At 37.9% G+C, this 288,358-nt stretch overlaps 10 protein-coding genes, 1 long non-coding RNA gene and 1 pseudogene across 22 annotated transcripts; 5 read left to right on the top strand and 7 right to left on the bottom strand.

Annotated features, from left to right (window-relative positions):
* Nucleotides 1–45,845: 45,845 nt before the first annotated feature.
* LOC117992827 (cilia- and flagella-associated protein 161-like) lies at nt 45,846–49,559 on the bottom strand. 3 transcript variants are annotated; one of them, XM_034980541.2, is made up of 6 exons: nt 49,255–49,551; nt 48,270–48,432; nt 47,386–47,630; nt 46,661–46,819; nt 46,221–46,310; nt 45,846–46,015 (listed from the first exon to the last, which is right to left on the bottom strand). In XM_034980541.2, the coding sequence occupies exons 1-6, from the start codon at nt 49,339–49,341 to the stop codon at nt 45,920–45,922; spliced, it is 840 nt and encodes a 279-aa protein (XP_034836432.1). In that variant the 5' UTR covers nt 49,342–49,551; the 3' UTR covers nt 45,846–45,919. The 3 variants fall into 3 exon arrangements, with proteins under 3 accessions (XP_034836432.1, XP_034836438.1, XP_034836445.1); XM_034980547.2 differs by having other exon boundaries at nt 49,280–49,342; XM_034980554.2 differs by lacking the exon at nt 46,661–46,819 and having other exon boundaries at nt 49,255–49,559.
* A 1,411-nt stretch (nt 49,560–50,970) lies between these two features.
* Nucleotides 50,971–69,041, bottom strand: LOC117992852 (cilia- and flagella-associated protein 161-like). Of its 2 annotated transcripts, XM_034980565.2 has the most exons (8): nt 68,494–68,965; nt 67,797–67,886; nt 66,471–66,543; nt 65,250–65,412; nt 63,985–64,069; nt 51,982–52,140; nt 51,344–51,433; nt 50,971–51,208 (listed from the first exon to the last, which is right to left on the bottom strand). In XM_034980565.2, exons 1-8 carry the CDS (start codon nt 68,551–68,553, stop codon nt 51,104–51,106), a joined length of 825 nt encoding a protein of 274 aa, XP_034836456.1. In that variant the 5' UTR covers nt 68,554–68,965; the 3' UTR covers nt 50,971–51,103. The 2 variants fall into 2 exon arrangements, with proteins under 2 accessions (XP_034836456.1, XP_069360171.1); XM_069504070.1 differs by lacking the exon at nt 51,344–51,433 and having other exon boundaries at nt 68,494–69,041.
* A 2,660-nt stretch (nt 69,042–71,701) lies between these two features.
* Nucleotides 71,702–72,876, top strand: LOC117992795 (cartilage-associated protein-like). The gene is made up of 2 exons (XM_069504045.1): nt 71,702–71,839; nt 72,046–72,876. The coding sequence occupies exon 2, from the start codon at nt 72,046–72,048 to the stop codon at nt 72,721–72,723; it is 678 nt and encodes a 225-aa protein (XP_069360146.1). The 5' UTR covers nt 71,702–71,839; the 3' UTR covers nt 72,724–72,876.
* A 1,501-nt stretch (nt 72,877–74,377) lies between these two features.
* On the top strand, nt 74,378–82,950 carry LOC117992738 (zinc finger protein 532-like). 2 transcript variants are annotated; one of them, XM_069503938.1, is made up of 4 exons: nt 74,378–74,512; nt 76,428–76,577; nt 77,999–79,397; nt 81,262–82,950. In XM_069503938.1, the coding sequence occupies exons 2-4, from the start codon at nt 76,441–76,443 to the stop codon at nt 81,331–81,333; spliced, it is 1,608 nt and encodes a 535-aa protein (XP_069360039.1). In that variant the 5' UTR covers nt 74,378–74,512; nt 76,428–76,440; the 3' UTR covers nt 81,334–82,950. The 2 variants fall into 2 exon arrangements, with proteins under 2 accessions (XP_069360039.1, XP_034836345.1); XM_034980454.2 differs by having other exon boundaries at nt 77,999–82,950.
* Nucleotides 79,883–95,552, bottom strand: LOC138403483 (uncharacterized). Of its 2 annotated transcripts, XR_011237741.1 has the most exons (4): nt 91,217–95,552; nt 88,717–88,900; nt 88,449–88,579; nt 79,883–80,267 (listed from the first exon to the last, which is right to left on the bottom strand). It is a non-coding gene; the product is annotated as an uncharacterized lncRNA (long non-coding RNA). The 2 variants fall into 2 exon arrangements; XR_011237742.1 differs by lacking the exon at nt 88,449–88,579 and having other exon boundaries at nt 79,887–80,267; nt 91,217–95,550.
* Patj (patj crumbs cell polarity complex component) lies at nt 85,294–106,447 on the top strand. Its single transcript, XM_069504099.1, has 16 exons — nt 85,294–85,587; nt 86,324–86,480; nt 87,049–87,221; nt 87,707–87,836; nt 88,133–88,245; nt 88,732–88,868; nt 89,670–89,818; nt 90,395–90,472; nt 90,733–90,934; nt 100,966–101,124; nt 101,432–101,550; nt 101,842–102,027; nt 102,379–102,527; nt 102,819–102,954; nt 104,213–104,508; nt 104,766–106,447. The coding sequence occupies exons 1-16, from the start codon at nt 85,498–85,500 to the stop codon at nt 104,919–104,921; spliced, it is 2,430 nt and encodes an 809-aa protein (XP_069360200.1). The 5' UTR covers nt 85,294–85,497; the 3' UTR covers nt 104,922–106,447.
* Nucleotides 106,448–106,465: 18 nt separating this feature from the next.
* LOC117992720 (long-chain-fatty-acid--CoA ligase ACSBG2-like) lies at nt 106,466–147,706 on the bottom strand. Of its 4 annotated transcripts, none has more exons than XM_069503914.1 (16): nt 147,620–147,706; nt 128,564–128,660; nt 127,244–127,448; nt 126,821–126,955; nt 124,977–125,178; nt 124,597–124,698; nt 120,662–120,811; nt 116,898–117,007; nt 115,481–115,621; nt 114,636–114,701; nt 112,955–113,173; nt 112,192–112,426; nt 111,175–111,315; nt 110,414–110,539; nt 108,335–108,455; nt 106,466–107,668 (listed from the first exon to the last, which is right to left on the bottom strand). In XM_069503914.1, the coding sequence occupies exons 2-16, from the start codon at nt 128,604–128,606 to the stop codon at nt 107,592–107,594; spliced, it is 2,073 nt and encodes a 690-aa protein (XP_069360015.1). In that variant the 5' UTR covers nt 128,607–128,660; nt 147,620–147,706; the 3' UTR covers nt 106,466–107,591. The 4 variants fall into 4 exon arrangements, with proteins under 4 accessions (XP_069360015.1, XP_034836328.1, XP_069360012.1 ...); XM_034980437.2 differs by lacking the exon at nt 147,620–147,706 and adding an exon at nt 134,604–134,734; XM_069503911.1 differs by lacking the exon at nt 147,620–147,706 and adding an exon at nt 132,996–133,176.
* On the top strand, nt 139,786–149,954 carry sau (Golgi phosphoprotein 3 homolog sauron). The gene is made up of 5 exons (XM_034980531.2): nt 139,786–140,097; nt 140,185–140,332; nt 142,012–142,110; nt 143,462–143,637; nt 146,093–149,954. The coding sequence occupies exons 1-5, from the start codon at nt 139,912–139,914 to the stop codon at nt 146,339–146,341; spliced, it is 858 nt and encodes a 285-aa protein (XP_034836422.1). The 5' UTR covers nt 139,786–139,911; the 3' UTR covers nt 146,342–149,954.
* A 4,159-nt stretch (nt 149,955–154,113) lies between these two features.
* On the bottom strand, nt 154,114–197,902 carry LOC117992688 (C-Maf-inducing protein-like). Its single transcript, XM_034980401.2, has 14 exons — nt 196,818–197,902; nt 178,153–178,383; nt 170,643–170,771; nt 169,759–169,809; nt 169,085–169,156; nt 168,463–168,552; nt 166,410–166,648; nt 163,649–163,867; nt 162,921–163,191; nt 162,085–162,183; nt 161,409–161,564; nt 161,067–161,222; nt 160,057–160,201; nt 154,114–158,786 (listed from the first exon to the last, which is right to left on the bottom strand). Exons 1-14 carry the CDS (start codon nt 197,460–197,462, stop codon nt 158,662–158,664), a joined length of 2,628 nt encoding a protein of 875 aa, XP_034836292.1. The 5' UTR covers nt 197,463–197,902; the 3' UTR covers nt 154,114–158,661.
* A 2,912-nt stretch (nt 197,903–200,814) lies between these two features.
* On the top strand, nt 200,815–205,067 carry LOC117990000 (phenoloxidase-activating factor 2-like). Of its 2 annotated transcripts, XM_069503959.1 has the most exons (7): nt 200,823–201,369; nt 201,553–201,842; nt 202,205–202,354; nt 203,173–203,270; nt 203,653–203,913; nt 204,301–204,502; nt 204,729–205,067. In XM_069503959.1, the coding sequence occupies exons 1-7, from the start codon at nt 201,054–201,056 to the stop codon at nt 204,888–204,890; spliced, it is 1,479 nt and encodes a 492-aa protein (XP_069360060.1). In that variant the 5' UTR covers nt 200,823–201,053; the 3' UTR covers nt 204,891–205,067. The 2 variants fall into 2 exon arrangements, with proteins under 2 accessions (XP_034833317.2, XP_069360060.1); XM_034977426.2 differs by having other exon boundaries at nt 200,815–201,842.
* Nucleotides 205,068–205,385: 318 nt separating this feature from the next.
* On the bottom strand, nt 205,386–274,666 carry L (zinc finger protein Lobe). Of its 3 annotated transcripts, XM_034979852.2 has the most exons (10): nt 274,566–274,666; nt 271,644–271,703; nt 253,494–253,529; nt 222,019–222,266; nt 212,800–212,942; nt 209,593–209,800; nt 208,765–209,409; nt 207,993–208,283; nt 207,103–207,420; nt 205,386–206,470 (listed from the first exon to the last, which is right to left on the bottom strand). In XM_034979852.2, exons 1-10 carry the CDS (start codon nt 274,606–274,608, stop codon nt 205,649–205,651), a joined length of 2,814 nt encoding a protein of 937 aa, XP_034835743.2. In that variant the 5' UTR covers nt 274,609–274,666; the 3' UTR covers nt 205,386–205,648. The 3 variants fall into 3 exon arrangements, with proteins under 3 accessions (XP_034835743.2, XP_069359932.1, XP_069359927.1); XM_069503831.1 differs by lacking the exons at nt 271,644–271,703; nt 274,566–274,666 and adding an exon at nt 259,560–259,653; XM_069503826.1 differs by lacking the exons at nt 253,494–253,529; nt 271,644–271,703; nt 274,566–274,666 and adding an exon at nt 229,313–229,814.
* Nucleotides 255,206–256,740, bottom strand: LOC138403598 (uncharacterized; annotated as a pseudogene).
* Nucleotides 274,667–288,358: the final 13,692 nt, after the last annotated feature.

Below are 288,358 nucleotides of genomic sequence, written 5' to 3'. Positions count from 1 at the left end.
ACTTGCCTTGCACTCGCTATGCACTCGCTCTGCGCTCGAGAATTCCCAAAGAAGTTTTAAAAAAGCGAAACTAACATGGATGAAATCGCGGGCATCGTCTAGTCTTCCTTAAAAAGCCGGCTTTTGTTTCAACCTTTTGCACAAAATTGAAAAGAAGTAGTTAGAAGAAGTATGTTTCTAATGGTATACCTATACTTAAAATGTAATAAAGAGTGCAGTTAACTGCGTAATAGAATCTTCTTAATGAAGAACACTTGAATTTATCCCACGGCGCCGCTTTAAAGACCAGTCTCCTGAAACTAACTGCCTTGCTTATCACAATCAAGATGCCTCATAAAGCAAATTTACCAACTTAAAGTTTTCTAGCCGTACCATGATCGAACAGAGAGCGTACAATGTTAGTGACTAGTGCGATATTTTCTTAGGGACTGTTCATCAGTTAAAAAGAACTGAAAAAGCATCATTAAAAGGCCGACATAGCTATACGTGATCAAATCCGGAATGAGGAGATATGTAGGAGATCGTAACGGGTTGCGAAGCTGAAGTGGCAAAGGGTAGGGCACATAGTTTGAAAAACCGATAGACGTTGGGGTCCCAAGGTGCTGGAATGCCGTCCTCGCATCGCAAAGCAAAGCGTTGAAAGAACCACCTCCCTAGGTAGGCAGAAGACTCGCTACTGGGTTGGACATGGACAGACGACATCATACTAGTTGCAGGCAGCCTCTCGATTCAGGCGGCGTAAGACCATGGCGTGTGGAAGTCCTATGTCCAGCAGAGGAAATCTGTCGGTTGATGATAATGATGAAACCACAGCAGAGCCAGTATAATTGCTTCATGTCCATTTTATTTTTTAACTTAATATTAAAACATTAGGCATGCGTCTTTTATATTATTCGTTAGACAAACCTACGTTTCCTATTCACTGAGTGGCTCAATTTAGCTCTTCCGAAGACCGTTCCATTACCTAAACATATTGCCTCTCGATGAGCACGCACTCGGCAGATAGCTACTTCAGAGTTCAGACTTTACGATGCAGACATCCTTGTGAGACACTTTGATGTCACCTTCAGAATATAGTGTCTCATAAGTTTTCTTTATACACTTTCGTTATGAGAGAGCCTGATTCACGAGAAGATTTAGGATATAAGTGATGTTTATGTAAACACTAGATGATGCCCGCGACTTCGTCCGCGTGGATTTAGGTGTTTAAAAATCCCGTGGGGATACTTTGATTTTCTAGGATAAAAAAAGCCTATGCCCTTCCCCGGGATGCAAGCTATCTCTGCACCAAATTTTGTCAAAATCGGTTGAACAGATGGGCCGTGAAAGACAGACAGACTGTCACACTTTCGCATTTATAATACATATTAGTATGGATATAAAAGGATAAGGTGATGGATTTTTCTGTAGATAGTCTCCCCACTCCCCAATGACTGCCAATTTTTTTAATATTCATTTTATCTTATCAGCGGAAAACGTGCTGAATGTTAAAGCAGATAAGCGGCCATTTACCATTGATAAGTTACAAACGGCGGTTGAGTGTATGGTTCATCAAGTTCAGTGGTAGCAGCGCATCCAATTTGCAGCCTTTCAGCTACACTAATTTACATGATCCAAATTCCAATAATTCGTTTCCCCAAAAATTTACTAAAAAGTTTTTTAATTTAATAAAGGTACAAAAAAAGGGTTCAAGTTACAAAATAGTTTTATTAGTACAATTAATTCGGAGGACGAAAACTCAACTAATGGACTAAGAGCCAGTGCGTGCCAGACCTTCATTATTTTATAAAAGCTGAAAGTTTCTCTGGGTATAGTCCCCGACATAGGAAGGAGCGATCAGCGACTAAGTATGAAGTTAGGATCATGGTGGTTTTGAGAGATAACACTTGATAACAGGTAATAAAGGTGTAAAAAATGTATGAAGGATAATTACTTTTGACAAATTAAAACGGCTAGTGCGGAGTTAAATTTTTTGCGTTAATATTAGGTACAAATATTATTATTATCATTATATTATATTATTAATATTATTATTATTATTTATTATTATTTATCTACGATAAAATAAGTAGGTAATAATATAAAATTTTTACAGCAAAAGTTCTAAAGCTAAATATTATAAAAGTACTTTTGAGGAAATAATGAGCTAGAATTATAAGACTTCAATTAGAATCTTGATAATTTCGCAGAATTTAGAGCTTGTTATCTAAATGCTCGCTGAACTGAACAGATCGTTTTATAGAAAATCTAGATGTCTTTTGTATTAATCGCGATGAAATGTCTCGTAAAAAAAATTGCACTAAGACTCCATGGCCCCAGGGTCTCCACGGCAAACGGAACAAAATGTAACTCTCGATAAGAGAGGCATACTTGCACCTCTTGCCGTTTTCAGTCTGCTGCGGCTCCCGCTCTTGAATTTTGATATAAATGCCTTGATTTAATATGAATTTAAGCAAACAATAACAAAAATCGAATTATTTACTTCATGAATTTAAAGTTCAATCAAGTACCTAGTTAGTTATTGGTTAGTTGTATTAAATTTTAACTTACCGTTATTTCGTATTAGTATTCAATATAACTTTGCTTTATTTATGCACTTCTTGTTCGCAGCAAATATTATTCATAGAAGCGGGTAAACTTAATTTAAATTCAGTATAATTACACGGCGAGACTCTATCAACATCTTGTCGTATACCTTACCTAGTAACCAAACTCACAGTTTTTTGCCTATGACAGGTTTGCGCCTGGCTATTCAACTCGTTAACTTGAAAAAGTTTCATCATCATCGTCGTCACCAACCAATAGACGTCCACTGCTGGACATATGTCTCTTGCACGGACTTCGACACGCCACGGTCTTGCGCCGCCTGAATCCAGCGGCTCCCTGCGACTCGTCTGATGTCATCCGTTCACCCAGTGGGTGGTCTTCCAACGCTGCGCCTTCCGGTGAGAGGTCGCCATTCCAGAACCTTGAGACCCCAACGTCTATAGGTTTTCAGAACTATGTGCACTGCCCATTGTGTCTTCAGCTTCGCAACCCGTTGAGCTATGTCGGTTACTTTAGTTTTCCTACTGATCTCCTTATTTCTGATTCGGTTCAAAAAAGTTTAGGATTCTACAAATAGCTCGTAAGATGAGTGCCATCCTGAAAATTGCGCTAGTAATGAAAGCGTAACCTCATTATTAATATATTGAGATAAAAAGAGATTTGTTTCAGCTCCCCGAGACAAGACTGTGACTTGTGAGTAAGGTGTTAGTAGGCGAGAAGGCAGATTAAAGATAAATTATTTATTTAGTGAGAAAACAAGACGTTCCTTGTAAGCTAATTTGTTCGGTATAATTTTGTTTATCTCGTGGTTGAAAAAAAAGTCAAGCTCAAATGGCATTTAGATTACTAACATTACACGCTTCACACTGAAACCTCTGAACGATTTTAAGCATAATTCGGTATACTTTACAGCTAATACTCCGTGTTGACATGATATAATGTAGGATATCTTTTATCCCAACAAAATAGGATTCGTTTGGGATAGGAAATTTAAATTTTAGTCGATGTTACTCCATCAAATCCTAACCAATTTTAACCATTCATATTTTAACTGTACTGTCAGTTAAGTCGCATGTAAAAGTGAAGAAGATCGAAAGAGGAGGAACTCCTCAATGGGCAATAGCATATCAATGGCGATCAGTGTTTAACAGTTTTGTAAAAAGTAGTACTATTTATATTGTAATAGTATGCCAGACCTGACCAATGATACCTACGTAGGTAAGTATTTTCCAAATTGCACCTTCCGCTGCATCTACTCGTTACAACTCTGTATTGAACTGTGTAGGATTTACAATACTTCTGGGTATAGGTATGTGATTGATAAAATCTGTAAGTGAACGAAGGAATACAATTTACCTTCACCAATCATAATTGAATAATAAATACAAATTATAGGAACATAGACACGGTCGGCACTCTGCACTCGTAGCAATTTCTAAAGAACCTACCTTAGCCTAGAACTGTACAACAGAACAAAGGGTGCAAAACTACAAGTAAACAAGTTGGAATAAGTTTCACGGCGCGTGGCTTGACGTCTGTTGCACTTTGACGCCACTCGCTGAGTTAATGCTTTTTGTTACCACTTTTAACACGGTTACTATTTGCTCCTTTACTCTTTTTTGTTCCTTAATTCCATTTAAGTTCTTCAGTAAAAATAACAAATAGAAAAATATTTTATAAAAAAACGTAGGTAGAATTCCATACTTAATATTATAATTATGCGAAAGTGTGACTGTCTGTCTGTCCGTGTGTCGTGTCGGTGTGTCTTTTCACGGCCCATCCGTTTAACCGATTTCGATAGTACAGAGATAGCTTGCATCCCGGGGAAGGACGTAGGATACTTTGATCCCGGAAAATCAAAGAGTTCCCACGGGATTTTAAAAACCTAAATTCACGCGGACGGAGTCGCGGGCGGAGTTGTACATTTACCCAGTGAATTTAGCTAAATTCACTGCATAGATAAGTACATTTTGGAAGCGCCAGAGAAAGGTACATCCGATCAATTCATTACTCTGTTGCAGACTGACTGTAATTAGACAAAGTCAACATCGTGCAAAGTGGACTTTATGGATTTGATTAAATGTCCGCTCTTCAAACATTTGAACAGTTTAAAAATTAAAATCCTGGTAATATAACTGGTCTTAATTAACAGGATTTTCCATTTGCACTTTTCATCACTGTTCTATTCGCCGGCAATGGGAGAAAAGCAAAATGAATTATTGTGTATCCTATTCCTATATCACTATTATAAATTGTTTATCAAACAGCAATTTTTATTATATTTTGTTGATAAAGATTATTATTTTTAAATTGATAAGTAACTCATTATGAGATGGGTAGATGTTATTGTGACACCAATTTTTATCGAATGGCAATATGAGTAATTTTATTACTCGTAATATTATTTATCACTTGATATTTGTACCTAGTTACCCGGAGCCCTAGAATAATAAATACTAGGGATTCCAACATCAATGCCCGGAGCGGAGACGGAGATAGACTATTATTTGTTCCGAAAAATCAAAGAGTTTCCACGCGATTTAAAAAGACCTAAAACCACGCGGATGAAACCGCGGACATCATCTAATCTGTACTACAGTACGATATTATAAAAAAGCAAGATTTGTATATCTGTTTGTAATCAACCAACTCTGAAACTACAGAACCGATCGTAATCATTTTTCACCATTTATCCAGAAGCCACATTGCCTAAAAATTACACTTGTATATCGCGGATGAAGTTGCGTGCAAAAGCTAGTCTATACTAATATTAACATATATTACAAATATTAGAAACTTGCATTAAAAATGACAATTAATTTAATACACTGTTGCCTACGCGACATGAATTTTCAATATTCATTTTACTTTAAAGTGTACACATTTTCAAAGTGAAACAGAACAGTGGCGCTTTTTGCACTGCACTTGAATTAACGACGAACCCGGCTTGGCTGAGAGCATGGTTCGTCGGTTACAGAGCCATCAGTAACGCATTTAATTTGTCAACATTGAGCGAAAAAAAAACTGTGCTAAACAAAAAGGATGTTCCGAAAAAATATAAAGTTCTCAGACGTTTATGTGGTGTCGCGAGACACCAGAAGCAGCAATGCTGCGATACGCGATAAAGGTAGGCAGTGAAGTTATAGCACAGAGTAGGTTATAGTCCACGACAGGTTGAGATAGCAATCGGGGTATGAGGCGGGGGGACGCCCGCACACCTGCACCCACGCTCGCAAAAATAGATCCAGCACGCTGGACCTATTTATTCCATCAACTCACTGTGAATGGTTAATGAATATTATGTCTTCTTCATAAAATACTGTAAATAATGGAACTGGAAATACTGCAACGAAGTTTCGATGTTAATAATAATAGGTTGATGGTTATAAGCAAATAAATAGACAAATGCGCGTTGCCCCTTTGTTTTGTACTATGTACCTACTTATTTAGAGAAGAGAAGAAAAAACACGTGGTGGAACGCGCTGCAGAAAAATGACCATGCTTAATTTGGGAAGAGAATGCGGGCTAATAGGATTCACGTTGTGCCTGCAAATCTTTCTTTAATCTCATCGTTAGATTTGCGCAGCAGCAACTCCAAATCCTTTGTAAAGAGATCGTCCGTTGTTTAACTGGTAAAAATAATTGTGAAAAAACTAGCTTATACCCGCGACTTCGTTCGAAAATTTCGAACCTCTATTTTACCCCCTTAGGGGCTGAATTTTCGAAAATTCTTTCTTAGTGGAAGCCTACGTCGTCATAATCGCTACCTGCATGCCTTTCGGCCGTTCCGTCCAGTAGTTTGAGCTGTGCGTTGATAGATCAGTCAGTCAGCTTTTCATTTCATATATTTAGAAGACAAATTGAGATTTTCTTGTTTTTAAGGCTAAAATACTAAAATATTAAGAAATATGTGGGTATAGGTACTCCTGCTCAAGCTACGTAGCGTAGCTATCTATGATTCTGTTTTATTATTGTTAGAATTCAGTAGAAAAGTGAGTGTGATAAAATGTTATTATGAAAGATATTTTTGACATTATTTCAGTCTCAGGGATAGGTCAGCGAGATTCAGCGGGGTGATCTGAATGTTGGTGTGTTACCTAATTATGAGCTTGCAATCAAGCGACATTAGAATATCAAATATTTCAATATTCTTTCATCAAACTAATGTGTTGTCTGTGTATTTTCCAACAACATTCTCGTTTAATAATTTATCTCTCTTCAAGCTTAATTTTTCTCGCATTCTCTATGAAATGTCGTTCATTAACGTTGACAATAGACAATTCTAACACTCGCAACAGAGAACAAAGGCTTGTTGCGACAGAGAACTGATGCGATGTCACTCTCCAGGCAACTCCGGTTGACGATTAGATAAGGGATGAATGTGTCTTTATCCTGTTTCACCTTTAGGGAGCGAGATTTATGGTATAGTCCATAAAAAATGACTCCTCACGCGCTATGGGTCAACTTTCATCTCAAAAGTATGGTTCATCTTTAAAATAAGAACTATAATCGTACTATTGACGCGAAATTTTACACAAAAAGTTTAAATGGCGCGTGAGGAGTTAAATTTTATGCGTTATACGCGAAAGATTTTAATTAATTTAATTCTCAATTTGAATCAAAAATTGTCAGAAATCAGTAGGTTAGTAATTTTTTTATTTTCTGAAGGATATTAATAAACACCCGAATATTTCTCAAAACTGGAAGAAAAACTTGTACTAGGTAAGGTAAAAAGTAGGGCCAAAAAAGGGCAAATTGGAATGATTTGCTCAGGACACTTGAATTTATCATAATATCTACTACATAGTAGATATGCCTATTGTTATATGTGGATATATGTTTTTAAACATGTATTTTTATTTTCATTTTTCAAGCCTGCTTTTTAACCCGGAAATAGAAAGAGTTCCCATGGGATTTTTGAAATCTAAATCCACGCGGCCATCATTAATTAGTTGGAACGTCGTCTATATTTTCACTTCAGACCGCTTCCAAAATAACACTGTATTGAACATTGACTCAGTACGTACGTAGTTTAGATATACTTACCTCCCTAAATACCTAAGTATAAATTTTATAAACGTATGGCAAGCGCTCTTTAAAAATATTCCTCATTTCCGCTTAAATTTATTTTAGAAGTTTTTTTTGTTTCCGGAATGACAGAATAGCTTCAAGTGCTTAACTTTACGGAAAGCCTGAACTTTTAATATACCTACTTGACTTCCTTTGTTATGTTGATCATCGGTAAAATGAAAAGTGTTTTATTCTTGGTACATACGTAGGATTAGTATAGGATAAGTATAATGTGTAGGTTTACAAAAGGAAAGCCTTCATTGGTTTTGTTTAGCCTTGGGTCTTGACTATTAATTATAGTAATGTACAGTTTTACCTATTAGTGCTGATGCCCGTGACTTCGTCCGCTACATACTCGTATTTCGGTTTTTAAAATATTTGTGGGGACTTTCAGACATAAAAAGTGTTCAAGTCCGTCTCCACTCTCCAGCTTACTTGCTCTCTTCAACTTTTTATCAAGATCAATTTAGCGGTCCGTAAAATTTCGTGTTTATACATAATCATGGATGATTTGAATGTATATTAGCATGGATGATTTGAAAATCATAGAGGACAGGTATGTACATATTTGTACACGCAATTTGGATGAAATATGTCATTTACAATTACATTTTCTTGTTAGGTTGGACGAAAATCTGAAATATGTTAATTGTTACATCAATATAGATTTTGTAATTTACAAAAATGAATAAATGTAAAATGAACTTACAATGGCTTGTTTCTATTTTTATTTCCGTACCATGTCCTTTATTATTAAGTTGGGTCAAAACAAGTTGGAAGATGCCGTGTAATAAGTCACTCTGTGAAGGCTGACGTCAGCTGCTGTAACTTTCGGTGCAGCTTATTATTTTATATTTCAACGTGCTACACAGACACATAGAACAATAAAATTGAAGGGCAACATTTTGATGCATTTAGAATACTAAAAGTTGTATTTTTATGCTAATACTAGATGATGCCCACAATTTCTATCACGTGGATTTAGGTTTTTTTTAAAAATCCCATGAGAACTCTGATTTTCCGGGACATAAGATTTTATACAACCGCACCCGTAAGCAATTTCACCCTCACCACCTGGGTTTCTGGTGCACTTCGACAGTCCGTTGTGTCAGATCCTTCTTTCCACGCACATGCAAACTGTGGAATCAACTCCGCGGCGCCGTCGGTGTTCCCACTAGATTACAACATGGGGCTATTCAAGGCACGGACCAACAGATTCCTGAAAGGCAGGTAACGCATCGGCAGATCCTCAGGTGGCCCGCCTGCTCGTTTGCGCGCTATTTGTATTTACAAAAAAACTACAAAAAATTGCGTTTAAATTCAGCGTTTACAAATGGCGTTGGCATTTTACTAGTTAGATGAGAATACCAAAGGCAAATAATTAAACTCAAATTTTTTTGCGGCAAATGAGACTGTCAAGGAACGGATACTAAGCCGGGGGTAAGCTCAAAAGTACCTATTTGCGTAAAATTCTGGACGAACTTGACTTTTGGGGTTTTGATACGAAGAGGCCCAAATGTGTCAAGTTTTTAGGGTTCCGTACCTAAAAAGGAAAAAAGGAACCCTTATAGGATCACTTTGTTGTCTGTCTGTCTGTCTTTCTGTCAAGAAACCTATAGGGTACTTTCCGTTGACCCATAGAATCATGAAATTTGGCTGGTATTAAGTCTATAGCACACGTTAAGGGAAAAATCTAAAAACGGTGAAGAAGTGGGGTATCGTTTGGAAAGACTTTACCTGTACATTTTAAAGCAGATTGCAGTTTATTTTTATGCATAATAGTTTTTGATTTATCGTGCAAAATTTCGAAAAAAACTACTGTAGTACGGAACCCTGTAGGTACTAAAATAACCAGAGCAATCCCATTGAAGAGACTATATAGAAGATTGTAAACCTCGTTCCGACACTCGAAGTAAGAGCAAAGTCGCAATACAGGCAGTTTTCTAGAAAACGTTTAAATCCTATCATTGGGCAGATGAAAGTATCAACCCTTAAGGGTCTAATCCTTAATATTATTAGGGTTTAGAATCAATGTTATTATAGCCCTCTTTATGCTGCATTAGATTTTACGTGTGACTTTGTCCGCGTCGTGTTAATTTAGGCCAGATTAATTTTAAGCTCTGCACAGCATAGTGCAGTGATCGGGCAGTAATGTAATTGTTATACGTAGTAATTGCTGTTGTTATATTTTGTATACAGCCGCGGACGATGTAAAGATGCGATACAGTTTAATAGAGATTACTTTAAAGATAGTGATTAGGTATACAACTTTATAAACAGTAGGTAGGTACTTACTTAGACTAAGGTAGGTATCCCGTCAGAGTACTAGCCCGGTCTAAAAAAATCTGCCTTATATAACTTAAATAAGTAGGTAAGTATACATGAAATAAGCAAAATTTTAATACAAAGTTATAGATTCCTTCCATAGTCAAATTCTATGGCTGTCGATCAGTCGACCTACCTACAAACACTACCTACAACTCAGAGAAGTTAGTAATATCTTATAGTCCCAAGCCGAAATGCGCGATGTGCCGGCATTTTGGCTGTGGACTGACTGTAATAACATTATAGATAACCTATTCCGAAGCTTAGGAAAAATAACTCGTGCTAAATAAAAATTGACTAACAACACGCCTTTTTACCAAAAATAAAATTGGTGTTACATTTTTACGCGGATGTCACATTGAAGAGTCGAGGACTGAGAGCGATATCCATCACCCCACTCAACGCTCGTATACGTCACCGAGCGAACCGGAAATCGTTATTGATGTCAAGGATTGTGTAAATACATCGACAACAATATTTATTTACAATAAAGGCAAATAAGGTAACTGATACAAATAAGGCCTACCTTATTTAAATCGTTGATTACAAAATAAATATAGGTGTGTATCAAAAAAACTTCAATAAATTAGTATTAGATGTTTATTAATATCAAATTAATGGAGAAAAACATTAGCAATATCTAATAAAATGAAGACAAAATCAACAATACAAAAACCTTAGCTAGTGGCCATAATAAGTTACGTCTACCAAATAAGGCCTGTAAACTTTAAACTCATAAAATCTTGTTAAAAATCTATTTATTTAAAAAATTACTATTTTACAGCCTTTATTTGCTTTTTATATTTTGATAACTAAGCTTTTTATTACAGTAGTTTAACATTTATAAACACAGATGGCTTGTCAGACTTAAGCTCTCATATTAACAATAATATGAATAAACTATTAAAAAAAATATTGTCACTCGTAATTAAATAAATAAAGCACACATTCTGTGAAAAAAAACAGATTTTTTTTACCAAAAAAAAAATTATAGGTAGGCCTTATTAAATTGCACTGCTGTATACAAGGCACTAAACTGCCGCTGCACGCTGCTAAGCTTTCTTCCGACCAAGTAGCACGTTTGGGAGCATTTTTAGATTTAGTTATTCGTAGTACTTTGAGAGCTAGACATCAAAATGCGTATTAAAATGCGGGATTTATATTAAGGCCTAGGGTTACAATTAAGGCCTAGGGCCTTATTCGGTACCTTACAAGATAAAATATAAAGTTCCATAATTCGTTCCATTATTCAAAATGATAAAAATGAAAGCAATAATTATCTAATATAATGGCTAAGGTATTATAACTACTTATTAGTTTATATAAAATGTCAACATAAAACCTAATAACTTGCCTTGTTATTACGAAAATTTTATAGTGCGCCGCGGAAAACCCGACTTCCACAAAGAAGGTGTCGCAACAAGCTCAGGGAATAGGCGCAGGGCGCCTGAGCAGTTCGTACCTAATCACAGGGCCGTAGTATGTATGTGCGTGAAGAATCTTTTATGTTACATTTATTTAACCGGGTTTTCGGGAGAGTAGGCCTTTTTCGAGCATAGGCCTTATTTGTATCAAGTACCTTAAATATTACTATTTTCTGCTAGCGTTCTGGTTACACCCTGCATATTATACTAGTAGGGTGCGTGGTTGCGCGGACCACTGAAGTGGTCCGCGAGCATGCAGCGTTGGTTTTTCAAAATGTGGACTTTATTCGCCATGCATTTTCTATGGAAAAATAAATTCCGCCATCTTGAATTTTTTTTTATTCATCGAGTAGACCTTTGGATCCTGATCATCTTTTGTGAAGAAACTACTCTTCCATCTTTTATACTCTCCGAGATAGACACCGACGAAGTTTGTATGGCGGCCATTTTTTTTTCGCCATTTTGATTTTTTTTCACCCCATTGGCAATTGGATGACGTTTCGAGTGACATTTGCTCGAGCACCACCCACCTATCTTCAATACCTTAAGCGTGCTCTTCAGCCGTCTCCGAAATCCTCAATCATCAGCTCTCTCCGTATTTTTCCTCCGAATGAATTTTTTACACACAATATTATGTGTGTGTGTACACACACAGCCACTTTTTTCCGAAACTATAAGAGCTATACTGTTGAAACTTGGTAAGTAGATGTATTCTGTGAACCGCATTAAGATTTTTATACAAAATGAGAAAAACAACAATAAATTTTGGGGTTCCCCATACTTAGAACTGAAACTCATTTTTTTTTATCAAACCCATACGTGTGGGGTAGGTATCTACGGATAGGTCTTCAAAAATGATATTGAGGTTTCTAAAACAATTTTTTTCTAAACTGAATAGTTTGCGCGAGAGACACTTCCAAAGTGGTAAAATGTGTCCCCCCCCTGTAACTTCTAAAATAAGAGAATGATAAAACTAAAAAAATATATGGTGTACATTACCATGCAAACTTCCACCGAAAATTGGTTTGACTTTGAACGAGTTCTAGTAAGTAGTTTTTGATTGTATCGTGCAAAATGTCGGTAAAATACGATTGTAGTACGGAACCCTCAGTGCGCGAGTCTGATTCGCACTTGGCTGGTTTTTCGTTGCGGTACGGAACCCTAAAAATTGCCCATGTAAGCGCACCATTAATGCTTGAATTATTTTTCCAGCAAAGGAAAAGTCCAGGAAAATAATTTAAGATAGGCAACATATTGGATACTTTGCATTAAACTGCGAAACTCCGGAGGCTCAAAAGAAAGTTTGTTACTTTTTCATATGCACAAAGACCACGGAACTGAATTATATCGAGGATATTGCAAAACTTGGGCACCGGTGTTCACTACATACCTACACCATTAATAAACTCTCTGAAGATGTTTGATAAAATGCTAAAATACTTATTTTTTAAGAAAGGAAGAACTAACTGATCCGACCCAGCTTCGCAATATTCAATACAGACTCATGGTGTGTTGGGATTTAACTTTATATTAAGTACCTACATTAAAATAATTTAATATATACAAGGTAAACCTTGTACTCGACTTTGGTAAAAAAAATATTTGACCTTTAAAAAGTTATTTCAATTCAACGATTCAATTTAAGCGAAGATCGTACCCATATTAATTGATAAACTGTCTGATGCTCTCCGTAGCCGGTGTAGAACCACTTTGGTAATCTAACTTGAGGCCTTGAGCGGCGCAAACTAACAGAATATTAAACACTAAGTAAGTAATATTACTTACCAAGTATCGTATCTCGATAGATATTGACTAAGCTTCACGAAGTTTATGATCTTTAGGCTCGATTTACATAAAACATCAAAATCGTAACCACAAAGGTACCTAGTTAGTAAGCAACCCGGTCACCCGGTTCAGGGTAGTAGCTGAAAATCAGCGCTGTATGTTCTTGTGCATCAAGGCATACAGCATAATGCTGAGCTGGGACTCTTTTTCAGGTTGTGCCATACATGACAGTTTGTACCAGCGCTTCTTTTTATTTTGCTTATGGTTATGCTCAGGTGGAAGAAGCGCCGGAATAACCAGCTCTTAGTTATAAGATGTGATATGTGGCACAGTTTGGAAAATAAACGTATTTTCTTTGTTTCTTTCTTGATTTCAACCTCACTGGCGCAGTGATGTGGACGTATAGCGTAGCGTGAGTGGTGTATATTTAAGTGGGAGGTTCCGGGTCCCATTTCTGGTAGGGGCAAATTAGGAATTCATTAATTCTAAATTGTCTCTGGTCTGGTCAACCGGCAGAATCGTGCCACCAAGGGGTATGGGTTCCAATTTAGCCCGCTTTCATCTTAGATTGCATTATCACTTACCACCAGACGAGATCGCAGTCACGGGTTTAAAAAACAGACTTTGGTTCGAGATGTTACATACGTAGGTATCTAAGCTTAGAAAAATTTTCAACATATTATTAGTCAGTCACTGGCGTGCCTTCACCTGTGACCAAGTCGACCAAAAGGTAAACAACGCAAACAAATAGATAGGCTCGGCCAGCTATCCCAATATAAAACAACTATTTAATATCAGTTTAATCTCAATTTACCTATATTTATAAATTTATTTATATAAAACTATTTGGTAGGAAATGTTATATTTTATGATTCTCAGTTCCAAAGTTTTAGAGTGAGATTCGAACTAAGATTTTGGAAGTAAATATATTGCCAGGAAGTACCAGGGATATATTATTTTACCTTCTAATATTAAGGGAAAGGCAACCTATATGAAGCACCGAAAGTGGTCTGATGTTGATGGCTCAGGGGAAATCACGTGAAAGAAACTCTGTGATTTAGATATATTATGTTTTTGATTACATATGTAGGTTATATTATATTACAAAATAGCCTATACTTACATAAGTAAAAGACAAGCTATGTAATATTAGATGATGCCCTCGACTTGGTCTGCGTGGAGTTAGGTTTTAAAAAATCCCGTGGGAACTCTTTGATTTTCCGGGATCAAAAGTAGCCTATGTTCTTCCCCGGGATGCAAGCTATCTCTGTAGGTACCTAACAAATTTCATCAAAATTGGTTAAATGGATACGCCGTGAAAAGCTAGAAGACAGACAGGCAGACAGACACACACTTTTGCATTTATAATATTATAACAGTATAGTATTATGGATATGGATATAGGTGTATCCATACTTCTAGATCCATATTCATATCTATATCCGTATTACGTGCCAATTTAGAAAAAAATCCGGTGAAAATTACAGATTACTTCACGATATCCTGAAAGACTAGATATCCTATCGTATTGTGTTAATACTTATTATATGCAGGGTATATGATTTCCATTCATGAAATGGGCGGGATCATTTGCTGGATATAAAATATTATGCAGGATCACGCTCAAATGGACCAATCCTAACATCAATGATAGGACTGAAGCTATCACAGCTAACAGGATGAATTTATCTTTGAGCCCATTTCAAGGAGTCTGCCTGCCGGCGATTTCACCGATATGGAGTTTTCCAAATTGGATTGTTTTTGTTATGATAATTATATTATGTTGTCCACACTATTCCATGGAGGTGCTTCACTACAATACAGACTACAGCGTCAATTCTTCAAGATTTTGAAAATTTATATTCGATTACAGTAGATACACAAGCATTTTCATACAAACAATTAACATACTTCTGAGATGAAATATCCATCCATCCAATTATGAGACCTATAACAGGGTTTTATATGTACCTAATGTCTTGTAATGTAATGTAAGTATACACGTGAAACGCAAAAAATCCATACTAAGATAAGAAATGCGAAAGTGTGTCTGTCTGTGTGTCTGCTAGCTTTTCACGGCCCAACTGAAATTCGGTAGGTATAGAGTTAGCTTACATCCAGGGGAAGGACATATGCTACTTTTTATCCCGGAAAAGGAAAGAGTTCCCGCGGGATTTTTAAAATCCTGAATGCACGCGGACGAAGTCACGGGCATCATCTAGTAAAGAATAAATATATAAAATACAGATCTAACAGAATAATTTTGTGATTGAAAAAAAGAGTCCATGTATTTTATGTCTAGGGTGCAAAACGATCTTTTAGCTGAGCCATTTTCTTTACGCAAACCAAAATCGGAGGTTTAGGCAAATTTTTCGGCACATCCTGACTCATTTTAGTAGGATTGGATGGATAAAATATTTATTGAGAAACCAAGCCACTTATTTGCAAGTATTATTATTAGGTATATTTTTACCAAGTATTTCCTAGCATAAGTAATATAGGAGTATGTATTATCACGCAACCGCCCAAAAAAAGGAGTGTACCTAATGAGAGTTCATGTACATTGTAGCTACACCTACATACCTCGGAAGGGGTTTTATCAGGGCTATGTATTTTGTATTATAAAACTAGTAGGTTTTGCCGAGATGGTATACGGTTGGTAGTGATACCTATTTATTTTCAATTTTTATTAAATAACTAGCTGACTCGGCGAACTTCGTACCGCCTAACACGTCACTCAATTGTTTTGCCTTCCCGGAATCCCTCCACTAACACTTAAACTTTATGGTATGGTATTAAAGTTTAAATTGACTTTTAAGTATTATTACGAATATTTTGTATGGGAATATAGAAAAGTGTTGTTTATAGACTTTTTTAGGCAACTTTTTATTTTTTTCTCTCCGTAAGAACCATTCTCGTAGGTACTTCAAAGAATATTATAAAAAAAGAATTAGCGAAATCGGTTCAGCTGTCCTCGAGATTTGCGCTTAGCAACACATTCAGCGATTTATTTTTATATTTAGAGATATTGTGTAAGTATACAAATAGAAAGAATATTTGCCTTTGTTTGTATTATGTAACATAATTCGTAGGATTATACGTTTCTGGTTTCACTTCGGATTCACTTCCAATAATTGCGAGTAGAAACTGGCATATATCACGGTGACATACTGTTATGTTTTGGCCTGGGCCACATTAGCTGGGGTCCGGACTCCGGACGTTTTTATGTACTTAGAGTTTTATCGGAACATAAACTGTTCCTAATTACTAAAGTTGTTTCATTATCCGACATCATTATTTTATTCTATCTTTAGAAGCGGTGATGGCTTCGGCCTCCTAACGGGGGGTCCAGGATTCGATCCCGAGGCGCACCTTTAACTTGAAGTTATGTGCGTCGTAAGCAATTATTACTTGCTTGAAAACATTGCGAAGAAACCTGCATGCCTGTGAATTCCCCGTAATGCTCTCGCAAAGGTGTGCGAAATCTGCTAATCCGCACTTCTCATTCTTAGAGTGCTCAGTAGTGATCCAGCGATTGATTGATTGATGATGATGATGATGATGATGATGATCTTTGGAAACTGTAATGGGCATTATTAAGCTTTGATCACGTCTAAGTATTAATAGTAAGCAAATATAATTTTCATCTTTATCCTAAATTGTAGATTTTGTTTGTTCATTAGAATTATCTAAATTATCTAAAATGATAATAGTAAACTTCTCTAGAAAACAATTTGTTAACTTGTTAAACAATGCGAAATTCTCAATTTTTCAAACTGATAACTCAATAATCCTTAACAATTAATCCCTTTATAGTAAGTTCTGGTCACGTTCTAGTGGTACTATAGTTTACTTAAAATGACAGCAGCTATTTACGTTGGTAATCAAAACGTTTTCATAAAAAGTGAACATGGTAAACTCATTAAAAGTTAGAAAAGCCCCTGATTTCTAAGCTTTCACAAAGTATAACAACGTAATCGTTGAGCAAATCTATTTTGGCTTATGAAGTTCTTTGTGTTGGAGTTTTATTTATTTTGCTTTCGTTCCATTGTGCAAAAACTTTGTTGCAAACAACTTTTAAGCGCCGCAGCCGTCATTCAGTATTTTTGTTTACACGGGTGAAGATATTAACGTTAAATCAAAGAAGTTGGAAGTACTACTACCTATGTCGATGCGTTAAATATCGTCCGTAGTAAAATAAGGAACCCTTAATACTATACATCTATGTGTCACACCCATTTTTAAAATTTAAATTGAAAAAAACTACTGTTAAAAAAGACATCTATTACTCGATTAATTTACCTTTTCGAAAAAATTTAATTTAATTTTAATTTTTAACATTTTGTTATATTAATATTTCTTTGTGACTATATATTTAATGTGACTAATTTTATTAAAACTTTTATGTACACTTTTTTTTTAATAAAGAATATTAGCCATATTAAATGACTAATGTTCCCCTTTCCCTTCAAGCGTCAGGCTTGTGCTAGGAGTAGGTACGACAATAGTGCAACGGGCGGGGTTTGAACCGTCGACCTTTCGGTTTTCAGTCCACTCCTACACCGGTTGAGCTATTGAGGCTCTGAGGCTTATTAGGTACATCATAACATATTGCATGTAGGGCAGAATTTGGCCGTACCTTTTTGTTTTTGTAACATCTCCACTGTTTACCCATATTCGCAAAAAAGAAATTTGAATTTGAATCTATATGAGCACTGTAAAGTTGAAAAGCACAGTTTTGTAAATCTATTACAGTTGTGTAGAGAATATTAAAATACATAATATTTTTTTAAAAAATTCCATCAGATGTGATTGTGGTCAAGCGTATACCTATATTGAATAAAAAAAAAAAAAAAAAATAAAAAAAAAAATAGGCTGCCTCCTGAAAATGAAAATCGAGAGCAGAACAAGAAAGTTGTGGTTCGTTTTTCGAGGCAGGTGAGTCGTCTGCTCGTTTATTCGCTATTTACATATTTTTTAAATATTACTTTATTACTTAGCTATCTCTGTACTTTTCATCAAAATCGGTTCAGCGCGCGGTTGAACCGTAAAACAGTAACAGACAGATAGACAGGTAGGTACACTTTTGCATTATAATATTAGTATGGATAGTATATACCTAGCTATATGTATACGCTTATAGCGTAGCCTAACTATATATATTAATAGCGTATTAAGCTTTGAAAACAAGTTATAAAATGATGTTGTAGCAACATTTTGAAGCCGGTGGCAGTCCATTAGCTAAGCTCGTGATGGCGGCGCTCGTAAGAAGATCAGGAGATTTGTTTGTGCATTGGAAAAGTCATGAAAATATTGAAATAAAAAACTACGCGTAGATATTTATTTATTTGCTGTTTATATCATCATCATCACCATGATCTACCATTCGTCAGCCCGCTATTAAGCACGTGTCTCCTCTCAGAATGAAAAGGGCTTAAGCCATAGTCTACCACGCTGGCCAAGTACGGATTGGCAAACTTCACATACCTTTGAAAACATTGTGAAGAACTCCCAGGCATGCAGGTTTCCTCACAAGCGATGTTATATCCTTTGTCGTTAAAGCAAATGATATTTAATTGCTTAAAATACACATAGCTCCGAAACTCTGAACTAGAGGTGAGTTCCCGGGATTGAATCCCTAACCTCCCGATAGAAGGCCGACATTTTAACCACTACACTATCGCCGCCGTTATATACCTACAGACCTACGTCATATTTGTTAATTTCACGTTTAGGAAGGTAGGTACAATCACAAAAATATCTTGAACACATCATCATCATCATCATCACCAAGCAATGATGTCCACCCCTGGACATAGGAGTCATGTAGGGACGCCACGGTCTTACGCCACCTGTGCTAGTAACTACACGAATCGTTGTCCATTTTGGTACCACACACCACGCATCTTATTTTGAGTGATTTTTTATTTTTATTTTTATGTGTACTTTCTGTGGCACCAAATAAACACTTTTTCTTTCAAATAACGAGCTAGATGAAGATGGAAAGTAATAAAGTTCACGCGAGAAACAGGCGTGGTAAGAGACGACGGATCAGCGCTCGGTTTTCAATATCAAGTTTGCGAAATTACAGACTGACTCAGGGTTGAAACCCAAATTTTATGCATGGATATAGTCCAAAGAGTTCACACAGGATTGTATGAAACTTAAATCAAGTCGGACAAAGTCGCGAGCATCAGGTAATCTATACCTACTAATATTTTAAATGTGAAAGAGTGTCTTTCTGTCTGTCTGGCTAGCTTTTCAAGGCCCATCCGTTTAACCAATTTTAACAAAACCCCGTTTGAACCGTACAAAAAACCATTGTATCCCGCGGACGGACATAAGCTAGCTACTTTTTCTCGGAAGATCAAAGAATTCCCACGGGTTTTTCAAAGGCCAATCCGTTTCACCAATTATGACCACATTTGGTATAGATAGCTTACATCCCGGAGATGATCATAATATGTATGTTACATCTCTGAAAGTAGAAGTTTCCCGCAATATTTTAAAAACCTAAATCCACGCGGATGAAATCTTGGGCATCATCCATACTAATCTAGTCTAGTCAGTTATAAAAGATAGTGCAAGACACCTTACAAAGGAGTTTTTCTATTCTAAATACTTAAAGCTTTTCGTAAGCAAAATCTCTGTTGTATGTAGTAAATAATTTCTGAAATACCAAAAATAACAGCATGGCTAGGAATTACGAACGGTAAACGGGTACAGGTGGATCAGTTAAGGATCATTGCTAAACCCTCATTGTGCGTTTTCCCATCCGTCTGTTTACATCCAAGCCTTTGTTCTCAACACGGCCTTTGAACTGATTGTGTACCAAATAGGGAGAAATTCCAAATATTCCTTTATTATCTAACTAGGAGATTCTCGGAATATTGTCTACATAAAATGTTTACAATTTTGGAGCAGTACTTTATTTTTCCATCTATGTTGAAGTTTAATAAATGGTCTCTCATTAATTTTATTTGTATTACACGTAAATTAATAGTGGATAATTAAAGACTCTCGAAATGGTATTTCGTCGTACAAAGTATTATGCTTTCTTTACTTCTAGGAATACAATGTTCAGCATTCAATCTTTTTTGGTCCCATATTTCGTTGTAAAATAGATTTTTGTTCGATATTTTCACAGATGATTTTTCTTTTGGGAAAGCCAGTCTGAATAAGAAGTATTTGTGCTTACTTATAATACTTAACGTGAATGATCACTATATAACAATGATATATATAGCAATGAACTAGTTATTGCATTAAATAGCAACCAAATGAAACCTTCTAGGCAAGCGCGCTCCATAATCTGTATCATCACTAGCCAGCAGGTCTGATTGCAGCCAAGCGCTAGTTTTTATTACAAAAACAAGGTTTTTATTAAACTTCTGAAATATATTTCTCTTCATATACTAACTAGATGACGCCCGCGGCTTCATCCGCATGGATTTAGGTTTTCGAACTGCCCTTGGGAACTCTTCAATTTTCCGGATTAAAAACTATAGCCTGTATCCATTCTCAGGATTCAAGCTATATCTGTAACAAAATTCGTCAAAATCATTTAAACGGAATGGCTGTGGAAAGCTAGCACACAGACGACTTTCTCATATCAGTATGAATTAGTATGGATAGTACCTAATCAGAAAGAGAGAAAGAAAAAAAACATTTTTTTAGCATTGCTTTTAATGAGTGCTGGTAAATAAACTGTCATTTCTTAGTTCTCTTTAAATAAATTGGTCTTCAAAGGCACGTTTATTACCGGATAATCCGTATTAGAAGGTTCTATAAAGCGGACGAAAAGCGTACCTAACGATCGTGAGAAACCACGAGATGCTGGATTACTGCAAATTATTTCCAAAAGCTTGTTTACTCCATTTAGTTTTAATAAAGTTCCCTTTTAAACCCACTCCGTGTAAAAGAATCGAGACATTCAATTTTATTTAGCTCTGATATTTTGTTTGTATTTTTGGTATTACGTAGAGCACGGATTAGTTGCTATTCAGTTTACAACTAATAAGTTGTATTATGTGCACCATTATCATCATTATTATCAACCAATAGACGTCCATTGCTCGACAAAGGTCTCTTGTAGGGACTTCCACAATCCAAGGCCTTGCGCCTCTTGAAATCAGCGGCTCCTTGCGACTCGTTTGATGTCATCTGTCCACCTAGTGGATGGGTCAACGCTGCGCTTTCCGGAGCGAGGTTGCGATTCTAACACCTTGGGACCCCAACAGCTATCGTTTTTCAATCTATACGCCATGCCCATTGTCACTTTAGCTGAGGTTTAGGTGACGTTTAGCTATGTCGGTTACTTTGGTTCTCCTGCGGATCTCCTCGTTTCTGATTTGATCACGTAGAGACACTCCAAGCGTAGCTCTCTCCATCGTCCACTAAGTAACTCTGAGTTATAATGATCAACCCATCGCCAGCTTACTACGGAGCATGTGGCTCCCCTCAGAATGACAAGCGTTTGGCCATAATCTAACTCGCTATGTATAGAAACTAGATTATTTTTCAAGCAGCTGTATCAAAAGTTTAGTAAGAGTTTTCAAATTGTGCCGTCTTGTCATCCCCCTTCAAAATTAATGGTTTCCTACTTTCCCGGGTACACAGGATCTGTATTGTTCTCGTGTTTTAGTACTTACTTAGGTAGTCCTTATTGGGAAAGATTTATTATAAAATATTAAAAATACTACTGTTTGTTTATATAAACTGAAAAATTATACTTCGATTTTAGTATTTACAATAGTCCAGAAACACATAACCCATAGTTATAGGTATCTATCAAAAGAACGAAAAAATAATAACAATTAAAATTAATAATAACAATTTATTCTTGCGTGAGCGAAAAACAACACTTTATTATTTCCTATACTTACCTACACTTTTAACTCTTAAAAGGCGCTACCTATGTAAATTTAACTACTTATTTTGTATTTATTTATGGGCACGATGTATCGACATATTTTAAAATTTAATTCCAACCCTAACGCAGTGGAAACACGAATTCCCCTTCCACCCACCTAGTGGGAGAAGCCGGTGGGTGCACGGGTAGCTCCTCATAAAACTTTATTAGCAACAATGATTTTATTTATCTATTGATTTTTTAATAATATTCCTATAGCTAAATATTATCTTCTAATAATAATTCCTTCTAGTAATAATATTTGATAAAGCAAATCAAAAACAAGGAACTCCTAATTCATTAATGAGATAACTAAAATCCAGAAAATTAACTAACATAAAAGTTATGTTTAACGTGAATTAATTAGTTGCACAACTTTGTTAACATGTTGAATTTTACCTAATTTTGGTTTTGTGTAACGGAGGTAACAAATGTTTAGCTAGGGTCAACAGGAAATTATTTGTAAGGCAACTAATTAGTAAAGTAATTAATTCACAAAATAGAGTTGAAACAATTTTCAGTACGCAATAACAGGGGCGCCGAACGGCTTGATTAATTTGAATAATTCTACAAGAACCCGTAAAAAGCCATTTACGGACATATATTTTGGAGAAATAGGAAACTTTGCTACATACAATGGTAAATCTTTTATCATCATCATCATCATCATCATCTTGATAAACCCATCGCCGGCTCACTACAGAGCACGGGTCTCCTCTCAGAGTGAGAAGGGTTTTGGCCATAGTCTACCACGCTGGCTAAGTGCGCATTGGCAGACTTCACACACCTTTGAACATTATTGAGAACTCTCAGGCATGCAGGTTTCCTCACGATGTTTTCCTTCACCGTTAAAGCAAGACGTGATGTCACATAGCTCCGAAAAGTTAGCGGTCGATTAGGAGGCGGACGTCATAACCAACTTTAATGCAACGTTCTAGAATAGATACATCGCATTGCTGCAAATCTGCTACAATGTGTCTTGAACAGAATATATAATAGTACTTGAACCTTAATAATTATTAAAAGAGCATTTATGAAACGTAGTAAAATTGGTGAAATCCAATTTCAATATCCACTAAAACCGCCAATGGTTAAGACCGTAACTTTCAACAGAATATCAAAATTCAAACGTAGGTAGATAGGTAGGTACCTATATCTCGTAGTTTTTGTTGAGTTTGCTGCTTTACTTAATATTCTTGAATCGGATTTTCCAATAACTGAAATGCTTTGAAAAATGTTACCAGTGAATGTAATAGGATTGACAATGAATGTTATTATTAGACATATTGGCTAAACATAATCTTCTCAGTACTATATAATATGTACTTAGTAGTTATGAATAATAAATAATATTGTTATGGCAAGTAAATTAGTTTTTGGGAAATTGAGTTAAGTCTTCTCAGCGTCAATTAACCACTATGTTCTTTTCGTTCTTACGTATGATGTTAAAACGTGGACACTGACAAATGGCCTCACCCACATATTCAAAGCTACTCAGCTATCATTCGGATAACATGCGAAATGAGGAGATCTGCAGGAGAACTATGGTCAGACGCGTAGTATCGTGCATTGCCAGACACTTAGTATCGTGGCAACCCCGTGCCAGACACCCTTAAACAATTCGACTTTAAGGGCGTCTGGCAGAGGAAGTAAGTTCCAGTTCCAATAAGTAGGTATTATCTGGAAAGTAGCAACTATCTATATGTATAAATCTACATGATATATTCATATAATTATCTGCAGTAGGTAATTATGGTGGTCTAGAGGCACCGTGCAGTCAGTTGCATAGTAATTAATAGTGAATTGTGGTAACTATCTGATTCCGGCTGATGGGTTGATGACACACCCTAAGTGCCGACAACACTCTACTACGATTATTAAAACATTAATGTACTTACTTATTAAATTACCCTTTATAAAAATCTATTAAATTTGTAAAAAAAGATGATTATACCTACCAGTTTATGAGAATTGTAAAAAAGGTGATAGAAATGGCATAACGTGTCATTAATATTGGTCCAGCATCCATATTTCTAGCAACCAAAGTGAAAAATGAAAATACCCTAATATTGTAAAGACAGACAACAGTCTGTCTTTACAATAAAACGCACCAGGGCCGGCTTAAGCATGTTCGGCACCGAGGTGCGAAAGTTAGTCTGCGCCTCGCCCCTGTTTAAAAGTATCAGCACACATATAGTACGTGACAGGTCGAGCTGGCAATCGGAGTATGAGGCCCCGCACACCCGCACGTCACCAGCGCTATCCCGCACCGGGCTAGCGTAGCGCTGGGGCTAGGGTTGCCAGGTCGCCAAACCTAATAGCCGGACAGACTAGCCAGTTTGGCCGGATATTTGGGTAGAAAGGCCGGACACCCTACATTATTGAGGATTTTGCGTCTTATTAATAGGTACGACAAAAAAATTGTATGTAAAATCAAGCTTTTTTTATTATTGTCATAAATCTTGTTGTCAGGCGGCACTGCCGCCTGCGGGAGCGACCGACAGTCGACTTGCCTGCGCTCGACCACGCTCGTTTGCGAAATGTAAAAAGCCTAGCAAAAGCCGGACAAGCCGGACACCGTTTATTTTGGCCGGACACGCAATCAAAAAGCCTACCTATGTCCGGCTTTATCCGGACGCCTGGCAACCCTAGCTGGGGCTATGTGGGTGTGCGCCGTGCGCGGCGTCCCCACCCTGATTGCCATCTCGACCTGTCGCGCACTATACCTATAAGTGCGAGCGAAGTGAGCGCGACATTATTTATTATTTAAATAGAAAAATGTCTCGGAAAATAAGCAAAATCTAGGTACTCAAAACCTTAGAAAGGACCCCTAGGACTGCGCCCAGGTGCACCGCACCCCTTGAACCCCCGGTTAAAGACGGCCCTGAAACGCACTGATGTCTTACTAGACATCTTTGCGGCAACAATCCCATTTACCACTTCTATACGTACCTACCTACCCTTATGTACACTAAGTATAAAATATGTTCTGTTTTATATTATACTTACGAGTGTTGCAAAGCTAACAAAAATCTCCAAGCAAAGGCATACAAGTTCTCTAAGGAGTAAATATGCTGGGCACGTTTTTGAGCAAGTCTTACGTGACTAGTCGTAGTTTCGTAGAATAGACCATCCATGAAGGATCCATATTGTAGCTATTTGTATATTATTATTAGTGTTAGCATAAATTATCAAATAAGTGTCCGACTTTTTGATTTGTGAAATTATATCAGAGTCAGATGTCAAGCGTTTTGCTTTAGCTGGACAATATGTTTGGCTTTTTACGGTCCTGTCCGGCTTTTATTAGGCTTTGCTGCTGGTTTAGTTTAAGTAGGTAACTACTGGTAGTTACCCACTTAACTGGTTGAATATTTTTAAAACTGGTTTTAAAAATATTTGTTAGGTTTTTTCTTACAAATTTATGTGCACACTAAATAAACTTACCTACTTACTTTACTTACATTGCTGATTAGGAAATGCTGATCCACGGCTGGGGCGAGTTGTTTTGTATGAAAACAGTAATTCAATTTTAATTAATAAACAACTAAGTAGGTATCTATACTATTACTTATTATAAAGAGGTAAAGTTTGTAAGTTTGTTTGTAGGAAGTAATTTCTGGAACTACAGAACCGATTTTGAAAATTCTTTCACCAGTAGAAAGCTACATTATTTCTGAGTGACATAGGGTTATTATATTTTGAAAATGTAATAAATAAGCTACCCGTGCGAAGCCGGGGCGGGTGGCTAGTTTTATAGTTATAATGTTATATCCAGCTTTAAAAACTCTCTAGGTAGGTAGGTACCGAGGTCTGGCTTTGATAGTAAAATAACAGGCCGATTGGCTCAGAGTATGGCTTTTGTATTTTAGGGCCTGGCAACCCTACTACACAAGGTATTCAAAGTTTCATCTGTTAATTTTTAGGGTTTCGTAGTCTACAAAGAATCCATAGTTTCGCCATGTCCGTCTGTCCGTTCGACCGCGGCTCAGCTCAGAGACTGTTTGTACTTAAAATCTGTAGTTAGGTATGGGTACACAGAATATTATTCACGTCAATAAAGTGGTAAATGAAAATCTTGAAAAAAAAACTTTTTAGGGTGCTCTTCCTCCCCTACAAGTAAAGAAGGGTGATTTTTTTTCTCGTTCTTCTCATAGTGTGCTGTGTGGCCTGTTGTTGGATAGGTCTGTCAAAAATATTGCCGGTATGTGAAAATCATTTTTCGATTCAGAGATCCGTTTGCGAAATATTAAGCTTTTAAGTGCTAATTTTTACGGTTTTCACTATGGTTTTCACCATAATATTTTAGGCGTCAGGATGTGTCTCGCGGAAAGTTTAATTCAGTAAGTAGGTACATTCGCTTCTAGTCTAAAGAAAAGCTAAAACCACAAATGCGAAGCTGGGGGACTCAACAGCTAATCTATATTCTATGAAATGTACACCTAATATAATATTTAGGTACCTACATTTTGTCGATGTAAAATTAATTTCGTAATTTTATATCGGCATAAATATTATAATATAAACAGGGAAAAGTAGACGATCCCTAATAACCTTCTTCATCTTGGTGAAAGAAAGTGAAATAAGAAAACAATTACGTTTTCCTTCAGACTTATCTGCCTTCAAGCCAAGATACCTATTGTATTGTTTTTTGATTAAACAACATTGAAAAGCGCCACAAAATTTTATTCCTTCTTTATTGTTAACTTGATAGGTACGATGGTAAATTCCACCTCTTTTTCAGTTATGTACCTAGAGATTGAAACTTGGATCCACATAATACACATTCAAAAATAATAATTATTGATATGATAATTTTATTTCAAACTCTCAGGACGTGGATTTTACGTATTTTGGAAGACCCAGGAAGACCCTTTATTTAATAATCACCGAGAAATAATTTATTTTTGACACAAACAAATACCGTATCATGGAAAAATTTGAGTTCTACGTGGCTAAAAACTGAAATTGAAAAATCTTCTGTAAGCATGACAGCTGAAATTCAAACACTCGTGTCAGAGAGATCTTCGAATATGCCCGGAATACTGCATTAGTAGCTACCTACCTATTTTGTACCCTTATTTCCCCTTACAGGAATTTTTCTCTCCCATTCACCCTCTGATCTTTGTACGGGTTCTCAACTTTTCTAAGGGCAGTCGTGCGAATGGCGTAATCAGTGTACAACATGCCAACACGAGTGTTCCAAGAATGCCATTGCAACTAGTTACTCCGATTTAGTGCACGTTTTAACATTTTGGTACAACTTCTGAATAAACTAGGTTCCACTTATGTTATAAGTACTTATAAGCCATATTTAACTACGTTAACAACATTATTCTTAGATCTAAAACCTGTCGATTGTACCTATACTTTGCACTAGATAATGGAGCAACTGCGTTCACGTGGATTTGTTTGGATGTTTGCTTGGCTCATGGTGACTTTCGTGGCAACCCCCTGCCAGACACCCCTAAACATTTAAACTTTAAGAGTGTCTGGCAGTGCATGACGTGATTTCTAATACTATTCTGAAGAAAATATAAAAAATTAGACTTTATACTTTGACGTAAGATTTTCTACACCTTGTTTACCTGTCATCTCCCAAAGCCAGCATGATCCAAACAAACATCCAAACAAACGTTCCTCCCAGTGTTGGGGACAATGCACAGAGAAACTCAGATTTTATAACATAACGAAGGTCTGGCACGCGCTGGTTCTTAGTCCATAAGTATTTAAGTTTTATGTAATACAAACGTTTTGCCTTTTTAATTTAATGTAAAATGCAGTTCAAAAACTTGTTACTGCATACAGATTTACACTGCATGAAAATACTGGTAACTTATTTTTTTCGGAAATTTAATGAAAAAGTTTTAGTCGTTATATTTTACACTAAGTGGCTTTTAGTAAGTAGGTACTTTTAAATACCAATTACAGACAGAATAAACTGTAAACAGTTTTATTTATTCGCACAACTAAATTATAGCTTTAACATCAGTTTTCACTCAGTACCTACTGAGGGAATTGAAGTTGCAAAATCATGAAATGTTCGGTAGTGAGTAATTTTGCTTTTTGTGCATGTTTAAAACAATGAGAACAAGCGTCTGACACAAACAATAGCGCTGATTTTTGCTTGCTATGCGCAGCGTAGGATTTTTAAGATTAACATTCAACTATTTTCAGTGTGTTTTTATAAATTTTCAGACGAACCTATCTTTTAAAAATGCTAAATTAAAAGTAAGATTAATATAAAATTATAAATGCAAAAGTTTGTTAGTTTATTAAGTACCTAGTTTATGATTTGTCCTTCAATCGTGTCGCAACGGAGCAACGGATCGACATGATTTTTGCATTTAAAGACCTGGAGACTTGGAGAGTGACATAGGCTACTTTTTATCCCGGAAAATTAAAGAGTTCCCAGTAAATCTACCTGGATATAAAGTCGCGGGCATCAGCTAGTAATACATAAAGATCAAAACCTGTCTCAACCTACTCTAGCCTAGTAGTTGACATTCTCTTGAAATGAAAGGAAATGCAGATTATGTTCGTTGAGTTGAACTGTGAGCTCATCATCATCATCATCGTCACCTCATGTCCGGTCCACTATTGCACGAGTTTCCTTTCAGAATGAGCAGGGCTTAGGTCAAAGTCCACAAGATGTTCTCACACGATATTTGATTGCGTAAAACGTACATAGCTTCGAAAAGTTAAGTGTGCGTGCCCGGAATCGAACCCCGGACCCGTCAAATAGGAGGCCGACGCGACGTCTTAACCACTTGGCTATCACTGCTTTTGAACTGTGGGTAAGTAATCTTAAGAAAACATTACAAGGCATAAAGTGGGCCGGACCAAAACTAAGCTAACCTACTAAAACATTTTGTCTTAACTCCTAAAAGATTACGTAAACCTAGATTTTATAATCCTATCCTATGGGATATGCTACCAAATAGTCAAGAGATTTAAAATATGATTTAATAATTTTCATTAAGTATACGGCAGCATTTTGGAATACAAAATTTATAAAAGGGTATTTCATTCCCTGTTTAATTTTAATCAGGACGAAATAAGCTTTTACAGGGGCGAGCACCGCCTGGTAGAAATAATGCGTAACAAAAACGTGTAAATAACCACGGGATTATTAAAATAAAAGTGTTAACTTTTAATGTAAATGCAGGTAAGTAAATGCGTTATTTTAAAAAGGTCGGAATTTGGCGTTTTCATGTCTTCCGGTCCGTGCCTCGGAAACACTCGGAAACCATTTAACGTCGGGTCTGGTCATTATCACTAACATCTGATAATGACAGTAGAAACTTTGAAATCTGTCTTAGTCGAGTTGTACGCGGAAGGATCTAGACACCCATGGCATTATTATCCCAAGAAAATTCCTATCAATATGTGATTAATGGAAAGGGGTGACGACCCTCAGCAATGAGGAATACGACGCGACACAAAGAGAGAGACACAACAAAAATTGGCAGTCAGTGCCCAGTGGGGACTACCTACAGGTTTTTTTTTGGATTTTCAAATTAATTGTAGGTACTTCTTGCTACCTAGTATCAAAAACTACATATTTTTTATTAAGAACTTACTTTTACATCGGTAGGAAAGTACTCCACAAGCACTAGACATTAGCATGTCAGTGACGGACGTGACTTTGAAGGTTTACTTACCCATAGGCCATAACCCATCCCAAAATCACCCAACGCGCCTAAAGAAGTTTTATTCAACAATGCGAGGTGGAAATGTAGCCAAGCGGGATACTGCCAGTATAATAAATTTATTGGCCCTTATTGGCTGAAATGAAACACGTTCCATCTCATATCTGACAAACCTTACAAAGGTAGCCTCCACTTCTATTGCATGGGTGCAATGGCATTCACTTTGTGACACTAGTGAGTCAAAGGCTTTATTGAAAACAGGCTCTCGTGACGTGAAAGTTAGTACTGCTTTGAGGACGTCTAGTTTCCTACTCACGTGCCGCCAAATCGAAGCAATAATAATAATTAATTCTTAGTAAACTAGATGATGCGACTTCGTCAGCGTGGATTTAGTTTTATTTTTTTAATTAGATTATAGACTATAGTATTAAAGTTTTATGCACTTGAAATGTTTTAAATGATTTCATAAAAACTGAAAATCTGCATTAAAATATTCTTATAGGTACTTTTAAGTAACAATCAAATAGGTAGTAACACAAACTATTTGCTTTATCCCATTTGAAGAAACCTATGTTTTAAATACCTACTATGAAAAAGCAAGATAGGTCTCAAAGTAGACGAAGAAGTCTGAAGAAATACCGTTCTTTGGTATTTTAATTTTTTTTTTTTTTTTTGTTTATTTGAAAGTAATCAACAGCGTAAATACATAATTATTATTTAAATGTATATCTAGTTATAACAGAAGGCCAAACGAGATTACTTAAAATATAATATTATCCGGAATATTCCCGGATAATCCATACTGGGGAGACAAAATATCGTTTACACAGAATATGGAGGAACCGCAAATCTATTTTAAAGTAAATTGCACGTTGCAATGGCGAAGGAGATACCACGGCGCCGGCAATTTTAAACTCTAATAGGGACCCGTCTTTCCTTTGAGACTCTTTCACGCAACGCTTTGTCTGAATTATTCATACGTTCCAGCAGATATCTGTGAAATCGAACATCGAGAAAAATGAAAAAAATGTATAAACAATCTAAAGGCTCTCCAAGTTCTCTGTTTATTTAATTTAAACGTACATTAGTGAAGTAAATCTGAGAATTAAGCAGAAAAAGTTGTCTTAAGTATATTTATAAGTGACATCATCAAAGTTATTCAGGCTTATTCCGAAAACAGCAACCCTAGGGTGTATACTCAGATACTCTGTCCGTCTATCCACGCCGGTCGGTATATAATAATATTATCATCTTTTAGTCCGGGGTGGATTATATAAAAGGAAAAGCTGACTGACAGTCGATCTATCGACACACAACAAACTTAACTGGACGGGGCATGCAGATAGCTATTATGACGTGGACATCCGCTAAGAAAGGATTTTTGAAAATTCAATACCTAAGGGGGTAAAATAGGGGGTTTAAATTTGTGTAGTCCACGCGGACGACGTCACAGGCATAAGCTAGTATAGCATATGTTAGTATGGATGTAATGTATCCGTGAGTATCATTGACAAATGAAATACGTTACTAATAGCACTGGATCCAATGAACCGAACATTCAGAGTGCTGTTCGTCATTCATTGAAGAGCTGATCGAAAAGCGCCACTGTTAGGCTTTTCACATTCGAAATATAGGTATAGTAAAATGTGTATTGAAAATCGAGGCAGCGATGACAAAACAACCAGCGCCGAGTGACGCGCTTCAATATTGACAACTTTATTTATTACATCACATCCTACATATTCATTACTCGGAAAAGCTACCTCGAGAGGGAGGGTTAGCAAAACTTATGTCTACGTAATATAAGTAATAGGTATGTATCTAGTAATACGCTGATTTCCTATTCTGCGCTGATATGACTAAGGTAAATAAATTTTGCTATCTGCAACAAAGCAAATAGATACCTATGTTATTCACACCACACTTATATTACCTACCTGATTTTAACGTTGTGGACTTGTGGTACGCTGCAACGAAGAATCCAAAGTTTTAGTAAAAACAGGAAAATTCTTTACAGATTAGCCCACTTCCATCTTAGACTGCATAATCACTTACCACCAGGTAAGATTGAAATCAGACCATATCAAAGAAATAGAATTTCCCTAAATATCGTTTGAAATATCATAAAGGGTACAAGTTGTCGTACTTGAAATACCTAAATATTTAATTTCGAAGGTTAACTTGTAAATAAATAAAATCTAACTGTTATCTAAAACTATTAATATTTCTCCAATAATTGTTTCTATTTAGTTAGATAAGTATTTAATTGCTATAGTGAAATAGCTATTTAATTTCCGAGAGAACAAACCGAGCTACGGAACTACTAACAGTAATAAACAACTCACAAAAGCAGTCATGCGAAAGATAATCCTCATTTCCTTCTCTAGGTGACTGTGCGGCGGCGGTAAGTTATTTGAAATACTAAGTAATAAATTTGCCAACCAAGTTACTTGATACCCACTGTTAACGGTGACTGACTGACTGACTGATCTATCGTAACATGAGATCTATTACATACCCGAACTACTGGTCTACTGCTAAACATAGTGAAAATTAGTAAAGTTTGCTATACCAACTTCTACCGGTTGGTATTTAATCCTTCCTCCATCTCGCACCGCCCCGTGGCCCTGCTGAGCTGCGGCATCTAGACATCTCCAGCGACCGACTGTATGAAGGGTTCAGGCATATCTTTAGTCTGTGGTTTCGGTGTGCTCGACATATCGATAGCTTACCAAACTTCTATTCCAATGCGCACTCACTTTACTTCAGCACTTTCGCAAGCTATACTGGTAGTAAGGTGTACCTGAGATATACCGATATGTGCCGATACCGTGCCGCTGCCGTACGTTACCTAAATCAGGAGCGGGCGTAGCGCTTTTTGCACTCACAATTGAATATTTTAAGTAATTTATTTTCAAAATAAATAAATCCATATCCATACTTCCTTACTAATAATATAAATGCGAAAGAGTGCTTGTCTGTCTGTCTTTAATCACGGCCCATCCGTTAAACTGATTCTGACGAAATTTGGTGCCGCGATAGCTTGTATCTCAGGAAATGACATATTATACTTTTTTTGGTATCGGAAAGAGTTCCTACAGGATTTTCAAAAAACCTAAATCCACTTGGACAAAGTTGCGGGCATCATTTATTTGGCACAGAGATAGCTTGCATCCTAGAGACGGACATATGACTACTTTTTATCCCGGAAAATCAATGAGTTCCTATGGGATTTTTGAAACCTAAATCCACCCTGAAGAAGTCGCGGGCGTCATCTTTTAAATAATAATAAAAGTCAACATCCAAAGTGTTAAAGTGTAAAGTGTCACTTATGATAAAATATCCCTAAATCCATGCATCGAAATGGATGGTAATACGCACTATCGTACCGAAAACGACTCAGTTGGGAAAATATAAGATACTGTATGAGAATGAACTTTCCTCCAGAAAGCCTTTTGCTACGGCGTAGGTATAAGTTACGATACATATGAAAATTGGGTAAGTTTTCTTTAGAAAATAATGAAAAAAAAAACTGTATCTCGTTCTTATTTATTTTCTTTTTCTACAGACTAATAATTATTATAAGTAGGTAAGTATGTATTGCCCCCCACTAGGTGGACGGACGACATCAGACGAGTTGCAGGGAGCTGCTGGATTCATGTAACGTGGCGTGTGGAACTCTCTACACGAGACCTATGTCCAGCAGTGGACGTCAATCGGGTGATGATGATGATGATGATTTATTATATCATTTTCAAAACATCAAAATCTTCCTTCTGTTTGCAATACATTCACTTAAAGATGGATTTCGTTTATATTAAATAATACTAAGTCTTCGTCTTCTTGTCCTTATGCTATGTGGGGTCGTCACATGTCTTCATTTTCCACTCGCTTCTGTACCTACTCCGTCAACGCATTACCCCTTTAACACGTTTCACTTAATTCATCCATCTTTTCTTTGGTCTTCTTCTCCTCTTTTTTCGTTCCATATGCATATTTAACATTCTTCTAGTAATGGTAATATGATTACTTTTATGATTTACGATTACGATTTACGTATTAAGATTAAAGTTTCACATTGACTTTTATATGCATTTTCACAATTTCTGCGAATTCACAACACCACAGACGCGCAGTCTAAATTAATTTAGCCATTAGACACAGCTTTATACTTAAATCCATTTCTTTTATAGAACTTACCTACTGTTCTAAAAAATACAAATTCATTTTTAAAAAGCACTCACCTTTGCATAGTAGGGACAAATTAGTTTGTATTTCTTTTCCTTGAACTCACCCAAAGCTTTCAATCCAATTTAGAATTCAAATAAAGTATGGAAATTTTTCAACTAACTTTTCTACACTTACGTACTTACTATAGATGGATAGTAAGTAAATAAAATAGTATACTGAAATAGTATCTTCATCTTCAGAATATGTGCAATCACTAACATTTAGTTGTAAGTACGTTCACATGACGTGACGCTCAAAAGACGTGTGCTCGCGGCAAAAAGTATTGTACATCGACCTTTAGAAGGAGATAGCAGATTTGTAGAGCGTTGTCTCTATCGTTGAGACCGACAAAAAGTCATGTAGGTATGAATGAGTGAGACAACGCTCTACAAAGTCGAAATGTCATTCTAAAGGCCAATGTACATTACTTTCTACCGCGTACTGTACTTTGAAATCACAGACACTTAAATTTTATCAACAACAGGTACCGACCGGTAGAAAAGTTTGCGAAAGTGTTGATAAACAATTAAATACGAATAACAAAGGGAACGTATTTATTAAATAAATTAATTTTGTCAGTGAAATATTTCATCCAAGGAGCGAAGACTCGCTGTAATTGGATTAAAATATTAGCACTCGTGGCCGTTGATAACATTGAATTTTGATTTCCTTCTTAATTAACAACTCTGAAAATAATGGTACGGAACTGATTTGGATCAAAATATGTTTCAGGAATTTCTGAGATTTAAAAATGAATTGTTTGTACGAAACTCTTTCCTTCCTTATTTGCAATAAGCTACTCTTTCAAAATCCCTCTATTTTACTATTCCTGAATAGTAAGTATAGTACCTACGCGAAAAGTCGATATGGCAATCGGGGTATGACGCGGGGGGGACGCCCCGAACTCCCGCGCAGCGCCCGCGCTCGCCCGCACCGGATTAGCGCTAGCACAGGGGGTTGTTGGGGTGTGCAATGCGTTCCCAGCTCAATTGGCATCTCGACCTGTCGCGGACTATAAGTTATCTTTAGTCAAAACACCATCGAGGCAAAATTACTTTCCAAATGAAGTCCACTTTAAACTGTACCTATCCGCATCATCAGTTAAGCAATCAAAGTTTATGTCCCTATCCTAGATGTAGAACTGAATAAAAGTAGTACAGTCCTAGTACCTACAGTCTAATATTCAAATAATTTTCAACAACGAACAATGCTGCAACCTATATGATGTATCCGTAACACCCACAGGTGATGCATCTAAAGAACTTTATCGCAGTCGCCAGACACTGTAACAATAAAAGGCAGCGCTAACTTTCGCGCTCCGTCATTGTGTTAAAATAAAAACAGTTTGATTCTGTTGACTGTTCAAGAGATGATTTAATGATGCTACATCTATTAGATTAACATCCTTGTATGATTTTTGATATGTATTTTGTGTTGTGTGCAATAAAGTATTATTCTTCTAAATATATAAAAGGCAAAGGTGACTGACTGACTGATCTATCAACGCACAGCTCAATCTACTAGACGGATCGGGCTGAAATTTGGTATGCAGATAGCTATTATGACGTAGACATCCGCTAAGAAAGGACTTTTGAAAATTTAAACCCTAAAGGGGTAAAATAAGGGTTTGAAATTTGTGTAATCCACGCGGATGAAGTCGCGGGGATAGTAGTAAAATAACTAAATAAAATTATTTATTCCGTTCTAATACCAACAACTAATACCACTGGTATTTGTGTGAACTCATTTTTTATACCGAACGGATACGGAACGGAGTACTTGTGTACCATGGCACCGCGTCGTCTTCGTCTCAGCAGATGGATGATCATTGATTACAAAGCAAAGTAAGGGACGCTGTGTATCTATTTTATAAGATAAAAAAATTATTGTAAGCACTTGTAAGTAACTTCGCTATTATACTTAAATGCAAAGAGTATATAATCACTAACTTAAATGCAAGTGGAACGTATTCCACGCTCGCTACGTCTCTCATTCATCTCTCCCTTGCTTGCGTCGTGACGTCATAAAAATGAGGTGTACACTACACAATTATTGTAATGCTTACGGAGTAGCTAGTTCAGAGCTTAGTCCGCGTCAGTACCGATTAACCGCGGTAGATTGTGAAAACTCCCTGATTCGAGCCGTGTCGACAACAGAGGACAGCGTGGGAGGCAGTAGGTATTCCCGCCCTCTATTTGCACACGTTGAATGTCATTGTCGGGGTGCTAATTGCCCCGACTGAACCAGACGCAATACCTCATGCATTCACTAAATATATTCAATTTAATTGAAATCTAGCTTTCATCTAACATTTATTTTTATTACTATTTCAATTAAAATGTGTATAATTTTTTTTTTAAACATAATATTTTATCACTACACCTACTTTAAATGCAGAATTGAGTTTGTTTGTTGGTTGGTTGGTTTGCCATTGAATCAAGTCACAACGGAGCAACAGAGTCACGTGTTTTTGTTGTTGATGTTGATTGTTGATGTTTTTTGCACGGGTACAGTTAGGTAGCCTTGGTTTAGGTAGTAGAGTGCCATGGGCTGATATCCCGGAAAATCAAAGAATTTTAAAAACCTAAATGCACGCGGACGAAGTCGCGGACGTTAGCTAGTAATTTATAAAGGTATAGTACGTACTAGGTATTACTATTAATATGTAAAGCTTGGAGTTAGGTAATATTTCTGATTTTTAATATTTAATCTAGGAACAATATGTATAATAATCACGCGTTGCTACGTGTATTAACTATGCCTATTAAAAATTATAAAAAAGTAACCTAGGTATTACGATATGCCTACTATTTCTATTATAAAAGAAAAATACGGCATTAAGTTGCAAATATATTATTTACAAATAATATCTATAATATGTTATTAATGTGTATATGTATAGTATATTGCAATCAACGAACAGCCTAGACTTCGACTGCATTAATTTATAATATCGACATATCCAAAGCAATTTCATATTTCCGGTAAGCTTATTATAGACTTCCGTGTGCAAATATTTGCCGAACGAAATATATTCGATTTGCGTTTTGCCTTTATAAGAACGGTACCTAATAGAGTTTCGTATGTTATTGCCAGACGACCATCTAGAAAATTGATTCTCAAAGGGCAGGTAGTATAAGTATGGACTATTAATCAATTTTATGAATATGACTTATGGTCCGGAATATACTTATTTTAGAATTTATATTATCATGAGTTGACTACTTAATTGTAAAAACTTTAGTCACGCTATTCGTTGAAGTGCTGGTTGGCGTGACTGACCCCGAAGTAGTGTGAAATTAGTCGGATTTACCCCGAATAAAACACAAGTTCAGTCGAAAATATTTTTTTGCCTTTTTGTACGGCCATGTGCATTTAGTTAGGTAGGTAGACATATACGTACTTATTGTAATACTATATACTATAGGTACTACTTACTATGCTACTTATGAGTTCTATTTTGATAATTTGTAATGTACCTATACGCTCCCTTAGTAAGAAACAATAAATCCGTATTACTTAGTTGAAAATGAAAATGAAAAATATTTATTTAACAAAAAGTTTTGACAATTTTATTAAAATCGTCTGATGGTACTCACACTAAGGGGTACCTGATTCGCATTAACAATAAATAATGTAACCGCTAAAAAGGTTTTGAGGTTTCGCAACTACGAAATAGGTATCTCAATAGTAAGCTCAATAATTATTAAGAACATAAAGGTAAGAAGGTATAAGTACAAAAGTAAACTTGTAAAGGGAAGGTTATAGGAACTTCGCTGGTTGTAAGAAGCCGCCCGCCCTATTTTCTGCCGCAGCTTCAAATTAATTTTTTCAACCAGTTGACTTTGAATGCATTCCAGCTTGACTTTCCTCAGTTCAAAAGCAAACTTTTCGTGTTCACTTTACTTTACTTTTTTATAAAATCTTAGCTTTGCTCGCAAGTAGTGTCACTTACAGTGTGAATTTAGGTAGTTATTATTTTATTCCACTATAGCTGATGCCCGATTTTGCGGGATAAAAAGTAGCCTATGTCACTGTCCATAATATCTTTAAGTAGTTTATCCATACAAAAACCGTCGTTGCTCCGTTGTGGGATTGAGGGACAAACCAATAAACCAACAAACAAACACACTTTCGCATTTATAATATGGATCATCATGATTAACCCATCGCCGGCTCACTACAGAGCACAGGTCTCCTCTTAGAGTGAGAAGGGTTTTGGTCATAGTACACTACGCTGCCCAAGTGCGGTTTGGCAGACTTCACAGACCTGTGGGAACATTATGGAGAACTCTCAGGCATGCAGGTTTCCTCACGAATGTTTTCCTTCACCGTTAAAGCAAGTGATATTTAATATATAATATATACTATAAAACGCACATAAATCCGAAAAGTCAGAGGCGCGTGCCTGGGATCGAACCTCCGACCTCCAATTAGGAGGCGGACGTCCTAACTACTGGGCTATCAGAGCTTCTATATTATGGGTATATCACTATAAAATGGATAGTGAGTTCTATTTAAGTTGCAATAAATTTAAATAAGCAAGGGAAATTTAGATGGGTAGGCCTTTGCCTACGCTTTAACCGCACCACCCACATTTCTAATCCGTAAGTCTTTGTGCTCATGAGCTATGGATCCTTATATGTATGTAGGAATATCCTGCTAGTTCAACTCAATCAATGTCTTAATAGTAACTTTCATATTATATCTCAAAAGATACCCCACTCGAAAACTAAGCAAAAAGCATTGAAAAGCAAAGTACCTACCTACTTTTTCTCCGCCTTTTCTTTTTAATTTTCATTTAAAGAGATTTGATTACTCCCCTTAAAACAATTTGTGAAAGGATATTTCTCAATTCTACCTAACTCTTAAGCCGGTACAGGCAGGTACCTATGCAGGGAGGGAGAGCCATAATTTGCATGCAAGTTGTCATCCGCCCAAACTTGAGACATCATTAAAACTTATTGCGTAGAAAGTTCCGTTGATAAAAACAGAGGGTCCTTATATTTTTAGCTTGGGATTTATCTCAATATCTTATAATAAAAAGATATTACTATAAAGTGTCACTATAAGATAAGAACTTATGTGTTTACTTTTATCTTACATATTTTTATAATCGTCAACCGATAGACGCTCACTGCAGTCTGCTGAGCAGTCTCTTGTAGGGTAATATAAAACAGGTATGAATAATTATTTGTATTCAAGCAGCTTGGAAACCTTCTAAGCGCTATGGAAATATGGACATAGCGCGAGGATTTCGTTAGTTTAGCCTTAATTAGCGAGCGCACTAATGGCTGCCAGTCAGCCTTTACCGCGTCATACAACTGCTGCTCAAACTCGTTACACTCGCACAGCTGTTCTACAATATAACCATAGGAATCTCAATGTAGGTATCAATCCTTATCCTCTTTATTCCTTAATCCTTTGCCACCAGATTATTATAATTTAATTTAATACGATCCTTTGAGAGAATCCGTGGCAATTCTCAGAGGCGAAAAATGCCTAGTGGCCACAAGTAGAGTAGTAGTCAGAGTTGGTCACCATATGGCACCTCAAAGCAATGCTGATATCAGGAGAGGAGTGGCCAACGTCATGAAATGCGTTATGAGCGCATTTTGCGCTTATTACTATTCTTGCCGCCATGTACCATCACCTTTATCCTACCTAGGATGTTTTAAACATTGAATTTGGAGCAAAGCCAAAAAAACTTTAGTACGAGATCTATTTAAGGGAACTTAACTAAAATAATCAATAGGATACCTAACTGTATACTTATATACTTGTTACATAATACTATAATACCTAAGTATGTATAGCTTATGGTATAAAAAGGTTTAAGTAGGTATCTATCTAATGCTTCATAATCAGGAACAACTATCTAATTTTTCACGGCCCATCCGTTTACCCGATTGATAGCCTGCATCCTGGGGACAGACATAGACTATTTTTTGTCCCGGAAAATCAAAAAGCTCCCACGGGAATTTTAAAATCCTAAATCCACATACACGAACACGCGCCTTCTTCATTTGATGGGTCCACAGATAGTTTTAACCTATGTCTAGGCATAGAACGTCGCGGACATCAACTAATACCTATAAGAATATGTAAATCCATCGGCTGAGATGATACTGAATAGGCATAAGTCTAAATATTTAAAAGGAAAAGCTGGCTGACTGACTAACTGATTGATCTATCAACGCACAGCCCAAACTACTAGACGGATCGGGTTCAAATTTGGCATGCAGATAGCTACTCATATTATAGACGTACCTAGACATCCTTAAGACAGGATTTTTGAAAATCCAACCTCTAAGGGGGTAAAATAGGGGTCTGAAATTTGTGTAGTCCACGCGAACGAAGTCCCGGGAATAAGCTAATACAAAAAAAAAAGAAAATAACGTCTGCAATGTGATATTCTTTCTGTTGAAAAACAACAAAATACCCGCACAAGAAGGATTTGTAAATAGAGTAGATCTGATTAGATTAGAGCTACGTCGTACGCACAGAATCTAAAGCTTAGGTTAATCTTTTTGCAGACGCTACAGATAGACGGCAAATTGAATGTGGGCTATTTAGTGGCTTATCTCTATATGTATTGTGTAACGTACCTCCTTTTTTTATCCTGGAGAATCGAACCAGTAAATTAATTTGTATTAAGATTGGAGGTCTGTGTAGATTGTGTTGCTTATTTATAACTAGCTGAGACCCACGACACGACTTCGTCCGCGTGGATTTAGTTTATGAAAAATCCCATGGGAACTCTTTGATTTTCCTGTATAAAAATTAGCCTATGCCACTCTCCAGGTCTTTAACTATACCTACCCATGCAAAAATCACGTCGATCCGTTGCTCGCAACGTGATTGAAGGTCAAACCAATAAACCAGCAAACAAACATACTTTCGCATTTATAATATGGGTAGTGACATAAAATTTATCAAAGGAAGAATGGCAAAAGGTATTCATTTTTCAATACCTACTACAAAATACTACAGCCGTATTGTTATTGTTAAGCTACCCAGCAGTTCCACTATAGGTGTAGAGTGTAGACTTACCCTCCCGTAGCAGTCGAAGCTTAGTCGTAGCAGTTAGCACCGTAGAAAATTACTATGGAGAATTTTACTTTTGGGTAAACCCATAGCTTTCATATACTTACTTTATGCGTCTTCTGAAATAAACAAAATCCAATTTCTTTTTATAATCTTGTTTTTTTACTTCTAATAATAATTGGAAAGAGTACCTACAGAGTAAGAGTATTCTTGTTCATGTAGACAAAAATACAATTTTCAAATATGTGTAGATTTTTTTATTCATCAATATTTTTTATCTGTATAACGATCTCTTTAAATTATTTGGAGTATTGTACAGTGATTACCTACTGATATGATACCACAAAAAAATCGCGAAAAATAAATTTGAATAATCCAATATTTTGTAAAGTTCACGATATATTGCAGATAAAACAACTGACTAACGCTAGAGGTCAACGAACGTTGCGTAAGTAAGACACTCGGAGTCAAAATCGTGTCGTAGGTGGGGCATTGACCCGAGTTTTGCACGCTATACATTGCGGATTTGAAAAATACTAAATCACTAAAACTACAAAATGAGGCAAATAGTTACTGTTATTGGATTGCGTTTAGGTAGTAGGTATAACAATAACGCTAAGTTTTTGCTAGCGTTCTGATTACACCCTGTACCTACTCATCTTCTTAAAAATCTATTTCGTTATAGCCCCTTCACCAACTTCCAAGCACGAGATTAAGCAATGAATGCAAATTATATTTATACAGACGTAACTAGTGTCCGTACTCGCAGTCTGTGAAGTTGCTGTAGAACAAAGGGTGTGAAGACTCGGAGTAAACAAGTTGTAGTAAGTTAGTGCGAAGCCTGACGTCCGCTGCATTTCACCGCCGCGCGCCGCTCGCTCGCTAAATGCTGTTAGCTAATAACACAGACGTTAATCCAGTTTACTACTCGGTGGCTAATAACTACAATAATATAATTTGCTTATGCTCTCATAGATAATTATGTATATCATTCTACTGCTTGTAGTTTGAGATAAAGGAGGAAAGAAGTCGTTTTGTAGTTAAAGCATAGTTCTACCAACTATGATATAGCTGTTAAGTTAGCTGTAGAATACCTATACCTAGTTAAATTATCACCCAGTCAGTGATAATCTAAATATATAAAAGGAAAAGGTGACTGACTGACTGACTGACTGACTGACTGATCTATCAACGCACAGCTCAAACTACTGGACGGATCGGTCTATAATTTGGCATGCAGATAGCTATTATGACGTAGGCATCCGCTAAGAAAGGATTTTGGAAAATTCAACCCCTAAGAGGGTGAAATAGGGGTTTGAAATTTATGAAGTCCACGCGGACGAAGTCGCGAGCATAAGCTAGTTTAACTATATTCTACATGACTGGCAGTGATAATTTAGTGCCAATTTTTTTTGAAAATAATATTATCATCAGCATAAGTGTAGAATTTTAATAAAATCACTACCCATATTATAAATGCGAAAGTGTGTTTGATTGTTTGTTTGTCCTTCAATCACGTAGTAACGGACCAACGGATCGACGTGATTTTTTGCATGAGCATAGTTTAAGACCTGGAGAGTAACATAGGCTACTTTTATTCCGGAAAAAAGGTCCCACGGAATTTTAAACGCCTAAATCCACGCGTGCAAAGTTGCGGGCACCAGCTATAGTAAAAAAATAAATTTAAAACAAAATGAGAAATAAACTCGTAGGAATAGTCTCGTAGTAGGTTAATCAAACCTAACCACGATCCATTATCCATACTAATATTATAAATGCGAAAGTGTGTCTCTTTGTACGTCTGCTAGCTTTTTACTGCCCATCTATTTAAGCGATTTAGACGATTTAAGTAGTACGAAGATAGCTTGCATCCTGGGGAAGGACATAGGCTACACATTTTTGATCTCGGAAAATCAAAGAGTTTTCACGGGATTTAAATAAAACTTAAATCCACATGGTCGAAGTTGCGGGCTCATCTATTTTAAAAATAAATAAAAAGATTTCAGATTGGGAACCAGCGATATGAGTATATTCTATACTTAACAGTCTGAAACATTCGTAGTTGGAACTATAATTTAAGTACATCAATGTTGGAAACCACGGAACAGATTGGAAACATTCGTAGTTGAGAACAAACAAAATATATCTTGAAAATAAACGTTTAACCCATAAGCCACCCAGCTGGCAATTTTACACCATTTGAATTTCATGTGAAGTTATTATACTGATTAGAATTTAAGAGAACGAAAATTGGATGGTTTCAGAACGAATTTGAATTCAATTTGAATTAGTAACAGGAGATATCGTGAGCGGATCATTCTAGAATACAACCGTTCTACGGTCGTTGCTTTTGTAGCGGAAAATTGAATTGTAGCCTCCACCTCGTTATTCGTTTTAGGCGTATATTTGGTAGCCGCACATAGAAAACAAATTAAAACATAATAGGTAACAACCTTTTTAGTAATAGGTACTTGTAGTTATATGTATTTTATGTACTTATAAAACTGTATGCAGTATGTTTTATGAATAACTAGATGATGGTTTATGAAAATTCAGTAGGATAAAAAGCCACCTATGTCCATCTCCGGGATACAAGCTTTTATGTACGATTCTGACGAAAGCGTCAAAATCGGTTAAATGAATGGGTTTTTAAATCCAATCCAATTAAATCCAATGGGAATTCTTTAATATTATCCGGGACAATAAGTAGCCTATGCCCATCCCCATGAATCATGATGCAAGCTTTCTCTGTACCAAAATCGGCTAAACGGATGGGCCGTGAAAACAGACATACTTCCGCATTTATTCTTAGTACTAGTTAATGCACGCGACTTCGTGCGCGTGGATTTAGGTTTGTAAAAATCCTGTGGGGACTCTTTGATATCCCGGGATAAAAAGCAGCCTATGTCACTCTCCGGGTCTTTAACTCACGCCATACAAAAAATCTCGCCAATCCGTTGCTCCGTTGCGACGTGATTGAAGGACAAATCAACAAACAAACACACTTTCGCATTTATAATATGGGTAGTGATGGATATGTGTTTTATGTTAATTTACTTGCATGATATAATTCTACTATTTCAGTTGCTTAATGTTTGTTCCAGCTTATTTCTCCTCCCCTTCACCATCTGTTCGCGCCTCCTTCCAACCGCCACTTCCTGGGGTCCCGAGTGACACTCTTTTGAAATATTAATTAAGCACGCGGTTTAGGAGAGTACCTACAAGAAGACCCTAGTTAGCATGCATAATAATATACAGGAGCTTAACGCTAAATATAATATAAATAAATTATATGTTAATGGTTATTATATATTGAAGGTGAAATTATGTTGTTCAATAATAATTAACGTGAAATAACTGCCATGCGCTTTAAATCAGGGCGTCAGGTAAGTTATCCTACAGAAACTAGGATAAAACTGAAATCGTTAGTGGAAACACTGGGGACACATCCTCTTCACTAACTCCAGATCTCGTTTTTATCTGACAGTATTTTTTTTATTACCTAAGTAGATAGTCTACTTGCGGCAGTATCTCTACCTACCCACTTACCGCAAACTAAAGGTCGAAGAGTTTCAAACCAAAAACTGACTTGTGAAGTTCGAGATAAAGAAATTGAATACAATTGATAGATATTATAATATTATGACGTAAATAATCATCATCATTTCCAAGAGAAATGATTTTAAGACTCCGCACATGGCGAGCGCGGGCCGTACCACGCACGTACCTACGACGCACGGACGAGGCACGGATTCCAAACATCACGAACATTTTTATATAAAGCAGTTTATGCTTAACCGTGTGACGTCCGTGCACGGACACACCACGGTGAAGCATAAACTGCTCATATAAAATGTTCGTGATGATTTGAAACTGTGCCTCGTCCGCGCGTCGTACGTGGCACGGCCCGCGCCCGCCACGTGCTGCTATGAATCATCCCTAAACTCTATAAATTATTTAATTTTATGATGAATCTAATGTACCTACCTGTACCTAAAGGAAAATTTATAATAGACTAGATGATGCCCGCGACTTAGTCCGCGCGGATTAAGGTTTTTGAAAATCCCGTGGGAACTTTTGAATTTTCCGGGATAAAAAAGCCTATATCCTTCCCCCGGATGCAAGCTATATCTGTACCAAATTTCGTCAAAATCGGTTGAACGGTTAAGCCGTGAAAAGCTAGCAGACAGACAGAGAGACACACTTTCGCATTTATAATATTAGTATGGATAACTATGTAGGTACCTACCTACTTACTATCGGTTTTTATAGATTCCGTAGCTCAATGGTCTCCGATATTCATGATACTTTCAGATCAGTTATTATAACGAGACAATGACTTATTCATGGTCTAGAAGGTGATGCAGATTTAAATAATCGTAGACCATTAGACATTGTATAATGAATGAGCCGATCAAAATATTACTCTTAAATTCTTATCGAAAAATACCTACACAGTAGGAATTTGAAGAAGTTACAGTACGCGGCTGAAAGTATAATGTATATCGGCCTTTAGAATGACATTTCGGATTAGTAGAGCGTTGTCTCTGTCACCCATACCTATATGACGTTTTGTCGGTCTCAACGACTGCGACAATGCTCTACAAATCTGCTATCTCCTTCTAAAGGTCGATGTATATTACTTTCTGCCGCGTACCTACCTACTGTATACAAGTTACAACGGTAGAACGAGTTTTATTAACTGTTTTGTTCCGGTTAATGCATCTATCGAATTATTTTACACTAGCGATTCCTATAATATAGATGTTGGTTGTAAAGGGTTGATAAATACTTCATTAGGTACCTACCCGAAAAAAGACATTGCATAGGTTTGCAATTTAAAATCATACAACATTAGTAAATATTGTAATCAATCACAAACAATTTAAACAGGCATCGACAGCGACACAATATTAAACCAAATGATTTAATTAATTAACCGCAACAGGTATGTATATTTGCCATATATTATTAGGTAATTCCTTTCCGTACACATCTAAGCACGTTTTCATCAATGGAGCGCACACCTGAAAAAAACAGTTCATAGTTACTAAGTAGTATAATAATTTATGTTACAAACATTGAATTATTATGTACTCTACTTAAAGCAAACAAATTGATTTAGTAGTTGATTTACTTTTTACAGAAACCATATCTAGTAAAAAGATATATATAAGGTATTTTTATTATTACTTAATTGGTAAAGTAGGTAATTTTATTATATTTATTTACTTTTCCATAAAATCCCATTGCCCAGCAACCTATGTTAATACCCAAATTTGCATTAGTGGCACAATGATTAATTATTATGTCTGTATTCACCTGTAACAATACGAAAAATTAAGCTATTAAAATAGATGTATATTTTATGTTTTTTCTTTCAACTACTGAGTTTAACAAACTTTTATTAGTACCTACTTCGTACTATTAACTACTGCGGAAGGATGATATCGCGCCTTCGCCTTCGTGCTTTGCATCAATGTTCCTCATCCGAGGTCGGTTTTGTTGTCCGCGATCCGCGACGACATCACAATTCACAACTAAGGGACTGTCTACTACTTTGAGTCCATCGTGTGCGTTATTCGATGCAGTTGTAAGCGAAGTATTTTGACGGACAAAAAAGTACCCTTCGCGGGAAGTCACAGCGTGAGTAAAAAACAAGCAATAAGTACATGCACAGGTCTTCCCTCCTGCTCGAATCTCGTAATATTTGGTCCCTGAACAGGCAAGATCCGCCATCTAGTGTTGGACACAGGATGCTTGCTGAGATAAAGCGGGAACATGCCGCAGAGCCCGGGGACAGGATTCGGATCGTATCTTACGTAAAGTGGCTGCAATAAAACAGAATAGAGATAAGTAATACAGGAAAACAAAAGAAAATCATTTTCTTGTTTTTCTCTCTTTTGATTTACTTATAAAGTTAGGCACCTCTACTGCTCACTTGTCCCAGTTTAGGGCAGATATTTTGAGAAATTTTGACGCTCTCCATACAAAGGTAGTTTGGATCTCATTTGAACACTTATGAACCAAACAAACTCAACTCAAATGTTTGATAGGTACACTTTTTTGAAATCTGTAAAACAGTCACAGATATATTAATTTCCAGAACATGTAGTCTACAAACAGTGAGTTTGATTGGTTATAGTATTCAAACGTGAACCACAACTACGACTGTACGGTATATAGTGATAATTGGGACGCCACAAAATACTTCCTTCAATTCCTTTTGCAAGTTATATTTTAAGTGCTAATCCTTTTGCATGTAGTACTAAAATGGATAAGAGACCTACATACCTAATTACCTACTACTTATAGAAGTAATAAATTCATCTATCTAAGGATCTAAGAAATAGGTATGTTGATCCTTTGTTAAGAAAAAAAATCTCTGTAACTCTACCTTTTTCTTTTCCACAGAAGAAGCAAGTGCAAGAAGAAATTCTTGATTGAATTTTAGAGGTTCGCCCTCACGGTTGCAATAATCGGCGCTGGTCAGTATGAAAGTGTTTTTCTCTGCAGGTTCCAGCTGTGAGAGACCAACAATGTTGCAGCCGTCTTCCAGCTCTTGGGAATAGTTGATATCATTGGATGATATGCGACCGCCGAGAAGCAATCCTTTTTTGTTTTCAGTTGGTGGATCGGTTGCTATTCAATTTTAACCGATTAGAATCCAGCGATAAAAATTACCTACGTATGCAATGCAGGACAGCGTCGTACGTACAGAATATGTCGTACGGGTCGTACGACATAAAATCAAAAGGTACTTCAGAGAGTGTGCTAAGGATCGGATCAAAGTTCCCCCCTCGCCATTTTACTATCGGACCGCGAGGCATCTAAATTCACACAAAAATTTACCGTGTATAATCATTCTGTAACATCGATTATGTTACAGTATATCTGTGTATATTTATTCTGTGGACAATGGTCGACATTTACTAAAGTTTTTATCCCGAGACGATATGGTACAAAGTACAAACATAGCTTGCATACCAAGAGACAGCCTACTTTTTATTCCGAAAAATCAAAGCGTTTCCACGGAATTTTTAACAAACCTAAATCTAGGTGGATAAAGTCGCGGGCAACACCTTTTTTTGTACGGAGATAGCTAGCATCCCGGACTCAGATATAAACTAATTTTTATGCCGGAAAATCGAAGAGTTATGCCACGGGATTTTTAGATATCTAAATCCACGCGGGCGAAGTCGCTGGCGCTTCATCGAGTAAAACATAATCCCTTCAGTATTTTCGACATAGAACGGACTCTTTGATTATTTCATTGCTAACCTGGCACGTGGGGTGCAAGGAGGGCTATCCTAGCGCCAAAGCCAATACTACTCGACGATTGAGTCAATACCGTTGGTTTGTTCAGATTCTCATTCATTTTTCTAAACCGGGCTAACATCAAATCACCCTTTTTCATTTGTTCCAGGAATTTGTTTAATTTGTACTGTAAATGAGTGTTACTATGTTATCTTTAAGATAGTTCTAGATACATAAAAGGAGTAACTCATTGACTGACATAATATTATTTACATGTAGATTTTATAACTTAGACCCCACTAAAGAATAGAATAGAATAGAATAGAATAGAATAGAATAGAAGTACATTTATTGGTTGATCCGACACATGATAAACACAAACACAAATATTTACAAAAAAAACATTCCTTAAAATCTAATAATCTAAACTAAAAATGCTTTTGTGAAATTCCACCCGAACGAAGCCGGGGTAGGAAATATTCATTAGTTTTACTTATTAATCAGGAAGACGTTTGCATCGGTAGATGTGAAATGTGAATGCCCTAGACGTATTTGTAAGTACTTATATCTATTCTCACTGAAGTGACAATAGGCAGGGCACATAGTTCAATAAACACGATAGACGTTGGGGCCGCAAGGTGCTAAACGGGGACCTCGGACTGAAATCACAGCGTTGGAATTATAAGACGCCCGACTAGGTGGACCGAAGACAGGTTCGTTGGATTCAAGCGGCCCAAGACCGAGGCGTGTGGAAGGGTGGAACCTCCTACAAGAGACCCATTATGTCCAGTGGTGGATATCTGTCGGTTAAAATGATGATTATGATGATGATGATAATTCTCTTTGATACAGAGGACAACAACTTTATGTGTAAATAAGTACCACAGGTAATTCTTTTAAACATCCCAAGTAAGCAGCATTATAAGATATTCAGGTAAAAACCTACTTAAAAGATAAATAAATGATGAAGGAACTAAAAGCATCGATGACTAAAAGTAACTGTGCTTACTTCTTCAAGTTTCGCAGATTCGTACCAATTTCCAATGAGCACGCGATTGCCATAAACTATGCCTTTATCTTCATCCAATTTCGACATGATTATAATAAATGGAACGTGAACTCATATACGTAATTAGTAGGTAAACGTAAGCTTATATCCTTTGTTCAGTGTAATATAAGCAGAATTGTAATATTTACCTACTTGTAAAATGCTTGTAAAATAAAAAGTTAGTTAAATAAATGTTTTCCGTGACGAATGTTTATTAAAATAATGTCAGTCAATTCGTGAAGGTGAAGTGAAAATCCCTTAGGAAAATCCACAAAATCTTAGTGAATATCCGTCTATGGCTATGGTAGAATCCCTGGTAAAACCATAGATTAAGGAGGTGAAATCGTAGTTAAAATGTCAAAATATTGGCATATATCAACATGAGGAAGCGAGGAAGGGATGGAAGGGGCAACACCACAGATGGCAACACGTTATGGTTGTCCTCTATGTCTTGCTCTATGTATACTTACTATCTTTATGTCTTGGTACATATCAAAGACTATGTAACCACATATATACCATCGAAGATAAATAAACTATCTAAATCTTCTATCTTCTATCTATCTTCTATATATATAAAAGGAAAAGGTGACTGACTGACTGACTGATCTATCAACGCACAGCTCAAACTACTGAACGGATCGCGCTGAAATTCGGCATGCAGATAGCTATTAAGATGTAGGCATCCGCTAAGAAAGGATTTTTCTCGGAAATTTTCGAGGAAGGAATTCGACCCCTAAAGGGTTAAAATAGGGGTTTGAAGTTTGTTTCATACAAACAGTTAACAACTCTGTCAGTTTTGAAGTTAGAATTGCGAAATTTTGCAATTTACATATATATATATATATATAAAAGGAAAAGGTGACTGACTGACTGACTAATCTATCAACGCACAGCTCAAACTACTGGACTGGTGGCGGGTAACCCTAATGGTATTAAATAGGGGTTTAAAATTTGTGTTGTCCACGCGGACGAAGTCGCGGGCATAAGCTAGTTAAAAGTATAAAAAATTAATTAAGACTAAAATCAATTAAATTAAATTAAATCTAAAACCTTATCGAGACCACCGCAGCGAGGCATTGGTACCCTCTGCTGGCAGCAATACCCCTTTGGATGGCCAAACTAATTCTTTGTCCAAGGTAGCTGCCAGCTCTCCGTTCCCCGGTTGACTCAATAACCCTTTTTGAAATTTCCTCAAAAAGAGCTCGAGCCCCTATGCCCCACGGCCCCAAGATCTCTACACCAAAAGGCACGAATATGAAGCTCCCATCGAGGTTGTCATATTTGCGCTTCTTGGCCCGTTCGGCGCAGATGGCCGCTGCAACCACCACAGAGGAGGTCGCCTGAATGTGGGATGCAGCTAAAGTGTCTGCACATGTCGACTTGCCCATCTTCCAAGGAACGAGCGTCATACCATCAGGTATCTTGCCATCGCTACGCACCAAACCAATAGCTTCCAGTAGGTACAGCTGGCCCATGGACGGCGGCAAGGGACCTCCGGAAGTAGCGACCAGCGCTTCTCGAACAAGAGAGCCCATGGTGACCGAAGGCGATAACACAGTTACCTACTGGCTCGTTTATTGTGGCTGATTTTTGAAAACCTATATCAACGCAAAAGTCACGAACTTCAACTAAATATTAAAAAAATAAGAAAGAAATAAAAAACCTTTTTCAGCAAAGAAACAACTTTGTAATCAAAAACTCATAATCAGAACACAAATGAAATTTATTATTAGGTAAGTATAGGTACCTACTTATGTAGTTTGAAGCCAAAGTTCATTCCAGTTATACGCGTAGCACTAGATAAGTCCTATCTCATCTTTTTTGTTTCCACGTCGCTAACTAGAGTAAATATATTTTCGGCAGTGAATCTTTTATGAATGTCGATGTAATTCCGACAAGTCACTCCGCATTCCTGTAAGCATCATATTTTATGAGCTTGTGAGTTTGAGACATCATTTCAAACACAAACAATATTAATTATTCCTAGGTAATCTATTTAATGTATTAGTAGAAGATAGATAGTAGGTAGCCTAAGTGTATAACTTACAGGTCCAAAAAACGTTTGCATCCAACTTTGATTCATAACGCATAAGCTTTTATCTGCGACGCAATTCTTTATAATGAGCCTCGCTCCTGTCTGAAGGAAGACAAAATGAGCATGTAAATTGGAGGGTACCTAAAGGGGAATATTAGTCAGTATGATAAACTTGGCTAATATTCTTTATTTTCAGAGATAATAAATTATAAATTCTTTAAAAAAAAAGTATAGTTCAACGCGTGTTCAACAAGTGTTCAACACCTGTTCAAAGCATGTTCAATACGTGTTCATCTCGTGTTCTCTTTGAAATCTGCAGTCCCATCAGTGTGACGCTTAGACTGTTTGATAACACATTTATTTGCTTCGCCATAGTCGGGTACAAACTACATTTAACAATTTATTATTAACTAGCTGATGCCTGCGACTTCGCCGCGTGGAATTAGGTTTTTTTTAAATCCCGTGGCAAAAAAAAACCCTTTGATTTTCCGGGATAAAAAGTAGCCTATGTCACTCTCCAGGTCTTTATCTATACCCATGCAAAAAATTACGTTAATCCGTTGCGACGTGATTAAAGGACAAACCAACAAACAAACACTTTCGCATTTATAATAAGGGTACTTATATTGATGTGAGTATTGTTTAGATACCTTTATGGGACTACCTAAGCCTTCAAGGCGATCGCAGGGAAGTAGTGGCATGGTAGTCCATCTACAGTTGGTGTCTTTGGTAGCGCTCAACCTTATAGGCATCCTGTCAGCAGGTCCCGGCACTGCCTCCGGAGTGTAGCGTACATACAGAGCGGCTGCCTAGAAAATAAATTCTCTATCAAGATTATTGTCAATCTATAGTAATCAGATGACAAGTATGGAAAAATTATAGCCGCTAATTTTTCGGCGTGGATTTGGTTGTTAAAATATCCGTGGGTAGGTATAATTTGATTTTCTGGGATAAAAGTTTCCTTTGTCAGTATAAATTCATTGCTTGAAAGATAAAAGACAGACACGCCTTAGCATTATGGATAAATTTAAAACTGTAATTTATGAATACACTAGCTGATGCCCGCGACTTCGTACACGTGGATTTAGGTTTTAAAATCCCGTGGGAGCTCTTTGATTTTCCGATATAAAAAATAACCTATGTCACTCTACTATAGGAAAAATTACATCGAACCGTTGCGTTGCTTCGTTCCAACGTGATTGAAGGGTAAACCAACAAACCAACAAACAAATACACTTTCGCATTAATAATAGGGATAGTGCTAAGTAGGAGTAGTAGGGGATTCGCCGGTTCTGGCCCACCTCCTGGGCCCCCTCCCAACCTCGGCCCCCTCCGCCGGTCGGTCAACTTCGAAATCTAAAAAAAAAAAAAAAAAAAAAAAAAAAAAAAAAAAAAAAAAAAAAAAAAAAAAAAAAAAAAAGGTTTTGGGGTGCGCTGAATCGTTTGCGCTCACTCCCGTGTTCGTATCTCTAACCGTTTAAAAGTTAGCTTTTCGTCAAAATTAATCCCTAGTTCGTTATCTACTTGCTAATGACCTACTAATCACCCTCTATTGTTCGCATGCTCACTGCTTCATTTCATGGGGATTACAAAGGAAAGTCTTATCTCTCATAAGTACTGTTTATTGGCCTCCAAATATTGATTTAAATAATTCTAACAAAAACATATCATTCTCTAGTGTATTTTTATTGAATAAATCTAAAAAATCTGAACTTGTATAGTAGCCCGTAAACATGAAATACAAATACATTATACAATATTCGCCGCAAACTGCTGTATAATCATTTTTAATCCTCCTTGTATTGAAAAACTTTGAACTTGTATAGTAAGTAACCAGCACCAATCAACCTGACTGGACATGGGCCTTCCCAAGAGTACACCACCACACACGATCCTCTGCCTTCCTCATCCACCCACTTCCCGCTACCTTCACGCTGAGCGACTTTGAATTGCTAATGACCTACTAATCACCGGTCTATTGTACGCATGCATGGGGATTTCAAAGGAAACTTCTTATATGTCATAACTACTGTTTATTATTCTTCAATATCTACCACAAAAACAAATCATTCGGTACAATATTTTTATTGAATAAATCTAAACAATCTGAACTTGTATTGTAAGTAACCAGTACCAATCAACCTATTTAGCGTTCACAGCTGGACATAGGCCTTCCCAAGAGCGCGCCAACATACACGTTCCTCTGCCTTCCTCATCCATCTACTTCCCACAGCTTAACATATTATTTTGATGACATTTCGTACAGACTTAGCTTACATCCTGGGATAGGACGCTACTTTTTATCTCGGAAAATCAACGAGTTCTCATGGTATTTTTAAAAACCTAAATCCATGCGGATGAAGTCGCGGGCGTCATCTACTCAGAAATATATTCGTATTACACTAACGATTGCTTTTCTGCATATCGGCATAACATTTTATCCAATGATAAAGCACATTTAGTACACGTTATAGCATGACCACATGGTCTATAACACATGCCTACTTCTTCTACAAGACAAATTTTACAGCAAAGTTTAAATGTTTCTTCAGCATTTTCTACACATAATATGTTTCTGCCTGCAAATTTAGAACTTATTGTATTGTTATTTACAAATTGTTCAGAGTCTTTTGATGTACCACAAACATTTTTGGCAATAGTTTGTATGTATGTTTCACCCATCACAAGTAAAACATAGGGGCAGGACGGAAACCAACGAGCGCGCTCCGACCATGGAAGATCTTCGATGTCCCAATCTTTGAGTCCACCATCACAAAAGTAACAAATCACTCGATCACTTTTTCCTGTATAAAAAAAACCAGCGTCTGCCATTTCTTGAGGTTTTTGATTTAAACCTTGAGGCCAGGCATCAAAACTTCGCAATCTTGCGATTTTAGTTGCATAACTAGGATATTTGGGATATAGAAACTCCATTTCGATCTACGAACAATGGATTTCGATGTTAATAAAATATATTATAACAGATTTTTAGTAAGGTTTGCAAGCTTATTACACATTATTATTTATTGAAAATTAATTCTTTAATAACGATTTTACACACATTTACTGCTATTTAAGTATATTTCGATTTTTAACATTTTTAACATTTTATATCTACCTATAAAAAAAAACATATTTAAGGTGATGGTGGATAACTTAAAATAAAACAAAAAATATCTTTTAGCATTGTTTTATTACAAACCTTAATGAAAATGTAGATACAAGTTTTGGCTTAATCTATTTACTAGATTTTCTTAACTGCTAGTATATATAATATGATATTTTTAAAAGTTGAATGAGTTTCTTTGTAAGAGTTCCTTACATTCATTTTAGCCATTTTTTTGATTTAATCATTCTTTAGTTTTAATAATTTATCAAAGCTACTAAACCGAACAGAGTGTTTTTGGTCATAATATTATTCATTTCTAATAAGGGGTCCATTTTTCCCAATCAATTTTTTTCTTTATTTTTTTAATGTGTTTATCACCACTACCCTTTGGAGTCTTTAAAGTTCCTTCGTTAGATGTAAAATTCCCTTCGAGCGATTTCATCTGCAGTTGATGAATAAAATCAGACCTTTTAGAATTTCCGATGTAAGTCAAAGGTATTTTAATTGCATGTAATGTCTTAGCAAACTTTTCCCAACCTATTGGATCACTTTTTTTTAGAGGTCTCAATGTATCATTAATTAGATCAACAATATTACTGCCGGGAATTTTTTCATTGTTTATTAACACTGTACCATCAGCATGATCCCAATAAATTGCATTTTTACTCAAAGAAATCGAGTTTAATAACAACTCACCTTTTTTCAAATATGATTTTGGTATCAGACTTAAAATTTGAGTTGTTGTGTAACGTGGGTTGATTATTTTCTTTTTCTGTTACATCATCTGTCGGTGTTTTGAATGACATTAAGTTTCATTTTCTGTGTCTTTATTTTGTAACTCTTATTTTCATTAATACTGTCAGTAATAATTGGTAACAAGATAGGTTGACGTTCTTCCTCGGTGAAATGTAGATATCTTTGTAGAATTTGTAAATATAAATACATTTTTTACGATCTTCAATATTACTATTTAAAATCTTTTGCATTTCTACATCTAATCGGGACATGGGATTTTCAACATTGGTTTGCTGTTTGAGTCTTTCTATAAAACTAGGCTCAACAAGCAACATTTTTTTGGCATTTTCCATATTAAACTAATCCACTCAAAATAAACTCCAAAATGAAAGGTAAAAATGCTCCTACTTTTTGTATCAATATATTTTTCTTTAGTTTTTTTTTTCCCTTGTGATACAAAGTGCGAAGTATACTTTTAAATTTTTTTAACTTTTTCTTTTGTACATTCACAAATGCAATTTATCTCTTCTTCTCCACACGATTTTAATAATGCTTTTTGACATTTAGGTTTAAGTATATGCAATGCGAGTAACAACTTTTTATGTGTCTTCAGACTTCAGTGCATTATTTGTAATAATAGGAATTTGACGATTCTTTAAACTTTTACTATTCTTTGTTGAAATATTATATTCTACACAAAATTCATCACAGGTAAATATTTTTGATTTAATTGGACACATCATTTGCATCTTGTTTAAGATCAATCATTAAATATCCATGTGCTTCTTTTGTTGCATCCTTATAGCCATCCTCAATGAATTTTAAATTATCTGGTGACACTTGTCTTGATAAGTATCGTATTTGGTTTTATGATATCACGAGGATTTTTAAAATAAATAATGTAGCTTTAATTCAAAGATATAATATCTATTTAATCTTTTCCATGTTGAAAAAAAAATTTAAAGTTTTATCTCTAAATATTTTTTTGTGTTTAATTATTTTTTTAAATAAGTTTTCGACTTTTATTTTAATCATTGAATTGAATTAAATTTTAACTTGTTTTACAGAACTTTTATTTCTTCATAGAATTTTATGGAACGTGAAAACAAAGTTTAAATCATATAAATTTAAATTTCTCCAAACACATTATATTGCTAGAACGAACATCGCAAGGATTATTTCAATAAAATAAAATTTAATTCAATTCAATGATTAAAATAAAAGTCGAAAACTTATTTAAAAAAATAATTAAAGACAAAAAAATATTTAGAGATAAAACTTTGTTTTCACGTTCCATAAAATTCAATGAATGAAATAAAAGTTGAAAACTTATTTAAAAAATAATTAAACTCAAAAACAAATTCACTAAAGGAAGTCATTTTGTTTTACTGAAATTTTTTTTTCATCATGGAAAAGATTAAATAGATATTATATCTTTGAATTAAAGCTACATTATTTATTTTAAAAATCCTCGTGATATCATAAAACCAAATACGATACTTATCAAGACAAGTGTCACCAGATAATTTAAAATTCATTGAGGATGGCTATAAGGATGCAACAAAAGAAGCACATGGATATTTAATGATTGATCTTAAACAAGATGCAAATGATGTGTCCAATTAAATCAAAAATATTTACCTGTGATGAATTTTGTGTAGAATATAATATTTCAACAAAGAATAGTAAAAGTTTAAAGAATCGTCAAATTCCTATTATTTACAAATAATGCACTGAAGTCTGAAGACACATAAAAAGTTGTTACTCGCATTGCATATACTTAAACCTAAATGTCAAAAAGCATTATTAAAATCGTGTGGAGAAGAAGAGATAAATTGCATTTGTGAATGTACAAAAGAAAAAGTTAAAAAAATTTAAAAGTATACTTCGCACTTTGTATCACAAGGGAAAAAAAAACTAAAGAAAAATATATTGATACAAAAAGTAGGAGCATTTTTACCTTTCATTTTGGAGTTTATTTTGAGTGGATTAGTTTAATATGGAAAATGCCAAAAAAATGTTGCTTGTTGAGCCTAGTTTTATAGAAAGACTCAAACAGCAAACCAATGTTGAAAATCCCATGTCCCGATTAGATGTAGAAATGCAAAAGATTTTAAATAGTAATATTGAAGATCGTAAAAAATGTATTTTATATTTACAAATTCTACAAAGATATCTACATTTCACCGAGGAAGAACGTCAACCTATCTTGTTACCAATTATTACTGACAGTATTAATGAAAATAAGAGTTACAAAAATAAAGACACAGAAAATGAAAACTTAATGTCATTCAAAACACCGACAGATGATGTAACAGAAAAAGAAAATAATCAACCACGTTACACAACAACTCAAATTTTAAGTCTGATACCAAAATCATATTTGAAAAAAGGTGAGTTGTTATTAAACTCGATTTCTTTGAGTAAAAATGCAATTTATTGGGATCATGCTGATGGTACAGTGTTAATAAACAATGAAAAAATTCCCGGCAGTAATATTGTTGATCTAATTAATGATACATTGAGACCTCTAAAAAAAAGTGATCCAATAGGTTGGGAAAAGTTTGCTAAGACATTACATGCAATTAAAATACCTTTGACTTACATCGGAAATTCTAAAAGGTCTGATTTTATTCATCAACTGCAGATGAATCGCTCGAAGGGAATTTTACATCTAACGAAGGAACTTTAAAGACTCCAAAGGGTAGTGGTGATAAACACATTAAAAAAATAAAGAAAAAAATTGATTGGGAAAAATGGACCCCTTATTAGAAATGAATATATTATGACCAAAAACACTCTGTTCGGTTTAGTAGCTTTGATAAATTATTAAAACTAAAGAATGATTAAATCAAAAAATGGCTAAAATGAATGTAAGGAACTCTTACAAAGAAAACTCATTCAACTTTAAAAATATCTATATATATACTAGCAGTTAAGAAAATCTAGTAAATAGATTAAGCCAAAACTTGTATCTACATTTTCATTAAGGTTTGTAATAAAACAATGCTAAAAGATATTTTTTGTTTTATTTTAAGTTATCCACCATCACCTTAAATATGTTTTTTTTTTATAGGTAGATATAAAATGTTAAAAATGTTAAAATCGAAATATACTTAAATAGCAGTAAATGTGTGTAAAATCGTTATTAAAGAATTAATTTTCAATAAATAATAATGTGTAATAAGCTTGCAAACCTTACTAAAAATCTGTTATAATATATTTTATTAACATCGAAATCCATTGTTCGTAGATCGAAATGGAGTTTCTATATCCCAAATATCCTAGTTATGCAACTAAAATCGCAAGATTGCGAAGTTTTGATGCCTGGCCTCAAGGTTTAAATCAAAAACCTCAAGAAATGGCAGACGCTGGTTTTTTTATACAGGAAAAAGTGATCGAGTGATTTGTTACTTTTGTGATGGTGGACTCAAAGATTGGGACATCGAAGATCTTCCATGGTCGGAGCACGCTCGTTGGTTTCCGTCCTGCCCCTATGTTTTACTTGTGATGGGTGAAACATACATACAAACTATTGCCAAAGATGTTTGTGGTACATCAAAAGACTCTGAACAATTTGTAAATAACAATACAATAAGTTCTAAATTTGCAGGCAGAAACATATTATGTGTAGAAAATGCTGAAGAAACATTTAAACTTTGCTGTAAATTTGTCTTGTAGAAGAAGTAGGCATGTGTTATAGACCATGTGGTCATGCTATAACGTGTACTAAATGTGCTTTATCATTGGATAAAATGTTATGCCCGATATGCAGAAAAGCAATCGTTAGTGTAATACGAATATATTTCTGAGTAGATGACGCCCGCGACTTCATCCGCATGGATTTAGGTTTTTAAAAATACCATGAGAACTCGTTGATTTTCCGAGATAAAAAGTAGCGTCCTATCCCAGGATGTAAGCTAAGTCTGTACGAAATGTCATCAAAATAATATGTTAAGCTGTGGGAAGTAGATGGATGAGGAAGGCAGAGGAACGTGTATGTTGGCGCGCTCTTGGGAAGGCCTATGTCCAGCTGTGAACGCTAAATAGGTTGATTGGTACTGGTTACTTACAATACAAGTTCAGATTGTTTAGATTTATTCAATAAAAATATTGTACCGAATGATTTGTTTTTGTGGTAGATATTGAAGAATAATAAACAGTAGTTATGACATATAAGAAGTTTCCTTTGAAATCCCCATGCATGCGTACAATAGACCGGTGATTAGTAGGTCATTAGCAATTCAAAGTCGCTCAGCGTGAAGGTAGCGGGAAGTGGGTGGATGAGGAAGGCAGAGGATCGTGTGTGGTGGTGTACTCTTGGGAAGGCCCATGTCCAGTCAGGTTGATTGGTGCTGGTTACTTACTATACAAGTTCAAAGTTTTTCAATACAAGGAGGATTAAAAATGATTATACAGCAGTTTGCGGCGAATATTGTATAATGTATTTGTATTTCATGTTTACGGGCTACTATACAAGTTCAGATTTTTTAGATTTATTCAATAAAAATACACTAGAGAATGATATGTTTTTGTTAGAATTATTTAAATCAATATTTGGAGGCCAATAAACAGTACTTATGAGAGATAAGACTTTCCTTTGTAATCCCCATGAAATGAAGCAGTGAGCATGCGAACAATAGAGGGTGATTAGTAGGTCATTAGCAAGTAGATAACGAACTAGGGATTAATTTTGACGAAAAGCTAACTTTTAAACGGTTAGAGATACGAACACGGGAGTGAGCGCAAACGATTCAGCGCACCCCAAAACCTTTTTTTTTTTTTTTTTTTTTTTTTTTTTTTTTTTTTTTTTTTTTTTTTTTTTTAGATTTTGAAGTTGACCGACCGGCGGAGGGGGCCGAGGTTGGGAGGGGGCCCAGGAGGTGGGCCAGAACCGGCGAATCCCCTACTACTAGTAGGGTAGTTCTAATGCTGTACAAATGAGTATGCAGGCGCGCTGCCATTTTAATTGTAAACACTTTGCTCATTGAACATTACGTAGTCGCCCCACCGTCATTTTGAGACAATAAAAGTGAATGCGGCGGTACGAGGAGATTATTATTCGTGTGGCTCTTGCCGAGGGCACTTCTCAGTGGATACTATGTGTATCGTACTGTAGGTTTTATTATTATCATTGTTGTTGTGACCTAATGTGGTTTCAGTTGTTAAAGGTTCAGTACTAGGTTGTGGAAAGTGACGTGATTGTGTGAATGATTTGTGAAATGTTAATTGAACTAAGTGTGGTGTGCTAGGTTAGCTGGTTGGTCTGGGGCCGGTATGGGGATGGTTGGAGCCGGTCGCTAGGTAGGGACTTAGCTAGTGTTAGTTAGCGATGTCTAGTCTCATAAGAGACATTTTATCATGACTCATTATTGACGGTAGGTTATCTCTCGTAGTGTGCAAGAATAATGTTAGTATGCCCACGAAGGCTCGGTTAATCTAAAGGTTGTAATCCTGACGTATCCGGTTAACCATTACCTAAGGTTACTTTTGGTGGTTTAGTCTTCAATCTCGATCATAATAACATACTTCTGGTGGTGACGAGCCTATATCAGAAGTGGGATTACCCACACTAAGCCCACATGAGACTATCCACACTAAGCCCACATGGGATTACCCGCAGTTGCGTTAAATTTAATTTAAAGTTAAATTTAGCTCCCGTTTTTTTAATTAATGCATCCTGTAAAAAGGTTGATCATTTTCGTAACCAAACCGATGGCATAACCATGAGCTTGTTTTGTATATTGGAAATTGTATAAAAGGCTTTGTTATGATCGACGAATCATACTTTACTGATAAGACTTTAGATCAATTTTAAAACGGAATTTATTCCGTTGTGCCCACGAAAGGTTGATATTGAGGTTATGAACACATCTATGTAAAACACGCTTAACCATCCACTAGTCATGAAGTTTCTCACCAAGATACCTGCAATTTAAATTCGCAGGTTAAGACTATAAAAAGTAGTCTTAGTCATAGTACTTTCCAATCACGCTGTTTACTGTGTGAAAAATTATGATCACAAACTGTACCTACTGTACAAAAAGTTAAAACTTATCGAAAATCTAGTACAGTAATTTTCAGACTACCCGCAAATCTCAGCCAGTTGTTATAAAAACAAATTTTGATGCAGTTCAGTGTTCTTTTTGTAAAAGAGTAACCGTAATGTAGATAGATGAGTTTTTGCTGAACAATTATTTTTGCCACGAGAGATAACAAATTGAGTTTCCCGACATAAGATTAGAAATCAATCTTCATGTGGTGTTAGATCGTTGTATGAATAGGTAGACCTGTCGTAATAAGGACAGATGTTATGTTATAGTAAGTTCATGAGTCTATCCTGGTAAGGAAGTGTCCTTCCAGATGTTATGAGTCTATCCTGGTAAGGAAGTGTCCTTCCAGATGTTATGGAGTTTATCCTGGTGGGAGTGTCGTCCGGGCCAGACTCGTAAGAGTTGGTTGAGGGGACACACTTCTTCCAGATGGTGTGAGTTTATCCTGGTAAGAGTGTCGTCCGGGCCAGACTCGTAAGAGTTGGTTGAGGGGACACACTTCTTCCAGATGGTGTGAGTTTATCCTGGTAAGAGTGTTGTCCGGGCCAGACTCGTAAGAGTTGGTTGAGGGGACACACTTCTTCCAGATGGTGTGAGTTTATCCTGGTAAGTGTCGTCCGGGCCACACTCGTAAGAGTTGGTTGAGGGGACACACTGCTTCCAGATGTTATGAGTCTAGCCTGGTTGAGGGGTGTCGTCCGGGCCACGCTCAAAAGAGCTGGTTGGAGGGACACACTTGCTCAGTCCAGATGATAGTTGATCCTGGTCGGATAGAACTGCGGCTTGTAGTACTTGATGATTGGAAATTGTGCGCGCTTGATCATACTAGCGCCCGAGGACGGTCGCATATCAGAATGGCCGTGATGGTGCTAGTCACACACTCCGTAGTCGTGTTAGATGATGGTATAAGATCATGGACCCAAACATACAACCAACAAAAAAAAAACTTTTTGTTTGTAAAGTTTAATTAGATGACATCGAGTTTCTTGCTGGTTCTTCTCGCTAGGTCGTGGGGTTCCGAACCAGTGGTGGATTTGATTTAGAAGTTCTAAAAAAAAAAAACGTTTAGATAGTTAATTGATTTAGAAGTTGCAATAGCAATTATTGAGCTCCAATCAAATGAAGTGTAAGGAATGTAGTCAGGATGGAAGAGCGATAAATGATTTTGTGGTTATGGTTTTGTCCTCACATGCTTTGTAATACTTGGCGTACGTGGACGTACGCATGTCAGAATGGCCGTGCAGGCGCGCTGCCATTTTAATTGTAAACACTTTGCTCATTGAACATTACGTAGTCGCCCCACCGTCATTTTGAGACAATAAAAGTGAATGCGGCGGTACGAGGAGATTATTATTCGTGTGGCTCTTGCCGAGGGCACTTCTCAGTGGATACTATGTGTATCGTACTGTAGGTTTTATTATTATCATTGTTGTTGTGACCTAATGTGGTTTCAGTTGTTAAAGGTTCAGTACTAGGTTGTGGAAAGTGACGTGATTGTGTGAATGATGGTATAGTGTGTGTTGAATAGCTGTTTATCTGGTAAGTCCTTCTTGTATCGTTCCAATTTGTATTAGACAAACGTGATTGTTGTAGTTGAAGTTAATTGAACTAAGTGTGGTGTGCTAGGTTAGCTGGTTGGTCTGGGGCCGGTATGGGGATGGTTGGAGCCGGTCGCTAGGTAGGGACTTAGCTAGTGTTAGTTAGCGATGTCTAGTCTCATAAGAGACATTTTATCATGACTCATTATTGACGGTAGGTTATCTCTCGTAGTGTGCAAGAATAATGTTAGTATGCCCACGAAGGCTCGGTTAATCTAAAGGTTGTAATCCTGACGTATCCGGTTAACCATTACCTAAGGTTACTTTTGGTGGTTTAGTCTTCAATCTCGATCATAATAACATACTTCTGGTGGTGACGAGCCTATAAGTACTTATTAGGCGTACAGAGTTAGATATTTTTGTTTACGGTTTAAATCCTACAGTGGTGACATGTTCACTTTGTGACCAAACCTCTATATAAACATATTTAATAAAAAAAAGCTAACATCGATTATATGTCGTCTGAATAAATCAGTCTTGAACTGAACTCCAATGTAGTTTTACGAAATAATTCTGAGATAGATTTACAAAATAATTATAAGATACATTGAACTTAAATTAATAATGTAATCACCCTGTACCAGAAGTTAAAATATAATACACGAAGTAGTGTGAGTGAGCGTCTTACGCTCGTCGTATGTTACTACTCCGCTGTGATATTTAATAATGAACGTTTTCTTACCTACCTACATTATATAAATGATTGTGTTTTTTACCTATTATGTATATTAAGTTTAAAATATTTTTTTAATGTATATTAAGTATAAAATAACCCACATTTAGCTTAATGTTGTTAGTTTATATTAAGTAATTGTTAGTTAGCTGTTAAGTATTAAGTATACCAATAAATTAATGTTACGTGTAGGTATCCTAGGTACCTATCGACTGTCGACGGCACTGGTGTACGGAAAAACTTATTTAAAGTTTATGAATGCACCAAACTTGTTGTAACCTGTAAATATTCTTCTTTAATAAATAAATAAATATACAATATACAATACAGACGAAATTCCCGAATTTCCAAATGTTATACCTACTTATAAGTATAGCTAAAAAGTCTTTAATATGATGGATGTAGCTAAGTATTTTTGTGATACTGATAATAAAGTAAGCATAAACTAAGTAGGTATTATAGTCATTTATCTCGCAGACCCTTACCTCAGGATCTCCATAATTTTCTGCTCTCAACAGAAATTCATCTCCATAATTCATTTTCTGACCACGGCTATTTTCGTCTTTGGTACTATAAATAGGTAGGTAGTAGTATATTATAAAAAAATAAGAAAATTGTCAGGTGAAAGATATTTGCAAGGTACGTTGGTAACATAGATTAATTATTGGTTTCGCTATGGTTGGTAATAAATTTTTCTTAACCAGCTACGAACTAAGATTCTTCGTCTTTTCGTAACTGGTTATTAATCAAGACTATTTTATCCGGGTTCGTAACGGAACAAGATTAATGTCTCTTTGTAACTGGTTACTAATGAAGGATAATTAAGCTCGTAACTGAAATAGTTTTAATTTGTCAAATTATTGATAAATTTTGTAGTCAAAGTGGCAAATTTTATAATCAGCGGAACAACTTTTTGTTTTATAAGTACATATACTACATACACATAAAAACGTACATAGACTGTTATGCTGTTATCCAAATTACCCTTCGTAATAATCGGGTCATCTTCATCATCATTATCAACCAATAGAGTTCCACTGCTTGACATAGGTCTCTTGTGGCGATATCCACAAGCCACGGTCTTACGCCACCTGAATCCAGCGGCTCCCTGCGACTCGTTTGATGTCGTCTGTCCACTTAGCGGGGCGGTCTTCCAACGTGCGAGGTCACCATTCTAGCAACTTGTGACCCCAACGTTTATCGTTTTTCGAACTATGTGCTTACCCATTATCACTTCAGCTTGCAACCCGTTTAGCTATGTCGGTTACTGCGATTCTCCTACGGATCTCCTCATTTAAGATTTGATCACGTGGAGAAACTCTAAGCATAAGTAGGTATAGTCCAGGACAGGTTGAGTTGGCAATCCGGGTATGAGGCGGAAGGACACCTCGTACACCCGCACTTCACCCACGCTCGCCCGCACAGGGTTAGCGCGGGGACTGTGCAGGTGTGCAGTGGGTTCCCTTCCCGACTGCCATCTCGACCTGTCACGTAGGTACTATAGATCTCTCCATCGCCTTTTGGAGCTTTCTTATGAAGCCCATAGCCCATAGTTAGCGACCATGTCTCTGATCCATATTTCCTCAGTGGCAACACGCACAGTTCGAAGATTTAGGTCTTCAAATTGACGAGGAATTTTGGACGAGAAGACCTATCTCGAAGTTTCCCGAGCGCTGCCCAGCCAAGTTGGACTTGCCGGTAATGATATGGTAAAAACTAAAAATGTATAGGTAGGTACTATTTAACTTACTTCAGTATAACAAAGGTGTTCCTGCAACATGGCGTAACGATAGGCGACAAAGTCATGAGGCAACCGTCGTTGATATTTTGCATGTAGTCCACCTGGCGTTCGCTCACCAAGCTTGATAGAGCCAAGCCATACTGTGGCTTACCTCCCGCCGCAGTTTTTTTTGCTTTTGAATTTATATTTTCAATATTAGCTACTTACTAGTTGACCAGCACGGGCGTCACCAACGGGTCTTACTTGTTCCATGGATAATATAATATAAATATTTCTCGTGACAGACTGATAGTGAAACTAAACTCGTTTTAACCGACTTCTTATTATCACGAGAAATCAAGAAAGGTGTGTATTGTTGTTGTAAAATATCTCATGGAATAGATAAGTGAACCTGGGCGAAGCCGGGATGGGTCAACTTATAAATAACTAACTTATGCTCGCAACATCGTCCGCGCGGACTACACAAATTTCAACCCCCTTTTTCACCCTCGTAGGGGTTGAATTTTCAAAAATCCTTTCGTAGCGGATGCCTACGTCATAATAGCTATCTGCATGTCAAATTTCAGCCCGATCCGTCCAGTAGTTTGAGCTGTGTGTTGATAGATCAGTCAGTCAGTCACTATTTCCTTTTAAATATTTAGATTATACGGATACCTAATGAAATGGAAAACGTATTTGATAAAACACAAGTTTCTAAACCGATTTCGAGTTTTTAGTCGATCAGTTTCTCTTCCTTCTTCTATTGAATAGATTTTTTTTTAAAGAATATTAGCCATTTTAAATGACTAATATTCCCCTTTCCTCTCCAACAAAGCGTCAGGCTTGTGCTAGGAGTAGGTACGACAACAGTGCAACGGTCGGGGTTTGAACCGTCGACCTTTCGGTTTTCAGTCCACTCCTCTACCCGTTGAGCTATTGAGGCTAATTTAACATTTCTTTGTTAGTCGCGGTTTTCCCTTATGTCCTATATTTATTCGATTGAGTTGAAACTTCGTACACTTGTGGCTGAAGTTCCAGCAACAAGCTCCTAAGCGTTCCTAAGGTTTTCTAACATAATTCTTACCTATCCACCAGGTACCTACTAAAATATATCGTCAGGCGGCAGGTCACAGGCGTATCTCTACAAATAGGTGGCGCAGGAGTCTTTCATTGGCTTTCAAGGGGGCATTGAAGCGCATGGCAAGCGTGAGCTAATTATATTACAGATTTAATATAGATTTTACTCCCTACCTGGCATATCTGAAGCTACTACTTGGACGTTGAAGCCAAAAAGCAAGAATGTTCCACTAATAGCAAGGGGCCTCTGAAATAAAGTAATCGGTATAGGTAAGTACTTTCCAATATAAATGACCTTTAGATTTTTTATCTAATTTTGGCGCGGTAGTCAATAATAATAGTTAATACTGCCAAAACTTTTATTCGGGAAGCCCTTGGGTCAACAGGTCAACTATGCACAAAAAGCCATGGACACACTAAGAGTGAAAATACGAATATAATAAATTCGGACTGAATTCGAATATTGGTGACGCACTAATCCGATCTCTTACCCAAATCCAAGCTTTTCAGTGGGCATCTTTGACATATATCTACGTCATATTATGTCCGATTTGAATCCGAGGTACATCCGAGATATTCTCACGGATGACTGAGAGATATCGGATGACGGAAGTCGGATGTAGTGCGTAAGCTACCATATACTATGACTACTTCAAACGTCTTTCCAAGGACTCAGATCAGATGAGTGCGTGATCGCTCTTAGTCTGCGGCCTAGGTGGGACCGGGTGAGTCCTGCGGGGCGGCCAGCGTGTAGAACCTGTAGAACAAACTCAAAAAATTAGGAGGAAGACGCGCGGACACGTCCTAATCGAAGCGGGTCGGAGAGTATGGCCACACAAGTGCATCGTGCCCGCTGGCCGCCCCGCAGGATGCACCTCCGAGCCCACCTGGGCCGCAGACTAAAAGTGCAATATAATAATTATGGATTCAAACAGAAGGATAAAAAGTATCCTTTGCTCATATTCTCTGAGATGCAAGCTGTCTCAGTGTCGAATGTTCTCTAGATCAAAAAAGGTAACAGATAGGTAGGTAACACTAACCTACGTACGACTAGAGGATGCCCACGACTTCGTCCGCGCGGATTTAGGTTTTTAAAATACCTACCGTGAGAACGTTTTTCATCTAAATCAGTTAAACTATTGGGCCGTGAAAAGCTAGGAGACAGACAGACAGACACACTTTCAAATTTATAATATTAGCATGGATATTGGAAGTACGAAAAGTAAAAATAAGTAGGTAAATATTAGTTAAGCAATAGGCTACGATCCTACCATACCATATACCTACCTATAAGTAGCTATACAAAATACTTATTATAATTGCTAAATGCTATGGCAACTGAATCCCCAGACAACAATCCCTTAACAAGGTGCCTATGAGATACTGTAAAACGGTTAACTAAGTTACTTTACGTTAGTTTAAATCTGGATCATTTTCAAAACATTTTCAGTACAGAATAAATAGAACTTATAGCTACATAAAGGCTACATAGGTACCTACCTCTTTTAGCAAATTGCTGAATAAATTTCTTGATCGTTGAAGTAACAGCTCACGCCTATCGCGTTTTCGCAGGAAAAGCTTGAACTCGTACTGTTAAGAAATTATAATAAAGTAGGTAAGTATTTAGCTTAGATTAATTTGAAACGAGCTAATATAGATACATGCTACGCTAGGCAGGTTGATTGCTACAGTTGTGACTTGTGACTATCACAATGCTATGATCTCAATGGCTAAAATGGTACCCTTCAGCCCATTCCCATTTGTCATCTGTTGGGCCCGGATTTTAAGTTCCATGTTCCAGTGGTAGAACATTTTGACACAAAATCAATTTCAGACAAGTGTGAATAGTTTCATATAAAATGTGTGTTAAAATTTATTAAAATCCGGGCCCGACAGCCGACAAGACGTGTGAACGGGCTGTTACTGGAACAGTACATTTTAGCTAATAAATAGAGATAGAGAGTTTCAGACCATCAGAGGTTGGTACAATGGAGGAGGTACAAAAATTGTTTCCTCACGGAACTCCGGTCTACATTGGCGGCTGACAAATGGAAAGACAATCACAATTTTATTGTGATTATGACATGGAGCATTGTGGTGTTATGTGATGATCACAGCTTTCGTGCTAAGCTGCCATGAATTTATAATTTCAGTTAAATTCGAATTCTAATCCTTCTAATCATAGAAAAATTATAACCTCGTTTTGTAATCTCTCTTCACTCCAATTTCCCACTAATACGGAATTATTATAGGTCATTTTGATGAAGTGGTAAGCTATTAATTAAAAAATAAATATGAATAGTATCATGAATACTACGTATAAACATAAATAAGTTTGGACTGAAATCTGAAATCAACTGAAATCACGTCTACAGATGCTCCAAAGAGTATATAATCACCACTCCCATATATATACTCTTTGACCACTCCCCTAAGATGCCCTTTTATCTGCCTTTTATCAAAGAGTATGTAATCCATAGAGATAGTCTACATTCATCCAAGATGTAATCACTTTTATTTTATTACTCGAATAGGTATTTGAAAAACTTGGTGACTATACCGGAAATCCGGAAATCACAAAGTCTATTGTCACTGAAATGGGCATATGCAAGTACTTACCCTGGAATAGATTTGTCTTTAAAAATTACACTTTATTTAATCATTTTCCGTACCTCAAAAGGAAAAAGGAACCCTTATTAGATAGAACTTCGGTAATAAGTATCTTAGGGAAGTTCTACACAGTCCTGTAAATGCATTTGACGATTCAAATCTAGGTAAGTATAGGTAGGTATAAAGAGTAGTACAGTAGCGGGCAATACTGTACATCGACCTTTAGAACGAGATTTCGGATTTGTAGAGCGTTGTCTCTATCACTCATAACTATGTGAAGTTTTGTCAGTCTCAACGACAGGGACAACGCTCTATGAAACCGCTATCTCTTTCTAAAGGTCAATGTACAATATTTTCTGCTGCGTACTGTATATTTTTTTGTACTTGTAAAAATTCATGACATATTTTGTATAACTACCTACACAATCTCTCTTTCTATTTCTTGTCGTATAAGTCCCTCAAATTGCTATTGCGCTGGAACCATGTCTCATTAACATCGAAATGACGTCATTTTGACAACATAAAAATATACCATTAGCTCGAAACTTCAGTCTAGTGCTGACGCCACTAAAATGGCGGCCACGCGTATTAGAAATTTGCGGGACTATATTCACCTTACCTCGTGTGGAGTGGCATGAAATCACCAATATTGACATTATCAGCGCAATTTTGAGATTTTCATGTTTCATCAAAACTCTGAAGAATCATATTATTTTAATTTAATTTAAAAAAAAAAAGGATAAAACTTTGAAAATTATCAAAGTTCAATTTATTAACCTACTACAGTTCAATCTTGCAATTCACGAAGGCTATTGAACTTTACGTAACGTAACGTCGTTTACATGGTCATTGCGTAAGTGTGCGTACATGTCGGACCAATCAGTCGCGAGCAAGCGCTGTCAAAAGCACACATTTAGGAGCATTTAGTCACAGAGTACATTGAATGCATTTAGTGTAGACGTAGATAGAATAATAGGTAGATGTAAGTACTGTGTAACAGCGTATGAGATAGCGACAGCACGACGTAACGATGAATAACACGACAATTATCACCATTGTTTAGTAGTCAATATTTGTATTAACCGATCAACAGTATTTGTACCTATTAAACGTTTTTTATGTGAAAACATGTAAATAACTCATGAGAAATACAATTACGCCACGAATTCTCAAAGTTTGTTTTGCAACTTCTTGTATGTATTCTTGAAAAAACCAGTTACACGATAAGGGACAAAAAATAGGTTAGCGGCGTCTCTGTTTATCACATTAGTAACTTCACACGAGTAGGTAACTTTATCTGTGCTCTTTTTTTATTGCGAATGAGAAAGCAAACGTTCCTGCATCTACCTTTATTACTCTATCAACGAGTGTAAACCGTGTGGTGGTGTGACCGTACCTTACGTATACCGACACAAGCATGAGTCAGTGGCCTTCGTGAAATGCAAGAACTATACCTACTTTATACTTACTATACTAGACCATAGAGGATAGAGGTAGTTAGTAAAAATTATATTACGCATGCTAATGATGCTAACTAAATATAATATTTAATCTCCTTTTGAAGGCATTCAATTCAATAATATGTAGGTTCGCTACAAGGTCTTATCTCGCGCCTATTAATCTCGCGCATTTTTATCATAAAATTATGTTTATCATTTTTTAAATAGGTTAAAAGTTCGTTATCCATTAGGCTGAACGCAAACAATATGGTTAACAAACTCCGGATAAACGTAGGTACCTACTTAGCTATAATTATTTTTATCTCAATTATGCATTTTAGCTGGCCACAACGTTTAAATCAGTTAAAATATTATTTTGACGGATAGAATATACATTATAAATAAGTAGTAATATAGTTACCGATATTATATTAATTTTGACTTAGTAATGGAGTAGGTAGGTATCAACAAAAAATCATTCCATATCCCGAACGAACCCTGTCGTTTTTCTCGACAAGAGTATAAATTTTATGTAAGTAGGTACCTACCTAACTACGTATAGAAACAGAAGATATTATAATAGTACCTACTAACGTAATAGGTAGGAACGCCGTTTCATTTATATCCACCGTATTTTCACCGTATTTTGTGCGGGCACAAACAGATAGACAAAAATGGACATGGCCAGCGTGGTAGACTATGGCCAAACCCTTCTCACTCTGAGAGGAGACCCGTGCTCTGTAGTGAGCCGGTGATGGGTTGATCATGATGATGATGACTGATTATTATATTTCCTCCAATTAGAATTTTTAAAACGTACCTACCTACCTACTTAGATAGGTACTTTATCAGAAACAGTTCAATACAGTTTTATTACAAGTACCTACCTATATAAGGACCAAGAGATAATAATAATTATTATTATTTTGATCTAATTTTATTTTAATAGTTACCTTCTGACGTGCTGATGACGACCAGATGAACTGATTAGAAAACCGAAGAAATAGGAACCTGAATGTTTACACCCCGCCTTACTAACTTTTGCTCAGCGCGGGACGCTGAACCCTGAACCGTTGAACTGCGACGCAGGTTAGACGCGGGTTATTGTTGACTTGTTGAGTTTGATCCTTGATTATTTTTATTAGGTTACTGGTTAGTGGTTACTCTGTGATTGTCTAGTCATTGATGGATTGAGCACATGTGTGATGTGGAGTAGTTACATTGAAAATTGAAATATTTTAAACAGGAATTGTTGTGATTTATGAATCACTTTAAACGAAATAATGTGTTCCCAGTTTATATTTAAATTAGTAATACTTTTAGGCACATTAATTCTATGCCAAACTCTTAAATTCTCTTCACTAGACATAGTGTATCAAAAAGGTGTCGACGCTTATTCCAAAGAGCGGTGGTCTGAATGTATTGTGCAGTTTGAAGAAAGTTTACATCTATACACAGTGCACAAAGCTGTACTTATTAATTGTAGGATGAAATGTAAGTCTGAAATTCCGAAGACTGAAGTTGAAAACATTGAAGATCTGAAAATATTTGAATTTTTCATTAATGCAAGACAATGTTTAACACATTGCCAGCGACAAGGATTTGAAGATGTCCATATATATAATAATGTTTCTGACACAGTTTTAGACTATATGCAGTCAAAAAAACCCTATGCATATCTTCATATATGTTACTTCCAGATGAACGATTTACCTAAAGCTGCTTCAGCCACTTACACATATTTAATGGCACATCCTGATGATGAAGACATGAAAAAAAATGTTGATTATTATGTTCAGCAGCCTGAAGTGGATGCAACAGAAGTAGTTGACCTGGAACGTGATGATTATGAAGTTCTTTACAAACTTGGCAAACAGGCCTATAATCAGAAGAAATGGGGTGAAACAGTGAACAATATGGAAGAGGCTCTGACCCATTTTCTTTCTTGGGAAAACTCTTGCCGTGCTGAATGTGACCGTCAACCGGAGCAGGAGTGGTCACCTGAATTTGCTATAACAGTTTCAAACAATATTGCCTCCGTTTTAACATGCAGACAGAAATGTCAAGATGACTTGAAACCCCTTTATAAGTCTGGGGTGGAAATATTGGCTGACATACTGAATTATATACAAATTTCCTATTATCATTTAGACAGAATTGACGATGCTGCAAAAGCTGTTGCCACATATTTAGCATTATATCCTACTGATGAAGATATGCTTGAGAACAAAATCATTTATCAAACTCTCACTGATGAGAAAAAATTTATGGAAATACCAGACATAATATACTATTTTAAGAGAGATAAGTATGAAAAGCAACTTTTGGATTTTTTTCATAAAGAAGATAATAGTAACACTAATGCCAATTCAATATAGGCAGATATTTATATTTAAGATAATGTAATTTTTCCATTTTAGTATAAGCCACCAATGTTTTTACCAAATATAATGTAATTTTCTACTTTGTACTATGTGCCATATTTTTTTATTATAAAAATACAAAAGTATAACATTCTGCTTTATTTACAACTTCGTCTGTAGATGCTTGTAACTTTATCTGATTTTCTCGAGGATTTTGTTAGAAAAAGTACCTAGCCTACTAGTAGGTATATCTGAAAGGTGCTGCTCTTGCTGTCTCTGCTCTGTAGAATAGGTACATAAGGTACCTACTTCATTATAACTTCTGATAAGTAGGTACATCGATATAGAAAAGTTGGTGGTAGTGGTGGTACAGGTACCCAGCAGGAAATATTGTACTTACATCAACCTTTAGAAAGAGAGCGGTTTCATAGAGTTGTCTCTGTCGTTGAGACCGACTTTTGTCGGTCAACGAATGACGATACATACTGAAGACAAAATGACAGAGACAACGCTCTACAAAGCCGAAATCTCATTCTAAAGGTCGATGTCTCAGAAAATCTGTGGCAGTGGTGGATGTATGTACAATATATTTTCTTGCCGGCAGTACCATTGTGAATCACAGACTAATCCGTTGTGAATCAGACGGTTCATTCGGTGTTGCCAATTTAGCTACTTAATCGCTAGGTAGTAGTACTTCCAACTTCTTTGGTCGCTAGATTTGACGACATTTCAAAGACGCGAGTGACTTTTGAATAGTGACTTTGTTGAAAAATATTTTACTCATGAAATGGAGATCACGGTCTTATAGATAACTTGTATCTCCAAGAATGAGACTGACTTGTGTCGTCAGTTCCTTTTATTATATTTATACTAGACAGTAAAAATGAAATCAAAGTTTGATTTTATGAAAAAATATGATTATTTTTTTAAAATGAAAAAATAGTCATTTATTTTGTACCTATTTGTTTTTATCAGCCACTTGTAGCGACTTTCAACTTTTTGTACGAGGGCCACATCTGGCAACTTTTAGAAGACGTCATCAGATTCGTCTGTGGACGTCATAGCGACAAATAGCGAATACACGTTATTTTTTATCGTCAACAGTTCGTTACAGACTACAATAGAATGGGTAACATTGGTAGCAGGGATTTTTAACATGTGTAGCAGGAAAATATATTTTTATATCCGTATTTTCACGGATTCAGATCGAATGAGTGCATGATTGCTGTAAGAGACACAATAAGGCTACAAACTTCTACATGTATTTATTCTGCTAATTCGTGGATGCCATTAACTATAACAAATATTAAAAGGTTTGAATAAAATACACGGCATATTTTGTGGAGCTATGAAGTAGGTAGGTGTTCCTGAGGAACACCTACCTACTTAATTACACAAAACACCTAAGTACCGTATTTATAGAAAACTTTTTAAATGGCATCCTAAAAGTAACCGCTTTTATGACCAATGTTACCCATTTCTACTGTAAAAAAATACTTCATTCTGGATGAAATCACCAATAATATCTTGAAATTACCAATGTTATGTATCAATTCTACTCATTACTCATTTCTTCTGTAAAACAAAAAGACGTCATTCTGGTTGAAATTACCGTCAAATAGTGGTAACACTAATACTTTTTCGTACGGCGACACTTTCTGTCCGAGCTGTCAATATCAATCAGGGATGGGAGGGAGTGGTGGAGTTATACTAAATTATTTTTATGGTTTTAGCAAAAAATACCTGAAAGCTATTGATCTTACCTAATCGAAGTTGACGCGATCTCGTATTTATATGGATTGTGGTAAGTAAATTCTGATTCAGTACCTAAGTAGGTAATTGTATGTTCACTCAAGTCGCTGCGTCATTATCGGACGGAAATATATTGCCATTTTAGCATAGTATCTTAGCATAGTCACAGGCCCTGACTATGTCTTGACATAATTTTGAATATTAAGTTGAATGTAAAGAAACTTTCAAAGAAGCTTTTTAATAAATATACTTACCTACTTATGTCCAAAAAAAATCTGCCATATGCCACTAGGGAGATCCAGTATCCACCTTCTATTAATTAAATAATCAGACTCTTGTCATTGTGTTTTTCGAAAAGTAATTAAGTATGAAAACAAAGCAAATTAGTACCTTGTCCAAATTCTGTCTTACCATATTATTATTATATCACCAGAAAGTTTCAAGGCCCACCTCCCACCACGATCATTAGAGATATTCATTGTAACCATAATAATCTTTTGTCATACAAACCAAACTTCTGCAACATTTCTACTCTCTTACAATTTGATGTAGCAAGCGGTAAAATCAGTTAACAAATTCGACGGAATGGCAACATACGAACAAATCCAACTAAGTAATAAAAAGTTAAAAAAAAAGAAAAATCACATCAAAATGTACTAACTAGTCTACTTACTTAAAATTGGCATGTCGCAGTAGTAAGAAGGTTTACACATGCAAATGCATACAGAGACAGATCCAGCCCATGCCAGACCTTCATTATTTTATAAAAGCTGAAAGTATCTCTGCGTATTGTCCCAACACATGGAGGCACGATCAGCGACTATGTAGTTTGGATCATGGTGGCTTTGTGAGATGACAGGTAATAAAAGTGTACAAAATCTTATGTCAAACTTATAAACTGTAATTTTTTTAAATAGCTATTTTCTTCAGAATAGTCGGAGGAATAACGTCATGCACTACCAAACACTATCGTGGCAGTTCAGAATGTGTTTTATTGGTACTTAATAGGTATAGCGGTTATCGCTAGGAAAAAAAACTTATCTATAATATAATAATATAGAAATCTGAATTAGGTATATATGTATATGTATATCTTTTAATGACCGAAATCAATAAACAATCTATCTGTAATATATATGAATAAGTTATTTAGCAACGTTGCTATTTGTAAAAATTGTAGGAAGTGGACCACAAGCTAAGTTGAGCACAAATTGTTTGCTGATACTTAACAAATATTTTGGAACAAGTTTTTTATTAGCTTTTAAAATCATTTAATGCTGCAAACTATTAAGGTCCAATTTTTAATGGAAGTGTCAAGTGCAGAACGAAATTCAATCACCCGGACTTCACACAGTTGTGTTTTTGTAAAGCCAGAAGCTCGTGAAGGAGGGCCTGAACGATGCCGAGTGGAGCGAAGGAGGAGGTGGCGGCCCGGCGACTTCCGTAGAGAAGCGAAGGTCGAGAAGGTGGGCTGAATGAAGGGGCAACGGAGCTAGTCTTCTGACGTAGCCCATTCAAAAAACAGTCAGTTAGCTAGTTAAACGTCAATAAGTTATAGCAGAATTCTTTTTTATATATCAGGCCACATGTTTTCATTCGCTTTAAAAATTTAGTTCTTAATACAAACTAATAAGGTTCAATTTTTAAATGGATTAACTTCACTAGTGGCTGTAATTTTTTTTTATCAAACGACTTTGTGGTTGTATGGTATATTTTGGCAGATAACAACGTTGTAACAAGTAACTTTTCACTCTACCTATATATTACAGATAGATTGATTATAGGTTATATTTATATATTTATTACCTATTTATTTCAGTTGTAAGATAACTACTCGTATGTATTTCATCTATTAGGCTCATAAAGGACAAAAAATTGACTATTTAAGGACAATCATAATTTTGCTAAAGATATTAGGTATATGTTTTTTCATGTCATAAAATTAAAGTTAAATTTTCTCTTTCCAGATAAAATCCAGTTATGACCACTGATACTACCATAATGACTGATAGACTTACCATAAAGGATATTATTTTCACGAAAGCACAGCCAAACTACAACATTCCTGTACCAACTGATGGCTACAAAATATTTCCATGTACAGATTGTGGAGACAAGTAAGGTTTTATTGTAATATAATAGCACTTTAAACTATTGCATGACAGCTGGAAGATACGAATATACGGTCTATTTGGCAATTAAAAATCAATATAAAAATTGTGTTTAAAAAATGAGCCGAAGCCGAGGTTTTTAATAGTAGGTATCAACTATCAACGATGCTTTAATAACTAGTTTCCTCTGTGCAGTTTCATACACTAACTACTTTACCTAAACTCATATTTTAAAATCCAAACCACAAAATCTTTGTCATAAGCTTCTCGGTTTTGTAGGGTAAAAGATTGTTTGGTATTTTCATTGCTGCTTCCAGAGTGAAAAATTGCTGTGATACTGAAATCACTGCAATTTTTCATATTAGTAAATATGCACTACCTTCTTCGTGAAAAAATATGTCACTAAGCTACTACTATTGCTAATCTGCTGCTGGATTGCGGTAAAATGACAGCTACAATGCCGCAATCGCAATCACCTTTGATTGGTTGACGCTCGCTCACTATTGGCTACAATGCATTGTTCCAACAAGAATCGCACAAATTCAGCCAATCACAACAATAGGCTACTTGACAATTTTTTTAAGTTGGTCTTAAATGGTTAATATTTGTCCTATTATATCAAAAAAATTAACACTATATTTTTTTGCGCCCTAAAAACCGTAAAACTTTAATTTAAAAAAATATTTTTCTTAGACAGGTGAAAACACTGTCGGCCATGTTTGGCCGATAGATTATCTGTGCTCTGACGTCATGCATTTGTAAACAACAGTATAACCACTTATACTGTTGTTTACAAATGCATGACGTCAGAGCACAGATAATCTATCGGCCAAACATGGCCGACAGTGTTTTCACCTGTCTAAGAAAAATATTTTTTTAAATTAAAGTTTTACGGTTTTTAGGGCGCAAAAAAATATAGTGTTAATTTTTTTGATATAATAGGACAAATATTAACCATTTAAGACCAACTTAAAAAAATTGTCAAGTAGCCTATTGAGATAGGAGTGTAGATAATATTTTTTTATTTTTATTTTCTTTATTGGGTTTACCAACAGCTTAGTCATTCACAAATACAGTCACAAAAACAATTTTAACTATGTAAAATACATTCACAAAATGACAAGCTTATTATAGGCAACCACAGCATGCATAAACTTATCATACCTACATTTCCTAAAGCTAATTAACAAAATTAAATTACATTACATAAATAATACAGATTAATATAAATAATACATAAATAATACAGATTAATGATTATTATTTACATACAAATATTTGTTGTATGTGTATACTTATTTATTTAATTATTTTTAATCATCACTTCGCACCTATTGCTTAATACTATATCTAGAAATTTTCGCCTAAACTGAGCATAATATTGTTTACAAATCAAATATCTAATAATGAAAATTTTCATTTTTCAGGTTTCTATTTGAGTCCAGTTATGAATACCACATTAACCGCAAGTCTCTCAAAATCTCTTACTTTTGCCGGCACTGTATGAAAGTGACAGTGTTTTATAATCGTTGTAAATTGTTAGCCCATATTAGATCCCATGCATTTAAAACTGCAACAATAACTGTTAGTGACTTACAAATTGAAATGCTTCCACTGGAACATTTCAATTTATCTATTTTACCAGCAAAAAATCAAATAATCCCACAAAAAAAAACTGTTTGCCATGAATGTAATAAAAGCATAAATAAATATGGAGTAGCATTTAAAGATAGAGCCATACATTATATGCAGTATACAAATGAGGCACATTCATGCCCTATATGCATGTTCTTATTGCCATCTGTCTGTGCTCTGGAAGCTCATTTACGCCTTCATTTAAATATCCCTCCATTCTTTTGTCCAGAATGTGGTATGCATCTGCCAAACAAAGTGGCATCTTACCCATTTGACCATAATTGTGAAGGTTTTAAAATGATGAAATCAGCTACTAGATTGATATGCAAAATTGATGACTGCAATGAACTATTTCACCCTGATGATTATAGTGGACATTTAAAAACACATCTTAAAAAAGTGTATAGATGTTCGTTTTGTTTCGAAGTGTTGTATAATGAACCGCTTACTACATGTTCTCTTTGTAAAAATGGTAATTTCGCGAGTTATGTTCATTGTCCACAATGTCCAACTAAACTATTTGCAGAAGGCCTTATTGAGAGACATTTAAATTCTCACTGTCTAAGAGATAAATTATTAAATAATCAATATTATCCATGTACAACTTGTAATATAGCATTCGAACAAATGTACAATTTGTTAAATCATCACGTCAACACACATTCTGCAGCAAATTTGAAGACACTTCTATCAAAATTTTTTGTTAAAGCTGCAACAACAACTAAAAAACCAAAGAGTCGAAAACATGTTTATCATCGTGTCGTAAAAAAATGCAGTAAATGTTTAAGAAGCTTTACCTATAGATGTCTCTATGAAAATATTATAAAACTACCAAATGAATGCCCCTATAAATGTATTTCAAATACTGACACTCAAATTATGGCACAATCTGATAAAACAAATGACGATTTGCAAATAGACTGTTTCTTATGTAAAAGGAAAATTAGCCAAAACTGGAATAATATTAAAGTACACTATGCAGAATTTCATAAAAATCACAAATGTTTGGACATTCAAGTCTTGGTGAAGAAGCTGGATAACAAATTGCTACCAAAAAAATCTAAAATTAGAACCTTCAAATGTGCTAAAGCCATAGTAAAAAATAAATCAAAGAAGAATAAAGTACAAGTGAATAAAGTGACGCTTACTGTAGAAAAAGATGAGTCAATGGAGATACCGAGGGATCCAAACGTATGTATAATATGCAATCATAATTGTGAAAATAGTAAAAATTTGGAATCTCATATGATTACTCATAGAGATCCTAGTATGGCTTACCAGTGTTTAGAATGTGGAAAATGTTTCGTTGTTAAACCATCTTTCTCAACTCACTTATTATTAGAACATAGTATAACCGATGTACAAGAGTACATTGATAAAAAACCATGCTATAATGAATCAGCTTTGTTAAAAAGTCGAGATGATTTAAATCCCCCTATTGAACAACCCGTTAAAGAAAACCAATGTAGAATTTGTAGGGAGCAATTTGAAAATTCTAATGATTTAGAAAAACATTTTAGAGTACATGGCATGGCATTTCTTATGAAAAATGCACATAAAAACAATACTAGTCCCTAGGTTGTTCTATAGAGCTACAGTTATACCTTCATGTTAGAGGGTTTTGCAAAGGATTCAAATAAAACGAATTTGACAATCAACATCTTATAACTGACAAGTATAATATGTAGGTACTTACAATATTTTAATTCGCGTGGACGCGGCTTTACGTATACCTAGTGTAGTGATACCTTAACTTTACATAGCGTACCTATGCTGTATAGTGTAGTTATATCAACTGCAGACTTACGGTAGTAGTTAAGTAAATGGGTCTAGGAAATAAAATCCCGAGGACAAAAAGCCAAACATTTAGATGTTTGACTGACTGGCCTACTTTTTAAATGGGCAACGCCAGAAGACTCGTTCGTTGTTCCTTTATTCAGCTTCATCTAATCGACCTTCTTTTCGCTACCTATTGATGTATTCTTGTCCCCACTTCGCTCCACTCTGCCTCGTAGGGTTGCTTCATTCAGGAGCTTTACTAGCTTCTGGCTTTCGCTTTATCTACAAACAAAAACACTCTGGAGTAGGAGAGACAGACATTGCGTGGACATTTTTCCCCAGGCTTTTATTTTCGGCTACCGGTAGTATTACATATTTACGTAGGTAATTAGATATTATGCCATTTTAGATTTATTTATTAGAGATTTAACTTAATGTGTTAAAATCCCGCCTGCTCGTTTGCTCGCGATTTTTATATAAAAAAATGTGTCAATTGTCATGTCAAAAGTACGATTTTAGTCCTTACTAGCTTATGCCATGTAGTCCCATTGTCCCCGTTAGCCGTATCCCCGTTAACGGGGACATCGGGATTTGAATAAAATTATTAAAAACTTATCCCGTTGTCCCTGTTGTCATTTCCGTTTAACGGGGACATCGGGATTTGAATAAAATATGCTTGTGACTTCGTCCGTGTGGACTACACAAACTTCAAACCCCTTATTACACCCCATTAGGGGTTGAATTTTCAAAAATCCTTTCTTAGCGGGTGCCTACGTTATAATAGCTATCTGCATGCCAAATTTCAGCCCGATCCATCCATTAGTTTGAGCTGTGCGTTGATTTTAAAGAACCGTACTTTTGACCTGACAGTTGACCCATAGAGTTAAAATGGCGCGAGATCAATCATTTTGTACCGACTATATATAATATGATTACAATTCATTTTCGTTCATTCATACGTAGAGGGGGTGGGGGTGGCCTTCCAACATCAATGTATGTTATATTTTGATTTCATAATAAGAACTTTAAGATAATATAAGCGTAGATAATAGTAAATTATTAGGTTACAGTACGCGGCAGAAAATAATGTACATCGATCTTTAGAAAGAGCTAGCGGTTTTGTAGAGCATTGTCTGATGTCTCTATCGTTAAGACCGACAAAACGTCACATAGCTGTATGAGTGACAGAGACAACGCTCTACAAAAACCCTCTTTCTATAGGTCGATGTACATTATTTTCTGCCGCGTACTGTAGGTAATTTTACGATCGTTTTAGGTTTGTGCACGTGCCAAACGCATTCAATCGCTATCGATGTGTTCAGACTTCAGAGTGGTCACTAGTCACTGAAAAAAGCAAATCAGGCGCAGATTAGTGTTGTCATTTCACCCATTTTATGGATAATTTACCACAATAATTAGGTATTGTTAAATGTGTGTGATTCTATTAGGTAGGTAGGTAATTAAATTCTGTCTGTCATCTATCGACTATATTTGTCATGTTTGCGTTGTTAAATTTAGTTTTGTTATTATTGTGGCTAATTCCGTTGTACACAATATCTAAACTAAACTAAAAATGGCACATCTAAATCTATTGTATCCCTTTCATAATGTTTCTTGCGGGAAAGGATAGCACTAGATTTAGACATGTTAATTTAGTTTAGTTTGGAGGTTGTGTACAAGAGAATCAGCCCCAATATCATTTAGGTTGAATTAATGAGTAATTCTAAGCTTAAAATTTGACACTGGTCTAAAAATAGTCTTGTCTTTTTCCACAAGGAACATTATAACAAGGATAGCAATAAGTACTTTTAGACCTGTCAATGTAGGTAGGTAGAAATTATGAATTTTAGTGGTAGAGATTGGGGCCGATTCTCTGGTACACAATCTCTAAACTAAACTAAATTAACAGGTCTAAATCTAGTGCTCTCCTTTTCCGCAAGCAACATTATGAAAGGGATAGCAAAAGATTTAGACGTGCCATTTAAGTTTAGTTTAGAGATTGTGTACAACGGAATTAGCCACAATGTTTACAACCAATTTAAGACCGAAATTCAATAATATTAATCAATCTATTTGTAGGTAGGTACCTAATGAGTTGATAAGTTACCTAAGCTACATTGTTTTTTAAAAAAAGACCATACAATTTTTGACAAACAACAACGTTGCTCTACAGATTCAGATAGGATTGATTTTATTATTATTAAAGGGGTTTGAATATTTTAGTATGGAGCCTGGCCTAACTACTTATCTGCCATTTTCTTTTATTGTTTTCAAAATAGCGGCCACGCACAAAACCTGCATTAATTAATAGCTGGCATCAATACAAACAGGTACCTACAGTATACGTGGCAGAAAGTAATGTATATCGGCCTTTAGAATGACATTTTGGCTTTGTAGAGCGTTGTCTCTGTCACTCATACCTATATGACGTTTTGTAGGTCCCAATAACAGGGACAACGCTCTACAAATCTGCTATCTCCTTCTAAATGACGATGTACATTACTTTCTGCCGCGTACCTACTGTATAATATTGTATGAGACGATATCTTTCAGTGTCACGTTTCCGAAATACATAGGTACTATCAGACTTGTTTAGGTGGCTAGATTGTTGTACTGATGACTTCACCAGTACAACTTTGATAGCTTATAATAATATCTCGGAAACATGACGCTTTGGAAGATTTTGTCTCACACAATACTTGCTTGTATTGATACCTACCAGATATTGATTAAATACAGATTTTAATTAAACATTATATGTGGTATGTATTTTGGGAAAAAAGTAAAATGGCGGACTACTAGGTAGGCCAAAATCTTCAAAGCCCCTTGGAATTTTGGCCGCTAACAATTAAATAGGTAAGTATGTAGCCTGTAGGTAGGTAGGTATTATAATATACATATTATTATGTTAGTATCTAGTCTACCTATTTGTAAACATACTTAAATACAATATTTTTGTTCCCATTGAATGATTTTTTATTTATAATTATTAGCAAGTCCTATAATCGACGAAATTTTAAAACAGATCTGTAACTAGGTAAGTACCTACCTACCTACTTATTTCTAAAATAAAGTTAGTTTTGTTTTAAAAATATTATAGGTACCTACCTAAGTATTTCAAAATTTCGCTTATTTTCTGACTTGCTAATTATAACTTGCTAACCTAACCTAACAAAGTAGAATGTAAGAGATGGCAATCGGGGTGGGGACGTCCCGCACATCCGCAGAGCCCCCGCGCTAACCCGGTGCGGGATAGCATGGGTGACGTGCGGGTGTGCGGGGCGTCCCCCCGCCTCATGCCCCGATTGCTATACATATCGACCTGTCGCGTAGGTACTGTACCTACTTAGTAGTGTAAAATAAGGTGTAGGTGTACCTATGTGATGTGGACAGATCCAAATGAGAAATAATCTATTTCTTGAGTAAATATTTGAGCTGTTTTTAATGTAGTACTTCTTCATCATCATCATCATCAGCCGATAGACGTCCACTGCTGGGCATAGGTCTCTTGTAGGTTTCTTTGTACTTCCACACGCCACGGTCTTGCGCCGCCTGAATCCAGTGGCTCCCTGCGACTCGTCTGATGTCGTCCGTCAACCTAGTGGGGAGTCTTCCAACGCTGCGTCTTCCGGTGCGAGGTCGCCATTCCAACACCTTGGGACCCCAACGTCTATCGGTTTTACGAACTTAAAATACATAAGTCGAATGCATTATAACTATAAAATAGCAAATTATCTAATCCGATCGAAGTCACACACACAATTTACAAGCGTGTGTTCTTATACGCGTAGGTATCGTATGGAAAAAATCCGGTCAAGTGCGAGCTAAACTCGTCCACTATGAGGGTTCCGCTATCTACTCTATGACTACGACCGTCTGACTGACTGGTGCAGTTAACTGCGACCGCGCCTCCGACTGGCTGACTGACTGACTGCAACTGTCTGACTGAATAACTGTGAACTTTTGACTGTCCGAATGCTGTCTGACCATTATTCTAGGTGTCTGACCGACACGACTGCCTGGAACTGTCTGACTGAATGACTGCGAATGTTCGACCGACCGACTTTGTCTGACCGACCCCTTGCGACTACCTGACCGACTCACTGCGACTGTCTGACCAACTGACTGCGATTGTCTGACTGACTGACTGTGACCACAGTGTGACTATCTGACCGATTGACTGCGACTGTCTGACCGACTGACTGCGACTATTATTGCCTGTATTTATAACTAGCATTTGCCCGTTCCCACCTACCTAATTTATAGCCTGTTATTTCTTGAGTAGCTTAATTCTAATGATAAAACTTTAAAAGTAATATTTAAAACGGTTCTATAGTTTCAGAGATTATCGATTACCTACAAACAAACTTTTTTAAATTTATTGTTTAAGCAAGTGCTTGACCACAATCACATCTGAATAGAATAGAATGTTTTTTTATTCATGTAAACTTTTTACAAGTACTTATGAATAGTCAGGTAGTTTTAATTTACCACTGGAATGCCTGCTGGAAAGTGATGATAGCCTAAGATGGGACGCGTTTAAAAACCATTCCATGGCCTATAAAAACCGTTTAGTTATAGGCCATGGACTTGCAACTTATCATGTTTACCTGCTCAAATACTAGGTATATTTATTTACCTTGTGCTAAATGTATATCTATCTATAAAATATATATCTATAAGTAACAAAAACTGTGAATTTAATTTTTTTTTCGTAGCAACACTGCATATAAGGGGACAGCGTGACACTTCATAGGATGGCGGTGTTAGTTCTGATTTTCACCACGCGCCAAAAAAGCGTTGTCGCACTGTAGGTACCAGACCCATCTTAACAAAAATAGTGTAGTCCTCATGGTTCCGGTTAAGACTAAAATCGTTAATAAAATAATATTTCGAGCTTAACGAGTACATACGAAATGTGTAAATACGAGGTTAAAAAGTAGCACTAATCACATATTATTTAAAAGACTTAAAGAATAATTAGTTAGTAACAAAAAATACAAAAATAACTCACCTAAGGAATTTTTCAATAGTAACTATGTAATACTCATAAATTAAGAATCAGCCCATAGTTATTTCAATTAAACTGGAATTATTTTCAATACATTATGTTGTCGCATTAGTCATTACACATCTCACAAGAAAACCTGTAAATATTTTATCGGTAGGTAAGTATCGATTTCACCACATCACTATTGAAGAGCCGTAAAAACAGGCAACACACGAAACGTCATGTTGGTCACAGAGTACATTGATATTAGGCATTACTTTACTCTATGTATTATATTCAATGTACTCTGTGGTATTAGGCATTTGTCTGTGATTTAGGTCTTGTTGACTTTTTATGACTTAAGACTTTAATAATATTATTAAAATTATTTTAATTACGTTCAAATTACGTTTCTTGGACTTCCTCCATATCAGCACTGCCCTGTGTAATAAAAATTACTAACTCTGCCTACTTCTGGTGCAGTCGCAAAAACTTGTGATTTTGAAGTTTTAGATCCTAAAAATGCACCTGGGAGTGAATTTGTCTAATGCTTTACAACAATTAGAAAGTGTTAAAGCTGCTGTAGATCAGAGTGACGATCCTAAGTTAAAGGTAAACAGTTCCGAAGTTATTCAACATTATGTTGCTCTATATCTATAAAAAAATATAGGTCGTACGTTACCTACGTCTTGTTATTTTTAGAAACTTAAAAATCAATTTAATCACCATTTTTATCTCACATCTCAAAGTCAAATTATAGCAAAACTAAAAAAAATATTGGCGGCGATCACAATAGATCAGAGAGTCGACAATACTCAAAACTGGGATTCAAGTACTTGCACAGCCTCAGAAAAAGAAAGATAAAGAAGATAGCTTCTTACGATGCCTTACTACAATACCTTAAAACATGGCCTGGCCTGTCTTTGCATGGGCACTGGCAAACTTTTTCTTCTGCACTATTCCAAGTTTCTTTTCCGCACTTATGCTGAGATCTATAGAGCATACTTCAACTTTACTGTGTACTCAGCCTAAGATAGTTAAGATAGATTGAGCTGAGACATAACTTTGTCTCGTTTTAAAGTCTGAAGTCTAAAGTCAAAGAACACTATAGATCTCAGCTTTTAGACATAATTATCAATTTTATGGAAGACCGCTGGCTGGACCGCTCACCACCAGATTACTCCAGCCAGCCTATCGAACTTCAGAATCCAAGCAGGCTACCCAGGTCAGTGAGGACTAGGGGGTGTTGCTGGGGAGCCAATGTACCCACTGAGCAAATACACAGCTGCATCTAAGTAGTATCTGTTCCAGTGTCTCATCACACTGACTCATGACTTTTATTTTACAGGCAGTTACAAATGATGACCTAAACCTTCTTATAAATCTTTTGGAAAGCCCTATTCTAAAGAGCATTGCTACTTTACATGACTCTGTTGGAATGCTTGCCACTCAAGTGGCACATCATCCATCAATATTACCAGGAGACTTCGACATCACACCAGCTGGTAAATATAGTTATACTAGTTGATGCTTGTGACTTTGTCCATGTAAATTTTGAGTTTTTTAAATACCCTGTGGGATTTCTTTGTTTTGCCCAGGATGCAAAAGTATTTGTTTCCAGGTGCAAGCTGTCTCTGAACCAAATCGATGCCTTAGACCTCTTCAGAATGATTCAAGTTTTTTGAATACTCGAGACAAAAGCTGAATCAAGCTGAATAAGTGTAATTTGTCCCTAAATCACTTGGCAGTAGGACTTTGCCAATAACTTATAGGGTGGTAACTAGCCCTAAAGCCACAGTAGACACCTTGCAGACAACTTACTACAACTTGTAGACATCACAAAATTTGCTCTTCTGTACTAAATGATTGATTTACAGGTTTTCAAGGATTATGTATATATTGGAGCCTCTTTAACTTGAACCCTGTTAACTCAAAATCTGCTCTGACAAAGAAATCAACTATTCAATTCTGCTGAAGTACAAAAACTCTATAACTCAAATTATTTAGACGTTATAACCCGAAGTTAATATGATTTCCCTGTGATGTGTGATTTTAAGTTTTAACAAACTTCAGGTGATTTAGCACTACAAGCTAGAAATCTTTATGGTGCTCATGAGGGAGAGGAAGAACAGCGTGTGCCCCAAGTGTCTCCCCCACAAAGTCTGGAATTTGGGTCTGGCTCAGACAATGAACGCATTCTAGGTCTGGACTCTGCCTCAGTTGACTCTAACATGTCCCCTAAACAGGTAATTACATCTTACAAGCAGTGTTGTACATTTGGTTATAAGATGCTTTGTATAAGATATTTTTTTTTGCAAGATAGGCTTGATTTTGACGGGAATCATGCTTAATAAAAAGCAAATAATATGTTGTATAGGTTGGAGCACATTTATCAAAGTCAAAGTCAAATGATTTATTCAAAATAGGTAATAAATTACTCTTATTGATGGTCTGGTATGGTGTTAGATTTGTAAGATAATATAGGGGATAATTATTATGCAAACTTAAAACTAAAGCTACGAGGGTTCCAAACGCGCCCAGGTCTGAGAAGAGCCCACAACAAACTCAGTCGCAGCTTATCTGAAAGATGTCTATTCACTCTTACTTTGAAGATAGTTGTGCGTTTTCAAACTCCGCTATTGTTAGTTAATTTCGTTTAGTTTAGAGATTACAAGAGAATCTGCCCTAATATACTTTTTTATTTTATTTATCAGTATATTGAAATTTTTAGACAAGGGGTTTGCTTGAAATCTCGCGAAACGATGACTCATTGGTATCAGCATCAACTAATATTGTGGCTGGGGATTGGGCTCAAGTTGAAATTATTAACTTGGTTAATGATGGAACTGGGCTTGGCTTTGGTAAGTCGGTTTTCTCTTTTTTTTATCTAGATGATGATCGCGGCTTCGCCCGCGCGGAGATATGTTTTAAAAATCCTGTGAGATCTGTAGAGTTTCTATTATAGGCTATAGCAAAGCGAATTGAAAAATACAAAATATGTCAGTACATTTAACGCGAGATATGTACACAGAAAAAACAATAATATAAAAAATTTACCTTGAAATAAATTTTGTATTATGTTTGATAATACAAATGACCTCAGATGTCAAACGGAACTCATGATAAATGTAATAAATTATATTTATTCTAATAATAGGAATAATTGGCGCCAGAACCAGTGGTGTAATAGTCAAGACCATATTGGCTGGTGGTGTGGCAGATCGGGATGGCAGATTGAAGTCTGGTGACCACATTCTACAAATTGGAGATGTATGACTTGATCATATTTGATATTAATATTAAAATAATTGACACAAATACGTATATTGAGCTTTTAACCCGAAATCAACTAACTGTAAGGCCCGGCGTCCACTGGTGGCACGGGACGGCACGGGATTTTTCAAGTAAAAATAATAATAAATCAACTGCATGCATTTAAGTTGAAATTTCAATGATAAACTGGTCGTACGTACAAAAACAAAGCCGCGGAAAGCATGCCGTGTCGGCAGCCTTCGGAATGCCTCGGTATCCCCCGGGACGCCTTGGTGTTCTTCGGGATGCCGAGACAAGACAGCGCCTGCGACCCGCACATGCAGCCGTATACCTAAAGATACCGCGGCGTAGTTATCATATGTGCGTCAGTTTGCGCTTACATGTATTGGAGGTTCCTCTGCCGTGTCGTGCCGACAGTGGGTGCCGGCCGCCGGTTCTAAGAGTCAGGTTTTAGCTAGTGAACTCTACCTTGTCCTCTGTTAGGTAAGCTTGATGGAGATGGGGTCGGAGCAGGTGGCGGGCGTGCTGCGTGCGTCGGGCTCGCGCGTGCGGCTCGTGGTTGCGCGCGCCGTGGACCCCGCTGCCGTGCACACGTCCAACGCGCCCGTCGTGCCCGCCAGGTGAGACTAATGGAGATGAGATGATAGAAGATCTGAGACAAGACGAGGGGAAAGAGCATTTTTATGTCTATCATCTGAATTAATCATCATATGAACGAATTCATTGCGCGAAAGCAAATGTAAGATGAACGTACCTATACTAAGGTCTTTACGAACGTGCGAACTGGGTTATAAATCATTCTTATTAGACCTCTCGCTCGCACTTACACTTACACTTCTCGCTCCCTTATGGAACTGGAACCTTATGCTCTGGTGTTGTGTGTAGCAGTAAAAAAAGGATTTGTCGAAAGTCAATAACAGATTATAAAAAGCGCCCATACTTTTTGCCTGCGTCTACTACCTGCGTCCGAACGGTATCCCTTTTGTCGATAACGACTTCTGCGGCATTCTCGAATTTCTCACAACCCAATGATTTATGACCCCGTTCGCACGTTCGTAATGGCCTTAGTATACCAACACAAACATTAATTTATTAAGTAAAACTTCTCTAGGCACAACTTAAGAGATTGCTCGAACTCAATTTTTTTTAGACAGTTAAAATAGTTGCCAAACCGAGCAGTTTTTTTAAGACTGCCATCTTTTATCAAAGTGGTACAAAATATCTATATAGATTAAAACCTTTCATGTTCAAACATGACTATGATAAAAATCTTTTGCAGACTATTTTACACACATTTTTTTAATAATAATTAATTTGTACAGATTTTGGATTGATTTAATTCAATTCTTTCAACTGTATGAATTCAACTAAATTAAGAACTTTAGTCCAGACATAATTGGTATAATTATTTCATTTTCTAGATTGCTGTCGAGTCCTGAGGCGTTGGACCGCTATCTGGTGGATGCGGGATTCGAGCAAGTGTTTCACACTCAGCCTACGTCTTTAACATTGAACTCCACTGTATCCCGATTTGTCTTCGATGCTTCTATAACTCCACCACCAGAATCCGGTATTTACTATTATTTTTTAGGGTTCCGTACCTCAAAAGAAAAATAAAAACCCCTATATTGATCACTTTGTTGTCTGTCTGTCTGTCATGTCTGTCAAGAAAACCTATATAAAACTTTCGGTTGACCTAGAATCATGAAATTTGGCAGGTAGGTAAATCTTATAGCATAAGTAAAGGAAAAAATCCGAAAACTGTGAATTGGTAACATCACATATAAAAATATTAAATATATATTTATATATTTAATAATATATAAATATATATAATAATATATTATATAAATATATAATAATATATAAATATATAATTTATAATATATTTTTTTGTAATAAAAAAAAAATTAATTTATTAAATCACATGTAGATGGCGATATCAGTCATTAACTTTCAGTGTTCTACATAAAAGTGTTGGGTATATCTTATACGATGGTAGGAACACTTTGTATGCGAATTTTAGTCCTTATTTTAAAAGTGAACCGTACTTTTGACATGACAGTTGACACATAGAGTTAAAATGGCTAATGAGTTCTCATTTTGTACGGAGTACAGACTATACATATCTACCATTTCTTTAAAGATGCAGAATCACCTGAGGTCGATAGATTCACTGTTCAACTGAAGAAAGATGAAAATGGCTTGGGCATTACGATTGCAGGTACATGACCAATTAATGGTACAGTGCGACAAGGCTATCTTGGCGCCTGGTGAAAATCGAAACTAACGTTGCCGTCAAGTAGCCCCTTTGTTCTTGTTTGAATATTCTAAGCCTTTGTTCTCCAACAGCGCCCCCCTGTCAATGTCATTGAAGTGCCAAGAGAGCCTTGTCGCACTGTAATAATGAATGATGAAACTTTTTGTAATCGGCCAACAGAGCAACGATGACGACTTGTGATTTTGGCTCGTTGTATTTTCAAGGTTATGTGTGTGAGAAGGAGGAGTTGTCGGGAATATTCGTGAAGTCGGTGACGACGGGCAGCGCGGCGGCGCTCAGCGGCAAGGTGCGCGTCAACGACCGCATCGTGGCCGTGGACGGCGTGTCTCTCGCGGGGAAGTCCAACCAGAGGGCGGTCGACGCGCTCAAGCAGAGCGGCAACATTGTCACTTTGGAGCTGGAAAGGTAAGACGCTCTCAAACCAGCGGGATGATGCCATGGTCCAAAACATAAAACTGCGGCCTGACCAATCGACTACAAACCAAACATCTCGATTAAAAAACTTATTTTGATTAGAAATGTAAATATAGTGTGTTTGCGAATTGCGATAATTAAGGCGATATTATATTGCGAAGTTTCGAGTGTTTGTGAGATACAAATATGGCGGAGAGCCGATCGAGCGGAGTGCAATGCGATGCGGGAATAGTGCGTGGGAAATTGGGTAAAGGCTTATGCATAGGTACTCACAGGACGTAAGGCTTCGAGTCCACAACACTGAAGTGATCACTGCACGTCACCTTCCACTTTATTTGCGTAGAACACAGATTTTCTTCACAGCTTGCGTGGCCTAGGTTTAGTCGCGGGCATGCATGCCGTTTGTTTCGGGATGGGTCAGTAAACGCCCGGCGCGTATGAGTTCAGAATGCAACTAACTGCGTGTGCGATTCTTTTTTGTAGATGCGAAGTGAAAGGAAGTAATTAGGAATGTAATGCGATAGGAAATGTGTATTTATAAGGAGCGTGAGGGAGAAGGTAGTAGGTGTTGGTTTGGCGCGTACATAGCCCCCGCCCTTGGACGGCTGTTCCAAGAAAACACTCTTAAACAAAGAGTACAAAAAAATAGCTCAAAATATCCATCATTCGGATAGCGATTAACTAGCGTGAATTTACTTATCTAAGAGAACATATAAAAGAAATTATAACTAACAAATATAATCTGAGTAACTTAGAGAAACTAATTATTAAATTCAACAGGAAGTGGGCATAGGCGAACTACAGGTCGTTCGAGTGTACCATTTTTTGTTCTAACTAAAGCAACTCGTATACGGCCATCAGGGCCTGGAAAGATTTTCTCGATTTTGCCTAACGGCCAGTGCAGCGGTGCGCAATTCTGATTAATTAAGACTATTGTACCGACCTTCACTGGTCGAGACTCAGTATTCCATTTTGCTCGAACCTGTAGTGTTTGTAAATATTCTTCTCGCCATCGTTTCCAATATGATTGGACTAATTTATCTAACAGCGAGAAGCGCGAGAGTAAGCGAGGATTTTCCTTAGTAACGTCTGCAGCTGGCAGAGCTTGCAGAGGCGTTGTATTTAAAAAATGAGCTGGCGTGATTGGTAAGGGCTCCGTTGGATCCTCACTTAGCATCCCGAGTGGTCGAGAATTAAGCAAAGCTTCAATCTGACACAATACTGTAAGTAATTCTTCATACGTCAATATTTGTGAACCTATGACTCTAAATAGATGCGTTTTAAAGGATTTAACTGTTGCTTCCCACCCCCCACCAAAGTGGGGTCCATTTGGAGGGATCATCGTCCACGAAATGCGATTATTTGCGAGTTCATTTTTAAAGGCGTTATCATAAGTTGTATTTAAGAATTCATAAACCTCGTTTAAATAGGACTTAGCACAGACAAAGTTACTGCCATGGTCCGTCCAAATCCGCTGAATTGGGCCCTTTCTGCTAAGGAATCTCTTCAGGGCATTCAGAAATGATTCCGTAGTTAAATCAGGTGCGACCTCAACATGGACAGCTCGCGTAGTCAAACAAATAAAAACACAAACATAAGCTTTACGACTTTTTATGCCGCGTCCTTTAGTGAGTGTTATGTAAAAGGGACCACAATAGTCCACCCCAGTATGCGCGAATGGCTTGGAAATGTCCAACCTACACGAAGGCAGGTCCGCCATAACCGGTGCCTGATAAGGTATCGGCCGAGTTTTGAAACAAGGAACGCAGGCGTGTATGCGAGCGCGAACGATCCTCCGCGCGGAAAGGATCCAATATTTTTTGCGTAATAAACATAGAGTAAGTTGAGGTCCAGTGTGACAGCTGATGCGATGAACGTGTTCGATTATTAAATTGACAATATGATCCTTGCTAGGAAGCAGAATAGGATGTTTATGATCAAACGAAATATCCCTGCAGGCGGATAAACGTCCACCAACGCGGATGATTCCGTCTACTAATATGGGGCGTAGCTTTCTTATAGCGCGTGGTAAAGCCGTACCTTTGTTTAAGGCTTCTATATATTCAGAAAAATGAGCCCTTTGAAGCGACCGAATGATAAACAATTCGGCGACATTTAAATCTTCCGCAGTTATTAAGCCGCGAGTAGTTAAGCGTTTAGAAAAGCGTAAAATATACACAAAAATGCGTAGCAACTTCGACCAATTGGACGAGCGTTCCGCGGTAGCCAACATAAGAGGCCTTTCTGGTAAGACATTATTTAATACGACCGTTTTAGACTCTGGTAAATCATTTAAATTTGGAGTGAATTGTTTAACGGGCCAGTCCTTACAGCTTTCATGCATCCAAGTAGGACCGCTAAACCATAACGGATGAGAAGCGAGTTGAGCGGGAGTTAAACCACGAGACAAACAGTCGCTTGGGTTTTCTTTACCAGAAACGTGAAAGAAGTTTTCCGGGGCTAAATTATCTTGAATTTTTGATACCCGATTAGCAACAAATGTTTTTAATTTATGCGGGCTGGAATTTATCCAATTGAGAGCGACTGTTGAGTCTGAAAATGCGTATGTGCGAGCAATAGTCACGCGAGAACAATAATTTGTCAACACAGCGCGTACCAACTTAGAGAGCAAATAAGCTGCACATAGTTCCAAGCGAGCGAGCGATACTGTTTTAACTGGCGCAACCTTTGACTTGGCACAAAGTAGACTAACAATAATTCCATTCGATGTACATGTGTGAACGTATAAGACTGCACCATAAGCCTTTTCACTAGCGTCTGAGAAAGCAATTAAATTTATCTCACAGTTTTGCGTTATACCGACATGACGAGGTATCGAGATTTGAGATAAAATAGGCAACTCGCTTTGAAACTTCAGCCAAGCTTGTGCGATATGCGCGGGAGGCTCATCGTCCCAGTCAATTTTCAAAAGCCAAAGTTCTTTAATTAGTAATTTTGCGAATAATATGACCGGTGCTACAAATCCAAGAACATCAAATAGTTGCGCAATGACCGATAGCATGTTGCGTTTAGTGCATTTCATTTCTTTAGGAGCAAAGTCAAAGGTAAACAAATCTTTGTGAGGCTCCCACTTAACTCCTAAAACCTTCTGACTTGATTCGGGTTCAAAGCTAATAGCGAGTGATGGATGCAAAAGTTCTTTGGGGTAATGTTCAAGAAATTTAGAGGAATTGCTCGACCATTTTAGCAAATCGAAGCAACCTGCGGAGAACATTGCTGATAATTGATCAGCCAAGTTGATTGCGTCTTCCACCGTGTGCGTTGAATATATGACGTCATCCATGTAAAATTGACCTGCCTTTATTACGGCTGCAGCTAAAGGGTAGTTTTCACCTTCATCTTCAGCTAGCTGTTTTAAAGTGCGAAGCGCAAGAAAAGGACTTGAAGCGAGGCCAAAGCATACGCGTTTAAATTCAAATAATTGCAAAGGATCGTTTTTGCAAAAGCGATAAAAAATGCGTTGAAATTTCCAAAATTCTGAATGAACCTTTAATTGCAAGTACATCTGTTTGATGTCTGCACAAATAGCAATTTTAAATAAGCGAAAATTTAGAAGTAACATAAATAAATCCGACTGTAAATTAGGACCTTTATGTAATAGCTAGTTTAAGCTGGTGCCATTTTCAATGGATGACGCATCCAGAACAAGTCTGACCTTTGTAGAGACCTTATCGTCGCGTTGAACCCCATGGTGCGGAATGACGTATTGTACGTTAGAGCAATCTTGCGTTACAGGGCTTAAGTAGTCTTTCTCCAAATATTCGTCAATAATGTTATTATAAGCGTCGCGTAAAGAAGGTGATTTTTCTAATTTGCGTTCTAAATAATTAAAGCGTTTTTCTGCGTTTAGCGAAGCGTTGCCCAATAAATTAGGATCGGACTTGAACGGCAAAGCTACAATATATCGCCCTTGCGAATCGCGTTCTGTCGTATTTTCATAAATAGCTTTGCATTCTTGTTCCTCCATACTAAGGAAGTTGCTCTTGGGGGAAGGTACCTCTTCCAATTCAAAGAAATTGCGTAAAGAATTATCTAAGCGTTCATTGGTGATAGCACATAGTGTTTGCGTTTGCGAAGGAGTAGCGGATTGCGTTAGCGGGGCTTGACCCATAATAATATATCCAAGCGTGGTTTGTAATGCATGAGGCATACCAGGCGGCGCCGCCACGCGGCCTGATAGCAGAATTTGCGTAAACATTTGCGCGCCTAAAATCATATCAACCTTACTTGGAAGGTGATAAGTATTGTCCGCGAGTGGTACGCTCTCTAAGTAGGTGAGCAGCGACCTTTCGACTGGCGATGTAGGTAAGTGATCTGTGATTTTGTCGACAATCAACGGCGTAAGCGAATATGTTTTATCATTAAATCGTGAAAATATTGTAATACTACTTATACCCTTAATTCTACTGGACCTGCATCCAAACCCGTTTACAATCGCGGGATAAGACATGGTCTTAGCAGTTAAATTTAAGCGTTTAACACAATCACTTGTGATATAATTATGTTGCGATGCGTTGTCTATAAGACATTTGAGTGTATACGCTGTCCCACTGGAGTCTAACGCGCGGACGCAGGCGGTTGCGAGCAAAACAGTTGTGCGCATGTGCATACTATTATGACTAAGCGAGCAAAGCGAGACTGCTGGTTGACTTTGTGAATTTGTGTCAGAAGTGTCTGCAGGTGTGCGATCACCTTTATGCCCAGAAGTCTCGGTTTGATTATCATCTCTATGGAGTAGCGTGTGATGTTTTGCTGCACAGGTATAGCAAGACTTATCCGATTGGCAGAGCCGATTTTGATGAAAAAAGGATAAGCAAGAAGTGCATCCTCGATTAGACTTCACTACATTATATCGTTCTTGCGGCGTCAATTTTAAGAACTTAGGGCAGCGGTAGTATTGTTTGTGCGTATCGGTGTTACAAAGCGGACAGACCTGAGCCTTACTATCCACCGAAATAACAAATGATTTTGATGTACTTGAAGAGGGTATATTTTTTGGCGAAGGTACTTTGCGTTGGCGAATATTTCTATGTTCAAATGACGCGTGATGAGAATTTTCAGGAATTCTATCGTTAATTTTAGCTTGTTCTTTAATAAATTTAATAAAATTATCAAATGTGGGTACCTTCTCAGAGCGCATATAATTTTCATATAAGCGAGCAGTCTCCTTATCTACCTTTTTTAAAGCTAAATATAAATAAATAAAGTCAGCTTTATTTTCTATGTTCAATTTTTCAAACGCTGCGATTGATGTTCCACAAACGTCTAAAAATGAGTTTAAATTTTGCGATGATTGTAACGGTTTAAAGTTAAGAACTTGATCTAAGTAGTTATAACCTAAAGCGCGAACATCCTGGTATTTATCTACCAATGTTGAGTAAATAAGCTCATAATTATCTCCAGAGGGTTCAATCCCTGCTATGGAGGTTAAGGCGGCATCTGAAAGCTGGCCTAATAAATAATGTAATTTTTCAGAAATACTGAGTTCGTTATTTTTATGAATCGTAGTATTAAAGCATTCATAAAAGATAGTCCATTGTTTTATATCGCCATTAAACTTATGTAACGTTATAGGTGGCAATTTTACTTTAGGTTTACATGACGTCACAGCTTGACAACAATCTGGAGTCTTTAAAGTCGATGTTGAGGGCGAACACTCATTCAACTTAAATTGAACGGACGAAAACAGCTCTTCGAATGCAATTAACGATTGAAAATTCGCGACATAATCTGGATTATTTTGTATACGAGCAATATTTAACTCCTTAACAAGGTTTATGTATTCTGTGCGTAAGTTATGTATATTAGCGGCTTTTGACAGAAAAAATCTAATTTCATCTTCACTTTTCGTATTTTGAGACGCGTTAAAAATAGATTGCATATTTGCGAAATAAGCTCCAACTTGAGCCTCCAATACCAACACTTCCGTACTGACCTTTGGGGTAGGACATTCTCCTTTCGGCATTTTGAACTACCGAAATGGGCAATCTCCTTTTTCGCGAAATAAAATAGGTATTTAATACGTAAAGTGAAACGAACTTAGTGGACACACTACCGTGTGTCTTGATTATAAAATTATACAAAGTGAAACGAACTTGGCGCGGACACACTACCGTGTGTCTTTATTATAACATTATACAGGTAGGTAGATAAAAGAATTACGTACCTGGCTTGCGAGACAAAGGTATGTACTTACTTATTTAATTAATATGATACGTAGCCAGAAATTTAATTATTACCTAACTAATTCTATAAGCAAGTAGGTAAAACTAGTAGGTAGGTATATATCGAATTACGTTCCTAGTTAGTTAATTTAAAATATTCAATTCCTATAATATGACGCGGAAGGAATAAACTTATAAATTGTAAACTTTTAACGTGTAGGTAGGTAACGACAATCTGGCGTAAGTATGGAATATTCCGATACGATGTACTTATTACCTAACTCATGCGATTTAATGAATTTGTAAGCGAGTTAATTTAGATATACACTGCACTTTATCTAATATTGCACTGTAACTAAACTGTACTGTAAGAAAATCTTTCCTGTATTTTAAATACGATATATTTATCGTTTTATTGCGTTGCGTAATTAACTATAGTAAGTAGGTACACTCAAAACTCCACTGTAGTTTGCGTAAAGCGAAATAAATCGACACCTCCTACGTATAGTATCGTAACCAACAAATTGGCGAAAATGACTTTTACCGATTTTCAAATACTTTATTACATATATTATCGTTTGGCCTAATAAATTTTTTTTTATTTACAATAGAACCTTAGATAATAAGACTGTACATTATCGTATGTTTATCTTGATCGAAGTAAAATGTAGTATGGTGTAGTTCCCATACAATACGCGGGGGTGGGGTCATCGTTGAGCCGCGCGACCGGATCGTAACTGTTAGAACCGATTAATTACGCGGGAGAGGATTCTATGAGGATAGAAGGTGAATTATGTGTTTCTCTAATATTAATAATATCTTAATATGAAAAAAAATATATATAAATATAAAATTGTATAATACCCATAGTGAAATATCTTAAGTATGACTTACCATATTTTACTTCGATTTCAGTTACTTTTCAAATATCGTAAGTATATACTTAAGATACTCTACGATGGAATCAATATATACACGGTTCCCGTATTTGTACTTACAATACTTTACGTCGGAATTTCTTCGTGATTTTCTATCCTATGTTGTATTTAAGATATTTTACTACGCTATGAAAAATAACTTACAATAGTATTCTTTTCAAAAAATCTCAATTATAAGATATTTTGTACTTTTTTTCACAGAATCACCACTCCCCTCTGACGCAAATATTGTGGGAATAAACCAAATGATGGATTGCTTATCTGGTTTTGAGAAAATACATCAAAGACATAGTGTTTCACTTACGTAACAAAGTAGGGAACAGTGATGTTAAGCAAAAAGTTTTAATTAATTCGTTGTACATGTATATTTTATCATATATTTTTCATAGTAGGATGAGTATTTAAAAATAAAATTTCAAAATTATAAAATAGTTTGTCCCTTCCTTTAGAACTAGATGAAGATTTTTCAGCAGCTATTCAAAATATTACACAATATCCATCACCAGACTGGACAATAAATTGTCTAGATTTTAATTGCGATAACTACTTTTGTCCCTGGTTTGTTCACCACTATACGCTGTTGATTCAACCTAAGCTAATTTGGTTTACACTCCGCAAGCAAACTCGCCATTGTCTTCGTCCTCATACAAACTTCTAGGAAAAAGAAGAACAACCTGAGAAATGGAATTATCAGACGTTGACATGTTACTAAATGGAAAGACAACAAAAGGAAAGTGCTAAGAAACTTCGGCAAGCAGTATGAGTTAATGAGAGTAGTGATGGTTACTGTAAGGTGTGGTAAATCTTTGAGTCCTACGTATCATATTATGAAGAAGAAAGAATACTGATTTTCAATGGGTTTTGGGGTCATGGCAAATTTGGTTATGAAACAAATAAAACGCAAGGTTTTTGCTGATACTGAATATAAGCGTTATTTTACTTAAATTTATAGACTGGTAACATTGAAACTCAAGGAAATCATTTAACTGTATGTCAAAAGATGTTTTTAAACACATTTTCAGTGAATGAATAATTTGTGTACACGTACGTACGCTGGGCTAAGCAAAAAGGAAAGCTTTACATAGTTGAGGAATTAAAATACACCGATTTTTTTAATTAGGAAGCATTGTCAAAGGGAAATTAGGTTGAAAACACTCATGGGGATAAAATGCAATGGAATAAAATAAGAGACGTCTTTGTCAAACCTGAAGATTCTTTTAAGTTGTTTTATAAAAATGATTTAGCTGCTGATGATCATATTTTATCTATGAAGGAGTCTGCCAGGAAACAATGTGTATCCACTGTTCTGTGTGACCATAGACGGCTGATTACAAAGGCAAAAAAGATGACTTAATGTGCAAGGCTCAAATCATCCCCAGTGCTCATCATGATTTTTTCCCAAAGTATACCAGAATAAAATTGGCAATTAATTTGGATTTGGCTTAATTTTTTAGATATTTTTTTTTGATTGTTTTACTAGTTTTGTAAATTTAAAGACTGATCAGTTAAGTTTATTATACTTACGACCAATAAGTAAAGAAAGTTTATTATATTTTTAGTTTCTGAAAGAGATTTTTGTGTCGCGGATTTAAATTATTATATATTTTATTTCAAAATTGTCTCCGTAATTATAGGGATTTAATAATGTTTTAGAATATAACACTACTAGTAATATCACAACCATAATAATAATGAAAAAAGCATTGATTAGTTTTTAAGTTTTCGAGAGTAGTTGATGTTCATTTGGACTGTTGTAATTATGAAATACATTATATTTTAGTTTAAGGAAAGAAATTATTCCTCAATATATTACCTGCGTTACGTTATAATGACTTTAATCTATAGTATACTGTCGTAAAACACATTATTATTTACTTAGTATTAATGTAAATTATCGTATGTGTAGCAAAAATTATTTAATCCTACATTATGTTCGACGTAAAGTATAGTAAGTATTATATACAATGAAATACGATTGATATTTTCCAAAGTAAAATATCGTATGTGAATTTTAAGGAAATCTGGCAAAAAAATCAAGTAACCTTTTCAAAGGTAATGTTCCACTCATAAAAATGTAGCTGTATGCGAAATTTGGTTGCTATACGACAGTATTTGACCTCATGAGCATCATTAATCTGCTTGCAAAACTTTAAACAGCTCTACTGTAAAGTTGATAAAATGCAGTTACGATATTATACGTAGGAGGTGTCGAAATAGGTATACTAGAATAATGAATGATAGAATCGAAGGACCTTGCGTTTTTTATATTATGATGAAATATGCGTTAATGGATTAAATGCGTAAATAGCGTGAATATTATTATAAAAAGGTACTGGGATCATCCAAGGTTCGAAGTGACCAAAAATTTGTTTGCGAATTGCGATAATTAAGGCGATATTATATTGCGAAGTTTCGAGTGTTTGTGAGATACAAATATGGCGGAGAGCCGATCGAGCGGAGTGCAATGCGATGCGGGAATAGTGCGTGGGAAATTGGGTAAAGGCTTATGCATAGGTACTCACAGGACGTAAGGCTTCGAGTCCACAACACTGAAGTGATCACTGCACGTCACCTTCCACTTTATTTGCGTAGAACACAGATTTTCTTCACAGCTTGCGTGGCGTAGGTTTAGTCGCGGGCATGCATGCCGTTTGTTTCGGGATGGGTCAGTAAACGCCCGGCGCGTATGAGTTCAGAATGCAACTAACTGCGTGTGCGATTCTTTTTTGTAGATGCGAAGTGAAAGGAAGTAATTAGGAATGTAATGCGATAGGAAATGTGTATTTATAAGGAGCGTGAGGGAGAAGGTAGTAGGTGTTGGTTTGGCGCGTACATAGTGTTTTGTTCGTCATTTATCTCAGAGTCCGTGAATGTAACTTAATATAACCTTGTTTGTCAGGTATCTCCGAGGCCCCAAGTTCGAGCAGCTGCAGCAGGCGATCGCGGCGGGCGAGAGCGCGGCGGCGGCGGCCACGGCTCACAACCCGTTCCTGCACATGCACCGCCCCGAGCCCGCACAGCCCGACCACGATATACAGATGACGCATCTCCAGAGCCCGTGAGTGCGACATGTAACCCTATTGCTTGTCAGGTATCTCCGAGGCCCCAAGTTCTGAAGAGAAAGGTAACCTCAATTGCTCACCCGGTCATGCTTAGACTTCGGCATTTTTCATAACAAAAATAGCAGATTTTTGTCAAACAACATTAGAACACAGCTGATCTTCCGTGAAGCCAGAAAATAATGTTTTGATGGAGACAATTTTACTTCTGCTGACTGGGTTAAAAAGAGTAACGTTGCAGTATTCGCAAGTAAATAACGGAAAAATTTATTGCACAGGTTGGAAACAAATGTAGAGGAGAGCGAGGCGTCCCCCCCCGCGCAGCCCTGTGCTGCCCCCCGCGCCGCGCGCCGCGCCGCAGTTCGAGATGCCGCGCACGCAGGAACAAAAGGACGCCATCAAGAGGAAGTGGCAAGCTATTCTTGGTAAGTCCGTTTCATCTGGATATTTCTAAGACATTTTAATAAATAGCGACTTTTGACACGACGCAATAAAGTGTAATTCAGCTCGCACAGCGGTTAACATATAAACGCCCGCCTCTTTCCCTCCTTCTTTTCTCTTTCCTCTCCCTCCCCCCTTTTCTCTCTCCCTTTCCCTCCCACTTTTATCACCCTCTCCCTCTGGGGAAATTGAGATCATCCATAGCGTAGTTGGCTTGGTGGTCTCCGATTGGTGGCCTGGGCATCGATGATGGCTGATCATGTAATGTATTGCAGGAGACGAAGTGGAGATCGTGGTGGGCGTGGTGGTGAGGGGCGGCGGCGGGCTGGGCATCTCGCTGGAGGGCACGGTGGACGTGGAGGGCGGGCGTGAGGTGCGGCCGCACCACTACGTGCGCTCCGTGCTGCCCGAGGGGCCCGTGGGCCGCGCCGCCGTGCACCGCCCCGGTGATGAGCTCCTGGGTAACTATACTACTGAGACATTTCAGAGCAAAATACTGGTGAACTCCGTGTCAGGACACGCTCACAAGGTAGGGTTCCGATTTTAGTAACTAGCTTGACAACAAAATTTAACTAGAATCTTTGACGGTTATTTTTCGTAAGTGGGTAGTTTTTTCCAAAAACTGTTGTCTGAGAAAGAGAGTTGTCTGATTTTAAAATACCTGTTGAATAAGGTATCACTCGAGGTGTTAATCCAAATTTTTTTTCGACACTCGTTTCCTACCCTTCGTACCCTGATTTTCTTTTAATTTTTACTATGCCTAAGTTAGCGGTAACAGGACTGTGCTACATAATATTGCTCTTGGCACGCAGAGGTGAACGGGCATCGCCTATTAGGCATGAACCACCTGGAGGTGGTGTCCATTCTGAAGGAGTTGTCGAGCGAAGTGTGCATGGTGTGCGCGCGGCCTCGCCCCGCGCCGCCGCTCGAACTGGCGCCGCCCGCTGCCACCCTGGTAAAGGTATGTGAGCTATCGGACTCCCCTGATATATTTTTTAGGTTTCCGTAGCTTAAAAGGAAAAAAAGAACCTTATAAGATAAATATCACTTGTTGTCATGACTATCAAGAAACCTACAGGGTACTTCCCCTTGTCCTAGTGTGGCACCCGATACTCAAGTCCACAGCGGTGCGGTGCCGCAACTCATCGGAAACACATCGTGTGGCCTCAGTTTAAGGGTTCCTTTTTTCTTGGAGATACGAAATCCTAAAATTCGCTCTAGATCAAAGTTACCCGTTGCGTTTACGTTATAGGCCAAATCCGATGGAAGTCTGGCGGGTGCGGGCGCGGAGGAGGGCGGTGCGTTGGGCGCGGGCGGCAAGGTGCGCTCGCGGAGCCTCGAGCCGCTCACCGGCCTCGCTATGTGGTCCTCAGAGCCGCAGATAATTGGTGAGAGATAGCGCTGTTGCTAACAGGCCTAGCACGTTATAGGCGAATTCCCATAGAAGTATGGCGGGTGCGGGTGCGGAGGAGGGCGGTGCGTTGGGCGCAGCCGGCAAAGTGCGCTCGCGGAGCCATGAGCCGGTCACCGGCCTCGCCATGTGGACCTCCAAGAGAAGGGAGGAGCTGTAGCTTATCTTGACTTTATTATGTATAAATCATTTTTATATACAATTTCTGTTATTGTCGAATGACGTAAGTATATTTTAATGTGAATAGTATAAAATTATTATTTCTTAGTAAATAATATACCTAATGTTCAAAGAACGCTGTTGATTGTCTCTTTATATTATGTTAATCAGATACTAATTACGTCTGTTCTGCGAGCTATGACGTCGGTGTTTGTGATAACTAATACCTATTCATTATTATTATCGCTTATTATGACTACAGCAGAATGATAGTATCATGTATGTAGTCATGCCTCTTTAAACTGTTTTACGTAGGATTCGAAAATACACAACAAAGTGATTTATATTACTTCAACATGCCCTCATTGTCTCATGCTGCCTGCTCCACTCAGGGTTTTACTTAACCGATTTGATTAACCTTAGGCTAGTATACAAGTCTATAATACTCTATATGCTGTATGGTTTTTGGTTACACAAATACAGAAATCATAGAGGATTTTCGCTGTACCATTTTGCTTTCAATTTGATTCTATTATTTCTATTCGGTGAAGGTTGTACAAAATCTGAGGAAAAGTATAGGACATGATTTAGACCTGTCAATTTAGTCAGGTAGTTAGTTATTGGTACTGATTCTGAGCAACCTAAATTTTAGGGTATTCGCATCCTCTTCTTACTATTGTAATATTAAAAGGACAGCCACAGTTTTCCAGTTTTAAATTTAATAGACCTGTCAAACCTCGTGACTTAAGCTGCCAGTCGCGAGCCTATAGCGTGCACTACAATTTATAGTCTTTAAATCTAAAATTCATATTCCGTCTCTTTTTAGCAATATTAAACAGAAAAGAATAGATTATATTTTTATTCAAGTATAAACTTTTCAAGTGCTTTTGAATCGTCAAAATATAATTTATCACTGGTTCGGAATGCCGTTCCAAAAAAAAATCAAATACTCTAAATTTAGTTTAGAGAAATTAGCACCAATTTGCTACTAAACACAAAACTTCGTAGTTTATATCAGCATAAATGCCTAGAAATGCACAAATCAATAGCTAATAGACTTCCTTTGCATGTTTCAGAATTAGTAAAGGGTGAGCGTGGACTCGGTTTCTCGATCCTAGACTACCAGGACCCGTTGCGTCCGTCTCACACCCTGGTGGTGATCAGATCGCTGGTCCCTGGCGGCGTGGCGCAACAGGACGGCCGGCTCATACCGGGCGACAGGCTGCTGTTTGTCAATGATCAGGTAAACTACCAGGACCCGTTGCGTCCGTCTCACACCCTGGTGGTGATCAGATCGCTGGTCCCTGGCGGCGTGGCGCAACAGGACGGCCGGCTCATACCGGGCGACAGGCTGCTGTTTGTCAATGATCAGGTAAACTACCAGGACCCGTTGCGTCCGTCTCATACCCTGGTGGTGATCAGATCGGTGGTCCCTGGTGGCGTAAAACTTTTAAAAGCGAACAGAGGGTGGAGTGGAAACCAAGCTTTATTTATGAGCTGTATTGTTAAGGGCTTTTATGTAAAGGATCCTTAGTCCTTAGGGCCCTTTCACAATATTTGCGATGCGACGAAGTATAATGTGGAAAGACCATAAAAGCGGCTATATTTGGAAGTGTTTGTTGTTGGTAGAACTTGGAGAACGCGAGCCTAGAGCAGGCGGTGGCAGCGCTGAAGGGTGCGCCGCGCGGCGTGGTGCGCATCGGCGTGGCCAAGCCGCTGCCGCTGGCCGACGCGCCGCCGCCGCTGCCCGCCTCCGCGCCGCCCGCCTACTCCACGCAAGACTAACGAGGACCGATGTATGTACCGCTTAAACTATAAGGAATATGAGGAATATTATAAATGTACTTGTAAAAAGTTGCTGCGCCATGATTCTAACGAGATGTTATATCGATGGATCCGATCCTAGACGAGCTATACCTAGACCATAAACGTTTAGGCGGAATATTTTTGGACGTGATTTTGACGATTACCGCCGTAATACCCGTGCCTACGGTTCATATTATTTAAGGAAAGCGCTAAGACATACTCTATCATGTATAGCTATACTCTATTAACAGAGAGAAGTAAGTTTAGGGCTGTCCCTGTTACGTAATCCCATACAAATGACAAGGACATTTTAAGTTACTAACCAATCACAAACGAAACTATGTTTTCAAATTCGAATGATTTTTAAAAACATAGTTTCTCTAATTGAGTAGTACAGAAAACAGAGAGAGACAAAGGGCATGGTAAAGACTATGTTCTCTCCGTGGATAGAGTAAAATTGATAGCATTTGAGCGTCGAAACACAGTAACATCCATTTTATTAATGTTGGATAGATTCTAACGTTACTTTGTGGAAGATATACAAGGAACTACAAGCTTAACCGCGAAATCAGACAAGCATGCGATATGCACCCCCCCAATACTAAAAAAATAGGAAAAGCAAGCGATACACAATACCACACAAACTGCAAAAATTGTGCATAGTGTAGATCTCCTGAGAATGTTACGGTGTCGGAGTGAAACGTACGCTAAGTATGTTCTAAAAGATTTGTGTGGTGGTGTGTGTTGATTGCTTTTCCTCCTTCTTTAGTAGTGGGAGGGCGGGCTTTGCATGTTGTTCTATATAGATTGGTCTGTTTTAACAGACTAGCGAATTAAGCTTGTAGGTCCTTGTACAATAACATCAGTGGAAAATGGACCTAAATGTCCTTGATTTTAAGTGAAAAATCTGTTAAAAAAGGATTAATGGATAGTCAGTGTTTTTAAATATAGTCCCAAGAATCGAGGATTGTTGCTGACGTAGGGAGGGTATATTTATTTAAGATTCTAATAATATTTTTTATAGATTGAATTTCTGACAACTATTAGATTAAATAAGAATTTATTGTCGCTAATATCAAGGTTTAATTTTTTATGAGACTTATTAATGCAGATTGTACTTAATAGATGTAATAATTTTTGATTATCGAATTATCGTACGGGATAACAATATTATCCCATACCATAAATCAATAAAGATATGTTTAGAATTTATTGAATTGTTATCATATTATTATTATTATTGTTATCAGCATTCCATAATAATTATTATAATCACATTGAAATATTTTAAAATATCTTTTGTGTAAATAGAATTGGGAATTAATAGATTTAGTATAGTTTGTAAGTTAATAATTATGGTTATGTTTAAACATTTTCTCAGTATTTCGTGTCTTTTGTTAATTTTACGTTCGTTTATATAAAATGTCCACATGACGATACTATTGACTAAATTATAAATTAGTAACTCAAACATAGTTATAAGATAGACAGATAAATTATATTATTATAAAAGAATAAAAGACTTTTATTTAAAGTTAGATAATATATTATATAGTAACAAAAATATTTACATCTCTTCTATAAACCAATCACAACAGTTTTCTAACTTAAACTATCACAATAAAATCTTATAATGGTACTGATTCTGAGCACAACTCATTTTTAGAGTATTCGCATGCTTTTATAAATGTAATATGAAAAGGTTAGATACAGTTTGACAATTTTAAATTTAATTTAGAGCTGTCAAACCTCGTGACTTTAAGTGCCAGTGGCGAGCCTATTGTTTAAATTTGTAGCGTGTACTAAAATTTAGAGTGTATATGTGTAAATGTAAAATTCATGTTAGCAATATTAAAAAGATAAAGATGCAGATACTCTAAATTTAATTTAGAGAAAGACAACAGAATCGGCGCTATTGTATATTTTATAACATAAACACTGGTCAAGGGTCAGAACACGCATAGGAAACGGTTCCGTAGCCATGCTAGTTGCTAAAAAGTTTGGCAGTCATTATTTCTTAAACTGTAGTTTATTTTTCAAAAACTGTCTAAAAATGATTTAAAATACATACATATTTAACAAGGTATATATCACTCGAGAATATAAACTAGTTATTTATCTTCGTTTTTTTAGTAACATAAATAAAGTTGATGATCAAACCCATTACGATTATCGCAACTTTAATTACAACTCTCATGTTCGCCCCGCAGATAAGAAAGGTAGAGAAAAAATATTATAGAAATAAGAGTCGTCTTCGTTTGCTTTTTTTGTAAGCATGTACACAATTTACACATGCGCAAATTAACAAGACACATTTTTGCGCATGCACGAATCGCGCACGTCCGCACAAAAAAAGCAAACGAATACGACTAAGATTTAGACGTTATGCACCTGCGCAATAGCGAAAGGGTGCCAACTCAGCATAAAGCTACTAGCATGTATAGATTAAAAGTTCATACAAAAATAAACAGATTTAATCTGCTTATATAAACTGAGAATAATTCAAAAAAGCCAGTCGTATCACAATAACTCCTAACGTTTAATACAACCACAACAAGTTTATACTATCAGCTAATTTGAGCAATAACGTTATTAACTTATTCGTTCCCTCCCATTCCCATATTATTATAATTAAGTACAAACTAACAACTACTCTTTGTAGAAACCTTCTATGATGTTTTTGTATTTCTCGTAGACGACGTTCCTCTTAATTTTCAGTGTTGGTCCTGTGAGAAAACAAATAAAAATCGATTTATAGAATATCTCAAAAGTTCAATCTCAACATCTATCCATACCAATATTATAAATGCGAAAGTATGTCTGTCTGTCTGCTAGCTTTTCACGGCCCAACAGTTTAACCAATTTGGGTTGAATTTGGTACAGAGTTAGTTTACATCCTGGGACGGACATAGGTTACTTTTAATCCCAGAAAATCAAAGAGTTCTTAAAGGTCCATCCGCTTAACCGACTTATATGAAATTTAGTACAGAGGTAGCTTAACACCCCGGAGATTGACATAGGCAACTTTTAATCCCGAAAAAGCAATAAGTTCCCATGGTATTTTCAAAAAACCTTTATCCACGTGGAAGAAGTTGCGGGCATTATCTACTGATAAATTATTTTTGTGTAAGAATAATTTGTGGTTCATTATTGTAGCCTCAATAGCTCAACGGTTATAGGAGCGGACTGAAATCCGACAGGCCGGCGCGGCGTTCAAACCCCACACGTTGCACTATTGTCGTACATACTCCTAGCACAAGCTGTACGCTTAGTTGGAGGGGAAAGAGGAATGTCATGATTAAAAATGGTTTAAAAATAAAACATTCTTATGAAAAAAAATTATCTATCCACAACGAAAATTAAAAAAAACTATTCTCAGTTCTCAAACTCACCTAATTCTCCAGTATTCATAGAAAAGTCCTCAGGCAAAATTGCAAACTTTTGTATCTTTTGCGCGTTAGAGATAGCTTGTTTGTTAGCACGGGCTATGCCTTCTTCTATTGCCTTGTATACCTGGGAATACAATATAGATTTAAGACAATTATGGGAAATCTTTCATTTCTCATTTGCTTATGGCACTGAATCTTTCATGATTGTGATTTAAAAACATTTGTTAATTTAATTGGAGGTATTCTTAAACTGAAATCTACACTAATATTATAAAGAGGAAAACTTTGTTTGTTTGTTTGTACTGAATAGGCTCAAAAACTACTGGACCGATTTTAAAAATTCTTTCACCATTCGAAAGCTACATTATCCACGAGTAACATAGGCTATATTTTATTTTGGAAAAAAATAGGGTTCCGTAAGATATTTGGGTTTTTCGGACACAAGGTGTAAAAAATCAACCAGAAAAGTTACTTATTTTGCGTACGCTGCCTAAACTATAAAAGATAGAACCATAAAATGTTCTAATTAATTGTAGATCTTATAAATATCTACAAAAAAGTCCGCGACACACTATACCCATCTATGTCGAGTGAGGCACAGCAACCATTTTTTTATTTAAAAATCTTGAATTTTTTTTGGACTACATTTAAACGCGTTTATTTTACTCATGCTATTAATCCTTATCAAAATAAATGATTTCATCACTAAGAACAGTTTATGGAGATAATATTTGGTCTTTGAATGATTAAAATTGGACGTTTGGTTTTGAAGTTATGGCGAAATTAAAATATTACGATTTCTGCTGCACGGCCCGTTGTCTACACTTCTACACTAATCTACACTAATCTACACTAATATAATATTATAAAGAGGAAAACTTTGTTTGTTTGTTTGTACTGAATAGGCTCAAAACTACTGGACCGATTTTAAAAATTCTTTCACCATTCGAAAGCTACATTATCCACGAGTAACATAGGCTATATTTTATTTTGGAAAAAAATAGGGTTCCGTAAGATATTTGGGTTTTTCGGACACAAGGTGTAAAAAATCAACCAGAAAAGTTACTTATTTTGCGTACGCTGCCTAAACTATAAAAGATAGAACCATAAAATGTTCTAATTAATTGTAGATCTTATAAATATCTACAAAAAAGTCCGCGACACACTATACCCATCTATGTCGAGTGAGGCACAGCAACTATTTTTTTATTTAAAAATCTTGAATTTTTTTTGGACTACATTTAAACGCGTTTATTTTACTCATGCTATTAATCCTTATCAAAATAAATGATTTCATCACTAAGAACAGTTTATGGAGATAATATTTGGTCTTTGAATGATTAAAATTGGACGTTTGGTTTTGAAGTTATGGCGAAATTAAAATATTACGATTTCTGCTGCACGGCCCGTTGTATTATATAAAGAGGTAATGTCGTTAAGTTTGTTTGTAGGGGGTAATCTTTAGAACTACTGAACCGATTTTAAAAATTCTTTCACCAGTAGAAAGCTACATTATTCCTGAGTGACATAGGCTATACGGGATCTTTAAAAACCTAAATCTACGCGGGCGAAGCCGCGGGGATCAGCTATAATTAATAAAGTTCATTAAACTTTTTAAAAATAATTAATTAGGTACTAAGGAGTGCAGTTATTCATAAGTAGACGATATCGCCCCCCCCGATTGTGTAAGAAAAACGTACTCATCGTTATCGTAATCGTCAAAAAATTCTGCCCTCTTATTGGTTGATTCGCTGTGTACATTTTTTCACAGCCAATCAAAAGGCAGACTTTGTTGACGATTAACATAACGATGAATACGTTTTTCTTGCACTTGGGGGGGGGGGGGGGGGGGGGGGGGGGGGGGGGGGGCGAGTTTGACTACTTATGAACTGTTTTACTAATTTTATTAATTATTATTTAAGTTTAAGAATACCGATCAAATTAACAAATGTTTTTTAATCACAATCATGATCTTTTCAGTGCCATAAACAAATGAGAAATGAAAAAAGAGGACAAACTTGTAGATATTGTTTAAAAAACTCAAAACGTGCTACGTTATTTTAAAGTGAAGCGATTACGTACTGCCGGATCTTTGTTGTTGATAATATCACTGATTGTGGTGGCCTTGCTTCCGAGGCTCGCCACCCATTTTCTCGTCTCTGGTTCCAATTCGTCGAGCGCGTCGCCAGTACTGGGGTCAACTTTTGCCTAAATTTTTAAAAAAAATTTGCCTTTGTGATTTTGGAATAAAACAATCGGTTATAATATAGCGTCCACATTTTAATCACTCGAACAAAAACATCTGACTTGGACTTGGAATTGTGACAGATGTTTTTGTTCAATCCCTTTTCCACTATAACTGCTTTGTTTGAATGGAAAGGATAATAGATATATTTGCTATGAACACATTAATCCAGCATCCAGCCAGAACTGACGAACAACAATTTACAACCCGTCGGAAATGACTATATGACGTTCATGACTACAATTTTTGTTTTTTGTGTGATCTAACCCTAAATTCACGGTTTTCAGATTTTTCCCCTAAAGCCAGCTGTAAGACCCACCAACCTGCCAAATTTCATGATTCTAGGTCAACGGGAAGTACCCTGTAGGTTTCTTGACAGACAGACAGACAGACAACAAAGTGATCCTACAAGGGTTCAGTTTTTCCTTTTGAGATACGGAACCCTAAAAATACTAAACATTTCAAAATTACCGCCAAGAAAGTTTAGAAGGGTTATTTCTTGTCCGAAGGTACGGAACACTTCGTGTGCGAGTCCGACTCGCACTTAACCGATTTTTTTTAAAATACTATTTTGTCTTAAGAAATGCAAAGTGCAAACCTTCAGAGTGAGTAGAATGGAGAGGAACTTTCGTTGATCTCCTATCAGCACGGCATATCCCACGTGCAGGAGTTCAGATTGCACGGTCTGCTCGATCAGTACGGGCGCTATGTTTTCTCCTCCTGCGGTTATCAGTAGCTCCTGTAATGAGGAAACATTGAAGTCATAAATTATATATCTAATAAGTAATTTAATACAGATTATCTTGATAAAAAATTAACACTAACCTATAATCCAGCTATTTAGATATGGTCATATTATTATTAATTTGCAATAAACTATCATAATTCGTAATATAATATAGTTATATGATTGGAAAAATTGTAGATATATTGTTTATCTGGGATCTAAAAGTATCGTAAATAGCTTACTTCCCTGATATCAATAATGTTTGACCGTTGGATTAAGAAGTCTAAAGGGTGACCATCAATTGAGTTATGCTGTGTTGTGCTCAGCTATTAGCTAATTTTCTGGTGCTATGTTTTTCTACCAACTACATTGCTGCGCGGTGTACTGTGCGACTGCGATAGCGCGACACAAGTGCAAGTGAGATAGACGGAAGACTAAGCGAGATGGGCAATGTGATGCAGCGGTGTAGATAAGTCTGCCAATCCGCATTGGACAGCTGGTTATGGTCAAAATCTTCTCATTTTGAGAGGAGTCGTCCCCAGTAGTGAGCCAGCATTGGGTTGATGGTGATGATGATGAACGTTAACTTTTGTCAGGGCTCGGAAACCGTTTGACGTGATTTTTATGCTAGCGAAATATCATAGGATCAAAAACTGGCATTTGAGATGATACCTGTGACAAAAATAAATTGTTTCTTAGGAATTATTAAATAGAGTATCTTACAAAATTCCGCTGTTAGTTTTAGGTTTGCTAACCCTTTACAATTATCGATTTAACTAAAAAAGTGTTTCCTACAAGCTCTCTTACAAAGCGAGCGTTTTGAAGTTTGATAAAAAGTCGCTGATTTGACTAGTAGTCATCGTCTCTATTAAAACAAAAGATTAGCACCTTTATTCTGCCGGTGATATAAAGCAGGTTGTTGCTGTCTAGTCTACCGACATCCCCGGAGTGCAACCAGCCTTCGTCGTCGAGGGCTTCCTTTGTCTTCGGTTCGTCACTAAGGTAGCCCATGAAAACATGGCGACCTCGCATTAGAATCTCTCCAGGTCCATTGATACTCGACGACCCACCGAACTTAGTTTCCGTTCCGTCCAGAATTTCTCCAGAGCAATCCAATTTGAATCTGGAATTTATTTACAGAAAACTTCAAATCATTCATTTCATTTCAAATCGTGGACCGCGTTGTTTTGAAAATGCATTCCTTTGGTAGATTCTTTTGACGATTCATAAGCACTTTAGTTGAGTAAAACAATGTTTCATTTCTATGACATATTTACAAACACATATTTTTATTTTGCCTAAATTTAGTAAAAGCAAAACTGTATTTCAATTGCAATTTTAAAATATGTAATATGATTGAAAACAACTTTTTATAGAATTTTTTTCTATCTGTCTTTAAATGTTTTTTGTACGGCAAAGAAAATAGGAATTAAAAAAAATATTAAAAGAAGTCTACATATAGTACGCGACAGGTAGAAATGTCCCCACACGCACACACAGCCCCCGCGCTAACCAGGTGCAGGCGAGCGGGGGTGACATGCGGGCGAGCGGGGGTGAGGTGCGGGTATGTGCGTCCCCCCGCCTCATACCCCCGATTGCCATCACGACCTGTCGTGGACTATAGTTAATCTTTGTTCTGTAACATACTCACTTGGGGTATATGCTAAGAGTATGAGCACCGGCCGCTTCACTCATACCAAAGGCATCCATAATAGGGATGTCTAAGGAGAGGAAGAATTTCTTGATCTCAGGCGACAGAGGTGCGGCCGCGGTGACGAACGTCGTGCAGCGGTCGAGGCCGAGGTTGACTCGTACTTTGTTGAATACAATCGACTTCGCCATCTTGTAGCCGCACGTTGTCCCTGATTGCCTGCCATTCAAATAAAATATTTTTAAAAACTATTAAAAAACTGAAAATAAAATTATTCACCCCAGCACCAAACTTCAGTGTTGCAATCAGTTCAAACGCATAATTTAAATAAATAAAAAATAATAATATATCAATATATTTTTTTTACAGACACTGATCCATATAAAGCTGGAAATTGACTTGTACCGTTTGTTTGTAATAATATACCATTCAATATGTCATTACAATTACAGGCGACACAGACTGTGTGTTTGTAATGTATCATATTTCGAGCTCTTGGCTCAAGAGTGCTCCAACTTTTTAAGTTTACCTTACAACACAAGATCTACCTAAGTGTGTTAGACTAGCTAACTAACTTTGATCGCTATTTTATTACCATCACCTAAGTTAGGTGCTAGGGGAACAGGTGTGAATCATTTAATCAAAACGAACATACACTTTGCTATTATATCTCAAAACTTATGTGCAAATGGACTATCTATCTAATGAATGCAGATTTATTTCAAATATTATTTCAGATATAAATATATAACACAACAAGGGGCTAAAAAGGGATATATGTACAATATCATGCATTTTATTTAACATATTTGATACTATGATGGTTCTACGACACCAACTAAGTATAGCGCGTACATTTTGAGATCTCACTCGTAATTTAACTCTTTGTCAACTGTCATATCAAAAGTATGATTTTAGTCCCACAGTCAACAGTAGGTACTTTTGACACGACAGTTGACACATAGTAGAGTTAAAATGGCGAGTGAGATATCAAAATATACGCTCTATAGGTACAATAGTTTGGTTCATAAGCTCGCAACATAATATTACAAACATAACATAACATAGGTAATGTGTCCAGTATCAGGATCATGCAAAGGACTACCAACTACAGTACTCTGTAGGAAAGACTACCGCATCGAACTTTAGAAAGAGATAATCGGCAGCTTCGGTTTCGTAAGCATTGTGTTTGTCTTGAAACTGATAGGTCCTTCTCACATAGGTGTGAGCACTGACATCTAGTAAAACACGCTGGATTTGCTATTGCCGACCTGTTTTTGAAGCAATTTGATTTTCGACATTTTGGCGCCTGATAGCAGCAGTGAGCGTCATGTGAGGGTACTCGAATTTTAAATATTAGTGATGAGACATCTGTCTACATAGTGTCGAAACGAAACCCATTTGATTAAGTAAGTATTTTAATTTTCCAGTACGGTGGACGGTGGCGCGCTTCGAAACACAAAAAATTACTGTCATTTTGTATGACACACATCTTCCAGTTCCAACGAACTTGTATATGCCCATTGCCCATTTCAGTGGATAAGTATGTGTGACAGAGACAACGCTCTACGAAGCCGAGGCTACAAATGGTCTTTTTCTAAAGTTAAATGTACATTCTTTCCTGTCAGGTACTGTACCTGTTATTCTAAAACAAACAACAGGAGTACCTTTAATCACATACCAATACTTAATCATTTCCATGAGCGTGAAGTCGAGTGGTAGTCCTGTCATTCCAGCCGACAGGGCTCTGACAAAACGTATTGTATAAATAATCTTTCTTACAGGTGTAATGTGTGTGTGTGTTCGTATTCTATGCGCCGATTGAGTTGAATCTTTATACAAGGTTATGATGAACCAGAACGCCAGCAAAAACTTAGGGTTGTCATTATACTACCTAAACATGATCCAATGTCAATAACCATTCGCCTTATCTTGTAGTTTTAGTGATTTAGTATTTTTCAAACCAGTAATGTATAGTGCGCAAAACTCGGGTCGGGCCCCACCTACGAGACTACGACGCGGCATAGACTCCGAGACAGTGGCCTATTTACGTTGACCTCTAGCGTCAGGCAAATGTTTTATTTGCAATATAATATTGTGAACTTTTAAAAATTCAGGAACAATTTTTTTTGCGTTTTTTGTGGTACCTTATCAGTACTATCACCTGTCTTCGTTTTTGCTAACGTTCAGGTTACCCTGCACCTATACTCAGTTGTTGATGGCACTTGTGTTCTTGTTTGCGTGTGGCACTTGCGTGAAGGTTTCTGAGTTTTCTACGAGTAACATAGTATCATCCACATAAAATATCGATTAAAAAAAACTACAAACTGACTCATCAACGCGTAGCTCAAACTCTTGGACCTAGAAAGCTGAAATTTTGCATAGAGGTTTTCTTTATAATGTAAACCAAGAATAAGGCCGTGTTTTTCGAAATTCCCACACGGGATAGGGAAATAATGAGAATCTATATTTTCGTCGAGCAAAGCCGCGAATTGTTTTTTATTAATCAAATAAAAGATTTCTTACCCATTAATTCTGGCGCAATGATGCTCCGTGCCCTTGTCCTTGGCCCACGTGGCGATGTATCGTTTCAGGGAGCCGCTGGATTTGCCCACGGCCATTATTTTCTCGTACATTTTCTCCCAAACTCGAGGCACTGCCAAGAATCTGTGAAGACATATTTGTTTCTTGAATTGAAATCGACTTTTTAACATCGCTTGAGTCAATAATGATATACCTATGTCTTAAAAATTAAATTAATTATTATTAAAATCAGCCCACATAATGTCTTTTTTTCAAAAAAAAATGCTTAAAGTAATGTAAGATTTCACCATTACTTAAATAATGTATTTTTGAGAAGGAGACCAGGCAAGGTCGAGATGGCAATCGGGATAGAGACGCCCCTCACACCCTCACAGATGCGGGATAGCACGAGTGACGTGCGGGGTGCCTCCCCCCCCTCCCCTCGTGATTTTTGCATGGGTATCGTTAAAGACCTGGACATAGGCTACTATTAATCCCGGGAAATCAATGAGTTCCCACGGGATTTTCAAAAACCTAAATCCACGCGTACGAAGTCGCGGGCATCAGCTAGTATAGTACATATAGATATTATTATTTAGATGATTCATGACCGATTACTAATTTTAATTATCAATTACATAGAAAGATAATATGAGTTACCAATGATGTCAGTGACACATTATACAAAGTTCATCAACTTTATTATTAATCATGGCCATAATTATTATCATTTCATCAAAATAATTTTTTTGGAAAGGGCTGCTCAGATAAGATATCTATTTGTAACATTTTTTCATAGAATAATTTAATTGTAGTAGATACCAATTATTGTCCGCGTGAATTCGGGTTAGATTGTAATATCTCGGTTAACTGATTTTGATTACACTAAGTGCAGTATTTAATTTAAGTCTGCACCTAGATTGCGGGAAACCTGTAGCAATCATTATTACAATCTCAATTGTTGTTATTCGCAGAATTTTTGGTATTCTTGTTGCAACGGAGGATTATAGCCCATGAGAGTGTGCCGAAGAACTTTTCAACCTGGTTCCTCCTTCACCTTTCTACTATCGTACCGCAAGGCATCGCCAAGGTCAGCACCCGTACGTAGTCGAAATTCCACGGATACGTACGAAGCGATTTGCCTCTTCATTTCTGATTCGAACCGCTTAGATTTGGAACACCCTTCCAGCATCAGTGTGATCATCATCATAGTGAGCGAGCTTCAACCAGTTAGAGGTGATTGCGATCGTGACATTGTAGCTGTCATTCTACCGCAATCGAGGTGCAGATAACATATTACATGATTTTGAAATTCCCAAAGTTTTAACAGACAAAGTATTACAATTTTATAATTAGTAGGTAGGTATACTTAGTAGCTATTTGAAATAAGTAGTTTACAATAGCTGTAGTGAGTACTTACCTAGTAGGCCTTACTTCCTTTAAGGTATCAATGAGACTCCCCTTCAAGGCATCGGGCTGCGCAAAGTAAACCGCGATAGCGTTATTAAGAGTTGTGTAAATGTCCACCACCTGAAAATTCATAACATCTGCTGTAGAAAAAATACTTATCATGTTATATTGCACGAAATGAACGCCAATATCGGGCAAACCCAACGTGCCAAATAATATTATGTAATCGCTATGCGCAATAAGCATCCAACAGTCTTGAGGCTTGGCCACATCAATATTGACTTTGAGCATTCGACTTGAGAGGAGCACCAGCGTGCGCTCAGTTTGGGCATACCCAGTAGTAGCATATAACAGCTAGATATTATTAATAGAACATATTGCAAAATAAATTCTAATTCAATGTGTTGCACAATATGCATTGACTTACATAATTATGTAAATGCATGTAGGTACCTAACTTATATATAACTAGCTGATCCCCGCGGCTTCGCCCGCGTAGATTTAGGTTTTTAAAGATCCCGTATAGCCTATGTCACTCAGGAATAATGTAGCTTTCTACTGGTGAAAGAATTTTTAAAATCGGTTCAGTAGTTCTAAAGATTACCCCCTACAAACAAACTTAACGACATTACCTCTTTATATAATACAACGGGCCGTGCAGCAGAAATCGTAATATTTTAATTTCGCCATAACTTCAAAACCAAACGTCCAATTTTAATCATTCAAAGACCAAATATTATCTCCATAAACTGTTCTTAGTGATGAAATCATTTATTTTGATAAGGATTAATAGCATGAGTAAAATAAACGCGTTTAAATGTAGTCCAAAAAAAATTCAAGATTTTTAAATAAAAAAATGGTTGCTGTGCCTCACTCGACATAGATGGGTATAGTGTGTCGCGGACTTTTTTGTAGATATTTATAAGATCTACAATTAATTAGAACATTTTATGGTTCTATCTTTTATAGTTTAGGCAGCGTACGCAAAATAAGTAACTTTTCTGGTTGATTTTTTACACCTTGTGTCCGAAAAACCCAAATATCTTACGGAACCCTATTTTTTTCCAAAATAAAATATAGCCTATGTTACTCGTGGATAATGTAGCTTTCGAATGGTGAAAGAATTTTTAAAATCGGTCCAGTAGTTTTTGAGCCTATTCAGTACAAACAAACAAACAAACAAACAAACAAACAAACAAACAAACAAACAAAGTTTTCCTCTTTATAATATTAGTGTAGATGTACCTAATTAAATTTATTTCGCCACATAGATTCCTCCATAAGCTTAATAAACAAGGATTCCTCCGACATCAATGTAATTGACGTAGAGTGAGTGTATAACTTTAAAAGTACCTACTATATTATGCTATTAGTAGGTAGGTATCTACGCTTACTTAATATATTTTATAAAAAAGTGTTTACCTAATTAATATATATTTTGTTATTACACCTAACCGATCGTTACGTAAACTACAAAAACTAAGGTAATGAATAGGTGCGTATCAGTGATTGAATAATACTGAAGCATACGTCAGAACTAGGTCAGAACCTAACAGAACAAAAATGTGTTCCAATTTATAATGCGTAAAAAATGACTCCTCACGCACCATTTTACCTTTATGTGTCAAATTTCATGTCAAAAGTACGATTTTAGTCCTTATTTTGAAGGTGAACCGTACTTTTGACATACAGTTAACACATGTTAAAATGGCGCGTAAAAAGTCATTTTTTACGGACTATACCACAATGTTTAAATTACGGATTTCAGTATTATTGGTTAATGATAGGTATAGTACGCGACAGGTCGAGATGACAATCGGGGAGGGAACGCCCCATACGCCCGCATAGCCCTCGCGCTAACCCGGTGTGGACGAGCGCGGGTGACGTGCGGGTGTGTGGGGCATCCCCCTGCCTCATACCCCGATTGCCATCTCAGCCTGTCGCGTACTATACATCGTACGATGTCCATGTAAAGGTCAAACGATTGGTTGTAACTTGTAACAAGTCGTTATCGCTTACGCTAGCACATATGTAGATAATGGGACACATTAGGATCGTGAGAAGTGAAGTATTTGATAATATTTTGTTCAATCAAATATCATGAAATATATACATTTACTAAGAACCAGCAGATACCCGCGACTTCATCCACGTGGATTAGGGTTTTTAAAAATCCCGTGGAACTCTTTGATTTTCAGAGATAAAAGGTAGCCTACGTCACTTTCCAGATTTTTAACTAAGTATTATTATCCATGCAAAAATTCACATCGATCCGTTGCTCCGTTGTGGCATGTTTAAAAGATAAACCAACAAACAAACTCTTTCCCATTTAATGGGTAGTGATCATTAGATTAGATAATGAATGATGAAGTCGTCCATCAATGTGATTTGCAAAATGATTCCACAATCTGAAAGGTTTTAACACAAGGAAGCCACAATGCATTAATTGCATTGAGTATGATTAGATATCTACGTTCGTGATACATCAATTGCAACGAACGCTTCTGTTATTTACTTAATGCCTAGGTAAATGGTAGGTAAATGCATACCTAATTACGTAAAGATTAGGAATAATTTGCTTAGTTCCATTGTTGTCGATTTTAATAGACTTATGATGATAGACGTTTGGGTCCCAAGGTGCTAGAATGGCGACCTCGCATCGGGAGACGCAGTGTTGAAAGACATCAGACGAGTCGCAGGGAGCCGCTGGATTCAGGCGGCACAAGACCGTGGCGTGAAGAAGTCTCTACAAGAGACCCATGTCCAGCAGTGGACGTCTATCGGTTGATGATGATGATGATGATGATGATGTTCGGGTAGATTTGGGGGTTTAAAAATCCCGTGCGAACTTTGATTTTACGGGATAAAAAGTACTCGCATACATCTAGGCCTTTAACTACGTATGTCCATGAAAAAAAATCACGTCGATCCGTTGGTTCGTTGTGGCGTGATTGAAGGACAAACAAGCCTATCCCATATCCCACGAGCAATCTTAGTCAAGCGGTATACCTATAGACCTATAGCCTAGGCTATCATGCACGGCGTGAGACGTGAGTTAGCGCTGAAAATAGTGAGGTCGGGCCGCGGGCGTCCTTAACTAACCAGTAGGTTAGTTAACGAAGGGCATTTATACCTACATTTTAACACGTTTTTAAAATAAACTACTTAAGTCACGAAAGATCGAGTTTTTAGGTCACGCATTGCTATAGGTACGAGTAAATAAATAACTAGTCTAGTGATATTGAGAGTTTAAACCATCATAGATAAGTACAGTACTCGGCAGGAAATATTGTACATCGACCTTTAAAGAAAGAGATAGCGGTTTCGTAGAGTGTTGTCTCTGTCGTTGAGATGAGACCGACAAAACGTCACATAGGTACGAGTGACAGAGACAACGCCCTACGAAGCCGAAACCTCTTTCTAATCGATGTACAATATTTCCTGCCGGTTACTGTAGCTCTTAAGACTATGATAATTACATATGTTAGGCATATTTATTTTATAGTATAGTTAGTATAATATTACATTATTACACTAGTTTAGACTTATATTTTCTTATCATTACATGTTTAGGTACTGACTACTGATGCATGCAATGCTTGCTAATGCTACCGTACCTCGAACCGTGACAGTCATATCATAATATTATGTATTATCCATACTTCAATATTATAAATGCGAAAGTGTGTCTTGTGTGTGACAACAGAATCAGCACCCTTGTGTGTGTGTGTGAAAACAGAATCAGCACCACTGTAACATTTAAATCAAGATTACCTGAGCAGCGACATGGCTAAGTGGTAGGTAGGAGATGAGAATGTCAACGGTCGGTCGCAGGTCCCCAACTCTCTCGCTGATAGAAAACGCGTCCCATGTCAGGTTGTCGTGCGATAACATCACGGCTTTCGGGGGCCCGACTGTACCAGACTGAAAGGGAATGCAAATTCTATTACTTAGTTACCTAAGTTCAGTATTTAGATCAAGAGGAACCGGCGAACAAAACGGTATAGTTACACTTTTGATCAAAGTACTTTTTTTTATTTAATCTGGACTGTTTGGCCCACTCAGGCCACTTCAGGTTCAAATCTGAAGTGTCTTCCAAGTCCAAGCAAAACAGAATAGAATACTTACCTAGAATACATTTTTATTTAAATAAAACTTTTAAAAGTGCTTTTACCACTGGTTCGGAATGCCATTCCTACCGAGCCTTAAATTAATGTGCTAAAATTGAGTCCAAAATTCGAGATTTCGATTAAAACGATATTAATAATTATGATTAATACCGTTTTAATCGAAATCTCGAATTTTGGATGAAAACTGAAGTTTTTCTCCTTCTGTATAATTTTATTTCGTGCAATAATTATGCACTTCTACCGTTTTTATTCACCCTGCAGGGTTAGCATGGGCGGGGATATAATTTTCTCCCCGGGGAAAGGATAAAATCTTTATCCCCTCCGACAGCTTTATCCACTCTCCGAGCATGGGCTCACGGGTGGATATAATTATCCACAGTGAATAAAACGGGGGACTTTTCGGTTTTTGGATCTTTTCCTTTACCTTTATTGGGTTAATGGTAATTGGTATTTGGGACCTATGTTGGGTTTATGTTGGGGTTCCCAACCATATTCCAAACATAACCCAAACACAACCCAAACATAACACAAACACAACCCAAACATAACCCAAACACAACCCAAACATAACCTAAACCCAACAGGTACCGCGAGACATGTTTTGATTTTTTAAGTTCTATGAGAATAAACTTAAACCCACGTCTAATGTCGAGGATAAAATTGTCCCCGAATTAGGGATAAACTTCTCCTCTCCCCTGTTGCCGTGCTTTGAGAGGTGGACAAGTAAATTTTATCCCTCGTCAGTGGATATAATTGGGGGATAAAATTTTTGTCTCCTGCCCATGCTAGGGGGGCAGTCCTTTTTGAATGTAAATAAATTAATAAATAAATAATCATATATTAAGGGTAGATACTAGGGCTAGGCACATTCATATCCATGGGTTCTTATCCGACTCGAAGGACCAAAACATAAGTACTTTTAGATATACACATTTAGCGAGCATCAACCAATGAAATGTGATTGCGATCGAAACGTTGTAGCTGTCATTCTACCGCAATCGAGCAACCGATTAATTAATTGTTTGAAATTGCGCTCTCAAGTCTCAATGTTAATTTGGCATGGAATCAGTTGTATGATTATAATCTGCTGTGATAATATTATGTGGTATTAAAAAGGTGTATTATATGAATTACTGAGTGCATTGTTTTCTTTGCAATGTTCAAGATTTTGCGATAATCTTGTGGAATTAAAAAATAATTAATAATGTTTTTAAAAGGTATGCTTACCTACTTGATATGATAATTTAGCATCCCTGTTATCGGTGTCAGTATCATGTCTTTTGTTACACCGAACTTCAGAAAATGATTAATTGCAGGGGAAATACACGAATACTGACTCAGTGCGAATTTTTTTGTTCACATCCGGCCCCGAATATCGCTTGTGTAAGTAAGATAGCTTTCTTACTTAAAGTCTTATTTGTTCTAATTGATTAACTAACCCTCTTCAATATTATATTTTTAGTTCTTAGGGTTCCGTACCTACCTCAAGAAGAAAAAGTAACCCTTATAGGACGACTTCGTTGTTTGTCTGTCTGTTGTGTCTGTCAATTCTGGGAATTCAACACCATAGGATACTTCCCGTTGACCTAGAATCATAAAATTGGGTAAGTAGCAAGTCTTATAATATCCAAGTAAAGGATAAAAATCTGAAAATCGTGAATATGTGTTCATATCACAAAAGATTTGCGTTCTCGACCAAACAATTAGTCACAATTAATAAATAACATCAAGATGGCACACAGGATATTTTATAGATACATTTATCAGCCTGTGTTTGTTTATAAGTGTCGTAGTTTGTGTTAAATTAATGTATTGTGTGTGCTCCTAATAAATAAAAATAAAAAATAAAAATAAGATGGCACTGTCCAACATAAACTTGGAATTTTTTATTTTACTGGTTTGAAATTTCTTGTACGAACGGTGCGAAACCTTTTGTGTGCGCATCCGACTCGCAATTGACCGGTTTCTTCTAGAAAATTGCTTTTGAAAAGTGATACAATTATTATTATCATTCACTATCATCTCTATTTCTAATTTGACATCTATTTTAAGATTTTATCTATGCGCATAGGTACTATTTGTTATCTACGCATTCGTGTTAAGTACAGGCGGTTTTAGTTTAAAGCTCTTTATCGAATTTATTTATTACAAATACTTAATATTATCTATTAGATATATCAGGACATCCTTCCTACATTTGTAAAAATAAAATAGACCTATTCAATGCTTATTTGGCATATTAATAATCTAAATATATAAAACGAAAAGGTGACTGACTGACTGATCTATCAACGCACAGCTCAAACTACTGGACGGATCGGGCTGAAATTTAGCATGCAGATAGCTATTATGACGTAGGCATCCGCTAAGAAAGGATTTTTGAAAATTCAATCCCTAAGAGGGTGAAATAGGGGTTTGAAATTTGTGTAGTCCACGCGGGCGAAGTCGCGAGCATTAGCTAGTTTGATAGATTTACACTAAACGAAATTAACAAATTATGTTAAAACTTCGGTGCAACACCCATGCAGAGCCGAAGCGATACAAACTAAGTCATATTAATTAGGGAGTTTAGCGTAGTGCCAGCGGCGCGGGCGCAGGCGCAGCGGTAGCGCCTTGCAAAGCGCGAAGACCGTCATCAGCACATTTTAACGGTGTACTGTACCTACTTATTAATTATTCGATAAAGCTGACAACAAAACCTGTCGTTTAATGCCTCCCTATCTATGTACATAAGTCGACAAAATTATAAATTACCTACTTATATCTGTCATGTTACTTACTTGATGTAATTCCTTTTCGATGTTAAGTTTTTATCATTTAAAAACAAACGAGCTAATAAATTCCAAATAACTTTGTCATGAATTTTTGTTGTCTCACGTTCTTTAACAATTTTTTTAAAATTGTCTTATAATTACTATTTATTTTATGTTTTATCGGCATAAATCTAATCTTTGCAAAAGATGTAGTAGGTATGTACCTAAGTACTAAACTACATCAATTAAACAAAAACTGAATTAAAATTTTAAAATAATGAATTACTAATTAAATAAATAATTATATATCTAACTCTACAAATAAATATTATGAGGATAAATTATGGGGATAATATTGTTAGTTAGTAAAGGCATTCAGAACCAGTGGTAGATGCATTTGACGATTCAAAAGTATCGAATAAAGAATATATTTATTTATTTATTTTAAATAAGTATTTAGTTATTAATTTATATTATGGGGGATTATAATATGCCACCTGTAGGCTAGTAGATGGGTACTCGTATGTTGTTTTATTTCGGGCCTTTAACTATAGTGCTACCAATCGTTTAAAAAGTGCTCTATACCCTATCCGCGGAATGAAGTTGGTAGGTATTTTAGCGCTCTGTCTGTTTGGCTCATCATTTGTATGGGATTACGTACAAGAGGGAGCGCTATAATAACCTCATTCTGCGGATAGGGTATATAGCTAGACATCGTGAATAGGTACATAATATTGAGAGCCAATAGAGTCAACGATAGGACGCATAAGACTAAACAGATATAGAGGATCTGGTGGGAAAACGCTTAGCCAAAGAAGATACCTACCGTATAGACTAGCGTGCAGCATTCATTGACGGCGATGGATTTTAGGATGTTGTTGAGTTGTGTGTCCGGCTCCTTTGCACCCATTGCCATTATTTGGTCCCACTGCAAGAAAATTAAAATAATGTGTATTAAAGCTAAAATGAAGGATGAAACGCAGCCGGAATGACTACTAGAAATTATAGAAACTGTATAAACTGCGTTCACATTGCAAGACTTGCGCGTTGGAATCGCGCGCCTTCGAGTGGTGAATGGCATGGCGCTGCAGATGTGTAGATATCATGATAAATGGAGCCTGAAAGGTACCAAAACGGAATCTCGCTCCGCCTGAGCAAAACTGACTATGATATTAATATGAATGTGTAAAATATTTGCATTCTTACACTGTAAACTCCAGGTATCGATGTGTTCACGACTCCCTCCCATTGTACAATAGCTTTCAGATGCTTGAGCCGACTTTGCACCGACAATATTTTGTCAAGCTGTTTCTTATCTTGTACGACGCAGATATTGGCTCGGGACGACTCTAAGCAGTAGTAGCAAGCCTCCGCAGAATTTGTTGTGTAAATGCCGGCAGCATATCCTCTAAAATAATGGTAAGAATTTCTATGAACAGAACTTTGGTAGAACAATCCTATGTTACATTCTTAGCTTCGCGACGAAGTTAAGTTTGAAATCTTGAAATCTTATATGTATTTGAACAACGACCCAGCTTCTATGTTGCCGCCCTATATCTAAAAAGCTCTGCAAAAAAGTTTAAGAGTTTTTGCCAAAAAATATGGGGAATTTCTAAAAAAGTTTGTAGGAACCGAACTAAAAGCTGTCTAAAAACCTTGGTCCTACGTAGCATTCTTATTTAGAAACATTCGTTTTTCACTGGTTTTTTGAAAATTCCCATCCAAGTTTTTGGCGATTGAAAAAATAATTTGCAGTTAACGGCTAATAGATACTACGCACTACATGGGTCATTCCGTACAAAAATCGTGTTTCATAGGTACCTATTTATTATTTTTGTTCGGAATGGTCCATCTAATTCGTAGTACATAGAGGACAAGGTCGTTGTATTTGTACGAGTATAAATTCCAATAGGTATCTAGTATTTCAGAATGTATATTTACATCATCATCAACCTATCGCCAGCTCACTATTGAGAACGGGTCTCCTCTCAGAATGACGGGTTTGGGTATTGTCCACTACGCTGGCCTAGTGCGAATTGACAGACTTCACACACCTTTTATAACAATGCACTCTCAGATATTTAGGTTTCCTCACGATATTTTCCTTCAAGCAAGTGATATATAATTGCTTCTCGTATCAGTTCCCAACAAATTGCAACCCTACCTATGTATAAGGTAGGTGTTTCGATATTAGCTTACAACAAGTAACGGTCGTTGCTCGACCTACACTTCAAAATATTGATAAGTGCACTGATAACCACATCAGATAAATTACCTACCTATACTTAAGTGGTAAAAATACATGGTAATATTTATTTATTTATATTTTATTTGTATCAGCAAGTTGTAACATTAGGTAGTTGTTTAAATGTGTTTTGGGATCTTATGATGAGAAAAATAGTGCACCTACCTGTAGCTATGACGTCATAATAAATAATTATTATTCGTATTGCCTTTTTGTACATGGCTAATATTCTTTAAAAAAACAAATACAAGAATGCGGTGGTCGAGACGTCAAGTTAAAGCTACCATGGGCAGAATCTATTCTTTATGTCTTCTTCTGGGTCTCCTTGGTAGAATTTCGCAGATAGTTTTGGCAAATACACATACCACTTCTATCTTGTTTTTCATGCGACTGGGTTAATAAAATAACAATTCGCACATTGATAACAAAAGTGACCCTATAAAAACCTTGATTTATCTACATTCTACATATATCATGGCCTTTTATAGCTTTGCGTTAGCAATAATGAGACAATAACTGAGATTAAAACTAATTAACTAAACGACTAAGTACAAATGACACTAGTGTCATCATAGGTCATAGAAGCCATAGAACCTATCAAGACAGGGGTGGTTTGCAAAGGACCTGTTTTTACCCGCAGAATAAAATTACAGCTGAGGCACGGTACCTAGTTCTAACTGCCAATTATTATTATTGAATAGTGCCATTTTTCAATATGCGAATTCTTATCATCGTGCCATATACTTACATTACCTAGGTAGGTATTATAGTCCTCTAAAATAAGTATAAAATGTCCTTCACTTACCCAGCATGTATCGCAGCTAGATCAGCAGTGTACCACTGTTCTGAGTTAAAACCTAATATACACACGGAGTGGTATCGTTCCAGGCCTACTTTCAAAAAACCCTTTGCACATGTGCGGACGCGCTCCTGATACTGTCTGAAAGATAAAAACGTAAACGTTACAAGACTGAAAACAGCGCTTCGGAGCGGGCGTCACGTAGAGTGAAGCCACGCATATACAAAATCGGCACGCGTACGCGCGCTTTCAATGTAAGTTCCTGCTTCGCTATGCTGTTGTCATATTATATTTCAGCCCCTTTCAAATAACAAAATCAGTTTATATTTTTGGTCAAAGTCCTAGTTACTATCATTTGATTTGACGGGGTTTGCGTTTTCAGCATTATTTTATTTGTGAGTAGGTAGGTAAATGGGTATATCTACTAACTTGTAGGTCGTTTTGTGCCATCTCCCATCAGATTTCTTTGTGGCGAATGCGATATCATCAGGGTACCGAGCGGCTGTTCTGCTGAGGAGGCCAGGCACCGATATAGGAGGTTCCGCGGCTACACCACGAGAACCCATACGAATTTTAACGTGACCTCCGGGGGTGCAGCATGTGTAACTGTCAGCTGGGATGAACTGATCTGGACCTGGCAGTAAAAATATGATCATCAGGCTCTTAATGGTGTCTTTCTCTGCCACAGAACGAGGAGGTATATTATGTACTTAGTACTTAGGTATATAGGACACTATTTCGCCGACAAGTCAGTGAGGCGAAAACTATATATTTGGTACTATATCTATAGCCTATTTCCCACAGTGTGAAGCCACCTTAATAATTTATTGGTCATATACCTATACCTAGTACGCGACAGGTGGAGATGGTAATCGGGATGAGGACGCCCCGCACACCCGCACAGCCCTCGCGCTAACCCGGTGCAGGATAGCGCGTAATGTGCGGGGCGTCCCCTCGCCTCATACCCCGATTGACATCTCGACCTGTCGCGTACTATATTTAGTTGCAGTTAGTAGGTATGTAATGTATCACAAGGTTATTGTTTTATCGTAAGTTTGACGTCGAATTGATTTTCAACGTAATCATTTTATGGTGTTAATCTTAAAAGTCAAAGTTCAGGTTCCTCAACCATAAAATTATGACAAAATTACCTACTCATTCATTTGTTTAGGGTATTTTTATATAAGGGTGAACATTACCGAGATATTTACATAAAACCTTAGTAACCTTTGACCCCATGTTTTAAAGTTTTAGATGGACTCGGATCGATGGGGACTTTTCAAATAATAAGTTCTATTTTATATTTAAGACTCATATTAGTTAAGGGCATTTAAGCAAACTACGGAACAAAAAATTCTTTCGGGAATTATATGAGTCTTACATATAAAATAGAACTACTTACATTCAATCATCATCATCATGATCAACCCATTACCGGCCCTCTATTAAGCATGGGTCGCCTCTCAGAGTGAGAACATTAGTTTATTGAGTTGGGCCACAGTCTGCCACGCTGACCCAATGTGGATTGACAGACTTTACACATTATACACTTTTTAAAACATTATGGAGAACTCTCTGGCATGCAGGTTTCCTCACGATGTTTTCTTTTACCGTTAAAGCAAGTGATATTTGATTGTTTTATAATCGCAAATACTTCCGAAAAGTTACAGGTGCGTGCTTGGGATCGAACCCCCGACCTACCTAAAAGGCGGACGTCTTCACCACTAAGCTATCACATTCGATACCTACCATTTAACCATTTTTGATGGCTTATTCCGTTTGGGACTTGCATGTTGTTGACGCTGATTATTTCCTCACCGTTTTCCACGATTACGGTAGAGGCGTCCTGAAACGAAGGAATATTTTAAAGTCGTTGTCTTTCGTCTCTCATTCAGATTGTCGCACCTAAAAATATTATAATGATTATTTATACTGATCACTTATTATTTAAAAGATTAGAAAGAGAGCTTGGGAATGAGTTGCCTTTACAGCTTTGATAGTTCCAATAAGTATTGTGAACTGGTGATAGTAAAAGGAATACCCCTAAATACTTAAGTACTTGCCTGGGAATCATATTATCACATGAAGATTAGCGTAGCAATACAATGGTCAGTGTTTCGTATTTATTTATTCATTTATTTATTTTACTAATTTTGATAAAAATACGTAGTAAAGCAAGGTGTTCTTGAATTTCAAGGTGTTTGTAAATATTAAGTTGTTCAACCCTTAAATTTTAAGGATCACTTATTTAAATACTAGCTAATGTTTGTGACTTCGTCCGCGTTTATTTAGTTTTTTAAAAATCTCGCGGGATTTCTTTGATTTTAAGGGATAAAAAGTTGTCTATGCCAGCTGGTTCTTATTTCAGTTTCTTCGGATGAAACTGAAAAGAGCAGCTCGGGACACCAGTGTTTGCATTGCCTACGAGCCTCTACGGTTTGTACGCGTACTTGACCAGCTGGTACTTATTTCAGTTTGTACGGATCAACTGAAAAGAGCAGAGAAGCGCCAGTGTTTGCATTGCCTACGAGCCTCTACGTTTTTGCCATGCACTGTACCAGCTGGTGCTTATTTCAGTGTGTTCGAATATACTATACTGAAGAGAGCAGAGGAGCCCCAGTGTTTTCATTGCCTACGTATCGAGTTTCTATACGGTTTTGACACGCAGTGTTTGCATTGCCTACGGGCCTCTACGGGTTTGACACGCACTTGACCAGCTAATGTTTTTCAGTTTGTCCTAATCACGGCTTGTTCTATAAGGAACTGCAACTTAAGTGTATTTAGGCATTTAGCTTTATTTTTCTTGTCCTTGTGGGTAGGTACTTTGTAAGTAGGTGAGTTTTTATATAATACTAGCTTATACTCGCGACTTCGTCCGCGTGGTCTACATAAATTTCAAACTCTTATTTCACCCCTTAGGGGTTGAATTTTCAAAAATCCTTTCTTAGCGGATGCCTACGTCATGCATGCCAAATTTCAGCCCAATCCGTCCAGTAGTTTGAGCTGTGCGTTGATAGATCAGTCAGTCAGTCACCTTTTCCTTTCATAAGTACATTTGAATATTATATACTTAATGTACTTATGTTTGTTTTTTAAATAATACAGTTATGACTGATAATAATGAATAGAAATAAATATAAATAAAATACTTATGTTATAAATATATACTTAGGTATATTTTTGTTTTATAATAGGTATTATTATTATGTAATTACGCTGTAGTTTATACATTAGGTACCTATACAAGCAATACATCTTTGTACAAGAGTGGCGTGATGATAATAATAGCTTTGTATCTAAGTAAGTAAAAATGAATTTCATTATCATGCAAATAAAACGTAGTCAACCGGTATAATCAAGTTATAAGTACCTATATTGGCAGAAATAGAAATAGCTAAAGAAAAATTCATTTTTAGGGTTCCGTACCTCAAAAGGAAAAACGGAACCCTTATAGGATCCTTTTGTTGTCTATCTGTCCGTCTGTCTTTCTGTCTGTCTGTCTGTCAAGAAACCTACAGGGTACTTCCCGTTGACCTAGAATCATGAAATATGGCAGGTAGGTAGATCTTATAGCTGACATTTGGGAAAAAATCTGAAAACCATGAATTTAGTGTTAGATCACACAAAAAAAAATCAATTGTGGTCATGAACTAATAATTAGTATTTTCAACTTTCGAAGTGAGATAACTATATCAAGTGGGGTGTCATATAAAACGTCTTCACCTGTAGGTACATTCTAAAACAGATTTTTATTTATTTTTATGCATCATAGTTTTTGAATTATCGTGCAAAATGTCGAAAAAATACGACTGTAGTACGGAACCCTCATTGCGCGAGCCTGACTCGCACTTGGCCGGTTTTTTAATAGTCAGATAGGGACCTTTTCGCCATGTCCGTCTGTCCATCCGTCCGCAGCTTGGCTCAAATATATTACTACCTACCTACCTACTATTAGTACTAGAAAACTGTAATTTGGCATGGGTATAATATTATTGTTATAAATAAAATATTAAATTAAATATATAAAATATAAATTAAATATTATTATTATTAAAATAAAATCTTTGGGAAAGAACTACCATCGTCAGCTTTCATGATATTCATATAGACATGAACACCTTTCCTTTGCACGTTTATAAAATAAGGATCATGAATTAATAATCATTGACTTCTGATGAGGTTAATCTAAATATATAAAAAGTCAAAGATAAGATAAAAGAATAATAATAATAATATGATATAATACCCCCCTATTATAGGCTTAACGTCTACCAAGGTGTAGAATCTGTTAAAATAATATTTAAATTAATATTAATTATGATTTTGTATAGCTAATTACTTACCTATTAACTAACATTAAACATTTATGTAAATCGTGTTTATTAAATTGTTGAGTAATTTTTAATTACTGACTACCTAGTAAATTACGATTTTGTCTAGGTATGTCTGTCTGTGACAAGTTTCCTAGGTGGTAGGTGAGTTTTGTATGTATATGTTTTTCGGGTTTTTACCCGAAGGGTGCCAACAGGCCCTATTTATTACTAAACCTTCCGCTGTTCGTCCGTCCCTCTGTCTGTCTGTCTATTCTATACCCGTCTGTCACAGTTTTGCTCCGAATCTAGTGGATCAATTAATTTGAAATTTGGTAGGTAGATAGGTACATGTAGGTAAGTAGGTGCATGAATTTTTGCGATCCAAACATGGATATGTAACGTAAATAAATGCATTTGGAATAGTCACTTTGTCTTTGTAAATGTACGTACTTTGTAGTTTACCGTGAGTTTACCCTATTCGTAGTTTGTCAGTCAGACAGTTCCAGTCTGTCGGTCAGACAATCGCAGTCTGTCGGTCAGACAATCGCAGTCTGTCGTTCGGACAGTCGCAATCTGTCGGTCAGACAGGCACAATCTGTCGGTCAGACAGTTGCAATGTGTCATGGCTCTAGTTGTAAGTATAATATCTTTGGGTCAAGTTGTATATTGTGCTACTTCATAATACCTACGTGTTTTAATTGCTATTACAAAATATATGTATTGTATTAGTACCGGTACATTATAAGTTATATTCTGTGCCGGTGCATAGGTATAAATAAATAATTATAAAACTGACACACCTTTGTACAAATCCTATCAATTGACCTAAGTACAAAAAAAAACGAAAAACATAAATATCTTGTTTATTATTTATTTACACGTTACATATTTTACTTAAATAAATATAAACAAAGTAAGTAATGAGCAAAATTCGGCAAATGCGGTCAGATAACGGGTGTAACGGGTTTATCACAGGTATCTATGGTTCGAGCTAGTGACGTAAGTAAATAGTCGCGTGCGCTTGCGATATCTACCGCTTGACTCGACCAAAATAGTAAGGAAAACAGCCCAGGCAATGTAATAACAGCAATCTAGTAAACACATACAATTTTCTGTCTGTCTGTTATTTAAACATAGATTATAAACAAAAACCAAACACCATTTTTTTCTCTATTAGTGCGTCCGGATTCTTGGACACGGCTTAACAGATTTTGACAGAACTTTCTCAGGCCGGAAAAAATATTATAATAATAGGTAGGTGAATATAATTGTTATAAAAAATAAATATAATTCAATCTTTGCAAATTCACCGGGATTTATACCGGGAAAAAAGGATTCTTAGTACCTACGTGGTTTAAAAAAATCTAAATGCAGAAGTCATTTGTAAAAGCTAGTGTAAAATAGGTAAGTAGGTACCTAGGTACCTACTTAACCTTACAATAATTATTAATACAGATTTATTAGTGTGAATAATAAAACACTAACTTACCTGGTTAATATAATATTATAATAGTTGATACAGTTGAAATAAAAATGATTTGTTTGGTTTTATAGCATAAATACATTAAAGGTGCTCAATTCGTGACTTTCGTTGAATTCAATTACTTAATTAAAGCAAATAATTACTTTATAGTAGGTACCTACCTACTTAGTGATTATTAACGTTATGCTTCGTCGACATTCAGTAGGTATAATTATTTTTATACACTGCACATAATATTATAACGTCGGTATGAGAAATTTACTAGGTAACTGAAATCTTTTTTATGAAACAATCTTACCTATAAGTACCTAACTAGGTAAAGAATCTTCAGTGTATTTTCTAAATTATTGGCACTATCACAATACCAATTATAAACACCACATACCTATTTTGTTATATAAAACGTAGACAACATTTATTTTTTAATGCGGAAAATATATACTTAATGTAATATTAAATTGAATCCGGGACTTCAAGGTGAATAGGAAAATTATATTTCGTTAAGAAAATAACGACCGCGATGGCACGAGAGCGCCAGCCAACTGGCGACTTGCCCTATCACACCACTATGACTCTACAGTGTAAAGTTCAGGATTAACAGACCAACTGAACGTGAGCATTCTCAGCGTGTTTCATGTTTAGTTTTCCTTTATAGGTATGTATGTTTTTCCATAAGGATGTTTAGTTTTATGGATTCCCTTGCAATTACCAAACTAAGTACTTAGGTACTAATTTAGATTCTGATAAATGAGGTACCATTGCCTTCGTTTTAGCGTTCCACGTGCAAAAGTTTGAAGGTTATATAGCTTCGAGGTATACGTATACTCTATGTAATAAAAAAGAATCATCAAAATCGGACTAATCTGTAAAAGTTATGTGTATTTGGTACAAGGATAGTTTGCATGGGATTTGGGTTTGCATAAGTCCGTTCCATCCACTGGGATGGAACGGACTTAAGCTAACTTTTATCCCGGGTCAATAATAGAGCTCCCACGGGATTTTAAAACCCCATCTACGCGGACGGAAGTCGTGGGTGTTATCTATTCCTACCTAATTATAATAAAACTGTAACTGGGCGATTTCTGTGCATTTTTGTTTGAAAATTTTAATCGAAGGAAGCATTATTATTGATATAGAGCCCAAAACAGTGCTTTATTTTAATGTTTGTCTGTCTGTGCACGCTTCACGCTGCAAGTACCTATAAACGAAACGGATTTGAATGCAACTCGGCATATTACTACTCCGGGTCAATAATGATAATTATATAGGATAGTTTTTATCCCGACAAACAATAGGGATTGTTCGTATAGGCAATAATCTATCATCGATAATCTATGAATAATTTCGGAGCTAGAGGACGGAACATGGTGTCCAGTCACAGAATATAATATAATAGTACTGGTCCAGTGTACTAGATACCTATACTAAGCTTAGTAAAAAGTAGACTTTTAACTACAATACTTACAATAAATTAGTATAACATAAAATACGCACATATTTATTACTTCTCTATTAGGAACAGATTTTCAGTATATAAAAAATCTTGGTAGGTATAGGTACCTAGGTAGCTAAACACAGTGCAATGCATTACGGCACCCCGTAACCACAGGGGATACCTACTCGTGTGCCGTAACGTACCATGTGGAGAAGGTTTATTTGTATATTATTTGTTGTAATAATTAGACGGTACCTATATCACAATATCATCCATGGAATAAGTCATATATACGTTAACTAATCTATTAAATAATAAATATACTATACGTACTAAAAAAACGAAAAAATGAAACTGAGCTAACGCCTAAATGTATCGAGTAAGAGGTCTCATTTAGTTTTCGTAAAAAATATAAAGGTAAGAATTTTCTAGTCCTAAATAGTAGGATACCTATTACATCCTAATAAAGAGAAAATAAGCGTAAGTAATTAGGTTTATAGCTATTAACTCTTTCAGTCAGGAGAAGTTTAAACTTTAAACCAATGATCAACCACATACCGTAGCGTGTATCTGCCCATTCCCCGCGTCCATGGCACTTCGCGGCAGCACTAACTAGAGACGAGCACGCAAAACACCGGGTACACCTCGTCTGCGTGCTCGGCGTGTTGTCCACCCAAGCACTGTACACTGATAAAGTAACTCGCTTTGCATTATCAGTAGGTAGCTGATAACTGACGCATTACTTTAAAAATTATCCTATAATACATTTATAAGTTAATGCATAATCTTATCTTATAAATTTATTAATGCAATAAAATCCGTTATTTTTAGGATTCCGTACCCGAAGGGTGCAAATGGGACCCTAATTACTAAGTCTCCACTATCCGTCCGTCCGTCCTTCTGTCTGTCAGCGGACTGTACCGTAATAGGCAGAGAGTTAAAATTTTTACAGAATGTGTTAATTAGAAAAAAAAATAGGTAGTTTTTTTCTATTGCACCTACAAGAACAAAATGATAAAAATGAAAATTTAAAAACTAAAAAGTGTTATTTCTTGTACGATGTTATTCACGGAACCCTTCGTGTGCGAGTCCAACTCGCACTTGACCGATTTTAATGCGTAGTTATGTGACCCCACCCTGGCGTGAAATTCTTGAAAATCTTTTCTTATTTACAAAGCCCAAAGGTTTTCTAATTTTATTCATTTCTTTATATTTTAGGTATAATAATTAATTTCAAAGTTTTAACCTTGATTACCTACCTTACTTGATTCCATATTGCAAAGTCCTCGTAATACAAACGATACCGTGTACATCATGGCATAACATAAATTCATCATTAGTACGACCCACTAAATCGCAAATTAAGTATCTGCGTATTTAAGAAACTAGCAAAGTTAAAATTAGGCCCTGCTTTAAAATTAGAACTAGGTAGAATTTACCTACTAGGTACCTACATAAATAAATCTACTATGAAGATTTTTGTAGAGTGAGCCAGCAATTCACAACATTGTCAATTATTGTAAACAAATTGTAAATAGGTAGTGCAAAGTAAATAGGTACCTAGGTATACTACTATTAAAATCTAAATATATAAAAGGAAAAGCTGACTGACTGACTAATCTATCAACGTGCAAATCAAACTACTGGACGGATCGGACTGGGCCTGCATGCAGATAGCTATTATGACGTAGGCATCCGCCAAGAAAGGATTTTTGAAAATTCAATCCCTAAGAGGGTGAAATAGGGGTTTGAAATTTGTGTAGTCCACGCGGACGAAGTCGCGGGGATAAGCTAGTAAAATTATAAAATACATCGTACTATATTCTATTGGCAACGGATCCGCATTTCGTTGCACACTTCTTGGTATTTCCTCCTGTAGAATACTATTTTTTTAAGTTTTGAAAGTAAGTATCTACCTACCTATACAAGGTATAACCAGAACGCTAACAAAAACTTGGGGTTATTATTATACTACATAAACACAAATCATTGCAGATTACCATTTGCCTTATCCTGTGTACTTATAGTAATTTACTATATAGTAAGTATATAAGTGATTTAGTAGTTTTCATACCCGCATGTACCTACATGCGGTTATGCGTGCAAAATTTGGGCCAATGCCCCACCTACGATGCGGCATTGACATTGAGTTGCCTATTTACGTAACGTTCGTTCACCTCTAACGTTGACCTCTAACGCGTAAGTCATATGTTTTATTTGTAACATTTTGTGAACTTTTAAAAATACAGGATTATTTTTATCTTTTTTCGCGTTTTTTTCTCATCAGTGATCATCAGTAGGTACCACAGAATAAACTCTGTAGTCAGTGGTAGGTACTATAACCTGACTTCGTTTTTGCTAGCGTTCAGGTTACACCTTGTATAGGTACCTGCACAGAAAAATCTTCTTTTTTCAAAAAATTCAAATATGATTATGTGTACCAGTATTCCATGTGATTCCGTATAGATAGCCAACGGGTGTCTATACTTAAAGTTTATAGCTCTTTATATATATATATTTTTAATGTAAGTACATAGGTACACACAGATGGATATAGATGGACTGGACGAAAGTCTAAACGTATTGTTCTCCTCTATATGAATAAAAATTATGTTAAAACTTCGATTGACTGACTCCGAGAAGAAACTATTACAATCAGTTTCTCCTTGGGGGAGAAAGGTTGATGACGTAACTAACGCCGCCAGTAAAGAAATTTCACTAAAACCCAAAGAGGCGCTCTCAACTCTGGCGCTTGGGTCTCTCCTGCACATATTATAGATAGTTATGCAGACACTATTAGGCCTGTTTGGCTATTTGTTGGGACATCCAACTCATAGATGATGAATTTCTGGGACACAGATTAAAAAAAACAGGGCCTACGCCTATAAGTATAATTATTATATAAATACAGTAATGTACTTACCTGCTAAAGGCAGCCATACACCTGCAATGGAATGCCCAAATATTGGAGAAAAAATTCTGCAGGTCTTCTTCCGTAGGTATTTTATGATTTTCGCATAAAAATTCCTAAGCCAAAATGTTTTACCGTATTTGCCGTAGATCGCAAAAAAATTAACTGTAGTATTCACTGAAAAGCGGTCCTTCGATCTGTTCCTGTGTAGCAGTGAAAAATATTCCTCTGAAAATATTTCTCTTCGGTTTTTTGCTGATTGACGCGATAAGCCTGCACTGAAGTCTGGCGAGTAAGTACGTGGCGCCTTTTCGCTGTAGGTATCTAGTTTTGTAGCTGTATCTTGTAACTTAACAAAAAATAAGTCGTAAATATTTTCATCATCAATATTTTCCCATTCACGAAACGGAATGTCCATCGTATCTTTTTTGGGGGAAAGGGGGGAGGAGTTACAACCCCGACATTTCCCTCTCGGACCACCACGGTAGGTACCTATGTGTTGAAAAAATGGAAACACAGATTAGAAATGACTAAAGTCAGGCACATTGTTATGATCATTGATAAGCATTGATCACGATAAACTTTAGATACTAATTATTAGAACCTTTAAAAATTGATAATAATCTACAAGTAGCCATTATAGTGTATAGTGTACCTAGTAGAGATATTTACGTAATTAGTAATAATTAGAATACGGTCTATGGGTCTATTTATACCAAGTGAAATAAGTGGAAATATACGAGCGCCTTTACTTATTAATATAAAAAATAATAACATATACCTACCTACCTAAATATAAACACCTATCACGCAATCAACATCGACAGCTGATAGACGCCCATAGCCGGATTGTGTCTTGTAGGGATTTCCTCACGCCACGGTCTTGCGCCGCCTGAATTCAGCGGCTCGCTGTGACTCGTTTGATGTCGTCTGTCCACCTAGTCGAGGGACGGCCAACGCTTCACTGTCCAGTGCAAGGTCGCCATTCTCAGTCATCCTAAATCATCAGTCACCTTTGGACGCCAACATCTATGGGTTTTTGACTGAGTGCCCTTCCCATTGCCACTTCGGCTTGGCAATCCGTTGAGCTAAGTAAGTAGGTATGAGACATTTCTGAGTTCTACGTTCGCGTTGGCAAAAAGAGCAAAATATAAATTGAAAACTACATCTAAAAACGCAAATTGGAACTTTGTTCATTGGTCTTGTTCGTGCATTAAGTATATTGAAATTTTGGCGGGCTATTGGAGAGATTGGTAAAATAGCGGAGGTTTTTAGAAGTTACTAATTTAATAAAAATAGGCGTACACCATCCGTACCTACGCTGAAGTAGTGTGGTAGGTACCATTAACAACGAAATGACGTCATTTTGACGTCAGTCGAAATAAAAATATACCATCAGCTCGAAAAGTCTACTACTGCTGACGTAACTTAAATGGCGGCCACGCACATTAGCAATTTGCGGGTCTTATGCTACCTTAGGTGCTAGTTTTCTGGTTGGTGGTGCTAGATGCTACAAATAATGCTTGTTTAAGCGTGCCACTACTGTCATAGATGTCTATTCGTATTGGGTCTTGTTTCCACTTTCGGTGGGTACATAATAATTAACTATTGGTCTCGCTAAGTAGGTAGGTAAATAACTTTTGGATAGAATCATTCTTTCATTAGGGTAACATAATATGCTAAGCTGATTCCATTACAAAGTAGTACTTAAAAATTCTTTGGCTGATTCATAGCTCCTCTGGAGGTATCAGAAGCGTAGTTTTATATTATAATATTATACTCTTTGGTATCAGGTAACTATTATGCGTACAAAATGACTTTCAAGAGCCATTTTAAATTTGTGTCAAATTATCATGTCAATACGTAGATAGAGTAATAAAGGTAGATACAGGAACGTTTGCTTTCTCATTCGCACTAAAAAGAGAGCACAGATAAAGTTACTAATGTGATAAACAGAAACGCAGCTAACCTATGTTTTGTCCCTTATCATGATACTGGTTTTTTTCAAAAATACATACAAGGAATGCAACTTTAGTTGCAAAACAAACTTTGAGAATTCGTGGCGTAATTGTATTTCTCATTAGTTATTTACTTGTTTTCACATAAAAAACGTTTAATACAAATATTGTTGATCGGTTAATACAAATATTGACTAACTACTAAACAATGCTAATAATTGTCGTGTTATTCATCGTTACGTCGTGCTATCGCTATCTCATACGCGGTTACACAGTACTTCAATCTACCTTTATTACTCTATCTACGTGTCAATAGTAGGTACGATTTTAGTCCTTATTTAACTCATTGATGTTGGAATCCCTTGGATGAATGTTTTATTTTATACTATATCTATGGGTGACTATAATCCAGCTATAGGTATATAGGTACTTGAATGACCATAGCTTTGAAGCCTATATCTCTATAATATTAATATCTATTTTGAGGATATAAATCTAGGTACCTACTTTAATGCATAAAATTTAACTCCTCACGCGCCATTTTAACGTAATGTGTCAAATTTCATCTCAAAAGTACGATTTTAGTCTATTTTTAGGGTTCCGTACCTCAAAAGGAAAAACTACTGACTACTAAACAATGGTAATTTTCGTGTTATTCATCGTTACGTCGTGCTATCGCTATCTCAGACGCGGTTACACAGTACTTTAGTCTAGCTTTTTAACTCAGTCAACGACCCGGCGTAGCTGCTGTGATGTGTGCTCTTTTGTTGATCTGTAGATATAGTTGATAATCTATGGTAGGTACCTAATTTAAGGTAAAGTATTATCCATTGACAAAAAGTTTGTTACTCTATAGTCTATGGTATGTTGTTCGGCCATGTTTTTCTTCACAACATTGGTCGTGTGGCAAACGTCAACGTTGAGTTTATCGCACTTTTTCCAAAATAATTTTGTAGCAGTAAAACATACAGTGTTTTGAGTTTTATAATAAGTAAAAATGAATCGCACCGAAGGGTTGGTGCAACGAAAACACGTTGTGAAAGAAAATAATGCTGATGGAAGCAAGGAGAATAATGATGTGGACGATAAGAAGAACGATAAAAGCTATGATGACGGCGATTCAAAGGAAACTCGATTAACACTCATGGAAGAAGTATTACTACTAGGATTAAAGGACAAAGAAGCAAGTATTCAGTTGCTGCTGTTAAATATGTTAGTAGTTCAGATAGTATCACTTACTAGTTTTACGAACTAATCTTGTTAATTTCAGGGCTACACATCATTCTGGAATGATTGTATATCTAGCGGTCTCAGAGGCTGTATCTTGATAGAGTTAGGCTTAAGAGGACGTGTCGAATTGGAGAGAGCTGGTATGAGAAGAAAAGGATTGTTGTCTAGGAAGGTTATTGTGAAATCGGGTAAGTAATATCTTACAATTTCTTCGTCCCAGCATATTCCTAGCATTTGAACTGAGACTTACTTATTATTCAGACTAATTTGATAGACTATGGGCCTTATACTCTGTTAAACATACATATTGCTTCAAAGCCACTTATTCTGGCCCCTGGTATGACTGCCAGAAAATGTTTCATTCAACAATATTTCATTCATTGTTAATATTATAAGGATCTTAGAAAAATACTGGTGTTCATGATGCAATGTTGATGAAATCTGTGGGAAATTCTTGACTTTTCATGATGGTTAGCTGGTATATGGATAGTATGCTTTACTCAAATAGTAAAATTATTCTGTACTGTTTTAAATTTTTATTTTATAGCTCTTATTTGATAAGGGCTATAAAATAATAATTTTTAAATTTTCAACACAATTTTCATGTAGCAACAAAGATTCTCTCTTTTTGTGTAGCAAAAAAGAAGAAGGCTTGTGCCTTTTAGCAAAGGCCTCCTTCAGTATCTTCCACTCTTCTTTTTGTTGCTTACCTTGTACGAGTCCTCTCCGCTGTGGCTGCAATTTACATAAAACCTCTTTGATTTTTCTAAATAAAAATTAGCCTATGTCGCTCAAGAATGTATTATAATTTCAGTATTTTGCTAAATATGTGCCAGTTTCAAACTAGTAATTATAAATATTGGGGCTTATTCTGAGCACAACCAAATTTTAGAGTATTCGCATGCTCTTCTTACTAATGTAATATGAAAAGGACAGACTCAGTTTAACAGTTTTCAATTTAATTTTTAGATCGTGAAACCCGTGATTTTAACACGCACTCGCGAACAATTTGTATTGTGCACTAAAATTTAGAGTCTTTAAATGTGAAAGTCGTGTTCCGTTCCTTTTTTAGCATTAGTTAAAAGAAAAGGATGCAGATACTCTAAATTTAGTTTAGAGAGAGACTAGAGAATTGGGGCCATGGAATGCTTAATTTTTTAAGTTTGAAAATAAATAAGCATTTAAAATTGGACATTATTATTCAGCATTAAGTAATAATATTATGATCAGAAATTGCATGTTGTCTCTCCATTATAATGTCAACTGATTATCCAATAAAGTATACAAGATTTTATGAACACAAACTTCTTAAAGAGAATGCAGAAGGCGGAATAAAATTAATTGGTAAACTCTCACAAGTTATTTTAATTAACTGAGTTCTTAAACAATAATAGTTAATGTATATAGTTAAATTAAAATATTAACTGGCGAAAGTAATAGTAGTACACCAGCTGGTGTGGTTACGTGACTGTAATTTTTTTTCTAGTTCTGTCTATTGTATGCCACTACTGGTATGCCAAGGGCACTGTCGCCAGAAGCGAGCGTATTAATATAATGAATACTAATTAGAATTTAGTACCCGAAGGGTGCCAACACTACCAAAGCTTCTTACAAAGCTTCTGCTGTCCTCCGTCCGTTCGTCCGTCCATCCATCTGTCTGTCGCTGACAGTCTGTCTGCTGTATTGAACCGTGATAAATAGAGAGTAGATATTTCCAGTGTGTATTTCTATTGCCGCTATAACAACAAACAATAAAGATTTCAAAATGGCAGCCAAAAAAATTAAGAAGCACAATCTTGTATGACAGTATGAAACTCTTTGTGTGCAAATCTGATTCGCACTGGACCAGTTTTTTTTTATTTTACAGACACTCCAACTGGTGATGTACTATTAGATGAAGCTTTAAAACACATGAAAGATACTGATCCACCAGAGACTGTACAAAGTTGGATAGAATATCTCAGTGGTATGTTATGTTTATTGATAAATTTTGATGCCCCCCTGGTGCAGATGCATGTGAATGCTGTGGTCTTATGCCTACCGGGAATCGAACCCGGGACCTTCCACTTATAATTTAAGAATTTATTATTTTAATTATAAGTTTCTACATATCAAAAATTGCGGACTGGCAGGATTCGAACCCGTGTCTCCTGGGATCCCCCCCGACTTGTCATTTTGATATGTATTTAATATTATTTAGAAATTTCCTTGAAGTGTAACACTATAAAAAATATAAAATACTAGCTCATGCTCGCGATTTTGTCCGCGTGGACTACACAAATTTCAAACCCCTATTTTACCCCCTTGGGGGTTGAATTTTCAAAAATTCTTTCTTAGCAGATGCCTACGTCATAATAGCTATCTGCATGCCAAAATTCAGCCCGATACGTCCAGTAGTTTGAGCTGTGCATTGATAGATCAGTCAGTCAGTCAGTCAGTCAGTCACCTTTTCCTTTTATATATTTAGATAATTATAAATTGTCGCTGATCTGGTCTGGCGGGAGGCTATAGCGGCCGGCAAAGTTGTGCCACCAAACAATTTACAAAGATAGGATCAAGAATATAGTATTATTATTATTAGTGTTGTAATAAAATTGGAAATTTAGTTGTTTGAACTAATTTATAAGTGCTTATCTACATTTGGAAAGTTTTTATATGGTTTCGAGGCAAACCGGTTTTTGACTTGTGGAACATAAACAAATGCAAATATGTACTGTGACTAATTGCACTGAAAATAAATCACAGTGTAAATATAGATTAACCATGGGTTTTATCATAATCCTTAATTCTTATCATCCAAAATCTTCAATTTTTATTCTCCATAATGTTCTCAAAGGTGTGTGAAGTCTGCCCATCCGCACTTGGCCAGTGTGATAGACTGTTGCCAAACTCTTTTTTTTGTACCAAAAATTAATAAAAGTAGAATGAAAAAAGATAAAAAGTAGACACGGAAGCACTTACCTCAATAAGTGACATGTGGTAAAGGGAGAACAAGAATAGGTCTCTTCTCATTTTGTATTATATTATTATTTTTATATTATTATTATTATATCCATACTAATATTATAAATGCGAAAGTGTGTCTGTCTGTCTGTCTGTCTGTCTGTCTGTCTGTCTGTCTGTCTGCTAGCTTTTCACGGCCCAACCGTTCAACCGATTTTGATGAAATTTGGTACAGAGTTAGCTTATATCCCGGGGAAGGACATAGGCTACTTTTTATCCCGGAAAGTTGAAGAGTTCCCACGGGATTTCAAAAAACCTAAATCCACGCGGACGAAGTCGCGGGCATCATCTATCTAATTATATTTTCCAAACAGGTGAAACATGGAACCCCATGAAATTGAAGTATCAATTGAAGAATGTACGTGAGAGGCTCGCTAAAAATTTAGTTGAAAAAGGAGTACTTACTACTGAAAAACAAAATTTTCTACTGTTTGATATGACAACCCATCCTCTTACTGATAATGTCGTGAAATGTCGTTTAGTGAAAAAGGTATGTAAATTGTATTTATTAAGTTCAACAGAATATACTTGATAATTTTATATTTGTAAACGTGAAAGTGTGTGTTGTTTGGTGGTATGTTGGTTTGTCCTTTGATGCTGCAATGGAGCAACAGATCGAAAACAAAATTTTGCACGGCTATAATAATAATTGTTAAAGACATGAAGAGTGACTTATGCTGCTTTTTACCCTGGAAAATCAATTTTCAAAAATCTAAATCCATGCAGATGAAGTTGTGGGCATAATCTAGTAATTTTATATTCATTCATTCACCTTTGGAACCTAATAGAATAAATTGTTACTCTTTAATTGATAATAATGAGCCTTATAAGCCTAATAAGTGCACCTGCACAATTTTATTAAAAATATAGTTATTTGAAAATGATACAAATATTCAATGATTACAATATGGTATTGTGTATGTTACTTTTGCTACAAAATTATTCATTGCATCCTGTATATGTCAAAATATTTGTATAATGGATACATTGTTTGATATAATGGAATGATAACATGTAACAAATAATAGGTATTATTAATCATATTATCATCCATAGATACATATCTATACATAATATAGTAGTGAAAAATTACAAGATTATGCTTTTTGCCAAAACGAGAAACACCAAATAGGTGTTCATAGTTGATAGTAAAATAAATAATATCACCAGAATTTGTTTCAACTCTTTCCAAACTTTTTGCCACATAATAAATCAGTGAGTAGAAGCAGTAGAAGTTGCTAACTAAACAGAAATATTACAAAATATTAAACTAACACAAGCCTAAGTAACTGAATTATAATAATACTAGAGGATGCTCGCAACTTCGTCCGCGTGGATTTAGGTTATTGAAAATCCCGTGGGAACTCTTCCATTTTCCAGGATAAAAAGTAGCCTATGTCCTTCCCCGGGATGTAAGCTAACTCTGTACTAAAGTTCATCAAAATCTGTAAAACTGTTAGGCCGTGAAAAGCTAGCAGACAGACACACTTTCACAATTATAATATTAGTATAGAAGTATGGATTATATATTATGGTTTAATTACAAGCTGTGATAGCCTGGTGGTTAATACGTCCGCCTCCTAATCGGAGGTCGGGAGTTCGATCCCACGGGCCTCTCTATTTGGGATTATGTGCGATTTAAGTAATTAAACATCACGTGCTTTAACGATGAAAGAAAACATCGTGAGGAAACCTGCATACCTGAGAGTTCTCCATAATGTTCTCAAAGGTGTGTGAATCTACCAATCCGCACTTGGCCACAGGCCCGTATGGGTAGACTATGGTCAAACCCCTTTTGTGGTAGATGCTATTCGAAAGTACTTGTAAAAGTTTATTCGAATAAAAAAGATTTTTATTTATTTATTTATATTTATTTTCACTCTGAGAGGAGACCCGTGCTATGCAGTGACCCGGCAATGGGTTGATCATGATGATGATGGGTAAATAGCTGATATGTTTATTAAAATAGATTTTAATAGATTATAAAATTATATAGAATAATTTTTATATAATTTAGATATAGATGGAATGGAATATAAAAGACTAATATTATATTATACATATATTTAGAAAATAGGTGACCTTACACTAAATTAACAAAGTTCAACATGCCCCTTGATTCATTATTATAATGTGATGCACAATAACTTAACTGTGCATCTCCATTTATCATCCAAATATGTATTTTATTTGTATTTCGATTTGCAAAATTAGAATCCCACTGACCTCTATTAATTCACGCTAGACCTGCGATTGTCAACCTGTTTTTGAAGCAACTTGATTTTCGCAATTTTGGCGCTGATGGCAGTAGTGAGTGTCATGTAAGCATACTCAGAACTAAATGTGAAATAAATAAAATATTTTTTATTCAATTAGACTTCTACTACGTGATCAAATCAGAAATAAGGAGATCCGTAGGAGAACTAGAGTAACCGACATATCTCAACGGGTTGCGAAGCTGCAGTGGCAATGGGCAGGTCACATAGTTCGTACAATCGATAGACGCTGGGGTCCCAAGGTGCTGGAATGGCGATCTCGCACCGGAAGATATGATAGATAATATAAATATGAATCACCAAATGTGTTGGTCATCGCAAATCTCGAGAACAGCTGAACCGATTTCGCTAATTCTTTTTTTATTATATTCCTTGAAGGACTAGAAAAAATTAAAGTATTAAAAAAAAGAATCGACTGTACGAAGTTCGCTGGGTCAGCTAGTATAGAATAGATAATAAAAAACCAAGATGGCGAATTTCAAAATTGTCGCCATGCAAATTAAAATGTTAATAATAATAAGTACATATAGTGTTATTATCATGTACGATGGTACGGAATCCTTGGTGTGCGAGTCCGACTCGCTTTTGGCTCGTTTTTTGACATGCTGTTGTTCTACCATTTTCTATAGAGCGGCGATGTGTTGTGATGACGATGAATGGTGTTTGCAGTTACAAGAAGCAGCGCTGCGCCGCTCGATCGTGGACGTGGCGCACGCAGATAAGCGCTCGCTAGCACTTCTGATGATGGCGCACTCGGCAGACGTGCTTGAAAACGCGTTTGCACCCCTCTCGGACGAAGACTACGAGCTGGGCACGCGCCGCGTGCGCGCGCTTCTAGACCTGGACTTCGAGGCCGAGGCCATGCGCCCCGACGCTTGCGAGATTATGTGGGCCGTGTTCGCGGCTTTCACCAAATAGCACTGGGACTAAGCCACTGGCGACGCCAGGAATAATTAGACAAACTAGGACATCATTCTTGACTCATAAAATTTTGGCCAATTTTTTGAGCTACTCGGTTTTCTCCGCGAGTTCGTCCGCGTGACCTACTGGTACTGTGAGATTTTTCGCGATAATTTATTTATAGCCGGGGATAATGTAATTATCTATCAGTGAGTTTTCTAAATTGGATCAGTAGTTCCAGAGATTCTATACATCTAATATTAGTACAGATTTTGTCGTCCTCCCTGACGCAGTGGTGAGTTCTGAAAGCTTGTAAGATCAGTCCTAGGTTCGATTATTATCGACAGAGGCAATTTAGAAGTCTATAATATCTAAATTATCTTTGGTCTGGTATTGCGGGAGGCTTAGGCTGTGGCAAGTTATCGCCTTACCGACAAAGACGTCAACCAATTTAACGTCCCAGTACGGTATATGTTTATATACTAACTAGTTAATGCCCGCGACTTCGTTCGCGTGGACTAAACACATTTGAAACCCCTATTTTACCCCCTTAGGGGTTGAATTTTCAAAAATCCTTTCTTAGCGGATGTCTACGTCATAACATCTATCTGCATGCCAATTTTCAGCCTGATCCGTCCAGTAGTTTGAGCTGTGCGTTGATAGAACAGTCAGTCGGTCAGTCAGTCAGTCAATCAGCTATTCCTTTTATATGATATTATAAAAACTGACATACTCTTTCCAATTTAGCTTTCATATTAGCTTCTCAATAAACCACCAGGAGGTCAAGGACTAAGTTGATATCAAATTAAATAAATGAAAAACAACGATACAACGACAAACTTAGTGACGACACTGAAAGCGCATGTGCGTATGTTGTTGGCGCTTGCGTCTTATGACCATAACGACTTTCCCCGAGTTTTACATAGTACAAAAGTCTCGCGACCGTGAGTGTAACGCTAGATGTTAAGGATCCGAAATGAGCCTTGAAAAAGCATACCATACAATAGAGTCTATTATAATAACTGATAATATTACTGTAGAAATATTTGGGTGATGTCCGGTACTAAGTTATTCAGTACCTAAGTGGCGAAAATTTTTAAGTTTACCTATTACGAATTGAGTGCAATGAAGAAACAATAAAAAAATATTTCTAGTTATAATTATTACACTTGTACATAAACTTTTTTGTCTTTAGAATTTTCATTTTGTGATCAGTATTAGGTTTGAACGATCATATGAAATTGGATACATTGAAACCTTGTATGATAAGTGGTTTACATTAAGGTAGATTCTCACCTGCGCGCACGAACCGTGCACACAACATGCATCCGAACGCCTATGGACGCGTCTCTGTCTCTGTATCTTCGTCTTTTTCTTTTTAACATTGCTAAAAAAAGGCAGAAAATGAATTTGGGATTAAACCTGGGATTAAATTAGCATTTTTGTGCTACCTACTCTACAAATTTAAACACTATGCTCAGGAGTGGCACCTAAAGCCACGAGGATTAACAGTTTTAAATTTTGATTCTGTACTTTTTTATTACATTGGTAATGAAAAGATGCGAATACTTTTAAATTTAGAAGCCATCAATATCAGTACCATTGCATGGGTCATCACGAAGTTTTGTACTTTTTCAAAACAAGGCACAAAATGTAGATTTTTTAATGTAATAATTATAGTTAATAATTTATAATATTATACAGAGTGGTGCATTGATGACTAGCAATAACAAGTTACTGAGATTCAATTTATATCAGAGTGTGCACATGGAAGTTATTTATGTAATAAATTGTATAGTTATATTTAAGATTTGGGCTCCTTCCTAGAAATTCACCAAGTGATCCCTGGACATTTCATTTTAAACTCATGAGATTGAATAGGGATGTTGCCAATTAATCGAATCACTAACTTTTTGATAAAGATCAAAAGTAGCTTAGCACTCGCACGTCGCTGGGTTAGCGCGGGGGCTGTGCGGGTGTGAGGGGCGTCCCCACCCCGATTGCTATCTTGACCTGTCGCGTATATACATTTGATTTATTTTTTGATATGTGTAATGAAATATTGTGGCTATTGTACACAAGCTCTAAAAAAATATATAAATATATGTATTGCTATCCTTTTCACAATACTCCTTGCGGATAAGGATAGCACTATATTTATACCTGTCAAGTTCAGAGATTATGTACAACAGAACCACATCGACTACGTATTCGACGTTAGTCTGTAATCATTGATATATTTTAAAAAGTTACTATTAAATAGTGCCCCAAAAAGATGCTGGTTTGAGCACTCGTCTTGTTCAATCCTAGCGAAAAGCGCCCCAACAATTTCCAATCTCGTTAAAAACATTGGTTGACTTTTAGGAGTTTTAGGACGTTATTTTTTAGAACTGTTTTTTTATATTACCAGCTTTAAAAAGACTTCATTTGAGCTGATAAGATAGAACACAAACCTCTAAACTAAATTCGATTGATAGATTTGAAATTAGTACCATCCTTTTCTGTTAGTAATATTATGAACAGAATGGCAGTTTAGATGACATGCCAGTTTAGATTAGAGTTTATGTACAACAGAATAGGGTATTTGATAGCATGTAAAATATAGGATATATTGATGGTATCTGTATTGAATATTAGTTTTGGAAACCAACTATTTAGTCAGTTAAGAAAAATATGGGATATTTTAAGAGAAAATCGACAAAGAAAATGATTTTTTGTCTATTTTAATCTCGTGATCGTAAACGACTGTGATTGGCCGAATGATTGATGACGTTAATTACTTGTAAATAGTTGCGTTTAGAGTGTGAGTTTCGTACATAAATACAAGCAGGTGACGTCATGATGACATGAGGCGCCATATTGTCAGAAAAGTGTTTTCGCGGGATATTTAAATCATATTTTTTGTTTTCGTTTTTTCTTGCGCTACCTATGTGTAATAGAACGTAAAATATACATTCTAAAGTGTCCTTAGACATCAGTGATTAACGTAGAACAGCTTTTAAAAACCTGTCAAATACCCTATTAGCCCCAGTATGTGTATAAAATAAATTATTTTCTTATTTTAATGGTCTCATTGACCAATATTTTATATAACTATTATAGTATTACTGCCTAACAATTAAACGTGGAATAACGGTGGAATAGTTATACTTTATTTTGTCTTTCTCTGTCATCAGTAATTTGACATTTGAAGGAAAAAGACAAAACAGAGTAGGTACTAGGTATTACTATTCCACCGCTATTCCACGTCTATTTGTTAGAGGATTACGGTTTTATTGTCAATATTGGGGTGGCTCATCTGTGTTAATGCACAAGCTTAATAACTTTGTTTTATTTTTATTTTATTTGTCTTATGACGCTGAGTATAATTCAATAATTGTCATCTATCTTTTGGTTAAGAGTTTTAGACGATGTCTATATTAGGCGTTTCGATATCTATTATTATCATGAACTTTATTTAAAGAGCACTAAAAACTTGGAAAGTAACCTACACGTGACGACACCGACGCGCCACTGCAAATTTGACGCGGCTCTTAGTGCTCATACGCATTAGCGGTTAGCCGCCCAGGCGGTTCATCATAGCGGCTTGCCGCCTGACGCGGTTGAACCGCTAGTCAGAGAATTGCCATCAGTCTATCATAATCGAAATGTTTTTATAAACTGCTGCTACACAATTCCATATTGGTTCTCTTTGTTGAATTTCGACGATACATTTTTACGTATCTGAAGTTCATGACTGCACTTATAACATAGTAGTACACACGTGCAAATACACCTGCGGCACGCCGCGTACTGAACCGCCTAGTGCGCACAGGCAAAATGGCGGCCAGCCGCGAAGCGGGCCGCTGCCTCCCGTTCAACCGGTTGAAATTTCGTCGCGGTTTAGTGCGTACAAAATGAGCGGTTTCATATAAAAATATAAAAGCGGCTAGCCGCGCACGCGGTTCACTGCTAATGCGTACGAGGGCTTAGAAATTGTATTGCAGAGTAAGGGCAGATACAGAATATTTTTTTCTGCGCGTTTTACATTCATTTTTGCATACGGGATTATACTCGCTCTACATTTCATTCTTCAATAAATCGAACATGCGTGTGGATTTAGGTTTTAAAAATACCTTGGGAACTTTTGATTTTTCAGGACAAAAAGTAGCCTGTCCGTAGAAGCCCGTCCCCGAGATGCAAGGTATCTCTGTACCAAATTTTAAACCGCAAAAACATTTAAACGCCTGATTCTTTAAAAATCCCGTGGCATCACCACGACTCAAGAATGTAATTCATTACAGCATCAGGGCCGAGGAGTTAGAATCCAAATTTTTTTATGGGACAATGTCGCAAAGTTTCTCTATCGACTAAAAAAAATTACTTAAATCGGTTCAGAAATTTCGGAGATTTCGGTGCATATTATAGGTATGTAGAAAAACAACTCCTTTTTTGAAAGTCGCTTAATAAGTAGCCTGTAATACTCCTTGGTTAATCTTCTACTTGTCTGTGAAAGTACCGTCAAAATAGGTTCAGCCGTTCCGAAGATTAGCCCGTTCAAACAGACAGAAAGACACAATTTTTTTAAAACGTGTGATTCAGTTATGGTTCCTCAAATAACCATCTAATTTGTGGTAGTCATTTCGAAACTACAGACTGACACTTCAATTTTATTTATTAGTACAGATAAAAATAAAGTATAGATAAGTCAATTAACTCGTTCGTCTTCCATTCGGTGACTTAAAAACGTACCCTCGTATCTAGCACGAGATAAGTAGTCGACACGGACAGACACCTTTGCGACTAAAGCAGAAGTAAAATGAAATTAAAAATATTTTGGATACGAATTTGTACGTATTTCTAGGTGCAACGTCGGACACGTTGCCGGTACGCCAACCTTCCAAGCATTGGAACCACTATTTTGTTCCCGGCTTAGTTTGGTATCTAATACTATAAGTTAGATAATACGTTTTGCGTACGAATGTGCGTTTTACGTACTAATTGCGTTAAAATATATTTTAAATAAGAGTTATAATTTTTATAAAATTAAAATGCTAGAAAATCCGTTTCGCCTTGCCAGGATAGCACTTACCTGCCTAATGTGCCTATTTAAATCCATACTTTAGGATTATACCTAAATACGAGAGTAACAGTATCACTTTTTCACGCTTAAACAGCTGAACCAATTTCGACATTTGAAAAGGCGATAGCTTGTATCCTGGGGACGGTCATCTCTATTCTCTATATAAACAGTATGTATGGCTAAATTGAAGAAGTTTATATTTTAGGTATAATTTTATGGCCCATAGTTATAAATGCATCAGGTACAAAATTAGATTAGAATATAGTATTTTATGTCTTGCCCTTTTCCCAACTTATCAAACTACAATATTTCATTGTCATACACGGATCGCTCGGTGTTGATCGTATGTTCTTGAAAATAATATAAATCATGTTGATTTGATGATTTTATTTGACTGAACACTTGTCGCTGTGTGATTCTAACATGAAGATCCACCAGAGATTTGCGTGAAAGACGTGGTTGAGCAATGATGGAGTCGGCCAGTAAGATGAGTTAAGTTTCCTATCTTTTAGCACTGCTCTCATGGAGCGATTTTATTGGTTGAATTTTTTCCAGCTTACCATAGGTGGTAGATTGCTACTATTAAGTTTGCATTTTGTAAAGTAAACCTCGCAGCGTGTATATTAAAATTTGCACAGTTTGTACAGCAAACACTCGGTTTTACATGCACAGTTTCTGTACACGAGTATTGTGTATAGCAACCTCGTCTAAGTCTAGCTAAAAGGCACACAATATATTATTGTTTATGTAGAATTATGAAGTAAGAGAATACCAACCTCGACACATTAATGTATCAAGTGCATCAAATTGTATATTTAAAATGAAATCAATTCTTCAAAAATCTTTGAAATAATAAATACTAAGTATAGTATAAAATATAACATAGTATAAATATTGTTAGTTTTAAATTAAATATAGTTTTATGTAAAGTATACTAAAGAGCCAATAAGAGACCTTTTTATTGACACTAAAATAATACTTATATATTTTCGAACGATTTAACATTATAGCGATGTATATGAATGATTTTGTTACTATAACTATCTATTTTTCGGGTACAATCTCATCGATATCGAGTCGCTATACTAGTGTCAAAAAACTGATCTCATACGAGTACTGTCCCAAACCCATCTAGCACCAAACTTGTGATTGCGACGATTGCCACTGCTGTTATTGGCTGAATTGACAATTCTGCTGAAAAACCCTGTATTTAACAGTGAAAGAGTGTGTATCAGCTAATTAAGGAAATGCATCATAGTTTGCTGCTAGAGATTTGATATTGAAACCAACTCATTGGACTAATTACATTCGGTTTTTTATATTTATGCCAGTGGCAACTTTATTGAAGAAAAAGTCATACACGTAGCTCTGCTATGATTGGGTCACTATAGTTAATTTTAATATTAATTAATATTAATTTTAAAATTCGATAGTAATGCTGTAAATGTATAAAGTTAATATTAAGATAATTATGTATCATACACTATTGAAAATTATTCAAATATAATTATTCCTTAGAATTATTGCTTTCATTTATTAAATTACTAGCTGTACCCGGCATGCGTTGCAATGCCACGTAAAGTAAAAACGTGTTTGGTTGTATATGCTGTTTATTCAAGTGCTTTATATTTTTGGTTTCTCCGTCTGGTGCGTACATGAGTAAGTGAGACGTTGTCACGCCGCGTGAGCCACATACAGTATATACCAAGTGAGAAGCAATGATTTTTCAAACTCTAGAGTTCAGTACCTTGCAGGATCAGGGTTGATGTTCAATGGGTCTTGGAGTTCAATTATATCTATGCTCCATATTTAAATATTATTTCACCAGGAACAGTTACTGAACGGTTTAGGAGTGCTGTACCCTGCATCATCAGGGTTGAAGAGTTGGGACTTACGAGTTTAAATTATTATGTCGTTGCTTGGTATCTTTAGTATCAATTTACCACCACAAATTCCCGAATCCTTACGGATTTGGAGCTCAGTACCTTGCAGCATTAGGATTGGTTGGGACCTGAAGTTCAATAGTATCGTATAATAATATGCTCGGTACCTAAAGTTAAGTTTCACCTACATCAGTTCCTCCCTATACTTTAGGAGTGCTAATTAACCTGCATTATCAGGTAAGAAGAGTTGGGCCTTGGAGTCTAATGACTTGATGCCTACAATATTAATTCACTATGAATAGTTCCAAAATTTGCTTATCTTAATATAACCCTACAAGGGCAATAACCATACAGCATCAGGATTAAGGAGTTGTATCCAAAAAAATACGGGCCCCATAGAGAATCACCTCACCATCCTCTTTGGTAAGTAGGTTAAAAATGTAACTAAAACATTTTTTTTATTACAAAATAAAAACAAAATTTTTGAAAAACAGGCAGAGTGGACTATGATATACCTACTTAGGTAGAGGTACAAACTTTTTTTTTTCATTTAGATATAGATTTTTTGTGCCAGAAACCCTCTCGGGCGTCCTCAGAACGCCCTTCCAAAAGTTTCATCACAATCACCAATGGTTTAGCAACGCATAAAACACAAACATACAAACGTTGTTTTTTTTTATTAGCATAGATGATACCCGATTGCAATTTGCCATATGACAGCGAAAAAGTGTTGAAATCAGAGCCTTGATTTTTAGTTTAGAGATTAATTTACACCCAAACTTTTGTTAGGTACTTAAATTTTTTTTGTAGGTAGGTAGGTACATAAAAGAATAAAACAACGAATATATTTTATTTCAATTATTTTTTATTAAAAATTCATAAGTCTTAATCCTCTTTATCAAATGACAGAAATTCTTAAATTACATTTTGCTATTTATTTAACGTTCCATACACGCCATATGCAATTTTAATCATTAGGTACAATGTTTATTCTATAGTAATTTAAGGCCCGCGCTCAACTTAGGTACATTCATCTAAGACGATAAATTATGTTGGGCCACAGGTCGCACTTGTTACAGGGTAGGTATAGATAGTTCAATCCACGATGACGCGCCCCACCCTTTGTCCCAATCGGTTACAATGCAAAATAGGCTATGTCACAGCCTTGGCTATGTGTTGAGACTGTAAGCTCTATCGTAAGTCGTAACGCATCGATCAGCGATGTGGGCACACGCTCAAGAAGATAAATTAGGTAGAGATCACTCCCCACACCCGTAGTTTACCCGCACGAAAAATAGTGGGGCGCGTCTTCATGGATTGAACTTTATATATTTCTCACATATTTTTCTCCAACGCTCTTGAAATTTACATTACATTAAGTATAACATCAGATTTTAAAAAATTTAACAGTATAATGGGGCTGATTCTCTTGTACACAATCTCTAAACTAAACTAAATTAACAGGTCTAAATCTAGTGCTATCCTTTTCCGCAAGCAACAATATGAAAGGGATAGCAATAGATTTAGATGTCTCATTTTAGATTAGTTTAGAAATTGTGTACTACGCAATTAGCCACAATAATTATTATGATGTAGGTATAAGTAAAGGTAAGTATATTAGTGAGATCAAATTATTATACAGTGGGTTAGTACTAGTTTGCACATCTCGACACCGTTGATAGGTACCTAGTTTTGACTAATTGGTGTCTTCTCAACAAATTGAAGTATGCCACCTTGTCCTCACAGACGTCTTGAGCTACTGAGTCCTAACTACTGACTGACAGACTGACCAATGTTTCCGCTTGGAGCACTGGGCTGAAGATGTATGAACGAACTTAAGCTTTAAAACAGTGCAACTTTGCTCCATTATAAGTACTCTCTCCTCAACTACTCAAAGAGATGTGCGAACTCGTACCAACTCTTCAGATTTAAGAATCGAAATGAAAGTGTGTAGGTATAAAGTTCGAACGTATTAGTTTTTAATGTGAAAAGTTTTATGACAAGATTAATAACTTGCTAAAATTATTACCATGTATTAATAATCTACTTAAAACTACATGCACACTGAACACACGATCGGCAGTCACTCAAACCAAATGCAACACAAGTCGCGACATTTTTTAGTTCTCACAGCCCCATAAACCTTTAATAGTAAGTTATTCATGTTGCAAGTGCAATATGCTGAAAATTACAGTCGAGGTGCAAATTTAACACCCGAGCCGAAGGCGAGGGTTTCAAATAGCACCGAAAGTTTAATTTCGAAGACGCACGTGCATCATACAAAATTTTTCAATACATTTGTGATTAAAACAATAAGGAAATAACTGCATAATTGTATAATTTACTATACTTAAAAAGAACATTAATTGAAATATTGTTGGGATAGAAACACCACAGTAAAAGAAAGCTTATCTATACGTTTTGGACATTTCAATAAAATATGCCAAAAAAGTACCTACATACTCGAAGAATTAATTGTGCATTTTTTCCATCGAATAAACTTCGTGCGTTTTAATAAATTTTCCTCGATTTTCACTTTAATATCTACATCAGATGGTGGTTTTGTTAATCATCCATCAGATAACGTAGGGTTTTTCTGCAATTATTAAATTAAATACATAAATATAAATGTTTGTGCTACTTTAACAACCGATACTGTATACTGTAAAACAATATGATTAAAAATGAAGGCTTCAAAACAGCTATTCTGTTGACCGGACGTTTTAAATATTACCGCACTAGTGCGATAATGAAAATTACCACACAGCTTTTAGACAATAACTGCGACAATATTTTCTCGCCCATGTTCGGTTAAAGTCTTATTTATTATGTAGTTTTAGTGGTAAAGTAACTTTACGAGCAAATGTATTGAAAAAAACCTTTAGATACCTAACAATATATTACAATTATTGAATACGAACAAATCAAGCGTATTAATACTATTAAGACCTTAATAAATAAAGTTTGGTGTCACTCTTTAAAATTACCTACCATTATTTACAAGTCAATTGGAAATAAATTAACATAAATCCACAATATATGTACTTACATACCTACCTAATAATAACTAATTACTTCATTTAATAAAGGTGAGGGGAGTGCACGACAAATATGATTTTATGTAAAAACTAGCTTATGCTCGCGACTTTGTCCGCGTGGACTACACAAATTTCAAACGACTATCTTTCAAATCCTTTCTTAGCGGATGCCTATGTAATAATAGCTATCAGCATGCCAAATTTCAGCCCGATCCGTCCAGTAGTTTGAGCTGTGTGTTGATAGATCAGTCAGTCAGTCAGTCACCTTTTCCTTTTATATATTTAGATAATGTACCTACCTAAATAATGTGCATTATTTATACACAAGTTTGACGGTATTAACCAACGTTGTATCTAAGGGAGATTGCACACTATAGCAAAGTTTAGCCGTACCTACCTACGCATCGAATATTTCGTACATTACTGAATTTGAAAATTCGGTCGATGTCATCAGATGTTTCCAGTGCTAATAAATGTACGTTGTTTGTAGCCGTGTTAATTAAATAGTTGTAAAGATTATAATATTATTGTATTTTAGACTGATTAGATAAGGCGCCCGGTGTACACTTGTAGGAAATTGATAGCTTTGATAGTCTAGTAGTAATGTTAAACTAAAAATTGGAAATGAGTATTGATTGCTAACCTACCTGTACTTGAAAATTTGTTAGCATTATTAGATACATTGATATACTTAATATCTGAAAGTTTTTTTTACTAATAAAAACACATTGAATGTGCTAAGACGAATTGAAAAATTCTTTAAATAGCTATCACAATTCACAGTAGAGTAAATAAATTCGACGAATCCGTGTACCTATACTATGCGTGTACACGATAAGTTAAAATTAGTTTTTTTCTCTTACGCTTTAGTTTAGTAAACGTAATAATGCAGGTTTATGTGCGTACATTGCTCCAATAGTGAATTTCTATTTTTTATTTTAATGTAGGTAATCCCCTAGTCATTCGCAATTTTATATGATTAGTATTACCTTTAAAAAATTATTGAGACTTTATTCAGACAGAGATTTTTAGTAAGCAACTTTTGAAAAATCGCGTGCGTGTTACGGCTTCCCTCTAGTATACGATCAGCTTTAGGGGCTAGACTAGACCTGTCCATTTCATTTCATCCGCATTTGGCAAAAAATACAGTTTTTTTCAAACCCCATTTTTGATTAAAAACGTTAAAATTACTTTTTTACTTTTTTACGTACCGCAAAAGGAAAAAGTAACCCTTGTAGGATCACTTTGTTGTCTGTCTGTCAAGAAACCTAGATTGTACTTCCCGTTGACTCATGAAAATTGGCAGGTAGGTAGGTCATAAGGGGGAAAACCGTAAATGGTTCCATCACAAATTAAAATGTGTTCATGAGCAAGTAATTGGTATTTTCAACTTTTAAAGTAAGATTACTATACCAAGTGGGATATCATATGAAAGGGCTTAACTTGTACATTTTAAAACAGATTTTTATTTATTTTTATGCATAACAGTTTTTGATTTATCGTGCAAAATGTCGATTAAATTACAACTGTAGTACGGAACTCTCGGTGCGCGAGTCTTGTATAGATTTACAAAGCAGCGCGGCGGCAGCGCTGCAGCCGCACTGCCTCCGCGCGGCACTTTGCGGCAAATTTGATAGCATCGAAACATCTATTGAAACAAGATGGTGTGGTCTCTCCTCCTACACCCTATCCGCAGAAAAAAGTTAGTATGTCGCTCTCTGTTACGTAATCAATCATAAACGCCCACTGAGATTTTTGCCTCTATCATCTGTATGGACAGATGATAGAGGCAAAAATCTCAGTGGGCGTTAACCATTTTGAGGCACCAATCAATCACAAACATTTTGACTCACTTAACACCACTTTTACTCAAACCTTGACTGAATAATTTCAGAATATAATTTTTTGCGAATGTAAGTAATTTTATGAGAATAAAGGAAAAATCTCAGTAGGCGGTAACCATTTTGAGCCGCGAGCCAATCACAAACGAAACTATGTTTTCTAATTAAATTTCGAATGTTTTTGAAAACATGCTTGGGAGTGGTTTGTGACTCAAAATGGGTAACGCCCACTGAGATTTATGTCTCTGTCACGTAAGGGATTACGTAACAAAGAGAGCGCTGTGCGATTCTTTCCGCGGATAGGATGGATGCATTTTTGATATCGTAACGTCAGTGTCGAAAGCGCTTTAAATGTTGAGACGCTGCCTTTCTCTTATTATAGCGGGCGGCTCTGACAGCATCGCTATCAGAACATTAGGCCTGATCCAGCGCTTAAAAAACATGAGATCCTTATAAAGTTAGATTAAAAAGTGGTATTAGAATAGGAAGAAGGACGCCGCGCCGTCGCCCGCTGTCACCAAGCCTCTGTGTACCGGATGTCGTACTCCTGAAGCTGCGGCAATCTCTTCCGCAATATCTCGAAAGCCTCTGCTGATAGCTTTGTACTGTTCAGGTTTAATCGCCGAAGACTTGACAGACCTGAAATTGATTTATTATAATTTGCAATACAAGAATAAGGGAAAGTCCTAATTATTATATTCTGTGCAGTGTAGAAAATATCTTAGAGCGTAGATCATCATCACCATGAGTGTGCCCAGGATCGAACCCCGGACCTTGGAGGACCCTGGAGCAGGCCGACGCGACGTCATAACCGCTATATTATCACGTGGATCAGAGCGTAGGTAAGTATCGAATGAATCAACGGTGATCCAGTCCTGTCATATTATAAGGCCTAAGTCCGAACTTTATTGGCAACTCATACTCTACATCGAGCCCATTTCGTCTATGCTGGTAGACTCGACCGTGGTAGGTTAGACCGTGCTAGAATTTCCGGTCTAGCATGAATTCCTAATTAGTTAATCTAAACCTATAATCAATATATATTATAAAAGAAAGTGTACAATGTGCGTGCCGCTAAAACTCAGAAATGAGTCCCGGTACGATCTAAGGTAGTTATATGGTGTGATAGCTCTCTATCTCCCGTCCATGAAGAAGGTTCCCGTTTTTACCTGAAGGGTGTGCTTTTGAAGATATAAGGGTTGGAAGTTTCGCGCTATAGAATTTGCTAGAATAGTCGAGAACATTCGAAAGTTTTCAAGAGAATTCCACAGAATATCTCAGATCATTGTAGAAAATTCCGGAACATTCTCGAATGTGTGTCGAATATTCTGGAATCTGGAACATTGTGGACAATTCGAAGACTTTTCTCTATGGGTTAAGCTACCTGCTGATAGGGGTACATATAAAGCAAGATCTGTCGTGAGTTCGAACGTTCTAGAACATTCTGGAATGTTGTGAAATGTTCGGGAATAGTTTGTAATGTTCAGGAACACATTTACTATGCGGGCGAAGCCGCGGGGCAAAAGCTAGTATTATATAAGTACTAATAGATATACCTAACAGCAGTTGCGTTCAGGTCATAGAGGCATGAAAGCATTGCTTACCCCAGTTGTAATAGCTCAATGCATATTTATCATTATAACTTGCCAGTAAACAGGTTCTACCACATTGATGCCAAACATCACAATATGAGTACATACGTACGAGCTTGGTCCGTGTACGGTCAACCTTGTATATTACATTTTATTGGTCATAAAATAGGTAATTCTAGTTTAGGTACACGAGAAGTCGAGATGGCAATAGGGGTGGGAACGCCCCGCAGTAACCGGGCGCGGGCGCTGTGCGGGTCGTTTCCCGCCTCATACCCAGATTGCCATCTCAACCTGTCGCGTACTTTAGGTATAGCTACCTGATAATGCTTCAATCCCCTTGTCAGACACTGGCGTTTCGCAAAGGTTAAGCACCTGCAAGCGAGGGAGATGTTCTGCAATCAACTGCACGCCGCTGTCGCCGAACTTCGTGGCCCACAGATTTAGATAGCGCAATGAGGGTAGCTGAAAAACAATCAATGTCAGAGAATTCAGAATGGGTATAGAAATCATAATAGTTGGACGATATGAACAAGTCGCAGGGGGTTGCCGAATTCAGGCCGTCCCGTTTTATTGTTTACGCACGCGTGCGGGCACCGACTTTTTATAACTAACTAGGCTTGCACTAGACTGCAATCACTCCTGACACCAAGCAGGAGAGGATGCAGCCTAAGGTGGAGCATGCATGCCCAAAAGTTGCCTATTCAGTCTTCTTTTGAAGGTAGGTAGGTACCAATATTAAAGCTAACGGGAAAAACGGAAGCCGGAAGGGCATTCCATATTCTAGCAGTGCGTATTTGAGAAACTAAATGGCTTCGTACGAGCCATAGAGCGCGCTAACGAGAACACTCGCATCGTTAAGTTTCAGAAAGGGAAAAATATTTAGTTCAATTAATGTAGGTAACTCGTTTGTTACGTTACACGTAGATAAAGCAACTAGTCTGCGAAATATCAGCGATATCTTGATCATAATTCCTAAGCAAACTATTGGACCTAAGTGCGAAAATTGAAAAATCACTGTGAAGAAAAACAACAATTTTATCAAATGAAAATGAGGTATAAATTAGCAATCGTGCCCATTCGCTAGACGCAACCCTACTAAACGCAACTTTAGGTATAGTAGGTAAGTTACTAGGTACACTAGCTGGTAGGAAAGAGATTTCGGCTTTGTAGAGCCTTGTCTCTGTCACTCATACCTATGTGACGTTTTGTCGGTCCCAACGACAAAGACAACGTTCTACGAAACCGTTATCTCTTTCTAAAGGTACAATATTTCCTGCCGGGCACTGTGGACATAGGTACTTAGATAAAAGTCATAATATTTGTATACCTTGATGAGATGGTGAGCGCAGGCGCTAGTGACGCTGGTGAAGGCGAGGCTGAGGCACTCGAGGTTCCCGAGCGCGCCCGCTTCCAAAAGCGCGGCTACGTCTGCGTCGGTCGCACGCACCGGCAGCGCCAGTCGCCGAGGGCCCCCTTGAGATTGCTGAAAAAATCAGAAAGGTACCTACATCATAATGACGTACTTTTTTAGTTTAATCGATTATTTAAACTGGTTATTACACTTTAAACTAACAAAGGACGTGGATTTTACATATTTTGGAAGACACTTTATTTAATAATCACAGAAATAGTTTATTTTTGATAGTCAAATACCCAGTTTAGTACTCACCAGTCTTTGTAATGTTTGTTGCCGCTCACACAAATCTTTATAATACTGTCGTCCTACTTCAGTGCCTTGCATTGCTGCTATTATTTCTAGTTGCGTTTGCTCTCCACTAGCTACTTCCCATTCTAGCATGAGACATAAGGCCTCCAGTGCTGCGGGCTGAAAATGAAAAATTCACAAAAAAATTACTCTAACAGAAAAGACCATTTTTTTAATAATTGTGTCCATATATCCATGTACCTACCTACACACGAAACTTCTTTAGTTTATATTTATAGTAAGTACCTAGTAACTAAATGCCTTTGGTTCCCACCAATGGGATGAGATATTGTGCCAAGCAGCAAGCTTGAGCTGCGCATAATATTTTGGTATCACGTGATTTCCATGACCTTAACTTTCTTTTCATTAGACGGTTCCGAAAAAAGTTTCACTTCATAAATCTTTGAAGATTAGACAGAGTGCCATTAGAGTATTATGATACATAATCTCTTTAGAAACTTATCTTGTGTCTGTTCATTGAAATTCGTCCAGTTATTTTACTTTTAGATCGTGTAGGTTTAGGTTCACAAAAATAGTTCTACATAGGTAGTTGGATCCCAATCATGCTGGGCGTACATTATTTTGCTGTGCGAATTATACCTATGATATTATTGAGTAATATGTCGTATGGATATCTTACATGTTCTGCGAGTCCAACTATTAGAAAATCTGGAAGATGTTTGCTCATACTTTGAAGAAAACTTTTTCTTTTACAGCAACAGCTTAGCAGAGTCTTCAGCTGAAAAATAAAACAAATCATATTATTAATTATATGGTAAGTACCTACTCTACTTTAAATTTAGGTACTGTATATACAATACCTATTTCTTCAAAGTTTTAAAGTAAAGTACCTACTTACAAATCAGTTGAGTCCGAACCAGTGCAGATGCATTTGACGAATCAAAAGTATTGCAAAAGATTATTTGAAAAAAAAAACTATTCTATTAGATTCCATACACGAGAGTTTTAAATATAGGTACCTACCTAGATAAGACTTGCTCAAAAAAGACTTGTGTAAAAATAAAAATACACTATGGACGTACCTACCTTGAGTGCGGGCGTAGGGGCATACAGTGATAATAAAATAATTATTATGACGTAAATGCCTAGGTGATTTATCGAGGTTTATTTTTCAACCGATAACATTTATTACGTCCATGACGATAAAATATAACAGAAGGTGCAGAGAAATATTTTTGTACTCATTTGAATGCAGGGGATATTTTAAGTTGGCCAAAACAGATTAAGTATATAAAATATAAAAAAACACTAGGTCCTCATAATTTTACAAACGCGGCAGTGTTTTTTTGTTGGTTTATATATCCTTGTTCTTCAATCACGCCGCAACGGAGCAACAGATTGTCGTGTTATTTGCATGGATATATTTAAAGAACTGGAAAGTGTCATAAGCTACTCCGGAAAATCAAATAGCCACGGGATTCTAAAAACCTAAATTCACGAGGACGAAGAACTTACCATATCTCCCCAAAGTTGGCATAGCTGATCGTGTGGCAGTGCCAGCGCAGGGTCGGAGGGGGCAGTGGCTCGCAGCCAGGAAGGGGGGGATGGTCGTGCGGCTCGAGAGTGCGCCACGCAGGTGTGCGCAGCGCAGCGCGGGTCCCACGCCAGCCGGTTGAGCACGCTGCCCAGGCGCGACGCGACCCGCGGGCAGCGCAGCGCGGACGCTGACAGAGGCACTGGCTGGAGCACTCCGCCTACCACCACTAGCCAATCATCATATTCACACCTGAAAAGACACATCATCATCAACCCGTCGCCGGCCCACTACAGGGTACGGATCGCTTCTCAGTATGAGAATTCTAACTCTGTTTTAGACCCATTACGCACGGTCGAGTGAGTTTCTGGGCGTTTAGTCGACCGCGCGTAATGGGTCTTAGGCCATAGCCCGGCCAAGTGCGGATTTGCAGACTCCACACACCGTGCACCGCCGAAAACATTATAGATAACTCTCAGGCATCATCACAGATGTGTGGTGAGGCCGATCACGATAATGCGTAGGTACCTATAGTACGCGATAGGTCGAGATGGCAATCGGGGAATGAAGCGGGGGTCGCCCCACACACCCGCGCTGTCCCGCACCGGGTTTGCGCGGGGGCTGGGCGGGTGTGCGAGGCGTCCCCACCTCGCCATGCAAATTGTATCTACCTACGCGTCAAGAGCTAATATAAATATCGGTAACTTACATGTGTTCAAGGATGTCAGCGAAGCAAAGCACCTCGTATTCAGTATCGTCGCAGATGTGCGGCGAGGGCCGGTCGCGGTAGTGGTCGTCTATGGCCGCCAGCGCCACGGACGCCAGGTTGGGCGCCGCGCGCGGGTGGGGGCAGGCCGCGCCGCTGCCGTGCGTCACCTCCACGAACCGACGCACCAGGCTGTGCCCCGAGTTGTGAGCACTTAGAGCACTGTAAAAAGGCACAGCTACTAAGAACACTCCGGTCAAGTGCGAGTCGGACTCGCACACAAAGGGTTCCGGACCATCGTACAAGATTATGTGCTTTTTAATTTTTTTAACTTTCGTGGCAGCCAGTTTGAAATTGTTATTATTTGTTGTTTTAACGGCAATAGAAATACACTGTGACAACTCTCTACCAATTACGGTTCATGAGATACAATTCGCTGACCGACAGACAGACGAACGGACAGCGGAGGCTTTAGTAATAGGGTCCCGTTGGCACCCTGCAGCTACGGAACCCTAAAGTTATAGTTCTCCTGGTCGAATTTCTCTCTCGGCCTTTAAATATATAGATCCAGGCAGTTGAACCGGTTTTTAATTATTTTCAAGAATCACGTTTTATAATGAACCTTTGACCGATACTGTACCTACTGTCAACTGGTGGAAATCAGACACTTACCTATACTAGCTGTGCTATTTAGTACATAAGTATTACTTGTCCTAATTTAATAAACACATCACGCCCGCATCGTATGACAGTCTACCAATAATATTATTTTTACCAGAAATAAATACCTACTAACTACACCTTTTACGGCGATCTATGGCTCAACGTTCTCCGAGGTACGAAGGCCGAACTCAGAATACCTATTAAGTATTGGTCACCCATCTAATTACCGATTTGGCTCAAAGTTGCTTAACCAACATCTGGTCCGGATAACATTAGAAATAACATCATCGCCATCGTCAGGGTTAAGACAGACGGATTGCATTTGAACTGCAAGCGGATTGCAAAATTCCAGCTTGTAGTTTCAAGACTGCCGACTACGTACAAACACAACTGCCTACAAAGTTGTAAGTTATACAACGTATGCAGTTGTCATCATCATCATTAACCGATAGACGTCCACGCCTGGACATAGGTCTCTTGTAGGGACTTCCACACGCCACGGCCTTGCGCCGCCTGAATCCAGCGGCTCCCTGCGACTCGTCAGATGTCGTCCGTCCACCTAGTGGGGGGTCTTCCAACGCTGCACCTTCAGGTGCGAGGTCGGTATTCCAGCACCTTGAGACCCTAACTTCTATCGGTTTTCTGAACTATGTGCCCTGTCCATTGCCGCTTTAGCTTCGCAACCCGTTGAGCTATGTCGGTTACTCTTGTTCTCCTACGGATCTCCTCATTCCTGATTTGATCACGCAGAGAAACTTCGAGCACAGCTCCCTTCATTGCCCGCTGAGTGACTCTGAGTTTTCTTGTGAGGCCCATAGTTAGCGACCATATCACACACACGTACTGTTCGAAGACTTTGGTCTTCAAGCACTGAAGAATTTTGGCAAAGAAGACATCTCGGAGCTTCTTGAACGCTGACCAACCGAGTTAGATTCGGATGGCTGACCTCTTTTTCGAAATTGGACCTACCTAACTGGATTGTGTGTCTAGGGTATACATTTTCGTCTACAATTTCGAGTGCAGAGCTCTCAACGACTACTGGGTGGGGCTTGCAAGCATTAGCAGTTGTATAAACAGCAATTTTGCAGTCGTCTTACAGTCTAAATGTAGTCCGTCTGCCTAGACCCTTAATGTTGAAGATCATAGTAATTAGGACTTAATTAGCGACCCTGACATCGACCTAGATTTTCTGATAAACATTCCGTTAAAATTGTAGTCACATTAAAGTTAAATTAGCTGTATTAATGTCAACGAGATTTTTACCTAAAATTAAGGTTATTAAGTAGTTATAGATACGGTCTTAAGGTTATAAAGTACCTACTTAAGTACGGTCCATATAAAATGTCAGTAAAAGATACCTAGATAACATTCAGAAATCAGTTCTCTCATAGCTAGGTGGGTATAATCATATACTTAGCCAGGAATATTAAGGTACCTATGTATTAAAAACTGCATAGGTAACTAACTACTAGGTCGATTACACATTAGATTCTGCATTAATTTATTATGTTAACCGTCATTCATGAGTGATTAGCTGGCAATAAAACCGGTACAGTACGCAGCAGAAAATAATGATCGACCTTTAAAAAGAGACAGCTGTTTTGTAGCGCTTTGTCTCTGTCGCTGAGACCGACAAAACGTCACATAGGTATGGGTGAGCGGGCGATGGAGAGAGTTATGCTTGGAGTTTCTCTACGTGATCAAATCAGAAATGATCAGATCCGTAGGAGAATTAGAGTAACCGGCAGAGCTCAACGGGTGGCAATGGGCAGGGTACATAATACGGACACCCGATAGACGTTGGGGTCCCAAGGTGCTGGAATGTCGACCGCGCACCGGAAGACGCAGCGTTAGCAGACCCCCTACTACGGACGGACGACATCAGACGAGTCGCAGGGAGCTGCTGGATTCAGGCGGCGCTTGACCGTGGCGTGTGGAAGTCCCTACAAGAGACCCTTGTCAACACTTGGCCAGCGTGGTAGACTATGGCCAAAACCCTTCTCACTCTGAGAAGACATCCGTGCTCTGTAGTGAGCCGGCGTGGCGATGGGTTCATCATGATGATGATGAATAAAACATGTAAGCCATGTGTATTGCTAACCTAATGTAATCCCTCACAAATTGTCGGGCATCAGGTGCTTTGCCGAAGTCAACGTTGCGAGTGAGGACGCGTCGCACGGGCGGGGCGAGCGCTGGGAGCGGAGCGGAGCGCGGCCGGCGCCGGCACAGACGCGCGAGCAACGCACACAGTTCGCCGTTGACGCAACGCTCCGCGAGCAGCGGCGCCGCGATACTTGATATGTTTTCCGCCCATTCTTCCCAGTCTGGACTATCCTTGTTCTGGCAATAAAGGAAGTCGGTTAAAGAAGAGGTACTTAGATTTTATTGTTGAAAGGAACACGTCTCAGTTTTAATCAGTACCCATATTATAAATGCAAAAGTGTGTTTGTTTGTTGGTTTATTGGTTTGTTGGTTTGTCCCTCAATCACGTCGCAACGAAGCAACGGATGGACGTGACTTTTTGCATGGGTATAGTTAAAGACCTGGAGAGTGACATAGGCTACTTTTTATCCTGAAAAATCAATGAGATCCCACGGGATTTTTGAATTACCTAAATCCACGCGAACGAAGTCGCGGGCGTCAGCTAGTTCGTATATACTTACTTACTATGCAATATTAAAGCGGTGATAGCCTAGTGGTTAAGACGTCGACCTTCTATTATGGGGGTCGGTCAACTTTTCGGAATTATGTGTTACGTATAGGCAATTAATATTTGTTTTAACAGTGAAGAAAAACATCGTGAGGAAATCTGCATGTCTGAGTTCTCCGTAAGCAGTGTGAAGTCCGCCAATCCGCACTAGGCCAGAGTGGTGGACTAATCGCTTAAACCCTTCTCATTCTGAGAGGAGACCCGTGCCAGTACTGGGTCGTTGACTTGATGATGATGCACTATTATATTAGACATTAGGTACAATACACAACTTTTTTAAGATCTCTTAGATTAGGTACAGTACGCAGAAGAAAATATTGTACATCGACATTTAGAAAGAGATAGTCTCTGTCGTTGAGACCGACAAAATGTCACATAGATATGAGGGATAGAGACAACGCCCTACGAAGCTGAAATCTCATTCTAAAGGTCGATGCACAATATTTCTTGCCTTCTACTGTATACGTTTACTTTTGTTAATAGCACTCAAACTGTGTGCCAAAATTGTAATGCTATCATATTTTTATAACAAGTTAATAATTATATTATTATAACTATTAATTGATAAATACAGTACTTGCGTCAATGATTAATTATATTCTTACGAGTAGAGCTGTAGGCCTATCTTATACTACTATCATATCACCTACTACGGCTACAATGATAGACCATTTTAGAGTTAGGTATGTCCATTGTCCCTACTTTACGTATTTTAAGTACTTATTATAATTATTAATAACTAGCTGCCCCGGCGAACTTCGTTCCGCCTAACAGTCGATTCAAATTTTTTAAATTTTTCTCTCCGTAAGAACCATCCTAGTAGGTACTTCAAGGAATATTATAAAAAAAAGATTTAGCGAAATCGGTTCAGCTGTTCTCGAGATTTGCGATCAGCAACACATTTAGTGATTCATTTTTATATTATAGATCATCAGGTACAAAGATTATTTTGTAATAATTATTTAAAGCACATCTATTTCTACAGTTCTGTAGTAAAAGTAGTGTCGTCTAATACATCTGCCCGTCTACGTCTGTCTGTGTGTCACAGGCAATTTAAAAATAAACTTAATAAGCTGTAATTTTGAAAAATAGTACAAGAAACTTATTACCGCTACATAGAAGTATTTTAAATTTTAAAAATTCTTTGGACAATTTGTGTATGACTCATTGTATTGTAGAATTTGCTTCACCCTATGAAATGTAGTAACTCATGTATGAGTACCTAATTATAGTGTATAAATATCGGCTCAACCATCTCACTATCCACGTCTTCACTGTGCGGGCGGCAGTCCGAACTCGACTGCCTTCCTCAGTACGATTACCCTCCCACCCACGCACACTGCGTGGGGTGACACTCGAGACGACAGTGTCTTGAACGCAGTATATGTGTTAGTATGAATGTAAGTTTGTATGTCTTATTTGCCTGTATGCTACAGCTACCAACCTCCGAAAGCAAGTCCGTAAGAATTCGCAGCGGCGCACGCGTAACACTTTCGTCTTGCAGCGGTGTAGTCATTGCGAAGTCTACCATATTCTGTAAAAAGTGAAAAAATTACATTTCATGAAGTTACGATTGAAGCGCGCAATCTACTCGTGTGGCGCAGGGCCAGCATTGGTGGCTGATAAATGATAACCGTGAATCGCTTCAAACATGTTCTAGCTGTGTACTTCATGAAATAAATTAGGATCAAAATAGACCCAATAGTTTTTATGATAATAGAAACTAAAAGACTTATTTTATGGCAATGTAAATAGTGTGCGCCAAAGTTTAATAAACTTATTTGCTAGCATAACGCAATAATTGTATCTAGTTATAGTCTGTCACTGTGTTCATTTTTCTTTTTTAATTTAGTATCTAATTGTAAAAACCTTTTATTAGCTTGTAGTTACTTAAGTTTAAGATTATAATAGATTAATGTAAGCTGTTGGTTCTCCTAATAAATTAAAAAAAAATCTAAATCAAAGCGGACGAAGTCGCGGGCATCATCTAGTAATAATATATTTCGAATAAACAAAACATTCAAATTATTATACTTACGTATGTATTTATTACTAGTACAACATACCTTCAATTCTTTCAGCACAACTTCTTTTCTAACCGACTTGATTAAGAAATTGCGATATCTTATCATATTTCTCTGTAAAGGAAAAAAGGCGACGTTTAAAATATTATTAAAATAGGAAATATTCTTGGGCTGCGTTAAAAAACACTTTTGAAAAAGGCGCCATACTAGCCAACATTTTGATTTTTTTTCAAAAAAATTATAGCCAGTGTCACTCAAGATGATGTGAGACTAAATTCTCGATACCCCATACATCCAAATCTGTCAAGGCGTTTAAAAGTTATGGTGGAATTAGGAATTCTCTCTATCTCCATCTCTATAATATAAAAATGAATCGCTAAATGTGTTGCTGATCGCAAATCTCGAGAACAGCTGAACCGATTTCGCTAATTCTTTTTTTATAATATTCCTTGAAGTACGAGGATGGTTCGTACGGAGAGGAAAATTTAAAGTATTAAAAAAAAATAAAGAATCGACTGTTAGGCGGTACGAAGTTTGCCGGGGCAGCTAGTTATTTAATAAATAATAATACATTCAACAACCGTATCAACAGCTGCATTGGCAAGTTTGTCATGTGACTTGCCCAAAAAAAATTGCGATTGCCTAGTAATATTTTATTTAATTTATTAAGTAAGTAGGTATTTTCTTTTTAAATAAATCTTAACGTTGATATTTACCCTCCACACAATTGAGTAATACCACTGGTCTCTCGTGTAAGCATCGTTAGCCTATAAAGAAAAGAAAAGAAAGCGTCATGAATCATGATCATGTTTGAGCTAGGTACCAATAAAAAAATTAGGAGGAAAGCTCATTGTGCTATCCTACAGTTTTTCAGACCATTGAATACAAATATTGATATTTTATTCACTCGCTCGATAAATTGGGCAGTAAGTAGGTGTGATAAAATAGGCAGTAATTATAAAGGATGCAGGCACAACAACCTTATTAACCTTATTGCAGAGGTCAGCATACTATCGGTTTGAACTTCGTATTATCTGTTCAACACTGGTTCTGGGGAAAACTATTACGTCAATGATAGATAAAAATTTGGTAGTAGGTAACCTACTGTTAAAAGGACGCAGGCACAACGAAAATTTATCTTCTGCTGTTAACCTTATTAACATATTGCAGAGGTCAGAATACTATCGGTTTAAACTTTGTTGTTATTAAGTACCTATCTACTCCACACTGGTTCTGGGGAAAACTATAACGTCAATCATAGATAATTTAATTTAGGTACCTAGGCATTTTTCTACCTACAAGGGAATATCCCCAATAAGTATTTCCTACTCAGAAGACCATGTCATATTATTTTAAACATTAGGTTTCTTTGTTGCCATTATATTAAAAACTACTAGGGTATCGACTACCAAAACAAACCATGATTTTTTAAAGCAAAAAGCTGGTGTGAATGATACCTGCGCTCAAGATGGGTTTGTGTTTAGTATTTTTAATTTGTATGAAACGAAACTATAGTACTTTAAAGTCCTCTATCCCTAATAGTTTGAGTTTTCGCCTTACTCACAAAAAAAGAAAACAAAAAAAAGAAAATAATTTTCACCTGCAGGAGAAGCGATCCGTGAGGCATCACTATTCGAAGGCAGTATTTTCTCGCAGGATCCCAGCGAGAGATGCAGTACACCTCCTGCATGGAGCTGTACGACAAGGGACGCTCGAGAAGACCAGACGGCTGAAACAATTGTGTCAGATTAGTCCGCTACAAAAATTTAAAACTTTCGAGCATCTTGACAGGAAATAAACGCAAGGAGAGTCAGTTGATGAAAATCTGGTGTCGAGCCTAGTCAATTTTTTAATGTTTTTATCAATGGATGTACCTAGACCTACCCTACTTATAATTTTTTGATTTGATATTAGTATACTTATTAGTAAATGTCTATGTTAGCTGCTTAGTCTCGACAATTATACCAAAATAAAAAAGATTGTAACACGACGAAGATAATACCAAGAAAGTAAATCGACTGATGGTGTTTTATTTGAAAACGCTGTAATAAGAAATAAGTATGTACTTTGTTCGATAGTAAAAAATAAATACATATCGAATTAACCACCCATCTATATTCAATACGCTCGTCTGAAAGCAATTTAATCCACCTCACTGTGGTCAGCCATCGTACCTTATAAGTCCGCGGATTTGAACATTTCCTTGAGATACTAAATAGGTGTTCAATATTAATTAAAAAGTGTACTACTTATAAAAATGAAATAGGCACTGATGAGCTGCACATTGTGACTAATTTTGTTGTACATCATCATCATTATCAACCGATAGACGACCACTCCTGGACATAGGCTTCTTGTAGGAAGCTCCCGTGGTCGGAAGTCATAGGATTTTTTTTATTAATAAAAATAGCGAGCAAATGGGCAGGCGTGTCATCTTGAACATTTGCTGCACCTGAGGAACCGCCAATGCTTTGCCAGCCTTTCAGGGATTTTGTTGGTTCGCCCCTTGAATAACCCCATGTTGAAATCTAGTGGGAACACCGCCGAAGGGAGTTGGTTCTACAGTTTGCATATGCGTGGAAAAAAGAAAAGTGGATGCGACTCTTGAGGTCTTAGTTCGGGGAATCGGGGCGAACTACTAGAGACTACATAGTACTTAGACGTAATTGAGTAGTAGGTACGTATCTATAATATCGTTTATCGATAAATGATACGCAGTCTACATCGTACGCCGAGAGAACTGTGTTCATAGTCTGACGTGTGGAGTATGGACTCTCAGAGCAATGGCCGGCGCAGACCTATTCGAACGCGAGAGGCAGGTAATGCCAATGACGTCAAGACTCATCTCATGCATCTATTGGCTTGCGCACCGAGCGAACGCTGACGGCCTTCTTTACAACTGCACGTATGCCGTTTACCTTCGACTATATTTTAATGTTTAATACACCATGAACTTTAACCTAACTACTTGGCAGGGGATAATTTAAAACATAGCGGTGATAGTCTAGGCCCTAGTGGTTAAGAGTTAAAACAACGGCGGCCTCCTAATCGGGGGCTCCGAACTCTGAAACGCGCCTCTAACTTTTCGGAGTTACGTTCGCTGAGAATGTGACGTATGCCAATCATTTGGCTGGCTAAGGCCAACCGCTTGTCATTCAAAGAGGAGACCCGTTCTCAGTCTAGTGAGCCGGCGATGGGTTGATGATGATGGTGAATGTAGAACATCTTTAAACTAATTATTTAATTTTACTAAAGTCATAGGGCGTAAGCGGAACAGAACTCAAGAATTTTGGCCCATCCCAGCACAGCTGCGATCTCACCTGGTGGTAAATGATGATGTAGTCTAAGATGGAAGTGGGCTAACTTGCGGAAGGGGTATAGCAGTTTTATTAAACCCATACCCCTATATAGGTACCTAAATCGCTTGGGGGCGCGGCTTTGGCGGTAGGGTGGTAGCCACGACGCTACCACTAAGTTACTCCCATTAGATCAGACCAGAGACAATTAAGAAATTATAAATTCCTAAATCGAACCTGCCGGGAATTGAACCTACGTCCTCCCCAATCCCCTCCCGCTCACAGCGCTCACCACTGCGTCAGAGAGGTCGTCGAAACCTACAAGAGCGATAATTACTATCATTTTCAGATACCTACCTATAATGGAATTCTGTGTATCATTTCATAACGTCTAAGTATGTTTTTTGGATTGAAAATTTATGATATACTAGCTTATGCTCGCGACTTCGTCCGCGTGGACTACACAAATTTCAAACCCCTGTTTCACCCCCTTCAGAGTTGAATTTTCAAAAATCCTTTCTAAGCGGATGCCTACGTCATAATGGCTATCTGCATGCCAAATTTCAGCCCGATCCGTCTAGTAGTTTGAGCTGTGCGTTGATAGATCAGTCAGTCAGTCACCTTTTCCTTTTATATATTTGGATGATAAGTGTTGAAAAAATCTTTAGCATATTATGCTAGCTTTCTACAGATGACGTCAATGAGTTGTCTGTTTTAAAAACAAAATTCTGTTTGGAGCTGCAATATCTAAATATTTATATCACCTTCGTGTATATGTGAACATTATCGTTTTAGCTAGGTAGGTAAATAGACGTAGTAAACACGTCAAGAATATTACACCTACCTATCCTACCTATAGTACGCGACAGGTCGAGATGGCAGTCGAGGTATGAGTCGCATCGGGTTATATAATCGCGGGGGCTGTGCTAGTATGCGGGGTGTCCCCTCATCGATTGCGATCTCGACCTGGTCTCGTACTATACCTATATCTATAATATACCTTATCTCATAATTATTACGCCGTTTGCCGTGGAGACCCTGGGGCCATGGAGTCTTAGTGCTAAAAATTTTTTACGAGACATTTCACCGCGATTAATAGCCTCAACTGGTGACAGAAGGGCTGGCTCATTTTTTGCGCAGCGGATCAGCCTGGCTGTCCAGCGCGGAAATGCAGCCAGTATTCTTGGCACCATTCCACGCGGTCATGATTTATATAGTAATTAGATAAGGCTAGCTTTAAGTTTTATTGTATTAAAAAAAAAATAAAAAAAAATTATTACGTGAAGGTATATACAAAGGTTTAAGCTGGAAAAAAAATTGATCGATATTTTGACCGCATTGAGCTATCGCCTACAATGATCACCCAACACTAGTAAGTATAGTAAATATTATATTTAATGTATATCAGCTGAACTCACGTGTTAGTCTAGACTAGTTTCGAGCCCGTCCGGGGTCCTTTTTCAAAGGGCCTCTGCTTGCGACGCGGCGCCAATGCCAGAGGAGGAGGCTGGAGGAGGACTACTTCGAAACTAGTCGGACATACTCCGATAACGTGAGTTTAGCCGATAGACAGTTATATTTGCAACATTAATTTAATGATAAATAACGATACATTGAAAATAGAAGAGACTACAACATTTTTGGGGATAACCTTAGATGCGAAGCTTCAATGGGGCACCCATATATCAACTCTTGCTAGCAAATTGAGCTCAGCCGCTTACGCTGTTAGAAAGATTCGGCAGTTAACTGACGTGGAAACCGCAAAGATTGTATATTTTGCTTACTTCCATAGTATTATGTCTTATGGAATCTTAATATGGGGTAAAGCGGCAGATATTGGGAGAATGTTTATATTACAAAAAACGGCAATACGCGCAATTTATAACTTAAGACCACGCGATTCCTTTCGAGAGAAATTTAAGGAAATAGATATCCTTACTTTGCTTACCTAGCCTCTCAATATATTTATAATAACATAATTTTTGTAAGACAAAATATTTTTAGTTACAAGAAAATTGGTGATCTACACAATAGGCTAACTAGAAACAAAGACAAGCTTGCAGCTCCTACCTTCTGCCTCAGGAAAGTCCAAAAGTCATTTGTGGGTATGGGTATTACCTTTTATAATAAAATCCCGCAAACTATTTTGGACTTACCTTTGCACAAGTTTAAAAAATCTATTAAAAATATGCTCCTGAAAAAAGCATGTTACACAATTGAAGATTATCTAAATGATAAAAGAGCGTGGATTTGACCTGCAGCTCGTTCCAGCAACGCACAAGACTGCAAATACTATTTTATACATGGCATAATCTTGTACCTATATCAAATATTTGAAAAGAGCAACCGCCGAGTTTCTTGCTGGTTCTTCTCGGTAGGAAAGGCATTCCGAACCAGTGGTAGATGCATCCGACTATTCGTAAGTACTTGTAAAAGTTTATACGAATAAAAAAAGATTTTTTTTATTTATTTAACGAATATTAGTTTAAATGCTAGATAGATTAAATGCTAGATAGTTTAAACGCTAGATAATATTAAGTAGATACAAACATCGATATAAATGACAAGATATGGTCAAGCGAACAAAATTTTTCACGGTTTTGGAACCAAATAAATCAGCGCCATCTCTTAGATACTAATGAACGACCTGTTTGAAATCCAGATGTCACTGAGGTTGCATTGGTGCTAAAGCACCACTGAGTCGGTGCCATTTTGTTTGTTCAATAGTCCTGTCCATATGAAGTAATATATATAAGTCAATGATAAACGTAGTTTTTTTACACCAACTCTTTGTTTAGTCACTCGTATAGATGAACACGTTTTGAATGATGCTTTATAAAGCATTGCATGAAGTACCTTATACCTATCTAGCCCTATTTGTAAACTAGACTTTAGCACAGATATTTGATGACGCACGAATGTTATCTGCTCATTGACCTCATTAAAATTGTCGATAAAAATAATTATTTAATTCAAATCCATAGAACTTACAATATAATTATTATATACCTACTTACCTAATGCTAGCGTAACTTTTCCAAGTGTTAAAATAATATTGAAAGAGTTAAGTATAAAAACAATAGTTAAACCATGGTGGTCAACAGTCACTATTTCCGATTTCTGATGAAATTCGATATTTATATAGATAAATGTATCAATAATCTCGAAGATAACCGAAGAAATATTATCCGTACCTCAAAAGGAAAAAAGAAACCCTTATAGAATCACTTTGTTGTCTGTCTGTTGGTCGTGTCAAAAAAAATACTGCGGTTTGCAAATTTTTTTCATCCACAACCGACCACGAAGTAAGTGTTCTTGTGACGGACCACAATTCAGAACACAACCACACTGGCTTAAATGAAGTTATTTTATTTCACGTTTAGTCTTTTACTAAAAATAAAAATCTTTACTTTGCTAATTTAGTCTTGGATAATTTAGTTTTACTTTCTCTGTGAAGTAAAAATTTAAATAGCTTGTAATATTTAACCAGCTTTAACCAGCTGTATCAATTTAAACAAACGTCAGTCCTACTCATATCGCATAGTGCGTTTTGCGTAATTCAATTTGAATAAGTACTTACGTACGTCATAAATATTTAATTGCAGTAGGTAGGTACATACTGTCGGCATAATTATTATTATGACTGAAATAAAAATAATTTCTTGATCATTCGAAAAAAAATGTATCTACAGCATATAGGTACGTATTTAAACCAGTAAAAAGCGACTTCGTCCGCGCGGATTTAGGATTTATGCATCTTGGGTACAATGCCTCGCTGCGGTGGTCTCGATGAGGTAAAATAGGTATTAATAGTTTATTTGTTAATCATAATAAATGTCTTAAATTGAAAGTACCTATCCTATATTATGAATTTCTAAGATGCAAGGTATCTCTGTTCCTTCGGTTGTTTGTCAAGGTTTGGTCAAGTGGTCGAGCCGTGATAAGGTAACAGTCAGACATACATTCACATTTATAATATTAAAATTTAAAATTAGTAGGTATAAATTTATTTTAAACAACTGTGTCTGTGAAATCGGTTCAAATTTGACGGATATACCTAGGGACGGAGTAACATCGGCAAATTCACCCCCTCTCAGGAACGAACCCATTCAAATATCCAGAAATTTTAATCCAGAGTACCTACCTAATACACTGCTGTAATAATACATGTAATGCTGTATAAGCTGTTAATACACCACATTACATACAAAATGTTTAAATCTGTTCAGTAATTGCTGTGTGATGCGCCAACAGACAGACGGACATAAATTAAAAAAAATGCTTTTTTATAGCTCATCGATAGTAGACCTTTCAAAATATGAATTCATACAGTTTTAGTAGGTAATGAGTATACTTAAATGTAAATTGCACAGAGGTATAAAATATAATCAATCACTAGCATCAAGCAAAGTGAAGTACCTATATATAAGAACTTACTCAAAAGAAAAAAAAAACTGCTTATACTATAAAAATCTACCGTTACTTTGACGTAGTTGGGTAAATAAAATACGTGACGTATAACGTACAGCATGTGTGTTTGGAAAATCCAAATCACAGACTGAGGTGTGCACGAGTGTCTGCTTTAAGACTGGAACCACACATGCCGTTTAGCATGCATAAAGTGCAGCCAAGTGCGAGTTAGGCTCGCGCAACGAGGGTTCCGTACTACAGTCGTATTTTTTCGACATTTTGCACGATAATTCAAAAACCCTATGTTGCATAAAAATTAATAAAAAAAAATTAAAGAATGCACAGGTGCAGCCCTTTCATATTCCACTTGATATACCTATAGTTATCTTACTTCGAAAATTGAAAATACTAATTATTAGTTCATGATCACAATTTAATTTTTTTGTGTGATGTAACCACAAATTCACGGTTTTCAGATTTTTCCCCTTATGTCTGCTATAAGACCTACCTACCTGCCAAATTTCATGATTCTAGGTCAAAGGGAAGTACCCTGTAGGTTTCTTGACAGACAGACAACAAAGTGATCCTATAATGGTTCCGTTTTTCCTTTTGAGGTACGGAACCCTAAAAATTAATTCTTAGTTACAAGAAAATTGGTGATCTACTCGATAGGAAAACTAGAAACCTGAAGAATAGAATAGAATGACACGACTCGAAAAGTTAGAGTTCGGAATCAAACCCCGGACCCCGGAATCTTAACTACTAGGCCTTCACTGCACCGCTCGCTGTTCTATTTACGTGGTAGGTACTTAAAACTCTATTCCAGTGATTCGTAAGCTCGCAACGAGATTGTTTTGCGAAAAAACATTAACATTTGGAAGAAGATCGCATGGAATGCAAAATATAAACAACTATACAGTTTAAAAAATCTTAGAACACTTTATAGAATGGAGGTGCTGCAAAATTAATTGATTGGATAAAAATATCCTATTGATGTGCCTTCGAAAAGTCCTTACAAAAGATCTATGTCCAGCAGTGGATGTCTATCGGTTGATAATGGTAATGATGATGACTGCACTATAACACTGTAGGTACAATACGTAGGTATACTTGCTATCTTGCATTGACTTTCAGAATTTCTGCAGACCGTATAGATATCTATACGGTTAATTCTGAAATTGTTGGAGGATCTACTTATTCTATAAATCCTCAAAATCCAAATGCATTTATGTTCGCAAAATAAGTCAATATACTACTTTTGACCCTTCTTTTTAGCAGCTACGCATTTGATTTTTACCAGATTAGGCTTCTCTGGAGACCTTTGTGGACAGAGAGATCGCTGCTAGAGATGACTGGGCGACAGTAGCACATAAATAACAGTAAAGTACTTAATTCTACACTTACAGTTTTCGAAACGACGTGATCCTCTAGCATGCAGAGTACATGAGTTTCCCATCTTCTGAAGAACTTGGCGGTGAGTATTTTGTCCACGACAGTCCTGGTGTGTTGGAAGCAACAGACCCTGAGAGAACCTTCTATGGCGAGCTTGTACCGCGGTCCGGGAGGAGGTGCTGGGGTGCCCCCTGAATCACTTTTAGAACTACTGCTGTCGGCACAGCACTCTGGGCTGGAACCCTGTCAACAATATGATTTTATTATAAAATCTTCAGGAAAATCCTCAAGATCACCTGTAGACCAATTCACCTGTGGATCATTTGTGGACCAATTCTTTCGGAAAAATTGGTCCACAAAGAGAACTCATGTCCACCATCATGCGGAGGAAGCTCGCTTTATTTGAACAATTACAGAGAAGGAGGCCAATTCTCATTTTCAAGATTAGTGTTGGAAGGAAGAATTGAAGGCAAAAGGGCCCAAGGTCGCCAAATCCGCAAATGGTTGGACGATATAAGGTGTGGACTATGCTTTGTTAGAGGCAGCTTTAGATAGAAAAGCTTTCGTATGAATGACCGCCTTCACCGACCGCTTTGACCGACCGTAGTCATTTCCAAGAGGGCACGCGTGGCGCGTAGCAATGATAATGATAAAGTCTTCCAAAAAGCATTCGTTTCTTTTATAGAGGTCAAAAAAGAGAAGCGGATTGTATGTCGTCAGACCTTGGCGTCAGACTAACGTGACGAATGACATCTTTATCAGATCTTCACCAATTTTAACATGAATTGATAAAATATAGTAAATACTTACCTACCTATTTAGACAAAACATTAATAATTGAAGTTGGTTGTTTTTAATCTAGCTAAGTAGGTAACTATGTATATTTTATTTTCATGTTTATTCTATTTATTTAGAAAGAAAGAAATAGATTGGTTTGTAGGTATATAGCATAGGTACGTAAAGAATAACATTATATAAGTAGAACGTTTTCAGCCTACAATCTACATCATAATGATATAGGCATGAATATGAACAAAAATCTTGAATTCAGAATTACCAATTAGGTATAAGTAGGTAGGTAAGTACTAAATATCAGCCAATAACCCCATCTCATCATTAATAAGAAAAAGCCGAATGGAATTTCCAATTGTTAGGATCTTAAGTAAAATAGCTTCAAAATTTTATTATATTTTATTTTTCACCATGGCAACTTTACTTTTAAATAGATTATCAGTTATCATTCTGTGTTTATTGACGCTGGTTGTTGTAAAATGGCGGGAACCGGCCAGATTGTTGACTGTCACGTTGGCAACTCTGTTTTTAAATGTCAGCATTCTGTGACTGGTTGACGCTAGTTGGCGCAAAACGGTGGGGACCAATCGGATTGTTATTGTCACGTTGTCCAACTTAATTTTCAAATACACTATCTGTTGTCACTCGTTGATTGGGTAACGCCAGTTGGCGCGGAGTGGTGACCAATCAGATTGGGTTTCCCCTACCTTGAGGGTTCGAAACTTAGCCAGAGGTTTGGGGAGTTTGGAGAGATCATTCTCTAGAGAGATGCTGAGTACAGCACAAATTGTGAATAGTGCGGTTAATAGTAATTATAATAAAATAAGTAATTAAGAGATTAATAAAAGTAATATTAACGCAGTAACGTGTTCGTATCTTTTCCGAGTTCCTTCAGCGCTATCTCGCCGCAGGGTGTTCTTTTATAATTCAGAAGTGACAGGACAGCGTTAACCATCAACGCGTAAGTACACGCCCAATTATACAAATTTATTAGCTGATAGCAATCGTTTTACCTCCTGTTTTACTAATATTTAGCTGTGTGAGATTTTACGGACAAAGCATGTTAGTCTACCCACCAACTCAAGTGATCATTATTACAACGTGGTAATATCATAACCTGTATTAATGTGCGTTCAACATTATTTTGTTGCATTACGTAATTTAGTGCGCACAGACGCCTATTCGCATTATATCTTAATGAAAGAGCGAGCATTTTAGGCACGCCACCTCGCCGTTGCTGGTCGAGTTTTATAAAAGTCTATGCATGCGTTATCGCCATTTTCGCTCTCGTTTGGCGGTCTCTTCCGTCCTCCATTCTTACGATATTTTTCCAATTCATTCTATTTATTGAATTGTTGTCTGTTATGATATTTTTTTTTTTAAATCATTTATTTAATGGTTAACTTTTAGATATCCGTTTCGTTATTTAATTATTGAGTAGATTATTGTTCATGGGCAGTGGTAATCACTTAACATCAGGTGACCCGCCTGCTCGTTTGCTCGCTATCTCTATATATAAAAAAAAAAAGGGATTCTGGATATTTGCTGGAAGTATTTAATCGTTTTGAAGGAAATCTTTATTTTTGTAATTAACGAGTTTTAAATAAAAATGATAAGAATCCACTGAATATAATATATAGCTATATATTTTTTTTTTTCCTTCTCAGTGAGTTTTACTGACATTTGTGAAAATACTTGTTGGTGTCTGGAATTAAACGAGCCAACTGACCCTCAACTGGTTTTTTTTTAACACCTACCTTCTTGTGTAAAATAATTACCTATAATATTGTAGGTACCTGGCGCAAGCTAGCTTATTAGGAAAAGATATTAGTTAATAATTATTTTAGTAGATTCTGGCAAATTTACCGTCAAATATCATATTGGAATATACCAGAAGTAGGCCTAAGGCAACCGCGCACCATTAATTTTCTATCTACCTACATCCTAATAACACTTGTGAATCATAAACAAAGGGAATCCCTTCTTTTGATTCATATTATAGCTATCTACGTTTCAGCACGCGTACAATGTTTCTTTAATGAAACTCAATTTTTGTTTATTTTTATTTTGAGGTGACAGAACATGGATCGGCGACTCGAGACGCCCGGTCCCATGGAACATCGAAGCCGGAGCCGAAGGAGGGAACGCAGCCGTAGCCGGCTGCGTACCCGCAGCCCTTCTCCGATCCTGGGACAGCGACTAGAAGCGAGCCGGGAGCGGGTGAAAACTCTGGAGAGGCAGTTACTGAGAGAGCGGGAGCGACTTCTACATGCCGAAGGCGACAGTCCGAGTCGTAGCTGCTACAACGTGCCACGTACGACTTCGCATCAGGCTACTCCGCGGCGACATAAGAGTCGCAGTCATCGCAGCAGCAACGCGTCCCCAGATCACCGACGGGCAGAAACTGGGGCCAGCGCGGTGCATCCTGCTGAGCGTCGTGGCGTCGCGGGATATGCTAAAAGGTCACGTAGCCCTTCCATTTCTAAGCAATGTATTGCTGATATTTTGAAATGTTTTAAGGATAGTTTGGCATCTCGACCGTCTACCCAGGACACAAGATCTTCTCAAAAGGTTGATCACATGAATATCCTTCCCAATTTCGACCCCTCAAAAAAAAACCAAAGGATTGATATTTGGCTCAAAAAGGTCAATGAATGTGCTAGTGTATACGGTTGGGATGATAAGACTGTCACTCACTTTGCCATGCAGAAACTCCAAGGTCTTGCCAAAACATGGTACGAAGGTCTAAATTCAGTTTTGTTTACCTGGCCGGAATGGCAGGAGAAACTAATAAATGCTTTTCCTTGCGAACAAAATTACGGCCAGGCCTTGGAGGAGATGCTTAAAAGGAGGAGCAGATATAATGAACCTATAGAAGTTTATTTTTATGAAAAATTAGCGTTACTTAATCAATGCGATATAGCTGATAAGCGTGCAGTAGATTGTATTATTCATGGGATCAGTGACAGGACCTTAAAATCCGGTGCGCTGGCATTACGCTCTTCTAACCCCGATCAGTTATTGCAATTCTTAGTAAGCAGCAAGGACTCGTACCAATCTTTCGACCGAAACCAGTCTAGGAACAAAACCGACCACTCTAGCACTCACACCTATTCCAATCAAAAGTCGAGTAGCAGATCCGGCTCTTTTCCAGGCTGTTACAACTGTAAGGAGAGGACACATAGTTTCTTGTTTTGTCCTAAGCCGCTAATTAAATGCACACAATGTAATAAAGTAGGCCATACAGAAGATAAGTGTTTCTCTAAAAAGGGTAATGGGGTTGTGAAAAATGTCAATGTACCAAAAACCATGCGCATTGACACAGCCAGTCAGGAACATGACTCTCCTTCTCTTCCAAGTTCAAAATTTATGAAGGATGTGCAAATAAACGACACGATAAGACAAGCGTTTGTAGATTTCGGGAGTGATGTTACGCTGGTGAAAGAATCCTTAGTTAGGGAGTTAGGTGTGACTCATGACAATATACCATCGTTATTAAGGGGATTCGGCAATGGTTTAGTTACATCACTAGGAGGATTGTTGCTTAGTATTAGTGTTGATGGAGTAAACGCTCGCGTTCTATGTAAGGTCGTATGTGATAATTTGCTAGAAAGGTCTGTCCTCATAGGTCAGTCATACACGGAACAGCCTCATATCATAGTTTATAAGGATGCAACTAAACTCCAGTTCATAGATATCGGCAAGGAAGTGCCACTTTCTGATCCGGGTGTACAAGAGACTTTGACTGGGATTCAAACTGCAGGTGTAGTGGAGCTCCATGGTGCAGCGTCGGTGAGAGCAAGAGTTGAACCTTCCCTTAGCAACGTCCTCGTAAGGAATAGTGTTGCGGGCAAGCCAACCAAACAATATTTTATTTGTGGAGGTCTCTATCACTCTGAAAGGGGTCATGTCTATATAACAGTGATTCCTTGTTCAAGTTCTTGCCGGATTTCAGATAGTTCACTCTTGTGTAGGGCAAAACGAGTAGACGTTGTAAGTAGGGTCATTTTCGAACCACCTGAGATACCTGTGGTGATTGAGGATAACTTCGACGAAAGGGAGGTTCGTGTAAGTGATAAAGTACCAGAAGGCGTGAAGCAGAGGTTGTTAGAGTTGCTCAAACGTTACAAACATTGTTTTGCGTCTTCACTTAAAGATCTAGGTTGTACGAACGCGACCACAATGAATATAGAGTTGAACAGCCAACGCCCCGTCGTCTATCGACCTTACAGGTTGTCACACCATGAGCGAGAAAAGGTACGTGTGATGGTAAAGGAGATGCTGGACGCAGGGATAGTTAGGGAGTCTTCGTCTGAATACGCCAGTCCGATTATACTAGTGCGTAAAAAGGACGGCTCTCTTAGAATGTGCGTTGATTATCGGATGCTAAATTCAGTTACAGTTAAGGAACGCTACCCCATACCCATTATGGAGGATGAAATAGCTCGACTCACAGGTCAAGCTTGTTTTATTTCACTTGATTTAACGTCCGGGTACTATCAGGTCCCAATTTCAGAGCATAGTAAACACCTCACATCGTTTGTCACGCCAGATGGTCAGTACGAGTTTAATCGTATGCCATTTGGCTTGGCAAACGCCCCGGCTGTTTTTCAGCGCATGATGAACTCAATCTTAGGGTCTGCTCGTTTCAGTAAGGCAACTGCGTATCTGGATGATGTTCTAATTTACGGGCGGGACCCCACAGAATGTTTAGATCGTCTCGAAGAAGTATTACAGTTAATAGAAAAAGCCAACCTCACATTAAATTTTTCTAAATGCGATTTCTTACGAGATACAATCGATTATCTTGGCTATGAGATCAGTGCGGCTGGGGTCAGGCCTGGTGAGAAGAAGATCCACAGCGTCGCCAACTTCCCTCGACCTGAGAATGTGCATAATGTCCGTCAATTCCTTGGTTTGGCGAGTTACTTTCGCAAATTTATTAAGGACTTTGCCCGTATTGCATTTCCGCTCAGCAAATTACTCAAAAAGGATGCCGTGTGGACATGGAACAACGATCAGGAGGAGGCTTTTGTAAACCTAAAGGCTAAGTTAGTGGATAGGCCCATTCTTGCAATATTTGATCCAGCGGCAGAAACAGAGCTTCATACGGACGCGAGCAGATTGGGTATTGGAGGTATATTGTTGCAGCGCCCCAGCGGAAGCGATACTTTTCGCCCAGTAGCGTATTATAGCAGGCAAACGTCCCCTGAAGAAAGGAATTTCCACTCTTATGAACTGGAAACTTTAGCGGTCGTATGTTCTCTGCGGAAGTTCAGGGTCTATTTGTTAGGAAAGTCATTTAAAATTGTTACAGATTGCAGTGCTCTCCGCTCCACGTTTTCAAAGCGAGACTTGATCCCGAGAATAGCACGCTGGTGGCTTTTGCTGCAGGAATTTCAATGTTCAGTTGAATATAGGCCAGGTGTGAAGATGGGCCACGTAGACGCCCTGTCTCGTAATCCTGTTGTGAGCTCGGAAGAATCTCTCGTCGAAAATGTTCCCGCTGTTAGGTCAATTAGCAATGAGGATTGGCTGCATACACTTCAGCTGGGAGATACAGAGCTTTGTAGGATAAAAAGTATCTTAAGTTGTAACCATGATGAGAAGGGGCTCAGATACATAAAAGATAACTTTTTAATAAAAGATAATAAGTTGTTTCGTTATTTAGGGTCAGATAAGGATAACGTGCGTTGGGTAGTGCCAAAGGGTGCGAGGTGGCAGATATGTCGCATGAACCATGACGATATTGGTCACTTTGGGGTGGAGAAGACACTCGAAAGGATAAAGAGAAAATATTGGTTTGGGAAAATGTCAAAGTTCGTTAAAAAATATGTGAATTCATGCATTGAATGTGCGTATGCCAAAACCCGTCCAAAGTCAAGTGAAGGTCTGCTCCACCCTATCACTAAAGTAGATGTGCCGTTTCATACCATACATGTTGACCACCTCGGACCTTTCGTCAAATCAAAGCGAGGCTATACACATTTGCTCGTGATTGTAGATGGTTTCACCAAATTTTGTTTCATTAAGCCCGTTAGAAATACCAACAGTTTAAACGCAATAAGAGCTCTAGACGACATATTCTTCACATTTAGAGTTCCTGACCGTATTATAAGTGACCGCGGTAGCTGTTTCACTTCTCACACATTCACTCGATTTTGCTTGGATAAGGGCACTAAGCACATTCTTAACGCAGTAGCTAGCCCTAGGTCGAATGGTCAAGTAGAAAGGTACAATCGTACCATTCTTGACTCCTTAAAGGCAATGACGGTGAAATACGGTGAGAAAGATTGGGATAGTCATTTGGGGAAAATTCAATGGGGACTGAACAACACCATCCAGAAAACAATCGGTAGAACGCCGTCAGAGGTACTGTTCGGAACTCCCATCAACAGCGAAATGAATCCTATTCTTAATGCTGCATCCAAAAGCTCTGATGGAAACTGTGACGTCAGTATCTTGCGTCAAGGGGTTAAAGATAGGATTGACAGCGAACAGGTGAAGCAGAAACAAACCTTCGACAAGGGCAGAAAACCAGCCCGAGTTTATACTGTAGGTGACCTAGTTAAGATAACTAAAACATGTTTTAATAATGATGGACAGAGCAAAAAGCTCATGCCCTCGTACATAGGGCCCTACCGCGTCACTAAAGTCTTAGGCAAGGATAGATATCAAGTAGCGCCGGTGCCAGGTTTGATAGGCATGCAAAGCAAACGACCCACAACGGTTGCCGCCAACCGTATGATGCCATGGATACATATTGCTGCTTTGGAGGTGAACGGTTCGGATACCAGTAGCAACTCTGATAGTGAGAATTGATTAAACCATAGCTAAATAGTCGATCACAGTACACATGATTTTAGCTTACAATGTTATATTATGTTCACCTTTTTGTGTGTGTGTGTTTTTGTTTCGTATTAGCCCTTGATGCATTGAAACTACAGACAATTATTTTCCATTGTTACAGATCAGGCACGAGAATTGATTGGATCGTGTCCTGATACAACAGAAACACTAGAACTAGGCACGAGAATTGATCGGATCGTGTCCTGGTACGAGAATATTAGAATCAGGCACGAGAATTGATCGGATCGTGTCCTGATACAACAGAAACACTAGAACTAGGCACGAGAATTGATCGGATCGTGTCCTGGTACGAGAATATTAGAGTATGTTGCCCCACTAACTGCCACAAGTAAATAGATCGTCTTGTAGGCACGTCTGACGGGGTTTTCTCGATAAATCTATCATTTAAGGAATAATCTGATAATGGGTTATTCGATTAATTGATCGTTCGAATCCCAATTAATAGATATTCGTAAGTGATGGAAAACATTAATTGATCGTTGCTCTTCTTATAAAGCAGATGGATAAATATAATTAACTACGAAGTAATACTTATCCGATGAATAATAACCAGTAGAATATAATGAAATATTGTTATAAGTATATTAATATTTTGATTTGAAATGAGATTAAAGATAATACACCTAGATTAAATGAGATTAAAGATAGTACCTACAAGTTTACTTGTGCAACTAATATATTGATGTTTGTGATTGTTGCGTTAATCATGCTGATTGCAATGTATAAAATATAGATACAAGTTGAGAATATAGTTTATATTTTGATATGATACATATAGGATATTGTGTTATTCAGTTGCTAAAATATGTATATTAATTATTAAACGTCGCCATTATTATTTGTGTATCATCATAATAGCACTATAATAAGAATGTAGGTTGGTATGATGTAAAGAATGAACAACTGGCTAAGTTCCGATTGTTAGGATGCCTCCTGGCGACATGTGCGGGGCGCACACGTTGTCAGGACGGTCGATTGTTAGGATCTTAAGTAAAATAGCTTCAAAATTTTATTATATTTTATTTTTCACCATGGCAACTTTACTTTTAAATAGATTATCAGTTATCATTCTGTGTTTATTGACGCTGGTTGTTGTAAAATGGCGGGAACCGGCCAGATTGTTGACTGTCACGTTGGCAACTCTGTTTTTAAATGTCAGCATTCTGTGACTGGTTGACGCTAGTTGGCGCAAAACGGTGGGGACCAATCGGATTGTTATTGTCACGTTGTCCAACTTAATTTTCAAATACACTATCTGTTGTCACTCGTTGATTGGGTAACGCCAGTTGGCGCGGAGTGGTGACCAATCAGATTGGGTTTCCCCTACCTTGAGGGTTCGAAACTTAGCCAGAGGTTTGGGGAGTTTGGAGAGATCATTCTCTAGAGAGATGCTGAGTACAGCACAAATTGTGAATAGTGCGGTTAATAGTAATTATAATAAAATAAGTAATTAAGAGATTAATAAAAGTAATATTAACGCAGTAACGTGTTCGTATCTTTTCCGAGTTCCTTCAGCGCTATCTCGCCGCAGGGTGTTCTTTTATACAATGACGATGAGGATACTGACTCTGAAATGAAAATGCTAGTGGTTCGCAACCAGAACGAACCAAGCCATACAAAAATACATTTAATAATAATAATGCTCGTATCGACTAAATTTCAAAGTAAAACCTTTACAAGGAAAAACTGTTTTTTTTAATCTTGATTTTTGGTATCTGACTGATTGACGATTACTATGCTTAATTGTTGTTTAATCAGTACCCATCAGTACCCATATTATAATTATAAATATGAAAGTGTGTTTGTTTGTTGGTTTATTGGTTTGTCCTTCAATCACGTTGCAACGGAACAACGGATCGAGGTGATTTTTTGCATGGCTATAGTTAAAGACCTGGAGAGTGACATAGGCTACTTTGTATCCCGGGAAATCGAAGAGTTCCTATGGGATTTTTAAAAACCTAAATCCACGCATACGAAGTCGCGGGCATCAGCTAGTTATAGAATAAACATAAGTTAAGGCTATTGATGTAAAGCCGTTTTTTTATAACTAGGTTATTTACCTCTTTAATTTTCAGTTTTAAGCAATGATATTAGAAGAAAATAGGTAGATACGTTATACGCGGACCGCAAGTGGCACGTTAAAACTAAGCTAATTAGCAAACCTGAGCTCAGTCGCCCGCTGTCGTCGCGCTATCGATGACGTCGTTGATAGTAATGTGTATTTTGTTTTCGTCTCCCAAAACAACCGAAAATGCCGTCGTGTGTGATGAGATTCTGCACAAACTACACAAGCAAGGTTTCCAAAAGTCAAGGAATCACATTTCATTCGTAAGTAAAACTATTTCTTTTATATAATTCGTATTTTTCACTTATTTAACAATAACAAACTCGTGCACGTTTGTGTAAAATGCAACTCATTGCAATTTGTACCTTATGTCACATGCCATAAGTACGTATCAAGTTATCGTTGTACGTATTTTAAAGTTTCCGATCAAAGAATATAAAATAAACAGATAGGTCTCTTCTGAGTATTGACAATTCAAATAGTGTGCATATTTCCTGTTTTAGGGAAGGATAAATTAACTATGGTCTAACATCTTTTTACGGTCCACTGCTGGGTCTCTTCATACAATGAGGGAATTTTGGCTATGAGTATGTAGATTGTGTAATAGTAAATATTTTCAAAAATAAAAAATATTTTCATTTCACATTTTATTCCTTTACCTACCTTCCCGCGGCTTCGTCCGCGTAAAATTTAGTCATTTTATTTCGACTTCTTTTCCATGTATGGGAGCCCCCTTTATTTAATTTAATTTAATTTTTATTATTTTTATTATAGCGGCAATAGAAATACATTCTGTGAAAATTTCAACTGTCTACCTATTACGGCTTACGAGATACAGCCCGCTGACAGATGGACGTACAGACAGCGGAGGCTTAGTAATAGGGTCCCGTTGGCACCCCTTGGGCACGGAACCCTAAAAACGAGCGGAACCGCGGGAAAAAGCTACTTCGTAATATATTAAATACCACAGTATAAGGTTTTTATTTTACTATACAACTACAGTGTAGGCATAAATCGGCATTAGCCGAATAGACTTTACTGTTTTTTTTTTCTTTGGAGTTTCTAGTTTACCGTCTCGTCCCGTCTCTTTTACGCTCGCATTATTAGGCATATATCCGTCCTTCTTCCACTCTTCTGTGCAGGACGAGGTAGTGCAAAATATAACCGTCTCTTTTTCGTGCGCAACTGAAGCTGAGGTTATTAGTTCACCGTCCTTTACTCTCTGTTGTGTGAGGTTAAAATACTATCTATGCGTTTATGTGTGTTGAGTCTTTCGGCGCTGACGCAGCGTGCCATTACTAAACATCGAATTTGATATAAGTAACCTATCTACCTATTTTTCTTCTAATATCATTGGTTTTAAGTCATTGAGTTATTTGTAAATAAATTGAATTTGAACTTTGAAGTAAATAAAAACTCTGACGTTTTTGGACAGACAGACGGACAGAGGCAAATTCACGCAAGTAAACTCAGAGGCCTCGTTTCGCTCGGTCACGATTGATGATTGTCGGTCATCAATGACTGTGACGTTTTCATTTCGATATTTCCAAGCAAAATGATACACGCCTCCAAATTAGTAGGTAGGTATATATTTATCATAATCATGATCAACCCATCGCCAGTCCACTACTGAGGACAGGTCTGTATCCTCTCAGAATGAGAAGGGCCATAATCCGCCACGCGTTCAAGTGCGGATTGGCAGTATTCACCATACCTTTGACAATATTATGGAGATCTCTCAAGCATGTAGATATTTTTCGCTACGCCATAAGACGAAAGCCCACTGCAACGACTAATCAACATCTACAGGGGTATATCTATACATCTATATTCTATACCATCGAACTAAATTATTACCCATAGAAGGGTTATTTCAAATAAAATTTGTATTCTACAATTTTATTTCTATTTTCAACAAACCTGTCAGTATGACCTCAACTTCTTATCTACTAACAAACTTAGTTACTTACAAAAACAAATTGAGGGGCAGGCCCTAGTTATTTTATAAAAGTTGAAAGTTTCTATGCGCAATGTTTCCAGAGACACCTTTGTTATGTTTTATCTGCCAAAGTCACCATGCTCAAAACTGCATAGTCGCTGATCGTTCCTCCCTGTGTTGGAGGCAATGCGCAATTTCAGCTTTTATAAAATAACGGAGATCTGGCCCTCACAGACTCTTTCTCTAGAAGGAATGTCTTTATCATTAGCTATTAAGTTCATTACTTATCAACAATTCCTTTGGCAGTAGTCGGAAAACAAAAAGTCGGAAACGGTCTAGTCCGATCCACTAAATGACCAACATTTATACGAAGCGTAATTAGTTGATTAGTGTTCACTAACAAGAGGTGTGGCTGTGTTTACAGCTGTATATGTACGAAATTACGAAATGAAATTGACATTTGAAGCGCTTACAACAACACGCGAACAAAATATGTGTTTGACGTCAGTGACGACCTTGTACTTCAAGCTAACAGGCAGTTATTTTAATAGAAAAATAATCATAATGTTAGTTTTCAGATTGTGAGTAATGATGTTTTATTTAAACTTAGTTAAATACTTAAATGAAACTGGTCAAATGCGTACAAGAAATAAGAACACGCATAAGATAGGGTTCCGTAGTTATATGATTGTTATACACGACGAACAGACAGATTTTTTTGTATTTTATTATCAACTAGCTTATGCTCGCGACATCGTCCGCGTGGACTTTACATATGTCGAACCCATATTTCACCCCCTTAGGGATTGAATTTTCAAAAATCCTTTCTTAGCGGATGCCTACGTCATAATAGCTATCTGCATGCCAAATTTAAGCCCGATCCGTCCAGTAGTTTGAGCTGTGCATTGATAGATCAGTCAGTCAGTCAGTCACCTTTTCCTTTTATATATTAAGATATACAGAGAAAAACTGGAGTCGTTCGGAAGTTATGCGCGTAGGTATGTTCATACATTTCGGCGATTCATTTTTATAGATATAGGTAGATTAAGTATTATGTTTTTGTCTTTATTCCAAATTGGATTTTTTAAATTAAGTATGAAATAAGTAAATGATAAAAGCCCCAGCCAAAAACGAATGTATAAACGTACTTATTACTAAGTGGGTACCTACCTAGTATTGAAGTGGGTAGATAAAATGTATGACTGATAACGAAATCTCGTCAAAATTGAGTTTATCCATTGATACAGTAAGTACGTAGGTATTGGTATCGTGTTAAAGTATGTAAAACCTTTAATGTGAATGTCTGAACATGTTACACACATTTGGTGTCAGGTAAAAAGACCTCTGGAGTCTGGACGGTAGTAGAGTAGAGAGAAGAGGATGTATTGCTTTCTAAGCACAGAATTATAATTAAGCAGGGCCGTCTTTACCCGGGGGTTCTAGGGGTGCGGTGCACCCGGGCGCAGAGTCCTAGGGGGCGCAAGCCGACCGCCCATAAATTTACCTACCTACCTAGATTTAATTTCGGGCGGTGCTGAAAAGGAAACAAATATATGCCTCCCATGATCAATATTGTGAAAAATTGCGCGCTCGCTTCGCTCGCACTTTATCAATTTCTGATTGCCTAGATTTGAAAAAGATTAAAAAACCGGCCAAGTGCGAGTCAGACTCGCGCACCGAGGGTTCCGTACTACAGTCGTATTTTTTCGATATTTTGCACAATAAATCAAAAACTATTACGCATAAAAATAAATAAAGATCTGTTTTAGAATGCACAAGTGAAGTCCTTTCATATGATACCCCACTTGATATAGTTATCTTAATGCGAAAATTGAAAATACTAATTATTAGTTCATGACCACAATTAAATTTTTTTTGTGTGGTGTAACCATAAATTCACGGTTTTCAGATTTTTCCCCAAATGTCAGCTATAAGATCTACCTACCTGCCAAATTTCATGATTCGGGGTCAACGGGAAGTACCCTGTAGGTTTCTTGACAGACCGACAAACAGACAGACAGACAACAAAGTGATCCTATAAGGGTTCCATTTTTCCTTTTGAGTTACGGAACCATAAAAAGAAAGCATTCAAAGATTAAAAATGAAACTTGGAAGTTCCTCAGTAGTACAGTGTAGACTCGTGTGGTACAAGAATTGTAAAATATAAACGAGATGCAGCGGTAGTAAGCGCGGGTCACTGTACTGGCGCCCCACTAAGCTCTTCCTAGTGATGACGTCGGAACTGAAATTTGGGTCACGAGGGCGCGAGGTACCTATTACGACTCGCTTCAATCGGCCCGAATAGCTTATCGGGCTAAAATCAAGCAGTCTCTCGGAAAATAGAACTCAGCTGACGCAAGGCCAGTGATAACAATCTTTCTTTTAAGGTTCGAACGAAAGCCGTAAAATGCAAGACCTGCTTCAACTCGATGTGTGTAAAAAATACTTAAATTTTTCTAACCTCATAAAAATGATAGAAAGTAAATTTATTCACTTCATTCAAAAGATTTCTAATACCTACTTAAATATAGCCTATATTTATAAAATCTCAATCTATAAAAGGAAAAGGTGACTGACTGACTGACTGATCCATCAACGCACAGCTTAAACTACTGGACGGATCGGGCTGAAGACGTACATCCGCTAAGAAAGGATTTTTGAAAATTCAACCCCTAAGCAACTTCTTTGGTCGGTCTTCCTACTAACCCAAAAATGTATGTACTTATACCCCAAAAGCCAAAAAAACACTTTTTCAGGCTCTATAGCGATATTCCTAGAAATAAAATAAGTATAGGTAGATAAGTAAGTAATGCTCACGAGTCACGGGTGATCGGTCAGTGACTATAAATATGCTGGATGGATGAAAGAAATAGTACATTACTGCACGGCTGACTTAACTGTCTTGTTTAACTTGACTGACTAACTTGTTTTTGATAAATAACTTAAACCGAACAGTCAATTCGCGCCTTTTAATAAGACAAAAAATCTAACTTTTTAAAGTTTTGCTCCGAATGTAAAAAATCCGATACGGATAACCGTGCCGTGTTGTGAGCGCTGAAAACGCAATTCATTAGAGTTCCGAATTCAAATATTAAAAATATACAAGATATTCAGGAAGAAAGATTATTCCAAATTCAAACTTATCATAGTAACCTTTTTCTGAACAGTTGTGAGCAGTGATGTCCTATGTCGATGGTTGCTTGTGAGGAACAAACATTATTCCAAATTCAAACTTACTTTCCTGGACCATAGAGCAGAAACAAAGAGGAGTTGGCCTAAGCAACTGTGCACTGTGATTTTCAACTAGGTCCTGACGTCATCACTGTGGGCGGGGCCTTAGTTAGTATGCTGTCTGCGTTCGTCAGGTTCACATATATTGAGACTCGTATTATCGGTGTGTTTTCGCGTTTTTAAGAACAAAAGGATGAAGTGTTGTTTTATCGTGTCAAAGTTATTCAGACAGACGTTCTGATGCTATGAATGGTATCACATTTCATTTGTAAGTAATTTTATACGTAATTATTAAAATAGTTCTAGATTATTGACATCTAGTGTGAGATAGCTGAACTATGTAGTGACATCAATATATCGATGTTAGGTCGCTAAGCGAGTAGTTTTGCTACTAACCCGCAGATGGAAAATTGAGAAGTGGGCGGCGTTCCACAACCCCTCACCCCGCAAAATGTCACTCGATATTTCATAGGGAAATCTTAATACAACATCTCCTCTTTGTTTCTGCTCTATGTCCTGGACAGCTGCTGTAGTAATAATACCTACTGTCTACAGTCCAGAAATGAAATTCCATACTTTACTTTTCTGGACAGTAGTAATACTGTCCGGGAAGTTTAACTTTCGAACTAATCTACAGAGTATGAAATGTGCACACTTCAATTTATCATTTTTTAGAAAAGTTATTAACATCTGCGTTGGTGTGGAACCAATCAATAAACATTCCATACTCCTGCACGCGCCCGGCATGATGCGACTGCGTGTTTCATCAATGAGACTCTACTTCGTGTGACCAGCTTCTTATCAACATTGTATGTATTCAATTCATTTATTTTTCTTACTACACGTCTGGAAAAACTATTTTTAGCCTGCTGTAATTTTCCTCGAAGCAATTCGACACTAAATTTTTTCGCTAGGTAGATAGATACTCAGATGATGTAGACTTTATACGCTTGGATTTAGATTTTCAACGTGGAAACTTGTCAATTTTCTGGAATAAAAAGTGTCCAAGTCCAAAATGTCCAAGTCTTTAATTAGGTACATATTATTATATCCATGCAAAAAATCGCCTCAATCTGTTGCTTCGTTGCAGCGTGATTGAAGGACAAAGTGATTACAATAGTGAACTTCTACATTTTGCCAACATACATAGGTACCTACTCGTAAGTACACAGTTAGTTAGATCCCTGTATACAGCAGTTTCTAAATTAAGTAGGTAGTTAGGTATAAGTTTAGCACAAAAAACCGGCCAAGTGCTAGTCAGGCTCGCACAACGTGGGTTCCGTACTACAGTAGTACATTTGGACATTTTTCACTATAATTCAAAAACTATGATGCATAAAAATAAATAAAATTTTATCTTAGAATGTACAGGTACCCTGTACCCTTTCATATGATACCCCACTTGATATAGCTATCTTACTTCGAAAATTGAAAATACTAATTTTTAGTTTATGACCATAATTTAATTATTTTTGTGTGATGTAACCACAAATTAACGGCTTTCAGATTTTTCCCCTTATGTCTGCTATAAGACCTACCTGCCTGCCAAATTTCATGATTCTAGGTCAACGGGAAGTACCCTGTAGGTTTCTAGACAGACCGACAGACAGACAGACAACAAAGTGACCCTATAAGGGTTCCGTTTTTCCTTTTGAGGTACGGAACCCTAAAAATCAAAGATTATGGACTTTGTGAGATTCTTTAGACGATAAGTATTAAAATTGCGAGTGTATTAGTAGACTAGCTGACCAGCCCTGACTTCGCTAGAGTGGAATTTTTGAAAATTGACCAGAAGTAACTTATGATAATATAATTTCAGTATGGTAATAGATTATTTTTTCATCCAATGGGGATCTATGTATTTTAAGGTAAATGTATAAGTAAACCAAATTTAGTAAATTTATATAGTAGTAAATACCTACGTGTAGACGTAGTATAAGTACAGCAAATACAGTACAGCTAACACAATGGAAACAATAATATTATGAAATCGGTTTAACTGTATCCAATATAATTTGAAACGCTATAAATGTATTCAATAGCATTGAAGATATATTTTAACCAGCAACCGCTCTTATGACGTCAAGAAACTTGATTTATGCGATAAATATTCTAAGACTCTTCAACTGCGAATAAAACTGTCGGTGATGAACACATCAAAATTAACAATTTCTCGTCTGAAGAAGAAATGAAAGAACATACGTTTTCATGTTATGAAGAATACGATAAAATTTTGACCAATTTGCATTGCATTGGTTGACAGGACTGCGGTGCCGCGATAGGTGAAGTTGGAGCTATCAAGGACAGTATCAACTCTCAACACTGGGAGGAACGTTCGTTTGGATCATGGTGACTTTGGGAGATAACAGGTAATAAAGATGTAAAAAATTCTCATAAAGCCACCATGATCCAAACCAACATCCAAACAAACGTTCCTCCCAGTGTTGGGGACAATACGCAGAGAAACGTCCAGCTTTTATACAATAACGACGGTCTGGCACGCGCTGGTTCTTAGTCCATTACATATGTCAGCCACAAATCTTTTAATATACTTATATCTACATAGATAATATGTGTGTAATTGGGCCTTATTTGCTGCAACTGTTATCAACTTATCAGTGACGCAGAGAAAGCATTGGGTCCTATTCTGGTGTTCAAGACAAACATTTTCCTTTTTGTTGGGTGCGATTGCTGATTAGTAATTACATAAGATTCTAAGAAATCGCTGTTTACAAACCCAGTTCTAATCAAACATTGCGGTGTGATAGCCTTCGATCACATTCGCATGGCAATTTGTTTCATCGAAAATTCGATTCATCTAAGTATTTAGCTACCAACGAATAATAAAATAATTACCGACTTAAGCCCATAAAACAAAGATAAGAGAAGAACACACAATGCAAGGTTGCAATCGTAGCTCTGTTTGTGAAAGTTTTTGCCGACGTATAAGTAGGTACCTACGTAGGTAGGTAGGTATAAGTAATAAATATTGTTCTTGACGTCAAAGACACCCATGACCCATCGTAATCAAAACTTGCAATACTACTTAAAAAAGGGCGAATGTTCTTTGTATCCAACATAAAGTTTTAATGTGCAATGCATGCATTTACATAAACATAATACCTACGTGGATATGGGATTTTAAAGATCCCTTGTGTACGTTGGATTTTCCGGGATAAAAGTAAGTAGGTAGGTATTCTTCTTATTTGTCTCCAAGCTACAAGTCATCTCTGTGCCAAAATTTGTCAAGGCTGGTTCAGTGGTTCAGTCGTAAAAATATGGTAACAGACAGACAGGCATATTTTCGCATTTATAATAATCCATAGGTACTTAGGTAGGTACCTACTACTAATATTATAAATGCGAAAGAGCTGTCCTTTTCATAGTGGATCCTCTTAACTGATTTTGGTTTTAAGCCTGTTTTTTAACCCGGAAACCAAAAAGTACCTACCCACGGATTTTTTTAAAAACACGGAAAAAAATCCACGTGGATTAAATTGTAGGTATCATCTTGAGATAAACTAGCTTATGCTCGCGAATTCATCCGCGTGGACTACACAAATTTCAAACCCCTATTTCACCCCCTTAGGGGTTGAATTTTCAAAAATCTTTTCTTAGCGGATGCCTACGTCATAATAGCTATCTGCATTCTGCATGCCAAATTTCTGCCCGATCCATCCAGTAGTTTGAGCTGTGCATTGATAGATCAGTCTGTCGCCTTTTCCTTTTGTATAAGATATATTGTGTAAGTATTGATTTAGTAGGTACAGGTATACTCACAAAATATTCAGCTGCGCTTTGATCTGCCAAGGAAGGTGTAAGCAGACAGCCAGGCGACGGGGGCGCGGTGGCGGCCGGCGGCGGAGGGGCCAGCGAGAGCAGCTCGCCGGCCGACGCCGACATGTTGCTGGCCGCGGCCAGGCTTCGCAGTCGATCTGCGAGATCAGTATGCCCGCCATTCAAATTCTTCACACCACCGTGACAAGCATCGTCACTGCTCAAATTGTTTATGATGCGCGGTCGACGTAGCTTACGAGATGCCGCCCGCCATCTTCTCAACCGACAAGCAGCGTTATTCAGAACTTCGTCCGTTTCATGATTTTGAGGTAGTTCCCCGTCTGATTGGACAGTTTCCACTTCGATATCCACAGTTTCATCTATATAAGGCAATTTGGAATCGAGATCGGACGGAGACGGCCCGTCCTGATCCAAAACCATATTCGGGGAACCATCAACCAAAAAATCTCTGAGGGCAAAAGCTAGCCTCTGGTCCGCGTTCAAGCCAGCCGGTGCTCCATTGTTGACCACATCAGAGGCAACATATTTAACGTCCTCCTTTGTGCCATCTTTCGTTTCAGTCTTAATAGTACCTTCTTCGTTAGGATTTAGATTGACTAGATGTATTTCTTGACTGTACGAAGGCATCGTGACAACTATTTGAATTTTAGGGCGAGTACCTACCTACTAAATCATCACCCTTTTCACTTCGTAAAGTTTTTCCTGTTTTAAAAGGATCCTACCCACAAAACACATTTTACACTCTCTGACATAAGCGGCTACATAAAAAAAAACATTTTATCAGCGAATGATCTCAATCAAAATGTAGCTCATGGAATGAACTTCAACTGCTTTATGTCATCGATTTGATCAATAACACTACGATTATGTAGTCACAATCCTTTTTCACTTTACAAACTTTAACTAAAATTAAGCGTGTATAAAGTAATTTACGCGAATCGATCATTACCCGCAGAAACGCTACGGATTTTATGCGTCAAAATGTAATATAATCGGCCTCGAATAACTCAAGCAGTGTGCGCAAGCCGAGCACAACTGCCTGGACTTGCGTATCGCCTATACATAAGTATAAATGTATATTGAAGACTCGATTGTGGACTTCTTTCTTGTTTATATTGACGTACAACCAACATGCGCAACTGCGGATTACGAGTTCCAGCTCCCCCTAGCGACCGCGCTGAGCGCTTCGACTAGCTCCATCTACATTGACAATACGTTAAACTATTGTATCGCGCTAGTTTCATGCTCTCTGATAACGGTTGCTACATTTTTGTAGCAGTGTAAGTACTGAACGGCAGGTGGCACGAACTTTATATTTGTATCAACCGCTAGAAACTTGATATTTTTTCTTTTTAACGTAAACTCTGGATTTTGAGTAATGCGGAACTCGGAAGGGATCTTTAAAAACTTAAAATCAATGCGGACGTGGACGGAGGAAAAGGATAGCTACTTTATACTTAATATATAGAGAACGTCATTGACAAAAAGTTACGAAATTTTATCCCTTTTAGGAATATTTTAAAAAAGGATCGAAATTCGAATCTTTCGAATCGACAGTTTATCAACAAATTGATTTTCAAAATACTTACCTACATAGAAAAGAGTTAAACGCGGGTGCAGTTGTTAGCCGAAAGTAGTAGTGTGGGGCTCACCAATAATACTTAATAATTAATAGGTAAGTACAATTACTTACTTTTATTTTATCTTGTTTCTTCTGTACCCGTAGTACAAGATTTTACGTCTCACCAAACCAAACCAAATTCGAGAGTCGAAATACTTCCGCGTTACAGTAAAATGGACCTAAACAGCCTTGAATTGAAGTCAAATATTCAATGCCACTGATTTTAATTTCGCAATGTTTCTGCTTGGAGCGCTGGCTGTAGAAGTGTAGACAAACTTGAGCTTTAAAACAAGGCATTTAAGATCCAGTTTACTGTAACGCGGAAGTATTTCGACTCTCGAATTTGGTTTGGTTTGGTGAGACGTAAAATCTTGTACTACGGGTACTGACTGCTGCAACATGATATACTTACTAAAATAAAAAGTAGGTATACTTAACTAATTATTATCAGATAAGTTCTTCAACCAATTTTTCAATCGACAAAAAATGTGCAACTGAGGAATTTTGATGTTTTGACTGTTTTTAGGGTCTCCAGAGAAAAAAAGGTACCCTTATAAGATCACTGCGTTCGTTGTCTGTCTTTCTGTCATGCCTGTCAAGACCCGTCAAGCAGTAGCGGATTATCCCTAACGCAAACTAGGCACGTGCCTAGGGGCGCGAGATTACGAAGGGGCGCGTGCGATCATATAGAGTTTGGTTTCTATGTAAAATGTTGGAGTGACCTGCGAGCGCCTCTTCTCTACATAGTATAAAAAAAGTTGCTTCCCACTGTAGGTATGTATGTATTTTAGGATTTTAATGCGGTTTTCACCAATAGATAGAGTGATTCAAGAGGAAGGTTTATAGGTATAGTTTAATATTGGTTTGTGTTAATTTGTTGAATATGACGATATTCGAACAAAATATCGGAAGAAATCAAGCGTCCATCGAAAATTAACAAATATTATAAGAAAAAGTAGGATAAACTCAAAAACTACTCAACTTTAGTATTGACACCACATTAGTATCTACATTGCACCCATGCGAAGCCGGGGCGGGTCGCTAGTCTTTAATATAGCAAAGTGTGACGTCTTCACTCGTTCACTTAGTATAATCACTAACTACCAGCTTTGTTTGTCAGTTTAACAATACTCGTATTATCTATCATCTATACTTACTAATAAATAAAATTGAAGTTTTAACTGTTTGAACGGGCTAATCCAACCGAACTTGCCAGCGGGACAGGAGTAGAGAAGCAGGTAGAGAGGTGCGAGGGGTGCAACCACGGGTGCAACAGATCGACGTGATTTTTGATGGATATAGTTAAAGACCTGGAGAGTGAGAAAAGCTACTTTCATTCCGGAAAATCAAAGAGTGCCCACGGGATTTCTAACAACCTAAACTTAAGCGGACGAAGTTGCGGGTATCAGCTAGTAATAAAATAATATTATAAATACGAAAATGTGTTTTCTGTTTTTTTTTGTCTGAGATTTTCACGACCCAACCGTTTAACTGATTTTGTGATTTGATACAGAGTTCTGAGTTAGACATAATATTATTATGTACTTAGGTGCTTTCTATCCCGGAGAATCAAAGAGATACGAGATTTAAAAAAAAACATAAATCCGCCCGAAGTCGTCGGCATTATCTAGTTCACATTATTAACACCTAAAAATAAAATGGTACCATTTACAAATAGAATCCCATTTAAATAATGATAAACTGTTTTGATATTGCTTAACAACAAAATCTCGTTATTATTAACTGCTACATTTTACACTCGTAATTTGACCTCGACACCTTTTTATGAATTAAATGTGAAATCGTGAATATGTATGCAAAATTATTTTGGTGCAATTTAAATACATACCTACATAAAATAAATTCACTAAGCTGTGTCCGGGCGTTGTGTGTCAAACGCTGTAGCGGCTTGAATATTTCCGTTGCAAAGCCGACACTGAAGAAATGTTTCTACAAGGTTTCTACTTTTGACTTGGTTTTGACTTTAATTGACACAATAATTTTCGCCGACACAACGTACCTACACGCAAATTTTTGTTAGACTTTATTCGTCTATTAACTTACACTGAATTTAATCAATCTCGATATTATTTAATGAAATTTTTATTACATTTACTTACGAGTAATTAAAAGTGGGCACCCATGTTATGTCAGATCCTTGTGCATAGGCACTAAAGAGATTTTCGAAATATTTGCGCTTAGGGAATCTAGCTGCTCATTCTATTTACCTAGGTAGGTACTTGCGTATACTGGTTCTAGGTGCTCATTTTTTTAGGTATTTAGGTTGCCTCTAACAACTAAGTACCTAGATATGCTAGAATATGATGCAAAATAAACTAACTATAGGTACTTACTGCAAATGACGATAGTGATTGCTATGGATTAGTAATACACATTTTGTTGATTGCGTCAATTTATCGCTATAGCTGCGCGCAAAATACCATGAAGGCTGCAATTGTTAGGGGAATACCAATTGTCACAGTAAGGACATATTTAATATGGGCTCATCTCATCTGATTTTATAACTATATTTACTAAACGAGTCCAGATCAATGCCAGTTTATGATTAGCCGGACTGCTGCTAACTTGCGTATATTATGTGTCTGTGGCTGTTGACCGCCTGTTTAGGGCTTTTGCCCCCGAATGCTTCGCCGCCTGCTACGATCGTGGTCGTGCAAGGAGTTCCTACGCCGATACTTCAGCCTACGACGGCTGCGACGACCGTGAGCACTGCAGCCACAACGACGACGACGACGACGACGACCACAACTACCACGACAGCGCGCCCGACAACAATAATAACAGCTGCCCCTGTCACGACAACAACAGTGGCTGCTACGACAGCTGCGGCTACAACAACGACGACAACAGCTGCCCCAACAACAACAACAACAGCACGAACTACAATCTCTGGTAACGTAACACCACCACCATTGACGACATTAACACTATCCACTGCAACGCCATCCATTACTTCTACTTCATCGACTAATATAGTTTTAACGGCATCGACATCTAGTGAAGAAAATTTACCAGTTTTGCTTTGTAACAATCCTGATGCGATATGTGTTTCTAATCCTGACGAAAACACTTCAGGGTCATTCCAGATCGATCCACGGCTTGGCACCACTCCCGCGGCAATGCAAGCTCCACTCATAATGGGATATACTGCGCAGGTTCCAGCGTTTGATTCAGCTGTTAAATTTCCTAGAGAACGCAGAAGCTTACGATACGTAACATTGAGACTTGAAGATGTAAAAAGAGAAAAATACATGCAAGATAGCGAACACCGAATTCGTAAAAGACAAAGCTGCCGATGTGTTCCAGCAGGCACTTGTGTTACAAGCTCCGGTGCTGGGATGATTGACTTCAGAATTGTGACACCAGTAAGTTAAATCTTTCTAAAAAAACTTAATTAACTATGGTAAACATGACTAATAACCTGCAATTCTAGACAGTGTAAAGGACTCGAAGAGTGATTATAAAACAATAGGCCAAGGGATTTGAATAGTAAATACTTAGGAATGGCCATATGGTCTTCCGGATTCCAGTCTAACCGATAAACCTAGATAAATAAAATAATTAATTGCAGAGAAAAAAAATTTGTAAAGAAAATACTTAAGTATGTAATACATCGAGTGCTTATGAGGCTTCCCGCGTACTTAGGATTTATCAATTTTTTATTTTGGATGAAAATAAAAAGCCACTTAACGGATAAATGTTTTAAAAAGCAAGTCAACAATTTCAGACAGCTGCACCCTGCCCTGCTGGCCAGCAATACTGCTGTGGAAGTACTACTACAGCAGCTACAATAGCATGTGGCACTTTACAAACATCACCGGCCCCGGTTGTCATGCCTGCTGCTGGTCAAGCTAATTTTGGAGAATATCCTTGGCAGGTGAGTGCGAAATTATGACTTTACCTAAATGTAATATAACTAGCATGAAGTCGATACCTATAAAGGTAAGAAAAAAAACGACTGGAAGCGTAATAGTGAACTCTGCGTACCAGAAGCGTAGCAGTAAACTCTGTGTACCGAAAGCGTAGCAGTAAACTCTGCGTTTCGGGTGCTTAGCTGTAAACTATGCGTACCAGAAGAAAGTAAACTCTGAGTATTGGAAAAGCAGTAAACTCTGCAACCAGAATCATAGTAGTAAACTCTGCGTACCGGAAGCGTAGCAGTAAACTCTGCGTACAGGAATCGTAGCGGTAAAATCTGCGTACATGAAACGTACCAAGAAGCTCTACGTACAGGAAGCGTAGCTGTAAACTCTGCGTACCGGAAGCCGGAAGCGTAGCTTACGCGTAGCGAAGGCTTTTAAGCGCTTACAATACCAAGTTTAAAGCAAGAGAATTTTTTGTAATGATCGCATTATGATAATCACAAGTTGGATTGTGTAAATAAATAAATTTATATAACTAGCTGATACCCGCGACTTCATCCGCGTGGATTTACATTATTCAAAATCCCGCGGGAACTCTTTGATTTCCCGGGATAAAAAGTAGCCTATTTGTTAATCCAGGGTATAATCTATCTCCATTCCAAATTTCATCCAAATCCATTCAACCGTTTTTGCGTGATTGAGAACAGACATCCACACTTTCACATTTATAATATTATTAGGATTATATTATATTTACTTATGAATTAAAATATTTAAAAAACATTTATTGTTCATTATTTTGTTTATTGTTACATTGACTTTTCTTACACAGGTCTTAATTCTTACAAAACAAAATGATTACATAGCCGGTGGAGTTCTTATAGATCAACTCAACGTTATAACCGTTACTCATCGTATGTCACCTTACATGTGAGTACCTACCTAACTACCTACTTACCTTTATTATTTTTATCTTAATTTTACAGTCTCTAGAATAAGGGCAATCAAACTAAGCATGCTCTTAAAATCCATAATATTTCTATACAAATATTGAAAATACGCAAGTGTGTCTGTCTGTCCACTAGTATTTCACGGGCCATCCGTTTAACTGATTTTGACGAAATTTAGTACAAGGATAGTTTGCATCCCGAGGACGGATATAGACTACTTTTAGTAAGTACTTAAGTAGTTCCGACGATTTTCATAATCCTCAATCCCAGCAGTCAAAATTGCGCGCACCATCTAGTAAAAATTCTTTTATATCAAGACACACGGCCAGTGTGTCGAAGCCAAGTTGAGGTTTTACTTACAGTGTTTCAGGAACGGCGCCGAATGTAAAAGTCCGATTGGGTGAATGGGATGCTGCTGGTACATATGAACCAATACCTTTCCAAGAATACAACGTCGCGAAAGTATTCACCCATCCATCCTTCAATGCAAACACTCTGCAGTACGATATAACGATACTACGGCTGTCTTCCGCAGTGCCTTTGACTCCGACAGTTGGTTCTACAACAACTATTAACAGGGCCTGCTTACCACCGGCCTCAACCGCAACTTATACTGGTCAAAGGTAAGAGCAGCCGATTTCTTCTTCAAAGCTGTACTACCTCTCTATAGTTCATACAAAATGACTTCTCATGCGTCACAAGTTAAGTTATTCGGTGTCTCCGAACGCTGCACTTACCGGTGCGAGGTCATTGTAGCTCCTTAGGTCCCAAAGTCTATCGGTTTTTGGAACTAAATTTATGTATGTGCCCTGCCCATTGCCACTTCATCTTCGCAAACCGTTTAGCTATGTCTATTTAGCTACATGCATACATCTTTAGCTGTAATATATTATGTTTAGCTATGTTATCACGAAAACCTATACGCAGAATTTCAAGTTTCTAGACCGAGCAGTTTATGCTGTAGGTATGTTAATTAACATGTTGGTTAGTCAGTTTCTGCTTGTTTGTAGATGTTGGGTCTCAGGCTGGGGAAAGGATATGTTTGGTCTTCAAGGCCAATACCAACAGATATTAAAGGAAGTAGACGTGCCGATTGTCGCACCAGCTACCTGTCAAACGCAGATGCAAACTGCACGCCTGGGATCTACCTTTGTCCTCGACACCACTTCATTTATATGCGCTGGCGGGGAGACGAGTAAAGATGCCTGTACGGTTAGTATCTTAGGTTTTCATCATTAACTTACCTAATAACATGTGTGGGATCTTTTTTCTAAGAAATTCTTTTCGAAAAAGGAAAACTTTTGGCCACAACTACTTAGGCATTGATGGACTTACGCATGTGTGGCCTCGGCTTTGCGTCGGCCCACATTTACACGTACGTCCATCAACGCCTCTTTTGCTGGCCGCTGCAGTGTACTATTAATTGGAACGTTTACAGGGTGATGGTGGTTCAGGCCTCGTGTGCCAGGTGAACGGGCAGTGGGTGGTGGTGGGGCTGGTGGCGTGGGGGCTGGGCTGTGCCAATGCCAACGTGCCTGCCGCCTACGTCAATGTCGCCGCTCTGCTGCCCTGGATTCAGCAGCAAGTTGCTACAGCTTAAGCCTTCGTTCCTACATTTACATCCATTTTACGTTGATTGGTCACAGTAACAATTGTCAGTAGGTAGGTATTACAGTTGAGTTGAACATAAAAAACGGGTCAAATGCGAGTCGGACTTGCAAGGGTTCCGTACCAAGATTATAACACTATAAATTATACTTTTTATTTTTAATTTGCATGGCGGCCATTTTATTATTTTGTTGTTATAGCGGCAATAGAAATACACACTCTGTCACAACTGTCTTAGTATTACGGTTCATGAGATACGGCCCGCTGACAGACAAAGTGGCAGACGAACGGACAGACGGTTGGACGGACAGATGGACAGACAGCGGTGGATTAGTAATAGGGTCCCATTGGCACCCTTCGGGTACGAAAATAATAGGGATAGTAATTTTCCTTAATAATATTAATAAAGGTAATTTTAAATGTACCTACTGCAAATAATTTTGAATGTGAGATTATAGTGTTCTACAGGAGATATTAAAAGTCCATATCAAGTGAAGCATAATAATAATAATTTATTAAGTTAACAAGTTTATACAAATACGCGTGTAAATATTATAAAACATAGACGTTACCTAACCAACATAAAAGACGACGGTCTATCTAATTTTACTTTATTTGCGTTCTAAACGCTCAACGGACACAACTATAACAAAATTTAACTTAACTAGTGCATAATTTGCAAGGACGTAATCTAGTATTGCAGTAGGAATGAACCCCACACCGGACGATAACATTTATTTAGCTTTTCATTCAGTCTTCGTCAGGCTTCTCTTGTTTCACTACCGGCGAAGTAGATGCCGACTGAGGCTGAGGAGGGGGCGAAGATACTTCAATATATTCATCATTACGTTCTTCTTTCACTTCCGGTTCTTGCTTGACTGTCACTTCGTTATCCACTGATGCCGGAGTGGACACCGTAGGCTGCGGCGCTACGTCCGTCGGTTGCAAAGCAGCCCATGCCGACGCCGCCCCACGTGCATAGGCTTCATAAAATGCCCTCTGAGCGATTTCGGCTTCTTCGAGATGGACGAATGCGTGGTTATCGAGTTCCGCGCGGAAGAAAAACTTTAACCCGCATCGACCACAGTCATAAGGTCTAGGTGCTGTAGCATGTTCCGGCAAATGCCTTTGCAATCCGGCTGCACTTGTAAACATCGCAGAGCAAAGGTAGCACGTAAACGCGCCTATACCGGCGAACGTGTGTTCGATAAGATGAGCTTGTAAACGGGTAGGAGAGCCGAGGGTCCGACGACACAGACGGCAGTCGTGGTCCGAGGGCGGCGGAGCTCTCGGAGCAGCATGACGGGCGTAGCAAGCGCTACATGCCCTCGCTCCTTCCCCAGCCTCACTTTCAGACAACGCTGTTAGACATATTGCACACCTTTGTTCGTCTTCATTCGGCCGTAAATGGAAACGGGCGTGCAAGCGCGCTTCAGCCTCGGAAGCTAAAGTTTGACGGCAAATGACGCAAGGGGCCGGCAACGCAGGATGGTGACGTGCCATGTGGCTCAAGAAAGCTTCTTCTGAAGGTAGCCTTGAACGACATCGAGCACACGTATCACCACCAACTACCTGCAACAAAATTGCAATTTCCTTTGTACTTAGGTAAGAATATGAATTTGTCAACAAAATAAAATTAAAGAAGGATCTTTAGGAACAGTCTGTGCAAGGAATAATATATATACTACTCGAGTTTATGTTTCGTATCGTCTACATAGAAGTAGATATTAACTTCTAACTTCTAATTTTCAAATTATATTTATTTAGGTACATTAATTGCATTTTGATATAATATGAGGTCATCATCATCATCACCATGATCAACCCATCGCCGGCTCACTATAGAGCACGAGTCTCCTCTCAGAAAGAAGGGTTTTGGCCATAATCTTCCACGCTGGCCATGTGCGGATTGGTAGACTTCACACACCTTTGAGAACATTATGGAGAACTCTTGGCATGCAGGTTTCCTAACGATAAAGCAAGTGATATTTAGTTAATTACTTGAAACGCAGTTAACTCCGAAAAGTTAGAAGTGCGTGCCCGGGATCGAGCCCCCGACCTCCGATTAGAAGGCGGACGTCCTAATAGGCTATCACAGCTTTTTGACTACTGTACAAAGTTTCAACTCGATCGAACGATGCGCGAACGTATATAATCATTATTATTTGTAAAATATAGGTATGTAAGTGGTAGAGGTATTTTACCTTGCAATGTGTAAGTTTATGCTCGGCCAGGACGCCAGCTGACGGCAGCACTTCATCACAGATGAGACACTTATGCCGCGCCGCGCTTGCGCCGGAGTGCGCGCGAGTGTGCGCCTCCAGCTCCGCCCTGCTGCGCGTGCGCTCGCCGCAATACGCGCACTGTAATGCCACTGCTCCATTCTTTCGCCTACGTTCTTCTCCGCCTGGAACCATGGGCACGTGACCATCACCACTGATGCAAGGAGAACTCGCACCATCGCCTTCAACAGCGTTGTTATTTTCTGTTCGCTTGCCTCTGATTATATCACCGTTGAGACCCTGGAAAATATAATAGGATTGATTTTCGACTCTTGACTCTACTGTCTATTAAACTATACTGCTAACTAAGCTATTGCATTAATTGAATGATTAACCCTTTCAGAAGTTCCGTCTCCTAAGAAATTTTTCAACTCCCCACCAAATTAATGTGGGATTATAATAATTATTCTGAAATCATCGAGACCTGTCGAATACAAAATAATCATTCGAATTGAGTCAAAATAGAAACCTCTATGGGTCCATACTTACCATACGGCTATAATTGACAACTTCTTTCTTTGCAGCAGGTTAAAAATAATATAGAAAAGCCTTCCTATACATCATATTTACAAACTAGCTTATGCTCGCGACTTCGTCCGCGTGGACTACACACATTTCAAACCCCTATTTCACCCCCTTAGGGGTTGAATTTTCAAAAATCCTTTCTTAGCGGATGCCTACGTCATAATAGCTATCTGCATGCCAAATTTCTGCCCGATCCGTCCAGTAGCTTAAGCTGTGTGTTGATAGATCAGTCAGTCAGTCAATCCTTTTATATATTTAGATATTATAAGGGACACTGGTAAACTTACTTGGTGCGTAACAGCATGATGAGTTTGCATGTGCCGCTCAAGTAGATACTGCACGGCGAAAGATTCAGTGCAAGTAGGAACAGGGCACCGGTAGGTGTGATGTGCGGCCGCGTGTGCCCGCAGCGCGCGTGCGCCCGCGAGCACGGCGCCGCACCCGCAGCGCGAAGCCGCGTGCCGCGCGCGCACGTGCGCCGCGCCCTCCGCCTCCGAGCGCAGCGCTCCTCCGGCCGAGCCACAGGATCGACACACCCACACTTTGTTCTCAGTGCTATGTGACATTGCGAAATGAGCCTGCAATTAAAATACCTATTCTAATAATAATATTCATGTTAAGAATGCTTTCATACTAGAACTGTTGCCCTGATGCCGCCACGCTCCGGATGATTTTTTGAACATCCTTACTTAGTGGGGGTCTACGCTACAAAGAAAATATACCCAAGTACATAAAAAAGCTCAAGGTTCAGCTCCTCATTTTATGTAAGTAGTAGATATTAAAAATACGAAAGTGTGGCTTGCTGTCTCTGTTTGTTACCTAATGAATATATTTTCATGCTTCGATCGTTGAACCATTCTTATTGGCAACAAAGATAGCTTGCATCCTGGAGACGAGACGGATTTAGGCTGTAGTTCTATAAGATTATAATATTAAGTATCTAGTATTCTAGGTACTTAGGAGAGAAAAAATGAGATAGTTATACCTAAAAAATATGTAGTTAACAGGTTAAACTGTAATTTGAGGACTAAAAATAAATGTTGACACGAGGTTTCTTACCTGAATAGCAACTTTAGAATCGAATATTTCTTTGCAAAGATTGCACTGGTACATATGATGAGCGTGCATATCGAACAGGTGTTTTTGCAAATCTTCCGGTGTTGGGAAATTGCGCACACAACTGGGGCAAGAATATTCACAAGACACAGCAAGGTAATGAGCGGCCAGGTGGCGCTCGGAGGCCGCTGCATCAGCAAACGTTGCACCACAGTGGAGGCAAGGTGCGGGGCTCGTCCTTCCTAACTCTCCGCCTTCTTCCAGATGACCTTTCAAATGGGCACGAAAAGCTTCAAAGTCTGGGAGCGCTGCGTCGCACTGATTACACAAAAGCGTGCTCGGGGAAAGAGCATTTTTTGGTGTTGTACAGCCCGAGTTTAACTTAGCACGCTTAGCAGGTGTTGACGTTTCAGGACTACGTCTGCTCAGGTCAGTCGGCATCGGCTGGTCAATTGTGTACTGCGCAGAACTTTCTCCGTTCAACAGTGCCGAGTGAGCTGCGCGTACATGTAGCTGTAACTGCTCCATACTGGTAAACGTGTCACGAGTGCAATAAATGCAAGCAAGTAGCGGTGGTGGCTGGGATGCGACTCGACGTGGAGGTGTCATCGAGGTTTCGTCGACACCGTGGACGCTCGCCATATGAGCCTGAAGCAAACGAAAATACATACAGTAGCCGGCAGTTACAATTATTATCTATGAAAAAGTGTATCTTCGCTGAACAGTTGCTACGGTATACAGATGCATTAGATAAAATTAAGTACAGCTTCCGACGACATTGACAGATATGGCAAAATTATTTTATAGTAGTTAATTAATAATATTAATTACTTGTAAGAGATCAGGTCGCCGGAACGCATCGCCGCAGCGCAAGCAGTGCAAGGCACGCTTCCGGTTAGTTTCACGGCCCTCACGTTCACGCTTGTGCCCCTGCATGTGCGACGTGAGCGCGGCGGCCGTGCTGTAGCCGCGGTTGCACACCGTGCATTGAAATGGCTTTTGATTGTCGTGCGTTTTCATGTGAATCTTCAGATGGTCGCTGAAATGATGACTTTCGTTGTACCACAGACTACTTTATAGTACACCGTACCTATAGGTACAGCAAGCTCAATAGACAAAGACGTTTAAATAAATGGCGACTATTGTGTTTTGAGACGTTTCTTAGTGGTTTCACGACTCTCGTGTTCACGCTTGTGCCCCTGTGGTGGCGTGAGCGCGGTGGCCGGACTATAGCCGGGGCTACAAATCGTGCGGTGAAATGGCTTTTGGTTGTCATGCGTTTTCATGTGAATCTTCAGATGGTCACTGAAATAATTGTTACTCTCATTGTAACAGTATAGTCCGCGCCAATTAAATAGTCGTTCTTGAAATTAACCGCAAGACGCGTCGCAGTAAAAATGTTTAGGCGTCAGTGGGGCGCGCGCTGCGAGGGAGCAAAACAAACCAGCCCGCCCGCCTTGTCACACGCTGCGCTCACCACCTGCATTAGTGTTAGTGCTATACTCGTACACAGTATACGAGCGCGTGGAATAATACCTGCGCGGGCTTGCACTTGCATCGCAGGTCAGACGCGACTATTTAACTGCCGGAAACTATACTTTATAGGTACAAAAATCTCACTCTGCAAAAAATACAAAATCAAAGATTACGTAAACGATATAAGACCGTGGAATTGACTAGCAGCTCGCTCTAGCGCTGCGCGGGACTGCAATACTTTATACTTACCTATACATACATGGCGTTATATTGTTAATTGAATATTTGAAAAGAGCAACTGCCGCGTTTCTTGCTGGTTCTTCTTGCTAGGAATGGCATTCCGAATCAGTGGTAAATTGAGTGACGATTTAAAAGCACTTGTTAATTTAAATAAATAATCTTTCTACTTATTTCTATTGAATGAGATAAATCGTCTTTATGTGACCGGAGAAGACAATTTGTCATTGGAGACATAAGTACCCACATAAAGCGTGGACCAAACACAACTAACAAAGAGGCTTTCACGCAAACTACAGAATAGTGGCGTTCGCCCAAACACCTCCACTAATGGCCGCTCTCGCCGCACCGGTTTAGGAATGGGCCATTATTTCATTTTTGTGAAACCCTCAACGCCATTTGTCAGCGCATCAACTCTTTTCACTCGGCATTTCGTTGAGCCGACAAATTGCGTGGAATTAGTCACGTGGTCGTGCTGAGGTGACGAAAAAGGTGACGCGTCGCCTCGAAGATGACAAGCTTTGTGCTGTGGCTGACGGTGATCAATCTTGCTACTCGACTATTGTGATGCAAGCACCTCTCGTGTCATATGCGTGTAAATACTTAGTGCTTTATGCTCTCAGTTTGAGAGAACTCAATAATATTATACTTACTTACCGCATTTTAAGTATTAGGTGGTTATACCTTGTAGGTACACTTCAAATTTTTATCTATTTTCTACGAACAAAATCTCAACGGACTATATTATTAAGTATTATTATTTTCTGTAAAGATTTTTTGATAGATTTTATCATAAAATTAGGTAAACCATTTTTTAAGAAAATACTAGGACGGAGGCTACTTTTTGATCCAGAAAATCAAAATTCCACCCAGGGTACGTTGCGACTTGCGGGCATCACCTATTGGATACAACTTCTTTTCATCCCGGAAAATCAAAGAGTAGATCTATGCCCTTGGAATTTTAAAAAATCTAAGTCCACACGGATGAAGTCGCGGGCATGATCTAATTCCACTTCTTATTGTTTGAGACAGAAAACGGTATACTACCTTCTGAAGAAAGCAGATTCGCAGTACGCGCATTGGTACTTTCGGTCGCCGGTGTGGAGCTTGACGTGCCGTTCGCGCGACTGCTTGTGCTTGAGCAGGTGCGAGCAAAATAACTAAAGCGATACAGTAAACGGTATAGTACCTTCTGGAGAAAGCAGATTCGCAGTGGGCGCAGCGATACTTGCGGTCGCCGGTGTGCAGCTTGACGTGCCGGTCGTGGGACCGCTTGTGCTTGAACAGGTGCGAGCAAAATAACTAAAGCGATACAGTAAACGGTATAGTACCTTCTGGAGCAAGCAGATTCGCAGTGCGTGCAGCGGTATTTTCGGTCGCCGGTGTGCAGCTTGACGTGTCGGTCGCGGGACCACTTGTGCTTGAACAGGTACGAGCAAAATAACTAAAGCGATACAGTAAACGGTATAGTACCTTCTGGAGAAAGCAGATTTGCAGTGGGCGCAGCGATACTTGCGGTCGCCGGTGTGCAGCTTGACGTGCCGGTCGTAGGACCGCTTGTGCTTGAACAGGTGCGAGCAAAATAACTAAAGAGATACAGTAAACGGTATAGTACCTTCTGGAGAAAGCAGATTCGCAGTGCGCGCAGTGGTACTTTCGGTCGCCGGTGTGCAGCCTGACGTGTCGGTCGCGGGACCGCTTGTGCTTGAACAGGTGCGAGCAAAATAACTAAAGCGATACAGTAAACGGTATAGTACCTTCTGGAGAAAGCAGATTCGCAGTGCGCGCAGCGGTACTTTCGGTCGCCGGTGTGCAGCTTGACGTGTCGGTCGCGGGACCTCTTGTGCTTGAACAGGTGCGAGCAAAATAACTAAAGCGATACAGTAAACGGTATAGTACCTTCTGGAGAAAGCAGATTTGCAGTGGGCGCAGCGATACTTGCGGTCGCCGGTGTGCAGCTTGACGTGCCGGTCGTGGGACCGCTTGTGCTTGAACAGGTGCGAGCAAAATAACTAAAGCGATACAGTAAACGGTATAGTACCTTCTGGAGACAGCAGATTCGCAGTGCGCGCAGCGGTACTTTCGGTCGCCGGTGTGCAGCTTGACGTGTCGGTCGCGGGACCGCTTGTGCTTGAACAGGTGCGAGCAAAATAACTAAAGCGATACAGTAAACGGTATAGTTCCTTCTGGAGAAAGCAGATTCGCAGTGCGCGCAGCGGTACTTTCGGTCGCCGGTGTGCAGCTTGACGTGTCGGTCGCGGGACCTCTTGTGCTTGAACAGGTGCGAGCAAAATAACTAAAGCGATACAGTAAACGGTATAGTACCTTCTGGAGAAAGCAGATTCGCAGTGCGCGCAGCGATACTTTCGGTCGCCGGTGTGCAGCTTGACGTGACGGTCGCGCGAACGCTTGTGCTTGAACAGGTGCGAGCAAAATTCGCAGCGGAACGGCATCTGATCTGAATGAGTCTGGAAAAGATGGGTAATTTTAAATAAATTACCAAAATCGACCGTTTCATTGGAATAGTTGCTGTTAACGATAATGGCAATTGGTAAATTCAAGCCGCATCATCAATCATCAAAGCTGAACGTCTATATCACAACAACCGTTCAATATTCATGTTTCAGCGCTCGCATAAATCAAGCAATATTAAATCAAATCAAATTTATTTTTGTATTTACTAAGTATAATATAAAGTAGATCTATGTACCTACCTATAACTTGTTTACAAGTATTCATTGTAGTGTTTACATTTTTTTAAACTTAAATCAATATCAGTTTATCAGGGGTTCTTGTGTTATATCATTGGTACAAATCCAATATCGATAAAAGTCTAATCTTTCACTTTAGAGCCGTTATGATTTATAGGTTTCAGACAGAATTTATTAATTTCACCTTGTAGGTACCGATTACTCCAATTAAAAGCAAGCTGTAAACATGCCTGCAATATGTTTATGTGCGGGAGCCGCTCTACGTAGCATATTCTATTAAAAGAACCGGTTGGCTGTAAGTTTATTAATTTTGCAGAAACACATAGCTGTAACATTGATAAGAAAAATTAATTTATTGCCATATTTTGGTAAAGGTCTGATGAAGATCTTTGGAGATGAAGGACGAAACTCTTCGACGGATGATCTAATCCCTGCAAGTAGTTCAGTACCTGCTCGTAAAATCTATATTTTTAAAAAAATATAGTGTAGTTATTTCTAACAGAAGAACTGGTGATAGAGTCATATGACTAGTCATAAGAAACACAGGTTGACGTACATGATATACCTAAAATAAGTTTTTGAATTTAAATAGGATAGCTAAATGATATAACGTTAATATAAATCACGCGTCGGAGGATGCCCGATAGAAGCGAAGCCATAGGTACGTGATATGATTCGGTGAAGGTAATTTTGACCAGACTGGATATTTTCAGTCCAGGTAGTCAGTAGTCAGACAATACGAAGATGTTAACTCGTGTGTGCCTCGGAGAAGATAATGGTAAGGTGACGTTTCTTCTAATTTAACTGCCCGGCGGCGTAACGTCCATAAAATAGCATGCCTTAAAAATCTTATTATATTCATTAGAAATCAATGCACCATAACTTTAAACAAAAGCTATTCCTCGAAGATGGAGTATAAGGTACAAGCAAGCGGGTGCACTACACCATGGCGCTAACAAATTGCCGTAGGTGCTAATGGTTTGTACTAGCCCCGCTGTGGTAATTGAGGGACCACGAGAGCACCAACCCTCGACTAAACAAACACCATCATTCTTACTAACAAGTTTATCGATAACCAATACTTCCATTTCTAACAATGGTGGCTGATGGTTTTTATTAGGTTCAAGTTATTTGAAATGTTCAGTTCTGTTTCTTAAACATACCGAAATACTAAAGTTGCCACTTGCCACGGAAATTTTGAAAAACCTAATTCCACATTGATGAAGCATTATTGCATATTGGCATAAACTTTTCGTACAGAAATACCTTGCATCCCGTATACGAATAACATTATTCTAGAGTATCATAGAGTTCCCTTGGGATTTCAAAAATCTAAATCCACGTGGACGAAGTTGCGGGCATCAAATATGGTGCCAATTAGCTTCAGCTGCGAGAATCGTCTAGACTTCGAATTTTTATGAGACTCCACAATGGCACCTCATTGGCACCGACCCCAAAAAATATTATTATGGAACTATATCAACTCTTGTATACATAATATTCGGTAATAAATTAAATTATTTTTCAATTTTTAGTGTTTGTGTATCGAAGTCGGTTTTTATTTTTTTGTAACAAATGAATTTTAATTCTAAGATTAGTTGATACCAAAATTCATTAGGTTTGCAGGAAATCAATTAGATATGTAAAACTAGATGATGCCCGCAACTTCGTCCACGTGGATTTAGATTTTTTAAATCCCAAGGGAACTCTTTGATACTCTAGAATAATGATTTTATTTTTTTTTGTAAAAAAAAATTATTTCACAATTTTTAGTGGCCCCATGGTATTAAAATATGCTATGCCTGGTTAAAAATCTACTGTTTACTAAGCTATTACACTGATCGCGAGCAATTTACTCTTATCCGTTGAGGAGTTCCATTATTTATCTTCGAAGATGTTCATCAGATCTTTACCAAATTTAAATGGGACCAACTATGAAGTATACCCTTTCAAACAAAAAAAGAATTTTCAAAATCGGTCCAGGCGTCTTCGAGTAATCGGGGAACATACATAAAAAAAAAAAAAGATTCCGACGAATTGAGAACCTCGTCCTTTTTTTGAAGTCGGTTAAAAATAGAAAATTATTAACATATTCCTCAATGGCTCAGTCAATCAAGTGTAACTAGTGTTTAGCATAATAGTAGGGCATAATCAGCGAGGTGGTCAATTATTTTAGGAACCGTGAAGAGCATGCCAGTTTGAGGAGGGAGTTGTCGTATACGACGACGTCTTTATGCCCGCCTGCACCAGTTTACGGGTGTCGAAGGCCGAAGCGACGGTTCCCATTATTTGCTTCTGGCAGCCACATTAGCATTCTCATAATTAACTTATGAATAATCCTTAGAACGTGTCACTACTCACTGGTAATAGTTATTTTTTAGGTGAAGACGACGTGACGCGAAGGTGATTTGAATGAACGTTATGTTCCCCTAATTATGTAACGTGTAACGTATGTCATTCTTTGTTAGTCGGTTCCGTAAATTACTTGGTACATTTTCTATAGGTAGATACCTATGGAGGCACTCAACTACTCAATTTACAATTTTGAATAAGTCTCTAAACTCATACTGAATAAATTTAGATTTGACAAAACTTTGTTTCAAAAATGTTTTAATATCCTCTTTTTTCTTACTGAAAATGTTGTAATGTTAATAGCTAGCCTAATCAAATAATCGTACCTACAAATCCTGCCCGCGCGATATGGTGCCAAGAATACTGGATGCATTTCCACGCTGAATTAGCTAATAGGCCGATCAGCCAGCCTCTTTGTTGCCAGACAAGGCAAGTGAAATATCTGGTAAGCAGTAAGCCTTCATGGCACTAGGGTCTCCAACAAAACAAATACACAGCCCCCATCCGTCTCTTGTCAACATCCCGGCTAATGTCTGTTGGCTCAATGAGCGCAGGTATATATATGGTGGCAAGACTCCTATTAACCGTACCGTTGAGAGCCATTCCGAAATAGCCTCGCAGTGCTCCGGCATGAGAATCCTTCAAATACAAAATCAACTTCTTTCCACAGTGACAATTATTTAGTGTGCTCATGAGTGTGGTAGTCTCAAGCCCAGAACCACACGAAAACTTTCGTTATGCAAGAGTGTGCCGAAATTTTTGAACTTGAAATTAGATAAGGCTAGCTTTAAGTTTTATTGTAATACTGACTAGCTGATGCCCGTGACTTCGTTCGTGTGGAATTAGGTTTTTTAAAAATCTCGTGGGAACTCTTTTATTTTCCGGGATAAAAAGTACCCTATGTTACTCTCCAGGTCAACGGATCGACGTGATTTTTTGCATGAGTATACTTTAAGACCTGGAGAGTGACATAGGCTACTTTTTTCCCGGAAAATCAAAGAGTTCCCACGGGATTTTTAAAAACCTAAATCCACGCGTACGAAGTCGCAGGCACCAGCTAGTATTACTATATTATATTATACTTATAAGCTGTGAAAAAAACCTACGTGTAAAACAGAACTTAAGCCATCCATCTAAGCCAACACCTACTATACACATGGTATAAGAACCTAATTACAACAGAATTGCGGTGAATTCGTCCAGCTAATGATGAATGCATTCACAAAGAAAATATATGCACGAGCCATCAAAACTTATTTAAAAACGCATTAGAAACCTCCGCACCTACCTAAGGTTAACACAAGGCATAATTATCGCATTGATGCAAGCACCATTGTTCAAGGTATGATTTAAGTACTTTTAGTAAGTAGTTGTAATTAGTAGGTAAGTAAACTTAAGTAATAGTAGGTAATTAGATAAGACTAGCTTTAAGTTTTATTGTAATACTAGCTTATGCTCGCGACTTCGTCCGCGTGGACTACACAAACTTCAAACCCGTAATTCACCCCGTTAGGGGTTGAATTTTCAAAAATCCTTTCTCTTAGCGGATGCCAATACATCATAATAGCTGTCTGCATGCCAAATTTCAGCCCGATCCGTCCAGTAGTTTGAGCTGTGCGTTGATAGATCAGTCAGTCAGTCAGTCAGTCAATCAGTCAGTCAGTCACCTTTTCCTTTTATATATATAGATTTTCATTAAAAAAAGTTAAGTAAACCATCAAAATGGTATGGATCTACCGTGGATCTACATTCTACTTACCCTAATTCAATTTCTCAGGAAAAAATCCTCAAAGCACAAAACTTTTCTTTTCTTGAAAACTATACTTTATTATATTGGCCGATTTTGTGGTACCTAGTGTTTAAAAATTGCTAATATTTAGTTTATACTTATTATTTATACCTAATTGAAAACGTGGAATTACGTTCATACCTACGTTACATTGTTTTCTATTATTGTTTGCTTCTAGAATATCTAAAATACAGAACCATGCTGAATTTGAATAATGATTTGTTTGTAGGTATTTTAATTTCTTTTAACAACTCACAATCGTTTGATTTTTTTTTACCTCTTGCATGTTTTATTTACTGTTAAAAACTTTCAAAGAATTGTAATTGCCGAGATGACTGATTTTAATTCGATACTAATTTTCTATCTTTACAGCAAAAAAATTAAAAAAAACTATGTATCCGTTTTCTTTCTATAGGTTATAGTTCATCTCGTTCTAAACAGTATCAATAATATTACCTCTCTCTAAAGTGGAACCTTTCATTTTTACAGCCACTTAAACTTTGTACTTTTAACTTAATACAACGTATAAAGACATATTTACTAACAATTCTGTAATTAAGCTGTTCAATATAGATTTTATTAATAGTGTTAATAAACTTCGTGCCAATGTCGCATAAGCGGGCTCATGGTCTCGACGGGAGCCTGCCCCTGGGCCCCCTGGGTGCGTGGTGGAGCCCTGCTGGCCGCCCCGTGCTTCTCACCACGACACCATGCCCCTATTTATAGCGAAAAAACACGCGACGCGAAGTATCTTTATTATTAGGTATTCACCAACTAACAGCGTGAGAGCGACGGCCGTAATGGGAGCCGGTACTGTCGAAATTCCGCGTAAAGCGCACCAAAAGACATTTCAAACTAGTCGTAAGTAGTTTAAGGCGAGCGTGATAGCCAATAAAGCTTTGAAATGGGCAGCGGACGGCTACCGAGCGACTTTCCCAGTACAATAACTGCGATGTCATCGGTGGTTCACATACCCGCCGGCGCGGGGTCATCGGCGGAATGTAACTGGCCATATACGTAGCACCCCAAAAACTTGTATCAAATTAAGGAATCATTCTACGAAACAGGCTGCGTGGAATATTTTGTGGTATAGTATTTTTGTTGGTATCTATTGCAATGTTTGATGCTCCTTTACCATTCTATAATATCATTAACGTCATCATTATAATCAACCCATCGCTGAGAGGATACCCGTGCTGGGTCTTCTTTCAGAATGAAAAGATTTTGGCTAAAGTCTACCTCGCTGGCCAAGTGCGGATTAGTAGACTTCTCACTTCACACATCTTTGACAATATTGCCTATGGAGAGCTCTCAGGCATGTTGCATGCAGGTTTCGTCTTTATATTTTCGTTCACCGTTAAAACATTTACTCCGAATTGTTAGAGGTGTATATTATTGTATATTACTAACTAATATTACTTTCTAGCTAGTAGCTAACACAAGTTATTCCGTCTATACACCTGGGTGCCTGGTATACTTCGTCCAGCCGTTGTGCCAGATCGTTTTTGCCACGCACATGCAAATTGTGGAATCAACTCTGTTCGACAGTGTCCCCGCTAGATTTCAACTAGGTATTTATTGGGCGGGTCAAAAAATCCTAAAAAGCCGCGGCGTTCCTTTCATTGGCGTTCCTGTGGTGTTGTAAAATTTTCATGAGCGGTGGTAATCTAATCACTTAACATCAGGTAACCCACCGGTTGAGTAACAGACAAACTGATTGTGATATAAAAAAGACCCCTAGTAGGTACTTACATAAGTCGGTCCTCTAATTCCAAAGTTAAAACAGATTAAAAACAATGCAAAAAATAATCTTGCAGATCACGAATTCTTTGAAACGAGTCGCTACTGTACAATGTACTCAGTAGGGACCTAATATGTTGCTGGTACAGAATTTCATGTCTGTTTTAGTGCTTTAGCATATTATAATAAACTAGATGATGCCCACGACTTAGTCCGCGTGAATTTAGGTTTTTAAAAATCGTGTGGGAATTCTTTGATTTTAAATTATGGTATTGTCTTCAATATTAAATGCCTATACTAGTAGGTGCCTCATTGGACATTTTGTTCAAAAGGCTTTTGATTTGATCGGATAAGCAGAAACATTGCTTAGCATTGCGATCTAAAACGGGCCTCTTTAATACAGCATCTCATGATTTACTTTTATAATGATTACCTTTCCCAAGCGGCGCAATGATAATTGATAAAAGACTGGCACGCCAGCCTAGGGAGTTCTTATCGCAGCCTATTTCCGGCCGTCACAGCGATGTCGCGCGCGCAACACGATCTACCGATACATTTGTCGGCGCAACACTACGAACCCAACGGATTGATCGATATCTCTAAAACGCAACAGTGATGGCAATTGCATCCCGATAATCTAATAAAATCCTTTTACGACCGTATTGGCCAATTATAAAAGTAATCGATTCTAAAAACGTTGTGTTACGTTTTTAGTTATAAAGATCCGGATCTAAGTTTTTAAAGGACCCGTAAATTAAAGACTTTCCAAGCGGCCAATAGTTCAGTCGGATGAAGATGTATGCAAGTGCATCATACCTATTCCATAGCGGCTAAAACTTAAGTTTAATAGGCCACACGATTGCCTTCAAACTGGACTATCGGTGAACTATCGGCTAACTGTTAAATCAGTATGGCGGTCATCCACATTTAAGTAGGTATGCTAACTCGCAATTTCTTCCATTTTCCTAGCAATACTTATCCTATCTCTGTAGGTAGATGGGATGCACCCAACCTTCTCAGTTATTCTTCTCCTCCGTTGTACAAAACTATAAGCAATAAGTACCTACTTAATAACATTTCAGGACAACATATTAATTTTCATTACCTACGCCACCGCTCTCCTCTTCAAACGCAGTTTTTCTACTAGCAAATAATTGTTCGAGAGCGTTCGACCGAACCGACTGCTAACTGATCTTTACGCTCACCATTAGATATTCAGTTGTCCCCGTGCGCTAGCCCAACCCGACTAAAGTCTTAACTATCGGCGGATAAAAGTCTATAATTTGCGGGAGCTCTTAGCGTAGGTAAAACCACGACCGGCGTTATGCAAAGTGACGTTTCTATTTACCCTATCGCAGCTAGATCTGTCGCGGCGTGAGTCGCACTGCAAGCGTATGCGGCTAAATCGGCGCCACACAAAGGACTCCAAGATGTACGAGCGTAATGGGCCGCGTGTCACAATTTCGCAGGCCCCGGTGTTGTTCACCGCAAGGCTACTGCGATGCATATCTTGCAATAAGCACTGTCTCTGTAAATGGACCATTTTGGGTATCTCCTGGCTAATGAAGCTGGGAGATTCCAGCCTCTAGACTGGCCTAACTGGATTTAAATTTACAGATACGAGTTATGAGTATGACCATTGCAATGGCTCGAGTTTGTATGATCTTAACTGAGTTGGTTTGTTATCTCAACATTGTTCGTTGATAATTAAAATACATACTTCATGGAATCGAAAATTCTATATAAGTAGGTAGATCGATATCCGTAAGGGAGAAGCTTGCATTTTTCACTCTACCAATTTATCATAAGTAATTTTCATCTACCTACTTAGTTCAAGCATAGCGAAACTGGATTGGAATTTAGAAGTTGCGGATATACTTATAAGCTATGATGAGTATTACATTTTGTAATGCGTCTAAAACTAGTTGGTTTGTTACCTCAACATTTATCTTTGATTGTTGATGTAGTAATTGAAATGACTGTAATACATCATGGAATCGCACCTATAAGCATCTAAATAGGTAGATCGGTCATCGGTATGCGTAAAGCTGGAGATTGACTTGTACCGTTTGTTTATAATGTACCTACCATTCGAGGCGATCTTGTTACAATACAGGCGACACAGACTGACTTGTAACTTGTGTATGTAATGTATCATTCGAGCTACGGACTCAAGTGTGTTCCATTTTTAAGGCTTATGCGCAAAATTAAAAATTCAAAAATTCAAATAATTTATTCAAAATAGGTAATAAATTACTCTTTTTGATTGTCAGTTGTTAGATTTGTAAGATAATATAGTGGTGATAATTATTACGCAAACTTAAAACTAAAGCTACGAGGGTTCCAAACGCCAAATCCCAGGTCTGAGAAGAGCCCAGAACAAACTCAGCCGGATATTCTTTTTATTATCATATTATCACGCGTGCGATTTACTCTCGCGATGACGCAAACTACTTTGACTTATTGACTGTGATTCGGGAATTCGCGAAAAACCGACAGTCGAGTGGAGCAGGTGGCGGCGCTCGCTGCGAAGAATGTATTACAAACTAACCTTACAAGTCAGTCTTTCATTTGAGTTACAAAAACTCGATACATTACACCAGAATGTTACAAGTCAATCTCCAGCTTTAGGGAGAAACTTGCAATTTTCATTCCACTTAACTCTGTCAATTGCAAGAATTGCAGGTACCTATATGTACCTACCTACTTACTCGCAGTGTATCGGGCAGTGGACCTAACAACACGCGTTATTCCAGAAAAAAATTGCGGGCTGCAACTTGTTTTTGCTTACATCTTGATGTCCAGTGTCATATTAATTTTGTGAGCTTCATAGATGATCGATATAACACAAATTTTGTAAGAAATAAATAGCCCTTATAAAGGTCTACTAATTTAGTTCAATGATTCAGACGAAATCGCGAGAAAAGGTACCGATATTAAAAAGATTCAAACCTGCTCATGTTTCTTGAGGTAGGAGAGCCTTGGGAAGGCCTTGTCGCAAAATTTACATTTGTATGGTGTGTGTTCGGTGGCTCCCAGCGTGAAAGGCGGCTCGACATCCGGGTCCGCATCGGCGTCCGCGGCGTCGCGCGACGTGGGCGTGGACGACGGCGACGGCGACGGCTCTGGCGTGGACGACGGCCACGAGCTGCCGCCTGTGCTGCCCGCGCTGCCCACGCTGCCCACGCTGCCCAGCGCTTCTGTTTTGACAATCAAATCAACATTTAGTTATCATCATCAAGTCATCACCGGCCCATTACTGAACGGGGCTCTTCTCAGAATGAGAAGGGTTTGGACGTAGTCCACCACGCCGGCCAGGTGCGGTTTGCCAGACCTTTGAGAGCATTATGGAGAACTCTCAGGCATGCAGGTTTCCTCATTTTAACTTTTTGTCCCGAAAAATCAAAGAGTTCCTACAGGATTTTTAAAAACCTGAATCTACGAGGGTTGCGGACGTAGTGACGAGCGTCATCTGGTATGAAATATTTATCATACACATGCATAACATAACAAACAAAAACTTTAGCTTCAAAAAGCCGTTATATTAGGATGCACGCAGACGCCTCACATTATTGCTAATGCTCTCCCATACATTAGCCAAGGTCCATATTTTGGTGTTAATATCCAATATTTTTCCGTAGCACCTCAGAGCGTGAAATTTAAACAAGTTGAATGGGCTCCAGAGATGAGAACCAGCACAAATGATGACTAATGTCGGGGAAAAGTGTGAAAGCCTCGACTGCAAGCAACTGGCATTACAGGGGGTGTCACCCTCACCGCCTATCAAAATTCTGGTATCTTAGGATTTTAAGAACACCCTCATACCTACTATTGTATGATACTTTTACATCACTCATTCATCATCATCCATCCCTGCCCTTCACTGGCTCACTATTGAGCACGAGTCTGTCGAACCATTATAGTTTATAGTTTAATAAGGTAACTGATACAAATAAGGTCTACCTTATTTAAATAGTTGATTACAAAATAAGTATAGGTGTGTATCAAAAAAACTTCAATAAATTAGTATTAGATGTTTATTAATATCAAATTAATGGAGTAAAACATTAGCAATATCTAATAAAATGAAGACAAAATCAACAATACAAAAACCTTAGCTAGTGGCCATAATAAGTTACATCTACGAAATAAGGCCTGTAAACTTTAAACTCATAAAATCTTGTTAAAAATCTATTTATTTAAAAAATACTATTTTACAGCCTTTATTTACCTTTTATCTTTTGATAAAGCTTTTTATTACTGTAATTAAACATTTATAAACACAGATGGCTTGTCAGACTTAAGCTCTCATATTAACAATAATATGAATAAACTATTTAAAAAAATATTGTCACTCGTAATTAAATAAATTAAGCACACATTCTGTAAAAAAAACCGATTTTTTTTACCAAATAAAATAAAAAAATTATAGGCCTTATTAAATTGTACTGCTGTATACAAGGCACTAAACTGCCGCTGCAGGTTGCTAAGCTTTCTTCCGACCAAGTAGCACGTTTAGGAGCCTTTTTAGATTTAGTTATTCGTAGTACTTTGAGAGCTAGACATCAAAATGCGTATTAAAATGCGGGATTTATATTAAGGCCTAGGGTTACAATTAAGGCCTAGGGCCTTATTCGGTACCGTACCAGATAAAATATAAAGTTCCATAATTCGTTCCATTATTCAAAATGATGATAATGAAAGCAATAATTATCTAATATAATGGCTAAGGTATTATAACTACTTATTAGTTTATATAAAATGTCAATATAAAACCTAATAACTTGCCTTGTTATTACGAAAATTTTATAGTGCGCTGCGGAAAACCCGACTTCCACAAAGAAGGTGTCGCAACAAGCTCGGGAAATAGGCGCAGGGCGCCTGAGCAGTTCGTACCTAATCATAGGGCCGTAGTATGTATGTGCGTGAAGAATCTTTTATGTTACATTTATTTAACCGGGTTTTTGGGAGAGTAGGCCTTTTTCGAGCATAGGCCTTATTTGTATCAAGTACCTTAGTTTATTTCAATTATTATTAGTATATTAATAATTCTGAGGGTCAAAAATTAATTAGATAGGCACTATTTAATTCAGGTAAAGTGAAAACTTCTGAGGGGATGGGTGCTCGGAGTGCCTGCCGACAGATGTAAAAACTAAACTAAATTTATTTTTATATTTGATATTAAAATTAATTTGCAAATCCAAAAAAAACCCACTGTTACCTACTTACTTCATAGGTATACTTAGTTTTTAAATAATTTACTTATGTCGACAGTTGCCACCGACTGCCATTTTTTTGTAGTAGGTATGTATATATATAGGTAGGTAGGTCTGTAAACACTGTTAAAATACGATGCTATGTAACCCGTTTATCTAACGGTTTTCGTTTTTCTGGATCTCCGCGCGATGCCATTTTCCTTAACAACGCACTTCCTTTCCTTCAAGCCCATTTAATAGGTGGAAACTATTTGTATCAATCAGGGTCCTCCACCGTCACTCACACCCCGGATACACGTAACGAGGCATTTAATGGATCAAATAAAGGGAGAAATATTTCAACGAAGACAATGCAATTTTCTTTATAATATAGGTACCTTGTTAGGATATTTCCTTCCTTTAGGTAGGTAACGGAAAAATATAAATATCTACTTACGAAGATTAATTATTATTATTTGAAATATTCAGTTTTAGCAAAAAGGTTACCTACTAACAGTGATGTAGGTAAGTACAAAAAGTTTTAACTGGAATAGTAGGGACATATTATGTACTCATGTGATATGGAGTCTATGGGGATCTCCAAAAGTCCAAAACAGCTATAGGAGGTATAAACTGTCTTGGAACCATTAGTCCTTTTTTTGTGAAAACAATTTTGGTATAAATTAATTTGTGGACAAGCGAGACTTGTCCATAAAAATAAATAAAACTGTCAATTTTTTTAAATGCTGATTGACTCAATTTCATGTAAGTACCTACTTAAGGATCATTTCATTGTATCAAAAGACAAAATCCCAGAAGTTTGTGGCAAATATTTTTTCATACAATTTGTATACGAAGACCATTTGACACATTGTCAATTTCGATTCCCGGTACGTTCGGTGGGGTGCTTCGAATCGGCACAAAACATTACTGTCATTTTGTGTGGCACACCTCTTCCAGCGCACTTGAGTATAATGTGCATTTCAGTGGTGACTGGTGTTAACTCAACATTCAATTGTATCAAATTTTCAAAGTAAGTAGGTGTCAGGTCGGCGATAGGACGTGCGTAATTAGCAGCGATTGCGGCAATTCCTCGGGTGACGGCGATGCACGGTGGCGCGGTGGCGCCGCGCCAGTGGGCGGCGGAAGCGCACTTCCTAATTGCGGCGTCTGAGACACCTAGACCGGCGCCTCGCCAATCGACGGCAATCGCCTAACGCCTAACACTACACTATTATGCCTGAACCACTCTCTTGAGCTTAAGGCCCCTTACGCACGGTCGACTAGTTGCCCGGCATCTCGGTCGACGCCGACCGTTAGAATCGTTAGAACCTGTAATTTACATGGAAGTCGCCGTGTGCATGCGCACGGAGCTGCGGCAGCGACTGCGTGCGTATACGCACGGCAACTTCCATATAAATCACAGATTCTAATGGTAGACGGCGACCATTAGAATCTGTGATAGAATTGCCGGGCGACTAGTCGACCGTGCGTAGGGGGTCAAAGACTGATTCGCCTCGTGTGACTGAGTCTGTCACATGAGGCCGTTTTTTTATGTAAGTACATCGATTTTTTCGAGGTTTCTGGACCGATTTGCAATTTTTTTTTTTATCAACAGAGGAAGTTTCCGTGGTGGTCCCATAAAAATTTCTGGATCCAACTCCTTTCCTGATGTTGCAGTGTTACTAAGATTTTAAGATATTAAGATTAGCCTAAGTTATTAAGATCCAGGAAGTGTTCATAGTGCATTAATATTTTAGGTACCAAGCAACGACTTTACGACTTGGACACCAAGTCCCAACTCCTCAATCCTGATGATGTTGGGGTACAGCACTAACTCCTAAGCCGTGGGGATTCGAGAGTTTCTGGTGGTGAATTGATATATGCATCAGAATTGAGGAGTTAGATCCAGAAATTTTTATGGCCTCACCACGGAAACATCATTTGTTGATTTAAAAAAAATGCAAATCGGTCCAGAAACCTTGAAAAAATCGGTGTATACATACATTAAAAAAAAGAAACGGGCCGCATTGAGTACCACCTCCTTTTTGGAAGTCTGTTAAAAATAGGCAACTGCAATTGCAAAAGTATAGTTTGGAATAAAAATAGTGGCCGAGCAAGATATAAATTGTAGCGCCTGATAATGTCGCAGTTAAGAAATAGTTGAATCTTAAAAAGCCATAGTCATTCAACAAAAACGTTCAAAAGTGATCAATTTATCAATTTCCGTACAGGTATAATTGAAGGGCAAATCGAAAGCGATTAATTACTCCTTAATGATTATACTAACTCATCAGCGTAATATAAGTAAGTACCTAGGTACCTACAGGTATCTGTATAGGTACCCGTCAAAATTGGTTCAACGGATGAGCCATGAAAAGGTAACACACACACACTATCGTATTTATGGATTCCTAATACGAGTGGACTGTGGATTTAAGTATAACAAGATAAGCTAAGAAGTTAATATTAAAGTTTTGGGGGATCCCAAATTCCTAATCAACTAAAGATGTCATAGTAGGTACAAGTATGTACGGAAAACAAATCCTACTGGCACCACTCTCGATTCTTTATACTAACTTAGTTGGCCTTAGTCAACCATAATATTATAATCTGTTTGCAGCTTGTGCACAGGCTTGGTACACTATGAATTATGGTATAGGTAAGTATATCTCCTAGTACTGGGTAGTTCGCTACTCTCCATTGAGATACGCTGCCCAATCCCAATGCTGCAACAGGCCAATATTCTGTCAGAAGAACACGTCATCTCAGTATAAAGAAAGCCTACAAGCATAAAAGCTAGTAAGATTTTTATAGAGTGAAGCAAGGGAAGGCATCCGCTAAAATGGGAATTTCTAAAAACAACGTTGACATACTTAGTCTTTTATTAGATACTAAAAACTCCAAACATGACAAATTCAAATGGGAGTCAAAATTAATCCCAAATTTTTCAATTGAGATGGGTGCCTAGGTAGGCTCCTTACCTACCTACAAGAATATGAAATCTAGTTTGTTATTTCCAAAGAAAATATAATCAAATCCTTTACAATATTAGTCTAGGCCTTCACATTATGTTACTGCGAATTTCCAAAGTAGACCATAAGACGTAATGTTCCTACCAAGCATATTGGTGGATTACCGACAATCCTCATTAGAATTTAGATTGGCCCACCACGTCGATTTGGTGCAATATCCATCGTTTCGTTTCGTTCCACTACCTACCGGCTATCTACTCCCGGACTTTTTCTGCTCTTAAAAAATCACCTCTTTTCCGTGGGAATTCCGACATGGATATCAAAGGGCCCGGAGAAGCGCGGAGCTTCATGTCGAAGTCTAACCGAGACGACCTCACGTGTTTCATGCTTCACCTGATTCGTTAACTCAGTGATCATCACTAAATAAAAGCTCAAACATCAAACTCATGTTTAACATTGGTTGGTTCTACTGATGCTTAACTGAGCGATATAAAACTTAAAAGTAATATTTTGTACAAATCCTTCAATTGATTAAAAATAAATGTTAAATGAGCTTGATGGCTTTCATTCAGTGATGTTCACTGAGTTAGCGAATTGCTGGTGGCGGGCAATAATTCCATTCGGCATAACTTATTCAAAATCTACTGGCGTGGTGTATCTGATTGACACTTTGTAATTTGTTATCATTGTAACTAAGATTTGAGGGTACAGACTGCAGCGACATAGTTGCGTTTTTGCATAATATGACTCAAAAATTGACCTTGAATTGAATCCTCTGACAAATCTAGCGAGTTGGTTGTTCTAATTCTCCCCTAATAAACGATATGAAATTACTTAAATTAAATTCAAATTATTTAAAACTAGATGATGCCCGCGACTTCGTTCGCGTGGATTTAGGTTTTTAAAAATCCCGTGGGTACTCTTTAATTTTCCGGGATCAAAAAAGCCTATGTCCTTCCCCGGGATGCAAGCTATCTCTAAGTATACCAAATTTCATAATCGGTTAAACGGATGGGTCGTGAAGAGCTAGCAGACAGACAGACAGACGGACAGACAGACAGACAGACACACTATCGCATTTATAATATTAGTATGGAAAAATAAAATGTAAAATAAGTATGTACACTCCTTTATGATTTCACCAATTTTTTTTTTTGTAAAAATATCAGAAACTGATTACTAAACACTGATTGCATACGCGGCCGAAGCGAAAAATCCATTTCTTATCTAGTTAGTTGGGTCTTGAATATAAGGTATATAAGAGTCTCTGAACATTGTTGGCTATACCTATTTACCTACACATTTGGGCGGTCTCCATTTGACACAATTTTGTATAACTAGACGATGCCCGCGACTTCATCCGCGTGGATTTAGGTTTTCTAATAATCCCGTGGGAATTCTTTGATTTTCCGGGAAAAAAATTGCCTATGTCAATTTCCGGGATTCAAGCTAAGTACCTCCGTACCAAATTTCGTCAAAATCGGTTAAACGGATGGGCCTTTAAGAATGCCGTAGGAACTCTTTGATTTTCCGGGATAAAAAGTAGTTTTGACTTGTGCGATTTACTTACTTATCAGCTAAGAGTCGATTTTTTGACTGAATCACAACCCCTATTATAAATACCCCTATTTAAATTTAAATAATAATTATGTATTTACGCTGTTGATTACTTTCAAATAAACAAAAAAAAAAAAAAAAAAATGCGAAAGTACTGTGTTTGTTTCTTGGTTTATTGGTTTGCCCTCCAATCACGTCGTAATGGAGCAACGGATCAACATGATTTTTTGCATGGGTATAATTTAAGATCTGGAGAGTGACATAGGCGACTTTTTATCCCGGAAAATCAAAGAGTTCCCAAGGGATTATTAGAAAACCTAAATACACGCGTACGAAGTCGCGGACATCAGCTAGTATTTAATAATTTTAAAAACGTGTTCTGTTATTATAAATTAGTGTTTACTGAGTTTGAGTAACGTGTAAAGTAGGCAATGATTTGACGTATAATCTTGGAAAAGTCTGCCAAATTAACTTTATTTCAAAAACATCCTCTGATATTCCCTTAAAATTAAAACTTACGTTTTATCTCCTCTGTTGTTACGTCGTGGTTTTCCTTATTCGCTTGAATCTTCTCTATCAGATGTTCCAATCTGCTGCTGTTGCCCTTGAATAGCATGATCATAGCGAAAGCACCGAACCGCCACTCGTCCTGTGCGCGGTCAGTTGACGCGCTACGCAAGATCGCCGCAGGTGCATCGATACCTGTTTATTTTGGAGGTTTTTGCGTACCAAATTACCGCAAGTGCAAATTAATGCGCGGCGCGTGTCCGACAGCTGGTGGCTCTAATTGAAAGGGTGCCCGTTCTGCTTACGGTTTTTACGGCAATTATTTGGGTGCCTGTGATCCATCGACCGGGATAATTAGAGACAGGACCGAGCGCGTGCACCTTTGAGCTTCGGCGTATACACGGTATGCTCGTCTTTAATGGATTCCAATAAGATACTGAAGAAGATCTTCGTAGATGAGCCTACGCAACGGCTACGGTTAGGTGTCTCGTGCTGACCGGTGCGCGCGATGAGAATGCTGAGCGCGGAGCGACTGGCTCGGTGGGCGTCCGGAGCGCCCGAGCGCGGCGCTCAGCACCCTGCGCCCCGCCTGCTGCCCCGCCTACTTCCCCCCTCGCCCTCCCCCTTCAATGCACCCAACTACCATCATTTCACTATTTTATCCTAAAAGCCTTAAGACAGGTTAATATTCGAGGGCAAAATTCTCATAGGTAATACATGTAGGTACATGATACCTATTACTAACCCAATGAAAATGTAGTCACTATAGGTACCTATCTTCGTAGAGTAGGTATAGATGTGTTATTAGGTGTTTACTAATAGGTGGCAAAGCACCTATTGCCTACCAGTAATTACTATTAGAATTACAATTAGTGCAAAGTACTGTTTCCCACACTGTTTCCTATTTAAAATAATAACTCGCTCGACAAAACCAGTCTGCGCAATTTTCCTGTCGAAGGGTTCATTGAATCCCAAGCCTAATCAATCGTCAACTTGACGTTCTCGATTTACAAATCAAATGAAGCATACGTGAACGCGGCTAAAAAGAGGCAAAACGCAATTGACAGGCGCTAAAAGCTTTTCAAATTGGTGGGAAAACTGCAGAAACATTTTCCGCGTTCCACCCACGGATGGGCGCGACCAATGGGCGGCTGCCCTCCCGCCCCGCGCCTCGGTCTACTTAGCATAGGCCATAGGCTAAACAGAGCCTGAAACCAAAGGCTTTTTACTTTTACTGCAACTGTTCTATTAAAAGATGATCATTATCTATAACTGAATTATTAATTTATTTTATATGTTTGTGGGATAGGTAGGTACCTACCTATCTATTTTTTATCAAGAGGTTAATTAAATCAGTAAATTGTTAATTAAACCTTTCTAGACATAGGTAACAAAAAGGATTCCCATCTGAGTTAGTTGTGAGCTTCTTCTTTGGGAGATCAGAGAGCGTCACACGTCACACTTCTTTACTAATATTACAAATGCGAACGTGTCTATCTATCTGTCTGTTACCTTTCAATAGCCCATCTGCTGAACCAATTTTGAGAAAATTTGGTACAGTGAGGCGGATATAAACTACTTTTTATCCCGGAAAATCGAAGTTCTACCGAGATTTTTAAAAACCTAAATCCACGCAGAGACAGTCTCGGGTACCATCTACCTAATAGATACTAGACAGGTACCTACTACATACTGTCTAAATAATAGGTAGAAACCTACCGACCGCTATAAAGTTATAAAATCCGTACATAAAACATGAATTTCAAAGCAATTGAAGTGCCACCCGGTGTCCAGAGAGCGGTGGTGAGGGACCGATGGATGCGACTCGCGGCGACACCTTTTAGTTGTGAATATATTACCCGCGGGTTAGCTACCTACAACTTTATTTTGAGGTTAAACTCGAGAAACTTACTAAAAACTCTATATGATAATTCGAAATTTATTTGTTAGCCTTAAAAACGTATTTTATATGAGGTGATGCTCAGTAGATAGATTTTATTTTCCTTTTCTTCATCAAAAAAAAAAAGCAAACGCGCTGAATTCAGAACCATCTCCTTTTGGCAGTCGGTTAAAAATCGGAATCTGCAAGAATTGTTAAGAAATATTGTACTATGAGATTACGGCTTTGTAGGGCGTTGTCTCTGTCACTCATACCTATATGTGACGTTTTGTCGGTCTCAACGACAGAGACAACGCTCTACGAAACCGCTATCTCTTTCTAAATGTCGATGTACAATATTTTCTGCTGCGTAGGTACTATAGCTACAAATTCGTATACTTATTATTCACTGTAGAGTTAATAAAACGTGAGAATAAAAAGAAGGTTGGCGACTGTAAATGGGATAGATAAATTGAAAATAATAATTATTAGTGCATGACCACAATTTAATTTTTTTTTTGCGTGATGTAACCACAAATTCACGGTTTTCAGATTTTTCCCCTAATGTCAGCTATAAGACCTAGGACCTACCTGCCAAATTTCATGATTCTAGGTCAACGGGAAGTACCCTGTAGGTTTCTTGACAGACTGACAGACAGACAACAAAGTGATCCTATAAGGGTTCCGTTTTTCCTTTTGAGGTACGGAACCCTAAAAACCGGCCAAGTGCGAGTCAGGCTCGCACACTGAGGGTTCCGTACTACAGTCGTATTTTTTCGACATTTTGCACGATAATTCAAAAACTATGATGCATAAAAATAAATAAAAATCTGTTTTAGAATTTACAAGTAAAGCCCTTTCATATGATACCCAACTTGATATAGTTATCTTACTACGAATATTGAAAATACTAATTATTAGTTAATGACCACAATTTAATTTTTTTGTGTGATCTAACCCTAAATTCACGGTTTTCAGATTTTTCCCCTAAAGCCAGCTATAAGACTCACCTACCTGCCAAATTTCATGATTCTAGGTCAACGGGAAATAACCTGTAGGTTTCTTGACAGACAGACAGACAGACAACAAAGTGATCCTATAAGGGTTCCGTTTTTCCTTTTGAGGTACGGAACCCTAAAAATATTATAATTAGTAAATTAAAACCATTAAACATTAAGTAAGTAGTTTAATTTTTTAAAGTGTTTACCCAACGCAAAAATTTTCACTTCAAATTCTTTTATTAGGTATGTTCTACTGTAAAAAATGTGAGGTAGCCCACGCTTTTATCTAATTAGTCGACGCTCGCTTTTCCAAAACAAAAGACAAATGACGCGTTAAATCATGATGTTGTTTGAAGCAAACTCAATGGGCGTACCTACAGGAACTGACATATTAATGAACATTAAATATTCAAGGGACGTTGGATTCAAAACGGGACGGATTGACACGGAGTTGTCGGGCGCAGCAGAGCTGGATACAAAAGGGTTAAGCATAAATACTTAAGCGTCCTGCGTCTCCTGACATGACCGATTAGCCTGTCACTAAGCAAAATCTCCGAGCTTTGAATAAAGTATTGTGAAAAAGTACCAACTTCTTATCTAGAAAGCCTTTCGCGACTGCCACCCGCTCTGATGAGGGTTCGGTTTTATATTTTGCACTCGCTTCTTTCCCAATTTACTAAAAGGGATTGTCACAGGACAGGACAGCTGTCTTTACCCTTTATGATCCTTGGATAGGTTCATACTAAGTATGTATATGGAATTTAAATAGCAATGCAATTAATCAAGATCAAGCCATCGTCGCCGGCTCAGTACAGAGAACGGGTCTCCTCTGAGTCAGAAGGGTTTTGGCCATAGTAGGTATACTTACCACGCTGGCCAAGTGTGGATTGGCAGACTTCACACACCTTTGAGAACATTATGGAGAACACTCAGGCACCTGCCCCCCAATTGTGTAAGAATAACCATTTCATGGCTATCGCAATCGTCAAGAATTCGGCCCTTTGATTGGCTGTGAAAAAATGTAAACAGCGAATCAACCAATCAAAAGGCAGAATTTCTTGACGATTGCGATAGCCATGAAATGGTTATTCTTACACAATTGGGGGGCAGGTTGCGTCACGATGTTTTCCTTTACCGCTAAAGCAAGTGATATTAAATTACTTAAAATGCACATCATAACTCCGAAAAGTTATTGAACCCCCGATCAATTATGAGGCGGGCGTCCTAACCACTAAGCTACCACAGCTTATATAGGTACAATCAATGTTTTTTCCCGAATTTCTTGTACATTTTGCAAGTCTACTTGATTAGCGTGACTGTTATCAAGGGTAAATTGAGTAGATAAATATAAAAAATTGTTTCTTTCGTTGAATATTTAGGTAGCTAAGTAGATTCGTCGAGCGTGAACACAAAGTGAACTTTTTAGGGTTCCGTACCTCAAAAGGAAAAAAAAACCCTTATAGGATCACTTTGTTGTCTGTCTGGTTGTCTGTCCGTCGTCTCTGTCAAGGAACCCTATAGGGTACTTCCCGTTGACCTAGAATCATGAAATTTGGTAGATAGGTAGGTCTTATAAGTAGCACAAGTAAAGAAATTAATCTGAATGAAATCGTGAATTTGTGGTAACATCGATTTTCAATTAATTAAAATAACGATTAACATCGATTCGAGCCTCAATAGCTCAACCGGTATAGGAGTGGACTGAAAACCGAAAGGTCGACGGTTCAAACCCCGCCCGTTGCACTATTGTCGTACCTACTCCTAGCACAAGCCTGACGCTTAATTGGAGAGGAAAGGGGAATATTAGTCATTTAACATGGCTAATATTCTTTTTTTTAAAAAAAACATCACGAAAAAAAGAAATTAAAGTGTGTTCTTGAACAAATATTTACTTAGTATTTTCAATTTAGTATTGCCTTTGATTTGGATATTTATCGTGCAAAATGTCCAAATAATATGCTATAGTACGGAACACTCGGTGCGCGAGTCTGACTCGCACTTGGCCGGTTTTTTCATTTGTCCGGGGTGATATTTTAATTTACACTTTATTTATGTGCTCTTTCGTCTGTCAAATATGTGTGACAACGTAGTGTGACAAGAATAAAGCCAGCAATGGCGATACGCGTTGGATACGCGACATCACGTTCAGCGGCGATGGTATCCCAGACGGAGGCGGCTGGCGCGTACGTCTCACACGAAATAGGTCAATTAAGACGTGGGAGTGAACTAGACGTGACCGTAACGCCTGATCCTTGAGATGATATGCCGCGGTGCTACGTTTGACGCCTTTATTTGTCTTAAACTGGTGTTCATGTTAATCGGGAAAAGGATCTATTTAAGCGTCGAGTGTTGAAAAGTTACAATGAAGAAACTACTACTTTTTAGGGTTGGTACCACTTCTGTAATCTATGGTTGGTACTATGGTAAAAAAGGAAGCCGGGTGCCTATCTATCATTGAAGCGAAGATGACCTGTTTACCGCCCATCAGATTTTTGAGAGATGACGTGATAAATATATACGACTTTGTCTATGTACTTATATACCTACTTACCCCTAGGGAAGTAGGTAGGTTAGGTAGAATGTGTCTGCAAGATCTATAAGAAGGTATAGGCATAGTCATTATACTTAGCTGTACAAATTGAGGTTTTTTCTAATTTTTGAACACCATCGATTCGTGGGAAACTACGAATCTAACCTAACGGTAGATAAAGGTGAAGTTCTTAAGGCGGCATGACCAAAACGTGAGATCGCGTGGCGAAACGCGACGCACGCCTTGGTGACGGAATAGCACCTAAGGAATAGATGCCAGATTAAGATTGCATTAGACAAAGCTATCCAAGAAACACCTGCTGTCAATGCTAAGAAAACAGATATGGTACAGTTTACTAACTAAAAGAAAATTGAATTAACCAAACCACCAAACTTATTCAACAAAGTAGGTACCTACCATCTCTCGACTGCAAGCTCAGTTGGAAGAGAGTAGAGACACACAAAAGAGAATATTAAAAATCACTTACAATTTTATTTTAAATCGGTTTTTAAGTCGGTTTTTTGAAAACATTTTTATTTTAAGTTTTTTAGTGTAAGTAGTCATTGCTTGGTACCTAAAATATCAATCCACCAGCGAAACTTTCCGAATTCACAGGGCTTAGGAGTTGAGTACATTGCAGCATCAGAATGAGGAGTTGGGACTTGCGAGTCCAAACATGAAGTTGTTGCTTCTACAACAACTTCATGTCCAATCTACAATATTAATTCACTATGAACACTTCCCGAATCTTGATAACTTAGGTGGGCCGTAACTCTGTACCATCATGATTAAAGAGTTCGATCCAGAAATTTTCATGGGACCACCACGGAAACTTCTGCTGATAATTAAAAAAATTTTGCAAATCGGTCCAGAAACCTCTACAAAATCGGTATACATACTTACATAAAAATAAACGGACCAAATTGAAAACCTCCTTCTTTTAGGAAGTCGGTTAAAAAATGGAACCAACCTGACGGTAGACTCTATTCAATGAAAAAAGATTTGACGACGTTATGGAATTACATCACTAAAAATTTTCATCCTCTATCCCGCAGGAATGTTATAGTTATTCTGGATAAAAAAAACCGGCCAAGTGCGAGTCAGGCAATACTAATTATTAGTTCCTGACCACAATTTAATTTTTTTTGTGTGATCCAACCCTAAATTCACGGTTTTCAGATTTTTTCCCAAATCTCAGCTATAAGATTTACTTACCTGCCAAATTTCATGATTCTAGGTCAACGGGAAGTACCCTGTAGGTTTCTTGACAGACAGACGGACAGACAGACAGACAGACAGACAACAAAGTGATCCTATAAGGGTTCCGTTTTTCCTTTTGAGGTACGGAACCCTAAAAATGCCCTAAATGTTAAACGGTAAAATTATACTGTCAGCATAGATTAATTGTTATTGGTTCGCTACTAGTTTGGATTCAAATCAGGAGGTCCTGACCTACAAAATATTCTCGAAATGTTACATGGATAGGATTAGACGTTTCGGTTGAAAAGTCTCTAATGTTGCCCCTTCAGATGGCGAATCGGCACGTAGTTCCGGCATTGCGGCGATGCAGGCTACGCGGGCAGGTGATGCTGCGGTCGCGCTCTACAGCACGCGGCACGCCACCACCTGCGTTGGTATATGCCCACAAACTACCGCCAGGTCAATCACAGTGGTGCTAGGTATAGCATAATATAAAGTATCATCATCATCGTCCACAACCGATAGACGTCCACTGCTGGACATAGGTCTCTTGTAGAGACTTCCACACGTCACGGCCGGCCTAGCGCCACGCCACCTGAATCCAGTGGCTCCCTGCGACTCGCCTGATGTCGTTCGTTCACCTAGTGTGGGGTTCTCAAACGTATCCTATGTAGTATGTATGTACCTACCTATCCACTATTTTTAGCTTCAAAATTATTTATTTTATAGTAGGTTTATTTATTTACCATCCACTTATATAGTAGGTACCTTGTTATGTACTCTACTTTTGTACCTAGATAACGTAGAGTCCTAACTAATGCAATTAGGTTAGATATTTAATTTTACCGGCTACAAACTTCAAAAAGGTAATTAGCAAGAATTAAAATGATTCATTGTATTTTAGTGTAATCTTAGTTATAAGATTTAGATGCGTCTTCTATTGTTCATCCCCTGAGATTAGCATAAAGTATAAAGCGTGCAAGTCTCGGGGCTTGGACAGGAAGCCTCGCCCTCGAGAAGCGGTGCGAACCTCCGGTCACTGGCTGAGTTGCTACTTACAAGTGTTTCCGCATAATTAACTGCCGCTAAGTGTGGTCCCCCTTCTCACTCTGAGAGGAGACCCGTGCTCTGTAGTAAGCCAGCGAAGGGTTGGTCATGATGAAGTAGGTTCTTACTTCCTACTATTGAAATCAAAATGCAAGTGGATATAATTTATTAATTCATTGGAATTCGTTCCGTAGTTTCTACGTGATACAGACAGACAAAAATTAAAAATATTCCAGCTTGGGTTCAGTATCGATTATAGAGTGCCTTCAAAAAATTTTTTTTAAAAAAATTTTAATGTACAGAATTGGACCTATTACAGTTTTATCCTCTTGAAATATATAAAGGGAAAAGGTGACTGACTGATCTATCAACATTCAACGCACAGCTCAAACTAGTGGATGGATGATCGGGCTGAAATTTGGCATGCAGATAGCTACTATGACGTAAGTATTCGCTAAGAAAGGATTTTTGAAAATTCAACCCCCAAGGGGGTGAAATAGGGGTTTCAAATTTGTGTAGTCCACGCGGACGAAGTCGCGAGTATAAGCTAGTTATAAGTATAAATGTTGTGCAGTGCGTTCGCACAGCAGACTCACAACATTAGTCCTCATTGCCAACGTCTGCAGCATGTTTTGAACAACAGATTCGGTTGAACCGAAAACGATGTATATATACTAAGTACACCTAATTTATCATCTCAATCTCTATACGTATATACATCTTACATATTTAGTTAGAATTAAATATTTATTGAAAGACGAATGTCAATTGTAAACTCAAAACTGACGTGCAGGTAGTTGTAGATGCCTAGACAGACAATAACAATAACAATGGCTGCTAGGGCCCGGGCAGGAAATGCCAGGAAATCCAAGACGGACTGCGTAACTATCACGCACAATAGCAATTACAAGGGAACTGTTCGTCACTCTTAGAAACGTTTTGTAAACAACTACCCTAAAACATCACGTTAGATTTGATTGCCCTTACTTGCTGCTTAGATTGTTAGGGTCGATTCACACTAACACGTTTTGACTTCGAGACCTCACGTCTTTACTATGTCAGTACTATGTGTGAATCAACACATAGATACTACCTACTCGACGATGAATCTACTAGATACAAGGTGTGTATACCTAGATCTTGTCACTAAAATAACACTTTTTGCCTTTTTTACTTTAATTTACTACAAAACGTTAGTCACTCAGCGGACAAGACCGTGGCGTGTGGAAATCTCTACAAGAGACCTAGATATCTATGTCCAGCTGTGGATGTATACCTAAGTATCGCCGCCGGTTGACGATGAGTATGATGACTTCTATCTTCTTTGGCTAAACGTTTTCCCACCAGATCCTCTATATCTGTTTAATGTTAGGTATGTCTTAACTTTAAGGTGCATTTTACCTGCCTTTGAAGAGGGCGTCTCTAATTTTTAGGGTTCCGTATCCGAAAGGTGCCAACGGGACCCTATTACTAAGACTCCACTGTCCGTCCATCCAGCCATCCGTCTGTCTGACAGAAATTAGTCTGGTAGAGAGATGAAATTTTCACAGAATGTGTATTTCTATTGCCGCTGTAATAACAAATAATATTAATTTCAAAATAGCTGCTATGAAAATATAAAAAGTGTTATTTCTTGTACGATGATACGGAACCTTTTGTGTGTGAGTCTGACTCTCACTTTACTTCTAACTTTGTACTAGTAACTAGATAGGTTAGATAGTTACAGCTACCTATAGTTGCGCACGCGCCGATGAAGCTATTAACAGTTTATTTATCACCTGCTTAGTAATCGTTTATCATTCACCTGGCATGGAATTTGGATCGTAGCCATTCAAGTAAGTCGATTTAGAGGGCCGGTAAATTGACCATCTAGCAAATAACCTACCCACCTTAAACATAACGTGACTAACAACCGTACTCAGAGTCGCTTAATCGTTACTTAAGTTTAGTTAAAACGAGACTGAGCTATATCTCTCGCACAAATCTGTCTCGTTTTAACTCAATCTTAAGTAACGATTAGCGACTCTGAGTACGGTGGTTAGAGTTTTTTCGGAAAGAATATCGAACTTGCTACTAGTACAGAACAATTAATGAAAATTATATTAAATATGAATATAAATATTAATGACTACTTTTTCCTAGGCTAAGTTAAGATACCTGATTGGATAATAATCGTTCTTAAATCCGTTGATGAGTTCGAATTATCATCTATTTATTTATCATAAGTAAGTAAATAAATCATGCGGTAATCGCGATCAGTTTAGTAAATAGTTGATTTTTATTAAATAGGTATTATGAAACTTAGGTGATGCCAGATCTGATACTTACCCATATAATTTGAGGCTTTTCATTTTAAACTGACTTAAAAAAAACCGGCCAAGTACGAGTCAGGCTCGCGTACCAAGAGTTCCGTACTACAGTCGTATTTTTTCGACATTTTGCACGATAAATCAAAAACTATTATGCATATAAATCTGTTTTAGAATGTAAGGGTATCATATGATACCACATTTCGCATAGTTATCTAATTACTTTGAAAATTGAAAAAACTAATTATTTTTCCATGTATAGGTACATTTTTTTTTGTGTTGTTACCATAAATTCACGGTTTTCGGATTTGTTCCTTTACATGTGCTATAAGACCTACCTACATACCAAATTTAATGATTTTAGGTCAACGGAAAGTACCCTATAGGTTTTTTAACAGACACGACGGACAGATGGACAGACGGACAGACAGACAGACAGATAGGCAACAAATTGATCCTATAATAGTTCGTTTTTCCTTTTGAGGTACGGAACCCTCAAAAGGATGTCCGCGATAATCTCAAAAACTTGAACCGATTTCGATAATTTTTTCACTACGGTAATTAACATACTTCCAGGAAGGTTATAGGAATATAGGTAAACCTAGGTATCTAATCTAATCTAAATCGAAATCAGCCTGTGCTGTCCCACGTCTGGGTAAAGGCCTCCCTCCGAGCCTTCCACAATTTACTATTTCGTGCCTCTTCAGGCCACGTAACTGTAAAGTTATCTAATTCATCACCGGCCGACCACGCTGGCGTTGATGAAGAAGCAGATTTTGCCCATAACTCATCTGGCATACGGCACACATGACCTGCCCAGTCCCATTTGAGTAAAGCGGCTGCAAGGCCAACGCCAGCTACTCGCGTTTTGGAACGTATACCAGAATTCCTTACGCGATCTGCTAGTTTTATACCTAGTATGCTGCGTTCCATGGCTCTTTGGCAAACCTTGAGCTTGGACTTTTGAGAGTTTGTCAGGGACCAAGTCTGAGCACCATACGTGAGAGTTAGCAGAATGCACATGTCCATGAGCTTTCGCTTAAGATATAATGGAAAGTTGCCTTTAAACAGTTCTTTCAATGACCAAAAGCTTCTCCAGGCATTTTCGATGCGCCTTGTGATTTCTTTATCTTGGCGGGCCTGAAAAGAAACTATTTGGCCAAGGTAAATATATTCCTGGACATATTCAATTCTGTCCCCTCTCACTTTGATCCTCCTAGGGAACCCTTATAGGATCACTTTGTTGTCTGTCTGTCTGTCTGTCAGTCAAGAAACCTACAGGGTACTTTCCGTTGACCTAGAATCATGAAATTTGGCAGTTAGGTAGATCTTATAGCTGACATTTGGGAAAAAATCTGAAAACCGTGAATTTAGGGTTAGATCACACAAAAAAAATTGGGGTCATGAACTAATAATTAGTATTTTCAACTTTCGAAGTGAGTGACTATATCAAGTGGGGTATTATATTATGAAAGGTCTTTCCCTGTACATTCAAAACAGATTTTTATTTATTTTTATGCATCATAGTTTTTGAATTATCGTGCAAAATGTTGAAAAAATACGACTGTAGTACGGAACCCTCATTGCGCGAGCCTGACTCGCACTTGGCCGGTTTTTTATATATGTAGGAACCTACACCGATTTCGCCAAGATTTCTGAATTGCTTTGGTTTTCTTTTAGAACAGTAGTTTTCAGCGACCGCTTTGAAACTCAGGGGGTGTGGTTGATGGGCGGCAAGGCGGGCGGACTTGGCTACGCCTTCTACACCCAAGCCTGCACCCATCGGCTATATTCCGGACAAAAATCGTGGACACTAGCCATCAAGTTATAAGGAAAGTCATTTGCAACCAAAAAATTTTGGGATGACCATCGGCTATTCCGGACAAAAATCATGGACACTATAGCCATCAAGTTATAAGGAAAGTCATTTGCAACCAAAAAAATTTGGGATGGCCATATTCAGTGTCGGACGACCCCCAGCCCGCTGGACCGATGACCTGAAGAAGGTGGTGGGGAGCGGAAGGCGGAGGACCTACCTAGTTAATATCTACTAAATAGCTATTTCAATAATAAAACAACTCGTTAAAACTCGGAACGCAAGTACCTATACCTAAACAGCTTGTTTAGCAATTAATTGTCTACATAATAGCCACTAACCGTAACCTGTAGTGGGGGTACTTTGATTGTATTTATTCAGACATTATACGCTGATGCTGTGGAGTTAATGGCTGCTAAAATGCGTGAAATTAATACCGCCTTCGATGCGACCACCCAAATATAGGATGCTCATCTGATTTACCTACTACGACAATCTTTAGGCAGGTGGCCTATATTAGTGTATCGGAAATTCTGGCATATGAGGTACCTACAATAAGAGTCGTGATATTTGATAGCTTAGTGGTTAAAACGTTTGCCTCCAATTCGGGAGGTCGGGGGTTCGATCCCGGGCACGCAGCTTTTCGGAATTATGTGCGTTTTAACTTTTAAGCAATTAAATTTATCGCTTGCTTTAACGTTAAAGGAAAACATCGTGAGGAACCCTGCATGCCTGCCTCTATGCCCCCATATGTGATGCATGCCTCCATATGTAATGTTGTCTAAAGTGTGTGAAGTCTACCAATCCACACATGGCCAGCGTTTCGGACTATGATCCCTTCTCATTTTGAGAAGAGACCTGTGATCAGTAGTTGGCTGGCGATTGGTTGATCATGATGGTGATGATAAGGTATAGTAGGTATTATAGAGTGGCCCGCACTGCGAAATTTCACCCCGCGATTTTTTCTGCTTACCGCTGCAGCCTGCTATCAGCGCCAAAATGGCGAAAATCAAAGAGCTTTAAAAACTACGGCCATAAGTTGAATAGCTGACTCCTAGTTCCATGAGTATCATACTAATTTGGTTCGTATTTTTTTCGAAATAACATAGAAATATGGAAATAGCCGTTCCATACATTTAATGCAATGCCGGTAAAAAATTGTAGAGTTCACAGCTCCGGAAGTTTACTGTTTACGGCATAATATACTTGCACCTCCTTCATCAGTTTTCCGTTAGATGTCAGTATGTGTACACGAAATTAGGTTTGGTTGTAAGGCGCCCCAGAAACAAACCCACACTGAGAATTCTCTTTGCTACACGGTAGAGTGCGCTGAGAGCTTTAATATAATTTTGATATAAAAAGTTTGAAATGGTGTTTTTTACATAAAATTACGCGAGAAATTCTGCCGTCCTATACCTATTATCTTAAAAGTCATTATGTAATTGCAAATTTTTTTTTAAGAATTATCGCCCAAAAATATGGGATTTTAGAATAAATTATATATTTATCTAAGAAGTTTGCTACGTAGGAGTAACTAATAAAAGAGAGATACAGACATAATGCACTTGGCCAGCGTACAGGTAGTCCACTAAGAAGTTAGAATCAGAATCAAATACTCTCAGAATGAGAGTGGTAGTCCCATGGTAGTCCATGGGACTACTTACTCCTTCTCATTTTGAGAGTATATCCGTGCTCGGTAGGTAGGTACCTACCTACCTAGTGGGCTGGCCATGGTTTGATGTCATTTGATGATGGTATATGTATATCCGCAAGATATGCTAAGTCTACACTGCCCGGATAGACTAAAGTCGACTACGTGCAAGAAGGCTCGTTTTTCTTGGCATCTAAGATGAGCGTTGAACTAAGCCAAGAAGCACGTGTATGTAAGAGCGTGTACACATTAGACTTTTGAAGTGTGCGGTTTGGTAACGTGTGTTCCGATTTCGATGTGCACTACCAAACGCACGCTTTTGGCGTGCTTTTAGGTGGCTTCTGGACAAGCGCGTGTCAAACGCGCGCTGCTGTCAGATTTCGCCCGCTGTACAGGCGTCAGCCACGCGCTTTTGAGACATGGGCCTCCATTTTGCACATTAATTTATTAAGTAATCGCGGGCTTTCGTTTAAAGTGGACGCACGTTGACGAAAATGGAGATCATTTTGATACGTATTTCTTTGTTAATGAAATCCAATATGCAATAATTAATCAAATGGTTTCGTATACATTCAAGTCAAAAATTTGGGTACATTTTGTTTTAGTTTTGGATAAGTAGAATGTTACAAACATTCCTTGCGTCAGTCTACCTCTTAGTATTGGGTACACAAAATTATATTGTGTTTGCCTCTGTCGTCGTGTTTTATAGGGATGGTAAAAGACCCACACACAAGAAATCACTTCATAGCGCTACCAACGCGTGCTGACTGCTGAACGCAACGTCAAGCGCCCAATGTATGCCAGCTCTACAAACTCGGCGGCGGCAGTAGGCTTTCGGGCACAGGCGGCGAGATTAAAGGCTCTTCGATATCATCAGCAACGCTTTGCCACACCTCGCCGCCGCGGCCACGCGCCTTACATCTAATGGCCGATAAAATAACCCTCTCATCTCACATTTCATCTCTACGCTAATCTATTACAGAAGTTTACCCTACTATGTTGAGTGTTTCCTTGCTTATACCTACTTAAGTACCTAGTAATTGACAGTAATTCAACTACTGGATTTCGATTTTCCCCACAACTTTTACCAAATAGCAACCTCCTAAAATATTGTAATACTTTCGATCAATTTAGTAAGTAAAGTGTACCTACTCACAGATATGTTACGAATAAAATGAAAATCTAAAATGAATCTCTAAAATTAAACCCCATCCCTCTAACAAATAAACCTGGAATAGCGGTGGAATAGTTATACTCTGTTTTGTCTTTCTCTGTCATCAGTAATTTGACATTTGAAGGCAAAAGACAAAACAGAGTATAACTATTCCACCGCTATTCCAGGTTTATTTGTTAGAGGGCATAAGCATAAAGGGACGTTTCTGTACTAGGCCGTTAGTTGATTCAGTGTGGTAGGTATTTTCCATCACTTAGAAGATGTACTTACCTACTTTAGAACATAACATTTTTAAGAGGAAAGTTTAAATAGGATAAAATATATTTAACATACTAATTATTCAGATAATTTATTGTTAAAACCACCCATGCAAAGTCGGGGTTGCAAGATAGTTGTTAAAATTAAAATTAAATTGAGACTTCATGCGAAGTTTCCAGGTTTGGGAGTTCCAGTATCTCTGTCCATGCATAAGTTAAGTGCATCTGTTTCAAGTGTTGACGCAATATCGGAGCATTCCCTCCGGGGCAAACTTCTAGTCTAAAGGACAGATTGGTGACCTACGAATGGGTATAATAAGTGCTAATGACAAACAAGGAACCATAAACACATCATAATATTATCTATACCTACTTATTAATAAATAAAGTTGAAGTTTTAACTGTTTGAACGGGCTAATCTTCTGAACGGCTGAATCTATTTCGACGGGACTTTCATAGATAAGTAGATTAACCAAGAAGCAACATAGGCTACTATTTTAACCAACTTTCAAAAAAGGAGGAGTTGTGTTTTTCTACCTATGTACCTATGTATGTATCGGTACAGAAATCTCCGAGATTTCTGAACCGATTTGCGTAATTTTTCTGGTAATCGATAGGGAAACTTTAAGGGAAGAGTGAGATAAGCTACTTTTATTCCGGAAAATCAAAGAGTGCCCACGGGGTTTTTAACAACCTAAATCTCGAAATCGCGGGCATTAGCTAGTATTAGAATTTAGAATAAAACTAACTGACCTGCTCCGGCTCCACTCGAGTGGAATTATTTAAAATCGGTGAGGGGCTGGAATTTCCAATAACCCTATGACACGTACCTACTTACCGAAGTATTTTTTATTTTTCACCGAAAGCTCAAATATCTACGAGTTTTCATATGTATAACTTAAAAAATTACGGATTTGCATCTTCATCTTTCATACGCTATTAAAGAAATACTTTCATACCAACTTTCATCAGCTCCTATTTAACATTACTTAGGGCTACAAATTTCAAAAACCCTTTTTTAGAGGCATTATAAAGTGCCTTGATCACTTTTTAGTTCCTACTTCTATTTTTATTACTCCTAAATAGTACCTACCTTGTTAAGAAAACTATTTTAAAACAAAACTCCAACAAAAACTGTGGGCGGTTTGTTGTTGCCACCTCGAGCGACCCTGTACCGCCCTAACCCACCTCATTATTATCTCCTACGATCTCCAAATGCTCAACGTATGAATGCTCGAAATCCATTCATTCGCCACAATTCACCATAGAAACAATAAGCGTACCCTTAGCTCGGCTAAAAGACCACAAAACGCAAAAAACTTGTATATAATACGTGCTTCTTGGGAACCCTTTAATATCAGCGAGGGTAATCGAATGCTTAAAATACTGCAATCGTATTTCGGTCTGCGGCGGGCGGGCGGGTGAATGGAGGCGCACAATGCTGGCTGGAGGCGCAGGCCGCGCGGCGCGCCGCGCGCGGTGTCGAGTGTCGCGTCGCCCACGCCGCACCGCGCCGCTCTCGCCGACACACGATATCGCCTTTTCATTTTATAATTTCTTCACAATAAACGCTGCCAAGGCGTAGGGCGAAGACAATGCGCCCGGAGGCAAAAACCGCTCGGAAACCCTTTATATCCAATTTATTGTCTCAAAATAAAATCGGGTGCAAATTAAAATAAATTCTTAAGTGTACAACCGGTGGGTATCGCCGTTTTACAAAACACCCCATCGGATCTAGAATACACAAAAGATATCCTTCGAACTTGGTACAATAAGAGAGCTACCAGTGAAATAAAACGTGCGCGAAGTAATAATGAACACAAACAATAACGCGTTTTCATCTTCGATACCTATGTAGATATAGGAGTATGGATAGATAGCGGAGATTCGGTTAGGGCGACCAGTTTAATGCGTGTTTCTGATAATCAAATCCGCTGTACGAAGTTTTAATTCCCGGGATCGGTAAGGGCTCGGGCGAGCGAGCCAAAGTCCAGTGCTAACGCCAATATCGCACATAAAAAGGTTGCGGATCGCTCGCTTCTCCATCCACCGATTGGCTAGGCGGCGCCCGCTGGTCCCCAGGGCCCTATACGAGAAGCGAAATGGGCCCCAGAACACCCATAAGAGAGCGACCCCGCCCGCCACGGCCGAATAATTAGGGCTCTTTGTTTAGATAGCGGCAATTTTATTTGGGAGAAAACGGGCACTTGGGACATCTTCGGCCGTTCTAACCGCCCGATATTAATAAGAAACGTGTGTCATGCCGTATAACTGACCGGAGCTTGCTCCGATTTCATACTTTATTATGTGTCAATTATAATCAAAACTTCACTTCATTTATGTAGGTAATGTACCTGTATTTTCCAATTTATCTATAGCGTCGTCACTACCTATGTTTATAGGTGAATGTAGTTGATCTATAAATTACGCGAGACCGCAAGTTCATAGAAAAGAAAGGGGAAAAGTCACAACCGAAAGTCGCCAAGCAATCTAACATAAATAATGCATCCAACGAAATTGGGATTTTGATTTGTTTTCTTCAAAAGTTTTATTTGTCTTTGGCGAAAATGGAACTGAGGTAGGTATATCATAATGCCTTTGTCTATCGTCAACAAAGAAGGTGGGAAACCAAGTTTACCTACCAGCGTAAGATTTAACAGAATTCAATCAAGTGGATAATTTAATGAGACGGAAATTATCCAAAGATGCATTATTTAATTGGTAACTAGCCTAGCGACCCGGCTTCGCACGTGATTGAAACTATTCCACAATACATCGTGTAACTTTTACTATTTACAGTGTTTAGCTAAATGCCGTGATAGATAGTAATCAATACCCCATATTATAAATGCGAAAGTGTGTTTGTTTGTTGGTTTATTGGTTTGTTGGTTTCTCCTTCAATTACGTCGCAACGAGGCAACGGATCGACGTGATGTTTTGCATGGGTATAGTTTAAGACCCGGAGAGTGACATAGGCTACTTTTTATCTGAGACCCATGCTCAATAGTGGTATTTCAGTAGATATCTGAGACCCATGCTCAGTAGTCGTAATTCGGTAGATATCTGAGACCCACGCTCAGTAATGGTAGGTAATTCAGTAGATATCAGAGAACCATGCTCAGTAGTGGTAATTCAGTAGATATCAGAGAACCATGCTCAGTAGTGGTAATTCAGTAGATATCTGAGACCCATGCTCAGTAGTGGTAATTCATTAGATATCTGAGACCCATGCTCAGTAGTGGTAATTCAGCAGATATCTGAGACCCATGCTCAGTAGTGGTAATTCATTAGATATCTGAGACCCATGCTCAGTAGTGGTAATTCAGCAGATATTCAGCAGATGCTCAGTATGGTAGGCCGGTGATGGCTTGATCACCACGATGATGATCCTCTGTGCACTTAACGTTTCTATCCTGTGTCCTCTAACGTCCTACGTAGGTATTTCTTTCAATGCAAAATACTCCGGAGTGCTCTTGATAGTTGATACATATTGTAGCAAGTCGGCGGCGGCGGCGGCTCGAGCGGACCGCGCCGAGAGCGACAGTCGGCGCTCCGCGGGGGCCTCAGGCCGGCCTTTGTCTCGACCCCGCAAACTTGCCATAAATGTTAATATGGGATCTCACATTTGAATATCTATTTCTTCGCGAAGTCGGTTCGTTAACGCGGCCTTGAATTTTAAATTTTATCGCCGCACTGGGATCGCCGCAGATGAGGTGCGTTCGCTCCTACGTGATCTCCCCGAGAAAATAACCGAGGGCAGCCTCTTTGTTTGTCCTTCTTTATCTTGTACGATATACTCGTACATAGGAATCTACACAACTTTATTATTAATACGATTCAAGCGATTAAGGTGAGAAATATTTATAACATTCATCCGAATTTTATACATATTTCTTACCTGTTACCTGGAAGAGATCACTGTAGTGATAAAGTCCCCCTTTGTTTTTAAGCGTATCCTGTATTCTTACTCTTCGTTCGTGTTTGAGTCCTAGGGCTCAACGACATTGGAGGTTAATCAACCACAAGGCAAACTTATCGCTAGACTAAAGTAGACTGTTCCTAACCCTAAAAATCCACGGAAGGAAGTTATGTTGAGTTGAGGCCCAATGCTCCCGAAGAGATCTGAATTAATCATTAATTACGTTAAATGAATTATTGTACCTCAAAAAGTTACCTTTACTTAATGGAAAATCAAGCTGCATCCCGGAATTTCGAAGTTAATTTAAATGTTGCTCTATATCCCCTTCGCAGTTCCCGAACAGCTGTGACAAGCATCTTAGACTTCCTAACGAGGAAACACGAAAATTGCTTTCTAATTTAGATTAAGATAACTTTTGCATTTAGTTTTTTAGATCCGACTAAATTGTCTAATAAATGTTTTTCTTGGAATATCGCACTTTTCACATGACAGTTGACCCATAGAGTTAAAATGGCGCGTGAGGAGTCATTATGTACGGACTATATAGATGTTAACTCTATAAACACACAATAAGAAAGGTAGGTATACAGTTAATAGCAAATTAGCTCGTCGTTCCTCATGTAGGAATCATACACACTTCCGTAAAGTACTTAATGCCTGCTATCTAATGCTTTCAATTTTCATTAATTCATGCAGGGGGTTGAATTAAGAATTACTCCACATTTTTGAACATATACCTACCTAAGTACCGTTACAGCCATTTCCGTCAACGTCGCGGCCGGCATGCGGTCAGAAGTCAGAACACAGAGTTTTCAGAACGAATATGGCGCCTCAACTCGCCTGAAGACGTCATCGCATGCTTGTGACATCTTCTTCTTCTTCTTCTCTCTGGGCTGGTTTCCGCACTTAAACGTTTCCGTCTGTTGTGCGTGATGCTTGTGACATATTATGTACTTTAAAAAAAAGTCTGAGAAAAGAGCCTCTTCACTGATCGACCCATAATATTAACAGAAAACGTGTTGCTAGGTGCAATCACAGTCTTATCAGCTAGTCTATGGATGTTTACAGTGAAAAACACTCTAATAGTAGAGCAGCTGATGAGACTGCGTGGAGCCAGGGGACTCATATTTAAAACTATTTCTAAACGATATTTTTCAGTCAAAAAGATAATGATATGTTTAGATTAAAATACAGTGTTGGCCGGATTAGTTGTGACTGTAACAGGCGCAATCCATAAAAAAAGTATACCTATAGATTACCAAATCAACAATTCACGCAATAAGCATAATATATAAATCTATATATTTCTAGCTGTTGCCTGCGACTTCGTCCGCGTCTCGCGGGACGGGAACCGTCTTTTTTTCTGGTGAATTTTTCTCACCTTTTAAACCTTCTTTAAAAACCAGGACTTACAGATATTTCAAGATGAAAATTAGGCAAATCGGTTCTGCCGTACTCGAGTTTTTGTGAGACTAACAAACTTTTTTATATATAGGAGAGGAAGAAAATTGCAGCATATCGAATTGATCAATTTTCCAAGCAGAACCGGTTGCTGCGGTACCTAACAACCCAGTGCCGCCTGCTGTTTCGTTCTAAAGAACGATCCCGTCGGTTTACGGCGGCGAGCAATGGTTTGATCCGGGGTCCGGGCGAGTCGTAGTCGGTGACGATCGGAAAGTTTAGCGAGCACATTTTAATGCGCCTCCACCACCCTGTCTGACCCTCAATTATTGAAAATGCATTTCTGTCCGCGCCCTGCGCCCGTGGCGCCGCGCCACATCGCAAATGCACATTTTAAACTGCACCTGATTGCAGAACCGTGTTACTATTTAGGCTAATAAAAGTCAAACTGTCGCTTTATTTTAGGATTGGATATTTATTATTATACCTTGGAAATCGAGATGTCAATAATATTATTTCCGTGAGAGACGAGAGTGGATTATTATTAGGTATAGATTTTAGGTTAATAGAATCTATTTTAGTAAGAGTTTAAATTGTCGTGATTGATATCATTATAAATGCGGAAGGGTGTTTGTTTGTTGGTTTGCATTTATATAGGTACCCACGACAGAGGGCTACCTTGTGTGGGTACCATCAGAAAATGTTTAAATTTGACAAAACTGTTTTATTAAATTAATGTTTTTTCATATTTTTTTTAATTTCAATCGCGCCGCAACGAAATAACGGATGGGCGTGATTTTTTACACCCTATGTTACCTGTTATCTCCCAAAGCCACATGATCCAAACAAACATCAAAATAAACGTTCGTCCCTGTGTGTTGGGGTCAAAACGCAGATAAACTTTCAGCTTTTATAAAATAAGGAAGGTCTGGCACGCGATAGCTCTTAGGCCATTAAGACAATCAGGAAAATCTACATTTATTATGCTATTATGCTCTATTATGCTCGGTTTATGATTTCTACATACATACATTTCTTGCAATTCACGAAGGCGAGTGAACTTTACTTGTGGTGACGTCGTACACACGATCATTGCGTAAGTGTGCGTGCATGTCGGACCAATCAGTCGCGAGCAAGCGCTCGCAAACGCACACATATTTACTGTACCTTACTTATACATATACGACTTTCACACAAGCATGAGCCACTCGCCTTCGTGAAATGCAACAACTATATTTACCTATCTAAATCTTTCTCTTTCCTAAGATCGAAGAGTTTTATATTTCCGAACCGGGAACCCGTAATATATATGGTAAGTATCGTACTTCGGTCAACGCACACTAAGTGACGAACGATGTACGACAATTTGAGGCGTCCGTTTTAATTGTAAGTTCCAGGACGGACTCCCGGTACCCGCAATGCAATTTTAGCATAGCATTTTCCTCTTTTGACGCTTTTCAGAAAACCTCTTACTGTTGTAACTTGTATGTACTATGTAGTCTTTGATTTTAGTGATAAATCTGATTAAGTAGGTACTTACTTGAGGAATGAATTTGAGGTTTTTTGTGTACGACATCTGTCTTTATTCGACAGTTTATCTGGCAATTGAAAAGTCAGCCTATACTTAGGTACGTAAATTATTTGAATGGTAATTTTTGTTTTATTTTTTTGCAAAACTTTTAACTCTGATAAATGAAGTCTACACTAATCGTGATTAACCCATAGCCAGTTCACTACTGAGCACGGCTCTTCAGAATCAGAACGGTTTAAGTTATAGTCTGCTACATTGGTCCAGTACTGATTGGCAGACTCCACTCACTTTTCGAACATTATGGAGAACTCTTAGTCATGCAGGTTTGCTTAAGATGTTTTTCTTCGCCATTAAAGCAATGCTTGGTGCAGGCGCAGGTGAAGACCTTTCATATGATACCCCACTAGATATAGTTATCTTATTTTCAAAATTGAAAATCCTATTTATAATATTATAAATTAGTTCATGACCACAATTTAATCCCCCCCCGAATAGGACACCGACGAGACGTCTTAATCACCGCTTCAAGTATATAATATGAGCGATATGATTGAGGTCATGGCTGGAGGCTTTGGAGATGCGAAACTAGTGTTTGGGCAAACTGCGTGCTAGTCGTAGCAGGTTTAGTGTCGTCTGGAGAGAAACAACAATTCCTCCGAGCGGGATATCTGCTGTTCAAGTTTATGTTCATTTTATCTTTTCGGCAGTATTGCTAGGGGAACTTGAAAAGCAGCCTCCAGGGCTGCGTTAACACCGCGACCTGGTCTCGACGCTTACATCCTACAACCTATATAAAGTCACAGTTCAGGACTTCCAACATATCAAATGGATATTTAATTACATATATTAATCGTTTTTTCTATAGGTTAGTAAGATATTGGAAAGAATTTAATTAATTAAATTTAAACAACTTTATTGTTAACAAAATTACAGAGAGTAGAATACAGGATACACTTATATTCTTTTTATTTTTATTGTTTGGATAGATACTGAGATTTGATTCTATACACTTTGAAATTGCATAGCAAAAACTTCAACTATTTGGGGTTCAACTTCAACTAGGTGTCTATGCATCACATGTCTTTCCGATTCCGATTTTGTAATAAGTTTAATTATAATTAATAAGCTAAAGGATACTAATCTAAAAGTGAACATCTTAAAAATTTAAACTAAAACTAAAACCTTAAAAAATATAATATTATAACTAAAATATATTATTAAAAGGAGTCCCTTTAGGCAAGGTTCCGAAGATACTGGCAGCGTTCCCCCTTTGAATAGCTAGGCTCCGAATATGAATTTGTCCCATTCGGTGTCGAGACCCTTGGTCCGTGGGGTCCTGGCGCTATAAGACTTTTTAAGGAAATAGCAAAAAGGTTAGTCGACATCACAGGAGACCGAAGAGCTGGCAGCTACCTCGGACAAAGAATTAGCCTAGCTATTCAAAGGGGGAACGCTGCCAGTATCTTCGGAACCTTGCCTAAAGGGACTCCTTTTAATAATATATTTTAGTTATTTGTAATAAGTAAATCACAAATCTAACATTCTCTATGTAAATATTTTTCTATAGCTAAGTCCAGGGCAGCCCGTCCATGTAAACGAATTGGCAACGTCCTAGAGCGGGCGCTCCAATTTTCAAAAAAATAAATATTTAATATAAGTAAAAGCCATTTATATTGTAAATACAAATGGATGTAATCCAAAATTAATAATAATAATTAATCCTATCTGTAATCTGTCGATGGGTTCTTAGCATCACTGTTATTTGTCAATAACTGTAACTTTTTTTAAATTAACTTATCGATAAACTGCGGATAGATTGATTATTTATTTATTATTTATTTCGGCCGTAAATATGTTATTTTTGGCTGTTGAAAATAACGCATAACTCGTGCAATTACGTAGGTACATAATAATAATGTGTCAAATATAATCAAGAAACGAGTAATTCAACGGATACCACGAGCCCCTCGAGATGCCAAGCTTTAGTACTTGAGCAAACTGCGTGTTAGACGCACCACATTTTAGTGTCGTCAAGAGAGATACTATAATTCCTTTGAGCGGCATATCTGCGAGTCAAGTTTATATTCATTTTATCTTTTCGCCAGTATTGCTTCGGGGAGTCCGAAAGGAGGCTCTAGGGCTACGTTAACACCACTCCATGTCCTGCTGTCACCGACTATTATACTACAGAGTATTTTAAATTTTTAAGCTTATTTCAAACTACGGCATATAAATTATTATAGTCCAGTCAATATTGGCGTTCCCAATATTGACCGCCAATGCTTTGATTGGCGTCAATATTGACCGGACTATAAGATATCCCATAGTGTGAAATGAAATGAGCTTAAGGCGTTATTCATAACTTTAAATATTTCGTGTATTTTTAAAATGTATCGAGGAAACTACCTATCTACGCAAAAAATGAGGAACTTATGTACCAATCAATAGGTACCGAATTTTAAGTAAAACTTGGCTTACCTGACTCGAAGCTATCCATACTTTCGGACTTGATATCTGAAACAATATAAAGTAAAAGTAAAGTAAAGTATGCTTTATTGTACACCATAACAAACAACAATAGACATATAACAAAGATAGCATGTACAATAGGCGGCCTTATCGCTAAAATAAATATAATATTATTAAGTAAATTATAAAATGTTCTCCGCTATTCCTAACGATATTATTTAGTGGATTAATAGCTAATTTATGTTACGCATGATTTCTCGTGTTGGTGTATTTTTTAATTCTAAATTTTTTAATCTCAAACTTCATTTGAGAATAAAATTCTTTAACCTCAATATGATTGTCAATAACTAACTACCAACTGTTAGAGTAGGACTATTAGTACCTACCTAACCAGTTATGATGTCAACAACAGTCTACAACTCTTCTGGTTAGTGACAAGACCCCCTCTCAAGAATGCAACCCCTAGATATAGTCTAGTCATCACAGAAAGCCTACGCTGTAGCTACAGTGTGACGACCGCAATAAGCTTTGACTTTTTGATACTCTCACTATTGGCTAAAATGCAAGTGGCAGCAATAATTCCATTTTAGCTATTCACAGCAATTGTAATTGCAGCAACGTGATAGTCATCAATTTTCATGCTAGGCCTAGGGGGGCTGTCTGTGTAGAGTAGGTATAAATTACAATAGGGTTTTTTTAAAACTATATACTTAGCAATGCGCTTGACTGCAATCCACAGACTGCCTAAGCTTGGCGATCGGGGTTGTCCGGCTTTAAGACGTCTATAGGTGGTATATAATCTCACCAAATAGTAGGTCATGATGCAACCTAAGGTGAGGTGCGCTTGCTTAGAAGATAGAGATACCTATACCTAATATAGTGAGAGATAAGACATAGAGATCGCTCTACACGCACATTTTGTAACGTAAAAATCTCCTGATAAAAAAATAGTTTACCATAATCTAAAAGGGCACACATAGTTAAGAGAGTGGCAAAAACCGAAGTCCAGAGTTACGACTGGAGGTTGCCTGCGGCTGGGACCTCTAATCCACTTGCGAGCATTGGTAGTACGGAGACAATTTCCCCTTGTTTTAAATTCTCACTCAGGGTGATCCTGTTTAAACTTTTACCAAGTCCAATTTGATAGTTTGACAGACTTTTCTGAATAACTGTACCGACACCCACACACCTCCGTGCCCGCAGGTTGTCTAAAACCATTACGAATTAGTTTAGAGTATTATTTATTTATTTTATTTTTATTTTTCATGTACCAAAATTGTAGTTACAAAGTAATAATAAATTAAGTTACATTGGAAATGCTTATCCTTATTATTAATGCTTATTACCTATAGGTACGTATTTTAGGATTTCAGGACATTTTAAATGTTAACTACATATGGGATGTCCTGAAAAACCTAGCTAACTAGATATGAGATAGATACTGAGTACGGAGGTATGTCTTTTTGGATTATTTTAAAAAATAGGTTGTACAGGATCTCGTTGTTCTGCGCTCTGTCCTTATAAGTGGAAGGTATAGATAGTTCAACTCAGTTGTGCGCGCGGCCCTATGTGTGGGTAAACCTTGTACATATACAGTGACTCTGTGTGCGTGACAAGAGGTACAGTTGGGTACAAATACAAATACAGTTATTTACGGGTTATATACGGGTTTTTAAAAAAACAGTTATTTCGTAATTTATTTAATGTTTATTTATTGAACATTATTCTGAATCGCTATTTGAAAAATCAAATGATGAATTTTCAGATTCGCTGCTCTCACCAAGGTTAATTATGATTTCTGACTCCATGTCAAAATGTCTATAGTATTCTTCTTCTTTCTTTTGTACATGTCGACAAGTATTACCCCACATCCCTTCATCAATTTGACTTAAACGTTCATTTATGAGTTTCATTATTTCCGTCACATTTTGGTCGACATTATGCGAAGCAATATAATTTTTTAAAATTCCCCACACATTTTCTATGGGGTTTAGTTCAGGATGATATGGTGGCAATCGAAGAACTTTTATGCCATATGGCTGAAGTATGTCGTCAATCTTGTAACAGATATATTTTTCTTTATTTTTTCTAATCAAATCATACAGTTCAATTTTTTTCATATCTTGATTAAAAGCTATATTTTTTTCTGTCAGCCATCTCTGCATTTCTATTTTTTTGGAATTGCAATTTGGGGCTCTGTCATTTTGAACGTTATGGTATGAGGCATTATCAAGCACAATCACAGAGTTAGGTGGAAGATTCGGTACTAGACGTTCTTTTAGCCACTTTTCATAGTTTTCTGCGTTCATGTTAGAGTGGTAATCACCAGAAACACTATTTGCTTTGTATGTCAATGTGCGTTAGGTACGAAACCTTGTTCTGAACCAGCATGCACAATGATTATTCTTTGTCCTTTCGACAGGTTTCTCTTTAAATGTGGTCCATCTTTATTACCCCATCCTTTGTTTTGCACATGATTAGTTAAGATGTAGCTCTCATCTGTATATACGATACACCGATTTTCTTGACGGTATCTGAGTAAATTTTTTAGGTAGGAAAATCCCAACTTTAACAAAGCTGTACGCAGAGTCGAAATACTTCCATCGTAGTTAAGTTTATCTTGAAATATTCTTTTCAACTTTAGCAAGGTAGGTAACTCGTGATGTTCTAAATGGTAATTTTGAATAGTGGAACGTATAACATCAACGTTAAAGTTGTCTAATTCTAACTTCGTTAAACGTTTTTTACGGTCTTTATGCGGAGATTTATATTTTGAGTCAGATTCTTTTCCTTCAGCCAATATATTAGTAATTGTTCTCTCTGATACCCCCACTGCCATTGCTGTTCTTTTCCGTACGCTATTTAAATGTTCACTTAATTTCGATATTAAAATTGGACTTGCACTGCAAACTGGATCACTTACAAGTTCCGATATATCTCTCGCATCTTTTTTCAGAAATTCATATACCTTAGCAATGGTTTCTCGAGTCTAAAACAATAATATGTAAACGTCAACAAGGATATTTTTTTTCGTATAAAGAATCATAATAAATATTAATTACATCTAAATTTAAAATTAAAAAATATTTACCTGACTCCTTAAACATTTTCTCCGTGAAGAACTAGACATTTTCGTAAACGACTGTACCCGTAAGAAAAAGCGATAAGAACACGTCTTGCTCGGACGACGACTGCCGCGTCACTGCCACACGAATGAAAGTTGTATATTTACAAGCCCACGCACACATAGGGCCGCGCGCACAACTGAGTTGAACTATCATTAACGAGTTCGATTTTCGCACGGATTAGTAAGTTTACAATTTCTAAGTTGTCTAGTCTGGTCTAATGAGAGACTTCGGTCATGGCTAGTTACCACCATGTTATTACCCTACCGTCAAGCGATTCGGATGTAGCGTAGAAACCCATAAGGCGCCTAAGTATGGATTTAATTTAAAATTGCTACATGTACGGTGTACCTCCTCGTGTTCATCTGCTTCTATCTTAGACTGCATCTCCTACAATCGAGATCGCATTCACTATAGCCAACGAAATAAAATAAAAAACGTATATCAGTTTTATTATCTCAATTTTTTCACTTCTTCAATAACAATTAAGTACCTAACAACATCCCAGAAAGTATTTTATACTTATTAAGGTACCTGTCCTATACAGAGTGGAAAAAAGTATGGGCCCTCCAGGGGAACTACCTTAAAAATCCTCAAGTTAGATCATTTTACTCACGGGAAACACTGTCTTATTTATACTCGTAAAAACAAACAAAATTGCATTTAAAGATTTTCTAAAATTCGCTTGTCTCCCCCGGGAATCGAACCAGCTAAAAATTCAATAAATTAACACGCGCTATTTTACTCCATTAGTCGATACAGTCAATGTTAAAGACATTTCTCCAAAGAAACCTTAGGTCTTACACTCGTCTGTCGCACAAGATATCCATAAAATTTTATATTTAGTACACAAGTTCTTTAATCAACATTATTCATTCTTTAACAACAGTTCTAGAACTGTTCACTATTTCATTTTCACATTTTTTTTCTGTCCATAATTTTTTTCCACCCTGTATATTACCTAAGTAAAATAGTTGCATTTACACTTCCATAGACTTCTAATTAGGATACTAATATGGCGTAAGAAGAGTCAGCCGTAATAATATCTTTCATTTTTTTTTTTTTTTTTTAATACAATAAAACTTAAAGCTAGCCTTATCTAATTACTATATGAATCATGACCGCGTGGAATGGTGCCAAGAATACTGGCTGCATTTCCGCGCTGGACAGCCAGGCTGATCCGCTGCGCAAAAAATGAGCCAGCCCTTCTGTCACCAGTTGAGGCTATTAATCGCGGTGAAATGTCTCGTAAAAAATTTTTAGCACTAAGACTCCATGGCCCCAGGGTCTCCACGGCAAACGGCACAAAAATGTAACTCTCTATAAGAGAGGCATACTTGCGCCGCTTGCCGTTTTCAGCTGTTTCTGCTGCGGCTCCCGGTCTTGATGCTGTCTTCCTGATATGACACGGGGCCAATGTGTCAACGCAAGTTGCGTCCCACATTAGCGCCCGTCCCCGTTCCCAGGGAACCAGCGTCAATCCATCAGGTCTCTTGCCATCATCCCGACTAATCCCTGCCGGCTCAATGAGCGCAGGAATATTTATGGTGGCAAGAGCTCTTTTAATTGTATCGTTAAGAGAGCCATGCCTAAACAGCCTACCGGAGCTCCTTTGGCAAGAGAGTCCGTGGATTCCAAATTTATCAACCTCTTTTCCACACGGACATCTGTGCTGATGGCACAGTGGTGTTCCCAATCTGAGACCTAGAGCCACACGAAAACTTTCGTTATCTAAAAGTGACAAAGTATATCTTTCATTGACATTATGTTATAGAAGGCAGACACTGAGGGCCATGCAAAATTGATGACAATAGGCGCCTCTGTGCCGCGATTGGATCTTGTGAATTAGTAAGCTCGCGCTCGACAAGCTTGCTGGGGAATTAATCTGCGTAAGTGTTACTGGAACACGCACGCTTTATGATTAAATACGATTATTGGAACATGCCGGTATACAAGGAAATAGCTCTGAGGCAATGGCAATGGGTCGGGTATATTTTTCGAAGAGAGGAAGGAAACACTGCTCAAGTTGCATTCCAATGGCAGCCTGTCGGTCGACGGAGACCTGGTCGACCCACCAACACCTGGAGGAGATCCATAGAGGCAGACTTTAAAAGAGTGGGACTCACGTGGAACCATATCAAGGCAGTACCCAAAGACAGGTTGCTACAGGGCTCACCATCATTATTATTGGCAACCTTAATTGGATAGTCTAATTTGTAGTTAGAGCTCGCACATCCGAATCTCGCCGTGAGTCGAGCGAGACTAAAGGCTTGTTTCTGTCAGTGTAAATGCGCTACACATTCCCTTTGACACGGTAACAAAAATTTAAAATCGGAGAACAAGACGCGAAACGGTTAGACTTCAGAGCTTGCCAGTTCTTCAGATTCGCGCGTGGCTGTGTAGACCGTCGAAGAAGTAGGTACTTAGCTTGCTCCATTCCGATGAAATCAAGTATAGTTCTGACGAAAACAAGACATACGAGTACAAAACTGCCTCAAGATAAGGTCAGCTTTATGTTAAATGGATGCTTATAAGAAGCACGATCAGACTCAGTAAATGGTATGAATTTATTTCTGCTCTGCTAGACTGCTGCCATGCACAACTTTTTACGTTTCAATCGCTGAACCGATCTTGATGAAAGGCACCTAGAGAGAACAAAAAATCCTGATGCATGGTTTTTATCCCGCAAAAACAGTAGGTGGAATATTTAGAAAACGTCCACGCAGACGAAACCACAGACAAAAGCTAATATACTGCGATTGAACTAAATAAAGGCTGAAGCCCCAAGTATATCGCAGGTGCACGTCACCGGGATAGCGGAGATATTAAGCACATCCCAACGGAGTGGGCGCGGGCGAAGGCACTTCGCGAGGGCCACGAAACTTGCGCTGCAAGCGAATTTGCTACGAACGTAGTCATATTATTATGAACATCACATTTCCTCCTTTACCTTTTTGCTATCGAACTGCAAGGGATCGCCAAGGTCTGCACCCATGCGTAGTCAAAATTCCGCGGACACGTGTATGCGTGTAAAGCGATTTAGCTCCTCATTTCTATTTCGAACCGCTAGGATATGGAACGCCCTTCCGCCATCAGTTTTCCCTCCAATTTTAATATGGATGCCTTCAAGTCAAGAGTGAATATACATTTTCTAGACAAGCGCGCTCCATCTTTATCATCTGCATCATCACTTGCCAGCAATTCTGAATACAGCCAAGCGCTCGTCTATATTTTTTTAAAGGTGTCAACTATCAAGAGGCGTCTGTATGCAATGGAAGACGATGGCTAGAAACTATACAATTTAAAATCCAAGGTGACTACGCAGGACCAGGAAGGAAGGAATACATAAAGTATGTAGAAGTGTAGCTAGACAACATAGTTTCAGTTTTTAGAAAAACATACAAGGTAGCCAACAGAGAACAGAAATCCACGAAAACGCGGTATAGAATATTGTCTACAAAATGGAGGGAACTAGAAGAAGGTCCTGGCATTATAGTGGAAACTCCGGTATTTTCTTCGCGTGCCAATTGTCGAGGGAGCTATGAAGGTAGAATTCTACAAAATAAAAACTGGTAGTGGCCCTAGGGCGATTGGCAACTGGTATCTATGGAGCATATTTAGAATGGAAAAGCGAATGGACAGGAATAGACAAGGAGACCTGAACAAGCGAGCTGATTACTAAACTTAAAAAATTGCAAAGAATATATACAACTATGCGCAGATGCATCCTCTCCAACTCCATTGTCCAGAGCTCTTATATTTACCTGTCTGTCGGTAACTGTAACAGGACCAAAAACCTATCGCTATCGTTCAGTCATGTGGCATAGCGGTTTCGATTGAAGCCTCATATTCGTGGCCGCGCGGTAAGGCTGCCGGTAGATTTCCCGCGGGAGCACGTTAATTTTCTGCCGCCTTGAGCATACTGCCCCCAAGGGGCACTACCTTTCACGGATCCATTCAGGCTGAGGTGTTATTCCGCGCTGACTGATGCCGATATTACCTTCACATATAAAAAATGTATACTTATTACCGATTCTGAGAAACTTTTATGGTTAGCGATCAAGTGCATAGGTTGCTATCACTGCATATTGGAGGAATAAACCATATCACATAAGGTCTTGACACAGGAGTAGTTCTCCTAAAAGAAGGCTCCAATCCCTTTGTGTTACTGTAAACCTAAGTTATAATGTGAAATTAACCATTTTATTAACTATTTTTATCTGTCAATACCACAATAAAATAACATAAACTAAGCTATATAATATTGCAATGAAAACGAACATTTACAATTCTCAATGATCGAAAAATTCGCTTTATGAAAAATAGTTAGATTTCACTGAATAATAAAAATCACAACTTTCATACGAATACAAAATACCATTAAAACTTTCGCATACAATGTTATATTACCGTTGCATTATTACGATCAATGACATTTTCATCTTTTTACCTACACGTGTAGAAAAATTGTTACAACAGTAACAGAATGCTATCAAACTCAAACAAATAAAAAATCATAATATCCGATCCATAGATTAATTATTGGTCTCGCTCCATGATCCGATCACTCTCAGAATGTTTCGATTAATTTTTTTTATTCGGTGACAAGTTATAACTCTCTGTGATCTGATCACGTAATATAATAAGTCTATGGACCAGTTCTAGTAGGATGACACCAAGCCAAGACAATAATTTCCCGTGGGACTTGAGTGTTTCAAGTCCCGCAGGAGTACCAAGTCCCGCACGCTGTAGTAGTGGGAGAGGGCGACATTATCCTAATCCAGACAAGCAAGTGTAGAATATTTTATTTTGTTCTGCTAACTGATAAAGATTTGAGATTCTAGTCTTATCTACGTAGGTAATAATACCGCCAACTTCCTAATTCCAGCAAAGGGGATTTATTACTTACCTATAGTACCTAGTAACCCGCCCTGTTACTGTTTTTTTTAACAGAACTACCAGTCTTGGCCCGATCCGGGACCTCATGATCTGCAGCCAAACAAGCTAGCCAATAGAACAACGAGGCAGTCCAAAATATAAGGTCAACGAAGTTTGTTGATCTGTGCAAATAATATTAGCGTCCTTATCATCATTTTAAACCACCGCTCTCAGAATGAGAAGAGTTAGGGCCATTGTCTAGTAAGCTGACCAACTGCGGAATGGTAGACTTCATACACCTTTGAGAATAATATGGAGAACTCTCAGACATACAGAATTTCCTCACGATGTTTTCCTTCACCGGTTAAAGCAAGTGATTAATATTTATTTGCTTGAAACGAAAATCTCTCTCTCTCTCTCTCTCTCTCCCTCGAACATCTCCCTCGAACTCTGAAAAGTTAGAGGTGCATGTCCATGAATCGAACCACGGACCCGCGAATAGAAGACAGTTGGTTGTGGAAGAACCAGGAGCTTCCGCTACCGCCTATAGCTAACAAAATATTAATCATCAATAACCGATAGATATGACCACCGCTGGACATAGGTATCCTGTAGGGACTTCCACACGCCACTGGATTCAGGTGGCTCCCTGCGACTCATTTGATGTCCGCCTTGAGCCCCAATTTCTATCGGTTTTTCGAACTATGTGGCCTGTCCATTGCCACAAATATTAATAGCGCATACATAAGAGTATGCAGTGCGGAATGCGAATGCGGCGCCCAGGAGAGGCGGCAGCAATCAGTTCGGGAGTCCCACGAGGCTACATTAATCACGGGCTGCACGGCCGCATGACGCAGCTCATATTAGCTACGGAGCTAGCGGCAAAGGACATCAACCAAATTTTCTACCACAAACAGTATGGTCATGCTACTGCCATCCTAGATACATGGTCACTAAAATAGGCCACATAAGAAAGATCAGTCACTCAGCGGGCGATGGAGAGAGCTGTGCTTGGAGTTTCTCTACACGTGATCAAATCAGAAATGAGAAGATCCGAAGATCCGTAGAAGAACCAGTGTAATAACCAACGTAGCTCAGCAGGTTGCGAAGCTATCGGTTGATGAGAAAGAGGATGATGATGTCTTAAAATTAAAGTAGGATCCAATAGCAAGGCAAAAGGCACGATTTTTTTAATCGCGATAGTGTGAGTGATAAGGGTTTTGCCCGTAGTCTACCACGCTGGCCATGTGCGGATTTGTAGACTTCACACACCTTTGAGAACATTATGGAGAACTCTCAGGCATGCCGGTTTCCGGGAAATTTGTGTAGTCCACGCTGACGAAGTCGCGAGCATAAGCTAGTATTTTATATATTTCTTGTTCATTTAATGTCCCAAACATTATGCAGTGTAAACTGCAGTCGAGTTTTTGAAACCCTTTAAATTATTTGTTACCTTTTCAGGTGTAAAAGCACTACAAACTGAGGAAGGAAACTTCTCAGCGACGCTATCGGGGTGCGAATCAGATATGCGTTTCGTTTACTGCGCCGCCTGCATTAGCTACATACTCAAAGATTGGTCCGGATTCAATATCAAACGAGCTACCGATTACATTATCAAATCTATAGTAAGCACCCTACTAAAATCCATTTACCAAAGTATCGTGTGTGTGTGTTTGTGTGTGTATGTGTATGTGTATGTGTGTGTGTGTGTGTGTGTGTGTGTGTGTGTGTGTGTGTGTGTGTGTGTGTGTGTGTGTGTGTGTGTGTGTGTGTGTGTGTGTGTGTGTGTGTGTGTGTGTGTGTGTGTGTGTGTGTGTGTGTGTGTGTGAATATATGTGTGCACGATATGTTTTAGTATGTGTATGGAGTTAAAATTTGAGAATTAGTTATAACATCAAGGAAAAACGTGGTGAAAATTCAATATTTTGGGATTTTTATTGGAATTTCATTCAAGGTTTTGTGAAATCAACATTTTGGGACTTAACATTTTGCAAATTTATCATTAGAATTCAACATTCTGGGCGTAAGGATTATTGCTTTCTGCAGGAGCGAGTCAATGGTTAGATAAATATTTTTTTACATCAAGTTTTAAGTCATTTCTTTGAGTTAAACAAATCGATTTTCGACAAATCAAACACGTGAGTGTTTGATTTGTATTTTGTCGACAATTTTTAATACTTTTTTCATTATTACTTGTTTTAGAACACCGAATTAGTAATATACCTCTCGACATTGCCACCAGCTCTCTAGCTATAAAATCCTGCAGTTATGTTATTTCAGCACATGATCTATCTAAATATTATTTAAAACATGGGCAACATTATTTTAGGAAAAAAACGTGCGTCTCTTTTCCGTGGACCATAGGGCTGATAGCTGAGCTGGTTGATTTTCCTACCTTGTATATTGCATGAGCAAGTACGGTCAAGAAAGGTAGTATAGGGTGTAGGTACCTATCAGTACTACCTATTCCCCGATTTTTTTAACAGAGTGCTTATAACAGTAATAGCCTTGTAAAATGAACAGTTTAGTAGAGTTTGGTCATAAAACAAACAGACTGATAAAAACTCGGGAACATTGTAGATTTAGTTATATTATTACTACAATAATTAAAGTTCCCTGCCGAGTGAGTTCGTGTATGTTCGGTCTAATCTCAAAAATTACTGTACGGATTTTTATACGGTTTTCATCAATGGAAAGAGGGGTTATAGGTAAATATTACATAAAAGGCTAGTAAGGCAATATAGTACTTTGCGAACATTTTGCGAAAATGGGTTACCGGTATGTATTATTATAAATTGTGAATGAATTTGGAAAAAATCGTCCCATATTCTTTCACCACACACAATGATTGAACAGATTTGGCGGAAATTTAGAATTAAGACAACAAAAACCCGAACTTAGCACATAAACGCTACTTTTTACCCCGGAAAAGAATTCCAGCGGGATTTAAAAAACCTATAGTATTTACGCAGACGAAGTCGCGGCCATATGCGTCCTGCATCAAATAATCAGTTCTAATAAATATTAGTATCTATTGTCTGCGACAGGTTGAAATGGCAATCGGGGTATGAGGCGGGAAGACGCCCGCACACCCGCACTCGCCCGCACAGGGTTAGCGTGAGGGTTATGCAGGTGTGCGGGGCGTTCCCTCCCCCATTGCCATCTCGACCTGTCGCATACTAAAGGTACGTACTACACGTAGCCCATCAGTACCATAAAGTTACACGGATATAAACAGAAACCAATATAGGTGAAAGAGACTGTTTACTTTTATTACATTATATTAATGTGATATCATTCTATTGCACCTTGTAGGCCTGGGTTATAAAATAGGTAATTTATAAAAATTATAATAATTACATCACGTGTTGACTTTTCACACGCACTTAATTTATTCAGACATTTTTAAATCATTTAAAAGTAGGTACCTCTTTGCGGTATATATTTTTTAAATTAACAAAATATGTTTTAGCATTAGATACGCTACGCTAGCTAGGTAGGTAGGTATACTCTTAGGCACCTTATTTAATTGTAGGGTGTAAAGTGGGTATAAATAGTAAGTATCTAGTTGTAGTTTTTGTGACAACCATAGATAAATTATGCAAGTAGGTACATGAATAGCAAACGAATCACAACTAACCAAACGGTAAGTCTACCTACGTAATAAGATCACGGCAACGTATGACCCGAATAAAAATTTGACTCGCGAAAGTCTAAACAATAAACTTCAACAATATAGGAGATTACGGAGAAACCAAGCGACTAAAAGTAGCTATGTGCTAGACAATATCATTTAGTGCAAATGTCATGGGAATAGGTTCCTTTTTCCACGTTTCCAAGCATTTTGTTACACATACCAGTCGTATATGTGTGAGTGTTGTGCAGATGTGTGTACACGGGTCGGGAATTCCCTGAGGACGGAAGGAACTGTGGCCGGAGCGACGCCACCTGGGACCGCAGGGGAGAGGGAGGCAAGAAAGTAAAAAGTAACCTCCTACAGAGAGGATTAATTTTTAAGCTATTTTAATCATAACTTTCTATACTTTATTTAGTTATTTTCTAACCTATGTTCCGGATTGAGACAGGTCACGTCAACATTTTTATAAGTTTCAACCTAAGTTGTAGGAACTTAGTTTGAATTCTACAACTAGAATTCTTGTATAAGTAATTCTTGCACTACTTAGTTGTTATAGGATTACAATCTCATCGCTATTGTGGTTTTGTACTATGATTTGATCTAGATCTTTTATTATTGGCTCCTATACATGATATTTTAGGATCGCTTAGTCGCTTGATGCCATAGGTGAAATCATTGATGGCATGTCGGGGCAATCTATTATAGGTACATCTGTAGGTGAAATACGTGAAGATAGTTTCAGAAAATAAATGTTGAACACCATAAAGATCAGGCAGACTCGAATCGTTGTCTATCGTATCCGCCCTGTAGTCAGAGATAAAGTAATTAACAATTAAGATAAAGTAAACAACAATAACAGCTAATCGCCATGTAAGATTTGGCATAACGAATTTTATGACACGCATATTATGAACACGTGGAACGGTGAAGCCAACTACACCTTATTTTACCAGAATACAATATGTATGTATAATGTATATACCTACCTAATTTGTGCAATTAGGTCCAATGTATGTAGGTAACGGAAAACAACCTGACGTAGACTCCTAAGACTCATGGTTCCAAATAGTTTCGTAGTACCTACATTTATTGTACAGCATGGACTATTTCTCTCACCATCATTAACGGTGTATAATTCAACTGCAAACAAACACTTTCAGTAATGAAGCATTGGTAGAGCGGCGCTTAGGTCGCGGTCATCCCCAACGGGTGTCGATAATATCTAAACGCTAATGGCTGCTGGGCCTGTGACGAATGTATCGCCCCCCACTATGTGATAATTCCAAACGCTGCGGCCGCGCCACCTGGGATCAGCCGGGGTCGGACTCGAGTCGCGCCTTTATTATTATTTACACGATTATTTACATCAAATTTATCATTTTGTAAGTTCTGCCGAGAGTTGTTACAGTTATTTAAGTTTTACCACAAATAGCAGCATTATATTTGATATGCTCGGAATGCACGCTACGAGATTTTCAAAAACCTAAATCCACAAGAACGAAATCGTGCGCACATTTATTATCTTTTTTTAAATAGAAATAGCGAGCAAACGAGCAGGCGGGTCACCTGATGTTAAGTGATTACCGCCGCCCATGAACATTTGCAGCACCAGAGGAAATGCCGATGCGTTGCCGGCCTTTCAGGTATTTGTTGGTCCGCCCCTTAAATAAACCCACATTATAATCTAGTGGGAACACCGCCGAAAGGAGATGGTTCCACGGTTTGCACGTGCGTGGAAAGACGGATCTAGCACAACGGACGGTCGAAGTACACCAGATACCCAGGTGGTGAGGGTGAAATTGCTTACGGTGGCGCGCGGTGCGGTTGTAGAAAAAGGAGGGTGGAATAAGGTCAAAATGCTCTTCAGAGCACTCTCCATTATAAAGGATAGAACACAGAAAGAGAGCTTACGTCGCTGCGGTGCTCCGGACTTTCCAACAAGCCGGATAGTTTGGGATCGTTTGCAGAGAGCTTGCATGCCGGAGACGGCTAGGTACCTACTTTGTACCTATTTGGAAAATCACAGGTGAACATTTAAAAAAAATCCACGCTAATGAAGTCGCAGGCATCATAAAAAGTATATAGTATCAATAGGAAGTTAAGAACTAACAAGTGTATAACATCAGAACCGTCACTGTTTTTTGCGTTAGGAATTCGGATGCGCTAATGACTTCATACTCTTCATAGAAATGTTTGTGATTACCTAGTTGAATTCACACACGATATTGTGCCTACCTACCTATAGTTGATATACGAATATAACGGTATCCGTTTAGCAATAGATACATTTGCTATTGTTAAGGGTACAAACACCACAAAGGCGTCAAGTTTGCGAACAATTCAGAATTGTCAACTCAGCGCAGGTATGCAACGCAGTGTCGGCGGGCGAGCCTCAGCACCGAACGGAATCTCAGGGAACTTCGATCGTACCCTCCCGTCCATCGAACATCGGCATTTAGTTACCCACGTACCACGCCAAAATCCTTTGCCGACCAACATTATTGTCATTGTTGTTTTGCTAAGTTTGCAGGAGGCATTTACACCACCAAACATAGCTTATGAAAGTTTAACATTTCACTAATTTTCATTTATATTTGTACAGCTAGCACCTCAAGCTTACTGTTAGCGATTCCAAAAATAAATCCGTACTTAATCGTAATCGTTATTTCGTTATCATTATAGAGGCTCACTTAATGTATTCTTCGAAAATTTCGGCTTGTTGGTGGAATTCGTTCCAAGATAGTCTCAACATTCTTCTCCAGCACCATACTTATATCGAGTCTATTCTACGTTGTATAATATGTATAATGTTCCCAGGTCGGGCCAAAAATAGCTACGTATTGAGTTTCTTTTGTTACTAAATTCTCAGTACAAGCCCGGTGTTAAAAGGTTAGCGGTATTTCACTGTAACGCCTCCAAGAGCACGTAAATCGTCGATCGTGCTCCTGATCTCTATCCGGTCGTGTCGGATTTCTGTCCGATCGGGCTATGAGAGTCAAGGAGCATAGAGTGTGCCTGTGTTTGCACAGACACTTGGGCACTATATCATAATATATCCCGCGCAGATCTAATCCTCTAATCAGAGGCTAATCTCTGTAGAGATTGGCCGCCGCGCCGTGGCCGATATTTTGTCGAGAGGACATTATTTATAATTGATACTTGACAGACTTAGAATTTGAAATCATAGCCGTTTCAAGTTTTGGAAGTAGATAAGGATTAATACGCAAGCACAGAGTGCAGTCCTGGCTCGAGGTCCCTCGGGAACAAGCCCACGCGCCCAACTTCGGGCGCAGTGGCGCCGACCGCCCTCACCCCTGCCCCGCCGCCGCCCGCCCGCCCGTAGAGAATACATTTGCGCACCGCTCGTGTTGGCCTAACAACGACTGCGACAATGTGAATTCGCTATGAAAAAAATACCCACTCTACCTACTCTACCTAAGTAGGTATTTCTACCCTATGCGGAGGAAATGAAGAATCATATCAATCAACAACAGTCAGTATTCGTCTGACTGTAATAGTAACGTACTTACTTAATATGACTCTACCAGGGTGCACAACACTTCGATTGTTGAGACGCGGTGTCCATTTAAGGTCCTCTACCTCTACTAAGGGCCGTGGGCCTGAGCCTCACAGGAGGCGCCCTTAGGAGAACGTTGCCCCCCGATCTCTCCCATCATTTCTTCAAGCGCTAGGGCACACCCCCAGCCGGAGATCTACGCTTGCCACCCCACCCGGTAACGCTGTAGCGGCCAGTAGGGCCTACGTAGCATACTCAGTACTCAAGCCAAAACTACCAGGGGCGCACAACAATTTAATTTATGAGACACGGTGTCCATTTGACGACGTTAGGTACGACATCAGCTGTCATCATCCATCGTAGGTCCTACGATAATCGTGGCCAGCCCACTGGCGTCCAGAAATGCCTCAGCCTTTAGGTGCAGAGCTATTACGTTCGGTATGTAACGCTTTGGTGAAATTTTTGAATAACTTACTTCGTTTCGTTCACTGAAGGGAATTGTAGACAAACATAAATTTTAAATATGTAGTAACCCTGGTTGAAAGAAACCGGTCATATCAAAAAACGAGGAGGTTCGCAATTCATCGGAATCATTTTTTTTTTAATACTTTTTTTAAGTATGTTCCCTGATTAGTCGAAGACGCCTGAACCGATTTTGAAAATTCTTTTTTGTTTGAATAGATAATGGAACTCCTCAACGGACGGAAGAGTAAATTGCTCGCGATCAGTGTATTAGCTTAGTAAGCAGTAGATTTTTAACTAGTCGTAGCATATTTTAATACATGGGGCCACTAAAATTGTAAAATATTAAAAACAAAAAAATTATAAACCGACTTCAATATCTAACCACAAACACTAAAAATTAAATATTAATTTAATTTATTACCGAATCTATTATGTATGACAAGAGTTAATAATATTTTGTGGGGTCGCCTTATGATTATGATATGTAACCAGTCACCTTATTTTAACGAGCACGTACTACCTAACTAAGAATTCTTCACGTGTCGGTAAGCAGAGTTACCTAGACTATGTCTATAGGTAGTTGGCCTACCTTTATAGGCAAAGTAACAACTAAGGCTTTTGTTCAAAAACAATTGGAAATTCGCTTCCTACAGCACTGTCGCCAATGCTCAATAAATGTTTTTACAACACGCTTAGATAGATGAAACAATATGTAATTCAGTTAGGGTGACGTGACACATAGCATCTTTGTATTGCTGAGCGAGTAGGTAGGTACTAAACAACCATGGACTTATAAATGACCACCTTAGTATTCAATTGTTTACCTAGCTGCAAGAGATGTTATGTATTAGAAATTAGAATACTTAGGTATATTATTTTCTTCTGTTAAAAGATGACCGTTGAAAAGTTTACGTTTTTTTATAAAAACCAACCAGAACCACTACACATATTGTAAATGCGAAACTGTGTCTGTTTGTTGGTTTATTGGTTTGTTAGTCTGTCCTCCAATCACGCCGGAACAGAGCAACATATTTGCGTGATTTTTTGCATGGATATGTATCATATGGATATATAAGTAGTACCTAGAGAGTGACATAGGCAGTAAATCAAAGATTCCCCACGGGATTTCAAAAACCTAAATCCACGCGAACATCATCTGTATCTTGCACTTTTGTGAAAATTTATAATTTTGCTTTTTAACATGACTTTATTATTAACTAGCTGATGCCCGCGACTTCGTCCGTGTGGATTTACATTTTTCAAAATTCCGCGGGAACGCACTTTTGGGATAAAAATGTCCTTCCCCGGGATACAAGCTGTCTCTGTACCGAATTTCATCCAAATCGGTTAAACTGATGAGCCGTAAAAAGCTAGCAAACAGACAGACAGACACACTTTCGCATTTATAATATTAGTATGGATTGTAATTTTAAATTTTAACAAATTTTGTAAGTATATTTATGTTAGTTAGTACTCGTAATTTAATTAGTGTAATTGGGCTTTATGGCCGTTCTAATTAAATAATAAATAAATAAATAATAATAATAATAATATCATCTAGTCATCAGCTAGTCTTTATTATTTTTCTGCAAACTAAAAATTAACCTGCCCTTTTATTATTTTTATTATCATATGTATGTAGCTGCTCACAGAAAATAAGTGCTAAGTGAACAGAGTTTATGTGTAGCTGCACACAAACCCGCAATGGTTTTAACTAAGTACCATAAAAAGCAAAAACTAAAATAATCCAGGGAGCGTTAAATTATAATAACAACTGCGCGAAAGGAGTGCTTTAAAAACTCCAAGAGTCGTGAAAGATAAAGTGGAGAGGTGGTGGGTTGACGATAGGCCTCAGCGGCCAATTTATTTATAATCTTGGGCCCAGAATTGGCTACGAATTAGCATGTAAATATTTGAGGTCCAAGGAGTCTGGTGGAGATTTATCGTAAACGACCGATGATAAGCGAGGAAAGGGTCGTAAAGCAAGCGGGAGGCGCGCCGCGAGCGGTCGTCGCAGCACACCCTTTGACGAAGTAGTAAAAAGAGTATTAAAGCGCTGTAAAAACGCATCGTGAACGTCATAGCTTAGAACATCGCTGGGGAAAAACTTATTATAGTGTCCTTATGAATCTCAACGAAGTTGTCGATGAAATGAGACACTCTCGCTTTCTTACAGCGTCATTAAATCTCCGACTATAGATGTAATATTTTTGCCTAAAGATTACCTAACGCGCTAAAGATGAGGGATTATTTATAGGTGCCTACGTAGATTAACAATATACCTAAGTAGCTAATTTGCATACGATTTATGAAAATCCGTGGCAGAAAATTGAGTTAAAGTTGCCATATCCCGGCAAATTCTCGAAGAAATTGTATACCTACTAAATTTAAGAAGCACAAAGTGGCGTTTTATATGACAACACTGTATAGGTGTGTCAAGTATAGGATAATTGACTGAAAACTAAAATGCTCTGTTCAAATACCAAACGAAATAGCTACGTAGCTACGCATGGTAGGCGAAATTCAAAATTACTTACTAGCCACATCCTCAGACTCGTACTCAATATGCTTTTTTGAACTGTGTGCATCATCATCATCTGAAACAAAAAGTAATTTAAGTAAATTGATACATTTCTAAACTTTTCTCACCACTTGTCATAGTGCATGCAAATTGCAAACGAATAACTTGCCAACTGCAGACGTGGATATGTAAAAGTGTAAAAAGTCTTCTCGCAGTTGGTCCTTTCGTCAGCGGAGGGTTGTGGCAGAGGGCCATCTGCGAGGGTATGTATTATGATTAGCCTCATAGATTACTTAACTAACATCGGGGTTTAACGGAGTCCTTATTGCTTACAGCAATCTCTACCAGACGATCTTTAATCTTTATCTATACACTAGTGCAATTTTCGTAGGGACCTCAATTTTTTTATTTTTTTATTTATACATAAGTAATTTTTTTTTATACAGCAGTAATTAGTATACATAAGTAATTGTATATTTTATGAATATGTATACCTACTGGGTTCTTTTGCCTTTAATAAAAAATATTATTATATTATTATGCTATAAGACAATGCTATCTGCCTTTCATGATTCTAGGTCTACGGACAGTAGTCAGTATACCCTATAGGTTTGAATTCCCTTGACGACTGACACGACAGACAGACAACGAAGTGATCCTCCGAGAGTTCCTATTTTCCCTGGAGATACGGAACCCTAAAAAGTACCTACGTGCTTCATTTTTGGAAATTTCTCCTCCTTATCAATTTTTCAAAATTTCACTTGAGTGAAGCCGGGGTGGGTCATTTAGTTACCTATTCATATTACAACACAGTCGTCTGTTGGGAACAGAGCTTTGTACTTGTAATGTTTGCGAATGTACAGGCCTGGCAAAAGTGGACGTAACTGGCTCAGCTATTGCAGTAATTCAATGGAGATTGATTGAGTCGCCGCTGCGGTGGCGTCTGCACCCAGCACTCAGTCACCTGTCAGCTGCACTCGCGGCTGCACACTATTCAGTGGCCGTCCCGTGCGAGGTCATTTGTCGCCAGATTAGTCACTCGCGTCAACTCGCGCAACGACGCCTGACGCGACAATAACTTATGTAAATCCGTTATTAACGCCCACAAATGTGGGTATCTCAAACTCTATTCATTTATCATCATCATGGTCAACCCATCGCCGGCTCACTACAGAGCACGGGTCTGCTCTCAGAGTGAGAAGAGTTTGGCTATAGTCTACCAAGGTGGCCAAGTGCGGATTGGCAGACTTCATACACCTTTGAGAACATTATGAAGAACTCTCAGGCATGCAGGTTTCCTCAGGATGTTTTCCTTCACCGTTAAAACAAGTGACATTTAATTAGGTAGGTACCTACTCAAAACGCACATAACTCCGAAATGTTAGAGGTACGTGCCCGGGATCGAACCCCCGACCTCCGATTAGGAGGCGAACGTCCTAATCACTAGGCTACCACAGCTTTTTCAATTATTGGGATTCCATATTTCCAGAGAAAGCCATGATAGTCTAGTAGTTACGACATCCGCCGCTGAGAGGAGGCCCGTGGTCCGTGGTGAGTCGGGTATGGGTTAATCATGATGATGATGATGATCTCCAGAAAAAAGGATCCCTTATAGGATCACTACGTTGTCTGTCAAAACCCGACAAGTAATCAAAACCTATAGGGTACTTCCATGGTACTTCCCCGTTAACCCAGAACAATGAAATTTGGCAATTCTTATAGCAAAAGCATATTTATGAAAACTGAATTTGTGGTTACTTCATAAAAAACCCGGTCAAGTGCGAGTTGGACTCGTACGCGGAGGGTTCCGTACCATCGTACAAGATATTTTAAAACTTAACATTGCAAGTTAATGGTAACAGCACAGTCTATATGTGGTTTAGTAAAGTAATTTTTCATGAATTATTTTTGACAGAACCGACAGACAGACAACAAAGTGATCCTATAAAGGTTACTTTTTTCCTTTTGAGGTACGAAACCCTAAAAAATTTAAAAGTGTTAGGTAGGTATTTCTTGATATTACGAAACCCTTCGGGTGCGAGTCCGATTCGCACTTGACCTTTTTAAGGGTTACGGCTAGAGGAAAAATATTTACGAATTGATGCCATAACGCTTAATCATATTATGCCATCGCCGTACAAAACCAGTGGTATTGAGAATCCAATAAATCGGTCCACCTGACTTTTATTGACGACTCAATGCAGTTCCTGTTCAATAGACAGAACGACGCGACGCTACGATCTGTCATCCGCAAATCGGTGCACCCATTGCAGTCCAACCTTCGCTCGTATGTCATCCCTTATCCGTGGCCGTATGTCAATGTCAGCTGCCTACACGCTTTACGATGCTTTGACCACATATGCAAATGTGAATGCTCGATCTACATTAACGAACGGATCTAAGCCATGGATTTGGCTGAAGATTATTTATACTTATATAGATGGACTTCATCATCATCATCATCAACCGAAAGACGTCCACTGCTGGACATACTTCTCTTGTAGGGACTTCCACACGCCACGGTCTTGCACCGCCTGAATCCAGTGGGTCTTCCAACGCTGTGCATTCGGGTGCTAGGTCGCCATTCCAGCACCTTGAGACCCCAACATCTATTGGTTTTCCGAACTATCATTGCCACTTCACCGTCGCAACCCGTTGAGCTATGGTATTACTCTAGTTCTTCTATACGGATCGTCTCGGGCTCATATGTCATCACTGGCAATACGCATAGATGAACATTTATATTTATATAAATTTTTATTAAGTGCCTATTGAAATAACGAGAAATTGGGTATCGGTTAGTTTGGGGTTCTGTACAATCTTATTTGCCTACCAACATAATCACAATCGATATGTGGTATATTCCTTCACGCCATCCGTAGACATAGAAAGCTTTTTAGTTAGAAAGCTGATTTAATTAATCTACTCGTAGCCTTACCTTCCAACTTTTCTTCTACATTGCTTTCCTTCTCTTCAACCATGCTTTTTTCTTCTAAATTTGATTCTTCTTGCTGCCATTCAGCCTCGTCTTCATTTGCCATACTTTTCAAGGCATCCTCACTTTCTTTAGGCGCACTCCCTTCTACCCATTCTTCTTCGTCCGCTGCAAAGAAAAACGATTTGAAAATAATATAAAATTGAAAGTTTATTCTTGGATCCAAGACTAGCTACTCAGCTAGTCTAAGAAAATACTAGAAGTACTATACTATATTTACAGGTATATACAATGAATTATTATAAAGGAGAGACTAACTAACCGAAGCTGGGGCGGGTCAACTAGTTTATGTATTAAAAAAAATATGGTAATAGTCAGGGATATAGACTATTGTGTTATGTTAAAGGTTAAAGTAAAAGGCAATTTATATTTAAACGCTCTATTTGGGCCGCGATTTTGGTGTAACGTTTAGACTATTAAAGGATTTTGCTCACATTTGTGCGGACATCACGTCTTACAATAACAAAAATTGAGAACCTTGAGGGGACACCAAAGTATCCTGTTTAGGTTATAATAATTTGACGGAAGATTATTCTGATGTAGTTGTTCTAAAGGGGAAAAACCAAATAAAGAAATAAAGGAGGGAGAGCCGTTATTCCTATCTTCTCACTTTGGTAAGTGGCAAGAATGTAGTAAGTACTTAAATCAGTACCCTTATTATAAATGCGAAAGTGTGTTTGTTTGTTGGTTAATTGGTTTGTTGGTTTGATCAATCACGTCGCAACGGTGCTACGGATTCACGTGATTTTTGCATGGGTATAGATAAAGACCTGGAAAGTTATATAGGCTACTTTTTAACCCGGAAAATCAAAGAGCTCCCACGGGATTTTTTAAAAACCTAATTTCACGCGGACGAAGTCGCGGGAATCAGCTAGTTATTAAATAAATCGAAAAACAAAACTGACATCAAGAATTAGCAAATGTAAAAGGTACATCAGTGAGAACCGAAATAAAAGCTAATTAGGATAATGCAAGCCCCGCAATGTAGACACGGGAGGCGCGAGTTAGTAAGGTGCGCGCCCACGGGGACCAGAAATCACAGGCTTGCAGGTATTCCGTGCTGCCACTCGCGAAAGCACTATATGGATCTGCTATTTACGTTACTTATTACGAATAATGGGTGCAGCATTCTCATGGTTGATGGGTGTACTTAGTATAGTATCTACATAGTGTAGAGAGTCCGCAAAAACCAACTGACCTTGCAATCTGCTTTCAAGCTGAGGATTTGGTGTACGGAAAAACTCAAGGTTCGAGTTTATGATTAGACCTGAATTTATTGTAAACTGTAAATATTTTTCTAAAAAAGCTGATAATGATTTTTTTTAGGAACCAGCTAGGCGGTTTTTTAGCAAGTCGTCCCATTCGCAACTCGTCCCACGTTCGCAACTCGTCCCATTCGCAGCTCGTCCCATTCACAGCTCGTCCCATTCATTTTTCAACCTTTTCGCAGCTCGTCACATTCGCAACTCATCCTATTTGTATTGATAGACTATTTAACACAGCACGGGAGCTTTTTAACATTATGTTATTGGCCACACGGCTTAATATTTTTTTAAATTTTAAAGAATTTGAATATTCTTTTTAAGGTTCCGCACCGCAAAAAGAAAAAAGGAACCTTTATGTGATCACTGTGTTATCTGTCCGTCTGTCGTGTCTGTCAAGAAAACCTATAGAGTACTTCCCGTTAACCTAGAATCATGAAATTTGGTAGGTAGGAAAAATCCGAAAATTGTGAATTTATGGTTACATCATTGTTAAAAATGTATTCATGAAAAAATAATTAGTATTTTCAATTTTCAAGGTAAGATAAATATACCAAGTGGGGTGTCATATTAAGCTCTTTATCTGTATATTATAAAAAAACAGATAAGTATCTATTCATTTATTTTTATGCATAGTAGTTTTTGATTTATGGAAAATGTCGTAAAGTAGGTATACTGTCCTATATCCAAAGTTTACCAATCGAAAAATCTGAAATAATTATGGTCGATAGAAGATTTCTCAAAGTAGGTAACATTATTTTTTGTAGACACAACCGCGCGTTAGTAAGTAAACCTTACCTAGTCTAGAGCTACGAACAGGGCGAGTTGCAAATATAAATAGTGAATGGGATGAGTTGCGAATGGAACGAGATGCGAACGGGAGGTGCTGCGAATGGGACGAGATGCGAACGGGACGAGTTGTGAATGGGACGAAACTCCGAAAAATATCATTCACCTACGAGGAGTATTGATAGTCTCTGTCTCCTGAAATTCTCCAAGACCATATTTCTTAATATAAACATGGTCTATCAATATGAAAATAAATGTGAAATCTGTTTTTTTTGTAATAAACTTACAGTGAATAGAAATCTCTTATGGCATAATGACTAAATTATTTCGTAAACTTTTTATACAAAAATCTGTATTATCATTGATTAGTCTAGTTTAAAATCCTATGTTTTCTGCAATGTGAACCTCCATAGCATTTTAATTCGGTCAAAAGGTAGTATCCTCATTATGAACTCTCAGTGACATAATTAGCGGGCAGGGCGCGGGTGGCGTGATTGCGCCGCGTCCGCGAACGCCGCGCCCCTGTTTTAACAAAATAATACTTACCACTCGAGCTTACAATAACGAAAACTTGAATGATTTAATCACAGTCTAACAATTTAACGTATACGACTCAATAAGACTCAATAACACAATCACTAGCAGCTCTAACCATTGATCTATAAATTATAATAGTAGGTACCTAGTACTAAAACGGTGCGGGCGAGCGCGGGTGACGTCCCCCCGTCTCATACCCCGATTGCCAACTCGACTTGTCGGGGACTATACCTACATAGTTATAGTCAGACCTCTAACAATAAAAAGTGCTTTTAACTGCAAAAAATAAAAACGCTTTGGTCAAAATGACTTTTTCAACTTCTCGTGCTCATAAAGTTCTGCTTTTGCTAGCTGTAAGTTGACTAAAACTGCTTTTCATCCTCGACTTAAATACCTGCCCTCGCCTTCGGCTCGGGTAGATAAATGTCTCTGATAAAATGGCTTGTTTATGCTCTTGTTCTACAAACTACTATTAGATCTAGCTCTATCTTTGATAAACTCGTTTCAGAAAATTTTAATGGAATTAAATGTTTTAGTCTGTTGTAAGTTAGGTAGGTACTTACATGATTCTCTAAGTATATCTTTAGAAATAAGCAGATATTATTGTTCATCTATTCTTGTATTGTTCATTGCGACTGCGGGCGATAGGCCATCGCAACTTGGTGTAACGCGTCGCGCGGGACGCATTCAGCACCAAGGACCCGGCACTATGCTGCCAATTCAATTTTCTTGCTGACCATATTGCTAGTATCGCTTGCTGTATCATAAAATTCTTATTCCCATTTCACACATGCATTTATGCGTTCAGTGCTTTGAATGTGTGTTTTTGGGGTGCGTACCTATTTCCCGTTGACCTAGAATCATGAAATTTTGCAGGTACGGAGGTCTTATAGCACAAGTAAAGGAATAAATCCGAAAACCGTGAATTTGTGGTAACATCACAACAAAAATTAAAATTTGTTCCAGAAAAAATTAATTTACTAAATCACATATAGATAGCGCTGTTGTCATTAACTTGCAGTGTTGCACATAAAAATGTTAAAATATCTTGTACGATGGTACGCAACCCTTCGTGTGCGAGTCCAACTCGCACTTGACCGGTTTTTGTACTATGGTACGGATACGGTACGGTGCGGCGGCAGAACCGAGATGCTTTTCCGAAACTAGATAAATATATACATTACTTACAGCGTTATGTACCTATAATTAAAGCTGAATATGAGTCGTTACTATCTTAATGGGTAACAAACGACCAACGAGCCGACCTATTCCGCTGGCAGCTGTTTACATGTAGGTAATAACTATGATTAAGGACCAAGCGAATTGGCACACAAAGGAATAATATCAGAACTCACATCACAGTCTCGATCGTATCCCTCAGTAGTCAGTACCTTGGAAACTGTAATTTTAATATATTCAGTAGCGTCAGTACAGTCTCACGAGAATTATATCTAGTACGAGTAGTTGTCCCAACGGCAGCCCGTGGTTCGAGGATGAAGATAGAGGAACCATTGTGTTCTCTGTCAATAACAAAATACCCCGTAGAGAAGGATTTTGCAAAGCAGAAACCTACCCTAAAAACGATCCAGATAACGGGCCGCCATTTTTTGAAGCATGTTTGCAAGTTGCAGGTGTCAAAATGTGCGTAAACCCAGCGCCAATATCAGCTAGTTATGTTTGACACACACAAGCATACGAATTTGTCTTCAATAGTATGAAAATTAGAAAGAATAGAGATGTCAAAAACAATGGCTTTGTAGATATACTTACCCATAACTGCAGAAGACATAATAGAGGATTAGTTTGCACTTTCTGAAAAATTTGGAAAACAACAATATTTTGTACCACTACTAAGTTGCAATACGAGTATTTTCACAACGGATATTATTACTCTGCTTTAATAAAGCATTAAATAAAGGCTAACTACAATGAGCTAACATAATAACGGTTATCAATTAAAAGTCGAACATCTCGACTGTTATTTCCCTGGGAGTATACAGGGAGACTGTGTTGGAGGGGATGAGGGTCCCGAGAGAGCAGGCGGCGGTGCCTGGGCCAGGTCCCGCGAGACCAGTGGGGGGAACTTCACTCCGCAGGGATCTCCCTCCAACGCTGGGGGGACCGTGATATTTTTAAACAATATCTCAAACGAAACTTGCTAACTATAATATGTACCTACCTACCTATATTAAAAGATTCAGAGAATAATAATTAGCAACTGAATCTAGGTACCTATAGCTAGTTTCTATTCGATCCTGTTTAGATAACGCAATTAGAGTAGGTACAAAATATGATACTTTTACTTACAATATATTATCACCAACCCAAAATAGAATAATCTAGTTAGTAGGATATTTCTATTTGGTTTTGCACACTTGTAATGTAGGTAGGCCTACCTAACTATCGCGAAAATAATGCCTAGGTAGGTACCTACTACCTAGGTACTAGGTAGTATTTTCGTAGTAGTAGTTTCGTAGAAAACGATTTCAATAATAATTTTAGAGTAATAGGTACTTATTATAAAACAACTGGTATCTACCTATGTATAGTCCGCGACTGGTCGAGATGGCGGTCGAGGAATGAGGCGAGGAGACGCCCCGCACACCCGCACATCTTCCGCGCTATCCCGCACCGGGCATTGTCATCTCGGCTTGTCGTGTACTATATAATAATATGTAGACTACAGCATTTTACCACGTATGATACTCAATACAAACCTATTGTTACAAAAGATTTTTAAAGCAAAAATAACGTGGTTAATGAATGAAACATTAATACATCTTCGTAAAGATACCACAAGACAGAGAGATGCTTTGTAATAGAGGTGGACTAATTCTGTAAAACAACCTTAACTTGAATGGTGTTGTTCACCATTCAAGTTGTCTTGTTTTACAAGCTTTTATTTAACTTGCAATGTATGTAAGTATGTAACTATGTTTGTTCGGGTGGAGTCTTGCAACTCAATTTTGAAGCACGTATCTTCAACCGATTGACTTGAAATTTTGTAGACACGCTTATTGTCATTCAGTAGTAGTTCAATCTGGTTATAGGCACTAGATCTCCTTGTACTTTTTTGCCACTAATATTGCTATCTTTAGCATAATATAACGCGACTCTTATGGTATGGCAAGAGTAATTATTGTAAAGATAAATAGGTCACTAGTTATGTGAAAACATGTCGCTTTGCCGAGTTTATTTATCAGTGATTGGCTGCATGCTTAGCTCAGAAACTACTGTAGAGATTTTCGTTCGGTTTTCACTAATGGATAAACCATTTTTTCTGGTAGGGAGATAGATAGATAGGTATTTATAATTAAATAATAAGTGTAAATTGGCCGAACTATGATGATAGTTTAATTTTTATCTGTCGGCGAAAATCCTATAATTCGTGGATTATATTATGTAGATACTTTGTGCTACCCGTGTGACGCCGCGCCGGGGCGAGTCGCTAGTAGTAGTAGTATAATTTTACATTTATTTAAAAATATTCAGTTTGTTTTATTTATTTTATTAGTTTGGTACTTTGCTTATTTAGGATTTTCGAAAGCAAATGTATGAAATCCGCGTCTCTATGGTTTCCAACTCAATGCCTCGGGTACCTACTCGGCGGCGTTGTTGTTTTACCTACCTGTTATGGATTTTTTGCGTGAAAACACGTGAGTGATTTATTGAAGTCAACTGGGAATAGGAAAAAATAATACTTGCCTGTGTTAACAGATTGCATTAATATTTTTTTCTTTCAAATTTTCTTTCTTCAGATACACAATGTGGCAGCTTTGCTTTGTTTATAATAATTTATATTATACTTACTCCATACTCCAGTAGGTAAGCCAGCCATTAAGGAAAAGAGTATATGTACCGACGAGTATTAACTTCTCGTACCTATTACCGCAATATGTGCGAATTTCTGCGTAAAATTTTCTTACAGCAGGCTGCTTTTCCAAAACGGCCTAGGAGCTACGATCGTTTTATATAATAACATAAAGCGTAACATAAAATGAGTCATCCATAATAGAGGCGCGGATTTCGGGCTAGAATTTTCTTTATTTCTCTTTATTTATAGTTTTTTATTTAGTTCTCATGTATGGTAGGTACTGAGATAAGTGCCGGTCGGTCGGTATCATGAATCACTGCTAATATTGGTAGTGAAAACAATTATGCCGTCAAACAAAAAATGGGCGACTTAATGATATATTTGGTTGTTCGGAAAAAGGCGTAATGGCAGGGGTATCTGTGCGCCCACGCTTTGGTTCCTCAGTCAACCTTTCTTATAGCGTTCCGAGTACATACATACATAGGTACATATCGTGGCCATATCGTAATCATAATATAATAAAGTCGTCGACACATTTTGTTGACCATATTATTATCATGATATTGACCACGACGGAGGTTGCACGGAAGGATTTTTACGCAATGAAAACTAACTCAGTTATCGCACTTATTAGGGTGAGAAGTCAATTCGAGCGATTAGAACGGCAGCAATAGCCCAACATGGGCGGGAGCTGGGAGGTCGACATCAACATAAAACTGTTATGATATGGCTTTCCCGTATTTCCCAGAGCGCCGGGCGGAGGTGCGCACCACCCAGGGGAAATTTCGCGGCGACTCTCGGTGGAGCCTCTACAAGTTTTTATGGATGGCGCCCTCTCCCACCCAGTCGCCATCAACTTCTTATCGTAACACATTTCAACGGCCGCCAGTAAACGCTGGCAAACATAATTAGTTATTACTTATATAATGCCTACTTACTAGAAAATAATATTTCCATGTGGATTTGGGTTTTTTGAAAATCCCGTATGAATGTTTGATGATTAAATAGTAGCCTATGTCAGTCTGCGGGATACAGGCTATCTCTGTACCTTTAATGGATTCTTAGAACTCTTTGATTTTCCTTGATAAAAAGTTGTCCCCGGGATAGACCTAAGCTAACTATGTAGGTATCAAATTTTATAAAAATCGGTTTTACGGTTGGGCCGTGAAAAGCTAGCTGACATACAGACACACTTACGCATTTATAATATTATGGAAGTATATATGGATATGGATTATAATGTATGTACCTACTAAATATAAGGATTCATTTCGGGTAGGTAAATCCTGTTGTCTTTTTCTGACAAAATGCCAACACTAAGACACAAAACTAATAAGTAGGTATTAGGCTACTAGAGTTCACAAAAAGAGGACTAAAACTTAGGTAGAAAACCTACGAACATACAGTTACTTACTTATTAAATTTTTAGATCAAAAACTTAAGTAGTATAAATTTTTTTTAAAATGTTTGGGCGGGATTTTATGATTGACGCAGGTTTCCGGAATCGACCTACTGATTCGTGTTTGTTAAGATTAGATCTATCTACATATCTATAAAATCTAGAATTTCTGTGAGTCTGTCTGAGGTTGTAGGCAAAATAGATATTCCTACCTACGGCATATAATACAAGTATCTAACACTAACTGTTGAACAGCCATGTAATGCTGTTAACTTTAGTATCGATCTGGTGGAGTGTGGTGGTTTCGTAATGCGTCCCGCGGGGAGTGCGAGGATGCTGCGACGCTGCGGAGTGCTCCTGGGATGCCTAATGCAATACCTACTTCTCATTGCTGTTATATACCTGTGTGGCCCACAGACAATAAATCCGTACTACGTATTTCATTGATGTATCTGTACAAGTATATAAAATTCAAAGTCCTGACTGACTAACTGACTTATATATCAACGGATAGCCTAAAACGCTAGTCCTAGAGACTTGGAATTTGGAGGGTCTGTTATTTCTAAAGAGTAGGTTTCCAATAAGAAAGGATTTTTCAAAATTCTTAAGTGGGTTAAATGGGGGTTTGAAGTTTATGCAGTTCACGCGGACAAAGTCGCGAGCATAAGCTAGTTAGGAAATATTCTTGGTATGCTTACAGCGATGCCAAATCGCTTAGGTACCGAGTCAGAGTTACACGGCTACACAGTTTACCGAATTCCCATACCTATATCACAGAATATATAATAGTATTTATTAAGTTACTAAGTAGGTACCTACTCAGCTATTATTTTTCCCCCCTTTCCCCTCCAACTAAGCGTTAAGCTAGCTTTGTGCTAGGAGTAGGTACGACAGTAGTGGAACGGGTGGGGTTCGAACCGGTAACCTTTTGGATTTTCAGTCCGCTCCTCTAACCGATGAGCTATTGAGATTTGAGGCTATTTTTTAGGAATAGCGATTTAATATTATTGTTAACTGAAAGTATCCACCTGATGAAGTCCAGTACAGTCGTAATGCGTCCCGCGAGGCGGGGACCGGACCGTGCATATGCTGCGTCACTCCGACCCGCTCCTTGGGATCTAATGCTACAACTGCCGCTTATAGCGGGTTCAAAGACCAAGTTATATTTTAGTTTTCCTTGGTTCATTAAAAGGTAAGTAAGTAGTTACTGCGTAAGAGGCAAAGAGGCGCACTATACCTTCGCGGTCCTCGGCCCATACGAACTTGTTTTTCGTGAACTGAAAATTAATATCATGATACGAGTGAAAACCTATAGTACGAGACAGGTCAAGATGGCAATCGGGGTATGAGGCGGTAGAACGCCCCGCACACCCGCACGTCACCCGCGCTCGCCCGCATCGGGATGGCGCGGGTGTTCCCTCCTCGATTGCTATCCCCGCACACCCACACAGCCCCAGCGCTAAACCGGTGCAGGCGAGCACGGGTGAAGTGCGGGTGTGCGGGGCGTCCCCCCACCTCGTACCCCGATTGCCATCTCGACGTGTCGCGGACTCAAGTTAGACAACATGAGTAGGTACTTGTTTTGTTACACATGGGTCCAATAATATGTCAATTCCAGCTCGCCGGCCGTCCCACTTGTCGAGGAATTAAAATTTTATATCCAACGAAAATGTTAATCCTTCGCTGTCCCAGGCAGGCTATAAAAGCGAATTGCCGTATCTTGAATTGTTTACATTGAGGAGCAGGATGCCAAAGAGTGTTTGAAGTGTTTGTACGCCGCCGGTTGCTTTATTTCTCCTCTAGATGATGCCCGCTACTTCGTCCGCGTGGATCAAGGTTTTTTTTTAATTCCGTGGGAACTTCGTAATAAATCGGCTAATCTTTAATTTTCCGGTACGAAAGGTAGCCTATGTCTGACCCCGGAATGTAAGCTAATACCAAATTTCTTCAAAATCGGCTAAACGGCTATAATATTGGTATGGAAGTATGGATATAGATTAAGCTAAGTAAGTATCCTATAAGCAGGTATTTTATCAATTTTAGTGCACCTATTCCGCGATCAGCTGATTGCTGGTATGTTACACTAGAGCTTTAAACAAATTCTTTGTCATCATTCTTCCTATCTCCCACGGATGTATCACACATCGCTAATCTCAGTTTGCCGGGATGTTACGGACATTATACACCTTGTATAGGTGCCTACATATTTATAAGTAAAGATAGGCACTTAATTCAGAGAATGATTCGTTTATTCTTAAAGCCCTATGACGAGGGTTAACTCGATCTGGCTTTGTGTATCAATTTTTTTTACTTAAATTCTGACATGTATAACCCGTGAAGCGACTTTGTGTGAAAGTGAAGTCTTAATCATACTGTTTTACCAATTATACTGACGTAAGGCTTATAAAGGTATCTACTTATAGTACGCGACAGGTCAAAATGGCAATGGAGGCAACACGTCCCGCAGACCCGCACATCCCCCGCGCTAACCCGGTGCGGGCGAGCGTGGTTGACGTGCAGGTGTGAGGGGCGCCCTACCGCCTCATACCCCGATTGCCATCTCAACCTATCGCGTACTATACTTACGGTACCTGTAAATGTAATTTTTTGAATGCCTAGACCTAGATCTTAACTTTTCAAAATTTTATGCGTTTACAACCAATTAAATATCACTTGCTTTATCTGTGATGAAAAACATCATGAGTAAATCTGCAAGCCTGAGAGTTCTCCATAATGTTCTCAAAGGTAGCTATGTGAAGTCCAATCCGCACTTGGCCAGCGTGGCTGACTATGGCCCAAACCCATCTCATCCTCATCCAGCTCAGTAGTGGGCCGATGATGGGGTCATAATGATGATGAGTAATTAACCTACATGTTCAAAATCCTATCGCTCTACAACATAAGTCAGTGATACCGATAGTACCTACGAAAGATATAGTACGCGACAGGTTGAAATGGCAATCGGAGAGGGAACGCCCCGCATAGCCCCGACGTCCCCCCGCCTCATACCCCGATTGTACCTACTCTCAACCTGTCGTGGAAGATACGTGAAAATTAATCGAGCATAAGAGAGTAACGCGTGTGCTGCACCGGCCACCGCAGAGCCGCGGTCACCGGTCGTTGATAAAATGCTGATATTAGGGCGCCGCGCGTCCGCAACGGCGCAGCGAGTCTATCACGCGGTAAAATATGCCCTCAGCTGGCGTGCTCGTTAATTTGTGCTCATACGCTTGATCCTAAAGGCTTGGACTAAATACAAATACCTACAACGTGTGGTAACTAAGAACCAGCGCGGGCCAGACTTTCGTTATTTTATAAAAGCTGAAAGTTTCTCTGCGTATTGTCACTAACACAGGGAGGAACGATCAGCGACTAAGAAGTTTGGATCATGGCGGCTTTGGGAGATAACAGGTAATAAAAGTGTAAAAAATCTTACGTCGAACTATGAAGTCAATTTGTTTTTCTTCGGAATAGTTTTAGAAATCACGTCATGCATTGCCGGACACTTAGTTATGGCAACCCCCTGCCAGACACCCTTAAACTTTTAAACTTTAAGGGCGTCTTTAACACAGAGAAGCTTTCAGCTTATATAAAATAACGAAGGTCTGGCACGCGCTGGCTCTCTCTCTCTATGGCGACAGTAATAATATGTTTAGGTAGGTACCTACCTTGCGACTGAAACTGAAAACTTTTTCACTGCAAAGCGCGCGTAAGAGTAGCGCTAGGTACTGCCGTCGGCGTACCTATCTATAATGCTTGTCGCCTTCCTATTTCTAACGAGCTATTAAATTTAAAAAATAGGTCAAGTGCGAGTCGGACTCGGTTTATAAAGGACTCCGTACTATCGCACACTTTTTGATTTTTTTTCAATTTCCGTTGCGTCTATTTTGAGATTTTACATTTTGTTAATTTTTGTTGTTATAGCGGCAATAGATTAGAAATACACATTCTGTGAAAATTTCAACGCTGTATAAAGTATACGTCTATTACGTTCACGAGATACAGCCCGCTGACAGACGATTGGACGGACAGCGGAGTCTTAGTATATAATAGGACTAATAGGGTCCCGTTGGCATCTTTGGGTGCGGAACCCTAAAAACATGACTGCCCTGCCAATAAAGGTGCTAAAAAGTAAAAAATTTAAAATGGCGCCATACAGTCGCCTTATTGAACTTATTCCAAAAACTCGTAGCCAGGAGATGATGTAAGGATATGATGCCATGCCCTAATACGTCATTCAAATCTTTGCAGGCATTTAAAAAAAATATATACATGAACCCTGAAAACATCATTAATTATGCAGTCGTGTAAAAAGCGATTGACCTGCAAACACGAGTTATCATCAAAAAGAATAAGTACCTTATACCTACTTACTAAATAGGACCTACTTAGGTTTTTAGTTTGGTTCTACGTAGCATTCTTTCCCAAAAACATCAGTTTTAAAAAATCCGTATGATGTAGGTATGTACCTACATATTTCTGAATGTATGTGTGTATGTAGGTATGTACTATGTATGTCCGCGATTACCTCATTTAGACCATTACTGAGACCATTGAACTGATTTTGACAATTTTTTCACTAGCGTAATTTACATACTTTCAGGAAGATTGACTTTAAATTATCCGACTGCACCAGGAGGGTAATGTTTTTTTAATTACGTGTAGGAAGTTATTATTTTAAATTAAATATTAAACTGGACTATATCAAAACACGAAATTAGAAAATTAGTCAAAATATTAATCAGGTAGATACTAAACGATGTCCGCAACTTCTTCCCCGTGAATTTAGGTTTTTAAAAACCCGCATGGGACCTCTTTGATTTTCCGGGATAAAAAGTGCCCTATGGGCTATTTTCGGGATGCAAGATTTGCCAAATTTTGTAAAAATTGGTTAAACGGATGAGCCATGAACGTGAAAAAGTTTAGGAAATAGTAGCTGATTGACAAACAGGTAAAAAAAATTAAGCTTATAAAAGTTTTTACTAACAAAAATAAATGGATGCATTTTTCTATGCTCTTTCTTCTTTTTTCTTTACTTAGCAGGTAGAAGTACTCGTAGTTACCTACTTAGAAAAGAATTGATTATTAATCTATACTTACGCTTGAGAGATCTCGGTTTTGCTTGTTTTCTTCTAGACATATTCTACTCTAACATCATAGTCTTAGAAACAGGAAACTTAATCCAAGAGTTCACCAAATTCAATAGAACCAATTAAATTATTACTACTATAGTAAGTATAAACAAAAAAAATATAAGTTTGTATTCAAGTTAACACTCCTAGAGATCGTGTATAGTTTATTGTACCAATAAGGTAGGTAACTTAAATTAAAAACTAACATTTAACTGAGGTGTTACGAGTAAACTATAGTTTAACTGCAATAAGTAACTTTTGTTTTAAGAAAATCCGGAAAAAGTTTATCGTAAAAGTATTAGCGCGTATGAAAAGTCCCGGTGCGCGAGGGCGGACGGCGATTCACCCCGCATCCACCGAGCTTACTGGCGCCCAACAAGTGGCCATAACAATATGGTAAGCTGCCGCGCAAACTCACATAAGACGCGCTTTATTTGTTGCTAGCACCCATTGCTTCGCAGCCGTAACAGATCATTGTTCTTCTGTTTATATAGGCTTTGTGTCACAATACCTATTGAGATAGTATCTATACCTAGTAGAATATATAGGTTATTTGCATTACATATTTTTAAAAATATAGTAATTTACGTCGTGATGTACGTGTTGACGACCTCCCTAGCGCAGTGGTAAGCGCTGTGATCTTATTATAGTGGGAGGTCCCAGGGTCGATTCACGGCAGGGGTTTGAATTTTATAATTTCTGGTCTAGTCTGGTGGGAGCCTTTGGCGATGGCTTGTTACTACCCTACCGGCAAAGCCATGCCGCCAAGCGATTTAGCATTCCGGTACGATGCCGTGTAGAGA

The sequence above is a fragment of the Maniola hyperantus genome, chromosome 2 (genome assembly GCF_902806685.2).
Source record: "Maniola hyperantus chromosome 2, iAphHyp1.2, whole genome shotgun sequence".
Classification (NCBI taxonomy): Eukaryota; Metazoa; Arthropoda; class Insecta; order Lepidoptera; family Nymphalidae; genus Maniola; species Maniola hyperantus.
This window is presented reverse-complemented; position numbering and strand designations above follow the sequence as displayed.

What these genes read in the sequence shown, in the direction of transcription:
- LOC117992827 (XM_034980541.2), bottom strand. Translation starts at nt 49,341, where the DNA reads ATGTCGAAATTGGATGAAGATAAAGGCATAGTTTATGGCAATCGCGTG. An exon ending in CCTTGCACCCCACGTGCCAG is followed by an intron (nt 47,631 to 48,269) that starts GTTAGCAATGAA and finishes AAAATTGAATAG; the next exon opens with CAACCGATCCACCAACTGAA. An exon ending in AGGAGGGAAGACCTGTGCAT is followed by an intron (nt 46,311 to 46,660) that starts GTACTTATTGCT and finishes GTATTGTTACAG; the next exon opens with GTGAATACAGACATAATAAT.
- LOC117992852 (XM_034980565.2), bottom strand. Translation starts at nt 68,553, where the DNA reads ATGACCTATAATAATTCCGTATTAGTGGGAAATTGGAGTGAAGAGAGA. An exon ending in AACACCTTTGTTATACTGAA is followed by an intron (nt 64,070 to 65,249) that starts GTAAGTTAAATA and finishes ACCTATTTATAG; the next exon opens with TACCAAAGACGAAAATAGCC. An exon ending in TGCAAACGTTTTTTGGACCT is followed by an intron (nt 51,209 to 51,343) that starts GTAAGTTATACA and finishes TGATGCTTACAG; the next exon opens with GAATGCGGAGTGACTTGTCG.
- LOC117992795 (XM_069504045.1), top strand. Translation starts at nt 72,046, where the DNA reads ATGAACGATTTACCTAAAGCTGCTTCAGCCACTTACACATATTTAATG.
- LOC117992738 (XM_034980454.2), top strand. Translation starts at nt 76,441, where the DNA reads ATGACCACTGATACTACCATAATGACTGATAGACTTACCATAAAGGAT. An exon ending in TGTACAGATTGTGGAGACAA is followed by an intron (nt 76,578 to 77,998) that starts GTAAGGTTTTAT and finishes TTCATTTTTCAG; the next exon opens with GTTTCTATTTGAGTCCAGTT.
- Patj (XM_069504099.1), top strand. Translation starts at nt 85,498, where the DNA reads ATGCACCTGGGAGTGAATTTGTCTAATGCTTTACAACAATTAGAAAGT. An exon ending in TGGAACTGGGCTTGGCTTTG is followed by an intron (nt 87,837 to 88,132) that starts GTAAGTCGGTTT and finishes TTCTAATAATAG; the next exon opens with GAATAATTGGCGCCAGAACC. An exon ending in CTTGGGCATTACGATTGCAG is followed by an intron (nt 90,473 to 90,732) that starts GTACATGACCAA and finishes TGTATTTTCAAG; the next exon opens with GTTATGTGTGTGAGAAGGAG.
- LOC117992720 (XM_034980437.2), bottom strand. Translation starts at nt 134,636, where the DNA reads ATGGACGCGGGGAATGGGCAGATACACGCTACG. An exon ending in ATGGAAATGATTAAGTATTG is followed by an intron (nt 113,174 to 114,635) that starts GTATGTGATTAA and finishes TTTGAATGGCAG; the next exon opens with GCAATCAGGGACAACGTGCG. An exon ending in CCATTCTACTCACTCTGAAG is followed by an intron (nt 110,540 to 111,174) that starts GTTTGCACTTTG and finishes TTAAAAATTTAG; the next exon opens with GCAAAAGTTGACCCCAGTAC.
- sau (XM_034980531.2), top strand. Translation starts at nt 139,912, where the DNA reads ATGAATCGCACCGAAGGGTTGGTGCAACGAAAACACGTTGTGAAAGAA. An exon ending in TAGGATTAAAGGACAAAGAA is followed by an intron (nt 140,098 to 140,184) that starts GCAAGTATTCAG and finishes TGTTAATTTCAG; the next exon opens with GGCTACACATCATTCTGGAA. An exon ending in TTGGATAGAATATCTCAGTG is followed by an intron (nt 142,111 to 143,461) that starts GTATGTTATGTT and finishes TTTTCCAAACAG; the next exon opens with GTGAAACATGGAACCCCATG.
- LOC117992688 (XM_034980401.2), bottom strand. Translation starts at nt 197,462, where the DNA reads ATGCCTTCGTACAGTCAAGAAATACATCTAGTCAATCTAAATCCTAAC. An exon ending in TAGTTGGACTCGCAGAACAT is followed by an intron (nt 161,565 to 162,084) that starts GTAAGATATCCA and finishes TTTCATTTTCAG; the next exon opens with CCCGCAGCACTGGAGGCCTT. An exon ending in GGGGATTGAAGCATTATCAG is followed by an intron (nt 158,787 to 160,056) that starts GTAGCTATACCT and finishes AATCAATTTCAG; the next exon opens with GTCTGTCAAGTCTTCGGCGA.
- LOC117990000 (XM_034977426.2), top strand. Translation starts at nt 201,054, where the DNA reads ATGTGTCTGTGGCTGTTGACCGCCTGTTTAGGGCTTTTGCCCCCGAAT. An exon ending in TTGGAGAATATCCTTGGCAG is followed by an intron (nt 202,355 to 203,172) that starts GTGAGTGCGAAA and finishes TTTCTTACACAG; the next exon opens with GTCTTAATTCTTACAAAACA. An exon ending in CGAGTAAAGATGCCTGTACG is followed by an intron (nt 204,503 to 204,728) that starts GTTAGTATCTTA and finishes GAACGTTTACAG; the next exon opens with GGTGATGGTGGTTCAGGCCT.
- L (XM_034979852.2), bottom strand. Translation starts at nt 274,608, where the DNA reads ATGGTTGAAGAGAAGGAAAGCAATGTAGAAGAAAAGTTGGAAG. An exon ending in ACCTCAAGAAACATGAGCAG is followed by an intron (nt 212,943 to 222,018) that starts GTTTGAATCTTT and finishes CATCTTTTCCAG; the next exon opens with ACTCATTCAGATCAGATGCC. An exon ending in ATCATGCTGTTACGCACCAA is followed by an intron (nt 207,421 to 207,992) that starts GTAAGTTTACCA and finishes TATATTTTCCAG; the next exon opens with GGTCTCAACGGTGATATAAT.